The sequence below is a fragment of the Oncorhynchus masou genome, chromosome 31 (genome assembly GCF_036934945.1).
Source record: "Oncorhynchus masou masou isolate Uvic2021 chromosome 31, UVic_Omas_1.1, whole genome shotgun sequence".
Classification (NCBI taxonomy): Eukaryota; Metazoa; Chordata; class Actinopteri; order Salmoniformes; family Salmonidae; genus Oncorhynchus; species Oncorhynchus masou.
The window spans coordinates 64,639,354-64,927,711 of record NC_088242.1 but is presented as its reverse complement, the minus strand read 5'-3'; the positions used below and the strand labels follow the sequence as shown (position 1 = coordinate 64,927,711).

Here is a 288,358-nt window from a genome sequence, read left to right as displayed (position 1 = left end):
TGTTTTGATCTTGCAACCTTTCAGGTACTAGTCCAACACTCGAACCACTAGGCTACGCTGTCGCCCAATTAGGCCATTCATTTGCTAAATATTTACCTGTCAAAGTCCAACAAAATATGTTAATGAAATCCAATTAAATAAAATGTTATTTGTCACATACACATGTTTAGCAGATGTTATTGCGGGTATAGCAACATGCTTGTGATATGGCAGATCTGTAGTGTGTTCCTCCAGGCTGCGCTCTGTGGTCACAGGGCACGCAAAGCTCCACTATTGACTATGCCTATGTTTTTAGACAATAACATTAATATACCTGGGCTACAACAACACAGAGGATTTAGTTATTATCAAGTGAATACACAATTATTGTAAACTGCATTGATATAGGCTAATATGAAAACTGCTCACAGGTCATGTTTTCTTTCATGCCAAAATAACAGCCGAGGCCTGATTATGCAACCATTTGGATCAGTTTGCGTCTATTCTCAACAGTGTAGAAGGTCCAGAAAGGTACATTAATCAGGCCACTTATATGGTGTAGGCTTATTTTGTCAGGATGTAGCCCAGTATTAAGATAGGCCTCCTAGAGGAAAATATGATGCTAGATGTTTGTTTAGTACAAAACATGCATAGAAATCCACCCTTCCAAAATACCTTACCACAGAGAAACATCACATTCACACATACAACTCACATGGCCACAAGTAATTAAAATTTACTTTGAAAATCATGCCAGTCACACGTGACCAAACTGTGTCTGTGAAGTCACATTTCTATAGGGATGCTTGAGAAGACGTAAAAAAAACTGAAGTCAAGCCATATAACTGTGGTACAGTGGCATCTGTACTCCTATACACAAACCACATTGAACACACGTGAGGGCATGCGTGAAAACACAGGCAGATAGACAGAGGGAGCGTCAGAGTGGGCCCTGAATGGAAATAATTTGATTTTATCATGGCGAGAGGCAGGTCATACCACCAGGCCCTTTGACAAACACAGTGGTCTGGAAAGGGATTAGAAAGAAAGGTCAGGAAATGCATGAGTGAGACAGGAAGGAGAATTAAGTCATCACATGCTACCTGAAGTTCAAACACAGCACCTTCCGCCCACGCTCCGCTAGCCTTATCTCCTCGGCAGCAGACACACTGTTGGCTCAATTTTTATTGGACAGACACTAACATAGATCATGACTCTTTTAAAAGGTGAAAGGCATTACATCCCTGACATGTTGAGGTGTTGTTTTACTGCGGAGAACACTGTGTTGTTGGTATTTTGTGTGACCTGATATACACTAGTACTGTATCTCTTGACAGTTGAGGTAAACAATGACTATATTCACTTCTATAGCCACAGTAACACAACTGCTATTCATGGGTTGCCCCTCTGTCACTTGGTTGTGTCACGCCATTGTTATCAATTTTCTCAAGCCGCTCTCAGCCATATTGACTCCCAAAGGTTTAGTGATGCCTAGTCATTCTTAACGGGGGCTAATGATTGTTTTACCTAAAATACGATATAGAGGCTTGGAGAGACGAGTATTGTAGGTAAATAATTAGTAGGAAACAACTTTGCCTCACCAACCTGCATTAAGATGTCGTCAAATTGACTTTTATAAGACAACTCTGCAACTTTTAACATTTGGGTTGTTATTATGAATTATTTAGTGATGTCCTACACCGTTTTAGTGTAATTTTATGAATGCATGTCTAATGACTGTTTAGTTATGAACAAAACCAGAAATTGCTTCTGTGTGACATTTTCAAATAGCATCCCTGAGATGACTATTATGTGGAACTCAACATTCACTGCGCCTTGGTCTGTTTCTACAAAAGATCGTGACAGAATATCCCAGGACCAAGCAGTGTGCCCAGGAGGAGAGTGTATCCTGGACTTGGGAGGAGATCCTGGATGGGAAGGGATCCTGGACTTGGGAAGAAATTCTGGCAGGACAGGATCGCCTTCCTTGGCGGGAGATGCAAGTAGAGAAGGGAGAAAAGTGAAGACGCCGACGTGTGATCCAGTGACAACATGGGAGGAGGTAGAGAGGTGGTCGGTCGACCCAGGGAGAGTGCCAGAGACCGCCTGGGAATCAATGGAACAGTGCGAGGAGGGATACCGGAGAATGGAGTTGGCGAGGGGTATGTGGCAACGCAGGCGTTTGGAGGAGCGTGTTACCAGTCCGGTGCAATCTGTGCCGGTCCCATGCATCAGGCCTCCAGTGCACCTCCCCAGTCCGGTATGTCCTCTGATGTCCTCTGCCTGCTCCTCACACTTGCCCAGATGCACGCCTCCACAGCCCAGTACGTCCTGTGCTAGCTCCTTCGCACTCGCCATGGAAAGTGTGTCATCGCTCCGGTACAATTTGTGCCGGCTCTACGCGCCAGGTCTCCAGTGCGCCTCCACAGCCCAGTGCGTCCTGTGCTAGCTCCTTGCACTTGCCGTGCGGGATGTGTCATCGAACCAGTACCATTGCTCCAGGCTTTACGCATCAGGCCTCCGGTGCACCTTCACAGCCCAATACGTCCTCTTCCTTCTCACCGCACTCGCCCTGAAGTGTGTGTCACCAGTCCGGTGCCACCTGTACCAGTCCTACGCATCAGGCCTCCAGTGCGCTTCCCCAGTCTGGTACGTCCTGTGCCTCCTCCCTGCACTCGCCCTGAAGTGTGTGTCACCAGTCCGGTACCAACAGTGCCGGCCCCACGCACCAGGCTACTTGCGACAACCCCCAGTCCAGAGCTTCCGGCGACAATTCCAAGTCCAGAGGTCCCACGACGGTTCCCAGTCCAGAGCTTCAGGCAATGTTTCACAGTTGGGAACCTCCAACGACGGTCCACGGCCCGGAACCTCTGGTGACGGTCAACGGTCCAGAACCTTCGGCGAGGTTCAACGGTCTGGAGCTTCCAAACACGGTTTCCAGTCCAGCTCCATGGCAGGAGCCCTCCTCTGCGTCGATGCCCAGTCCAGACACGGCGTTCAGTCCCGCTCCATGGTAGGAGCCTTCCTCTGCACCGATCTCCTTTCCAAACACGGCGTCCAGTCCAGCTCCATGGCATGAGCCCTCCTCTGCGCCGATGCCCAGTCCAGACACGGCGTCCAGTCCTGCTCCATGGCAGAAGTCTTCCTCTGCACTGATGTCCAGGCCAGGGCCGGTGTCCAGTCCACTCCATGGCAGTAGTCTTCCTCTGCACCGATGTCCAGGCCAGGGCCGGTGTCCAGTCCGCTCCATGGCAGAAGTCTTCCTCTGCACCGATGTCCAGGCCAGGGCCGGTGTCCAGTCCGCTCCATGGCAGAAGTCTTCCTCTGCACTGATGTCCAGGCCAGGGCCGGTGTCCAGTCCACTCCATGGCAGTAGTCTTCCTCTGCACCGATGTCCAGGCCAGGGCCGGTGTCCAGTCCGCTCCATGGCAGAAGTCTTCCTCTGCACCGATGTCCAGGCCAGGGCCGGTGTCCAATCCGCTCCATGGCAGAAGTCTTCCTCTGCACCGATGTCCAGGCCAGGGCCGGTGTCCAGTCCGCTCCATGGCAGAAGTCTTCCTCTGCACTGATGTCCAGGCCAGGGCCGGTGTCCAGTCCGCTCCATGGCAGAAGTCTTCCTCTGCACCGATGTCCAGGCCAGGGCCGGTGTCCAGTCCGCTCCATGGCAGAAGTCTTCCTCTGCACCGATGTCCAGGCCAGGGCCGGTGTCCAGTCCGCTCCATGGCAGGAGTCTTCCTCTGCACGGATGTCCAGGCCAGGGCCGGTGTCCAGTCCCGCTCCATGGCAGAAGTCTTCCTCTGCACCGATGTCCAGGCCAGGGCCGGTGTCCAGTCCCGCTCCATGGCAGGAGTCTTCCTCTGCACTGATGTCCAGGCCAGGGCCGGTGTCCAGTCCCGCTCCATGGCAGAAGTCTTCCTCTGCACTGATGTCCAGGCCAGGGCCAGTGTCCAGTCCCGCTCCATGGCAGAAGTCTTCCTCTGCACTGATGTCCAGGCCAGGGCCGGTGTCCAGTCCGCTCCATGGCAGGAGCCTTCTTCGGCATCTAGGTCCAGTCCAGGCACAGTGTTCAGCCTGGGTCCATGGCTGGATCCGCAGGATGAGCGGGTTCTTCGGCCTGCACCAGAGCCGCCACCAAAGATGGGGGATCCGCGAGCTGAGAGGGTTCTTCAGCCCGGATCAGAGCCGCCCCTGATGCCGGTGGATCCACGGGATGAGTGGGTTCTTCGTCCCGCACCAGCACCGCCTCCAATGCTGGCAGATCCGTGGGATGAGAGGGTTCTTCGTCCTGCACCAGAGCCAGAGCCACTAACGTCCCACCTGGCCAATAGCCAGGGAAAATGCAGAGAGCCAAACTCAAATAAAATACTATAAAACTCAAACTTTCATTAAATCACACATGTAAGACACCAAATTGAAGCTACACTCGTTGTGAATCCAGGCAACATGTCAGATTTCAAAAAGGCTTTTTGGTGAAAGCATAAGATGCTATTATCTGATAATAGCACAACAGTAAACAACGAAAGAGTAGCATATTTCAACCATGCAGGCGCGACACAAAACACAGAAATAAAATATAAATCATGCCTTACCTTTGACGAGCTTCTTTTGTTGGCACTCCAATATGTCCCATAAACATCACAAATGGTCCTTTTGTTCTATTCATTCCGTCCATATATATCCAAAGTGTAAATTTATTTGGCGCGTTTGATCCAGAAAAACACTGGTTCCAACTTGACCCTTAGAAATCTGGTTTTCCAATGAAGACAATGAGGTCCAGAGTTCCTCTATGGAGATGAGAGAACCTTCCAGAAGGACAACCACAGACACTTCAAAACCTTATTTCTTACGATATATATTTTTAACTGTCTTTTTGCCATTTATGAACGTCCCATTTCTATGGGATTTGGTAGTAAATGTTAAATTCAATATTTTATCAGATGTTTTATTTAAAAAATAATTAAACCTAACTTTTTGTATACCTATTCAAAATCAAAAAGCTGAATGATCTATGGCATGATCGTCTTTACATTTTTTTAAAAAGAATTCCATATTTCAGGTTGTATCCTTTCCAAGCCAAATCTTCAAATCCTAACCGCTATACACAGCCTACATTGGTGTCACCACATTAGCTAACATCATGGTCAACATAGCTACTGGAACTAATGTGGTAGTCAACCTGCTACAATCATGCAGTACACTGTACAGTTAGCAAGCAGTTTAGCAGCTAGCCCCGGAGGAAATAAATTAATAACACCAAAAGTTTACCTTGACTTGGAAGAGTTCCCGTGTTGGATAGCCATAGCCAGCTACCTAACAAACATAGCATTTCTCTCTGTTTGAGTAGGTAAAACAAGTTAGCTGCATTCGCTAGCTGACTAAATGAAAGGGATTTTTTTACATATCTCTTGCTTCTAATTTGTTCAACTGTTCAACTATTATCTACTACTTTTTGAGTCAACTACTCACCACACTTCATGCACCGTAGTGCTAGCTAGCTGTAGCTTATGCTTTCAGTACTAGATTCATTCTCTGATCCTTTGATTGGGTGGACAACAGGTGAGTTTATGCTGCAAGAGCTTTGATAGGTTGGACGACATCCTCCGGAAGTTGTCACAATTACTGTGTAAATCTATGGAAGCGGGTGGAAGGGAACTATCTAGGTTTTGTATTGAGGTCAACGTACCCAGAGGAGGACTGAAACTAGCTGTACTCCGGCTTCACCATGGTGCTACCCTAAAGAGTGCTGTCGAGGCTACTGTAGACCTTCATTGTTTTAATCGATTATTTGGTGAAAATATGTTTTGTATAGTTTTATCAGAAAAGGATCATCTACACACAATAGCCCATAATGACAAAGCAAACACAGGTTTATACATTTTTGCAAATGTATTAAAAAAACAGATATCACATTTACATAAGCATTCAGACCCTTTACTCACTACTTTCCTGAAGCACCTTTACAGCAGCAATTACAGCACAGACTCTTGTTGGGTACGATAGTACAAGCTTGGCACACTTGTATTTGGGGATTTTCTCCCATTCTTCTCTGCAGATCCTCTCAAGCTCTCTAAGGTTGGATGGGGAGTGTCACTGCACAGCTATTTTCAAATTTCTTTAGAGATGTTTGATCGGGTTCAAGTCGGGCTCTGGCTGGGCCGTTCGAGGACAATCAGAGATATGTCCTGAAGTCACTCCTGTGTTGTCTTGACAGTGGGCTTTGGGTTGTTCTCCTGTTGGAAGGGGAACCTTCGCCACAGTGTGAGGTCCTGAGTGCCCTGGAGCAGGTTTTATTAAGGATCTTTGTACTTTTCTCCGTTCATCTTTCCCTCAAACCTGACTAGTCTCCCAGTCGCTGCCGCTGAAAAACATCCCCACAGCATGATGCTGCTACCACCATGCTTCACCATAGAGATAGTGGTTTCCTCCAGACTTGACGCTTGGCATTCAGGTCGAAGAGTTCAATCTTGGTTTCATCAGACCAGAGAATCTTGCTTCTCATGGTGTGAGAGTATTTTAGGTGCCTTTTGGAAAACTCCAAGTGGGCTGTCATATGCCTTTTACTGAGGAGTGGCTTCCGTCTGGCCATTATACCATAAAGGCCTGATTGGTGGAGTGCTGCAGAGATGGTTGTCCTTCTGGAAGGTACTGCTCTCTCCACAGAGGAACTCTGGAGCTCTGTCAGAGTGACCATCGGTTTTGGGGTCACCTCCCTGACCAAGACCCTTCTCCCCCGATTGCTCAGTTTGGTCGTGTGGACAGTTTTAGGAAGAGTCTTGGTGGTTCCAGACTTCTTCCATTTAAGAATGATGGAGGCCACTGTGTTCTTGGGGACTTTCAATGCTGCAGACATTTTTTGGTACCCTTCCCCAGATCTGTACCTCAACACAATCCTGTCTCAGAGCACTACAGACAATTCCTTCGACCTCATGGCTTACTTTTTGCTCTGACATGCTCTGTCAACTGTGGGGCCTTATATAGAAAGGTGTGTGCCTTTCCAAATCATGTCAAATCAATTGAATATACCACAGGTGGACTCCAATTAAGTTGAGACATCTCAAGGATGAGCAATGGAAACAGGATGCACCTGAGCTCATTTTCAAGATTCATAGCAAAGGGTCTGAATATTTATGTAAATAAGGTATGTTTTTATTTTAAAAACATTAGTAAAAATGGCTAAACGCCTGTTTTCACTTTGTCTCAACCTTTTCACCCTCCAGAAGCATCACGGGACTCCCACCAGAATCACAGGTCTCGTCTGAAGTTGGTACAGCCGCTTCTGCCAACTTCTGTATGTAGCGTCCGAAAAGTTTGGGCTACACAGTAATATATCCCTTCCTTGGAAAAGTGAGTTTCTCACAAACACTTCCATTACATTCCAGTTGTTTTGGTCTTGGACGCCCACAAGCCTCAATCTAAAGGTCAACAGTACCAGTCTACATTGTAAAATAATAGTGAAGACATCAAAACTATGCAATAACACATGGAATCATATAGTAACCAAAAAAGTGTTAAATATATTTGAAATTCTTCATAGTAGCCACCCTTTGCTTTGATGACTGCTTTGCACACTGTTGGCATTCTCTCAACAAGCTTAATTAGTTAGTCACCTGGAATGCATTTCAATTAACAGTTGTGTCTAGTGTGGCGTACAGCAGGTCAGCCACCAGGGGGAGACTCGTCGAGGCCTGGTGACAGACGGTGTATACATCACGAGGTGATGGCTCCATCTGCTGGACGTGCCAGGTTTCGACTTGTTCTCTGGCCAGGACGAATTGGGGCTGATTGCTCACCAGCTCTGCAAGGCCCATAAAGCTGCCACAAGGGCAGCACACAGGCGAGGACTGGGGGAAGTAAGGTGACTTCCGTGTCGTTGGAGACGGTGCCTGAGCTAAGACAAAGGATTTGAGTTTGTGTGCCCGACAGGATACAGCAAGACCAGAAGATGGTATCCTGGTGAGGGTCTCATGGGGGAGACCTATCCTTTTCATTTGAATTATTATTTAAAAAACACCCTTGAAACCGAGCTAATCATACTTTGTCCATGTCCGATCGGTGTAAACGACTTGACCAAACCCCCTGGTCTGCCACAATACATACACCTTTGCCAAATACATTTAAACTCAGTTTTCACAGTTCCTGACATTTAATCATAGTAAAAATCCCCTGACTTAGGTAAGTTGGATTCACCACTTTATTTTAAGAATGTGCAATGTCAGTATAATAGTACAGAGAATTATTTATTTCAGCTTTTATTTATTTCATGACACACTCGATTCATATTTGGTAGCATTGCCTTTAAATTGTTTAACTTGGGTCAAACATTTCGGGTAGCCTTCCAAAAGCTTCCTACAGTAAGTTGGGTGAATTTTGTCCTATTCCTTCTGACAGATTTGGTGTAACTGATTCAGGTTTGTAGGCATCCTTGCTCACGCACGCTTTTTCAGTTGTGCCCACAAATTTTCTATAGGATTGAGGTCAGGGCTTTATGATGGCCACTCCAATACCAAGCTTTAACTTCCTGACTGATGTCTTGATGTTGCGTCAATTTATCCACATAATTTTCCTTTCTCATGAAGCCATCTATTTTGTGAAGTGCACCAGTCGTTCCTGAAGCAAAGCACCCCCACAACATGATGCTGCCACCCCCGTGTTTGTTATGTTTGGAGGAAAAAGGAGGAGGCTGGCAAGCCAAAGAAAACCATCCCGACCTTGAAGCACAGGGGTGGCAGCATCATGTTGTGAGGGTGCTTTGCTTCAGGAACGACTGGTGCACTTCACAAAATAGATGGCCAAACAGTTCTATTTTTGTTTCATCAGACCAGAGGACATTTCTCCTTAAAGTACGATCTACGTCCCCATGTGCAGTTGCAAACGGTCGTCTGGCTTTTTTATGGCGGTTTGGAGTAGTGGCTTCTTCCTTTCTGAGTGGCCTTTCAGGTTATGTCGATATCGGACTCGTTTTACTGTGGATATAGATACTTTTGTACCTGCTTCCTCCAGCATCTTCACGAGGTCCTTTGTTGTTGTTCTGGGATTGAGTTGACAGAACATGGCTGCATGGTCCCATGGTATTTATACAGTCTACATTTTCTTTCTGAGATCTTGTCTGCTTTCTTTTGATTTTCCCATGATGTCAAGCAAAGAGGCACTGAGTTTGAAGGTATGCCTTGAAATACATCCACAGATATACCTCCAATTGACTGAAATGATGTCAATTAGCCTATCAGAAGCTTCTAAAGCCATGACATAATTTTATGGAATGTTCCAAGCTGTTTCAAGGCACATCAACTTAATGTTTGTAAACATCTGACCCACCTGAATTGTGATACAGTGAATTATAAGTGAAATAATTGTTAGAAAAATTACTTGTGTCGTGCACAAAGTAGATGTCCTAACCGACTTGCCAAAACTTATAGTTTGTTAAGAAATTTGTGGAGTGGTTGAAAAATGAGTTAATGACTCCAACTTCAACTGTGTGTGTATATAATAATATGATACCTTAAGGGGTCTGAAAATTTCAAATCAGGTAGCTAAATTGTCCTTGCTATCACCATCTTAAAACAATTCCATATAGCTTTGTAGAATTGTGTCTGAACGTTAAAATCGGATATATTTGCCCATACGTAGTTTGACTGTTTTTTGTCATATTGTGTCGCTTGCTAGCTACTCTGTTGTTTGACAAGAACATGTGGTAGCTAGCTAGCTTGCTAGTTGAGTTCTGCAGCTAGCCAAAAATGACTTTTGTTTTAAAAGTTGGATCATCTTAATCTTTGAGGCTTTAAAAGTGTTCTTACACTATGATTTTGAAGATTCAAAGCAACTGGGAAATGTCCATGGCAGGCATTTTTACCTCCTTCCCTTACTACATAATTTATGAGTGATTTTAAGCACAAGCACCCCTACTAATCAGACTACACCCACTGCACACACAACCGTTATTACTATGACAAGTAGCATAGCCATGTCAGCAAATGACTCGTGTCTGAACTCACACAAATCCGATTTGGTCACTTGCAAGTATGGATTTCAAAAACAAAATGGATTTGAGGATCAATGCCTGCAGTGTGAACAAGGCTTTAGTTATTGTCGGCTCAGGGATTGTCTCAGTCATTGTTGGTTCAATACACTGGGAATTTTTTGGGATTTGAACACAATAGCTGTACATGCATTTCAAGTGGAAACTGAAGCTGTTTGCTAGCTGTTTGCTAGCTGTTAGTAACTATGCACAAACGCTGTGTAGCCACGTCCTCCCTGTGCTCTCTGTGGACCTTTCCTCAGCAGTAATTATTTGAAAGCCTCCCAAGCGTGTGAAAACTGGGCAGAATCTTACCCAATGCCTTTCTGAGACTCCCTTTATGCTGAGGGAGAGAGACACAGAGAGGGGGGAGAGCATGAGAAGGGAACGAGGATACAGACATGTACTCCCGTGTGTGACCCTAGGAGGCAGTGTTGTCTTTAGTTTGAAGGGAGTGTGGACTGCGAGAGATAGTGAGAGAAAGAAAGAACCTTTGGAGAGAAAGAGAAAGGAGTAGCTGCTGCTTGTTCCACCTCTCTTGTGTTTGAGAAGACAATCACTGACCAGAATGTTGAGACAGTGGTATGGAGTGTACAGACAGACACCATACTGACATCACTGATAATAGTAACAAACCTGGTTTTAACCATTGTTGGTTGTCATTATATTTGTGAATTTATTTCCATCATATCCAATTTAAAAAAGCTATAGATGTATTTACATTATTGTTGGTTAAGGGCAATCAAGGGGGTCATATTTTTGTAGAGAGAATTCTTTGCGTCTGGGAATAAAACACCAGTGGTTGCCTCAATGAATTTGACCATCATTTGTTTGAAAGGGAGAAAATAGAGAAATTAAAAGGTATGAAGGTAACAGATGGAGAGAAAAGATAGGAAAGACACTATACCATCAGAGGCGGAGTTATTAATATTCTTCATGCTTAACAACAAGCAATTCAGCTGGTGCTTGGTATTATATGATGGAAATAACTTTTTTTTAATAAGCATTGTAGATGATATAGTCATATAGTCAAAACTTTTGTTATTATTAGCTTATGTTTTTTCTTGACATGGTCAAATAACTCATGCATAGATTGGTAACTTTTTTCTAATTTAGCATTCACCAGAGGCCCTGAGGAACTTGGTGAAAAATAATGTCACCGATTGGCCAATAAACCCTCATATCCGCCGCTCCATTTGACCTAGAGATGTATAGCTTTGTATGTAGGTTGTCTTTCCTCATGCTGAATCGATTTGCCTCAAGGACCCATAAGGTCCGTCAGGATGGATTTTTCTCCATCTTGGAAATTTTGTAAAACGATAAAAAAATATGTACTGTATGTGGGGCCATGGTACATATCTTAACTTAGATTGAGAAAAGCTAAGGAATTGGTAAAGCGATGACTTGACCAACAACAAAAATATTCTATGAATATGCTTGATCGTGAGCCAACACTCGCACATGACTGTTTTCCCCCACTTACCGCTCTGACTTTGCAGGTGGCTACTTTGAGGAAAAATGTATTTACTATGACTGTGATATGTGGTTGTTCCATCTAGCTGTCTTAAGATCAATGCACTAATGACTAAAATGTAAATGTTATTGATAAATCGGGAAATATGGTTTTACATGTCCATTTAAGTCCTTTGCATCACAATGGCCAATCAAGTTGAATCGTTTTAGAGTCATCAAAGATGAACCTGTAATGTCCGCAGTGTAGTGGATGAAGGAGTCAGACGCAGGAGACAGAGTTCAGAATAGGCACGTCTTTAATACACTGACCAGGTGAAAAAGCAAGACGCCACTCAACACAAATACCCCAAACCACAGGGGAACTAAACCGTATCCAAAAACAGCTCACGTACATGAAACAGCCATGGCACGCATGCACAACAAGTACACATAGAACAATCCCTTACACCCAGCAGGTGGGCCGGCTGGCTAATAAAGCCCAACTAATAACCTAATTAACAACAGGTGTAACCAATAATCAGACAAGGAGGGGAGGAAAAAAATCAGTGGCAGCTGGTTGGCCCAGGAGCGCCACCCGAACGAACGGGTAGGGGAGCCAACTTCGGTAGGAGTCATGACATAACCATGTTAAGTTTGGCATGGATATCTTAAAAAATAAGGAAACTATAAAACAAAATATATTTTGTTTTATATATCTAACTCTGCTTGAAATTATCTTTGAAAATCTTCTTCTAAAAGTCAGATAGATTCACTCCAAATTTGGTCTTTGAACTCATCACAATATTCAAATCAAACTTTATAGAAGGAGCTACAAACAACGCTATGGTGCAGGTCTTTCAATGTAGTTATTTCTTGTCACGCTTCAGCCTTGGAAAATATTTGTTTGTAAGTTCGATTCAAGCATTTAGCTAATGATGATTATATTGTTATTGATAGAGTTGCTTACGTATCAATGTTGGTTGCATTTACTCACAAATTGCAATGCCTTTCATGTATGTCGTTAGATGTATTACTTTGCTCGTGCGTCACGCAAACAAATTGTAAAATATACAATACTGTAGTTTTGTTACTGTCCCTAGTGTAATATGCTTTGTTATTCTACATAAATGGTTGTACATTATTAGAGTAATGAAAGGAGCCAATTACCATATGAGTAACAATTAGCTATATGGTTTGGCACATGCCAGATGCATGGTACCTTGGCGCGTGCTTTGTATTTATGCAACTTCAAATGTATAATGTGCAGCTATAGTATGTCGGTGTGAATTGAAAACTAAAGTATATTCTTTTCTGTATTTTGCAGTTTCACAACAAACTTTTTCAATATATTCATTCAAGAAAAGTCACGCCTTGGGAGTTTTATTGAAGACTTAGTTGTTAGCTATCTGTCTAGTTTTGTATGGGAACGCAACTCAAGGGCAGAATAAGTTGCCTGTGTCTGCACTTATTCTATATAGCTTTCACGGTCGTTTTGTAAATTTGTTCAAGTGTTCTTCGTTTCATTAAAATAAGACATGTATTCACATCACGCTGCGCCTTGGTCTCATCCATACAACAAAAGTGACACCTTTAGCCTGGAAATCTTTGGTTGTTTAGGACATAGCCTCACATGTGAATCCTTAAAGAGATGGGTGGGGCTAAAGCTTAAGAGGGTGTGAATGATGCTGAATGAGTGTAGACAAAGAAGAACTCTCCAGTAGGTACCAAATATTCTAGGGCCATTTTTTTCAAAGCAGAATTACTTTCCCATTATTCCTCAACTGTAGTGTATGATATACCATTTTCTATCTCAGTCTCTACTTTTATTTAGTGTTAAAAACACAATTTCAAATTTTGCTACATAAGTATGAATCGAGGGATCGGTCACATATGACTTTTCACAATATGCTTGAGTTTGTGTCCTCAAAAGTGAATACACCTCAACAGTTTTTTCCACAAAGGTGAGTTGCAGACCTTTCTTAAACTATGCAACAGTACCAGTTATTGTTTATGGCCATTTCATTAAAAATTATTTTGTTTGGGCGGAAATAAAACATCTGCTCAGCTGTGTTCTGCATCCCTCCATTTTGGTCCATTACTATAACGTGTCCTAATTGACCATACCTGTTATCATTGTAATACTGCATTTAGGGTGCCTGTAATCAAGAGTTCTACCTAGTTTGGTCAGTTGGAGGCTGACAAAATGCTTGTAAAAAAAAAAGAGTGTGCCAACAGAGTATAATATCAGGGGTAAATTGACAATTTGGTTAATTTTGCCCACTCACAAGGCATTAGCAAGGCTGAAAACCCCTGATTACATTTTTATTTGAGATGGCACAACTGAATTGAAAACTTGCCACCTCTCTCTCTCCCTCCCTTCCTCCCTCCCCACCCCTGTACTACTCCAGTGCCATGGCAGAGTGACAGGTCTTAGTTCTCACCGATCTGTGAGCAGGAGCGACAGCCACTGATCCTGCTTGGAGTGATGCCACCCCAGTGCTAACCATGCCCAGAATCTCTCTAGCAGAGAGAGTCATTGAAAAGGATCAACGTTTAGCTACGTGCAGAGGGGAGACAGGCGTATCTGATAAAGACCCAAACAGGGGAGGTGGGCAGCATGGCAGGGGTTGAGGGGGAGTACTGCTGTTGGGACTGATGCCAGCTGGAACGTGACTTACCTTAGTAGGATCCAATCCATTTCACATCAGCTGGGTTTGGTTTCAGCTGCTGTGATCTGGGACGAGGCCACGAACAGCTGGCCTGGAAGATGAGACATTTTTCAGGACACACATTTCACTTCATAATGGCAGACGGTACACAGAGTCTGGTAAGGTAATTAACTGTGTTTATACAAAGACACATTTGAAACCGCTTCCCATGTGGCTAACATCGGGCCCTACAGTAGCTACCTACCGTCTCCGGCCATGTAAATGATGCTACCTCAGACAAGGCATTCTATTATTTTCCTTTCAATACAAGTGGCATTATGTGGCTCTTTTTTAATAGGGAGTCTCAGAAAGTTATAGACTATGCTGGGTTGGGTGTTATGTCCACTAATTTCTTGCCAGGTTAGGCCTAAAACCTTTAAGGGAACATTGCAATGCCAACACAAATATAATAGTAGCAGCCTACACTGAGCTGAGCTAAATATGCTGTATACCTCTGGAGCGTTAGCTAACTGGGTGGTTTTAAATGCCATGGGGTTGTTCCACCACAAGAAAGAGGATTTCGACACCCACCATCTCAGATTGTTCAAAATTATTTTTTCTGTAGGTTTTAACAGATATGATTAACATTCCTGAAACGTAATTTCATCTAAGAAATTGACTGCACCCAAATTGGCCATTTTAATTCATAGGATTCAGATCATATTCAATAAATATAGTACCCAACATCCAATTTGTACCAAACCTCTTCCTACCAGTGAGTAAGACACGAAGGAATCTATAAAAAAAAGTCAAATGTCACTCATGGACCCCCAACCCCATGCCAATCCCACCTCAAAAACCAGTATATAGTATCAGTTGTCTATTTTTGACAAGTAGTATGAAAATGTGGCTTGTAGTATTGCTTTTCTATGTTACTTATTCCTTGTTAAAATTGAGATGTTTTTTTCTCCCTGTTCAGAGAAATATAAGTAGTGGGACAGTGCCAGCTTTTGACCACAGGATGTCGCTGTTCTTCCTATGCTGCCACACTTTTATCCATTCTGCTGGTCTATTGTGTTTATTGAATAGATCACAACATTTCCTTTGCAACTTTGGGTAAAGAACCAAAGGATTTAGCTCATTTTGAAAATAAATTGTGTGGTCAAGTCAGTCCTCCATGAAAGCAATTCAGTTTGTCTTATCAACCAAACGCTTCAACCCAACTCTCCTTGAATTGTCCAACAAGTGGCAGCTCCCTGAGAGGGCTATCGTTATGGTGCAATTCTAATATGAGGACGTTTCCTTCAAGCCCAAAACGTCGATATGGAAATTGGCTATGGACTAAATGTTGTGACAACCCTAATAGAACCCGAGACCATAACATTGAAACCATTAGAACTGCTGTAGCCTAATGGTTTTCTTCTTCATCAAGAATGGCCTTACAGTATCTAATATCTATCCCAACATATTTATGGGAATACACCACACACAAAGGGGCTGTTTCCTGGATAATATATTAAGCGTAAAAGAAGGACAAACAGAATTGCTTTCATGGAGGACTGGCTTAAATTGTGAGGATGACCACACAATTTATTTTCATCATGAGCCAAATCTGTTGGTTTTCCATCCAAAGTTGCAAAGTAAAAAAAAAGAGTTGAGTGACTGGTCTTAGTATAGCAGGAACAGCGACATCTGCTGGACTAAACCTGGTACTTTCACACTACTTTATGGTAAATAATGCAAATGACTTTCTCTGAACAGGTAAAAAAAACTTCACCAGATTCGCAGAGAATACATCACATACAGCAGTATGGAAAGGCAATACTCCAAGCCACAGCTTCATAATATTTGTCAAACAGAGAACTGATACTGTATACTGGTTGTTAGGGATGGATTGGCATGGGTTGTGGTGAGTCCGTGGGTGGCTTTAGATGGTTTTTTTGTCTTACTTACTCATTGGTAGGAAATGAGTAAGTAAGACAAATTGATTTACGTCGGTTGTTGGGTACTATATTTATTGACTATCTGAATCCTAAAAAATGGTATTGCCAAGTTGGGTGCAATCAATTAACTTTATTCCTGAGATAAAATAACATTTAAATACAATCTTACCTGTTTTTAACTACAGAATTGGTTTCAAAACAATCTGAGATGGTGAGTGTCATGGCTTGATGAAATGATATGAAACTACTGAGTGTTAACGAAACCCCTGTGTGTCTTTAGACACTCACACTCACTACCTGACGATAAAAATCTATGAGGTGAAGACGAGCAGGGGGACATTTCAGCACCCTTTCTCTTCTGATTTCTGATGATGACCATCATTACACAGCTGTTTTAATGTTCTGAGAGGTGAATCTAGGAGAATACATTTCAAACACTGTACTAGGTCAGATTAGAGCTGCTCAATGGGTTCATTTAGTCCCAATTCACTCACTGATAGATGGGAACCAATGTTTAACCATTGCATGCAATCACATCAGTGTACATGCAATGTCCGTTTTCGTTAGTGATATGACAATGATCAATTTGTTTACTTAATTAGATATGCTTGGATGGCGTATGTAATTCCAGTGCGCCGCTAACCAATACATCTGAATCACTCTCCCCAAGACCAATTGATCAGTGCAAATAAATCTCTTCTACACTGTTGGCAACTTCATCACAATTGGATCAAACTATAAAATCCCTGTAAGTGTTGTTTTTATAGAAGCACAGTTGTCAATAGACATCATCGACAGGCGATCCAACCTTTGGTCACCTGCAGGGTAATGATTGGGTGGTCCAGCTGTGAGGATACAGCACTGTCTCTGTGGTGAGATCCAATGCCTCAAGACATGGTGAGAGAGATATAGAGGGTGAAGGAGGGCTAATGGTGCTAAAGAGACAATGTGAGATATAGAGCCCCAACAGATATGTATATTAATGAGCTGGTTAGCATTTAATTGCCCTGTCACCTCGGCAGCGTCATATCGAGGAGACAAGTGACGCAGCGGGACTGCCGTCGCAGTGTAGCCTTGGAACAGAGGGTGCCATCACCAGACAGTCTGCTGGAAGGGACAGGGGCTTCGTAGGCGCCCTGACTTCAGAGGGCTTAAGAAGGTTGGAAGTGGCAGGTGAGGAAGCCTGCTGAAAGAGTGCTGCTAAGAGGAAATGCATGGACTGGTGAATTTGAGAGGAGGAAGATGAGGCTGATGAAAATGACTGTGGACCGGTGGAGTTGAGAGGATGATGAGGGAAATGACTGTTGACTGGAGGAGTTGAGAGGAGGATGCAGGAATGTTGGACTATAAGGTCAGGGATGTCAGACTTGGTTTAAGACAAAACTACAGGTTGTAAGGTAGTACTGGGAGACTGGGAAAATGTTGAGATGATGATAAATGAAGGTGTTAGCAGTATGCTTACTATAGAAGTAGGAGGTAAAGGAAGTGAATATTACTTATTTTCACAAAAGTAACAAGCTGCAGATAACACAGTGATACATGTTTTTTGCTGGAATGCAATTGTGCCATACCATTCCCAGCTAACTGCTAGATGGATTAGCCTGCCAATGTTAATAGGTACGGTAAATACGGACTATGGTGACAGCTATAGAACATGAACCCATTGTTAACCTGAATTCAATCCATGCTAGTATGATGTCAGAGTAGAAGTTGGTGATCAAGAAGCTCAGTGTGAGTCCTTCCTGTCCCTGCTGTCATGCCTGGTCAGGGTCCATTTCCTTCTGCTCAAAAGGCACTGCAGGCTGGACACCATTAGGGCCCTGGGACCTCCCCCTCCAGCAGTGCTCTGATTGCAGCCCTGGTGGATGTCACAATGATATTTTACTGGCAGGAAAAATGAACAAGCTGCTTGGCAGCAAGTGTAAACAGGGCCATTAAGCCTGGCCACTGTTCTGCCCTCCCGTGCTCATTCACAAAGCACGGAAACTCATGCTGAAACGTCCTCCGCCTCACACATCTACCCTCTCCTGCCTCCCCCTGTTGCCACCCCTTCATTGGGAAAGCATTAGCTCACTGCTGGCTCAATCAGGCCTATAGTTCTGAGGTGGACATAATGACTGCAATTAGGGAAGCCTTCAGAGCTGGCCAAATCAGCCCGTTCAGCAGCTACCTGAATATGATGCTGTTAAGGTCAATGGTGGTCTGCACGAGTGAAAAAAATGCCAAGCATGGGTGTCACTGCCACCACAACATCGCTTGCTCTACTACAGGACGCACCGGAGACACCGTACCCACTGATAATGGCAAGAGAAAGGGCACCCCCTATAAGAAATGCATACTAATAGTGGCGATAAGGTGAAGAGGAATGTGTAATGTCTTTAAATGAATAGTCTGTTCTGGTCTGAACATGTGCAGATTGGTTGATCAGACCGCGGCTAATCACTAGGAGTCTGATATTCCAATAGTGAACAGTGGATCATGTAAAATGTAATCTGTTTTAGGCCTCTCCCTTTTCCCTCTCATTTTGTTTTACCTTGGAGGCATCATCTCTTTAATCATCACTACCATCATCGTAATTACCGTTCACATCATCATAATCCTAAAGACTTTAAACAGTCTTACAGCTAATTCTGCATGACAAAGAGCTAGGGCCTTGCTAGCTTGCTCGCTCACTGACTGACTGCGCTCTGTGGTAGGCTAAATGAGCATTGCCAAACTGGTGCCCCAGTCACAAAATCTAATTGTATTTGTCACATGCTTACTAAACAATAGGTGTAGATTGATGAACATATTCTAGTCTGTGCTAGTGAAACAATCATGTAGCTTAGCATCCGCTTCATCGAACCACTTCCATTTTTAGTGCTTCACTGGTACTTCCTGTTTGAGTTTTTGCTTCTAAAGCAGGAATCAGTAGGATAGAGTTATGATCAGATTTTCCAAATGGAGGGCGAGTGAGAGCTTTGTATTGTGTTTCTGTGTGTGGAGTAGAGGTGATCTAGAGCAGGGATGGGCAACTAGCCCATCCCTGCTCTAGATCACCTCTACTCCACACACAGAAACACATTACAACGTGTCAACTTCTACTCAAACAGCAATAACATGTAGGCCAATAAATCATCCAGATCACTCAAATTTGTTCAATTACAAAAGTATTTTTTTTCTTTCTCTCCCCTATACGTTTTCAAAAGAGTTCAGTCTGCAAAACTAACAATCTTTTGCTCCTTGTGTGTGTTTCCCAGACTCAACGGGATGGGTTTTTAATTTGTATTAGCAAAATAGCTGACTGGATCATCAAAGTCTTTTAAAATAGTGAAGGCAGTCAACTCCCACACAAAAGCAAAGCTTGACCCATGTGTATTGTAAAATGGTGGATTGAGATTTAGTTAATGGGGTATTGGTGAGCATTGCGGAGTTTGAATAAGAACAGCTGTATCATTCCTGAAGCCCAGCCAAAATCCCAATCATCACTTAAACCCTAGGGTGAATCTCTTTCCCCTAATGCAACAGTAGGTTTTATGTCCTGGGCCTGAAATAAACAGAGCCTCTACTGCTGGTCTCTACCTCTGTCACAATTCGGTGAAGCTTTAGGTCTGTTTGTTTGGGCAGATGGCATGTTATGTACTTATTTTTTTAACTTTCTCATCAGTGTCTTCCTCAAATTTGGGGCAGGTACTGTCCATAACAATGAATGTGTGGGGACCCTCTAGCCATACTCCACACAATTAATGTTTTCCTGGTCCCTGAGAACACCCCCCCCCCCAAGACACAAGAAAATGCCCCTCTCTTCCCCTACAAAACTAGACTAGTGTAGCCTACATTGTCGGCCCACAATGATATTATTAATGCCCATCCATGTGGTAGGCCTACCATTTGTAAAATAGTTGTATTGTCTTTATTAGTCTTGATTCCTAGTACTAATCATTTTGGATATTTGAGCTCTCAATATCAGCTACCAAACTTTATCAGGAGTTATCCTTAGCCTACTTGCAAAGAAAATCCATGTGTTTGCACATCCTGAAATGCAGAAGACTTTTCTTTTTCATTGTGATGCAGCTCCAATACAATTTACAAATACAAACTTGAAATCAATGATTATCATGACAATTCGCCCAAGGGATGAAGGTCCCGGACAGCAGCCTATATTTTCCATTCCAGATAGTCAATTTTACTTTGACCTGTACTGTTGTCATATACACATCGAAGTGCATTATTTTTTGGGGGTGCCGTTTAGGCTAGGCTAATAGATCAGAGAAACATGCATGATGTAAAGGGGAGAGGGGCGCTGGGTATGGACAATATTTGGCGCCCCTGCCTTTGACAAAGTGTGTACTGGTTATAATAGGGTGGCATCAGTGATCAACGAAATAGCCCAAATAGCCCATATGAGAGAATATATCATAGTTTCTGTGCAGAATTATGTAAGATATTGTCAATCTGCTGACCTAGGCTGCTGCCTAGTGGGTCTCTCTCTCTAAGTTTAGACACACCTACTCTTTCAAGTTTTTTTTTATTTTTACTATTTTCTATGCAATAACAGATATGGAATCATGTAGTAACCCAAAAAGTGTTAAAACATATTTTAGATTTTTGCCTTGACATCATTGCACACTCTTGGATTCTGTCAACCAGCTTCACCTGGAATGCTTTTCGAACAGTCTTGAAGGAGTTCCCACGTATTTTGAGCACTTGTTGGCTGCTTTTCCTTCACTCTCTGGTCCAACTCATCCCAAACCACCACAATTGGGTTTAGGTCGAGTGATTGTAGAGGCCAGTCATCGGATGCATCACTCTACTTCTTGGTCAAATAGCCTTTACAAAGCCAGATGGGATGATGTATCGCTGCAGAATGCTGTGGTAGCCATGCTGGTTAAGTGTGCCATGAATTCTAAATAAATCACTGACAGTGTCAACAACAAAGCACCATTACACCTTCTCCTTCAAGCTTCACGGTGGGAACCACACAAGGGGAGATCATCCGTTCATGTAATTTGCGTCTCACAAAGACACGGCGGTTGGATCCAAACATCTCAAATTTGGACTCACACCAAAGGGCAGATTTCCATCGGTCTAAATGCCCATTGCTTGTGTTTCTTGGCCCAAGCAAGTCTCTTCTTATTATTGATGTCCCTTAGTAGTGGTTTCTTTGCAGCAATTCAACCATGAAGGCTTGATTCACACAGTCTCCCCTGAACAGTTGATGTTTTTATTTTTTTATTTAACCTTTATTTAACCAGGTAGGCTAGTTGAGAACAAGTTCTCATATGCAACTGCGACCTGGCCAAGATAAAGCGTAGCAATTCAACACATACAACAACACATGGAGTTACACATGGAATAAACAAAACATACAGTCAATAATACAGTAGAACAAGAGAAAACAAAAAGTCTATATACAGTGAGTGCAAATGAGGTAAGTTAAGGAAATAAATAGGCCATGGTGGCAAAGTAATTACAATATAGCAATTCAACACTGGAATGGTAGATCGGCAGAAGATGAAGGTAGAGATACTGGGGTGCAAAGGAGCAAAATAAATAAATAAATACCAGTATGGAGATGAGGTAGGTAGATAGATGGGCTGTTTACAGGTGCAGTGATCTGTAAACTGCTCTGACAGCTGGTGCTTAAAGCTAGTGAGGGAGATGTGTGTCTCCAGCTTCAGAGATTTTTGCAATTCATTCCAGTCATGGGCAGCAGAGAACTGGAAGGAAAGATGACCAAAGGAGGAATTGGCTTTGGGGGTGACCAGTGAGATATATCTGCTGGAGTGCGTGCTACAAGTGGGTGCTGCTATGGTGACCAGTGAGCTGAGATAAGGCGGGACTTACCTAGCAGAGACTTGCAGATAACCTATAGCCAGATGGTTTGGCGACGAGTATGAAGCGAGGGCCAACCAACGAGAGCATACAGGTCGCAATGGTGGGTAGTGTATGGGGCTTTGGTGACAAAACGGATGGCACTGTGATAGACTGCATCCAGTTTGTTAAGTAGAGTATTGGAGGCTATTTTATAGATGACGTCAACGAAGTCGAGGATCGGTAGGACGGTCAATTTTACGAGGGTATGTTTGGCAGCTTGAGTGAAGGATGCTTTGTTGCGATATATGAAGCCAATTCTAGATTTAATTTTGGATTTGAGATGCTTAATGTGAGTCTGGACGGAGAGTTTACATTCTAACCAGAAACACAGGTATTTGTAGTCAGAGCCGTCCAGAGTAGTGATGGTGGACGGGCAAGCAGGTGCGGGCAGCGATCGATTGAAAAGCATGCATTTAGTTTTACTTGCGTTTAAGAGCAGTTGGAGGCCACGGAAGGAGAGTTGTATGGCATTGAAGCTCGTCTGGAGGTTAGTTAATAACACAGTGTCCAAGGAGGGGCCAGAAGTATACAGAATGGTGTCATCTGCATAGAGGTGGATCAGAGAATCACCAGCAGCGAGCAACATCATTGATGTATACAGAAAAGAGAGTCGGCCCGAGAATTGAACCCTGTGGTACACCCATAGAGACTGTTAGAGGTCCAGACAACAGGCCCTCCGATTTGACACACTGAACTCTATCAGAGAAGTAGTTGGTAAACCAGGCGAGGCAATCATTTGAGAAACCAAGGCTGTCGAGTCTGCCAATAAGGATGTTGAGATTGACAGAGTCAAAAGCCTTGGCCTGGTCGATGAATACGGCTGCACAGTAATGTTCCTTATCGATGGCGGTTATGATGTCGTTTAGAACCTTGAGCGTGGCTGAGGTGCACCCATGACCAGCTCTAAAACCAGATTGCATAGCGGATAAGGTATGTTTGGATTCTAAATCGCTTTCGAAGACCTTAGAAAGACAGGGTAGGATAGATATAAGTCTGTAGAAGTTTGGGTCTAGAGTGTCACCCCCTTTGAAGAGGGGGATAACCTTGGCATCTTTCCAATCTTTGGGAATCTCAGACGATACGAAAGAGAGGTTGAACAGGCTAGTAATAGGGGTTGCAACAATTTCGACAGATCATTTTAGAAAGAGAGGGTCCAGATTGTCTAGCCCGGCTGATTTGTAGGGGTCCAGATTTTGTAGCTCTTTCAGGACATTGGCTATCTGGATTTGGGTAAAGGAGAAATGGTGGGTCTTTGGCGGGTTGCTGTGGAGGGTGCCGGGCAGTTGACTGGGGTAGGGGTAGCCATGTGGAAAGCATGGCCAGTCGTAGATAAATGCTTATTGAAATTCTCAATTATAGTGGATTTATCGGTGGTGACAGTGTTTCCTAGCCTCAGAGCAGTGGGCAGCTGGGAGGAGGTGCTCTTATTCTCCATGGACTTTACAGTGTCCCAGAACATTTTTGAGTTAGTACTACAGGATGCAAATTTCTGTTTGAAAAAGCTTGCCTTAGCTTTTCTAACTGCCTGTGTATATTTGTTCCTAACTTCCCTGAAAAGTTGCATATCACGGGGGCTATTTGATGCTAATGCAGAACGCTACAGGATTTTTTTGTGCTGGTCAAGGGCAGACAGGTCTGGCGTGAACCAAGGACTATATCTATTCCTAGTTGTACATTTTTTGAGAGGGGCATGCTTATTTAAGATGGTGAGAAAGATGCTTTTAAAGAATAGCCAGGCATCATCTACTGATGGGATGAGGTCAATTCCAGGATACCCCGGCCAGGTCGATTAGAAGGCCTGCTCGCAGAAGTGTTTCAGGGAGTGGTTGACAGTGATGAGGTCGTCGTTTGGTCGCAGACCCATTACGGATGCAGGCAATGAGGCAGTGATCGCTGAGATCTTGATTGAAAACAGCAGAGGTGTATTTGGAGGGGGAATTAGTTAGGATGACATCTATGAGGGTGCCCGTGTTTACTGATTTGGGGTTGTACCTGGTAGGTTCATTGATCATTTGTGTGAGATTGAGGGCATCAAGCTTAGTTTGTAGGATGGCCGGGTTGTTAAGCATGTCACAGTTTAGGTCACCTAGTAGCACGAGCTCAGAAGATAGATGGGGGGCAATCAGTTCACATATAGTATCAAGGGCACAGCTGGGGGCAGAGGGAGGTCTATAGCAAGCGGCAACAGTGAGAGACTTGTTTCTGGAAAGGTGAATTTTTCAAAGTAGAAGCTCAAATTGTTTGGGTACAGACTTAGCCTGCAGAGTTCTGTATTACTTTCTATCTTTGCAGTAGATTGCAACACCGCCCCCTTTGGCAGTTCTATCTTGGCAGAAAATGTTATCGTTAGCAATGGAGATTTCAGGGTTTTTGGTGGTTTTCCTAAGCCAGGATTCAGACACGGCTAAGACATCTGGGTTGGCAGAGTGTGCAAAAGCAGTGAGTAAAACAAACTTAGGGAGTAGGCTTTTAATGTTAACATGCATGAAACCAAGGCTTTTACGTTTACAGAAGTCAATAAATGAGAGCACCTGGAGGGAGGGAGTGGAGCTAGGCACTGCAGGACCTGGATTAACCTCCACATCACCAGAGGAACAAAGGAGAAGTAGGATAAGGGTAAGGCTAAAGACTATACGAACTGGCCGTCTAGCACGTTCAGAACAGAGAGTAAAAGGAGCAGGTTTCTGGGCACGATAGCATAGATTCAAGGTATAGTGTACAGACAAAGGTAAGGTAGGATGTGAGTACATTGGAGGTAAACCTAGGCATTGAGAAGAGAAAGATATAGTCTCGAGATGTTTAAACCAGGTGATGTCATCGCATATGTAAGAGGTGGAACAACATTGTTGGTTAAGGCATATTGAGCAGGGCTAGAGGCTCTACAGTGAAATAAGACAGTAATCACTAACCTGGACAGTAATGGACAAGGCATATTGATATTAGAGAGAGGCATGCGTAGCCAAGTGAAAATATGGGTCCAGTGAGTGGTTGGGCTGGCTGGGGACATGGCGATTCAGACAGTGAGCAGGCTAACAAGCTAACAGTTAGTAGGCCGGAGCTAAACAAGCTAGTAGCTAGTAGACCAGGGCAAGCTATCAGTTAGAAGGCCGGATTAGCGAGCAAGCAGTTAGCATGGGCTAGCAGTTAGTAGACCAATGCAAGCTAGCAGATAGCAGACCGGGTTAGCAAGCAAGCAGTTAGCAAGGGCTAGCAGTTAGCAGACTGGGCAGGCAAGCTAGCAGTTAGCAGACTGGGTTAGCAAGCAAGCAGATAGCAGGGGCAAAGTTAGCCTTTGGGGGGGGGGTGTCGCGATGGGGGTAAGTCTGTTTTTGCCTCTTCGTGCGGTGACGTCGATAGACCAGTCATGGAATTAGTAGGGTTCCAAGTAGCTCTAGGTAGCTAGCAGGCCGATATTGTAGCCCAGGAGTATGCTTCGGTGGTAGCACAGGAGCCCTGGCCGGGCTAGCTTCAAGCTAAATTGGTGCTTGCTCTGGGATGGAAACGCTAGCCAGGAGTAGTCATCCAGGATTGCGGTTAGCTAGTTGTGAAGTCCAGATTAAAATGTTCAGTTTGCGGTAGGAATCCGGGGATAAAAATAACAGGTCCGTTATGCTCTGGTTAGAGTCACGTTGTTCGAACTGGCGAGAGCTTTCCGAGCTGAAGAAACTTTCCAAATTGACTGACCTTCACGTCTTAAAGTAATGATGGACCATCGTTTCTCTTTACTTATTTGAGCTGTTTTTGCCATAGTATGGACTTTTACCAAATAAGACTATCTTCTGTATACCACCCCTACCTTGTCACAACACAACTGGCTCAAGGAAAGATATTCCACAAATTAACAAGGCACAGCTGTTAATTAAAATGCATCCCAGGTGACTACTTGCTGAAGCTGGTTGAGAGAATTCCAAGAGTGTGCAAAACTGTCATCAAGGCAAAGGGTGGCTACTTTGAAGAATCAAATATAAAATATATATATGTATGCGTCCTCCGATACACAACCCAACCAAGCCACACTGCTTCTTCTTAACACAGCGCGCATCCAACCCGGAAGCCAGTCGCACCAATGTGTCGGAGGAAACACCGTGCACCTGACAACCATGGTTAGCGTGCAATGCACCCGGCCCGCCACAGGAGTCACTGATGTGCGATGAGACAAGGATATCCCTATCGACCAAACCCTCCCTAACCCAGACGACGCTAGGCCAATAGTGCGTCGCCCCACGGAACTCCCGGTCGCGGCCTGTTACGACAGAGCCTGGGCGAACCTGATGGCACATCTGGCGCTGCAGTACAGCGCCCTTAACTACTGTGCCAGCCGGGGGGCCTATAAAATATATTTTGATGATTTCTACCACAACTATACATACCTAGGTGTCTGGCTAGACTGTAAACTCTCCTTCCAGACTCATATTAAACATCTCCAATCCAAAATCAAATCTAGAATCATCTTTCTGATTTCACAACAAATCCTCCTTCACTCACGCCGCCAAACTTACCCTAGTAAAACTGACTATCCTACCGATCCTCGACTTTGGCGACGTCATCTACAAAATAGCTTCCAACACTCTACTCAGTAAACTGGATGCAGTCTATCACAGTGCCATCCGTTTTGTTACCAAATCACCTTATACCACCCACCACTGCTGCCTGTATGATATAGTCGGCTGGCCCTCGCTACATATTCGTCGCCAGACCCACAGGCTCCAGGTCATCTATGAGTCTATGCTAGGTAAAGCTCCGCCTTATCTCAGTTCACTGGTCACGATAACAACACCTACCCGTAGCACACGTTCCAGCAGGTATATCTCACGGATCATCCCCAAAGCCAACACCTCATTTGGCCACCTTTCCTTCAAGATCTCTGTTGCCTGTGATTGGAACAAATTGCTGAAGTTGGAGACTTTTATTTCCCTCACCAACTTTAAACATCAACTATCTGAGCAGCTAACCGATCGCTGCAGCTGTACATAGTCCATCTGTAAATAGCCCACCCAATCTACCTACCTCATCCCCATACTATTTTTATTTAATTTACTTTTCTGCTCTTTTGCACACCAGTATCTCTACTTGCACATCATCATCTGCTCATTTATAACTCCAGTGTTAATCTGCTAAATTGTAATTATTCGCTCCTATGGCCTCTTTATTGCCTACCTCCTCATGCCTTTTGTACACACTTTATATCGACTTTCTTTTTCTACTGTGTTATTGGCTTGTTTATTGTTTACTCCATGTGTAACTCTGTGTTGTTTTCTGTGTCACACTGCTTTGCTTTATCTTGACCAGGTCTCAGTTGCAAATTAGAACTTGTTCTCAACTAGCCGACCTGGTTATTAAATAAAGGTGAAATAAATAAAATGTTGGTTACTGCATGATTCCATATGTTATTTCATAGTTTTGATTTCTACACTATTAATCTACAATGTAGAAAATATTAAAAATAAATAAGTAGGTGAGTAGGTATGTTCCAACGTATTGGGAAAGTGACATCTTTTGTTGCTTTGGATTTACAGCACTTTGGGTAAAATATTTGTGCAACTAATTCATTCAGGATTATCTGTAATCATTGTAGGATCCACATTAATGTAGAAGTGTTTAGAAACATATTCTATGCTTATTAACAATAAAAGTGAATCCAAAATGATACAATACATTATAGTGTATACCTTTAATTTCTATTGGGCACAAAACAATTTGAAACATAACCAAATTGAACGGCAAATGCAACCAACATTTTAAAGCAGAAACTAGTTTTTTATGCACGCACTCATTCAAATGTTGATTGTAGTGCCCTTTGGTTGAGCCAGTCTCTCCCATTGGTTATAACACAGCATCACACGCTCCACATGTTTGCTCTCTGGCCCCACCAGTAGCAGCTGGCAGGGACATATAATGAAGGTGGAGCCTTTCCTTCCCATTTACCCCCCAAGACAATTGATCTTTGTATTTCAAGTGTAAAAAGATGGCCTGCCAGCCATTCAGCTCACCTCCAATTTCCCCTCTCTCACAATACCGCTCCTGATGCTTCAAAGTCACCAGAAGTCCATTTCAAACAGTTTGACTTCGGAGAAACAGAGAGAGTAAAAACTAAATTGACTTCGCTCCTCCAACAGCAGTGGTTTTGCAATCATACCCACTGTTGAAGAGTTGGTGGAGTCTTATAAGGTCCATAGACTTTTCTAGCTTGGAGGGGCCGGAGCGACATCAGTCCAAAGTACATGTGACAGTTACAGCTTGGATAGATTTTGATTTATGGTGGCCCTCTTACCCTTATCTCTCTCTGCCATCAGGTGTCATTTGCAAAGTTCAACTTGGATATGAAGTGCCATCCACACATGCACTCAACTCTAAATCTAGTAAATAGTGGCACCAAAGCTTTTTTTCTCAAATCATCTTAAAAATAATGAACAAAAATATAAACACAACCTGTAAAGTGTTGGTCCCATGTTTCATGAGCTGAAATAAAAGATCCCACAAATGTTCCATACACATTTGTTTATATCCCTGTTAGTGAGCATTTCTCCTTTGCCAAGACAAATCTATCTACCTGACAGGAGTGGAATATCAAGAAGCTGATTAAACAGCATGATCATTACATAGGTGCACCTTGTGCTGGGGGCAATAAAAGGCCACAGATGTCTCAAGTTTTGAGGGATCATGCAATTGGCATGCTGACTGCAGGAATGTCCACCAGAGCTGTTGGCAGATAATTGATTGGCCATAGGCCACCTCCAACGTCAAAAATGGCAGTACATCCAATTGGTCTCACAACCGCAGACCAGCTGTAACCCATAGGGCGGCGCACAATTGGCCCAGCGTCATCAGGGTTATGGGAGGGCTTGGCCGGTGTAGGCCATCATTGTAAATAATATTTTTTTGTTAACAGACTTGCCTAGTTATATATATATTTATTTAAGTAATACCGCCAGCGCAGGACCTCCACATCCAGCTTCTTTCCCAGCGGGATCATCTGAGGGGGTGCTGGTCAGCTGATGAAACTGTCTAGTATTTATGTCTGTAATAAAGCCCTTTTGTGGGGAAAAAACCCCTTCTGATTGGCTGGGCCTGGCTCCCAAGAGGGTGGGCCAATACCCTCCCAGGCCCACCCATGGCTGCGCCCTTGCCCAGTCATGTAAAATTCATAGATTAGGGCCTAATTAATTCATTTCAATTGAATGATTTCATTATATGAACTGTAACATTTTTGTATGGAGAGTTTATATTTTTGTTTCAATATACTTGCACTTGGAGAGTTTTTGTGAAATGCCACCACCAGAATTACACAGTTAGCTATTTTATAATACTGGCTGTTTGGATCCTGGGTGCTGATTGGTTGATAGAAGGGAATTATAGCACCACAATCCCTGCATTCTTATAATATTGCCTGTTAAGGAGAAGTGTATCTTCAGGACATACAGTACTTGTAAATGGTGTCAGAAACAATATTGACACATTTTAAATGTTTTTACACCCAGGAAACCAATGTGTGATATTTCCATTAATCTGCTTGCTCTGCCCTCATATTTAGCCTCATCTTGAAGTGTTTTTTCAAGCAGGGCTACAAGTAGAACAAAAACTTGATAAAAAATGTATTTATTCAAATGCTGTAAGTACAGCAAGTGTTTGCTCAGTAGGAAATTAATATGCAACTAGTCAGAGACAACTGTGTGGAGTTGAGTTTGTGACAGCAACTATGCAAGCTTCTTATGGTATTACAGACACCATGTCCTGGGATTACCCATGATCTTCTATGTATAAGAATCCTTAACTTTAACAACTTTTGTGTGGCTTGTAAGTGTTGTAAAGAAAAATATTACGTGTGTGTTTGTGACAGTCTAAGCTTTTCATAGTGGGCTCATATTAGTTTGAAGTTCAAACCATTGACTTTTTCGGGATCTGCCCATATCTCATAAACACTGCTCTAGTTCAGCCTGTTAATCACACATGCTAATGGCTGGTATTGGCGGATGCAGAAGAAATGGAAGAATCCAACGCAAAAAAAACAGCAGTCTGTAGTTCAAGCATTAATTCATGATGCCGTTATCGTGGGAATCAAACAATTTTAAATGAATTGCAACACTAATAAGTGCTTTATAGGATATTCTTAAACCCTTCATATGTGTATCTCAAGAATATATTTAGGTAAGTGAAGTATTATCTCAGTGACTGGGGCAAAATGTCTGTTTCCAAACTAGATAAACTATGGCAGTAGCTAAACATGGCCATAGATCAGATTGAAAGGCACTCAGTCTACACGCCACTGAGCCACAATAAATCACCATTTGAACTGCTAGAGTATGTTGAATAGGACTATGGAGATAGTTGAGCCCCTCATTTAGTGTCAGACTCATAATCATCGCCTCTAAATTATTTACAAGTCTCTCCAGAAGTTTATATATACAAGTTTTAGTGAGACCAACATAAGTGTATCAACCACTCCACAAATGTATTGTTAACAAACTACAGTTTTGGCAAGTCGGTTAGGACATCTACTTTGTGCATGACACAAGTATTTTTTTACAACAATTGTTTACAGACAGACTATTTCACTGTATCACAGTTCCAGTGGGTCAGACGTTTACATACACTAAGTTGACTGTGCCTTTAAACAGCTTGTAAAATTCCAGAAAAGCATGTCATGGCTTTAGAAGCTTCTAATAGGCTAATTGACATCCTTTGAGTCAATTGGAGGGTGACCTGTGGATGTATTTCAAGGCCAACCTTCAAATTCACTTCCTCTTTGATTGACATCATGGGAAAATCAAAAGAAATCAGCCAAGACCTCAGAACAAAATTGTAGACCTCCACAAGTCTGGTTCATTTTTGGGAGCAATTTCCAAACGCCTGAAGGTACCACGTTCATCTGTACAAACAATAGTACACAAGTATAAACATCATGGGACCACGCAGCCGTCATACCGCTCAGGAAGGAGATGCGTTCTGTCTCCTAGAGATGAACATACGTTGGTGCGAAAAGTGCAAATCAATCCCAGAACAACAGCAAAAGACCTTGTGAAGATGCTGGAGGAAACAGGTACAGAAGTATCTAAATCCACAGTAAAACGAGTCCTATATCATCATGGCAAGGAAGAAGCCACTGCTCCCAAACCGCCATAAAAAAAAGCCAGACTTCAGTTTGCAACTGCACATGGGGACAAAGATGGTACTTTTTGGAGAAATGTCCTCTGGTGTGATGGAACAAAAATGTTACTGTTTCGCCATAATTACCATTGTTACGTTTGGAGGAAAAAGAGGGAGTCTTGCAAGCCAAAAACACCATCACAACTGTGAAGAACGATGGTGGCAGCATCATGTTGTGGGGGTGCTTTGCTGCAGGAGGGACTGGTGCACTTCACCAAATAAATGGCCTCATGAGGAAAGGAAAAGGATGTGGATGTATTGACGCAACATCACAAGACCTCAGTCAGGAAGTTAAAGCTTGGTCACAAATGGGTCTTCCAAATGGACAATGACCCCAAGCATACTTCCAAAGTTGTGGCAAAATGGCTTAAGGGCAACAAAGTCAAGGTATTGGAGTGGCCATCACAAATATCTGAACTCAATCCTATAGAGAATGTGTGGGCAGAACTGAAAAAGCATGTGTGAGCAAGGAGGCCTATAAACCTGAATCAGTTACACCAACTGTGTCAGGAGGAATAAGCCAAAATTCACCCAACTTACTGTAGGAAGCTTGTGGAAGGCTACCCAAAATGTTTGACCCAAGCTAAACAATTTAAAGGCAATGCTACCAAATACTAATTGAGTGTATGTAAACATCTGACCCACTGGGGATGTGATGAAAGAAATAAAAGCGAAATAAATCACTCTCTCTACTATTATTCTGGCATTTCACATTCTTAAAATAAAGTGGTGATCCTAACTGCCCTAAAAAAAGGGAATTTCTACTCAGATTAAATGTCAGGTATTGTGAAAAACTGAGTTGAAATATACTTTAATAAAGTGTATGTAAACTTCCAACTTCAACTGTAAGCATTATATTGTCAGTTTAAGCTGATGGGAGGTCAAACAGCCAGACAGTACTGAGAGCATCTGCTACTCCATTTTGAATCTTCACTGTCTAAAGTCTACAGTAATTTATACAAGTAAGATTAACATTGAGGAAAGATGAATTGCTCAAATCAATTTCTATAGACAAATCGTAAAGCGCTTAGACTATATTTCCATATCCACACATCCTCACAACCTTAATCATTAACATAGACACAACCTTGGACTGATTTGACATTGAACAAAGTTAATTACTTGGTAATCATTTGAAGAATAGGCTGGCTATGCCAATAAAGGGGGTCATAAGTTGGATAACACAGTAAATTCTCGTGTAATTACCACATGAAGAGGCTGTTCCCAAGGTCCTTGTCATAGTATATCTTTTTAAGTAGCTGTTCAAAGGGTTCAAAATGTTAGGTGTCCCAAGTCAGTGGAGCGCTGAGAGTGGGTATTACACATGAAATGGTTGCCACAACACAATAACCAACTCAGCACAAGCAGCGAATCAGTGACACCCTGTAGCCTCATGAACTGTGAGTCTAAGGAGTCCAACTGTTGTCTGCTGAACTGTGAAGGACAGTGGTAGCCAGCCCTCCTCCTGGAGAGGTAATGGCTGTGCAGGCTTATGCACCAACCAGACTTACCTAAGTCTGAAAGTCTGGCATTTGCCCGACATGCCAGATGGGTAGTCTGCCCCTGGTGCCAAAAGAGAATATGAGTATAGTTTGTAATATGGAAGGAATAATTTTGTACACATGAATTGAAATCAAATGAACAAAATCTCTGAGGAGTCATGCTTAATGAGGTCTCCAGAATCTCACAAAAAAATATGACATCATCAGCATTTCAACAGTGAACATGGGTCAATCATTACAATAAACATTTAAGTATCAATCCACTCCCAGTTAATCCTAATTTGATATGTGTGTCACCCAGGTGAAATATTAGGTCACTAGTGCTAGAAGACTCAATGTAATTTCACTGTTGGTTTTGAATACAGCGCTGCTGTAGCAGTCCTGTGAGAATCAGTGTGCAGATCAAGTCTTAGGAGCTGCATGAGTGACACACATCTTCTTGCCAATCAGTCATAAAGTACCGCACTTTCGGTTCCGCCTATACTTTGCCTGCTGGAATCTCCCCGCTGACGACAAGATAATTCTAGACCGCTGATGAATGAAGATTTCACCTGAGAAAAAAGACCAAAAACAGCTTCAAAATATTTTTTTGGGGGGGGATAACCTGAGGAACTACAATTTGCTCATTCATCTGATGCTGCCTTTCCGTGTTGAAGGATAGTTTGGTGAACTAAATGTGCTAGCTCTGATAGCACCTAAGCTAGTTAGACTGCTAACCACTCCATTTACCTAAAGATGTACTATGCAAAAATGGTCTTGGAGTCTCTGCATTTGAAATAGTTTGTGGTATAGCATGACATACTGTACGCAGAATTCAATATCCACCCAAAATTGTGATTCGCATCAGGACACTAGGCATATGTCGTGGGCCACTACTTCACATGAGAGGCATTTGAACTTTAGCATTAATTTCATTATCAAATAGTAAATATATTAATAAAACCACACAACATATTCTGATAGTGATTTATTGATACAAATGGTGCGTGCAGGCAGTCAATAACGTAACCTCTCACTCCCACTCTGAGCCATTCAGTGGTGTTGTTTATGTATCAGCTAAGTTGTAGCATTAGCAATGGCTTTCAAAAGGAGACAACTCAGAAATGCAGAATTTCTGGAGGACCCCTTGTCTCAGTTCCCTTTGAAGATGCTGGTGGTGATGGAGGCAGACCGATAGAGGATGAAGTACATGAGTTCTGTGGTAGCTGGAAGGCTGCCAGCCATTTCACCCCTCCTGGCCCTGCTGTTTGTGTTGAGTCCCAGTCTGGAGTGCAACGCCACTTGCCATTTCCATCTGAGGCAGTGCTTCAAGTTGTTTCTGACAGAGGAGCTGGTGGGAGACATAATAGAGACCAATCGCTATGCCTTGGAGCTACAGGAGAAGAGAGCCAGGAGTGGGGCAGGGGACAACCACAATTAGTGAAATGTATACCTTCCTGGTTACTGTCCTTCTCATGGGGATAGTAAAGAAGAACTCCCTAAGAGAATACTGGAGCAGAGATCCTATGTTTGCAACTCTCTTCTCTCAAGACTGCTTTCTAGTTCTGCTGCTATGACGACATTTCATCAACAACGCTACTACCATCCTAAATGACCCTTTATACAAAATAACAAAATGTCAACAGCTGGCAGTAAAGTGCCATGACAAACGAGACGTCCATGTCCTCTCCACTGTCCATACAGCAACCATGTCAGCCACAGGGAAGGTGGACCACCTGATGGGAGAGAGAAACAAACCAGACAGAGAAACATCAAACCAGACTGCATGCTTAACTATAACCTCAAAATGGTGGCAGTGGATAAGGCTGACATGATAAACAGCTTTGTGGAATGCACTCAGAAAACGACCAAGTGGTAAAAGATTTTTCCATTTTTCCAGGGTAGCTTCAAAATACAACAAGCCAATACTTCTGACGCAATTGGTATTGTTTTACTGGGCTAATAGAAGAATGCAACTAGCTACATAAGCACGATTGAATATAACACCATAAAGGTTATGACATGAGTAACGTTACCTAACGTGTCCGCGGTTATAAAGAATATACACAAATATATTATGCTCCATACACACAGTGAGCTACAATAGAAACGGTATAACACGACACACAGAAACTATTATAACGTAATAAGGCACTTTGATAGATACGCAATCTGGATTTGAACATGAGTGTCTGTAGTGACGCCTCTAGCACTGAGACGCTGTGCCACTTGGGAGTCATAAGGCCAGGGTAGCTTCAAAATACAACACATACTAATACTTCCCTGACGCAATTAGCATTGTTTTCCAGAGCTAATAGAAGAATATAGCAAGCTACCTAAGCATTGAGTATAACACCATAAATGTTATGAAATGAGTAATGTTACATCGCGTGTCCGCGGTTATAAGGAATATACACAAAAACATTATGCTACAGTAGAAACGACATAACACGACTTGCAGAAACTATCATAATGTAATAAGGCACCTACTTTGATAGAAACACACACATTGGTAATGAAAACAACTTTGATTACGATGCAGGCAACAGATGGAAAATATGGACACGTGTATACAGGACGGGAGATCAGAAAATGTCTGCAGACTTGTACTGCACAAACAATTGGGAAGTGTTTGGGGAATTTTGTCCGGGTCAGAAATGTCGTAAAAATGACTACTTTTATGTGAATGAATGAGGCGGAACACACCTCAATTCAAACTGTTGTTAGAAAATAATTTAAAATGTACAAGTTGAAAACAGTTTATAAATAAAAACAGGCTGCGTGCTTTGGTTTGAAGGCAGTGCGGATTAAATATACTGTTACGTAACAATCACATTCATAAAAAAACGACCGTTAGAGATATTTGGAACTCACACATAAAAGGGGTTAAATTACGAGCCTATTCCATATGTGTGTACCCCTTTAAGATTTCATCTCTCTAGGAAAAATGAAAATCTCCTCAAACCCAAAGGCTAAAAACAAACCAAACATTTCCAGGACTTTTCAATTTTGGTATAAACATGCTTCGCTCCCTTCAAGATTACAGCCCCCAGAAAACATTCCAAAGAAAGACAAGGAATCACTCCTTTTCACAGAAACACCACTTGGGCAGCATTCGTTATACTACCCAGATTCAGAAACCCAAACGACTACAATCAACACCGAATAATAATGATAATTCCACTGTACTCCCTCTAATCATTAGTTTTAAATTTCCTCAAGGGTTATATGTACTTAATTGAACATGTGCTACCCTTGGATACAATACTGTACTTTAAATCTATGAGATTCCCCTACTACTTGACTAGTTTAGCCCAAGCTTGCTTTGCAACATTAAATCCCATTCAGTCTGTCTGCAAACAGTCTCTCAAAGTGCTTGATATGAATACCTGGCCATTAGACCCCCACAACTGTGATTAATGTGCACTGTCCCTGCAAAATAAAATTAACTCAACCTGCAATCCACTTTACTGACCTTACATTGTTCCACGTAATGGAAACAGATTATAATGTTAGAATACATTATCTTTCTGTTCCAATTCACTGGTGTTACCTAAACAATCAAATCAAGAATCAATAACCGGAAACTATCACAACATTTTTACGATTCAACTATTCAGACCTGAATCTCTTACAGCCAAATTTTGCCCAGTGAGCACAATTTGCTCTGCCCTTCTTACCAGTGGATACAAATATAACCTCTCCTCCAGCCATGTTCTGCCTTACTGCTATCGTACGATTAAAACCAAACTTTACAACTGTCCCTTCTTTCGGCTTCAACCTTATGAATTGTTCCAGCCTTCAAAGTATGTAAATCGCCAAAATGTATAACCTACATCAGTCAATCAAAAAGAATAAAAACACAATTCGCAATTATCTCGCCGCTATTATTTAGAATTCATTCGATTTAGGTTAACTGTCTCTTCTGATTCAGTAATTTAATAAGACTCCATTCTCAATACGTTGTTCCAGCAGACCATTTCGGCAAGACAACATATTACATCGAAATCGTCTCGCTATATTATTTAGACTGGATTAGTCTTTCAATTTAACCTAAACAAGCTAATAAAACATTCAGTCTATATCTTAAACACTAACAACCGTATCTTTCCAGGCAAAACCTATCAATCAGAATTCATTTTAGTCTATTGGTGCATAGGCTGAGATGCGAACCCGCGTCTCCCGTGTTGTGGTCAAGAGTTCGACCCCTCGAACACCAACGCTATTGAAATGATTGAGATGCAACTAACCCTATTATGATAATTGTCTGTAGTCGTAAACTCCAGCACGCGCTACCGAGACAATTACCAGAAAATAGCTCTAATTTAAAGGTCCAAGCGTTTCCCCAGCGAGGATTCTCATTGTCTCTGCCTGTCTCTTTCTCTCCCGATTGTCGCGCCTGTCCTTCCCCTTAGTTGAATTACAATTTCGGTGGTTGTGTCATTCTCGGTCACAGTGTTTACAGCCTTAAACTCCCGGGCGAAATGTCCTATCTCATCGCAATTGAAACATTTTCTATCGTCTGATCCTGTCCATTTTTCCCTTCTCTCTTAGGTCCCTTCCCCTTAAGGCCTCCTTTATGTTTGTCTACAATTATCTCGAGGTGATCTGAGTCTGCCTGTAGGCGCCTGACCTTTTTCTCTCTGTTCTTGCCTTTGACCCTCTCTCCTAGCCTTTCTGTCCTTTCTATAGTCTCTGTGATTGTGGCCCACCTTATCGCAGTGCATGCATTGTTCCTCACACTCCTTAGCCAAATGTCCTGGCTTGCTACAGTTGTAACATTTAGGTCCCTCTGTCTTTTCTGTTCAGAGTTCTTTGTCTTTTCTCATCTACCATTAATTCCTGGATTCCCTTGGAGGATTTACTACTCATGTTTATTCAATTACTATTATCCGTCCTATTTTGATCAATTCCTCCCGTTAATCTTTCCTAGAATTTTACAATGATTATTTGTATGAATCCTGATATATTATTTAAATCTCACACTTTACACGACTATAAGTTCTACTTATTCTTAGTTATGACTTTGACTGATAAATATATCTGTGTGCTTTTAAAATTCTGATTAAATTACTACTATGTGTCTCACTATTGATGTGTATGTCACTACTCCCTATGTGTGAGCTCACACTGTATGTTTCTATCTCTTAACCTGTGTGCTTTTCCTTTCTTGAAACTTTATCTATAGAGTTGTCTTTCAATCGGACATTAGATCTCACCGTTTATAAGCTATTTTCCAGGGGTCGTAAACCCCTAGTCAGCCGCCTATTTTTCTGTTGTTCCTTGTTCTTTTGACATTAATATCTCATAACTCACTCCACTATATTAGGTTTCCCTTCTTTCTCAATTTTTTGGACTTTATGTCAGTATTTTCTTTTGAATCGGATCTATGGCTAATTCACTTTTGTTAATTGACCATTTATTTGTTTGCATAGAATTACCGTCCTCTCTCACAAACCTTAGCAATATCCTCACACTTTAGGTATGTCTTTTGAATTGTCTTTTTAATTTACCACATGTTAATTAACCATTTAAGTTCTCCTATTTGCACAAACTCCCCGTCCTAACTCACAGCACCTATTTATATCCCTTGCTAATAACCTCTCGGCCATCCCTCAAATAACCTTTCGGCCATTCCACAGACCTCAATTATTAAACTATTTTTATTTATGGTAGTGCACATGTACCTCAGGTCATTGCGGGCCTGCTCACTCAATCGATTTTTGGTTAATGCACAAAATAAAAGCCTCCTAGTGAACCTGTTTAGAATAACTAAGCTCCTATTATTGATATATTCTAAGTATTTAGAACATCAAATCAAGGATATGTTAATTCATTCCCCTAAATTTGTGAATAAAGATTACTGACCTTGTCTTGAAGACTGGGAAAAGCAATGTTGGTTGGATCCCGTCACTGTCTCTGCCGACCTTAGGTATATACCGGCCTGTTATGGAACCCCAATGTCAGGGGACAGGTCTTTAATTCACGGGTCAACGACCCGCCCATGTACGGTATTTCAGCGTGGTACCTTCGGACGGCAGGGACAGGTATTGGGATCCGGCTTCGAAGGACCAAATTGTCACGAGAATTATGTTCTCGATGTTCATAAACCAATTCAATTAACTACTCACCCTGTTAACCAGGATTTGGAATATGTAGTGGAGCGGGATGAGAGCTTCAAGTTCCTTGGTGTCCACATAACCAACAAACCATCATGGCACAAACACACCAAGACAGTCGTGAAGAGGGCATGACAAAACCTTTCCCCCCAAGGAGACTGAAAAGATTTGGCATGGCCCCTAGATCCTCAAAAGTTTCTACAGCTGCACCGTCAAGAGCATCCTGACCTAATGCATCAACGCCTGGTATGGCAACTGCTCGGCATCTGATAATAAGGTGCTACAGAGGGGGGTGCATACGACCCTGTACATCATTGGTGCCAGAGGAAAGCCCATCAAATTGCCAGAGACTCCAGTCACCCAAGTCATGGACTGTTTCTTCTGCTGCCACACAGCAACCGGTACCAGAGCGCCAAGTCGAGGACCAAAAGGCTCCTTAACAGCTTATACCCCCAAGCCGCAAGACTGCTGAAAAATTCATCAAAATGGCCACCGGACTATTTACATTGACACACCCCCTTCACCATTTGTTTGTACACCTCTGCTACTCATTGTTTATTATCTATGCATAGTTACTTCACCCCTACCTCCATGTACAAATTACCTCGACTAACCTGTACCCCCGCGCATTGACTCGGTACCGGTACCCCTTGTATATAGCCTCATTATTGTTATTTTCTGTTGCTTTTTATTATTATTTTTTTTACTTTAGTTTATTTGGTAAACATTTTCTCAACTCTTGCTTGAACTGCACTGTTGGTTAAGGGCTTGTAGATAAGCATTTAGCGGTAAGGTCTACACTTGTTGTATTCGGGGCAAACAAAGTTTGATTTGATTTGTAATCTTTGGTTGTTTAGCAAATGGCCTCACATGTAAATCCTTAAAGATTATAGGGAGGATGTGAACAATGCTGAATGGGTGTAGACAAAGAGCTCTCCAGTAGGTGTACCAAAACATTCAAGGGACATGTTCTCAAAACTACTTAAAGTATAGGGGGCAGCATTTTCACTTTTGGATAAATAGCATGCCCAATTTCAACTTCCTGCTACTCATGCCAATAATATAAGATATGCATATTATTATTAGATTTGGATAGAACACACTGAAGTTTCTAAAACTGTTTGAATCATGTCTTCGAGTCTAACAGTGTAACGGTTCTCGTCTGTCGATGGAGAAGCGGAACAAAATGCAGCGTGGTGGTTATTCATGTTCTTAAATAATAAAAATGAACTAGACATGAAATAACTAACAAAACAAAGAACGAACGTGGAAACCTATACAGCCTATCTGGTGAACACAAACACAGAGACAGGAACAATCACCCACGAAATACTCAAAGAATATGGCTGCCTAAATAGGGTTCCCAATCAGAGACAATGATAAACACCTGCCTCTGATTGAGAACCACTCCAGACAGCCATAGACTATGCTAGATACCCCCACTAAACCACACACCCAATACCTAACAAAACCCCAAGACAAAACACACCACAATAAACCCATGTCACACCCTGACCTGACCAAATAAATAAAGACAAACACAATATATTTCGACCAGGGCGTGATAAACAGAACCCATGTAGCAGGCAAAACCCAGAGGACTAACCGTTCAGATTTTTATTTTTTAGGTCTCTGTCTGTTCACTGAGATTTCGTTGGCAAACAATATTTCTTAGGAACTTGTTTTCAGTTCCTACCACTTCCACTGGATGTCACCAGTCTTTGGAATTTGGTTGAGGTTATTCATTTCTGTAATGAAGAAGTAGGGCCAACTAGGAACTGGGTAACACTGTTGAGAGTTGCGCAAGACTTGAAAAGTAGCGTTGGTTTGTTCTGTTCCTGTATTTAACACAGATAGACCCGTGTTCAATTTGATCAATTATTAACGTTTAAAAATACCTAAAGTAGTATTACAAAAGTAGTTTGAAATATTTTGGCAAAGTTTATAGGCAACTTTTGAAATATTTTGTAGTGACTTTGCGCATTTTGGAAGCTGTTTTTTTCTGTATCAAATGCGCCAAATAAATTGACATTTTGGATATATATGGACGGAATTAATTGAACAAAAGGACCAATTGTTATATTTATGTGACATATTGGAGTGCCAACAAAAAAATCTTGTCAGAGGTAAGGCATGTTTTATATTTTATTTCTGCATTTTGTGTAGCGCCTGCAGGGTTTGTTTACTGTTGTGCTATCATCAGAAATTACTTCTTATGCTTTCGCCGAAAAGCCTTTTTAAAATCTGACATGTTGGCTGGATTCACAACGAACGTAGCTTTAATTGAGTATCTTACATGTGTGATTTAATGAAAGTTAGATTTTTATATCAGTTTATTTGAATTTGCCGCTGCATTTTCCCTGGTTTTTGGCCAAGTGGGACGCACGCGTCCCCTATACCATAAAAAGTTAAACTAGATGTGTTATGTTTTATTGCACTTTTAGCCCTTAGTTAACCTCTCTAGGGTACGTGAAACTGCAGGGAGCCAAATTCAAAACAACAGAAACGACACCATTTTAATGTTTTGAAAAATAACGCTCCTAAAGTAAACGGCCAATTTCTCAGGACCAGATGCTAGAATATGCATATAATTGACAGATTAGGATAGAAAACACTCTAAAGTTTCCAAAACTGTCAGAATATTGTCTGTGAGTATAGGAAGAATCCTGGAGTGTCAGCTAAAGACTTACTAAAATCTCTGGAACATGCTAACATCTCTGTTTACGAGTCTACGATATGTAAAACACTAAACAGGAATGCTGTTCATGTGAGGATATTGCTGCACGTCTGAAGTTTGCAAAAGTACACTTGGATGTTCCACAGCGCTACTAGCAAAATATTCAGTGGACAAATGAAACTACAGTTGACTTGTTTGGATGGAACACACAACAATATGTGTGGAGAAAAAAGGCACAGCACATCACCATCCAAACTTCATCTCAACTGCAAGTAAGTTGGAAGGAGCATCATGGTTTGGGTCTGCTTTGCTGCCTCAGGGCCTAGACAGCTTGCTATCGTCGACGGAAAAATGAATTCCCAAGTTTATTAAGACATTTTGCAGGAGAATGTTAGGCTCTTTGTCCACCAATTGAAGCTCAACAGAAGTTGGATGATGCAACAGGACAACGACCCAAAACACAAATGTAAATCAACAACAGAAGAAAATACGCCTTCTGGAGTGGCCCAGTCAGATTCCTGACCTCAACACGATTGAGATGCTGTGAAATGACCTCAAGAGAGCAGTACACACCAGACGTCCCAAGAATATTGCTGAACTGAAATAGTTTTGTAAAGAGGAATGGTCCAAAATTCCTCCTGTTGTGTAGGTCTGATCCGCAACTACAGAAAATGTTTGGTTAAGGTTATTGCTGCCAAAGGACGGTCAACCAGTTATTAAATCCAAAGGTTCACATACTTTTTCCACCCTGCACTGGGAATGTTTACACAGTGTTCAATAAAGACATGAAAACGTATAATTGTTTGTGTGTTATTAGTGTAAGCACACTAGGTTTGTCTATTGTTGTGTTCTAGATTAAGATCAAATCAAATTATGACCAATTTATGCAGAAATCCAGGTATTTACAAAGGGTTCACATGGTTTTTACATTTACATTTACATTTAAGTCATTTAGCAGACGCTCTTATCCAGAGCGACTTACAAATTGGTGAATTCACCTTCTGACATCCAGTGGAACAGCCACTTTACAATAGTGCATCTAAATCATTAAGGGGGGGTGATGAGAAGGATTACTTATCTTATCCTAGGTATTCCTTGAAGAGGTGTGGTTTCAGGTGTCTCCGGAAGGTGGTGATTGACTCCGCTGTCCTGGCGTCGTGAGGGAGTTTGTTCCACCATTGGGGGGCCAGAGCAGCGAACAGTTTTGACTGGGCTGAGCGGGAACTGTACTTCCTCAATGGTAGGGAGGCGAGCAGGCCAGAGGTGGATGAACGCAGTGCCCTTGCTTGGGTGTAGGGCCTGATCAGAGCCTGGAGGTACTGCGGTGCCGTTCCCCTCACAGCTCCGTAGGCAAGCACCATGGTCTTGTAGCGGATGCGAGCTTCAACTGGAAGCCAGTGGAGAGAGCGGAGGAGCGGGGTGACGTGAGAGAACTTGGGAAGGTTGAACACCAGACGGGCTGCGGCGTTCTGGATGAGTTGTAGGGGTTTAATGGCACAGGCAGGGAGCCCAGCCAACAGCGAGTTGCAGTAATCCAGACGGGAGATGACAAGTGCCTGGATTAGGACCTGCGCCGCTTCCTGTGTGAGGCAGGGTCGTACTCTGCGGATGTTGTAGAGCATGAACCTACAGGAACGGGCCACCGCCATGATGTTGGTTGAGAACGACAGGGTGTTGTCCAGGATCACGCCAAGGTTCTTAGCGCTCTGGGAGGAGGACACAATGGAGTTGTCAACCGTGATGGCGAGATCATGGAACGGGCAGTCCTTCCCCGGGAGGAAGAGCAGCTCCGTCTTGCCGAGGTTCAGCTTGAGGTGGTGATCCGTCATCCACACTGATATGTCTGCCAGACATGCAGAGATGCGATTCGCCACCTGGTCATCAGAAGGGGGAAAGGAGAAGATTAATTGTGTGTCGTCTGCATAGCAATGATAGGAGAGACCATGTGAGGTTATGACAGAGCCAAGTGACTTGGTGTATAGCGAGAATAGGAGAGGGCCTAGAACAGAGCCCTGGGGGACACCAGTGGTGAGAGCGCGTGGCGAGGAGACAGATTCTCGCCACGCCACCTGGTAGGAGCGACCTGTCAGGTAGGACGCAATCCAAGCGTGGGCCGCGCCGGAGATGCCCAACTCGGAGAGGGTGGAGAGGAGGATCTGATGGTTCACAGTATCGAAGGCAGCCGATAGGTCTAGAAGGATGAGAGCAGAGGAGAGAGAGTTAGCTTTAGCAGTGCGGAGCGCCTCCGTGATACAGAGAAGAGCAGTCTCAGTTGAATGACTAGTCTTGAAACCTGACTGATTTGGATCAAGAAGGTCATTCTGAGAGAGATAGTGGGAGAGCTGGCCAAGGACGGCACGTTCAAGAGTTTTGGAGAGAAAAGAAAGAAGGGATACTGGTCTGTAGTTGTTGACATCGGAGGGATCGAGTGTAGGTTTTTTCAGAAGGGGTGCAACTCTCGCTCTCTTGAAGACGGAAGGGACGTAGCCAGCGGTCAGGGATGAGTTGATGAGCGAGGTGAGGTAAGGGAGAAGGTCCCCGGAAATGGTCTGGAGAAGAGAGGAGGGGATAGGGTCAAGCGGGCAGGTTGTTGGGCGGCCGGCCGTCACAAGAAGCGAGATTTCATCTGGAGAGAGAGGGGAGAAAGAGGTCAGAGCACAGGGTAGGGCAGTGTGAGCAGAACCAGCGGTGTCGTTTGACTTAGCAAACGAGGATCGGATGTCGTCGACCTTCTTTTCAAAATGGTTGACGAAGTCATCTGCAGAGAGGGAGGAGGGGGGAGGGGGAGGAGGATTCAGGAGGGAGGAGAAGGTGGCAAAGAGCTTCCTAGGGTTAGAGGCAGATGCTTGGAATTTAGAGTGGTAGAAAGTGGCTTTAGCAGCAGAGACAGAGGAGGAAAATGTAGAGAGGAGGGAGTGAAAGGATGCCAGGTCCGCAGGGAGGCGAGTTTTCCTCCATTTCCGCTCGGCTGCCCGGAGCTCTGTTCTGTGAGCTCGCAATGAGTCATCGAGCCACGGAGCGGGAGGGGAGGACCGAGCCGGCCTGGAGGATAGGGGACATAGAGAGTCAAAGGATGCAGAAAGGGAAGAGAGGAGGGTTGAGGAGGCAGACTCAGGAGAAAGGTTGGAGAAGGTATGAGCAGAGGGAAGAGATGATAGGATGGAAGAGGAGAGAGTAGCGGGGGAGAGAGAGCGAAGGTTGGGACGGCGCGATACCATCCGAGTAGGGGCAGTGTGGGAAGTGTTGGATGAGAGCGAGAGGGAAAAGGATACAAGGTAGTGGTCGGAGACTTGGAGGGGAGTTGCAATGAGGTTAGTGGAAGAACAGCATCTAGTAAAGATGAGGTCGAGCGTATTGCCTGCCTTGTGAGTAGGGGGGAAGGTGAGAGGGTGAGGTCAAAAGAGGAGAGGAGTGGAAAGAAGGAGGCAGAGAGGAATGAGTCAAAGGTAGACGTGGGGAGGTTAAAGTCGCCCAGGACTGTGAGAGGTGAGCCGTCCTCAGGAAAGGAGCTTATCAAGGCATCAAGCTCATTGATGAACTCTCCGAGGGAACCTGGAGGGCGATAAATGATAAGGATGTTAAGCTTGAAAGGGCTGGTAACTGTGACAGCATGGAATTCAAAGGAGGCGATAGATAGATGGGTAAGGGAGAGAGAGAGAATGACCACTTGGGAGAGATGAGGATCCCGGTGCCACCACCCCGCTGACCAGAAGCTCTCGGGGTGTGCGAGAACACGTGGGCGGACGAAGAGAGAGCAGTAGGAGTAGCAGTGTTATCTGTGGTGATCCATGTTTCCGTCAGTGCCAGGAAGTCGAGGGACTGGAGGGAGGCATAGGCTGAGATGAACTCTGGACTGTGCCTTTTTCTTGCCACTGAACATCTCAAGTGCGACATGTAAATTAAAACAACTTTGTGAGACATTGACCCAACAGATTTTGATGCTGCATTTTAAAGTATTTACTCTGTGTAAATCTCAACTGTAAATTCAGCCCTAACAAAACTATCAAATCGACCCTTAATCCCCAAACTTTTACTCAGAGAGCAAGTGAAGCGTGGCTGCAGTTTTAAAATGTTTTGCATTGTGTGGTGCTCAATCAATGGATCTGTTCCTTTCTTCCTCTCCATCCCTCTCCTGGTGAACGTGCCCTGTGTGTGCCCTGCCAGCGTGTGGCCCTGTGTCCTGCCTCTGTTTGGCTGGTTATTAATGGCAGCAGGTGCTCTGGCGGACTCATGACTCCACTGCCCCTGATCTCCTCTGGCACATGGGGCAATTACTCTGCATCCCTGCCAGCTTCCCTCCTCTCCCCTGGCACCACTGGACCGCTGATTATACAAAGCTGCCAGTGACATTTAGCAGGCAGATATGTTTTTTTTGTGGACTGTGCCTTCTTTTGAAGGAAAAATAAGGAAGAATGAAAAAGAAAAAAATAACTTGCAGGAGCAGTGTTGAACTTCAGATTGGGAGACAAATGTAATTTCCACTTTGATGTTTGTTCAGAGCGTTCATTGGAGAGTATTTGGGCAGCAAAGAGAAAGGGGCTCGAAGGGAATGTCTCCTTCATAAACAGTGCATTCGGAAAGTATTCAGACACCTTGACTTTTTCCACATTTTGTTACGTTACAGCCTTATTCAAAAAACATTGACATTGTTTTATCCCCTCAATCTACACACTATACTCCATAATGACAAAACTAAAACATTTTCATAAGTGCTCAGACCCTTTACTCAGTACTTTGTTGAAGCACCTTTGGACAATTACAGCCTCGAGTCTTCTTGGGTATAACGCTACAAGCTTGGCACACCTGTATTTGAGGACTTTTTCCCATTCTTCTCTTCAGATCATCTCTGTCAGCTATTTTCAAGTCTCCAGAGACGTTTGATCTGGTTAAAGTCTGGGCGCTGGCTGGCCATTCAGACACGTCCCGAAGCCTCTCCTGCGTTGTCTTGGCTGTGTGCTCAGGGTCATTGTTCTGTTGGAAAGAGAACCTTTAATTGCTCTGGAGAAGGTTTTCAACAAGGATCTATCTGTACTTTGCTACGTCCATCTTTCCCTCGATCTTGACGAGTCTCCCAGTCCCTGCCGCTGAAAAACATCCCATCAGCATGATACTACCACCATGCTTCACTGGAGGGATGGTGCCAGGCTTCCTCCAGACGTAACTCTTGGCATTCAGGCCTTGTTTCTCACGGTCTGAGAGTCCTTTAGGTGCCAGGCTGTCATGTGCCTTTTACCGAGGAGTGGATCTGTCTGGCCACTCTACCATAAAGGCCTGATTAGTGGAGTGTTAACAGAGATGGTTGTCCTTCTGGAAGGTTCTTCCATCTCCACAGAGGAACCCCTGAGCTGTGTCAGAGTGACCATTACGTTTTGATCATCGCCCAGACCAAGACCCTTCTCCCCCGATTGCTCAGTTTGGAGGGCGGCCAGCTCTTGGAAGGGTTCCAAACTTATTCCATTTAAGAACTGACTTGTAAGTCGCTTTGGACAAAAGCGTCTGCTAAATGGGATATATTATTATTATTATTATTATAAGAACGATGGAGGCCATTGGTTCCTGGGGACCTTCAATGCTGCAGACATTTTGTGGTACCCTTCCCCATATCTGTGCCTCAACACAACCTGGACCTCTACGGACAATTATTTCGACCTCATTGCTTGGTTTTTGGTCTGACATGCAGTGTCAGGTGTGTGCCTTTCCAAATCATGTCCAATCAATTGAATTTACCACAGTTGACTCCAAATCAAGTTGTATGAACATCTCAATGATGATCAATGGAAAAGGATGCACCGGAGCTCAATATCAAAGTGTCTGAATTGTTATGTAAATTAGGTATTTCTGCTTTTTATTTGTAATACATTTGCAAACATTTCTAAAAACCTGTTTTCGCTTTGTCATTATTGGTTATTATGTGTAGATTGATAAGGATTTATTTTATAAGACTAACTTAACAAATGTGGTAAAAGTCAACAGGTCTCAATACTTTCCGAATGCACTGTGTAATATTAAACCACTTAAACACATAGAATTTAATCCGGGCGCATCTTTGGTATTCGAAGCGGGGGGGGAGGAGGATTTTTTTTTAAATCCAGGCGTCTGCATGGTCCTACAGCACACTGTTGCCTCGTTTTGTATCATGTTCCAACGATAAAACTGGGGGGACAAAAATAGAATTTCAGAATGTGGGGGTGACATGTCCCCAGGGAATGCTGGCTTTGGACATGTGTGTACAATCATGAAATAGTTATATTACCATTACCTCGACATTAGCAGAGTACAGTTTTTGAGATGATTCTTGCTGATTATGACCTTCAATATAACTCACATGCACACTCATTTCACTTACAATTTCAGTGCCCAGCGTCAACCTGGGCCGGCCCCTCGTTTATTTTGGTGTTGGGCTGTGAACTGGTTAGCTTGTTAAATCCTGGAATGAGGCAGCCCTCACCTTTCTCCCAACACACCGTGCCCAGGAGGCTAGCAGGTATCAGCGGCCATCCAGGTGTGAATCAAAGGATACCTGCTTCAAAAACCCCAAATTCACCAGGGGCACTGACCTTTTAGATTTCCTGTCTGAATGTGCTGGTGATGACTCTTATAGTGAGTCACACAGGGCTGATTTGATTTTTTTCCGGTCAATAGATAATTCATAACTGATTTATTATACAGGCATTTCACTGGTTTGGGAGAGGTTTAGTACCTTCTCTCTCTGTTTTATCCAGGTTATCTAGTTATAGCTGGGTGAGCTTGCTTCACAGTATTCCCATCAAGCTACTGTATGTCTATATATTTTTTGGGCAAAGCACAGCACATATACCAGGCTCCAGTGTTGACAAACCTAAACTCAATAATATCCTTGAATTTCATTTGTTCCAGTTTTCAATTAATTACAGTGATCTGGTGAACATCCATGGTGGAAAAGAGGGCTTTATTCCAATGGAGATGGATGGCACAGTTTATCAAAAAAGGCTTGACGAGAAACACCACAAATACTGCTCCATAGCTAATTTACATCTTCAGTCCCTGTTTTATCATAATGTCCAAGTTCCTGATATGGGTTAAGTAGTCAGAGTTTTGACTGAATACATTTTTTTAAACTGTAAAACTAAATGTTCTTGATAGTTGACAATTGGTTCAATTGCAGTCACGCTCTCTGGGAAGAAACTATCTTTTTCTTGATAAAATTCATGTTGTGCTATTTGTGACAGTTTCAGACATGTTTAAATCACACTTATGGGTGCTTTTAAAAGCTATCACAGAAATGTCAAAGAGCAATTTGACATCTCATAGCAAAAATGTCAATGCTGCCAATCTGAGACAAGCAGCCCTCCACAGATGCATTTTGTACATGACAGCAGCATATGTAGATTTCCTGGAACCATGAGAGCACCGTCCCAGTGTGGTACTGGGCTGTTTTTATCACCTGCTGGAGGGCCTTGTGGTCGTGGACGGAGCAATTCCTGGAGCAGGATGTTACACTTCCGGTCAGGACACTCAATGGTGCAGCAGTAGTATTTGGAGAGGACCCTGGGCAGCATGGCACATTTCTTCAGCCGCCTTAGAGTGAGGGTGTTGTTGGTGGTCCGTGACAACTCCTCAGTGATGTTGACGCCAAGGAACTTAAAATGTGTGACTCTCTACTGCAGTCCCATTGTTGTGGATCGGTGCATATTCCCTCCTCTGCTTCATACAATCATGATGCCTACCTCCATAAATTTATTAGGCCCTCATCTATGGATTTCACATGACTGGGCAGGGGTACAGCCATAGGTGGGCCTTGGAGGGCATTGGGGAGCTAGGCCCAGCCAATCAGAATAAGTTTTCCTCCCAAATTAGCTTTATTACAGACAGAAATATTCCTTAGCACGCCCCAACAACCCTTCAGATGATCCTGCAATGTGTAGAAGCCGGATGTGGAGGTCCTGGGCTGACGTGGTTACACATGATCTGCGGTTTTGAGGCTGGTTGGGCGTACTGCCAAATTCACCAAAACAACGTTGGAGGCAGCTTATGGTAGAGAAATTAACATAGAATGCTCTGGTACACATTCCTGCAGTCAGCATGCCTATTGCATGCTCCCTCAAAACTTGAGACCTCTGTGGCAATGTGTTGTGTTACAAAACTGCACATTTAAAATGTCCTTAGTGTCTGCAGCACAAGGTGCACCTGTGTAATGATCATGCTGATCAATCAACTACAATTTTATTTGTCATAAAACAGTGTAGACCTTACAGTGAAATGCTTACTTACAAGCCCTTAACTTCTTAGTGACAGGGGGCAGTATTTTCACGTCCAGATGAAATGCATGCCCAAATGCAACTGCCTGCTTCTCATCCTCAGAAGACAAGATAGGCATATTAATATTAGATATGGATAGAAAACACTCTGACGTTTCTAAAACTGGTTGAGTCATGTCTGTGAGTATAACAGAACTTACAGTATTTAGCAGGCCAGACCCAGAGGACAAACCATTCAGATTTTTTTTGAGGTCCCTCACTTTTCAATGGGTTTTCATTGGGAATCCAGATTTCTAAGGGACTTTCTTGCAGTTTCCATCGCTTCCACTGGATGTCACCAGTCTTTAGAAATTGATTGAGGTTTTTCCCTTGTGTAATGAAGATGTACGGCCAACTAGGAACTGGGTAACACTGTTGAGAGTTGCGCAAGACTTGAAAAGTAGTGTTGGTTTGTTGTGATCCTGTATTGAACACAGATTGACCCATCTTCAATTTGATTGATTATTAACGTTTAAAAATACCGAAAGTTGTATTACAAAAGTAGTTTGAAATATTTTGGCAAAGTTTATAGGCAACTTTTGGAATATTTTGTAGTGACATCTCGCTTTTCGTAAGCTGTTTTCTGGATCTAACGCGCCAAATAAATTGACATTTTGGATATATATGGATGGAATTAATCATGATGTTTATGGGACATATTGGAGTGCCAACAAAAAAAGCGAGGGTAACTTGAAGTGTACTGTTATACAGGCTCTTGACCAGAAAGCTAGCTAGAGTTTGGTTTCCTCATGTATTGAACACAGATCATCCCGTCTTCAATTTGATCTATTATTTACGTTAAGTGTACCCCTTCAGAAGCCAAAATATAAGCTTGTTTTTCTTCAATGTCTCTAAGAGATGAAATCAGAAAGTAATACAAATTATAGAAAGGATAACACAAAATGTTGTTTAAAAAAAAAATTATATGTAATTTTATGAAGGCATAGAATGCCTTTACGTTTACCCACTGAGCATACTGTATGCCTCAAGGTCCTTTAGGGTTTGCTGAGGAAAAGTGAGAGTGGACATCTCTATTGATGTATTTGTTCATGTCAATTCTGTCTCAGGGTGTCCACTGATCTTTATATATTGAAAATACTCAAAAAAATATGGTCTAAGAATATGTATCTATTCATCTCATGTTCACATGTTATATTCTTGTTATGATCTGTCATGGGCATGACATCTAGGGTGGAATAATTTCTCTGTATTTCACAATTGTTCCATACAGAAAATGAATCCCTTTTCTCCCAGGTAACCCGGTATTTTCCGCCAAAATCGGAAGTGTTGGATTTGATTAGAGATTTAATTGAACATTCAAGCTTGAGCCTGATGTGCCCTACATTAAAGACATTTTATGAGCCCAAGCCCAAAAAAGCCCAAATGATCCAATACATATATTAATATAGGCTACCGCACATTACGCAAAACAGAGAGACATTAAAGCCCATAGATGTAGCTTTCTTGGGTAAATCAAGTAAACAAGCTCCTTGAATAATATAGGACTAAAATTAGATGCAGACGATTTACAATTCTCTTCACCAAGATTGATTGCTATAGTCTTTCCGCCACGGCGTGTTCGTTCTTCTTTCAAACTCCCCATGAGTTCAGTTGGCTAATGTATTTAACATTCAGAAAACATGAGCTTCGTCGCTCTTCGAATTGTCTATTGGTATAAGAAATGGAAGAAGTAAAATGTCCAGCAAGCTATTCTAATCTAGCTTTTCCTATATGGGACTCCAAGAGCTAATGAACATTTATTAAGGAGAGAGGGCAACGGAGCACAGGTGGGTGCATATTGCGCAAGAGACAGAGGTTATTTAGAAGCTTATTATTCATAACCCATCATTCAGTAGCTATATATAAGGCTAATACGGCATTGCATTTCTTATCTGAAAGAGGTAGGCTAGGACATATATCTCAATCTTGTACAGGATTTTGATGCAATTTGAATGGAATTGATGAGAGAGGGTAAGACTGCTTGTCTTACTGCTCTGATTTAAAGCAATGATATTCGAGTGATAGGCTGTTTCAAAACTCTGCAGCTGGAATACAAAAAGACTTTACAAAGAAAAAAATGAAGGTGACCCCCAAAAGCCAGATGTAGATGTGGAAATTGGTCCTTATATTACTGTAGAATAGGCTATGCTGCAGCAAATGTAAGCCTACCTGTCACAAGAAAAAGAGTTACCATGATGAGATAGGTCTACATGCATTGTGAACTGCACATTCTGAGATGGGCTGTCTGTTCCCACCATGAGCATTGATTGATCATGCAGAGACCAGAGAGAAGGCCGTAGAGAAACCATATTTAGACATTGCATATCATTTAACAGTTCCATTTTACGTCATGCTGTTGATAAATTATTTATCCCAAGAAAATGGAGTGGTTTTGGGTGGAAAATCTCGGTAACCAGGTTCCCACCATTTAACCCTAATGACCTCACTATCTAAAGTAGAGGTCGACAGATTAATTAGGGCCGATTTCAAGTTTTCATAACAATCGGAAATCGGTATTTTTGGACACCGATTTGGACATTTATTTTTTATTTTTACACCTTTATTTTATCTTTATTTAACTAGGCAAGTCAGTTAAGAACACATTCTTATTTTCAATGACGGCCTAGGAACGGTGGATTAACTGCCTTGTTCAGGGGCAGAACGACAGATTCAACCTTACAGTTAACTAGTCCAACGCTCTAACCACCTGATTACATTACACTCCACGAGGAGACTGCCTGTTGCGCGAATGCAGTAGAAGCCAAGGTAAGTTGCTAGCTAGCATTAAACTTATCTTATAAAAAACAATCAATCAATCATAATCACTAGTTAACTACACATTACTAGTTTATCTAGCGTGTCCTGTGTTGCATATAATTGATCCAATGTGTACCTAACCATAAACATCAATGCCTTTCTTAAAATCAATATAACATCAATATTTTTATTTCAAACGTCACTCGCTCTGAGACTTGGAGTAGTTATTCTCCTTGCTCTGCATGGGTAACGCTGCTTCGAGTCCAGGTAGGAGCGAGGAGAGGGACGGAAGCTATACTGTTGAACTGTCAATACTAAAGTGCCTATAAGAATGTCCTATTGTCAAAGGTTAATGAAATAAAAACGGTATAGAGAGAAATAGTCCTTTTAATAACTACAACCTAAAAGTTCTTACCTGGGAATATTGAAGACTCATGATAAAAGGAACCACTAGCTTTCATATGTTCTCATGTTCTGAGCAAGGAACTTAAACGTTAGCTTTCTTACATGGCACATTTCGCACTTTTACTTTCTTCTCCAACACTTTGTTTTTGCATTATTTAAACCAAATTGAAAATGTTTCATTATTTTTTGAGGCTAAATTGATTTTATTGATGTGTTCATTCAGTATTGTTGTAATTGTCATTATTACAAATAAATAAATAATAATCGGTTTTGGCTTTCTTTGGTCCTCCAATAATCGTTATCGACCTCTAATCTAAAGTGTTTTAACCTCAGTATCTGTCACTATCACTAGTCAATACCAGTCCTACTGTGTGCCATGGAAAGGTATTTTATTTGGATAAACAATAAGATCATACCAAGGCAGGTGCAACAACTTCAGACCTCCAGGGGCTGGATGCTATATATGTCTGGCTGCCTAGGGAGACTGTAGAGATGGATTAGTACCTACTCATGAGCAAAGACTGAAACAAAGAACAGAGCAGCTGACGCTGAACTCATGCTAATTTCTGTCTTGTAAAACTGTTGAAATACACTCCCCTTCCCACCTACTTCCATGCTTAATTACTCACTCCTCTATCTCCATACCTTCGCCTACCCATCCATTCTCACCTTCTCCATACCTACCTCCTTCCACCTACCTGCCCCCTCTATCCACTTTCTCCTTCATCCACTCCTCCACTCCTCCCTCGCCATACCTCCCTCCATGCCAGCCCCTCTGACACTGCATCACTCTGGCAGCACCGGGGCGGGTTCTGCTCTGCTGTTGGAGGATGGCCGGTGGTTCCGGGAAGCAGTCCAAGTGGTGAGTCAGTGGGTCACAGCAGATGCATGCCTTGCCTGCTGATTGATCAATGCCCACTGATGTGGTCCCTGAGTGGGCTGTGGCATGGCCCTGATAGGGAGGTGATGGTGTCCTGTGTCACTGCCCCTCAGGTGGTCCAACCCAGGAAAACTACTAGGCTCCTCACATCTCACAGACAGTGTCATGGAACACAGAGGGGTCAGTGGGGTGGTGGGGGATGAACATACAGTAGCAGTCCTCTACTTTGTTGTGAGAGAGAGTGACAATCAGTGTAAGTGCCTGTTTATGAACAGGACGATGGTTTGTGTGATTAAACTTTGTATTCCTCATAAAGCCTGTGTTGTTGATAGGTGCTTGTGACTTATTTGCCAAGAGATAAGGCATCCTTTTTAAAGGGGCAATCAGCAGTTGAAGAATATAACTTATAAATTCCTCAAGCTTAGTTCAACTGTTGTACCCCATCAAAAGCCAAAATATAAGCTTGTTTAACTCCAATGTCGATAAACAAAGTACATGTAATCAAACACTATATAGCCTATATAAAATGGGGAATCAACACTTGGACTGGTTAAAATAATTTGCCAAATTACAGTAACACGGTCAGCATGCCTGTTGTCCTCAGCCAAATATTACCCATAAAGGGAACTGACATGGAAAATATGAAATTTCACATTTCTGAAAAAGCTTGCTCCAACCCCAGTAAAAAATGATGGGGTCATTATTTTATCCCCTCTTTCCTGAAGATGATAGTGTCGTTCAAAACTCAATTACACATTAGTGTGATGGTTTTTGCCTTTACCTTTGACACCTAATCAAGTGGAGTCCAACCTCACACTAATGAATACCCATTAAAATTATCACAGTGACCAGAGAGTAACTGCACAAGGTCCCACTTCCAGGTCTTCAATGGTTGAATATGGTCATAAACCCAATAATGGAATGGATTTTGAAAAATGTATGGCATGTGTAAGCTAACAAGAGGGCCTAGCAGGGGATAGCAGCTATCTTATGGGCTCCTGAGCAATTGTTTTATGCTGATTTTAACTTTTGTTGTACATAATGTCTCTGCCATAATTATGCTGATTTTAACTTTTGTTGTACAAAATGTCTCTGCCATAATTTCATATGACCAAAAACAGCTTCTGGACATCAGATCAGCATTCATTATCCTCGATTTGGATGAACATTTCTACTACAATGAGTCGGCAGCTCTGGAAAATCTGCCTACTCCAGAACAGGCCCTGATCCCCAGAACTCAAAAAAGAGGAAGCAGCAGCGAAAAGAGAGGCTACGTTGGTGGGCACATAGACCGCCACTGGTGAATGTGCAATCACTGGAGAAGAAACAGGATGAGCTCCGTTCGAGACTGCCCTTACAACGAGACGTAAAAACATGAATATCTTATGTTCCTCAGAGTTGTGGCTTAACAAGGACAAGTATATACATTTCAATGGAAGGGTAGTCTCTCATGTTAAGGAAGTCTTGAGTTTTTTCCCCGCTTGATTTAGAATACCTCAGGATAAGCTGCGGACCATACTATAGTTTTTGTCTATTTACCACCAAAAACCATTGCAGGCACTAAGACCACACTCAACGAGCTGTATAGGGCAATAAGCAAACAAGAAAATGCACAGTCAGAGGCGGTGTTTCTCATGGCTAATTTCCAGCATGCCAACTGGAGGTGTCATAACTCTATATCATCTTTATTCCATTTCACCCTCCCATTGTCAAATCAGACCATTACTCTATTCTCCTGTTTCCAGCTTGCAAGCAAAACCTCAAACAGGAAGTACCAGTGACTCGCTCAATACGGAAGTAGTCAGATGACATGGATGCTACGCTAGCACAGACTGGAATATGTTCTTGAGGAATACACCACATCAGCAATTGGCTTCATCAATAAGTGCGTCGATGACGTCATCCGAAAAAGTGACTGTACGTACATATCCCAAACAGAAGCCATGGACTACAGGCAACATCCGCATCGAGCTAAAGGCTAGAGCTGCTAGCTAGGAGCGGTAGACTAATCCAGATGCTAATAAGAAATTCCGCTATGCCCTCAGACGAACCATCAAACAAGCAAAGCAGGATTAAGATTAAATCCTACTACACCGGCACTGATGCTTGTCGGATGTGGCGGTACTTGAAAACTATTACGGATTACAAAGGGAAACCCAGACGCAAGCTGCCCAGTGACGCGAGCCTACCAAAATGCCTTTTAGGCTCACTTTGAGGCAAGCAACAATTAAGAATGCACGAGAGCACCAGCTGTTCTGGATGACTGTGTAATATCGCTCTCGGTAGACAATATGAATACAACCTTTAAACAGGTCAACATTCACAAAGTCGCTGGGCCAGACGGATTAGCAGGACGTGTAGTCAAAGTACATGCGGCCCAACTGTCATGTGTCGTCACTGACATTTTCAACCTCTCCCTGACTGAGTCTATAATGCTTAAGGGTTTGAAGCAGACCACCATAGTCCCTGTGCCCAAGGAAGTGAAGGTAACCTGCCTAAATGATTACCACCCCGTGGTACTCACGTTGGTAGCCATGAAGTGCTTTGAAAGGCTGGTCATGGCTCACATCAACAGTATCCCCCCAGACTAACTCCAATTCGCATACTGCCCCAACAGATCCACAGATGACGCAATCTCAATCGCACACCACACCGCCCTTTCTCACCTGGACAAAAGGAACACCTATGTGAGAATGCTGTTCATCGACTACAGCTCAGCGTTCAACACCATAGTGCCCACGAATCTCATCACTATGCTAAGGACCTTGGACTTTCTGATGGGCCGGTGGTAAGAGTAGGCAACTATACGTTTATCCTTAGCTCTGATCCTTAGCACTGGGGCCATTCAGGGGTGTGTACTTAGTCCCCTCCTGTATTCCTTGTTCACCCACGTCTGTGTGGCCAAACATGACTCCAACACCATCATTAAGTTAGCTGATGACACAGCAGTTGTTGGCCTGAGTTGGTTGAGAGTTCCTTGGCGTCCACATCACCAAAAAACTATCATAATCCAAATATACCAAGACAGTCAGAGCCCCCAGATCCTCAAAAGGTTCTACTGCGGCACCATCAAGAACATCCTGACCGGTTGCATCACCGTCTGGTATGGCATCTGACCATAAGCCGCTACAGAGGGTAGTGCTAACGACCCAGTACATGGAGCTTTCTGCCTTCCAGAACCTATATAATAGGCGGTGTCAGAGAAAAGCCCATAAAATTGTCAGAGACTCCAGTCACCCAAGTTCTCTCTGCTGCCGCATGGCAAGCGATACCGGAGAGCCAAACCTAGGACCAAAAGGCTCCCCAACAGCTTCTACCTCAAGCCATTAGACTGCTGAACAATTCTTAAAATTTGCAGCTGGATAATTTACACTAACACCCCCCATCTTGCACACTGCTGCTACTAGCTGTTTGTTTGTTACCTATGCATTGTCACATCGCCCCCACCTAAAGGCACAGATTGCCTCAACTAGCCTGTATCCCTGCACACTGACTCAGTACCGGTGCCCCCTGTTTATAGCCTCGTTATTTTTATTGTGTTTTTTATTATTAATTTTTATTTTAGCCGACTTGGTAAATCGTTTCCTCTTCTTGAACTGCACTGTTGGTTAAGTAAGCATTTCACGGTAAAGTCTCAACTTGTATTCTGCGCGTGGCAAATAAAATTTGATTTGACCAGTGAAGTGTTCTGATGAAGTGGATGCTAATCTAAAGGACTGTTTCGCTAGAACAGATTCGAATGTGTTCCAGGATTCAGCCAATAACATTGAGGAGTTTATCACATCAGTCACCAGCTTCATTAACAGTCTCATGGCTTGTGTGTAGGAGTTGTTCAGGGCCCTGTTGTTTCCAGACTTGGTGCACTGGTACCCCCTTCTGTGTGGTAGCAGAGAGAAGAGTTCTATGGCTTGGGTGGCTGGAGTTGAACGTTTTTTGGGGCCTTCCTCTGACACCACCTGGTATAGAGGCCCTGGATTGCAGGGAGCTCGGCCCCAGTTATGTACTTGGCCGTACTAACTACCCTCGTAGCACCTTGTGGTTGGGTGCCTTGCAGTTGCCGTAGCAATCGGTGATGAATTCAGTCAAGATGCTCTCAATGGTAGAGCTGTAAACATTTTTGATGATCTTAGGACCTATGCCAAATCTTTTCAGTCTGTGAGGGAGAAGAAACACAGTCGTGCCCTTTTTACAACTGTGCGGGTATGTGTTAATTCCTTAGTGATGTAGACACTGAGGAACTTGAAGCTCCTGACCTGCTCCACTAACGCTCCATCAATGTGGATGGGGGCATGTTCACCCCTTCGTTTCCTGTAGTCCACGATCAGCTCCTATGCCTTGCTGACTTTGAGGAAGAGATTGTTGACCTGGCACAACTCTGCCAAGGTCTCTGACCTCCCTATAGGCTGCCTCATCGTCGTTGGTGATCAGTCCTACCACTGTCGTGTCTTAAGCGAACTTGATAATGGTGTTGGAGTCATAGATGAAAAGTGACGACAGAAGGGCACTAAGCACATACCCCTGAGGGGCCACCCGTGTTGGTGGTCAGGAAGTCCAGGATCCAGTTGCAGAGGGAGGTGTTCAGTCCCACGGTCCTGAGCTTGGTGATGGGTTTTGAGGGGACTACGGGGTTGAATGCTGAGCTATAGTCAATGAACAGCATTCTTACATACAGTATGTGTTCCTTTGTAAAAACGGTGGTGAGGGTAGTGTGGAGCGTAATAGATATTGCCACATCTGTGGATTTGTTGAGGCGGATTTGCAATTGGAGTGGGCATAGAGGGCATTTAACTTGTCTGGTAGGCTCGCATCACTGGGCAACTTGTGGCTAGGTTTGCCTTTGTAATCCCTGATAGTTTGCAAGTCCTGCCATTTCCGTCGAGTGTCAGAGAAGGCGTTGTAGGATTTGATCTTAGTCATATATTGACGGCTCGTTGGAGGTCGGAGTGGGATTTCTTGAAGTGTCCGGATTGGTGTCCCTCTCCTTGAAAGCAGCAGCTCTAGCCTTTAGCTCAGGGCGGATGTTGCCTGTAGTCCATAGTTTCTTTTTTTGGGTATGTACAGTATATGTATGTGTTACGCCCCTGAAAACAGGGGAGAAATAATCACGAGAGTGATACGGTGTTGTATTCTCAATTCAATGTTTAGTGTAATCATTTCACGAAAGTAACACATTACAAAACAACAGAAAACCCATTATACAAATAACACAGCAAAATATCTTATTAACAACGCACATGTTCATTCACAATCGACATAAGATGACAGCTACTCTCAGTACGATGCTATTCTTCACTTCAACCGAGCAGGGCTAATATTACTCTCTTCAAACTTAACTCTAACTTCCTCAAGACGTTACTAAGACACACCTTAAACACTCTTGACATGTTAGCGAGTTATAACATTTAAATTACTATTTTTATCATCAATAAAGTACCTGAAAACAGGGGAGAAATAATCACGAGAGTGATACGGTGTTGTATTCTCAATTCAACGTTTAGTGTAATGAGAAAAGACCGCGATTTTCCCCAGGAATATGGGTGGAGACCAGAGCAATCGATCTCCGGCTCATAGATTAAGAACATTTCGTAGATCACAGATTAACACTTTTAGGCACTACAAAATAAAGTAATCAATATAACGTTTACACATTACTCTTACAATTCGTACACTTTGACAGATTTGATCTTTAACACAATTATATGAATGTTATCAATCTCTATCAACTAATACTGAATGCATCTTTTTAACCTTAGATGTTTTAAGATCCCCACATACTATGAATTTACTAATACTTTTTTAATGTATAACAGGCTATGAATATTTCCTTTAACCTGTCACATATGGTCGACGTCGTCGATGACCTTATAAATCCTGTTAAGCCTACCCCCTACTTTTTCGAACATTCTGTTAAAAATCGCGCAACATTTCAGCGTCCTGCTACTCATGCCAGGAATATAGTATATGCGTATGATTAGTATGTGTGGATAGAAAACACTCTGACGTTTCTAAAACTGGTTAAATCACGGCTGTGACTATAACAGAGCCTGTGTTTCATCGAAAAGCGCAAGAAAAACTGATCACTGAAAACTGGAAAAAGTATCAATGCGCCACTTGCATGTATTGTTTATGGGAAACCAAATTACATAGGGCTGAGATTGCAAGTCCTACAGCTTCCACACGATGTCGCCAGTCTTGTCAATTGCCTGGGCTTTGTTTCTTGGTCAAACGAGTAAGAGAGAGCCCATTCCTTCCGGTCTCCGACAGGATGTTTTGGAGGAGAAATTTTCGACCATGACTTCAAGACATGGAGCTATTGAATACACATCGCCCGTGATCAATTTGATAGATTATTAACGTTTACTAATACCTAAAGTTGGATTACAAAAGTATTTCGAAGTGTTTTGTGAAAGTTTATCGTCAACTTTTTTAATTTAAAAAAATGACGTTGCGTTTTAAAACGTTTTTTCCTGGATCACACACTTTTCATAGATCGATATTTAGGGTATATATGGACCGATTTAATCGAAAAAAAGACCCAATAGTGATGTTTATGGGACATATAGGAGTGCCAACAAAGAATCTCGTCAAAGGTAATGAATGTTTCATATTTTATTTCTGCGTTTTGTGTAGCGCCGGCGTGTTGCCTGCTATCAGATAATAGCTACTCATGCTTTCGCCGAAAAGCATTTTACAAATCTGACTCGTTGGCTAGATTCACAACGAGTGTAGCTTGAATTGAGTACCCTGTATGTGAATTTTAATGAACGTTTGAGTTTTAACGAGTGCTATTAGCATTTGGTGTAGTGCATTTGCATTTATTGTTGGCAAGGTGGGACGCAAGCGCGTCGGGTTGCCTAGAGAGGCTAAACAAGACAGCTTAATAGCTAATCAAATGGCTACCTGCTGCTGCTATTGTCTATCGTCTATCATGTTTCCTAACCACTTTAACCCTACCTAATGTATGTATACATAGCTACCTCTATTACCTCATACCCATGAACATCAACTCGGTACTAGTTCTCCCTGTATATAGCCATTTTATTTTTACTCATCATTGTCATCCATTATTCACTTTGTATTTATTCCTTGCGTCACTAATTCAAAAAAATTTATTTTATTTTTTATCTTTAACTCTGCATTGTTGAAAAAGGACCCGTAAGTAAGCATTTCAATGTATGTGACAAATGCAATTTGATGACATACAGAAGTGAAGTGAAAGGGAAAACATGGGATTATTTTCTCGAGGGACTGGGTTCTGGAGGGACATCTTTCAGTTTTAGATTACTTTCTGGAAGGACTAATTTCTCAAATAAGTGACTAATATCTGGCCGACTACTTTTTGGAAGGACTACTTTCTGTAGTGACTGATTTCTCAAAGAATGTACTAATATCTGAATGCACTACTTTGGAGGGACTAAGGTCTGTAAGGACTACTTTCTGTAGTGGCTACTTTGTGGATTAACTTATTTTTGTTGTTAAAATGTTATACAACATAGAAAACCTACGGGAAAAGGAACAAACTGCAGTGAGATCCAAACAGCAATGTATTCATTTCAAAAAGAAACAGGCCTGAGGAAGGCACCTTCGGTTGTGAGTCTCACCAATACCACAAGGCTAATTTCTCTCAAATGTACTTTGATGGAGGTATAATGAACTGTCACCATAAATAGGATCGATTTCACATACCTCTTCAGAGCCACGCGAGCCAAGCATCACACCCCCACCTCCTCCTGACCACCCCCACCTCAGTGCTTCCATGTTGGATGGCTGGATCGGAGTTAGCTTCTGAGCTCTTGCATACATGCATATCATGATACTGGCGCCCAAAATTCATGCTGTTATTATTCTTATGTTCAAGGTCATCCATCTAGCTGACGTGTGTGTAGTGCTCTTATAAATTCTTCCTCATGCATTACTTCAACAGAGCTTGCGGAATAGTTGGAAGCTTAGGCTTAGTGTAGTAAATTTAATAAATGCAGTTAAGATGCATTATGATGCCAATCAAAGAAACATTTGCTACCATTATACTTTTTCATTTCAACGACTTGTTCCAATGCAATGATTGAATCGTCTTTAATTATTCTAGTACATGATAAACACACTCATCCTTTTCATCTCTCTCTCTCACTTGCATAAATATACACATACACAGATTCATTAAATGACTGTATTTTTATTCCACTTGATTAGTGATATGTATTTGAATTGCTCTTTGTTCTTTGGGGCTAAATGCTATGTCATACATTCAGAATTTAGAATTTACAGCCATTAGCCTTTTGCTGCACAATCCCTTTCATGAAACCACTTCACTGTCCATGTTTAATGAGATGACACTCAAATCACACTTTAAATTCACACTTTTAATTTCTGTTTTGCATTAAAGTCCATATATTTGACATGTTACCAGGCCACACTACAAATGTTCTCATCTCTAACACAACCATATATTCCTCAGGACCACAATCCAGCTTCTCCAATCAAGAACATTATAACTTTTTGAGTAAAAAACCTATTAACATGCATGTATTACCAATGTTACAGTACATTGCTTCATTTCCCCAGCCATCTGTGTCTGAAAACAAATAGTCAACATATGAGGTTTGCCTGAGTTTACCCTCCACATATATACATTCCATTATATTACCTGCTATTTTACTGACTTTGTCCATATTGCCAGCATCTTCTCCTTCATCTGAAGAGAACCAAATGTATTTTCTTGGAACCTGAAATGAACTCCTATTTCAATCATTCATTGCATGAAGGTTGTTGATATTGGATTTTTTTACAAGACTGGAAGTTCTACGTTAGTGCTCCTGTAATGCAGTCAGGTCACATCCCAATGTTTATTATATTGATTTAAAACCTATGTCACGCCCTGGTCTATATTTATTATGTTTATCTTCATTTATTGGGCCAGGCCAGGGTGTGACATGGGTTCATTTGTGGTGTGTTTCGTCTTGGGGTTGTGTGGGGTGTATAATTAGTCTATGGCTGCCTGAGGTGGTTCTCAATCAGAGTCAGGTGATTATCGTTGTCTCTGATTGGGAACCATATTTAGGTAGCCATATTCTTTGTGTGTTTCGTGGGTGATTGTCCTTAGTGTCCTTGTTCCTGTCTCATGTTAGTTGACACTAGTATAGGCTGTTTCGGTTTTCGTTACGTTCTTTTTGTTTTGTAGTATTTGTATTGATTCGTGGTTTACGTTTTTTTAATTAAACATGGATCACAATCTACACGCTGCATTTTAGTCCGACTCTCTTTCGCCTACTGAAAACCGTAACAACCTACAGATACCGACTTTTCTACATATCCACCACCACAACTGACTTCTTGTAATTAAAACAGTGGGGCCATATTCTTGCAAACATAAGCAAGCATTTCAAGTTAAATGGGTTCTCGCTCACAAAATGCATATCAGCCAATGAAAAGCATTGATTTACTTGCATGTGACAGAACACTAAATTGTAGCTGGTCCCATCAGATAACATGGCACATGTTAGCCTTATGCTAACCTCAACAGGTGCTAATAATTATATACTGGCACAACTTCTTTATCAGCCTATGAAAGATCTTGGACTTTATATCCACCAACCAATGGCATTTCTTAAAATGTGTCAACACTGGACACTAGAGGGGTATTTTAAGCCTAAAAATTCAAGATTTAATTGTTTGGTTGGTTGGTCTGTAACAAAATATTGCGTGCCAATATTGCACTGCTGCATTCTTGACTAGGCTACTAGCTACACAAAAAATGGGGGTGATGGTTCTATTTGGAACATTAATGACTCAAATAACCCTTTGAGCTCTTCAAAGGTTGTTTACAGATCACAAAAGGGTTCTTTGCTCTTTTAGTGATAATTCAAATGTAGGGGAGGCAGCTCATTAGAATATTGTGGGGCGTGGTTTGCACACCACTTTTGTGCAACCGTGAGAGTGTCATACCAGTTTAACTAATGTGTTGTGTTAGACCATTAAACATTGTGTGATATAGCCATTGACATAGTATTGTTTCCCAGTTGTCTTGAACATACTGGAGTCAGAAGTCTGAGATTTTGAGATGTACATTCTGAGTTTCCAGTTGTTTTGACCGTGGCATTAATTCTGAGAGGGAAATGGCAGGCTATTTGAGTCGAACCAAAACTCCTCTGTAGTGACCTGTAAATGTGTTGTTTGCAGCATTCATTCACATGACAGCTTAATCAGCTTTTTAATTTAACTTACCAGGTGGGGAACTGAGCCATGTTCACAGACAAAAGTATTGGGAAGTAGTTCCCAAAGTGCTCTTCCAAGCGCTGGAGGTGAGAAGTCATCACACTTCTTTTTTTTTTTTGTGTTTCAATATATTTATTTCATTTCATTTGCGATTTTCATGAATAGGAAACGTTGCGTTATGGTAATGAGCTTGAGGCTATGATTAAGCTCCTGGATACGGGATTGCTCGACGCTAGAGGTTTACAACAAGCTAATCTGTGTTTTGCTTTATTGCACTTGTGATTTCATGGAAATTAAAGTCAGCGGATGTTGACGAAAATGATTCCGCCAAGAAGGTAATTGGAAACATGAATGAGGTTCTTGTATTAAGTAAGCATTTCACTGCAAGGTCTACACCTGTTGTATTCGGTGCATGTGACTAATAAAATTTGATTTTATTAGTCAATTAGCTCGTCTGGTAGGCTCATGTCACTGGGCAACTCGTGGCTGTGCTTCCCTTTGTAGTCTGTTGTCACGTTCGTCATAACGAGGAGACCAAGGCGCAGCGTGATATGAATACATTATTCTTTTTTTAAACAAACAATGGACAGCTACGAATAATACAGATGTATACTCTCCAGGTTATCATGAGATACTCTACAGCAGGCGAGCAAACCCTTGAGATTTTGTTAGATATCGTGCACCAGCTGTTTACAAATATACATAGCCTGCCCCTCCTTGTCTTACCAGAGGCTGCTGTTCTATCCTGTCGACTCGTGAAACCTAAGATGTGACAGTTTTGAATGTCCTGTTGGTAGGATATACGTTCTTGTAGTTCGTCCACTTTATTATCCAGCGATTGTACGTTGGCCAATAGTACTGATGGCAAAGGCAGATTAGCCATTCGTCGCCGGATCCTTACTAGGCTCCCTGATCTCATTCCATGATCTCTCTGTTTCTTTCTCCTGCGAATGATGGGTATGAGGGTCTTGTCGGGTGTCTGGAGTAAATCCCTCTTGTCCGACTCATTAAAGAAAGAATATTTGTCCAGTTCCAGGTGAGATATTACTGTTCTGATGTCCAGAGCTCTTTTTGTTCATAAGAGACGGTAACAGCAACATTACGTACAAAATAAGTTACGGAAAATACAAAAAAACAAGCCCATTAACCTCTCTGGGATTTAGAACGGTAGCGTCCCACCTCGCCAACAGCCAGTGAAAGTGCAGGGCGCCAAATTCAAAACAACCATAATCTCATAATTAAAATTCCTGAAACATACAAGTATTTTACACCATTTTAAAGATACAATTCTCGTTAATCCAGCCACAGTATCTGATTTCAAAAATGCTTTACAGCGAAAGCACCACAAACGATTATTCGGTCACCACCAACTCACTGAAAAACAAATCCAAAAGCGTTTTCAAGTTCCCGCCGAACGTCAGACGAAAAGTTCCGTTACAGCCCGTAGAAACATGTGAAACTAAATTTAGAATCAATGTTTTTATCATAAATCTTCAATAATGTTCCAACCGGAGAATTCCTATGTCTGTAGAAAAGCAATGGAATGAGAGCTAACTTATTACTCTCTCATTTGGTCCCAATCACAGTAGAATCCTCAAGCAAAGTTCAAAAGATTGTTGACATCTAGTGGAAGTCTTAGGAAGTGCAACATAACAAATATCCCACTATCTATAATAGGGGCTGAGTTAAAAAAAAGGTCAGTTAGGAGCACCTCTTTATTTTAAGAATGTAAAATGTCAGAATAATAGTCATGGGAAACATATGTTTACATTGCCAAAGCAAGTGAAATAGATGAAAAAAAGTGAAAAAAAAGGCTATGCTCACTGAGTCTGTACAAGCTTTCCTTAATTTTGGGTCAGTCACAGTGGTCAGGTATTCTGCCACTGTGTACTCTCTGTTTAGGGCCAAATAATACTCTAGGTTGCTATGTTTTTTGTTCAATCTTTCAAATAGTATTTTTCTTCTCATTATTTTGTTGGGTCAAATTGTTTTGCTGTCCTGGGGCTCTGTGGGGTCTGTTTGTGTTTGTGAACAGAGCCCCAGGACCAGCTTGTCTAGGGGAATCTCTCTGTACTGTAGGTAATGGCTTTGATAATTATGGAAGGTTTGGGACCCTTTTTGGAACTCCATTATTTTGGTCTTACTGAGAATTACTGTCAGGGCACAGGTCTGACAGAATCTGTGCAGAAGATCTAGATGCTGCTGTAGGCAATCCTTGGATCGGGAAGCACCAGATTATCAGCAAACAGTAGACATTTGACCTCAGATTCTAGCAGGGTGAGGCTGGGTGTTGCAGATTGTTCTAGCGCCCTCACCGATTTGTTGATATATATATCTTGACGAGAGTGGGGCTTAAGCAGCATCCCTGTCTCACCCCACGGCCCTGTTAAAAGAAATATGTTTCTGCCAATTTTAACCCCACACTTGTTTGTGTACATCCATTTTATAATGTCTAATGTTTTCCCCCCAACACTACTTTCCATAAATGTGTATTGCAGACCCCCATGACACATTTAGATAATATCTTTTTTGAAATCAACAAATCTTGAGAAGACTTTGCCTTTGTTGTATTTTGTTTCTTTGTCAGTTAGTGTGCAGGGTGAATACGTGGTCTGTCGTATGGTATTTTGGTAAAAAGCCAACTTAGCATTTGCTCAGTACATTGTTTTTAATTGAGGAAATGTAAGTTTCTGCTGTTAATGATAATGCTGAGGATTTTCCCAAGGTTGCTGTTGATGCATATCCCACAGTAGTTATTGGGACCACATTTGTCTCCATCTTAGTGGATAGTTGTGGTCAGCCTTTGGTTCCAAATATTGGGGAAGATGCCAGAGCTAAGGATGGTGCTAAAGAGTTTAAGTATAGCCAATTGGAATTTGTTGTCTGCATATTTTAGCATTTCATTTAGGATACCATCAACACCAAATTTCTAGGTTGGATGGTTTGTATTTTGTCCTGTAGTTCATCCAAATGTAATTGGAGAATCCAGTGGGTTCTGGTAGTCTTTAATACTTGATTCGATCATGTATATTTTTTGCTGTTGTCAAAAAGATTGGATTAGTGGTTTATCCATACATCTCCGTTTTGGATAGATGTTTTAGTGTTTTAAACTATTACACTCAACTGAACGACTCGATTAGCGTAGTGTCAGCTAGCTACATAGTTGTCTTCGCTGTCTTCGTATCCAAGATAATTGTGCAGTTTAGAGTGTGTAGACTTAGTGTGATTATCTTAATTTACCGAGGTTAGCTAGCCAGCTATTTGTCGTCCTTAACGTAGGAGATGCTGCTAGCTAGCTAGCCAACAGCTAGCCAACCTCTACCGAATTGAACTTCAACTACCCGGTCAACATTCCGCGTCGCTCCACAGGTAGTATCACATTTTCATTTCACTTCATTACAGTACAACGGTTTGATTTGTTTGATCGTAGCTAGCCAGCTACATAGCCGTCTTTGTATCTAAGACAATTGTGTAGTCTAGAGCGATTTTCTAGGTTAGCTGGCCAGCTATTGTCGTTCTTTTAACGTAGCTAGCCAGCTAGCCCCCGAATAGCAGCACTGTAGTAACTATTACAGTACAACGGTTTGTTTTGTTTGATCGTAGCTAGCTAGCTACATAGCCGTCTTTGTATCTAAGACAATTGTGTAGCCTAGAGCGATTTTCTAGGTTAGCTAGCCAGCTATTGTCGTTCTTTTAAGGTAACGTAACGCAATCAACCTGCTAGCTAGCCAGCTAGCCCCGAATAGCAGCACTGTAGAAACTATTACACTCGACGGAACGACTTGATTAGTGTAGTGTCAACATCGCAGCCACTACCAGCTAGCCTACTCCAGCAGTACTGTATCATTTCAATCATTTTAGTCAATAAGATTCTTGCTACGCAAGCTTAACTTTCTGAACATTCGAGACGTGTAGTCCACTTGTCATTCCAATCTCCTTTGCATTAGCGTAGCCTCTTCTGTAGCCTGTCAACTATGTGTCTATCTATCCCTGTTCTCTCCTCTCTGCACAGACCATACAAACGCTCCACACCGCGTGGCCGCGGCCACCCTAATCTGGTGGTCCCAGCGCGCACGACCCACGTGGAGTTCCTGGTCTCCGGTAGCCTCTGGAACTGCCGATCTGCGGCCAACAAGGCAGAGTTCATCTCAGCCTATGCCTCCCTCCAGTCCCTCGACTTCCTGGCACTGACGGAAACATGGATCACCACAGATAACACTGCTACTCCTACTGCTCTCTCTTCGTCCGCCCACGTGTTCTCGCACACCCCGAGAGCTTCTGGTCAACGGGGTGGTGGCACCGGGATCCTCATCTCTCCCAAGTGGTCATTCTCTCTCTCTCCCCTTACCCATCTATCTATCGCCTCCTTTGAATTCCATGCTGTCACAGTTACCAGCCCTTTCAAGCTTAACATCCTTATCATTTATCGCCCTCCAGGTTCCCTCGGAGAGTTCATCAATGAGCTTGATGCCTTGATAAGCTCCTTTCCTGAGGACGGCTCACCTCTCACAGTCCTGGGCGACTTTAACCTCCCCACGTCTACCTTTGACTCATTCCTCTCTGCCTCCTTCTTTCCACTCCTCTCCTCTTTTGACCTCACCCTCTCACCTTCCCCCCCTACTCACAAGGCAGGCAATACGCTCGACCTCGTCTTTACTAGATGCTGTTCTTCCACTAACCTCATTGCAACTCCCCTCCAAGTCTCCGACCACTACCTTGTATCCTTTTCCCTCTCGCTCTCATCCAACACTTCCCACACTGCCCCTACTCGGATGGTATCGCGCCGTCCCAACCTTCGCTCTCTCTCCCCCGCTACTCTCTCCTCTTCCATCCTATCATCTCTTCCCTCTGCTCATACCTTCTCCAACCTTTCTCCTGATTCTGCCTCCTCAACCCTCCTCTCTTCCCTTTCTGCATCCTTTGACTCTCTATGTCCCCTATCCTCCAGGCCGGCTCGGTCCTCCCCTCCCGCTCCGTGGCTCGATGACTCATTGCGAGCTCACAGAACAGAGCTCCGGGCAGCCGAGCGGAAATGGAGGAAAACTCGCCTCCCTGCGGACCTGGCATCCTTTCACTCCCTCCTCTCTACATTTTCCTCCTCTGTCTCTGCTGCTAAAGCCACTTTCTACCACTCTAAATTCCAAGCATCTGCCTCTAACCCTAGGAAGCTCCTTGCCACCTTCTCCTCCCTCCTGAATCCTCCTCCCTCTCCCCTCCTCCCTCTCTGCAGATGACTTCGTCAACCATTTTGAAAAGAAGGTCGACGACATCCGATCCTCGTTTGCTAAGTCAAACGACACCGCTGGTTCTGCTCACACTGCCCTACCCTGTGCTCTGACCTCTTTCTCCCCTCTCTCTCCAGATGAAATCTCGCTTCTTGTGACGGCCGGCCGCCCAACAACCTGCCCGCTTGACCCTATCCCCTCCTCTCTTCTCCAGACCATTTCCGGAGACCTTCTCCCTTACCTCACCTCGCTCATCAACTCATCCCTGACCGCTGGCTACGTCCCTTCCGTCTTCAAGAGAGCGAGAGTTGCACCCCTTCTGAAAAAACCTACACTCGATCCCTCCGATGTCAACAACTACAGACCAGTATCCCTTCTTTCTTTTCTCTCCAAAACTCTTGAACGTGCCGTCCTTGGCCAGCTCTCCCGCTATCTCTCTCAGAATGACCTTCTTGATCCAAATCAGTCAGGTTTCAAGACTAGTCATTCAACTGAGACTGCTCTTCTCTGTATCACGGAGGCGCTCCGCACTGCTAAAGCTAACTCTCTCTCCTCTGCTCTCATCCTTCTAGACCTATCGGCTGCCTTCGATACTGTGAACCATCAGATCCTCCTCTCCACCCTCTCCGAGTTGGGCATCTCCGGCGCGGCCCACGCTTGGATTGCGTCCTACCTGACAGGTCGCTCCTACCAGGTGGCGTGGCGAGAATCTGTCTCCTCGCCACGCGCTCTCACCACTGGTGTCCCCCAGGGCTCTGTTCTAGGCCCTCTCCTATTCTCGCTATACACCAAGTCACTTGGCTCTGTCATAACCTCACATGGTCTCTCCTATCATTGCTATGCAGACGACACACAATTAATCTTCTCCTTTCCCCCTTCTGATGACCAGGTGGAGAATCGCATCTCTGCATGTCTGGCAGACATATCAGTGTGGATGACGGATCACCACCTCAAGCTGAACCTCGGCAAGACGGAGCTGCTCTTCCTCCCGGGGAAGGACTGCCCGTTCCATGATCTCGCCATCACGGTTGACAACTCCATTGTGTCCTCCTCCCAGAGCGCTAAGAACCTTGGCGTGATCCTGGACAACACCCTGTCGTTCTCAACCAACATCATGGCGGTGGCCCGTTCCTGTAGGTTCATGCTCTACAACATCCGCAGAGTACGACCCTGCCTCACACAGGAAGCGGCGCAGGTCCTAATCCAGGCACTTGTCATCTCCCGTCTGGATTACTGCAACTCGCTGTTGGCTGGGCTCCCTGCCTGTGCCATTAAACCCCTACAACTCATCCAGAACGCCGCAGCCCGTCTGGTGTTCAACCTTCCCAAGTTCTCTCACGTCACCCCGCTCCTCCGCTCTCTCCACTGGCTTCCAGTTGAAGCTCGCATCCGCTACAAGACCATGGTGCTTGCCTACGGAGCTGTGAGGGGAACGGCACCGCAGTACCTCCAGGCTCTGATCAGGCCCTACACCCAAGCAAGGGCACTGCGTTCATCCACCTCTGGCCTGCTCGCCTCCCTACCATTGAGGAAGTACAGTTCCCGCTCAGCCCAGTCAAAACTGTTCGCTGCTCTGGCCCCCAATGGTGGAACAAACTCCCTCACGACGCCAGGACAGCGGAGTCAATCACCACCTTCCGGAGACACCTGAAACCCCACCTCTTCAAGGAATACCTAGGATAGGATAAGTAATCCTTCTCACCACCCCCCCCCTTAATGATTTAGATGCACTATTGTAAAGTGGTTGTTCCACTGGATGTCAGAAGGTGAATTCACCAATTTGTAAGTCGCTCTGGATAAGAGCGTCTGCTAAATGACTTAAATGTAAATGTAGTGTGTTCCAATTTTCCCAGAAGTGGTAAGATTCTATGGATTAGTCAATTACATTGAACTGATTTCTAACGTGCTGTTCCTTTTCCCATGGTTTATTTCCGTGTTGTTTTAAAAATTCATGAAAGTGAAGGCGTAGACTCAGGTTTTCTTTGTCTATGGTTTTGGTTGGATAGGATTCTCAATTTCTTTCTTAGGTATTTGCGTTCTTCATCAAACCATTTGTCATCGTTTTTCATTTTCTTAGGTTGTCTGCTTGACATTTTTAGATTTGATAGGTAAGCTGAAAGGTCAAATATACTGTTAAAATGAAATTGCTTACATTCCCCTCTTAGTAGCAGTAAGCAAATAGTGTCTATGGATGGTCCTTGAGGAGTTTATTTTTGTGCTTATTCTGTGCAGTGTTATTTTTAATATCCATGAGGTACTCTATTGTAATGACTTCTGCACAAAGAGAGGGGGCTTCAAAGGACTCTGCATTTGGTTGGGAGGCAGCTGTAAGGGTTTTCCTGTGGTGAAGTAGAGGAGGACCAAAACGCGGCGTGGTTATATTGATTCATGCTTAATTAAAACAGATAAACATGAACACTACAAAACAAACGTGGAAAACCAAAAACAGCCCTATCTGGTGCAAAACACAGAGACAGGAACAATCACCCACAAACACACAGTGAAACCCAAGCTCCCTAAATATGGTTCCCAATCAGAGACAATGACTAACACCTGCCTCTGATTGAGAACCATATCAGGCCTAACATAGAAATGGACAAACCAGACACACAACATAGAATGCCCACCCAGCTCACGTCCTGACCAACACTAAAACAAGGAAAACACACACGAACGATGGTCAGAACGTGACAGTACCCCCCCTCAAGGTGCGGACTCCGAACGCACAACATAAACCTATAGGGGAGGGTCTGGGTGGGCATCTGTCCGCGGTGGCGGCTCTGGTGCTGGACGTGGCCCCCACTTCACCATAGTTCTCCCCCACCTTGTCTGCTTCTGTGACCTCCTAGCCACGGCAACCCTACTAAATAACACGGGACAGAGGGGAAGCTCGGGACAGAGGGGCAGCTCGGGACTGAGAGGAAGCTCGGGACTGAGAGGAAGCTCAGGACTGAGAGGAAGCTCAGGCAGGTCGATGAATCGAGCAGATTCTGGCTGGCTGGTGGTTCTGGCAGATCCTGTCTGGCTGGAGGTTCCGGCACATCCTGGCTGACTGGCGGTTCCGGCAGATACTGGCGGAATGGCGGATCCTGGCTGACTGGCGGATCTGGAAGATCCTGGCTGACTGGCAGTTCTGGCAGATCCTGGCTGAATGGCGGATCCTGGCTGAATGGCGGATCCTGGCTGAATGGCGGATCCTGGCTGAATGGTAGTTCTGGCGGATCCTTGCTGAATGGCGGATCCTGGCTGACTGGCAGTTCTGGCAGATCCTGGCTGACTGGCGGATCTGGAAGATCCTGGCTGACTGGCAGATCCTGGCTGACTGGCAGATCCTGGCTGACTGGCAGATCCTGGCTGACTGGCAGTTCTGGCAGATCCTGGCTGAATGGCGGATCCTGGCTGACTGGCAGTTCTGGCGGATCCTGGCTGAATGGCGGATCCTGGCTGAATGGCGGATCTGGAAGAGTCTGCTTGACTGGCAGATCTGGAAGAGTCTGGCAGACTGGCAGATCTGGAAGAGTCTGGCAGATCTGGAAGAGTCTGGCTGACTGGCAGATCTGGACGTCTGGCTGACTGGCAGATCTGGAAGAGTCTGGCTGACTGGCGGATCCTGGCACACTGGCAGCTCTGGCTGCTTCATGCTGACTGGCGGCTCTGGCTGCTCCATGCTGACTGGCGGCTCTGGCTGCTCCATGCAGATTGACAGCTCTGGCGGCTTCTTGCAGACTGACAGCTCTGGCTGCTCCATGCAGACTAGCAGTGCTGGGCATACTGGCGGCACTGACGTCGCTGGGCAGACTGGCGGTGCTGGGCAGACTGGCGGCGCTGGGCAGACTGGCGGCGCTGGGCAGACTGGCGGCGCTGGGCAGACTGGCGGCGCTGGGCAGACTGGCGGCGCTGGGCAGACTGGCGGCACTGACGGCGCTGGGCAGACTGGCGGCACTGACGGCGCTGGGCAGACTGGTGGCGCTGGCGGCACTGACGGCGCTGGGCAGACTGGCGGCGCTGGGCAGACTGGCGGCGCTGGGCAGACTGGCGGCGCTGGGCAGACTGGCGGCACTGGCGGCGTTGGGCAGACAGGCGGCGCTGGGCAGACTGGCGGCACTGGGCAGACTGGCGGCGCTGGGCAGACTGGCGGCGCTGGGCAGACTGGCGGCGCTGGGCAGACTGGCGGCGCTGGTGGCGCTGGGCAGACTGGCGGCGCTGGGCAGACTGGCGGCGCTGGGCAGACTGGCGGCGCTGGCAGCGCTGGGCAGACGGGCAGCTCAGGCGGTGCTGGGCAGACGGGTAGCTCAGACAGTGCTGAACAGAGAAGCTCTGGCGCCTCTGGACTGAGGAGCGGAAACTCTGGTAGCGCCGGACAGGCGGGAGCACCTGTGTTGATGGAACGGAGAGACAGCCTGGTGCGGGGTGCCAGCACTGGTGGTACCGGGCTGGGGACACACACCTGAGGGCGAGTGCCTTGCATACTACGCCAAAGCAACTCCTCTCTCTCTTCACACTCCCCCAATTCTATTAACACCTCCTCGAGTGTGTCCTCATCTCCCATCCGTTCACTCTACTCCATTCTGTCCAATAACTCCTCGACCCTCTCAGACTCAGCCCTCAGCTTCGCCGATAGCTCCGAATACATCCATGGCTCCTTACGGTTAACAGGGGGAGTTGGCTCAGGTCTGGCTCCTGCCTCTGCCACACTCTCCCTGTGCCTCCCCCCAGGAAATTTTTGGGGGTACCTCTCGGGCTTCCAGCCACTCTGCCGTGCTAGCTCCTCATAATGCCACCTCTCTGCTTTCGCTGCCTCCAGCTCGGCTTTGGGGCGGCAATATTCCCCTGGCTCTGCCCAGGGTCCTTTCCCGTCAAGGATCTCCTCCCAAGTCCATTCCTCCAAATAGTGCAGCCTCTCCCACTGCTGTTGCTCCTGCTGCTGCTGCTTCTCCTGTTGCTTCTCCTGCTGCTGCTTCTGCTGCTGCTGTTGCTCCTGTTGCACCTGTCGCTTCTCCAGCTTCCTCCGTTTACCACGTCGCAAGGTCCTTGGTTGGTGGGTGATTCTGTAAGGGTTTTCCTGTGGTGAAGTAGAGGAGGACCAAAACGCGGCGTGGTTATATTGATTCATGTTTAATTAAAACATGAACACTACAAAACAACAAACGTGGAAAACCAAAGACAGCCCTATCTGGTGCAAAACACAGAGACGGGAACAATCACCCACAAACACACAGTGAAACCCAGGCTACCTAAATATGGTTCCCAATCAGAGACAATGACTAACACCTGCCTCTGATTGAGAACCATATCAGGCCTAACATAGAAATGGACAAACCAGACACACAACATAGAATGCCCACCCAGCTCACGTCCTGACCAACACTAAAACAAGGAAAACACACACGAACGATGGTCAGAACGTGACAGCAGCAAAATGCTCCTGCCGTTGATAGGCTCACGAGTTTTGACATCTCACTTCACACATCAATGCTAATTGAAGTTGCAGCCAGGTCTGTTCCGTCCTAGCAGCTTGGTAGCTTAGTAACCTTATTTGCTAAGCTTTATATAACAAATTACCTAGAGATTGTCTTTTGCTTTATGGTTTCAGCAGTAGGTTCAGACTGAACATTACTCACTCAGTTTTGTGTTGGATGGAATTTCCATGGTATTTCCAGGAATTTCTATGGATTCTTCAATTATATTGAAATGATTGCTGATGTGCTGTTTCTTCTTTTTTCGTATTTCTGTATTGTATTAGTGATTCACGATAGTAAAGGCATAGACTCAGGTTTTCCTTGTCTCTGTTTTTGGTTGGATAGGTTTCTCATTTCCTGTCGTATGTATTTGCATTCTTCATCAAACCATTTGCCATTGTTTTTCATTTTCTTAGGTTGTCTGCTTGACATTTTTGTTGTTGCCTAATTGTTTTTTGGTAGGTTTCTACACTACTTTCCTTCCATCGATAGCATTTCTTAATATTGTGCAGTTCCTTTGGATTTGATGCCTCATGATTGAGTATTGCTCTGTTCAGGTAGACTGTGATTTTGCTGTGATCTGATAGGGATGTTGGTGGGCTGACTGAACACTCAGAGAGTCGTTGATAAAGTAAATCTACAGTACTACTGCCAAGAGATGAGCTGTAGGTTTACCTACCATAGGAATTATCCTCGAAGCCTACCATTGACTAATGAGCGTATGATAGAGCTGCAGGTGTTTTGACCCTTTTTGGGGGGTTGTTTTGTCATAGTCTAGGGGGACATATTTGGGAGGGAATATTGTCACCTCCCCATGTGTGCTGAGAGTGTTAGGTTCTTTCAGTGCAGGTCCTTCGGGAGGGGGTCTACCAGGTCTGAGAGGGTGTCTCATTGGTTGGCGGGGTGTCCGTTGCTCTATTGCTCCCGTGTGAGGTGCTGGGGTTGCGGTTGTGGCTGATGTCCTTCAGGGCCCTGGCAAATTTTGGGATTGCTGCTTTGTAGAGGGTCGACCTGTTCGTAAAGGCTATTCAAGTCCTGGGTGTAGTGGTGGGCCAGGTAGACATTAGGTTTCGAGGCACAGTCCCAGGAAATGCTTGCATTCACCTGCTGTATTGTGGCGGATGTCTTTTCATGGTACTAGGGTGGAGATAACCAATTGTGCGTTGGGGAAAGTGGAAGAAGCTTTTTCAGTCACTCCCTTGAGTGCTGTGGCCACCATTTCCTGCTGGGCCCTCAGGTCATTCGTGCCCATGTGAATGAGGATGTGGCTTGGGGACCCTAGTCTGTCCTCTGACAACAGCTCCAGGGCATGCTTAGTGTTTGTGCAACAGAGTTTACCACTTTGTATTTGGGAAAAAGTTTATTCTATTTAATGTATTTTCCATTTGAGTCAATGAGGAGCACAATTTCTGGATTTTGTGTGTCCTCAGTGGATGTGTGCGGGTTGTCAGGAGGGCTATCAGGAGGAGCTGTTAGGATGGGGTGTGGTCTATTGGGTTGGTCGGTCCTGTGTTGTCTGTCCGATTGTGGTCCGGGTCTGAGGTTGCCTGTTCTCCTGGCTTCTTTGGGGGAGTTACCTGCTCTCTGTCACACCACAGCTTTCTCACCTCCTCCTTTAGTGCTGTTCTGTCCCACGTGTTCCTCTCCCTCCTACTTCGGTGCTGTTATCTGTCCCATGTGTTTCTCCCCCTCCTCTTTCAGTGCTGTTATTTGTTGCATATGTGCCTCTCCCTCCTCCTTAACTGCTATTAGCTGTGCCACATGTTCCTCTCTCTCCTCAAGTTTTCTCACCTCAGTCCAGAGTGCAGCCAGCTCTCACAGACAACTGTCAATCTCCACCTTCAGCCATCCAGATCTTGTTGGGGGGTTGTTGGTGTGCTGGTCTGGTTTGTGAGTTTGTTCTGTCTGGATTGTGTGGACTTGATCTCTGAGCTCCACAGTGTCTCTCTCCAGCTCTGTGAATGTATCCCCCTCAATGATGGACGAGCATTGCAGTTGTGGACCTGGGTTTGTTCAGTGCTTGGGGGTTGACTATCGTCGTCTGCAGGACAGTTTGAAGAGGTGATCAGAATCACTCAGGATGGGGGAGTCGTCACAGAGAGAGAGCTTTTCCTGCTGTGCTCTCTCTTTATCCCGTAAAAGTCCTGCTGGAACTGCTTGAGGATGCCCTGTACCATTACTGTCCCAAACTTGAAAACGTTGACAGAGGTTGTTTCAATTTCCTCAATGTCTAGTATTCTGTGTTTCCACCCTGAGCCAATACCCTCTCTCTTAACATAGGGGCAGTGTGCTCTTATAGCACTGTGCCATGCCAGGGGTCTGTGTGGAAAATTAAGTTGCTTACATTCCCCTCTTTGTAGCAGTAGGCAAATAGTGTCTTTGAATGGTCCTTGAGGAGCTTCGTTTTGTACTTATTCTATGCAGTGTTATTTTTAATATCCATGGGGTACTCTATTGCAATGACTTCTGCACAGAAAGAGGGGGCTTCAAAGGGCTCTGCATTTGGGTGGGGGAGGCTGTGAAACTCTCCTGCCATTGTTAGGCTCAAGAGCTTTGACACATCTCACTTCACACATCAATGCTAATTGAAGTTGCAGCCAGGTCTGTTCTATACCAGCAGCTTGGTAGCCTAGTAGCCTTGATAGTCCTTTGTAGTAATAATCCATTCAGATAATTTTGTCCAAAATCAAGATTTTAGGTATTGAATTTTGATTTAATTGATCTACATTTATCCAACTCTAACTCAATTTTTTTCAGAAGAACTCAGAAGCCCATGACCTCTCTCTCGCTCTCTCTATTCAATTCAAGGGGCTTTATTGGCATGGGAAACGTGTTAACATTGCCAAGTGCAAGAGAAATTGTCACGGGTGTGTGGAGACGGACCAAGGCGCAGCATGATTAAAGTTCCACATCTTTATTTTAGTGAAACTTTCAAACAAAACAAGACACAAACATTGACAACAGCTGTGCTACCTGCACTAACTCTAAACAATATCCCACAAAACAGGTGAGAACAGGTAAGTATGATCCCCAATCAGAGACAACGATAATCAGCTGCCTCTAATTGGTAACCACATTCAATCCCAAAACATAGAAACAAAATGACTAGAACACTCCCCTAGTCATGCTCTGACCTAAACACCATAGACAACCAATGGCTCTCTATGGTCAGGGCGTGACAGAAATAGCAAGCAAAATGAAATAAACTATAAAAGAATGAACAGTGAACATTAAACCCACAAAAGTTCCAAAAGAATAAAGTCACTTCAAATGTCACATTATGTCTATATAGAGTGTTGCAACAAGGTGCAAATAGTTAAAATACAATAGGGAAAATAAATAAACATAAATATGGGTTGTATTTCCAATGGTGTTTGTTCTCCAGTGGTTGCCCTTTTCTTGTGACAACAGGTCACAAATATTCCTGCTTTGATTGCACTCTGGTATTTCACCCAATAGATCTCTCTCTCACTCTCTATCTCTCCCGCAAGAGCTATGGGCCATGGCACAAGCCATGGATTGTTTGTCTTTCTCTGATCATACCAATAGATACTTGATGCTTTGTTAATGCCAGTATTGTAACTTAAGATTCATGCCTTATATTATGCCTGGATTTCATACATTTTACAATGTTAATAAGTCAAATACAATTCTCAGACATTTCTTTACCTTTCTGTTACTGTCAACTATAGTGTCTTGCATACAGTATTGCTAAATCATCTTTATGTGATCAGATATTCCGTTTTAATAAACCGTCTTATTACGGGTCGTATGTGAGGTACAGTGCCTTCAGAAAGTATTCATATGTCTTGACTTATTACACATTTTTGTTTGAGCCTTAATTCAAAATGGCTGAAATATATATTTTGTCTCACCCATCTACACAACAATACCCTATAATGACATGCTTTTGGAATAGAAATGCACATCCCTGAGTCAATACATTTTAGAATCTCCTTTGGCAGCGATTGCAGCTGTGAGTTTCCTGGGTAAGTCTCTAAGAGCTTCGCACACCTGGATTGTACAATATTTGCACAATGTTCTTAAAAAAATATTCATGCGCTGTCAAGTTGATAATTGCTAGACAGACATTTTTAAGTCTTGCCACAGATTTTCAAGCCAATTTATTAAGTCAAAACCCTAACTAGGCCACTTGGGAACTTATATTTGGTTTAGGTTATTATCCTGCTGAAATGTGAATTTGTCTCCCAGTGTCAGGTGGAAAGCAGGTTCTCCTCTAGGATTTTGCCTGTGCTTACATCTGTTCCATTTCTTTGTTTCTTAAAATACTCCATAGTTCTTGCTGATGACAAGCATAGTCATAACATGATGCAGCCACCACCATGCTTGAAAATATGAATAGTGGTACTCAGTGATGTGCTGTGTTGGATTTGCCCCTAACACAATGCTTTGTATTCTGGACGAAAAGTTAATTGTTTTGCCATATTTTTTTTGCAGTTTGACTTCAGTTAGAATTTTGCAAACAGGATGCATGTTTTGGAATATTTGTAATCTGTATAGGCTTCCTTCTTTTGACTATGCCATTTAGGTTAGTATTGTGGAGTATTGTTGATCCATCCTCAGTTTTCGCAGTTAGTCAACTCTGTAGGCATTGGCCTCATGGTGAACCCCTGAGGGGTTTCCTTCTTCTCTGGCAACAGTTAGGAAGGACACCTGTATCTTTGGAGTGACTGGGTATATTCAAACACCATCCAATGTGTAATTAATAACTTCACCATGCTTCACAATCACCATTGCACTGCACACTGCCCTTACCCACCTGGACAAAGGGAATGTGAGGATGCTCAGCCTTCAATACAACAGCGCCCTATAAGCTCCTTCCAAAGCTCATGTCCCTGGGTCTGAACTCCTCTATATACAACTTGGTCCTGGACATCCTGACTGGCCTCCTCCAAGTGGTGAAGGTAAGCAACATTACCTCCTCAACACTGAATCTCAACAAGTGGGCCCCAAATGGGTGGGTCCTCAGTCCCCTTCTGTATTCCCTGTATACCCATGACTGTTTGGCCTCACACAGTTCCAACTCCATCATCAAGTTCGCTGATGACACAACAGTAGTAAGCCTGATTACCAACAACGACGAGATGGGCTAAAGGTAGTAAATGTGAGGCACTCTGACCGTGTGGTGCCAGATTAACAGATTAACAACTTCTCCCTCAACGTTAGCAAAACAAAGCAGCTGATTGTGAACTTCAGGGGGAACCAGGCTGGACACGCCCCCATCCTCATCAACAGAGCCACAGTGGAGACTGTCAATAACTTCAAATTCCTCTTCGTACACATCTCAGAGAAGCTGAAATGGTCTAACCACACTGACACCATAGTGAAGAAAGTACGACAGCGACTCTTCAACCTCAGAATGTTGAAGAAATTTGGCCTGTCCCCGAGGGCCCTCACAGTGTTCTACAGGAGCACCAGCGACAGAATACTGTCGGGCTGCATCATAGCCTGGTACGGCAACTTCACCGAAATGGACGGAAAGGCTCTTCAGAGGGTACAGCCGAACACACCATTGCCTGCCCTGGAGGACACGTACAACACCAGGTGTCGCAAGAAGGCCAAGAAGGTCATCAGGGACCCCAGCCACGCGAGTCATGCCCTGTTCTCCCTGCTTCAATCACTCAGACGCAGGCAGTACAGGAGCATCATGGCAAAAACTGAAAGACTGGCCAATGGTTTCTACCTTCAGACCATCAGGTTTCTGAATAACCACCACTAGTCAGCTACGTACTCCACCCTCCCCCTTGCTACCCACGATATGTACATTTTCCCCTTCACCCCCTCAAGTCTTTCCTCTGCCTCCTCCCCAGTGGACATGAATTTATTCATTACTGTCACGGTTATTATGGATATAGTGCTATTTTTTATTTATATCGTTGTTTTCATTCATTTATTCCACTTAGTCTTGCATGTACCTGTATGGCTCCTGAGTGGCACTGCGGTCTAAGGCACTGCATCTCAGTGCTAGAGGTGTCCCTACAGATCCTTGTTCGATTCCAGGCTGTATCACAACTGGTCGTGATTAGGAGTTTCATAGGGTGGCCACAATTGTCTCGGCATCGTCCGGGTTAGGATTTGGCCGGTGTCAGTTGTCATTGTAAATAATAATTTGTTCTTAACTGACCTGCCAAGTTCAATAAAACAAACAATTGTTGGAGATCAAGCCTACAATTTTTTACTGTACTCTGCACTCTCACCTGCAACCCTGTGCATGTGACTATTAATTAAACACTGACTCGGAATCTCAAAGATATTTTTTTTTTACTCATCTACCAATATGTACCCTTCTTTGTGAATAACTGGAAAAGCTCCATGGTCGATTTGGTTGAATTGGTGTTTGAAATTCACTGCTCGACTTAGGGACCTTACAGATACAGTGCCTTCGGAAAATATTTAGACACCTTGATATTTTACACATTTTGTTACGTTACAGCCTAATTCTAAAATGTATTAAAATATTTGTTTTTCCTAAGCAATCTACACACAATACCCCAAAATGACAAAAAATAAATCTGTTTTTTTGTCACGTTCATCGTAATAATGGTCGGACCAAGCTGCAGCGCGATATGGTTTCCACATAATTTATTAAAGTGAAGAACCTAGAACAAAACAAATAAACAAACAGACAACGAACCATGACTAACGAGATGCTACGTGCACTAACTCAAAACAATATCCCATAACACACAGGTGGAAAAAGTCTACTTAAGGATGATCCCCAATTAGAGACAACGATAGCCAGCTGCCTCTAATTGGGAATCATACTAAAAAGCCAACATAGAAAAAAAAAACTAGAATCCCACATAGAAAATATAAACTAGACTAAACCCCTAGTCACGCCATGGCCTACTCTACCATAGAAAATTAAAGCTTTCTAAGGTCAGGATGTGACATGTATAAAAAAAGAAACAAAAATACCTTTTTCACATAAGTATTCAGACCCTTTGCGATGAGACTCGAAATTGAGCTCAGGTGCATCCTGTTTCCATTAATAATCCTTGAGATGTTTCTAAAACTTCATTGGGGTCCACCTGTGATAAATTCAATTGATTGGACATGATTTGGAAAGGCACACACCTGTCAATATAAGGTCCCTCAGTTGACAGTGCATTTCAGAGCAGACACTAAGCTGTGAGGTCGAAGGAATTGTCCGTAGAGCTCCGGGACAGGATTGTGTCGAGGCACAGATCTGGGGAAGGGTACCAAAACATGTAAACTGGGCTGTCCAAACTTGTGAAACATGCACGTCTATTATTGGTTCAGATTTGGTCCAGTCCGGACATGCTTGTCAAAAGATTTTATCATGTGACTCTGAGACAACTGACAACTGAGAGTCAGATACATTCACACACACTTGCACACACACAAACCTGTTCTTGTTTGAAAAATAATTCCTTATTTTCAACAACAAATGTACAGTGCCTTGCGAAAGTATTCGGCACCCTTGAACTTTTCGACCTTTTGCCACATTTCAGGCTTCAAACATAAAGATATAAAACTGTATTTTTTGTGAAGAATCAACAACAAGTGGGACACAATCATGAAGTGGAATGACATTTATTAGATATTTCAAACTTTTTTAACAAATCAAAAACTGAAAAATTGGGCGTGCAAAATTATTCAGCCCCCTTAAGTTAATACTTTGTAGCGCCACCTTTTGCTGCGATTACAGCTGTAAGTCGCTTGGGGTATGTCTCTATCAGTTTTACACATCGAGAGAATGAAATTTTTTCCCATTCCCCCTTGCAAAACAGCTCGAGCTCAGTGAGGTTGGATGGAGAGCATTTGTGAACAGCATTTTTCAGTTCTTTCCACAGATTCTCGATTGGATTCAGGTCTGGACTTTGACTTGGCCATTCTAACACCTGGATATGTTTATTTTTGAACCATTCCATTGTAGATTTTGCTTTATGTTTTGGATCATTGTCTTGATGGAAGACAAATCTCCATCCCAGTCTCAGGTCTTTTGCAAACTCCATCAGGTTCTTCCAGAATGGTCCTGTATTTGGCTCCATCCATCTTCCCATCAATTTTAACCATCTTCCCTGTCCCTGCTGAAGAAAAGCAGGCCCAAACCATGATGCTTCCACCACCATGAGGCAGCAGGGTAGCCTAGTGGTTAGTGGTTAGAGCGTTGGACTAGTAACCAGAAGGTTGCAAGTTCAAACCCCCGAGCTGACAAGGTACAAATCTGTCATTCTGCCCCTGAACAGGCAGTTAACCCACTGTTCCTAGCCCGTCATTAAAAATAAGAATTTGTTCTTAACTGACTTGCCTAGTTAAATAAAGGTAAAATAAATAAACATGTTTGACAGTGGGTATGGTGTGTTCAGGGTGAGCTGTGTTGCTTTTACGCCAAACATAACGTTTTGCATTGTTGCCAAAAAGTTCAATTTTGGTTTCATCTGACCAGAGCACCTTCTTCCACATGTTTGGTGTGTCTCCCAGGTGGCGTGTGGCAAACTTTAAACAACACTTTTATGGATATTTTTAAGAAATGGCTTTCTTCTTGCCACTCTTCCATAAAGGCCAGATTTGTGCAATATACGACTGATTGTTGTCCTATGGACAGAGTCTCCCACCTCAGCTGTAGATCTCTGCAGTTCATCCAGAGTGATCATGGGCCGCTTGGCTGCATCTCTGATCAGTCTTCTCCTTGTATGAGCTGAAAGTTTAGAGGGACGGCCAGGTCTTGGTAGATTTGCAGTGGTCTGATACTCCTTCCATTTCAATATTATCGCTTGCACAGTGCTCCTTGGGATGTTTAAAGCTTGGGAAATCTTTTTGTATCCAAATCCGGCTTTAAACTTCTTAGTATCTCGGACCTGCCTGGTGTGTTCCTTGTTCTTCATGATGCTCTCTGCGCTTTTAACGGACCTCTGAGACTATCACAGTGCAGGTGCATTTATACGGAGACTTGATTACACACAGGTGGATTGTATTTATCATTAGTCATTTAGGTCAACATTGGATCATTCAGAGATCCTCACTGAACTTTTGGAGAGAGTTTGCTGCACTGAAAGTACAGGGGCTGAATAATTTTGCACCCCAAATTTTTCAGTTTTTGATTTGTTAAAAAAGTTTGAAATATCCAATAAATGTCGTTCCACTTCATGATTGTGGCCCACTTGTTGTTGATTCTTCACAAAAAAATACAGTTTTATATCTTTATGTTTGAAGCCTGAAATGTGGCAAAAGGTCGCAAAGTTCAAGGGGGCCGAATACTTTCGCAAGGCACTGTACATAACACAAATGTTGACAGCTTTACTTTTTTCACTTCATAAAAATATTTAATTTTCATCCAAATATCAGGTGTGTACTATTGCTACAGAGGGTGGTGCATACAGCCCAGTACGTCACTGGGGCCGAGCTCCCTCCCTCATACCAGGCGGTGTCAGAGGAAGGCCGTAAAAATTGTCAAAGTCTCAAGCCACCCAAGTTTCAGTGTTCTCTCTGCTACCGCACCACAAGCAGTACTGGAACGCCAAGCCTGCTACCAAAATGCTTCTGAACAGCTTCTACCCCAAAGCCATGACTACTGAACAGTTAATTAAACCCTACCTACATGTACATACTACTTCAATCAATCACCCAACTACCTCGTACTCCAGTACACTGACTCAGTACTGCTACTAATTGTACAGTATATAGCCTCATTATTATTATTTTACTCTTATGTTACTATTTTCTTTTATCTATTTGTTAATTTTCTTTCTTCTTAAATACGTTGTTGGGAAAGGGCCAGTAAATAAGCATTTCACGGTAAAGTCTGTACTTGTTGTATTCGGGTCATGTGAGGAATGCAATTTAATTTGATTTTTGATTTGATTTAATATTTAAAACTGTCTTGTAAGAAATACTGGTGCTGATAAATTCACTAATCAGTAAAAAGTGTGACACCCAACCCCGGTCTCCCCTAAATCCTATGTAAATAGGAGGTCTCCACTAGAGTTCACATTTTGCCGTGCACATATCAAAAGTGTTTTTCTTCAGTTTCCCATTACTGTAAGAAGCAAAATAAGCCTCTTTAACAATCCACAGCAAACCACAATGCAAAGCTCCAATTAGAACACTGTACTGTACAATAGATGCATTGTTAAGTGCATGGCTATAAGAAAGAGCCTTGAACAACCTTGAAGAAAACCTCCTTTAACATGTGGTTCCAAATGCAGGAGAAAGATGCCTTTCATTTCTTAATCCATCTCTATGCTGCCTGGAGTTGGCTACACACAACTAGCTTTGCGTAAGAAATAATGATCCTGTCTTGAGAAATGGGAGAGAAGAGCACATCAAGACAATCCAACAGCTTTTACAATTAGTTTTTGTTCATCCATTTTATAATAATTAACACCTTTCTATTCATCAATCTGTAGGTTAATAACCTTTCTCTTAAACGATTACACTTTCAACTCACAAGTTGAAAAAGATAAGGAATGTCTGGCAACATTGTCATTTCCGTGTATGAAATGAGCATACAAGTGCACATGTACACCAACTGTTGCTCTGACGACTTTTTTCCAACCCATACCTCCTCTCTTCCTCCTCTGTCATTATAACTATGGGGTCATTTGGAATATGTCTGTCTCATCCATTTCTCCACCTGCTCCTTTCTCTCCAATCCAACCTGTGACCCCCACCTCCCTCTCGAGCTGCTCACTTCTCTCCATCTCTGACCCCTTACTCTCCACTGCGATGCTCCTCTCCTCTATTTGGAGCCCTCACCCATTCCCTCCATGTTGCTTGAATCTCTTGCGACATGGGCTGATTGACATCGTTGATAGCAGAGAAGAGAGAGGTTAATAAGGACCAACTGTTCCCTGCTCCCCACCCCCGGCACAATGAGGACGTTTACGAGCTCTGGTTTAGCAATAATGATGCCAATGATGAAGTTGCTGCAATTCTACAGTAGCCAAGTCAGATACATGATTAAAATGACTATATGGGTTATAAGGACATATTTGCATTGTATTTTATGGGAATTATGGAGATACACATAGTGTCTGCTGCACACTTGTTGAAAACAACAAATGAGTATCGAGGCACTGGACTTAAGTAATAGCATACATACAGTAATAGCATACATACAGTAATAGCATATACAGTAATAGCATACAGTAATATAAAACATACAGTAACAGCATACGTACAGTAACAGCACACGTACAGTAATAGCATACATACAGTAATAGTATACATACAGTAATAGTATACATACAGTAATATAATACATACAGTGATAGTATATGTACAGTAATAGCATATGTACAGTAATATAATACATACAGTATTAGTATACATACAGTAATAACATACGTACAGTAATATAATACAGTAATAGTAAACATACAGTAATAACATACGTACAGTAATATAATACATTCAGTAATAGTATACATACAGTAATATAATACGTTGAGTAATAGTATACATACAGTAATAGCATACATACAGTAATATACTACATACAGTCATAGCATACATGCAGCACTACTGCTATTTGTATGTATCAGAACATATAGCTAACAGATCTAAAACACAGCCACCATATTGTGGGACTGACAGATACATTATGAATGCACACTCTGTGATCCAGTGGAGGATACTGATAGCATCTCTTTCATTTCCTCCACACACTCTGCTGAAACACAGGCCCCTGTGGTGCTGGCCACTTCTGATAACCTTGGAAGGGGAAAGATGGAAGAAATAATTTACTTTCATAGCAATCTAATAAGAAATCTCAGGTCTGTCTGTCTGTCTGAGACAGCAAAACAGACTTTCTGTGTTTTCCCCCTCTCCTCATATAGCCTTTTTTATAGCTTTGACAAACAGTTCAAACCAGCTCATTCTTAGTACTTTGAAAGTTGAGCTTGAATTATTCAAGACGGTCTTAAAAATTAATCTGGCCGAGAAAAATGAAAATAAGCGTGGTAAAAGGAAAATCTAAATAAGTCGTGAACGTTGAGACGTATTTTTCAGTAGGTAGCTGTCATCGTGCTCAGGAAGAGCCAACCAATGTGGCTGCAGGGCGGAAAGACTGCTTATCTGAAGAGAGGCTAAGGTAAACTATTAACTATGCAGAACATGGATGTCATGGGCAAAGAAGGCACATACAGCTGGAGGCAGCCAGGCCCCGCTGGAATGTTTTGTAGAATTATTGCCAAAATCCTACTACTGTATGTGAATATATCAGACGTCTAATGACTTCTAGATGTCGTGGTTTTTCTCTCAATATGCAATTTTGACGTCTTCTTTTGTGTCTGAAATTGCCATCTATGCTAAGAAGATTCACTTCCAAAATAGGGCATTGGAGGCAAGCAAGCAGTAAGTAAATGATACTGAGCTCCTACAATTGAAACTCAATAATGAAGGTTGAACACGTGGTAATTCAGAGAATGACACAAACTAAATGTGATCATTAAAAATATAGCTAGCTACCACATGAACTAAATGATCCTCGGGGTATCAAGAGGGTATCACTGCAACCATTGTTGTTGATACACCCAAACAAAAAACTGGTATTCAATCCAAAATAGAGTCAGCCTACACAACAAATGTAGTCACATTTCCAATTCCAGACATTTATGTTGGTGGTTTTTCAGAAATTCCTGGGACATTTTACCGTCAAATCCTTTGAGAATGCGGTGCTGGGAATATTGCCGGGATGAGCAACATTGAGAGGAGTCAGTGAATAGCTGTTGGGCCAAACACGCCCATTGTTTCCTATCCATTTCCTCCCAGTGCCAGAGGATTAAATGTTGCCTTAAACCCCATGCCAGGGTCTCTCCAGACAACAGAAAAACAGAAAAAGCAATCATGCGAATATGGTTAGTGAACAAAAGGAACTGAGCACATGCACGTCTGGAGACACAGAAAAGGCCTTTAAGATGAGAGCATGAATATTAATCAACCCAAATGTTTTAACAGTGTGTGGACCAACATTTGGACCAACATTTAGTCACTTTGGTTATGGCACTTCTTACACCATATTCATTTTTCTGCCGACAACTCCTCTGAAGCTTTAAGTGAGTGCTAAATGTTCGTGGGCATCTGAAAGTTTAAACGACGGCCGTAAAGCTTGTGGATGTCGTAGAGCAAAACAAATGACAGTGTCGTGTTCATGAGAGTCTCATCGTTTGATGATGGAGTTGGATTTTAAAGATGATTTATTGACAATTTTCTTGTCTGGATTGTCTCACGTGTAGAAAACACCGCTTTCACAAGCCCCAGGTTATGGAAGGTTATGGCACACACTTTATATCAGCGGAAAGAGGGGTTTGAGCTGCAGCCACTGTAAGCTGATGTCACGGTAACTCTCTAGCATAAACACAAGGGGACCTGAAGGAAGAAGATTTCAAACCATTCAGCTCCAGCAGGAAATGTATGTGGTCACTGGAGTGGCAACGCTGTGTCTGGCTGTCCCTGGGAGACCATGGCTAAGTTCCTCTTGCCTGCCTTGCATCCCAGCAGACAAGGCTGGTGGGAGGAGTTATAGGAGTATGGGCTCATTGTAATGGCTGGGATGAAAAAAATGGAAAGAAGTCAAAGGTGATTGATATCATTCCATTCATTCTATTCCAGCTATTACAATGAGCCTGTCCTCTTATAGCACCTCCCACCAGCCTCCTATGCATCCCAGGTGTTTGTGTAATGATTGAGAATGTTAGCTGGCTGTTTCATCATTGTTGAGCTCATTCATGCTTTCTGAAGATTCACTATCTGACTGACTCCTTCGGATGCTTCACGCGTAATTCAGTGGGGAGCTGAAGTGGATCGAATGGAACTAGCATTGAATTTATTGATTAATTATGTTTTTGGGGAAATAAGCAGGGGTTCTTCATGTGCAAAGTAGGTTTTTCAGAATCTGTTTATACTGAAGAGTGATGGTTTTCACAGTTTTATGTCGGGTGTTTTTGGCATTTTGCATTCAATTTGATTTAGTAATTTTAGAACTTTTTACGTTTCAACTGTTTATTTGATATGTTCCTACTTTATATTAAGCACCTATCATGTTTGCTAATTACTCATTATTTGATTGCATACTGCCTTGTGTGACATTGTTAGTTACTTAGGCTATTAGACATTCTCAGATGCCAATTATTGTTAACTGTACTGGATCAGGAACGATTAACTAATTATAGCTTATAAGAAACTAATGTTGCTGTGTCATACGTGGAAAAATAAAATACATTTTAACCAGATATTTTAAAAAAAAATCTCTAATCATAATTAGATATCCTAAGACACATTCAAAAGAATGCATGGAGGCCAATTAATAGCAATGGCTTTGATAACAACCACCATTCATCACAAACCATCCCAGAGGTCAGTTTATAACAGGGCTCTCTAACCCTGTTCCTGCAGAGCAACACTCCTGTAAGGTTTCACTCCCCCAACTAACCTGATTCATCTTATAAACCAGCTAATTATTAGAATCAGGTGCGTTATATTAGGTTTGGGATGAAAACCTACAGGATGGTAACTCTCGAGGAACAGTGTTGTAGGGCCCTGGCTTATAATATTTAAATGGTGTCAGTTTAAGCAAGACAAGAATGTCACCTTTATCACTCATTCTCATTCAGACACACCATTAATATGGAAATGATTGCTCAATGGCGGCACATGACTCATGCATTTTACCTAATGCAGACAGACATACATAAATAAGTAATGCTTTGCAACCCTGCAAGCAAGATGGCCAAATGACACCGGAATATTTACCTCCAGGCAAAGGTTAGGAAGCTCACCAGACCATTGTGTGTTGGTTATCCTTAGATAAAGCTGAAGCTTGCAAAGAAAGTTCCTTTACAAATACACAGCGTTAAAACTGGGAGAGTGGTGAGATGCTGAAAATGAATGAGATATCCATCCCGCTATTATTAATATTATTTCCGCCCATCCATCGTCTATGTACGGTGCCAGATTGCAAAATGCTTATGCACTTATTCCCAACTCCCCCTCTAAACACACACACACACACACACACACACACACACCTGTGGTCTGTGGATTGAGTAGATTGTTGCAATGCACAGTGGTCATTAGCAGCCAAACCTCCCACTGAAGAGGCAGCCGATGAAAGCACGGCCATAATTGCGAGCATTATATTTAACATTCTATTCTCACCCAGCGCCTACTTTCCTTTTATACTTTGGGCTGCCGAGATAATCTCACATTGATTCTTCTGAGAACATCCAACGCCCTGTGTGCAAAACAAATCTTTAATGTTGATGTTGGTACACCTTTTATTGTATCTCCATTTGCAATAATAACACGTTTTAAGCAATAACATGAGGCCATGGCTTATGACATTTCATAATGGCTGTGACGTGGTCATAGCCACGAGTTTAAGCCGAGTGTCGTAGACCACCACAGACATAATAGAAATGTCATAACACATGGACTCAGGTATATTATTGATTTTATACAATGGGTTACCAGCATTAAAAGCTAGTTTAATTCCCATACCATCAAAAAAATTAAAAAACATGTTACATTCACTAACACTGGTTGTCAATTGCAATTGTAGGTGTTCAAATCAAATTGTATTTGTCACATACACATTGTTAGCAGATGTTAATGCGAGAGTAGCAAAATGCTTGTGCTTCTAGTTCCGACCATGCAGTAATATCTAACAAGTATTCCAACAATTTCACAACTACCTTATACACACAAGTGTAAAGGAATGAATAAGAATATGTACATACAAATATATATCGATGAGCTATGGCCGAACGGCATAAGAAAGATGCATTAGATGGTATAGAGTACAGTATATACATATGAGATGAGTACTGTAGTGTATGTAAACATTATATAAAGTGGCATAGTTTAAAGTGACTAGTGATACATTTATTACATCCAATTTTTAATTATTAAAGTGGCTATTGATTGAGTCACTATGTTTGCAGCAGCCACTCAATGTTAGTGATTGCTGTTTAACAGTCTGATGGCCTTGAGATAGAAGCTGTTTTTCAGTCTCTCGGTCCCAGCTTTGATGCACCTGTACTGACCTTGCCTTCTGGATGATAGAAGGGTGAATAGGCAGTGGCTCAGGTGGTTGTTGTCCTTGATGATCTTTTTGGCCTTTGTGTGACATCGGGTGGTGTAGGTGTCCTGGAGAGCAGGTAGTTTGCCCCCGGTGATGCGTTGTGCAGACCTCACTACCGCCTGGAGAGCCCTACGGTTGTGGGAGGAGCAGTTGCCATACCAGGCGGTGATACATCCGACAGGATGCTCTCAATAGTGCATCTGTAAAAGTTTGTGAGTGTTTTGGTGGCAAGTGAAATTTCTTCAGCCTCCTGAGGTTGAAGAGGCGCTGTTGCGCCTTCTTCACCATGCTGTCTGTGTGGGTGGACCATTTCAGTTTGTCTGTGATGTGTACCCCAAGGAACGTAACTTTCCACCTTCTCCACTACTGTCCCGTCGATGTGGATTAGGGGCAGCTCCCTCTGCTGTTTCCTGAAGTCCACGATCATCTCCTTTGTTTTGTTGACGTTGAGTATGAGGTTATTTTGCTGACACCACACTACGAGGGCCCTCACCTCCTCCCTGTAGGCCGTCTCGTCGTTGTTGGTAATCAAGCCTACCACTGTAGTGTCGTCTGCAAACTTCATGATTGAGTTGGAGGAGTGCATGGCCACGCAGTCGTGGGTGAACAGGGAGTACAGAAGAGGGCTGCGAACGCACCCATTTGGGGCTCCAGTGTTGAGGATCAGCGGGGTGGGGATGTTGTTTCCTACCCTCACCACCTGGGGGCAGCCTGTCAGGAAGTCCAGGACCCAGTTGCATAGGGAGTGGTCGAGACCCAGGGTCTCGAGCTTAATGACGAGTTTGGAGGGTACTATTGTGTTAAATTCTGAGCTGTAGTCGATGAACAGCATTCTTACATAGGTATTCCTCTTGTCCAGATGGGTTAGGGCAGTGTGCAGTGTGAAGTGTGATTGTGATTGCGTCGTCTGTGGACCTATTGAGGCGGTAAGCAAATTCGGAGTGGGTCTAGGGTGTCAGGTAGGGTGGAGGTGATATGATCCTTGACTAGTCTCTCAAAGCACTTCATGATGACAGAGATGAGTGCTACGGGGCGATCGTCATTTAGCTCAGTTACCTTAGCTTTCTTGGGAACTGGAATAATGGTGGCCCTCTTGAAGCATGTGGGAATAGCAGACTGGGATTGATTAATAATGTCTGTTAACACACCAGCCAGCTGTTCTGCACATGCCCTGAGGACGCGGCTAGGGACGCCGCCTGGGGCGGCAGACTTGCGAGGGTTAACTGGTCGTTAGTTCTATTTGTATTGACTGCCATGTAAAGCAAAAGTGCCCAAGCGCTGGTTGATAGTTCCAGAACTTTGGCTTATAGGGACGCTGTCCATGGTTCTGAAAACAGTGCATGTCTATGCATAGGCAAATTGAAAGCCATATTGAAATGATGTATAGGGGAGCTGTCCATGGTTCTGAAAACCGCTCAGGTCTATGCATAATAATAGGCTACCTCTTATATGATGTAGGTTACCTCAAAATAATATAGTAAACTCTCATGTTTTATTGCCCTGAAGCATTGTAGCAAAAGCATCGATACAGCAGATCAGAATAGAAACCACAATTACATGTTTTTTTCGACACATCGACTGTTATTTATTTATGATGCACATTTCTGTTCAGTGTACAATTAGTGAAATAGTTAACGCCAGGGTCTCAGCTGGGCGCCATTTCTCAGGAACAACTGCCTTGTTGTTCCACCAAGCTTTTAAAACTTGATGTGGATGTTGATCCCCACTTGGGAACTTTCCCTAACACCCTCAGCTGGAATTTGTGCATGGAACGCAAAAAATATTCTTAAAAATATTTAACCTCCAACCATTAACAAGTCCAATAGCTTAAATGAAAGATAGACACCTTGTTTATCTACCCAGCAAGTCATATTTCTAAAATGTTTTACGGCGAAAACATAGCACATATTTAGGTCAAACCACCACCAAAGACACAGCTAATTTGCATAGCCAAGTTGAACAAAATATGCAATCAACAAACGCAGGATTAAAAGAAAAATAAATCACTAACCTTTTGAAATCTTCATCAGATGACAGTAATATAACATGTTACACAGTACATTTATGTTTTTTTCAATAATATGCTATATATATCCATAAATCTCTGTTTACAATTACGCATTGTTCAAAAAATGCTACTCAAATGTCCAGAGAAATGACGATAGCTCCAGCAGATAACGTCAGATAACAAGCAATACACATCATAAACTTTAACTAAATATGCATGTCCTACATATATATAGAAAGATACACTTCTTCTAAATGCAATCGCTGTGTTACATTTATTTTTAACGTTACAGAATTCGTTCACTAGGCTATAATATGAGTCGGCGCTCAGAAATTAGCATGATGGCTCCTCTATCTTGGAGTCCACAGAAACCCAAATTTAACACATAAATATTCCCTTACCTTTGCTGTTCTTCCATCAGAAGACCTGGAAGGAATTATACTCACCAAAAACATTGTTTAGTTGTGAAGTCTGTGTCTTTCGGTTATCAAACACGGCATATTTCGGTTGAAATGCAGCCAAAAGTCAAGCGGATGCGCACCAAAACGTCGAATTTACATATTATATGTCGACTAAACTTGTCAAACTATGTTCATAACCAAGCTTTAGCATGTTATAAAGGTGCACAACAATTCTCAGGACGAACAGAAACACACGCGTCGTTTAATTAGTCTAGGAAAAGAGTGAACATCGGCGGAGAGCGCGCATGAATGTGACCTTTTTTTTCGCGTGACCGAAAGGTTTGGGGTGGCCAAAACTCTGGTGAGCGAGCTATTCTCACAACGAGAAGCCCCATTGAAAGCAGACATCGCGCTGAAGACATAGAAACTGTTCCCAGGTCTGTAGGCGCTTGGGAAGGGTGGGGGCGATGACGTCAAAGTTGGGCCAACTTTTATGATGACGAGAGAGTTTGGGAGAATGACTGCCCTGAGAGTTCTGCTTTACATACAGACATAATTTCAACGGTTTTAGAAACTTTAGAGTGTTTTCTATTCAATAATATTTCCATATGCATATATTAGCAATTTTTGAAAGATTTTTTTTCTGTTTAATATGGGCACGCAATTACTCCAAAGGGGGCAGCAGACAGCCCTATCCTTAACAGTTAATTAATATGTTAGTCCATCTCCTCCTGTTTTCTGTGGACGGCTTCTAAGAGAGCTTTGCATCAGAGAGCTGCTGGATGTTAGTCATCCTGATGCAGTGGTTGGTATACTCCGGGTCGGTCTTCATGTCATAAGAAGGAATAGCCCTCAACCATGGCCACAAATTGGTGAAAATTCCCATTGTAAAAGAGGCAACTGCGTCATAATTATTTTTATACAGATATAACTAAACATGCTGAAAAGTGTCTGTGTTGTTCAATGTACGTGTAACCAGGCCAAAAATAATCCTGACCTAAGGTTCGGATTGCTCCCAGAGTGGGAAATTGTGGGGACCCGGTTTCAAAGTGCATGTAGGTGTTGGTTGGTGGAATCCCCATCGACTGAGGATGAGGAGTCACCATTATGTGGTTGAATTAATATTATGTTCAATACTAAACTACATTAACCAGTCTGACTGCATAATAATGTGAATGAATGCATTATACCCTGTGTCTCTGGAGGATTTAGACAAGGTAGTGAGTCTTGCATCACCACTCAGTATGACTATAATGAACACGTGTCTAACTTGCACTGTTTTACAATTATTAACCTGTCTGGGAACTCTTCGTCCAACAGCCATTGAAATTGCAGTGTGCCAAATACAAATCACCAGAAATCTCATAAATACATTTCTCAAACATACAAGTACTAGGCACCATTTTAAAGATAACATTCTCATTAATACAGCCACAGTGTCGGATTTCAAAAATGCTTTACAGCGAAATCTCCACAAACGATTGCTAGGTCACCAACAAGTCACAGAAAAACCCAGCCATAAAATGAATCACTGCCCTTTGCTGATCTTCATCAGATGACACTCATAGGACTTCATGTTACACAATACATGTATGTTTTGTTCGGTAAAGTTCATATTTATATCCAAATATCTAATTTTACATTGGCGTGTTATGTTCAGTAGTTCCAAAACATGCAGTGATTTTGCAGAGAGCCACATAAATTTACAGAAATACTCATTAGAAATGTTGATGAAAATACTGTTACGCAGTCAACATTAGTCAGAAATAGCATAAAAATATTCACTTACCTTTGATGATCTTCATCAGAATGCCCTCCCAGGAATCCCAGTTCCACAATAAATGTTTGATTTGTTCGATAAAGTTAATTTATGTCCAAATAGGTTCTCTTGTTAGGGTGTTTGGTAAACAAATCCAAATGCACGTTCAGGTCCAGCCGAACGTCGGACAAAAAGTTCAAAAGGTTATATTACAGGTCTTGGAAACTTGTCAAACTAAATATAGAATCAATCTTTATGATGTTTTTATCATAAATATTCAATAATGTTCCAACCAGAAAATTCCATTGTCTGTAGAAAAGCAATGGAACGAGAGCTACCGCTCCTGTGAATGCGCATGACTGAGAACAAAGCTGCTGCCAGACCTCTGACTCAATCCCCTCTCAATCTCCCCCACTTCACAGTAGAATCCTGAAACAACGTTGTAAAGATGGTTGACATCTAGTGGAAGCCTTAGGAAGTGCAACACGACCCATATCCCACTGTGTATTCGATAGGGGCTGAGTTCAAAAACTTTAAACCTCAGATTTCCCACTTCCTGTTTTGGATTTTGTCTCAGGTTTTTGCTTGCCATATGAGTTCTGTTAAACTCACAGATATCATTCAAACAGTTTTAGAAACTTCAAAGTGTTTTCTATGTGCATATATCAGCATCTGGGACTGAGTAGGATGCAGTTTACTCTGGGCATGCTTTTCATCCAAAAGTGAAAATGCTGCCCCCTATCCCAAAGAAGTTTAAAAGACTAGATACAAATAGTTTAATCCTTGCGACCAATATTCTAGCACTAATTTACTAGGTGTAAATAATATTTACCAATACACCTACTAAATTATGAAATCAAAAAACTACTATGTAAAATGAGGAATGCATTTACTCATTTCAACTAATAAGATTTACTAGTCACAAAATAATTAACACAAATAATTACAGTGCACAGGAAATTCCTGCACTGAAAAAACAGAACGACTCAAAACACCTAGATTGTATAAGAAACCATGAAAAGTAGTGCACCTAAACTGAGATCTGGTGTTTGGAGGGTGTTTGAAAGTAAACCCAATGTAAGTGTTCTGATACACTGAAAGTGTTTCTAAAACAGAATAGAGTGGTTCTTCAACCTGAATATTGGTATTTTTAATAGAGTTGTTGTGAAAATACTTTTAGGGGTTTCAGTAAGGGATGTGGCGGTCACGAAATTTCGTCAGCTGGTGATTGTCAAGCAAATAACTGTCAGTCTCACGGTAACGTTAATTAACATGAAGACATTTAGAATCTCCTGGCTTCCACATGCCACTGATGCAGAACTTGGGAACATCTAATAAATCCATTATTTATTTTAGACAGGTGTAAAGAAGCATGATATGAAGAAAATGTGGTCTATTTCAGAAGAACAGATAAGCATACTCTTAGTTGACCTTATGTTAGGTTCTGATCTGGCTATGACAAATGGCTGTGGACTACACTAGTTCATTTAGCAGACAAGATTTGCTTAGAATTTATTGGCATGATTTTATATTATTTTAAAGTATAAAGAATACAATTGAATAAATCTGAATAAAATACAAATATTTTCTCCAAATGATTTAAGGGAGTGCACATATGCTGCTATTCTCTGTTGAACATTTAACAAAGAAATACGTATTCCTATATGCTTATTTTAGAGTTATTAATTAATGTAACTTTAGATGTTCTACAGACGTTGGGCCGTGTTTAGTTTTTTTATGCATTGTAAAGCTGTATGATGCGACTCCAATGATGATTTGAAAAAAGATGCTTGAAAAACATGAGATCTGCTTTGTTTTTTTTGCGCAAGCTGTACACACTTCATAAAGTGTGTGCCATAAGACTCCTGAACAGCTAATCATAGAGCTACCCAGACCCCTAGTTTACGCTGCCACTCTCTGTTTATAATCTATGCATAGTCACTTTAAATCTACCTACATGTACGTATTACCTCAATTACCTCAACTAACCAGTTCCCCCGCACATTGACTCTGTACCGGTACCCCCTGTATATACAGTTGAAGTCGGAAGATTACATACACTTAGATTGGAGTTATTACAACTCATTTTTCAACCATTCCACAAATTTCTTGCTAACAAACTATAGTTTTGGCAAGTTGGTTAGGACATCTACTTTGTAAAAGACACAAGTCATTTTTGAGTCAAAAGTTTACATACACTAACTAAGTTGACTGTGCCTTTAAAAAGCTTAGAAAATTCCAGAAAATTATGTCATTGCTTTAGAAGCTTCTGATAGGCTAATTGACATAATGTGAGTCAATTGGAGCTGTACTTTTCAATGTTTTTCAAAGCCTACCTTCAAATGCAGTGCCTCTTTGCTTGACATCATGGGAAAATCCAAATAAATCAGTCAAGACCTCAGAAAAGAATTGTAGACCTACACAAGTCTGGTTCATCCTTGGGAGCAATTTCCAAATGCCTGAAGGTACCATGTTCATCTGTACAAACAATAGTACGCAAGTATACACACCATGGGACCAGGCAGGCATCATACTGATCAGGAAGGAGATGGGTTCTCTCTCCTAGACATGAACATACTTTGGTGCGAAAAGTGCAAATCAATCGTAGAACAACAGCAGGAGGATCTTGTGAAGATCCCAAGCAAGCTGAATGACCCCAACAAACTTCCAAAGTTGGGAAATTTTACTAGGATTAAATGTCAGGAATTGTGAAAAACTGAGTTTAAATGTATTTGGCTAAGGTGTATGTAAACTTCCGACTTCAACTGTATGTTGTGGCATGTAGGCTAATTACTTATGTACATTTACATACACTTTTGTTTTTCTTAACAGAATAGCTAGTGTTTTTCAGTTTTCAAATCAATTTAATTGACTATTTTGGTAATTGGCCTCGGTAACCTAGCAGATGTCCTGGCAGATTAGGCAACTCTTGTACGCCAAATGGCCTTGCCCCTAAAATCGTGAAATGCCAGGCTTGCTGCTATGGTTACATCAACACAAACTGACACATGAATCATATATTGTGTGCTGCTGGTGAGAAAGAAAGGATGCAACAGGGCGCTCTGCAGGGACATGGAACCAGTCGATGGGGCCGAAGGGGCTGGGGTCTACCGAACCAGAGAGACATCATGACCCCCTTGTCTTTCGCTCTGAGCAGCATGCGCCGGTGGGGCATGTTGGTGGATACAGTAGGTATGCCCTGGCAGCGTGCTAGGGCTTGCGGGCAGACCCAGGTCAAAGTTTAACCAAACAGCAGATGGTTCCGGGGGACATAGAGGGAGTGTTTTGTGCGGTGGAGGAGTGGAACAGTGGAGGAATGGAGGCACGCAGGACTCAGCTTTATCTGCTTCCACTGGGCTGGGCTGGTATACACATCTTGGAATCTATGATAGCAAAGCACACAGAGAATACTCAGAATATACACTCAAAGCAGACACACACACACAAGCAGGCACACACACATACACACTATATTTGAATTGTTAGAACACAAGAAATACCCAATCTGGCATAAAATGTACATTTCAAAAAGACACAAATCTCATAACATAATGCATAGCTCATCAATGCAGCACATACCAGTTTTGTAAATGTGTGAGATTGTAAGGGCACATTGTTATACTGATTTGAGATGTTTTGTGAAGCAATCGTCTTCAACATTACCAGAGAGAGGATCTCTAAGCACCTGGAACAAATCCCCACCCTTGAAGTTTGTTGTTCTAATTTAGACCAACGCTTTGAATCTGAGGCACTGAACAGCACATTTCACAAATTGAAATGGAGAGAAATACATAAATATGCTGTGTGCTGTGTGTACCATGCACAAAGCAAACCAATTCTCCTGTGGTTGACTTGCTCTAAGCTCGCTGCACAAACAAGCTTTTCCTGCTCAAGGCTGTGAGCCGGGGACACTGGTAAGTTAGGCCCTGTTTTTGACTGATGAATTTGGTTCCAATGCTCCACTGCATCAGTCTACACAGGGGAAAGAAAGTCACAATAATGAACTGTAAGTTTGATAAGAGACTGCACATGGAGTAGAGCATGTCGCCCAAGTGGTTATTCCTGTCCATACTGGGCTTACATCATCAATAAGAGTTATTTCTGGAACATGGCAGAGATGTGTTTTGCTCTCATGCTGATGAGAGATTGTGCAACTCAGGGGCATAGAACAAATATATGTAGACATTAACCAACATAACTACTGTACATTAATAAAACCAGTTGGTTGATTTTCCACTTAGAACATTTTTCCACTGAGAACATTGTGTGGTATTCTGTGTACATTATCTACTTTACTGTTTCTTCCTACATATTGCACAGAATGCTACATATCGGACACATGTCAAGATCAGTGACAGTATTCAGAAATATGCACTTGTCAGCAGTGGTTGGAACCAGTTCAGGGAACAGAACCGAAACTGGGAAAATAACATTTTTCATAAAACGGTAACAAAAATGATCTCTAGATTTAAAAAGGGAATACATTTTTATTTATTTATTTGGGAACTAGTTAATAATGTATTTTATGTTTCAAGCACAAAAAAACACCATCACAGTGCTTATGCAAAGCACTCACTCTGTCACTCAGAAACTGCTCCAGTGTCTGCCTGTCAGCTAGTTTTCTAGGATAGTTAAGGATACTGTAGTTGTCACGTTTCACATTGGATGTATTAACCCATAAGAGTCTAAGCCCTGTCGAAGCAAGGGGAGGGGAGTTTAGGGGTTCTAATTAGATATATGGATTTTTTTTGGTACAAAAATAATATTTTATAAAAAAAATATTTGGCCTTACTGCTATTACATCGAACAATAGCTAGTACCCCCAAAAAATCTCAAGGAAGTTTGTTGTGAAGATAATAAAGATCAGGGAAGGTATAAATATTTTTTTTTACATGTATATACATTTTCTTACATGCATTTAACCCCTTATTGTCGGCACTAAACTTTCTCCATAAATACTTCCATTGCCTTTTTTCAACTGGTACTGGGAACCAGACAAGTCTTGAGGCCTGTGTCAAAACAATTGACACAATTGAGAGTCTCATCTTTCCATTGACGGGTCATAATAGTTTGTAGACCAAACCGTTCGAATGCTACAGATGATTTTGTGAGAAGAACGATTTTAGTGATGTCCCATGGTCTGACAAACACCGCGCTAACTCTGCCTATCAAGGCAGATGTGGAAGTGTGACATAGGCGGATGCCGTGGAATGAGACACATCCAATTCAAACAGATACAGTGCCTTGCAAAAGTATTCACCCCATTGGGATATAGAACTGTATTTTTTTGGGAAGAATCAACAACAAGTGGGACACAATCATGAAGTGGAACGACATTTATTGGATATTTCAAACTTTTTTAAGAAATCAAAAACTGAAAAATTGGACATGCAAAATTATTCAGCCCCCTTAAGTTAATACTTTGTAGCGCCACCTTTTGCTGCGATTACAGCTGTAAGTCGCTTGGGGTATGTCTCTATCAGTTTTGCACATTGAGAGACTGAAATTGTTTCCCATTCCTCCTTGCAAAAAAGCTCGAGCTCAGTGAGGTTGGATGGAGAGCATTTGTGAACAGCAGTTTTCAGTTCATTCCACAGATTCTCGATTGGATTCAGGTCTGGACTTTGACTTGGCCATTCTAACACCTGGATATGTTTATTTTTGAACCATTCCATTGTAGATTTTGCTTCATGTTTTGGATCATTGTCTTGTTGGAAGACAAATCTCCGTCCCAGTCTCAGGTCTTTTGCAGACTCCATCAGGTCTTCTTCCAGAATGGTCCTGTATTTGGCTCCATCCATATTCCCATCAATTTTAACCATCTTCCCTGTCCCTGCTGAAGAAAAGCAGGCCCAAACCATGATGCTGCCACCACCATGTTTGACAGTGGGTATGGTGTGTTCAGGGTGATGAGCTGTGTTGCTTTTACGCCAAACATAACGTTTTGCATTGTTGCCAAAAAGTTCAATTTTCATCTGACCAGAGCACCTTCTTCCACATGTTTGGTGTGTCTCCCAGGTGGCGTGTGGCAAACTTTAAACTACACTTTTTATGGATATCTTTAAGAAATGGCTTTCTTCTTGCCACTCCTCCATAAAGGCCAGATTTGTGCAATATACGACTGATTGTTGTCATATGGACAGAGTCTCTCACCTCAGCTGTAGATCTCTGCAGTTCATCCAGAGTGATCATGGGCCTCTTGGCTGCATCTCTGATCATTCTTCTCCTTGTATGAGCTGAAAGTTTAGAGGGACGGCCAGGTCTTGGTAGATTTGCAGTGGTCTGATACTCCTTCCATTTCAATATTATCGCTTGCACAGTGCTCCTTGGGATTTTTAAAGCTTGGGAAATCTTTTTTTATCCAAATCCAGCTTTAAACTTCTTCACAACAGTATCTCGGACCTGCCTGGTGTGTTCCTTGTTCTTCATGATGCTCTCTGCGCTTTTAACGGACCTCTGAGTCTATCACAGTGCAGGTGCATTTATACGGAGACTTGATTACACACAGGTGGATTGTATTTATCATCATCAGTCATTTAGGTCAACTTTGGATCATTCAGAGATCCTCACTGAACTTCTGGAGAGAGTTTGCTGCACTGAAAGTAAAGGGGCTGAAAAATTTTGCACGCCCAAATCTTTTGATTTGTTAAAAAAGTTTGAAATATCCAATAAATGTCGTTCCACTTCATAATTGTGTCCCACTTGTTGTTGATTCTTCACAAAAAAATACAGTTTTATATCTTTATGTTTGAAGCCTGAAATGTGGCAAAAGGTCGCAAAGTTCAAGGGGGCCGAACACTTTCGCAAGGCACTGTATATATATATATATATATATATATGCACATTATCGATCAAAACACACAATACATGTATTACATGATGTCCTATGAGTGTCATCTGATGGAGATAATCAAAGGTTAGTGATTTATTTTTTCTATATTTATGCTTCTGTGACTGAAAAATCGCTGTGTGTTTTTGAATTTGGTGGTCATCTAACATATATATATATGTTGTGTTTTCGCTGTAAAATATTTTAAAAATCGGACACGATGGGTAGATTAACAAGATGTTTATCTTTCATTTGCTGTATTGGACTTGTTAATGTGTGAAAGTTAAATATTTCTAAATACTATTTTGTTCAGCTGAATGAGAGGGGGTGTTCCCTTTAGGGATCTCTTTGTGCCCCCTAGCCCCTTAAGGAGAAACATTTAAATGTCTTGGAATGGCCTAGTCAAAGCCCAGAATGCAATCCAATTGAGGATTTGTGGTATGACTTAAAGATGGCTGTACACCAGTGGAACCCATCCAACTGGAGCGAGCTGGAGCAGTTTTGCCTTGAAGAATGGGCAAAAATCCCAGTGGCTAGATGTGCCAAGCTTATAGAGACATACCCCAGGAGACCTGCAGCTGTAAATGCTGCAGAAGGTGGCTCTACAAAGTATTGACTTTGGGGGGTGAATAGTTATGCACGCTCAAGTTCCAACCGGACAATAGCGTATCATTACAGAGGAAAAAGAAGGAACAAACCTTTCTAAAGACTGTTGACATCTGCTGGAAACCTTGGGAAGTGCAATCTGGCCCCAAAGACACAGCATATTGGATAGGCAATCACTTAAATGAAACTACAAGCCTCAGATTTCCCACTTCCTGGTTGGATTTGTCTCAGGTTTTCGCCTGCAATATGAGTTCTGTTATACTCACAGACATCATTCAAACAGTTTTAGAAATAGTGTTTTCTATCCAATACTACTAATAATATGCATATATTAGCATCTGGGACAGAGTAGCAGGTAGTTTATTCTGGGCACATTATTTATCCAAGCTACTCAATGCTGCTCCCCAGTCACCAAGAAGTTAAACCATGTGGCGATACACAATTTAATTTAAACACCCACATGACTTCTCTGTGGAGTAATTTGTTATCATAACTCTGCGTGGTTAATTAACTTTTTCTATCCACAATTCATTAATCGAGTGATTTTGTTCTGTAAAGTGTCTGGCAACTGGCGAGGTGATATCTTGACGTCTAATAGTGGATGTATGCACTCCAATGCGTACTTTTAAGGCGTGGGATATTTTTCCAATATAAGTCTTATTACAAGAACACTGTAAAATACAAATCTCCTTTTGTGGCGCAAGATATACTAATATCCCAAACACATTATAATGCACATCATATTATGATGCCCAGTGCTTTAAGCCAAGCCTCGTCCATGTCCACCCCTCTCTTTCACTCCAAGCAGAAAACTTATTTAGCATTTTGCACCCTACACTTTCCCTGTCCATAACAAGCTGCTCTATTCACGCTGATTGTTGGTGTTATTTAATTAGCTCAACGAAACAACTATGTTGATTTCACAGGGTATAAAAGGAACAGAAAGGAATTATATAAACCAGTACTTTTCTGGGGTTCGAACTGGCTCAGAACTACATTATGTTGGTCGGAACAATGGAACGTAACAAAAATAATTGTGGTTCTGTTCAGAATGAAACGATTGGGATATAATTTTGGCTCCAAAGGCAATATGTCCCATGCAATCTGTTTGCAGTAGAGAGGTGATTTAGTATCACTGGCTATCGAATCAAATGAGAGAGAAGGAGCTGAAGAGTTGTGGACAGTAAATTGAGAAAAAATGATTAGTAAATTGTGTAGTGCGGGAGAGGAGATAGTACCTGTGGAAACAGTTATTTAATGAGAGTTTGATACTAAGAAGAGAGAACAGAAACCTGGAGGCAACTCACCTTTTCAATTAGATTTAGCTCAGCAGCACCGCTCACAGGCCCTTTCCCCCTGACACCTCACAACTATACAGTGAGCAAGTGTTTACAACTTTACATAAGTCATCAAACTTTTCAATTCAGACGGGTGTGCAAAGCGAGGGGAGGGCATCAGTAGATTTCTGTGCCTTTAGATTATCCCTCAAGTTTACCCCATGTGTACTTAATATAAACCACCTTTAAGCCCAATGTAAGACGTTGACAATCTGTTGAGTTTTAGATCACACCTGCAGAACATAAGCTCAGCACTGATAAATGTATTAATACCAGAGATGACAGGAGTGACACTCATGGCAGGGACCGCTATAGACTGCACACTTCATGATCCCAGTTTAGACACACCCATATGCCTTGCCTCCTCTTCTATGGCAGGGGGGACGTCCCCTGGAGGAGGCTCACACACTGACTGCCTGGCTGACTGACTGGCAGCCATGTCCTTATGGCTCATCTTCCCTCTCCTCCTCCTCTGGCTCATATTTAGAGATGTGGAGGTGGCTGCATCATCCATCATGAGGAAGGAGGAGAGCAATAGAGGGAGAGTGAAAGAGGGAGAAAAAAAGGAAGATAGAAAGGAGAGGGTTAGAGTTACAGAAAAATGAGAGAGAGGGGGAAGAGAAAAATAAAAAGAGAGAGGACAGTGTTAAGGAGAGGGGTATATAGAGAGAAAGAAAGATAGAGAAGGAGGAGAGAGACATCTAGGTGGGTAGACAGGCTCTCTGGCGGGGCCTTGGCAGGAGTGATGGATGGAAGGAAAGGTGTAGTCCTCTCACAGCCCAACGACTGTCCTCCCTTTCAGGGGTGTCATGCACCCATTATTTTAGAGGGGACACAAAGTAAGTGAAGAAGGAGGGGGTGGAAGTCAAAGAATTTAGAATTTTTTAAACACCTGAAAAAGTTTATTTCTTGCAATCTAGAGCCATAATCCTTACGTCTTATTCTGTCTATTTTTTCTACATAGGTTATCTAAGCATACTTCTTGTACGCAACTGTTCAATTAAAATTTTAATTATCGATGCACATTGATTATTTTGAGAACTTTTGTGCCTTAGCAGTTTAGTACAACTGCCACACTGGTTTATAGTGTTATCTGGGGCGGCATGGTAGCCTAGTTGTTAGAGCCTTTGGACTAGTAACCAAAAGTTTGCAAGTTCAAATCCTGCCCCTGCACAAAGCAGTTAACCCACTGTTCCTAGGCTGTCATTGAAAATAATATTTTTTTCTTAACTGACTTGCCTAGTTAAATAAGGTAAAATTTAAAATAAAATAAAATTCTTGCCAGCAGGCATGCCAGCTAAGATAGTTAGACAAGCTACAATAACTTGATTGATAGCCTGAAATGGCTTGAAAGTTAGTTATGAGGTTCAGAAATTTGGAACCTACTGTATCTAGCTGGTTAGTTTAAGCCAATTTCATAGAATTGCTCGGTGGCTAGTATTACAGACAAACAATACATTTTAGTTTTATTTATTCATTAATAAGGAATCAATAGGCGACAGAGCTTGATCAAATTAATTTACAAACATACCTCCTGCGAGTCCTGGCCATCACCGACAGCGAAAATCAAACCAAACACTCTGTCACTCCTCCACTGGCATAGAACATCTTTGGGCTTAAAATTAAGTTTAGTAATTAATTGAACATCTGAAAATGTAAATAAACTGGACAAATCTGATGGGGCATGTTTCCTTGTGCCCCGTATGGGCATGACACCTTTGCCCTCCTCCTCTTGGACAGTGGAGCTCAATACCACAGACAATTCTCACTGTCTGAGAAGTCTCACACGGCAACCATGCAACAAATCAGGTTTTTCAAAAGTTTTTTTTTACCTTTCTGGCTATTTATTTGAAGGAAATAAACCATACCAATACAGTAATTCTCAATTTACTTTAATAAAGGTGATAATGTGCAAAAACAACTACTTTGCGTAAAAAAAATGTGTCAAACTATTTCTAGGTGTTTCCTTTGTTATTCAGAATAAAGTGGAAATAGAATGTAGAGAAAACAAGTTGTTTTGTTATTGGTGTACTTGTGCTTTCGACAGTTTACAATGGGACCAAACACATACCGTATAGTATGACATATTATGTGTCATTCGAAAGTAGAGATGGATGCTATTGTGAAACTTACACTCAATTATTCAACTGAGGTGCTTGCATGTCTGACTGTCTTCTTGGCTGAATGGATTGAAGTGAATCTATGTGAATGAGATTCACATTGTGATAAGAAACAACAAACAAACAAAGAGGTCCTTCTCATTGTTTGTGGAGTATTAAAGAATTGTTGAAAAAGCCTCCCATATGCGTTTGGAAGGCGTAAGCAGTATCATACCTCCCCAAAATAAAGCCTCATACCTCTGACTTCCTTTATGAGAGCGAGGGAGAGGGAAAGAGGGAAAAGAAAAGATAGAAGGAGAGGTAGACAGAGATAGATTCAGAGACAGAGAGAGATATCCTCCATTCAATTTATCTTCCCTAGCTGACACATACTGGATGCATAATCAGTTAATAATGCTGATGGTAAAACAGTCTGACTAGCATTACCAAGGCAGTTACGGGCATATCTGTATGTGCAACACCGGTATGCCAGCCCGTAGGCACCCTGAGCTCTGTGTCTGGATAATCTATCTGTATATACAGTATTTATTGCCTATTCCCTCTCATTGAGTTGGTTAGCCTGTTTGTGTGTGCTTATTAACCCCTGTACTGTTTTCACTGCCACACCGCTTCATTATATGATATGTCATAGTTTGCTTGTTTGTAAATTAAATAGTTGTTATAGTTTGGGGTTATCTTGGTGTGTGGGTCCTTCTGTAAGAGCCCCCTTATTACGATCTGCAGTGTGTCATGGGTTTAAGTGAGTATGAATGGCTGTGTAATTGGCATGGCTGGCAGAACGTCATTTTGCATATCAAGGAGATTGACATTTATTAAATGAATCTAACACTGAGTGTTGTTCTCTCCCTAGGAGCATAGCAAACTGATGCCAATAAAACAAGATAAATGTCAATTCAAAATATACTTTCACAGATTCAGATCTACTCAAATCCAGGTCTGATGTGTGGTAAGTAAGTAACTCAAACTTTTGGTCCAGTCCCACATTTTCTTGAATGCAGGATTTATTCAAAAGCATAATTTATGCATGTTGTTAGTATGAAGGTAGAAGCCAAGACACTTTAATATATTTTATAAGCACTCTGGATCCATTTGAATGATTATGGCCATCACCATTAGCATTCTCTGAAGACAGTAAGTCCTGAGGCCTCGGAAATTACATTTTTAATAGAGAGATGTGGGTTAAATACTCACTTGAAGATGGATAACTTCTGTGATGTCTTTTGTTTTTATGTTACCTTTAAGGACCTTTTACTTTTTACACAAATCAAATCAAAATCAAATCAAATTGTATTAGTCACATGAAGGTCGAGAGCTTCAAGTTCCTTGGTGTGCACATCACCAACAAACTATCATGGTCCAAACACACTAGAACAGTCGTGAAGAGGACCTCTATACCTGCCACATTGCAAGCGGTACCGGAGTGCCAAGTATAGGTCCAAAAGGCTTCTTAACAGCTTCTACCCCAAGCCATAACACAGCTGAACAGCTAATCAAATAGCTACCCGGACTATTTACACTACTGCTACTCGCTGTTTATTATCTATGCATAGTCACTTTACCCCTACCTATGTACATGTGCATATAACCTCAATTACCTCAACAAACCTTTACCCCTGCACATATACTCTGTACAGGTACCACCTGTATATTGTCATGACTTCCTCCCAAGTCGGTTCCTCTCCTTGTTCGGGCAGCGTTCGGCGGTCGACGTCACCGTTCTTCTAGCCATCGCCGATCCACTTTTCATTTTCCATTTGATTTGTCTTGTTTTCCCGCACACCTGGTTGCACCCGCACACGTGTATTTAACCCTCTGTTCCCCCATGTATGTGTGTGGAATTGTTTGCTGTTACGTGTATGTATACGTCAGACTGGTTTGCGCCGGGTTATGTCAACCCGCATTTGTTTATTGTTCTTAGTGCCGTGTGTCTGTTCGCCGTAATAAAGGGCTTCGTTTTGCTACCCAATTTTGCTCTCCTGCACCTGATTTCCATGCAGGAAATTGTAAGTAAGCATTTCGCGATCAGGTCTACATCTGTTGTACTCAGTGCATGTGATAAATACAATTTTATTTGAGCCTTAAAATGTCATCCTCTTGATTAACTGTTCAAGAGTCATAAGGATTGGCGGTAGAAGCTGTTAAGAAGCCATTTTGACAAAGGCTTGCCGTGCAGTGGCAGAGAAAACAGTCTGTGACTAGATGTGTCTGGACTCCTTGGCAATTCTTTGTGCCTTCCTTTGGGCCTTCCTCTGACACCGCCTGGAAAAGAGGTCCTGAGACGCCTGTGTATCGCCCCAGTGATGTACTGGGCCATACGCACTACCCTCTGTAGTGCCTTGCAATCGGAGACCGAGCCGTTGCCATACCAGACGGTGATGTAACCAGTCAGGATGCTCTCGATGGTGCAGCTGTAGAACTTTTTGAGGATCTGAGGACCCATGCCAAATCTTTTCAGTCTCCTGAGGGGGAATAGGCATTGTCGTACCCACTTCACAACTGTCTTGGTGTTGACCATGATAGTTTGTTTGGAACATGATAGTTTGTTAGTTATTTGGACACCAAGGAACTTGAAGCTCTCAACCTGCTCCACTACAGCCCGATGAGGATGGGGGCGTGCTCGCACCTCCTTTTTTCTGTAGTTCACAATCATTTCTTTTGTCTTGATCATGTTGAGGGAGCGGTAGTTCATTTAGTAGACAAGATTTGCTTAGAATTCATTGGCATTATTTTATCTTTTTTCAGAGAATGAAGAATACAATTGAACATACCTGAATAAAATAGAAATTATATTTTCTCCAAAGTATTTGAAGGAGTGCTCACGTGGCTATTCAGTGTTGACCGTTAACAAAGGAACAGGTACTCCTAGATGCTTAATTTAGAGTTATTTATGAAACTTTAGTTGTGAGCTAAACTCAAAAAAAGAAACATCCTCTCAATGTCAACTGCATTTATTTTCATCAAACTTCACGTGTAAATACAGTGCCTTGCGAAAGTATTCGCCCCCCTTGAACTTTGCGACCTTTTGCCACATTTCAGCATCATGAAGAACAAGGAACACACCAGGCAGGTCCGAGATACTGTTGTGAAGAAGTTTAAAGCCGGATTTGGATACAAAAAGATTTCCCAAGCTTTAAACATCCCAAGGAGCACTGTGCAAGCGATAATATTGAAATGGAAGGAGTATCAGACCACTGCAAATCTACCAAGACCTGGCCGTCCCTCTAAACTTTCAGCTCATACAAGGAGAAGACTGATCAGAGATGCAGCCAAGAGGCCCATGATCACTCTGGATGAACTGCAGAGATCTACAGCTGAGGTGGGAGACTCTGTCCATAGGACAACAATCAGTTGTATATTGCACAAATCTGGCCTTTATGGAAGAGTGGCAAGAAGAAAGCCATTTCTTAAAGATATCCATAAAAAGTGTTGTTTAAAGTTTGCCACAAGCCACCTGGGAGACACACCAAACATGTGGAAGAAGGTGCTCTGGTCAGATGAAACGAAAATTGAACTTTTTGGCAACAATGCAAAACGTTATGTTTGGCGTAAAAGCAACACAGCTCATCACCCTGAACACACCATCCCCACTGTCAAACATGGTGGTGGCAGCATCATGGTTTGGGCCTGCTTTTCTTCAGCAGGGACAGGGAAGACTGTTAAAATTGATGGGAAGATGGATGGAGCCAAATACAGGACCATTCTGGAAGAAATCCTGATGGAGTCTGCAAAAGACCTGAGACTGGGACGGAGATTTGTCTTCCAACAAGACAATGATCCAAAACATAAAGCAAAATCTACAATGGAATGGTTCAAAAATAAACATATCCAGGTGTTAGAATGGCCAAGTCAAAGTCCAGACCTGAATCCAATCGAGAATCTGTGGAAAGAACTGAAAACTGCTGTTCACAAATGCTCTCCATCCAACCTCACTGAGCTCGAGCTGTTTTGCAAGGAGGAATGGGAAACAATTTCAGTCTCTCGATGTGCAAAACTGATAGAGACATACCCCAAGTGACTTACAGCTGTAATCGCAGCAAAAGGTGGCGCTACAAAGTATTAACTTAAGGGGGCTGAATAATTTTGCGCGCCCAATTTTTCAGTTTTTGATTTGTTAAAAAAAGTTTGAAATATCCAATAAATGTCGTTCCACTTCATGATTGTGTCCCACTTGTTGTTGATTCTTCACAAAAAAAATACAGTTTTATATCTTTATGTTTGAAGCCTGAAATGTGGAAAAAGGTCGCAAAGTTCAAGGGGGCCAAATACTTTCGCAAGGCACTGTATCTGTATGAACATAGCAAGATTCAACAACTGAGACATAAACTGAACAAGTTCCACAGACTTGTGACTAACAGAAATTGAATAATGTGTTCCTGAACAAAAGGGGGTCAAAAGTAACAGTCTATCTGGTGTGGCTTCCAGCTTCATTAAATAGTGCAGTGCATCTCCTCTTTATGGACTGCACCAGATTTGCCAATTCTTGCTGTGAAATGTTACCCAACTCTTCCACCAAGGCACCTGCAAGTTCCCAGACATTTATGGGGGAAAAGCCCTAGCCCTCACCCTCCGATCCAACAGGTCCCAGACGTGCTCAATGGGTTTGAGTTCCGGGCTCTTCGCTGGCCATGGCAGAACACTGATATTCCTGTCTTGCAGGAAATCACTCACAGAATGAGCACCATGGCTGGTGGCATTGTCATTCTGGAGGGCCGTTTCAAGATGAGCCTACAGGAAGGGTACCGCATGAGGGAGAAAGATTTCTTCCCTGTAACACACATCATTGAGATTGCCTAAAATGACAACAAGCTCAGTCCGATGATGCTGTGACACACCACCCTAGACCATGATGGAGCCTCCACCTCCAAATCGATCCCACTCCAGAGTACAGGCTTCGGTGTAATGCTCATTCCTTCAACGATTAACGTGAAGCCAACCATCACCCATGGTGCGACAAAACCGCAACTCGTCAGTGAAGAGCACGTTTTGCCAGTCCTGTCTGGTACAGCGACTGTGGGTTTGCGCCCATAGGCGACATTGTTGCCGGTGATGTCTGATGAGGACCTTCCTTACAACAGGCCTTACAAGCCCTCAGTCCAGCCTCTCTCAGCCTATTGCGGACAGTCTGAGCAGTGATGGAGGTATTTTGCCTTCCCGGTGTAACTCAGGCAGTTGTTGTTGCCTCCCTGTACCTGTCCCGGAGGTGTGATGTTTGGATGTACAGATCATGTGCAGGTGTTGTTACACATGGGCTGCCACTGTGAGGATGATCAGCTGTCCGTCCTGTCTCCCTGTAGCGCTGTCTTAGGCATCTCACATTACGGACATTGCAATGTTCTGCCCTGGCCACATCTGCAGTCCTCACACCTCCTTGCAGCATGCCTAAGGCTCATTCACGCAGATGAGCAGGGACCCTGGGCATCTTTCTTTTAGGGTTTTCCAGAATCAGTAGAAAGTTTTATGTACGGTCTTAAGTTTAGCTGTGACCTTAATTGCATACCATCTGTAGACTGTTAGGGTCTTAACGACCGTTCCACAGGTGCATGTAAATTAATTTTTTTATTGTTCATTGAACAAGCATAGGAAACAGTGTTTAAACACTTTACAAAGAAAATCTGTGATGTTATTTGCATTCTTTAAAGACAGGGTCATGTTTCCTTTTTGCTGAGCTTAAATGTTGGGCTATATGTTTTGATTTTGCATACACTCTATGGCTGCATGATGAGACTCTAATGATGGTTTTAAAAAAGTAGCATGAAAATCATCTTTATTTAATATCGATTAATTATTTCAATTATGATTCAAACTATTCAAAGAAGTGTTTATTTCTATATTAGATTAATTATGTAAAAACAGTCAAAACATATCAATTTCCAGTTTCACAGAAAGTTTCTTAAACATTTTTTTATCAGAATAATTCACATGTTCAAAAAAACTCACAGAAAATAAAAATCTATGAAAAAAAGTCTATGTCTGTGTGTGCCCCTTTAAGATACAGTGTCTTGTGAAAGTATTCATCCCCATTGGCATTTTTCCTATTTTGTTGCATTACAACCTGTAATTTAACTTCTTGACGCACCCATCCCGTTAGCGGGATCATATTCATCAACATCCGCTAAATTGCAGAGCGCCAAATTCAAATAAAGTGACTTTTTTTTTATTCTCATGAAATCACAATTGCAATATAGCATAACACCGCTTAGCTTGTTGTCAATCCACCTGGCGTGTCAGATTTCAATAAAGCTTTTCGGCAAAAGCATACCAAGCGTTTATGTAAGAACATCTCTCTCAGTAGACAAATTATTTCAAACAGCTAGCAGCCAAGTAGATTGGTCACGAAAGTCAGAAAAGCAATAAATTAAATCACTTACCTTTGATGATCTAAGGATGTTTGCACTCACGAGACTCCCAGTTACACAATAAAGGTTCCTTTTGTTCCATAAAGATTATTTTTATAATCAAAATACCTCCAGTTGTTTGGAGTGTTATGTTCAGATGTCAACAGGCTCGAGTGGTCACGTCATCGCAGTCGGAAATTCTAAATAGTAAGCGTAAAGTGCGTAGAAAGATGTAAAATGTTTTTATAATCAATCCTCCGGTTGTTTTTTCAAAATATAATCGATAATATGTCAACCGGAATGTAGCTTCTTCCATAGGCGAGAAAGAGAAGGCTGTTGCGCATGAAAAACTCTGCTGGCACCCAGCCATCCACTGACACGATGGGATCTTACTCGCTCATTTTTCAAAATAAAAGCCCGAAACAATGTCTAAAGACTGTTCACAGCTTGTGGAAGTCATCGGAAAAGGAATCCGGTTGATATCCCTTTAATGGTGTCAAGGCATCCAATGGAACAGAGAGCTTTCAGGAAAAAATAGCACTTTCTTGTTGGATTTTCCTCAGGTTTTCGCCTGCAATATCAGTTCTGTTATACTCACAGACAATATGTTGACAGTTTTGGAAACTTTAGTGTTTTCTATCCTAATCTGACCATTCTAGATATTCTAGTTTCTGGGCCTGAGAAAGAGGCAGTTTCAAATGGGTACGTTTTTTAGCCCAAAAAACGAAAATACTGCCCCCTACACTCAAGAAGTTTTAACCTCTCAATATTTTCACGTCCGGATGAAAAGCCTGCCTGTTTCTCAGGCCCAGAAACTAGGATATGCATATAATTGGTAGAGTTGGACAGAAGACACTCTAAAGTTTCTAAAAATGAAACCCCAAGGAAAAACTATCCCCCCAAAACGATTCAGCGTACCAGTATTTTCAATGGCTGTCAATTATATTATAAGGTGAAGTCCTCCCAGATTGCAGTTCCTAGGGCTTCCACTAGATATCAACAGTCTTTTGAAAGACTTTCAGGCTGGTTTTTGGAAAAATTTGCCAGAACTTTTTGTTTTTCTAGGTGGCTCCCATTTTGGCTGTAGTGTTTCCAAGTGCATGAATGAGAGCGCGTTCTTTGGAATTTGTTTCCGGTAAAGACAATAACAATTCTCCGTCTTAAATTTTGTTGTTTATTTACGTATTAGGGCTTGATTATAAACGTTGTTTGACTTGTTTGGAAAAGTTTATTAGTAACGTTTGGGATTCATTTTCTATGCATTTTGATGAAGGGATACTGGGTGGATTATTGACTGAAGCACACCAGCTAAACTGAGTTTTTATGGATAAAAAGGACATTATCGAACAAAATGACCATTTGTGATGTAACTGGGACCTTTTGGAGTACCAACTGACTTTCGTTTTGCACCTGCCAGGTTGAAATATGCTTTTCATTGTTTTCTACGTGAGGCACTGTCCTAAGATAATCGCATGGTGTGCTTTCCTCCTAAAGCCTTCTTGAAATCTGACACAGCTGCTGGATTAACAAGAAGTTAAGCTTTATTTTGATGTATTATACTTGTGATTTTATGAAAGTTAAATATTTATAATACTTTCGTTTGAATTCACTCCATCTCCCCCCTGTGATTCAATAAGTACCTTGGTTACTTCATCCCAGTCTCCTCGTCTGAGTCTTCTCTTGGTTTCCCCTGTTCCACTCCGCATAACAGTATGATCTGGTCAAAGAGATGAACCCAGCAGACTCTGCTACTCTCCATCATTCCCTCGTCGGCCAAGGCGGCATGCTCGAGCAACATTACCAAGTCCTGAAGACCCTTATAGAGCACATCAAGACGTTTTTGCAGAGCTTGTCTAACCTACAGAGCTCACAACCAGTTCCAAGTCCTTCTCCTCCACTCCGGGAGCCGTTTGTTTTGACTCCCGAGCGTTACAATGGCAACCTCAGAGCTTGTAGAGCCTTTTTGGTACAATGCTCACTAGTATTTGAGCATCAGCCCTACTTTTATGCCAGCGAACGGGCCAAGATTTCCTTTCTGATTTGCTGCCTCTGTGGAGCAGCACTTTCCAGGGCCACGGTGGTATTGGAGAGACAGTCCCCCATCTACTTGTCCTGCTTCAGATTTACAAAGTCTTTGACCACCCGGTCTGCGGTAAGAATGCCGCTAAACGACTCCTGTTCCTCCGTCTATGCCCCCATAGTGTTGCTGAGATGGCATATGAGTTTCACACCCTTGTAGCTGAGAGCAGCTGGAATGAGGAGGCCCTTCAGGGAGCATTCCGGGTCACGCTCACTGAGACCCTCAAGGACGAGTTGGTGTCGAGGGATGAGCCTGATGGACTTGATGACCTCATCTCTCTCGCTAGCCGCATCAACAACTGTCTCTGTGAGTGTCGGAAGGAGAGGTAGGTTGGGTTGTACTTCCCGTAACTTCTGCTTCAGTGCCTTGTCCTCTTTTTCTGACTGCACACGCTTGCACACGCTTTATCAGTTCTGCCCATAACGTTTCTATGGGATTGAGGTCAGGGACCAGTCAACGAGAGCATACAGGTCAATTTAATCTTCATGTCCAAAAACCTCATTTGAAAATGGTGTGTTATGATCAGAAATGCATTGTCTTAAACAAACATCCGGTGAAAGTGCAGAGAGCCACATCAAATTAAAGAAATACTCATAATAAACATTGATAAAAGATACAAGTGTTACGCATGGAAATATAGATAAACTTCTCCTTAATGCAACTACTGTATCAGATTTCAAAATGGCTTTACTTCGAAAGCACACCTTGCGATTATGTTAGGTCAGCGCTAGTTAGAGAAAAACATCCAGCTATTTTCCAAAGAAGGAGAGGTGTAAGAAAACTCAGAAATAGCGTTATAAATATTTACTTACCTTTGATGATCTTGATCGAAATGCACTCCCAGGAATCCCAGTTCCACAATAAATGCTTATTTTGTTTGATAAAGTCCATAATTTATGTCCAAATACCTCCTTGTTGTTAGTGCGTTTAGCCCAGTAATCCAAATGCATAATGCGCGATCACTTGTTCAGACCAAATGTCAAAAAAGTTATATTACAGTTTGTAGAAACATGTCAAACGATGTATAGCATCTTTAGGGTGTTTTTAACATAGATCTTCAATAATGTTCCAACCAGAGAATTCCTGTCTTTAGAAATGCTATGGAACGCAACTACCTCTCACGGGGGTGCGCGTGATCAGCTCATGGCCCTCTGCCAGACCTCTGGCTCTCATTCTCTCCTCCTTCACAGTAGAAGCATCAAACAAGGTTCTAAAGACTGTTGACATCTAGTGGAAGCCTTAGGAAGTGCAATATGACCCCAGAGACACTGTATGTTCTATAGGCAGTGACTAGAAAAACTACAAACCTCAGATTTCCCACTTCCTGGTTGGATTTTTTCTCAGGTTTTTGCCTGCCATGTTCTGTCATACTCATAGACATCATTCAAACAGTTTTAGAAATGTCAGCGTGTTTTCTATCCAAGTATACTAATTATATGCATATTCTAGCTTTTGGGCCTGAGTAGCAGGCAGTTTACTCTGGGCACCTTTTTATCAAAGCTACTCAATACTGCCCCCCAGTCCCAAAGTAGTTAACACAGTGTCCAAAGAAGGACCAGATGTATACAGAATGGTGTCATCTGCGTAGAGGTGGATCAAAGAATCACCTGCAGCAAGAGCGACATCATTGGTATATACAGAGAAGAGAGTCGGCCTGAGATTTGAACCCTGTGGCACCCCCATAGAGACTTACAGAGGTTTGAACAACAGGCCATCCGATTTGACACACTGAACTCTATCTGAGAAGTAGTTAATGAACCAGTCAAGGTAGTCATTAGAGAAACCAAGGCTGCTGAGTCTGCCGATAAGAATACGGTGATTGACAGAGTCGAAAGCCTTGGCCAGGAAGAAAGCTGCACAGTACTGTCTTTTATCGATGGCGGTTATGATATCGTTTAGGACCTTGAGCGTGGCTGAGGTGCACCCATTATGGCCAAACAGTTCTATTTTTGTTTCATCAGACCAGAGGGCATTTCTCCAAAAAGTACGTTATTTGTCCCCATGTGCAGTTGCAAATGGTAGTCTGGCTTTTTTATGGCAGTTTTGGAGCATTGGCTTCTTCCTTGCTGAGTGACCTTTCAAGTTATGTCGATATAGAACTCCTTTTACTGTAGATTTAGATACTTTTGTACCTGTTTCCTCCAGCATCTTCACAAGGTCCTTTGCTGTTGTTCTGAGATTGATTTTCACTTTTCGCACCAAAGTACGTTCATCTCTAGGAGAGCGGTGTGCCGGATGCGTGGTCCCATGGTCTTTATACTTGCGTACTATTGTTTGTACAGATGAACATGGTACCATCAGGCGTTTGGAAATTGAGTGAACCAGACTCTACAATTTTCTTTCTGAGGTCTTGGCTGATTTCTTTTGATTTTCCCATGATGTCGATTAAATAGGCACTGAGTTTGAAGATAGGCCTTGAAATGCATCCACAGGTACACCTCCAATTGACTCAAATGATGTCAATTAGCCTATCAGAAGCTTCTAAAGCCATGACATGTTCTGAAATTTTCCAAGCTGTTTTATAGGCACAGTCAACTTAGTGTATATAAACTTCTGACCTACTCGAATTGTGATACAATGAATTATAATTGAAATAATCTGTCTGTAAACAATTGTTGGAAAAAATACTTGTGTCATGCATAAAGTAGATGTCCTAACTGACTTGCCAAAACTATAGTTTGTTTAACAAGAAATTAGTGTATTTCTTGAAAAACTAGTTTTAATGATTCTAACCTAAGTGTATGTAAACTTCCGACTTCAAATGTAAGTGCCAATTGGTTGATGATCATCTTGTCACATTGATTGGAAATGTTTTGACAAAAGCATCAACCCTGTGACACTCATCTTTTCCCAAATGAATGCAATGTATTGACGTCAGTGTCAACTCTGTGGCACTTATCTTTTCCCATTGAATGCAATATGTATTCATCAATTGGTTGACACTCATCTTTTCCCATTGGCTGCGATGTATTTACATAAGGATCAATCTTAGAAGACTCATTGTTTCCCATCGAATGCAATATAGTGACATAAGCATTAATTGGTGGACACCTATCTTACTATCTGAGATGTATTGACATAAGCGTCAAGTGGTTGATGCCTTTTTTGCAAAAACATGACAGGATTACTTTTTCTTATGAAATGTTGAGCATGAGGAGGAGGCTGACAACTGCATGTCCAGGGTCTTCTCGAGGTCTGGTTGCGCCCGGATGATCTCATGAAGGATTGTTTGTTTTGTATCATCAATGTGAACTGTAACTACAATATCATGACATTGTGTCTGAGGGGTCACAACTACCATTCAGGCACATCTGAATTAATTTACACTCCCTAGTCAAATCTTATTTTATGCCTAAACTTCCACGTAGAGACCATTTGCTTACATTAAAAAAGGCAATGTGTCCAATCTGTCCAGATTTCCAGTACAGACTTTCAGTTTCAGTAACTGGTCAAAGGCTCTTAGTGCTAATGATCGTCTAACATCTGGTTTCATATCAGCGTGAAGCTGGATCTTCCTTCACCTCCAGATCTGGCAGGATGAGCCTGGATCAGCTTATAGGAGTGTTATAGGAGTGTCGAAGCAATGTGCCCTCTCTCCCCTGACCTGGATTCTCTTCCCCCCTATATTCCTCCTCTCCTTCTCTCCTCCACTCCACTCCTCCTCTCCTTCATCAGTTTGTGATCCACATAGAAATTCCCGCAACCTCTTTGAACGTACGATTTATTTAATTTAGAGGAGAGAGAGATGATGAATAAACTGCTTAAGAAAAAAGATATGTGTCCTATATAATAAATAATTAGCTTGGGGGGAGAAATAAAAATAACATTTGAATCTTTTCAGGACACTAGGCATATGTCAGTCATCAGTACTCCACAGGAGTGCCATTTGAATGTAAACTTTAAAAATACATCTAAATGTATTTTTTTGGAAGAAATGCCTTCTGGAACATGTGAAGTTACATGTGCTTTAATAACAAACTTGTATGCCATATGTAAATATGAACAAAATTGTTAAATTACAACAGCAACCTTCCCTCTAGCAATGATTGGCTGAGATAATGCATGGACTGGACATGCCGAGAGATGTGTTTGGATTGGTCTCCCAAGTAACACACTTCTGTCTATAATATGAGCTGGTCAGTCTGTGTAAGTAATACTTAATAACACTGCTTTCTTGAAAGATATCACGCAGTAGAACTGCATAAGTGATGCACTCCATTTTCTGGAGGATGGAGTTTTGAAATCAGTGGAATTAGAGTATGATAGCTATGGAGATGGAGACAATTCTGCCGTTTGATTGCAAATATGCAGACGGAGTCAATAAGAGAACACACAGAAGGCTGTTGTATAAAACACCTGTCTCCAGATTACGTTGTCAAAACTAAAGGCAACCATAGTATCCGTGACAGAGAAGGAGAAGCGCCCATACATGTATACAAGTAAGAGAGTCTAGCTAGCTATATTCTTAGATAGTACACGTATCTAATTTAGTCAGAAAGTAATTTTCATTTCAAGTTAAAGTGTACTGTTAGCTAGCTAGCTGGCTAGCTGTTAAATGTATAATCTGTGTAGTAGTATTATTCGTATCACAGAGCAATTTGCATTGCTAGTTATAGCCTAATGTTAGCTAACATTGAACCTGTTTGGTAAACTACCTGCAGATTCATGTAGAGTAGTAACATTATGAGTTGGGATTATGGTTCATTGTTTACCTACAGTGCCTTGCGAAAGTATTCGGCCCCCTTGAACTTTGCAACCTTTTGCCACATTTCAGGCTTCAGACATAAAGATATAAAAAAGTGGGAAACAATCATGAAGTGGAAAGACATTTATTGGATATTTCAAACTTTTTTAACAAATCAAAAACTGAAAAATTGGGAGTGCAAAATAATTCAGCCCCCTTAAGTTAATACTTTGTAGCGCCACCTTTTGCTACGATTACAGCTGTAAGTCGCTTGGGGTATGTCTCTATCAGTTTTGCACATCGAGAGACTGAAATTTTTTCCCATTCCTCCTTGCAAAACAGCTCGAGCTCAGTGAGGTTGGATGGAGAGCATTTGTGAACAGCAGTTTTCAGTTCTTTCCACAGATTCTCGATTGGATTCAGGTCTGGACTTTGACTTGGCCATTCCAACACCTGGATATGTTTATTTTTGAACCATTCCATTGTAGATTGTGCTTTATGTTTTGGATCATTGTCTTGTTGGAAGACAAATCTCCGTCCCAGTCTCAGGTCTTTTGCAGACTCCATCAGGTTTTCTTCCAGAATGGTCCTGTATTTGGCTCCATCCATCTTCCCATCAATTTTAACCATCTTCCCTGTCCCTGCTGAAGAAAAGCAGGCCCAAACCATGATGCTGCCACCACCATGTTTGACAGTGGGTATGGTGTGTTCAGGGTGATGAGCTGTGTTGCTTTTACGCCAAACATAACGTTTTGCATTGTTGCCAAAAAGTTCAATTTTCGTTTCATCTGACCAGAGCACCTTCTTCCACATGTTTGGTGTGTCTCCCAGGTGACTTGTGGCAAACTTTAAACAACACTTTTTATGGATATCTTTAAGAAATGGCTTTCTTCTTGCCACTCTTCCATAAAGGCCAGATTTGTGCAATATACGACTGATTGTTGTCCTATGGACAGAGTCTCCCAACTCAGCTGTAGATCTCTGCAGTTCATCCAGAGTGATCATGGGCCTCTTTGCTGCATCTCTGATCAGTCTTCTCCTTGTATGAGCTGAAAGTTTAGAGGGACGGCCAGGTCTTGGTAGATTTGCAGTGGTCTGATATTCCTTCCATTTCAATATTATCGCTTGCACAGTGCTCCTTGGGATGTTTAAATCTTGGGAAATCTTTTTGTATCCAAATCCGGCTTTCAACTTCTTCACAACAGTATCTCGGACCTGCCTGGTGTGTTCCTTGTTCTTCATGATGCTCTCTGCGCTTTTAACGGACCTCTGAGACTATCACAGTGCAGGTGCATTTATACGGAGACTTGATTACACACAGGTGGATTGTATTTATCATCATCAGTCATTTAGGTCAGCATTGGATCATTCAGAGATCCTCACTGAACTTCTGGAGAGAGTTTGCTGCACTGAAAGTAAAGGGGCTGAATAATTTTGCACGCCCAATTTTTCAGTTTTTGATTTATTAAAAAAGTTTGAAATATCCAATAAATGTCATTACACTTCGTGATTGTGTCCCACTTGTTGTTGATTCTTCACAAAAAAATACAGTTTTATATCTTTATGTTTGAAGCCTGAAATGTGGCAAAAGGTTGCAAAGTTCAAGGGGGCCAAATACTTTCGCAAGGCACTGTATCTGTATGAACATAGCAAGATTCAACAACTGAGACATAAACTGAACAAGTTCCACAGACTTGTGACTAACAGAAATTGAATAATGTGTTCCTGAACAAAAGGGGGTCAAAAGTAACAGTCTATCTGGTGTGGCTTCCAGCTTCATTAAGTAGTGCAGTGCATCTCCTCTTCATGGACTGCACCAGATTTGCCAGTTCTTGCTGTGAGATGTTACCCAACTCTTCCACCAAGGCACCTGCAAGTTCCCAGACATTTATGGGGGAAAAGCCCTAGCCCTCACCCTCCGATCCAACAGGTCCCAGACGTGCTCAATGGGTTTGAGTTCCGGGCTCTTCGCTGGCCATGGCAGAACACTGATTTTTCTGTCTTGCAGGAAATCACTCACAGAATGAGCACCATGGCTGGTGGCATTGTCATTCTGGAGGGCCGTGTCAAGATGACAGGAAGCCTACAGGAAGGGTACCGCATGAGGGAGGAAGATTTCTTCCCTGTAACACACATCATTGAGATTGCCTAAAATGACAACAAGCTCAGTCCGATGATGCTGTGACACACCACCCTAGACCATGATGGAGCCTCCACCTCCAAATCGATCCCACTCCAGAGTACAGGCCTCGGTGTAATGCTCATTCCTTCAACGATAAACGTGAAGCCAACCATCACCCATTGTGCGACAAAACCGCAACTCGTCAGTGAAGAGCACGTTTTGCCAGTCCTGTCTGGTACAGCGACGGTGGGTTTGTGCCCAAAGGCGACATTGTTGCCGGTGATGTCTGATGAGGACCTTCCTTACAACAGGCCTTACAAGCCCTCAGTCCAGCCTCTCTCAGCCTATTGCGGACAGTCTGAGCAGTGATGGAGGTATTTTGCCTTCCCGGTGTAACTCAGGCAGTTGTTGTTGCCTCCCTGTACCTGTCCCGCAGGTGTGATGTTTGGATGTACAGATCATGTGCAGGTGTTGTTACACATGGGCTGCCACTGTGAGGATGATCAGCTGTCCGTCCTGTCTCCCTGTAGCGCTGTCTTAGGCATCTCACAGTACGGACATTGCAATGTTCTGCCCTGGCCACATCTGCAGTCCTCACACCTCCTTGCAGCATGCCTAAGGCTCATTCACGCAGATGAGCAGGGACCCTGGGCATCTTTCTTTTGGGGTTTTCCAGAATCAGTAGAACGTTTTCTGTACGGTCTTAAGTTTAGCTATGACCTTAACCTGTTGAAACTCCCCATCCCGGATCCGGGATCGTGACTAAAGCCTCAGGCTCATTAGCATAACGCAACGTTAACGATTTCTGAAAATCGCAAATAAAATGAAAATAATGCGCCTGCTCTCAAGCTTAGCCTTTTCTTAACAACACTGTCATCTCAGATTTTCAAAATATGCTTTTGAACCATAGCAATTGACTAATTTGTGTAAGAGTATGCTAAGCTAGCTTAGCATTTTGAGTAGCATTTAGCACGCAACATTTTCACAAAAACCAGATAACCAAATAAATAAAATCATTTACCTTTGAAGAGCTTCAGATGTTTTCAATGAGGAGACTCTCAGTTACATACCAAATGCGCAGTTTTTCCTGAAAGCGTCTGTGTGTAGGAGAAATCGTTCCGTTTTGTACATCACATTTGGCTACCGAAACGAACCGATACAACGTCAAACTTTTTCCGAATTAACTCCATAATATCGACCGAAACATGGCAAACGTTGTTTGGAATCAATCCTCAAGGTGTTTTTTCACATATCTCTTCATTGATATATCATTCGTGGAAGCCTGCATTCTCCTCTGAATTCTGTGGAAAAATACTTGCAGCTGACTTTTGCGCACCAATTTCGGCGCAGGACACTGGGCGGACACCTGGTTAATGTGGTCTCTTATGGTCAATCTTCCAATGATATGCCTACAAATACGTCACAATGCTGCAGACACCTTGGGGAAACGACAGAAAGGGCAGACTTACTCCTCTCACATTCACAGCTATATAAGGAGACAATGGAAAACAGAGCCTCAAAAATCCAGCTCATTTCCTGGATGCCGTCTCATCTTGGTTTTGCCTGAAGCTCACGTTCTAGGGCACGCACAGAAAATATCTTTGCAGTTCTGGACACGTCAGAGTGTTTTCTTTCGAAAGCTATCAATTATATGCATAGTCGAGCATCTTTTTGTGACAAAATATCTTGTTTAAAACGGGAACGTTTTTCATCCAAAAATGAAATTGCGCCCCTAGAGTTTCAACAGGTTAATTGCATACCATCTGTAGACTGTTATGGTCTTAACGACCGTTCCACTGGTGCATGTAAATTAATTTTTTTATGGTTCATTGAACAAGCATAGGAAACAGTGTTTAAACACTTTACAAAGAAGATCTGTGATGTTATTTGCATTCTTTACGAATAATCTTTGAAAGACAGGGTCCTGTTTCTTTTTTGCTGAGCTTAAATGTTGGGCTATATGTTTTGATTTTGCATACATTCTATGGCTGCATGATGAGACTCTAATGATGGTTTTAAAAAAGTAGCATGAAAGGTGTGAGCTCTGCTTTTGTTTTTTTTGTGCAGGCTGTACACATTTCATCAGTCTCTCATTCACAATTTGGTAAGCACTAGATAATGCTTCGAATTTCCCAGACACAAATATATCATTCATAAGTAATAGGCTAATATTGTCGTCACAGGAGGTTGTTGGAACCTTTATTGTGGAGGATGGGCTCGTAGTCATCGTTGGAATAAGTGGAATGGTATCAAATACATGGTTCCCATGTGTTTGATGTATCGAGGAAATGTAGTACTGAGAGAGATTTGCTCATTTCTTCAAACAATCATCTATATTTAATATCGATTAATTATTTCAATTATGATTCAAACTATTCAAAGAAGTGTTTATTTCTATATTAGATTAATTATGTAAAAACAGTCAAAACATATCAATTTCCAGTTTCACAGAAACAAGTTGTGTCCCACTTGTTGTTGATTCTTCACAAAAAAATACAGTTTTATATCTTTATGTTTGAAGCCTGAAATGTGGCAAAAGGTCGCAAAGTTCAAGGGGGCCGAATACTTTCTCAAGGCAATGTAGCTAGCTACATAGGTCTAATCAAAATACTCCAGTATGCAAGTAATTATTTCAATAGATTGTTTATGATGTCACTGCGACAACTCCCAATAGACTTAGCTGGTAATTCGCTCTGGCTATCTACTCCGATTTCAGACCACTCTCGTCTGAGTGTGCCAGAGCGCAGAAAAACGGACTAATTTACGAACACTCAACACTCTTTGAATATAGCCGGTGTCAGTAAACATTAGCAAAAAAAGCATAGTTCAATTGTTGCTAGCAGCACAGTTGCAGTCAACAACGCTCTGGATAACATAAAACAGCAACACCTCTGCTAGGGTGAGTAGAATGGTCACAGCGAGCTGTTCTCTCCTTTGTGTCTGGAAGTAGCTAGCAAGCTAGCCAACGTTAGCCAGTTAGCTTGGGTGTTTACCTGTTGTTGTTAGGTCAGAATGCTCGGATCACGCTCGGATCATCCCTAAGATTGTCCAGTGTGTGCTCTGAACGCTCCAAGAGCGAAACACTCTGAATTTACGAAAGGACAATCTGACAATACTGAGTTTACGAATGCCCAGAGCACACTCTGGCACTCCAGATGATTAAATTTACGAGCACACCCTGTCACGCCCTGGCCATAGAGAGGCTTTTATTCTCTATTTTGGTTAGGCCAGGGTGTGACTAGGGTGGGCATTCTATTTTCAGTTTCTATGTTTTGTATTACTTTGTTGTTTGGCCGGGTGTGGTTCTCAATCAGAGGCAGCTGTCTATCGTTGTCTCTGATTGAGAACCATACTTAGGTAGCTTTTTCCCACATCGGTTTTGTGGTTAGTTATTTTCTGTTTAGTGTGTGTTGCACCTGACGGAGCTGTTTCGGTTGTGCCTTTTGTTACTTTGTTATCTAGTGCTCAGTTATATTGAATTAAATGCCGAACATGTACCATGCTGCACCTTGGTCCTCACCTTCTTCCACCAACGACAATCGTCACACACCCATAGTATAAACCAGCCTTTAGTCTTGAAATCTTTGGTTGTTTAGTAAATAGCCTCACAATGTGAGTACTTAAAGAGATGGGTGGGGCTAAAGCTTACGTAGGTGTGAACGATGCTGAATCAGAGTAGACAAAGAAGAGCTCTCCAGAAGGTATCAAAAGTGAGGTTACAAGTTTATCAACATTAAAAGCATCATTACTTTCCCATTGTTCCTCAACTGCTGGGTATGATATACATTTTTCTAGCTTTATCCAATGTAAAAACCGCAATTTTAAACGTTGCTACATAAGTCTGAATTGAGCCAGGTGGTCACAGAGAACTGTGTGTGATTAAAGTGCCTTAGCTTGTGCTGTGAATTAGGTCTGAGACCCGTCCTCTCTGCAGAGCATTAGGTCAAGAAGCAAGTCTTAAATGGACGTGCTCTTGTTGTGAGTTTTACATACTGGGCCTGAACACTTACATGGACACAGACACAATTACTCGACTGCTAGATCTAATAGATATCATGTCAAATCAAATTACATTTACAGCGAAATGCTTACTTAAGTGCCCCTATCCAAATAATAAAATAATAAAATAAAATAAATAAGACTAATACTAAATACAAGAAAAAAGTGATTAAAGAGCAGCAGTAAAATAACAATAGCGAGACTATATACAGGGGGGTACCGGTACAGAGTCAATGTGCTGGGGCACCAGTTAGTTGAGGTAAAATATACATGTAGGTAGAGTTATTAAAGTGACTATACATTGATGATAGCAACAGAGAGTAGCTACTTTGTAAAGGGGGGTGGGGCAATACAAATAGTCTGGGTGGCCATTTGATTAGATGTTCAGGATTCATTTGGCTTGGAGGTAGAAGCTGTTTAGAAGCCTCTTGGACCTAGACTTGGTGCTCCGGTAATGCTTGCTATGCGGTAGCAGAGAGAACAATCTATGACTAGGGTGGCTGGAGTTTGACAATTTGTAGGGCCTTTGTCTGACACCGCCTGGTATAGAGGTCTTGGATGGCAGGAAGCTTGGCCCCAGTGATGTACTGGGCCGTACACACTACCCTCTGTAGTGCCTTGGGGTCGGAGGCCGAGCAGTTGCCACACCAGGCAGTGATGCAACCAGATATCACGCAGTAGAACTGCATAAGTGAGGCACTCCATTTTCATGCTCTCGATGGTGCAGCTGTAGAACCTATTCAGGATCTGAGGACCCATGTCAAATCTTTTCAGTCTCCTGAGGGAGAATAGGTTTTGTCATGCCCTCTTTATGACTGTCTTGGTGAGCTTGGACCATGTTAGTTTGTTGATGATGTGGACACCAAGGAAATTGAAGCTCTCAACCTGTTTCACTACAGCTCAGTCCTCTTTTTCCCGTAGTCCACAATCATCTCCTTTGTCTTGATCACATTGAGGGAGAGGTTGCTGTCCTGGAACCACCCAGCCAGGTCTCTGACCTCCTCCCTGTAGGCTATCTCGTCATTGTCGGTGATCAGGCCTACCACTGTTGTGTCATCGGCAAACTTAATGATGGTGATGGAGTGATGGCTGGCCGTGCAGTCATGAGTGAACAGGGAGTACAGGAGTGTACAGAGCACGCACCCCTGAGAGGCCCCTGTGTTGAGGATCTGCGTGGGGCATGTGTTCTTATTTACCCTTACCACATGGGGGTGGCCCGTTAGGAAGTCCAGGATCCAGATGCAGGGGAGGTGTTTAGTCCCAGGGTCCTTATCTTATTGATGTTCTTTGAGGGCACTACACCTCAGGTGTTGAACGCTGAGCTGTAGTCAATTAATTACATTCTCACATAGGTGTTCCTTTTGACTATATGGTAAAGGGGAGTGTGGAGTGCAATAGAGATTGAGTCATCGGTGGATCTGTTAGGGCGGTACGCAAACTGCAGTGTGTCTAGGGTTTCTGGGATAATGGTGTTGATGTGAGCCATGACCAGCCTTTCAAAGCACTTCAAGGATACAGACGTGAGTGCTACAGACGTGAGTGCTACAGGTAGGTAGTCATTTAGGCAGGTTACATTTGTGTTCTTGGGCACAGGGACTATGGTGGTTTCAAAGTCTTACTCACATCGGCTGCGGAGAGCGTGATCACACAGTCTTCTGGAACAGCTGGTGCTCTCATGCATGTTTCAATGTTATTTGCGTCTAAGCGAGCATATAAGTAGTTTAGCTCGTCTGGTAGTCTCGTGTCACTCGGCAGCTCTCGGCTGTTCTTCCCTTTTGTAGTCTGTAATGGTTTGCAAGCCCTGCCACATCCGACAACCACCGGATCCGGTGTAGTACGATTTGATCTTCGTCCTGTATTGATGCTTTACCTGTTTGATGGTTCGTCTGAGTGCATAGAGAGATTTTTTATAAGCTTCCTGGTTAGATTCCCACTACTTGAAAGCGGCAGCTCTAGCCTTTAGCTCATTGCGGATGTTGGCTGTAATCCATGGCCTTTGGTTTTGGTGTGTACGTACGGTCACTGTAGGGACGACGTCATCGATGCACTTATTGATGAAGCCAATGACTGATGTGGTGTACTCCTCAATGCAATCGAGGAATCCCGGAACATATTCCGGTCTGTGCTAGCGAAACAATTCAGTAGCATCTGCTTCATCTGACTAATATTTTATTGATCGAGTCACTGGTGCTTCCTGCTTAAATTTTTTGCTCGTAAGCAGGAATCAGGAGGATAGAATTATGGTCAGATTTACCAACTGGAGGGCGAGGGAGAGCTTTATATGCATCTTTGTGTGTGGTGTAAAGGTGGTAAAGAGTTTTTTTTCTCTCTGGTTGCACATTTAACATGCTGGTAGAAATTTGGTAAGACAGATTTAAGTTTCCCTGCATTAAAGTCCCCGGCTACTGGGAGCGCCGCCTCTGGGTGAGCGTTTTCCTGTTTGCTTATGGCGGAATACAGCTCATTCAGTGCGGTCTTAGTGCCAGCAGCAGTCTGTGGTGGTATGTAGACAGGTACGAAAAACACAGATGAGAACTCTCTAGGTAGATATTGTGGTCTTTATCTTATCATGAGATACACTACCGCAGGCAAGTAAAACCTCAAGACTTCCTTAGTTATCGTGCACCAGCTGTTATTTACAAAAATACATAGTCCGCCGCCCCTTGTCCTACCAGACGCTGCTGTTCTATCCTGCCGATACAGCGTGTAACCAGCCAGCTCTATGTTGATAATGTCGTCGTTCAACAACGACTCCGTGACGCATAAGATATCACAGTTTTGAATGTCCAGTTGGTATTTTTATCTTCCGCGCAGGTCATGGATTTTATTTTCCAAAGATTGCACTTTTGCTAGCAGAATGGAAGGAAGTGGGGGTTTATATGCTCGCCTACGAATTCTCAAAAGGAAGGCTGCCCTCTGGCCCCTTTTTCTCTGCCTTCTCTTCACTCAAATGACAGGGTTTTGGGACTGTTCCCGGGAAGCAGTATATCATTCACGTCAGGCTCGTCGGAATCGTTAAAGGAAAAAAATGATTCTGCCAGTCCGTGGTGAATAATTGCAGTTCTCATGTCCAGAAGTTATTTTCGGTCATATGAGACGGTAGCAGCAAGATTATGTACAAAATAAGTTTAAAAAATAAGTTACAAACAACGCCAAAAAACACAATTGGTTAGGATTGTGTAAAACGTCAGCCTTGATCTCTGGCGCTATTATAGTTTGTTATAGAGGAAAGAGAGAGCAAGAAGGAAAGAGAAAGAGAGACAAAGAGAAAGAGAGAGAGATAGAATGTTTGTGTGGGTGTGCATGAAGTATTATCCCAAAATAGTTTAATCTTTGCATTGGCTATAGTGTTACTGGCAGGTGTGGTGACTGTCACATGAATGTGTTTACAGCATGTCAGAGCATGACACAATACCTTATACAGAACCACACCTCTCCTGATGTGATTACTCCACAGAGACCAGCCATGACCGTTGCTAAGAAACTGTTGCTACAGCTAGAGCTAATGCCAGTGAAATAAGTTGATTTGTATGTGAAAGTACTCAAAGTAAAGGCAGTGTGGTAAAGTACTTAAATACTTTAGTAAAAATACTTGAAAGTACTACTTAAGTAGTTTTTTGGGGTATTTGTACTTTTTATATTTTTGACAACTTTTACTACATTACTAAAGAAAAGTATGTACTTTTTACTCCATACATTTTCCCTGACACCCAAAAGTAATTATTTAATTTTTAAATGCATAGCAGGACAATGCAATTGTCTAATTCACGCAATTGTCTAAATCACACACTCAAGAAAACATCCCTGGTCATCCCTACAGCCTCTGATCTGGTTGACTCACTAAACACATGCTTCATTTGTAAATTATGTCCGAGTTTTGGAGTGTGCCCCTGGCTATCTGTAAATAAAAAATACAAGTAAATGATGCCGTCTGGTTTGAGTTATATAAGGAATTTGAAATGATTTATTACATTTACTTTTGATACTTAACCCTCCTATTGTGTTCGTTTCATGTTTATTACTTCTGTGTTCCCGGGTCCAAAATGTCCATTATAGCTGGTTATCAATCCATAATAATACATATATTCTCACCTAACATTGTGTTAAATCTTTTTATCAACATAAGTTCTTGTGAACATTACAAGTTTTGAGCTTCTATTTGCTATTTATGGCCTGTAGGCCTCATAGACCTGAGCTCATACAACTCGATTTTCAAAAACAATATATCGATTATTTTGACTAATACAAATACTCATACATATTGTGCTATTTATCACAGAGTAATTTGTGTCTAAGTTTAACAAGGACTGTCTCCTCCTCACCAGTGTCATAATCAAAGATATGATCAAGAGCCTCACATACAGTAGAGTATATCGTTTGGTCATTGTACTGCTGCAGAATGAACTGTGAGCAAGGCCTCAAAAGAGCTTTATATACCAGAGCTGCAAGAAAAGTTCTATATATTATTGAAAAAATGTTGCAATTGTCTGTGAGAATGCCAACAGGTATGGTTCCCATGGGGGAAAGATTATATTGGGGAAAGGTTCCCATGGGGGTTGCCATGGAAGCCAAGAAGGGGAGTGTGTGTGTGTGTGTGTGTGTGTGTGTGTGTGTGTGTGTGTGTGTGTGTGTGTGTGTGTGTGTGTGTGTGTGTGTGTGTGTGTGTGTGTGTGTGTGTGTGTGTGTGTGTGTGTGTGTGTGTGTGTGTGTGTGTGCGTGCGTGCGTGTGTGTAGGGGGTCTGGGAGAGGAAATGTGTCCATCTGATGAATGGACATGTGCCTGAACTCAATATTATACACTGATTGTAGTCTCACCCATCCATTTCTAATGACCGGTCATTTTTGACCAGGAACACCACAGGTGTATTTTACACCTGTTAAAGTTAAATAAAACAAAATGTCATGCAAATCATCGAAATGTATTTCGTGTGTTCAGATTCAGAGAGAAAATGTGTAAATCGGTCCAATTACCCCACGATAACATATGCACTATACACACATATGGATTTAGTACTGTAGATATGTGGTAGTGGTGGAGTAGGGGCCTGAGGGCATACAGTGTGTTGTGAAATCTGTGAATGTAGTGAAATGTTTTAAAATGGTTTAAACTGCCTTAATTTTGCTGTACCCATAATAAATACAAATTCAAATTTGACCAGAACACAGCAGCAGGGTTAAGTATATATAAAACCAAATACTTTTAGGCTTTTACTAAAGTAGTACTTCACTGCATGACCTTCACTTTTACTTCACTTTTATTCATTTTATATTAGGTATCTTTACTTTTACTGAAGTATGAAATTGGGTACTTTTTCCATCACTGAGTAAAGGTGGTAAGGAGGTAGTGGTGGGTGAGAGAGGGGAAGGGTGAGGGAAATGGGGGGTGGGTATGATGGATATAGTTCCATCTGAACATTAAGTGCTGAAAAAATAGTCTGCTATGCTCAGTCATGTAAGAAATACTGTTCTTTTGACACATTTGGCCATGTTGTCAGTTGTAACTATTTGGCATCCTGTATGTTAAAGTCAGTCAGAACAGAGTGAAAGTAGCATTACAAACTACAGTGCAGCTGTGAAACTACAGTGCAGCTTTGTTTCTGCATGTTTACTGTATGTTTTCCCCCTATTAAATCCACACTGGAATCACACATCATGTGTGAAGAGGACAGCTAGTGAGGATTCAGGCTGTAGATTTGGTGCTTGAAATATTCCATCAGTCCTAAAGCTCCCAGGCAACCGAGGCTGTTATCTCCCTTCATTCTAGATTTGCCTTTGCATCACTGTCAATAATGCTATGGGAAAGCTTCACCCCGGCTCCTCACTGGAGTGGATGATGCCTGCTCATTCACTCAGCTTTGGCCGTGTATTCCCTGTTGGCCAAGTGTTTTTGGATACACTTTTCTTCTTTCTCTCTCATTATCCATCCAGCAGACTGTGGGATGTGCTTACCTTCTAGCAGTGCCTCCAAACATACCTGCACTGTGGATATCCACTGTGAATTAATGTACATTTATGTACACTTTCCAGGCTAACCTGAAATCCCCATAAGATAGATTGATATGCTTGAGTTTCGGCAGACTATGTATGATCTGTGCTAAATATGTTAAATGTATGTGAGAAACATATTGTCGACAGCTCTCATATTCTACTTGAAGCAAAATGGATCAAAGTTTAGAATAACGATTGTAACTGATTTGAGGTACAGATTACTAACAGAGTATGGCAGTGTGGTTTATCCACTGTACTGGAACTGCTAAGGTGAGAACACAACATAATCAGTATGTTCAAAATGAAATAATAAGATAGGAAAGTTGGAGCGATATTATGGGCCACTTAAAGGGATGCTGTGAGATTCTGGCAGTTTAGCCCCTGTTCTACTTACCCAGAGTCAGATGAACTTGTGGATACCATTTGTATGTCTCTGCGTGCATGGTCATCTGACTCTGGGGAAGTAGAACAAGGGTTTAAATTCCAAAATCTCACAGTATACCTTTAACTGATTGTAACGGCTTTCGTCGTCGGATGAGGAAGTGTAGTCGGACCAAAGCGCAGCGTGGTAAGTGTTCATATTTCTTTATTAAACTGAACACTGATTTAACAAAAACAACAAACGGAAAACCCGAAACAGTCCTGCAAGGTGAAAATCACTAAACAGAAATTAACTACCCACAAAAACCCAGTGGGAAAGGGCTACCTAAGTATGGTTCTCAATCAGCGACAACGATAGACTGCCTCTGATTGAGAACCACACCTGGCCAAACAAGAAATACAAAACATAGAAAATTAACATAGAATGCCCACCTTAGTCACACTCTGGCCTAACCAAAATAGAGAATAAAAGCCTCTCTATGGCCAGGGTGTGACACTGATGAAACTGGTCAAAGTTTCTGTGGAAAGGGATGGATCCCAAAAGTGTTCTTCAAAGGGTTATCCTATGGGGACAGCTGAAGAACCCATTTAGGTTCTAGATAGCACCTTTTTTTCTAAGCGGTAACCTGCAGGAGGTTCATCATTTTTTAAAATGATCGTTTGATTGGAAATGTGAATTGATAACCTCATAAATAGATACCGTACTAGTTACTCCCTCTCCTATCATGTGACACAGTGACACTTCCTCACACTCAATTTCTGCCCAGCATTCCAGTGTTGCTTTGACTGTGACCCCCCTCTAGCAGCCCAGGCCAGCTGTAGGTGATACAGATTATCAGTCAGGGGTCTGGGGGATGACATGTAGCCCCCTCTGGCTCCCAAAGTTGGCAAACTGGGGTTGCACAATGGCATCTTTTTATAAAATCAGAATAAAGGGCTTATTTGTATTCCCGGGCTCCTCACATGTGACTGAACAAGAGAGAGAGAGGGGGAGTGTGGGAGGGAAGGAGGGAGGAAGAGATATAGAGAGGGAGGGAGTGTTTGTGTGTGTGTGTGTGTGAGAGAGAGAGAGAGAGAGAGAGAGAGAGAGATAGAGAGAGAGAGAGAGAGGGAGAGAGGGAAGCTGAATCTAATGTGAATCAGCAGAGTGCTGTGACAGCCTAGGCATTTATTTGAGCAGAGACTGCTGCTATAGCAGGAAGGACACAGCAGCCTTCACCAACGCTCTGTCACTCACTTCCCCCGCTACAGCCGCGCCACAACCACTACACAGGGAGACGCCGGAAGGGGGAGGTACACAGGACGCACACCAGGAGGAACCACTACGTCTTTCACATGCCACAAGCAATACGACTTTCGGAATATACAGTTTTTTTGTTTTTTTTGTACCTTTCAGTCAATCTCTCTACACCCCTCCTTTTCTCCTCCTGCTGTATCCATCTACTCCCCTCCTCTGCTTTTCTCCTCCTGCTGTATCCATCTACTCCCCTCCTCTGCTTTTCTCCTCCTGCTCTATCCATCTACTCCCCTCCTCTGCTTTTATCCTCCTGCTCTATCCATCTACTCCCCTCCTCTGCTTTTCTCCTCCTGCTCTATCCATCTACTCCCCTCCTCTGCTTTTCTCCTCCTGCTCTATCCATCTACTCCCCTCCTCTGCTTTTCTCCTCCTCCGCTTGTGTTTGAAGGGGGATTCATGCCAAGAGAGAGCCTGGCTTGAATGAGAATCAGCTGCTGGAGCTCTCCAGGTTAGACAGAAAGAAGGAAGTACAAGTAGAGGACTCGAGGAGCATTCTCTGCACCTCTCTGCACCCCCAGGATCTCCATCTCTATCTCCTTGGGACGGCCCCTGTCCTCCTCGCTCCCCAGGGGTCCTGCGTTGCCCATCGCTGTGAGCCTCAGCCAGGGTAAACAATCTAGTGGATGTATTGATATTGTGTTACTGAGAGGAAAAATAGTTGAGTTCAAGTCTAGGCCTCGAGCTGTTTTGATTCTTCCGCTTCGTTGCACACAGCTGACTTCCAAGAGTTAAAAGGAGTAAACTCATTGGATTTTGAGTTTTATTTTCGTTTTACTTTGCTGCTGCCCTCGTCGCACTGAAAATTAACCAAATAAACTAAAGTGAGTTGACATTGTGCTCAAAATATATTGGCGCTAGAGAAATATAAATATAGATATTTATTTTTTACTTGCTTTTTCTCTGCAAATAAAATTGTGCATCTTTCCTCATGCATTCTGAAAGCACTTGAGACCTGTACAATTCCATGACTCTGCATGCTAACTGGACATCTTGCACTGGTGAGTGACATTCACATTTTATATTTCTACGTAAATTCTAAACTGAATTTAGAATGCATTGAATATTTTATTTTCTCCATTAGTGGGATTAATATCACTTTATTTGGATAGTCCATCTGTAGATGCTCTACAGACTATCAGTGACATTTCAACTAACTATCTCCTAAGCCTAACCCTAACCCTGACCCTGACCCTAACCTTAACCCTTTTCCTAACCATATCCCTAACCCTTACCCTTACCCTAACCCTTATTCTAAACCTAACCTTTGCAAGCAGTTGCTTATCAACAGATAGTTTGTTGATAGTATGACCATCTGTAGAGCATCTAAAGATGGACAATCCAAACTATCCAAGTAAAGTGTGACTGTGGGTTTTAATGTGTGTGAGCATAACTTGGTGTATTACCGGAAAAGAGTGTCAGCAGTTACCTGAGCATGTGTATTTGAGCATGTGAGCATGTGTATTTGTCACTCATTTAATCTCATAGAAATGTATAGATACTTGGGTTGGCTGTGAAAAAGTTTGCCTGGGGTTTTAAGTCCAATTGTGCCACTGCCTTTTGTGTTTGTGGACAATTATACAACAATATGATTCATGTGTGCAGGGAATATTCAATGACTTTCTGCTTTTACGTTATGTTTTCTTGCCCAGTGCTGGTGGAAAAAGATTGTGTCAACTACAGGAAACACCAATAAATACTTGAGTTATTGCAATAGTGGTATAGTAGTTCCGCTTGTCAGCCCGAGATGTCTGGCAGTGATTATAAATCTGAGTTTCTCCACATATTGTACATTCTAGCTATAGGAGCATGACTATATTATTTCTCATCAGAATGTGGGATGCATTCCCTGTCAGCCTGACAGACCTGTTTGCCAGAAACCAACCTCCTAGCTGCTTGAAAGCCCTTTGATTGGTGGGATGGTTGTGGAAGCACACCCTCTAGTCTGTCACAGTAAATGTGGTCTTTCTAGAAATCTTCAACTCATTCATTCTGTTTTACAGTTGGGTAGGGGAACTGGGCGCATAAGAGAGTTGGATGATGAAGTCAAGAGTGAAGAGATCATTTTTTTCATTGTTGAGTGATTTTATTTTTTAAACAAAGGGAAAGATCACTGACTAATTTCTTCTTAATATTTGAAAGAAACAAATATTATTTTAAGCCATGTCTGATTTGTACAGAATCATCATCTTCACAAGCTTCACCATAATGCGTTTGGTATCCCTGCCTCCCACCAACTCCCACTCTACTTCTACTGTAATTACACATCATTGTAATTGACATGTGCTTGGGACACTGAGGATTCACCATAATACACTGTTGATGGAAGTGAATGCCTGTCTCTTTGTACTCTATGTGTCTTGAGAGCAGTCGGATGGTGAGCGGTTTCTATTTACCACAATCACATTTGATACCCACAGGTCTATTGAGATAAGAGGTGAGCACCTCGGAACTCACAAACACTCAGATAATACCCAAACATTTGGTTGTCTGTAATCAGGTCTGAGATGCTTGAAGAGAGGTTAAGCTCCCCCTGGAAGGGTAGGCACTGAGGCGTGAGGGTTTGGGGTCCCCTTGGTGGCTCTGCGATGAGTCTCCAAGCAAAGAGGTGATGATGAAAGGAAGTAATTACAGCTGATTAAGGTATTAGTAATACGTTTTTGCTCATGCATAATGGATCATCTGCATCATCTGCCTGGCTCTTTTTAACCAGGCGGAAACAGGATTAATTCAGTAACATTGTGTCAGTCCTCTCTCAAATCTATATACTGCTCTACTTTCAACATGAATATGCATAGATCTTAACACAGTCCTATTAACACTTAAACACCAGTCCCATAGTATCTGATGTAATAAACCATTTCAAATCAATCTCAACAAGATTAATCACATCAGGGCAGGAGTTTTTTGTATAGTCCCCCCCCCCTTCCCAGCACACCATCATTTTCTGTAAACAAATCCACATACCAGATGCAATTCGATGCATGGTAAATTTGCTGTTAAAGAAAAAGCCCCTTTATAATAAAGCCACAATAGCATTTGCCATGTGGCATAAGCTACAGTTGAGCAGAGGCGTTTTTAGGATTTCTACACATGGGGAACATATTTTAGCAGGGTCAGAAAAAAAACTACCTTATAAAAATGCATTTCATGCAATTCTACATCATTTGCATGACATAAGATATTAGCTGAATCTGTTTTAATACCACACACATGACCGAAATGAGTGGCTACTCTGACACCGACAAAAGGCTTAATCTGGTCTTGAATTCAAACAAACAATAGCCAAGGCCAATGACATGGCACACACATACGCTATATATTAATATATATATATGTATATATATATATATTAATATATATATATATATATATATATATATATACAGTATATACAGTATATATATATATATATTATATATATATATATATATATATATATATATATATATATATATATACTGTATATATATAATATTAATATATATATATATATATACATATATATATATTAATATATAGCGTATGTGTGTGCCATTGCACAATTGGTGGCTGACTAAATACTTTTTTTTACCCACTGTATATATATATATATATATATATATACAGTGGTGAGAACAAGTATTTGATACACTGCCGATTTTGCAGGTTTTCCCACTTTTCCCACAAAATCCAGAAAATCCCATTCTATGGTTTTTAAGAAATTAATTTATATTTTATTGCATGACATAAGTATTTGATCACCTACCAACCTGTAAGAATTCCGGCTCTCACAGACCTGTTAGTTTTTCTTTAAGAAACCCTCCTGTTCTCCACTCATTACCTGTATTAACTGCACCTGTTTGAACTCGTTACCTGTATAAAAGACACCTGTCCACATACTCAATCAAACAGACTCCAACCTCTCCACAATGGCCAAGACCAGAGAGCTGTATAAGGACATCAGGGATAAAATTGTAGGCCTGCACAAGGTTGGTATGGGCTACAGGACAATATGCAAGCAGGTTGGTGAGAAGGCAACAACTGTTGGCGCAATTATTACAAAATGGAAGAAGTTCAAGATGACGGTCAATCATCCTCGGTCTGGGACTTTATTCAAGATCTCACCTCGTAGGGCATCAATGATCATGAGGAAGTTGAGGGATCAGCCCAGAACTACACGGCAGGACCTGGTCAATAATCTGAAGAGAGCTGGGACCACAGTCTCAAAGAAATCCATAAGTAACACACTACGCCATCATGGATTAAAATCCTGCAGCGCACGCAAGGTCCCCCTGCTCAAGCCAACGCATGTCCATGCCCGTCTGATGTTTGCCAATGACCGTCTGGATGATCCAGAGGAGGAATGGGAGAAGGTCATGTGGTCTGATGAGACAAAAATAGAGCTTTTTCATCTAAACTCCACTCGCCGTGTTTGGATGAAGAAGGATTAGTACAAACCCCAAGAACACCATCCCAACCGTGAAGCATGGAGGTGGAAACATCATTCTTTTTCGGATGCTTTTCTGCAAAGGGGACAGGATGACTGCACCGTATTGAGGGAAGGATGGATGGGGCCATGTATCGTGAGATCTTGGCCCACCAACCTCCTTCCCTCAGTAAGAGCATTGAAGATGGGTCGTGGCTGGGTCTTCCAGCATGACAAAGACCCAAAACACACAGCCAGGGCATCTAAGGAGTGGCTCTGTAAGAAGCATCTCAAGGTCCTGGAGTGGCCTAGCCAGTCTCCAGACCTGAACCCAATAGAAAATCTTTGGAGGGAGCTGAAAGTCCGTATTGTCCAGCGACAGTCCCGTAACCTGAAGGATCTGGAGAAGGTCTGTATGGAGTAGTGGGCCAAAATCCCTGCTGCAGTTTGTGCAAAACCTGGTCAAGAACTACAGGAAACGTATGATCTCTGTATTTGCAAACAAAGGTTTCTGTACCAAAAGTTAAGTTCTGCTTTTCTGATGTATCACATACTTATGTCATGCAATAAAATGCAAATTAATTACTTAAAAATCATACAAGGTGATTTTCTGGATTTTTGTTTTTCGATTCCATTGAAGTGTCCCTATGATAAAAATTACAGACCTCTACATGCTCTGTAAGTAGGAAAACCTGCAAAATCAGCAGTGTATCAAATACTTGTTCTCCCCACTGTATATATACACAGTGGGGAGAACAAGTATTTGATACACTGCCGAACGGTAGTGAATGGTAGTGTGTGTGTGTGTGTGTGTGTGTGTGTGTGTGTGTGTGTGTATATGTATATATATATATATATATATATATATATATATATATACACACACACACACTACCGTTCAAAAGTTTGGGCTACTTAGAAATGTCCGTGTTTTCAAAAGAAAAGCACATTTTTGTCCATTAAAATAACATCAAATTGATCAGAAATACAGTGTAGACATTGTTAATGTTGTAAATGACTATTGTCGCTGGAAACGGCTGATTTTTTTATGGAATATCTACATAGGCTTACAGAGGCCCGTTATCAGCAAACTTCACTCCTGTGTTCCAATGTCACGTTCTGTTAGCTAATCCAAGTTTATAATTTTAAATGAATAATTGATCATGAGAAAACCCTTTTGCAATTATGTTAGCACAGCTGAAAACTGTTGTTCCGATTAAAGAAGTAAGAAAACCGGCCTTCTTTAGACTAGTTGAATATCTGAAGCATCAGTATTTGTGGGTTTGATTAAAGGCTCAAAATGGTGAGAAACAAATAACTTTATTCTGAAACTTGTCAGTGTATTCTTGTTCTGAGAAATGAATGCTATTCCATGCGAGAAAGTGCCAATAAACTGAAGATCTTGTACAACGCTGTGTACTACTCCCTTCACATAACAGCGCAAACTGGCTCTAACCAGAATAGAAAGAGGAGTGGGAGGTCCCAGTGCACAACTGAGCAAGAGGATAAGTACATTAGATTGTCTAGTTTGAGAAACAGACACCTCACGTCCTCAAATGGCAGCTTCATTAAATAGTACCCGCAAAACAACAGTCTCAACGTCAACAGTGAAGAGGCAACTGAGGTGAAGATGCTGGCCTTCTAGGCAGAGTTGCAAAGAAAAAGCCATATCTCAGACTGGACAACAAAATGGAAAGATTAAGATGGGCAAAAGAACACAGACAATGGACAGAGGAACCATTTGAAAAGAAACACTTTGAAATTTGTGGATATGAATGTAGGAGAATATAACACATTCGAGCTTCGAGCTTGTAAAACAAGCACATTTGAGCTTGTAAAATTTTCATCATTTTTGAAATGCAAGAGAAATGTCATAATGTCATATTGGAGTTTAGGCGCAATATAGATTGTGGCCACCAAATGGCAGTAGTGTGTGTGCATAGTTTCAGACTGATCCAGTGAAGTATTGCAAGTCTGCCCAAATGTGCCAAATTGGTGAATTTATACATTTTCAAGTACATTACAATAGCGAACATACACAAATGATATGGTAATACAAATATTAAGTTGACATACTCCCTGGAATGGTACACATGATGGATCATTAGCTTCCCTACAGAGAAAAACACTAACCTTCACACATCTAGATGGCCTGGCGTGGTGGGTGTGGGACCAGAGAAAGCAGAGGTTCAAATAATGAATATAAAAATTGATTTTATGAAGCAAAACTATGCTACACTTTATCTCTGGGACCCTCAGGATGAAATCAGAATAAGATTACTGAATGAAAAAACATTATGTACCTTCAGATGTGAATGTATCAAACCAGTTGTCGTGATACATTTATTGTTGTTGTTGTTGTTTTGCACCATCCTCAAACAATAGCACGGTATTATTTCACTGTAATAGCTACTGTAAAATGGACAGAGCAGTTAGATAAACAATCATTTAAGATTTCGATGTCCTGGAAAATTTGTTGTTACTTACAAAGTCATTCTCGTCACATTAGCGCACGTTAGCAACAACCGTCCTAGTATAGGGACACCGATTCCTTAGATCCTTAATGGGTACTGCCATTTGATAAAGTGATCGGTCGCCGTCAGACACCAGCTGTTTTCATTCCTGGATTTTGCGAATGGTTTGATGAGGTCCATCCCTAACATTTAAAGTGTTAGAGAGAAGATTGCTTTATTCTTACCCATATCTGTGTCATACAGTATGCAGATATTATATTTGTAAGGGTACTGACACACACACATTCTATAATATTGAACTCTGCTGTGGTCAAATAAAGAAACCTTTGCGAAACAACTTATCACGGCAAATTTTGAAGTGGGACACTTACTGATCATGTGCCATGGTGAAACAACTTTGATGGGCTTCAACTCCGGCGCCACAGACTTCTGGCAGGCTAGACGGGGTACTGACCGTTAAGCACAACTTGAAACATTGTCTGATATGACATTCATTGAAATCGTAATAATTTCATATATAATAGAATGTGATTGATAAGCAAAATTATATTTCATATGCCCAGCTGTCCACCATCTTGACAATTCCATGTCAGAAGAAGCGGAGGTTGATTTTGGCAATCAAGCACTTCATTCCGAAATGGCCAGCATGCATCTCGATCAGCACAGCCTCCTTCTCCTCCTTAGAATAAATCACTCTCTTGTGTGGCTGGCCATCCTTCCTCCGTAGGTGCATATGATTGCCTAACAATTTGGAAGAGACGACTTGTTGAAATACTCAGGTCTAAGTAAATTTGCACTGCTGTCTTTCTCACACTGTTTCTCTCTCTCCATGTGTCTCCTCTCCCCTCTCTCTCTATCCGTGTCTTTGTAGCAAAGCCCCATAGTTTACTGCATTTGGAATTACCATAATTGCTTACACCTATCCATTTGATGTATCAGGTTTAACTTATAGCAAGATACTTCAATATGACAGACATATAACATATAGCTAGCAACATGTAGACAACCAACTAGCTAGATGGAAAATGGTTGTACATAGCTACATTTGTTCAGTTATTCAATAGAAGTTAACTGCTTAACATTACCCTGAAATGTTCATTTGTTAAGTCTTGTCAAGATCAGTGGTGCTTTCAAAGTACTTCACCTAGTTGGAAAGATAAAAGAAAATCTCCTCGAGGGATGCCATTGCCACTCGAGGGATGCCATTGCCATTGCCACTAGCTAGCTAACTAACCAATCAATCAATCAAAATGTACTTATAAAGCCCTTCTTACATCAGCTGATTGTCACAAAGTGCTGTACAGAAACCCAGGCTAAAACTCCAAACAGCAAGTAATGCAGGTGTAGAAGCACGGCTAGGAAAACCTCCCTAGAAAAGGCCAAAAGCAAGGAAGAAACCTAAAGAGGAACGTTAGATAAATATGTCTGGCTAGTTAGCTAGCTGGTTGGTTAGCTGACTAGGCAGGCTGAGGTAAATAAGTACAGTAGCTAGCAATGTCAATCTAAAAACTGCTTACATTATTCTTTCCTTTTTAACAATATTTTCTTATGTAAAGACAAATAAATGGTAAATAAAGAGTGTTCTCTTTATAGTCTTTTCAGTCCTCTGAAGCAGTAGGTAGACAGCAGGTTGTCACCATCAAAAACAGAGTCCTAGTACTTATGAGGTGAAATAGAACTAGAACTGCCTGAGTCCCCCGTCCTTTGCGATAGCTACAAGGTAAAATAGAGCCAAGCAACCAGCTTAGCAATGGACGCTTTTAGTTCATTGCATTAACCGGTCAGCATTTTGCAAGTTTTAGCAACAACCCTAGCAAGGTGGTGGGCACTTTTTGGCAGAGGGACAGGCCCCCTACGGGCTAGTGCCCAGCCCTTGACTCACACAACTGACCAGTCACATTTATTTATTATGCAGTTATTTTTTTATTTATCAAGCCAGGGCGCCCAGTTACCCATGTGAGCTCCCTACCTCCTCTCCTCCCCCCATCTGATGATTATCGGAGTAGAAGCAGACAGCAGCAAGCTGTCTACACTCATTGAGAGCAGGCTCTGAGTCTTTCTGTGGTTGGTGGATGCAGTGAAAAAATATTAAATATATACTTCATATATAATATATACTGTATATATAACATATACCCCCTGCATTAATCCAGCCCTGAATGACATAGTAGTTGAAAATACATTCATGAAGTATGGTAGCCTAGTGATTAGAGTGTTGGACTAGTAACTGGAAGGTTGCAAGTTCAAACCCCCGAGCTGACAATGTACAAATCTGTTGTTCTGCCCCTGAACAGGCAGTTAACCCACTGTTCCTAGGCCATCATTGAAATTAAGAATTTGTTCTTAACTGACTTGCCTGGTTAAATAAAGGTAAAATAAGAGATATACAATTATCAACAGAGATACTGTCTATAATGGAGTCATGAGACCCCAAGTCTGAATATCAATCTAAATTATCATTGTTTTTGTAGCTGCTACCCATTCTGTTTAAAAATAACAAGATTGGCGAATGAGGGTTCCTTTCACTGTTCACAAAACCACCCCAACAAGGGACTGGCAGAGTGCGCCAGCAGTGAACAATAGAGTGTCAGCCATTCTTTAGAAGTTTTATCCAGCTCAAATCCCAAACTGGAAGCACTAGTGTCAGAAGCAAGCATATGTGCCATATATTATTGAACAAGAAAAACCATAGGAACAGCATCAAATACATGAAGGAAACAAGGGCACAATGGTGTACCTCAAGGGTGAGCTGCAGCTGGCTTCCATCTGAAGAGGGAGGGCCTATAACATGCCTTTCTCAAACAAGGCATCAAAGAGGTTGTTATGACACTTTAACTTATAGCAGATTTTTTAAGACATATCTACAATGTAATGGCAATTCATGTATACAGAATAGTTATTATTCTTTGTTGACAAAACTGCCCTGCTTGATATACTCTGTGCAATTTCTTTCTTTTTACTTTATAACTCATCTGTAGGACTAGTTCTGTTTTGACAGTGCACTCATTTCAGTGTTGAAGAGCAACAAGCACATTTCAGTAACAAAGTGGGATGCCTCAGCCTGGCGATTCCACAGGAACTCAGTGAGTTGAGCCCCCAACCTTGCACAGAGCGCCTCTATCCTAGGGACGCTTATTTTCTGTGTCCCTGTGTTTATATGAGCTACACTCTCTTTTGTGGAGCTTTCGAGTGGCATTCATGGAGGGCTGTCAGGAAGAGAGGGAGATTCAGTAGGAGAGCTAGCGAACAAACAGCTCTTCACTCCTCTCTTCTGCTTCACTCCTCTCTGACAATGAGGCTCTTGCCAGGTTGGCACTTGTGACTTGGAACAGGTGCAGGGAGATTTGGGGACAGGAGGCTGGAGGCTGAATACAGGTTACCCTGAGGACAGAGGGTTGTCTTTAAAAATACTGATGAAGACATGATGGTGAGTTGCACTATGGCCAGTGAATTCTAGTCTTTTAAGGCAAGACTTCAACATTTCAAGGCTATAATTCCAGCCTTCCAATGCATGACTGATGTGGGTAGTCCTGCACAGAGCCTGGCTAACTTTCAGAGTTTTACTGTACTGTACGTGGGATGGCTCCTGTCATGTATGTGTTGTTACTTCCTGATGATGATCAAGTGGACAGGACAAGGTTTTCCATCTGCTGGTCTATATCTCATGGAGGAACTGGAGGACCTATTGGGTGTATCCTCCAATGATTGCCAATTAAGCTGTTCTATGCCTCATACATCACTGTTTGACACATTAGTTGCCTGCCTGTCTGTCTGCTGCTTAGCAAAGCATTTGGCTTCTAAGAAGAGAGGGCAAGAGCGAGAGATAGAGAGAGCACCAAGGTATGGCAGAAGTGAGATGGTGGAGGTAATGAACTGTGCCTACCCTTGATCACCTCTATCTATGGTTATCTGCCCACCATCTGAGCAGAGATGGCCTCTGAGGATAACTAAGACCATTGATGGATGGGAAGGAGTCACAGAAGCATGCTGGTATGTGCATATAGCTAATAAATAATTAATTTTAATGCCTTTTCAGATCCACCAAAACTTTAATGCTAACCTCTTAATGGAACCTCTAAAGAGCATACTTTAGTAAACATTCACCAAAGGTAGAGTACAACCTAATTGTCATTTTATAGATAATAGAACAATAGGAGGCTTAGACATCAATCCATTTATATTATTTGGCCAATGCGTTTTAATGGATGTTGTTAGCAACTGAAAACAAGATAAAGAATGCACTGTAAACACAACCCAATCTCCGAATAAAACACAAACCTGTGGCATAACTGCAGCAACAGCATTATGCCATGTTAAGCCATGTGGCGCCTTATTTTAGCTGTCAGTCAAACTCTGTGAAGTGAAACTAAAGTTTAGGCAACAGTCCCAAATGGTTTATGTTAGGGTTAAGGTTAGGCATAGGGTTAAACTTACGTTTAGTTATTAGTTCCGAGTTGTTAAGTTAAGTGTTAAGGTTTGGGAAAGGCTTAAAAAAAACTAGTGCCTAGCACTGGGATTGAACACAAGACCCTCTGAGTCGGAGTCTGCCCATCCCCCATCCCCATCCATCACACCCTAGGAAGCCGCAAGTCTACTAAAACAGTAGTAGGCACTCACGGTATAGCTTTCACATTTCGCCAGGTCCAAACGTAATCTGATACATGCAGAATCGGCACCTCCTGGCATATTCCATAAGAGAACGGGCTGTGTAAACAAGTCCATGCATATAAGTCTAAACACATCCAGACCTATCCTAGACACGATAGCACACATGCTAGTCCTGGAAGCAGTCTCTTCCTCGGGTGTCCTCTGTACCTGAGACCATCTGGAGCAAAAAGGAGAGAGGGTCAGAAAGAGGGAGAGGAAGAGAGAGAGCGAGAAAGAGAGATGGAGAGAGAGAGAGAAAATGGGAGTGGGGGGCATGTCTGGCTGGGTCTGCCCTTAATTAGTATTTCATCATAATTACAGGCCGACTCCAGACTGATGGCTCTATTTAAGGAGCGACTAAAGAGGGTGAACAGCAGGAAGAGGTTGAACGTCTGAGTGGCAGTAATGTCCTCCCCTGACAGTGAGAGAGCGGTGCGGGGGGTGGCAGGGGAGTCCGGTGCGTAAGATGGAGAAGCAAAGGAAAAGACCATATCTGTATTTCCATTCATCCAGGTGACCTGTATGCTAACTGTGGCTTCAGTCCATTCCTCTGCATATCTATTATTTTCTGTTGAATAGGTGTTCAGCGTTAAAAAAAGTTCAGTTGTTTCAACTAATTATTATTAAGTAACTGGTTCCACATACGTTTTTTGTTTTCTCAAATTGTCGGTTAAAGTGTTAACTTAAAACTTTAAGTTGCCCAAAACTTAGCTCCCTTGAGAAAACATAGGCAAAAATTCAGTGAACATATAATTGTGTTTGTGGGCCTCCCGGGTGACGCAGTAGTCTAGGGCACTGCATCGCAGTGCTAGCTGTGCCATCAGAGACCCTAGGTTCGCGCCCAGGCTCTGTCGCAGCCAGCTGCAACCGGGAGGTCCGTGAGGCGACCCACAATTGCCCTAGCGTCGTCCGGGTTAGGGAGGGTGTGGCCAGTAGGGATATCCTTGTTTCATCGCGCACCAGCGACTCCTGTGGCGGTCCAGGCCGGGCGCAGTGCGGCGCTAACCAAGGTAGCCAGGTGCACAGTGTTTCCTCCGACACATTGGAGGCACGCTGTGTTAAGAAGCAGTGCGGCTTGGTTGGGTTGTGTTTCGGAGGAGGCATGGCTTTCGACCTTCCTCTCTCCTGAGCTGTACGGGAGTTGTAGCGATGAGACAAGATCGTCATTACTAACAATTGGATACCATGAAATTGGGGAGAAAAGGGGGTACATTATTTTTTTTAAATACAAATTGTGTTTGCTCAACTCATGTAAAACCTGACTTATAAATATGGTCAAATGGTTATAAAAGGGTCTTCATTTCATTGTCTTTCTCTTTGTTCCTGACCTGCTGTGGTGAGATACAGTCTCTCTTGTTCTTCCCCCCTTTCTCCCATGAGCTATAGGCCATGGCACAAGCCATGTTTTTTGGTCTCTCCTTCTCTGATCATGCCTAGATACCTCATGTTTTGTTTATGTCAGTATTGCCTTGTAACTTAAGCTTTATGCCTTTTATGTGAATTTATGAATGTAATTCAATATGTTTGCCTTTGATAGACAATTGTCAGACCTTTCTTGACCGTTCTTTTACTTTAACTCAACTATAGTCTCTCACATATTGCTAAATCATCTTTATGCAGTCAGATGAATATTTTAATAGACTTTGGTCTATTAATTGCTTAGTGTTATCACAGGTCGCACAGTAGTTATATATAATATGCATACAAGATAAATATTACTCACTACATTAATGTATTCATATGTTCCTCTGCTGGCTCCAGTCAGAATGCACATTGCCAGATTTCCCATGATTCACGGGGCACCGTCGTATGCCAGGGTCGTCAGACACCATCTGTAGCGTGCATAACATTGCCACCACATGTCATGATGAGCTGGCTATCATGATACAGACATGGTACAAACATCACAAAATCACACTCTCCCTTAGCTCGTTTCCCCTCTTCCTTCCAGAAGATCACCATAGATGAATATCAGCCCAGTCATTTGCATGTACACATGTAGGATCTTAATTTGATCATCCCCTTGCAGGAGGACATTCCTGCAATACAGGACATGTTAAACTTGTGTATTTGAGGTTTAAAAAGGCATCTGAAGTGTGCAATTTCCACTATGAAATTTCAGACTTCATTCTCCCAAACAAAAAATGTATCAACTCCTACAAAAAAGTTAATTCATTATAATCTACATAATAATTCAAATTTTATGTTGCGGCTGACTAATTTTCCTGCTGTAGGAAACTGGCTCTGTCATCTGTATTCACTATTGTCTCACCACTTACTATAGTTACTGCTTACCGCCAACCTATTTTCTATCATTTATATATTCCATCTATTCAGCAGATGCCAGGCCTATTGTTTTCAGTATTGGCTGTTTTGATAGCATTCTTGATTTATCAATCAGATTGTTTACGTATGAGGCACAGAAATACCCCTTGTGTCAACAAATCATTATATTGTCTTTTGAAGTAAAAAGGATTCAGTGATGTATTAAGGGGTACATAAGTAGGAAATACACCTTCATTAGTAATTTACCAACCTTTCAAGTACATACTGTATAGCTGATAGATATACAATAGATTGTCAAGTGTCAGTAGATTATGTCCTCAGCTTTGTTCAGTAGTCTTTAGATCCAGAACACCGTGGATGATTGACCAATCTCTGACACAGGAACTGTATTATTAGGACAGTTTTTCTTGGAGGTGTTAGAATGGATTTGGCTGCATCATCGTCCAGACCTTGGAGTTGATAGAGCAGAGCTAACAGTCAGGCTGAGGCATCAAAAGGATAAGCTTTTGATAGCACACACACACACACACACGGGCACACACAGGCACACACACAAACGAGGTAGATCTCTTAACTCTCTGCTTTCCTTCCAATTGCCAACCTTGGGGGCTGAAGCTTCTCACAAACATGCTGTAAATATTGTTTTAATTGGACATGAATCCCTGTTTGTTTATCTGAAATCAGAGGACAAAAAAACACATTTGTCAATGGATTATCTCTTTCTTGTCTTAGGGGCTTTTATGTTTTATTTTGTTGCATGTTTATTTATTTATTTTCCGAGTCTAAATTTGTCATGATGTTGATTCCCTGTAGTCCTTGTCTGATTTCTTCACACTTGATTAGGCTGTGGATATTCTCTCCCCGACGCCATCACCCTTTTTTTTTTTACTTCGACTGTAATGACATACTGACTAATTGTATAACAAAGACGATGGTGGTAGGTTCGCCTATGACAAGTTATATGGGGATTAATGATGAGAAAAGACAAGATTCATAGGCACACACCCACACATGCTAATTAACACATTCATTTATGCCTACTGGAAAATTGAGACTGATAAAATAACAAATGTATGCTAATCAGATTAATGAAAACGAATAACATTAATGGCCAAAATCCTGGCAATAAAAAGATCCTCCGATGCCAAATACAACCAATAACAATAAACAGTAGCCACTTCCCTTCCAATAATAAACACAGTATCATCGTCAGCACTATAAATAAGATGGTGTAACCCAGCCCGTCAGTCATTCCTCAGTAGTAACTTCCTAACAGCGTGAAGCATATGTAGGGGAAATGGCCATGCGAGTGTTGTTGGCAGTTGACCAGTTATTATTAAAAGGGAATGGAAACGCCAACTAACTGTAACTGTAAATCGCCATATTGGCATTGTTGCATCACAGGCAGGAGAGAAAATGTTTCGAACTCCCCAAAATATATAGTAAATTACAGGGTAATTGAGGTGTTTTTAAGAGTTCCAATGAAACAAGAAGAGGATTCAAATGAAAGGCTTATGGTTGTGAATGCAAGTCTTTGCCTCAAGCACAAGCTCAATAGACACAACAACAGTAGCTTACCTTAACCTTTTGCGTGTAGGGAGCAGTATTTTCGTTTTTGGCAAAAAAAACATACCCATTTGAAACTGCCTATTTCTCAGCCCCAGAAACTAGAATATGCATATAATCGTCAGATTAGGATAGAAAACACTCTAAAGTTTCCAAAACTGTAAAAATATTCAAATCAAAATCAAATCAAACATATTTATATAGCCCTTCGTACATCAGCTGATATCTCAAAGTGCTGTACAGAAACCCAGCCTAAAACCCCAAACAGCAAGCAATGCAGGTGTAGAAGCACAGTGGTTAGGAAAAACTCCCTAGAAAGGCCAAAACCTAGGAAGAAACCTAGAGAGGAACCAGGCTATGTGGGGTGGCCAGTCCTCTTCTGGCTGTGCCGGGTAGAGATTATAACAGAACATGGCCAAGATGTTCAAATGTTCATAAATGACCAGCATGGTTGAATAATAATAAGGCAGAACAGTTGAAACTGGAGCAGCAGCACGGCCAGGTGGACTGGGGACAGCAAGGAGTCATCATGTCAGGTAGTCCTGGGGCATGGTCCTAGGGCTCAGGTCCTCCGAGAGAGAGAAAGAAAGAGAATTAGAGAGAGCATATGTGGGGTGGCCAGTCCTCTTCCGGCTATGCCGGGTGGAGATTATAACAGAACATGGCCAAGATGTTCAAATGTTCATAAATGACCAGCATGGTCGAATAATAATAAGGCAGAACAGTTGAAACTGGAGCAGCAGCATGGCCAGGTGGACTGGGGACAGCAAGGAGTCATCATGTCAGGTAGTCCTAGGGCATGGTCCTAGGGCTCAGGTCCTCCGAGAGAGAGAAGGAGAGAATTAGAGAACACACACTTAGATTCACACAGGACACCGAATTGGACAGGAGAAGTACTCCAGATATAACAAACTGACCCCAGCCCCCAGACACATAAACTACTGCAGCATAAATACTGGAGGCTGAGACAGGAGGGGTTAGGAGACACTGTGGCCCCATCCGAGGACACCCCCGGACAGGGCCAAACAGGAAGGATATAACCTCACCCACTTTGCCAACCACTAGAGGGATATCTTCAACCACCAACTTACCATCCTGAGACAAAGCTGAGTATAGCCCGCAAAGATATTGTCTGTGAGTATAACAGAACTGATATTGCAGGCGAAAGCCTGAGGAAAATCCAATCAGGAAGTGCCTCTTATTTTGAAACCTCCCTGTTCCTATGCAAGCCTATCCTCCATTTAAAGGGATATCAACCAGGGGCCTAAGCTACAGGCAGTTTACTTTGGGCAGACATGAAGTGGAGAAAAAAGGGGCCTAGCCCTAAGAAGTTTTAATGATGTGTAACCATTGACTCTTGAAGAATGAAACTTATAAAAGAGCATAATTCAAAATTCATACCACGTCAGAACCCAACATATAAGCTTGTTTTACTCCAACGTTTGTAAACAAAGAAAATGTAAACAAACACAATTCATTTTACATCAAACTAATAATGACAGTAATTATAGAGGTCTCAACGCCTCAGTAGCAAAAGATAGTTGGCTTCTCATAGCTGAGCATTCGTAGCTCCAGAGAGCAGGTCTGAGAGGGTGAGGGGGATGGGGAGAGAGAGAGAGATTCGAAAAAGCATGTCCGGGACAAGGTAGCATGTCCGTTGAAATGGGTAAAAAAAAATCACTCCTATTCCCTCGATGGATGGGTGTATCTTTGACTTTGCTGTTGAATGGCCTGATCCTTCTCCATTGTCAGAACAGTGGCCAGCTCCCCCAAAGTGACGACCACCAGTCTCTCTCTCTCTTTGGGCACTCAGGAGAGTCCGCTGGGATGGTCCAGGACCAGATATACTGTAAGTTACCCTAATCATACTAGTTCATTTCTCTCTCTATATGTCTACATCTGAAATACTATAGTACACATTTAAAAATGTATTTTCACCTCTATTTAACCAGGTAGGCTAGTTGAGAACAAGTTCTCATTTGCAACTGCGACCTGGCCAATATAAAGCATAGCAATTTCACACATACAACAACACAGAGTTACACAGTTATGGAATAAAGAATAAAGAAAACTAAAAGTCTATATACAGTGAGTGCAAATGAGATAAGATAATGTAGTTAAGGCAGTAAATAGGCCATGGTGGTGAAGTAATTACAATATAACAATTAAACACTGGAATGGTAGATGTGCAGAAGGTGAATGTGCAAGTAGAGATAGTGTGGTGCAAAGGAGCAAGAAAAATAAATAAATACTGTATGGGGATGAGGTAGGTAGAAAGATGGGCTGTTTACAGATGGGCTATGTACAGGTGCAGTGATCTGTGATCACATACCATTAGCACAGCAGTCAACGATGCCGTGTAGAAGCTCAGACCGGAAGCACCATGTCTTCTCCTTCTTTATGGGTTTCACCTTCTTGATGGGTTTCACCAAGCATTTGAGAATTGCTTGCTTGCTTTGTACCCTGCTGGCTGTTCACCGAATAATCGTGGTCCAAGACAGCCACTTGGAGTCTTGCGACCATCTCCTGCTGGCCAGACGTATTCCTCTTAGGCACGTATTTAGTGTACAGGGCATGTACACTCTTCATCACCTACAAAATAAATATATAATGTGTGTAACTAGAGATGAATAAGTAGGCTACTACAATTATAATATTAATGATTTTATTCAATTAATTGGTTGTGGTTATTCACAGTAATGCACAAAACTGAAACAAGTGTTTGTAAAATGTGCTTATTAATTTAGTCAAAATACTGCAATATATGTACAGAAATAGTTTATATGTTTTTTTTACCTTCTCGAGATCCTTCAACAATCTCAGGTTGAGGACGATTTTCCTCACTGCCTCAAGCTGCAGACGATGTGTTCATCTAGGGTCTCATTCCTCTTCTGGTGTGTAAGGGGGGTGCTCACAGCAGTTGAGTGTGTCCCCAGTGAACCACTGGTGTATATTCGTGATGTAGTGAACTGTGGTGATCCACTTTTCTTTTAGCACCTGGACACTCCCACCACAAGTGGTGGGTTAACCACTCTAGGGTATGTGGGACGCCCACCTGGCCAACATCCAGTGAGATTGCAGAGCGCCAAATTCAAATACAGAAGTACTCAATATAATAATTCAGAAAAGATACAACTATTTTACATAGTTTTAAAGATTAACTTCTTGTGAATACATCCACAGTGTCAGATTTAAAAAATGCTTTACGATGAAAGAATACTTTGCATTATTTGAGAACATAGCCCAGCAGACAAGTCATTAAAAACAGTAACCAGCCAAGTAGAAGAGTTACACAAGTCAGAAATAGAGATACAATTAATCACTTAGCTTTGATGATCTTCATATGGTTGCACTCAGAAGACATTCATTTATTAAATAAATGCTCCTTCTGTTCAATAAAGTCTCTATATATCCAGAAACGCATTTTCTTCATTAATCCACAGGCTCAAACGTAGTCACAACAGGCAGACAACAAATCCAAATAGTATCCGTACAGTTCGTAGAAACATTTCAAATGATGTTCAAAATCAATTCTGAGGTTGTTTTTAGCCTAAATAATCGATAATATTTCAACCGTCAATATAAAAGGTTAACAAGAAAGGCACTCTCTCGGTCGCACGTATGAAAAAGCTCTGTGACACGGCAGGGTCCACTCATTCAGACTGCTCTTACTCCCTAATTTTTCAGAATTCAAGCCTGAAAAGTTTTCTAAAGACTGTTGACATCTCGTGGAAGGCATAGGAACTGCAATTTTGAGTCTTAAGCTAATGGATACTGTAATGGCATTGAATAGAAAACTACACACAAAAAAATCCTAGTTCCTGAATGTATTTTTCTCAGGTTTTTGCCTGCCAAATCAGTTCTGTTATACTCACAGACACTATTTTAACAGTTTTGGAAACTTAGAGTGTTTTCTATCCAAATCTACCAATTATATGCATATTCTACCTTCTGGGCCTGAGTAGAAGGCAGTTTAATTTGGGCACGCTTTTCATCCAAAATTCCGTCACTGACTTGAATCATCATAACCATATAGTTGTGATTTTACAATATTTAATACTGCATCCATGGGCCTGTTAGTAATAATGATGTTATTACTATCCTAAAGATACCTCCATACGTTTACCAAATACACACTTACAACCCTTGGGCTAGCTAAAAAATATAGGTTAGGCTGTAGCTTACCTCAATGTGTTGCAGTCATCTCTCTAATGCCTCCGTCTCCAACCTGTAGCTGTTCTTCTCTTTGGTCACATACAGTCTCCTGGGCAATGATCAGGTGGGAAGCAGATTCAAATGTTTTGTTAATATAACTGAACCAAATATATCATGCATCAACAAGCTACCTGTCTTGTATGCTATGTCAGCACAAACACAGGCACGCACACACGCATGCACGCACACACACACAGCAAAGAAAATGCAGCGACATTTCTTCGTCAGAAAACATTTGCTATGTCAACTTCATTCTAGCTAAATGAGGTGGAGCTAACAAAGCATTCCTAAAACAAATCAGCAAAATATATTACTTGACTATCTTATATTGAAGCTAGCTAGCTAACGAATAACAGGGCAACACGAACTGTGTTGCAATTTTAGTTGCAGTTGAGTACTTGCTAAACTTAGTTGCTGGGGGACCCCACACAAAACATTTCAGACGCATTTAATTAGATACCTTCAACTAGAGTTGCAACAAAGTTGTCCAGTGTCTAATGTTGGCTTGGTCCACAACAGTCATTATTCATGGTTAACGGGTCGGTCAATTGTCACGTCTGCTCCTGCTCCTCCCCTCCGGCGTACGACGTCGCCAGAGTACTAACCACCGTCATTACGCACACCTGACACTCTTCATTACACGCACCGCCTAATCAATATGATTCACACCTGTACTCCATTACCTTCATAATTTCCTCCCCTTTATATGCCACTCTCCCAGGATCACAATACTAGCTGGTATTGTTCTTGAGTATTAGCGTACTGCCTTATGTCGTGTTCTTTGTTATATATATTTTTTTTTAACGTTTCACCTGCTTCCTACTCACCATTACAGAATACCAATTCTTGTCAGGACCGGCAATGTGAGTGGGCACATTTCCTTCCTTGGGCAGACTACGCCAAGAACTCTCTACGTCACTCGCTACGTCACTCCTTCACTGGGTTGACCCCCTTCCAGTGGGTGTTGGGTTTCCAGCCGGCCCTGGCCCCGTGGACCCTGGTCCAGACTGAGACTCCTGAGATTCCAGCGTGTCGTCCACCGTCAGAAGGAGCAGGCAGAACGTCACCACAGTGAGACCCCTGTGTTCCATCGTGTCTGGCTCTCTACCAGGAACCCTCCCACTCCGCCTGCACTGCAAGAAACTGAGCTTCTGGTTTGTGTGGCCATTCAAGGTTCTACAGGGGGACAATGAGGCGACATACAAGTACCCAGTCACTACCGTATGTCATACTCTTTTCATGTCTCCCTTCTCATGCCGGTCGTTCCTGGACCCCTAGCAGATGCTGTCCCGCACGGCACACCTCCACACCCCCGGACATCGAGGGGAGCCCGGCGTACACTGTCAGATCCCTACTGGACTCCCGGCGTCATGGAGGTCAGCTCAACTATCTGGTGGACTAGGAGGGGTATGGCCCAGATGAGTGGTGTTGGGTTCCGGTGGAGGAGATTCTGGGCCCAAACATTATCTGTGATTTCCACCTAGCCGCCCGCTGGTCGGTGTCGTTCTGAGGCTGGAGCCGCATGTCGGTGGGGAGGGGGGGGGGGTACTGTCACGTCTGCCCCTGCTTCTCCCCTCCTGACTTCACCAGAGTACTAACCCCCGGTCCTGAGATTCATCATTACGCACACCTGGCACTCATCATTATGCGCACCTGTGAATCATTATGATTCACACCTGGACTTTATTACCTTCATCATTTCCTGCCATTTATATTTCACTCTCCTAGGTTCACTCACCAGTTGGTATTGTTCTTGTGTATCACCTTATGTTAGTGTCGTGTTCTTGGTCTTATTAAAATGTTTCACCTGCACCTGCTTCCGACTCACCGCCCCATCATTACCTTAACATTACCTCAGGCTCCATTGACTCGCGTCTGTAACGGCGTTCTTTTGTTGTTGAAGGAGAGTCGGACCGAAATGCAGCGTGTAAGTTACTCATGTTTATTAAGTGAAGACAAAACGAACGAACTAACACGAATAACTAATAAATACAAAAAACAACAAACAGAACGAAACCTAATACAGCCTGACTGGTGCAAACTACACAGAGACAGGAACAATCACCCACGAAATACAAGGCGAAAAACAGGCTACCTAAATACGGTTCCCAATCAGCGACAACGAGAAGCACCCGACTCTGATTGAGAACCGCCTCAGGCAGCCAACCTAATTAACACACACACACACCCCTAATCAACTACAATCCCAAACACTACAAACCCCAATACAAAAATACAATACATAATAACCCCATGTCACACCCTGGTCTGACTAACTAATAAACTAAAACACACAATACTAAGACCAAGGCATGACAGAACCCCCCCCCCCCCCCCTAAGGTGCTGACTCCCGAACGCACCTCAAAACCATAGGGAGGGTCCGGGTGGGCGTCTGTCCATGGTGGCGGTTCCGGCTCCGGACGTGGACCCCACTTCATAAATGTCATTGTTCCTCCCCTTCGCGTCCATGGATAATTCACCCTAACCGCCGACCATGGCCGAATAGTCCTCACCCAGAACCCTACATAACAAAGGAGCAGCTCGTGACTGCTGGGCAGCTCGTGACTGAGGGGCAACTCGGGACTGAGGCAGCTCGGGACTGAGGGGCAGCTCGGGACTGAGGGGCAGCTCGGGACTGAGGGGCAGCTCGGGACTGAGGGGCAGCTCAGCACTGAGAGGCAGCCCAGCACTGAGAGGCAGCCCAGTACTGAGAAAAAGCCCAGTACTGAGAAAAAGCCCAGCCAGGAAGTTGAATCCGGCAGATCCTGGCTGACTGGCGGATCCTGGCTGACTGGCAGATCCTGGCCGACTGGCAGATCCTGGCTGACTGGCGGATCCTGGCTGACTGGAGGATCCTGGCCGACTGGCGGATCCTGGCTGACTAGCAGATCTGGCAGATCCTGGCTGACTGGCGGATCCTGGCTGACTGGAGGATCCTGGCCGACTGGCGGATCCTGGCTGACTAGCAGATCTGGCAGATCCTGGCTGACTGGCGGATCCTGGCTGACAGGCAGATCTGGCAGATCCTGGCTGACTGGAGGATCCTGGCTGACTAGCAGATCTGGCAGATCCTGGCTGACTGGCGGATCCTGGCTGACTGGCGGATCCTGGCTGACTAGCAGATCTGGAAGAGTCTGGTTGACTGGCAGATCTGGAAGAGTCTGGCTGAATGGCAGATCTGGAAGAGTCTGGCTGACTGGCAGATCTGGAAGAGTCTGGTTGACTGGCAGATCTGGAAGAGTCTGGTTGACTGGCAGATCTGGAAGAGTCTGGTCGACTGGCAGATCTGGAAGAGTCTGGCTGACTGGAAGAGTCTGGCTGACTGGCAGATCTGGAAGAGTCTGGCTGACTGGAAGAGTCTGGCTGACTGGAAGAGTCTGGCTGACTGGCAGATCTGGAAGAGTCTGGTTGACTGGCAGATCTGGAAGAGTCTGGCTGACTGGAAGAGTCTGGCTGACTGGAAGAGTCTGGCTGACTGGCAGATCTGGAAGAGTCTGGTTGACTGGCAGATCTGGCTGCTCCATGCAGACTAGCTGCTCCATGCAGACTAGCTGCTCCATGCAGACTAGCTGCTCCATGCAGACTAGCAGCTCAGGCTGCTGTATACAGACAGGAGGCTCCGGCAGCGCTGTAGAGGAGGAAGGCTCTAGAACCGCTGAACAGACGGGAGACTCCGACAGCGCAGGAGAGGGAGAAAGCGCTGGCTGCGCTGAACAGGCGAGGCGCACTGTAGGCCTGATGCGTGGTGCTGGCACTGGTGGTATTTGGCCGAGGACACGCACAGGAAGCCTAGTGCGGGGAGCTGCTACTGGAGGGCTGGGGTGTGGAGGTGGTTCTGGATAGACCGGACCGTGCAGGCGCACTGGAGCTCTTGAGCACCGAGCCTGCCCAACCTTACCTGGTTGAATACTCTCGGTTGCCCTGCCTGTGCTGTGAGGAGAAATAGCCCGCACTGGGCTATGTAGGCGAACCGGAGACACAGAGCGCAAGGCTGGTGCCATGAAAACCGGCCCAAGGAGACGCACTGGAGAACGGATGCGTAGAGCCGGCTTCATAGCATTTGGCTCGACGCTCAATCTAGCCCGGCCGATACGCGGAGCTGAAATATACCGCACCGGGCTATGCACCCGCACTGGGGACACCGTGCGCACCACTGCATAACACGGTGCCTGCCCGGTCTCTCTAGCCCCCCGGTACGCACAGGGAGATTGTGCAGGTCTCCTACCTGACGCAGCCCTACTCCCTGATAGCCCCCCCCCCAAAAAAAATTTGGGGGCTGCTTTTCGGGCTTCCATCCAAGTCGCCGTGCTGCCTCCTCATATTTGCGCCTCTCCGCTTTAGCCGCTTCTAATTCCTCCTTGGGGCGGCGATATTCACCAGGCTGAGCCCAGGGTCCTTCTCCGTCCAGTTCGTCTTCCCATGTCCATTCACCGAATAATTCCTCCTCCCTTTGCTGCTCCAGCTGTCGCTGCCTGTTAACACGCTGCTCCTGTTTACTCTTCGCCTGCTGCGCTTTAGGGCGGCTACACTCTTCTGGTTTAGCCCAGGGTCCTCTTCCGTCCAGGATTTCCTCCCATGTCCAGAAATCCTTAAAACAAGGCTCCTCTTTGAGCGGCTCCTCTTTGCGCTGCTCCTGCCTGTTGACACGCTGCTCGGTCCGAGTGTGGTGGGTGATTCGGTAACGGCGTTCTTTTGTTGTTGAAGGAGAGTCGGACCGAAATGCAGCGTGTAAGTTACTCATGTTTATTAAGTGAAGACAAAACGAACGAACTAACACGAATAACTAATAAATACAAAAAACAACAAACAGAACGAAACCTAATACAGCCTGACTGGTGCAAACTACACAGAGACAGGAACAATCACCCACGAAATACAAGGCGAAAAACAGGCTACCTAAATACGGTTCCCAATCAGCGACAACGAGAAGCACCTGACTCTGATTGAGAACCGCCTCAGGCAGCCAACCTAATTAACACACACACACACCCCTAATCAACTACAATCCCAAACACTACAAACCCCAATACAAAAATACAATACATAATAACCCCATGTCACACCCTGGTCTGACTAACTAATAAACTAAAACACACAATACTAAGACCAAGGCGTGACAGCGTCGCCTCCTCAATTCAGTTTGGCTTTGGCTTGACTCCAAAGTCAGTGATGTTGATGACCGTAACCCTCGAAATTGAAAATGGAGGGACAAGCGGAGGGCTTCAACATAGGTCTATGACTCCTTACCCTTCGGAAACTCCTTGTTGACCCATCGAATGTGCCCTTTATCGCAAAGTCTTTCTAGCAGTGGCGGTCAGTGATTATTTAAAATGAGGGAGAAGAATACATTTTTTCATGAGCCTGGCATTATTTCTATTACAGAATATTGGATGCCTCTCATTCATATCACTTCACCCAGTTCAAGGTAACAGTGATAGGTTTAGGCTACTACACGACACTCAAATTTTCCCCATACCCATCATGAGGTTGCTGCAGCCTAGCCTATCAATTAAAGTTTCCAAGGAAGGTGCACACAGGTCGAGAGACAAATTTGAGGTGACAGACAATGCCATTCAATACCACCTTGCACAGTCTTGCCTGCATCTAGCTGATATATGTTGTAATTATTAGTCCAACAGTTGCGAACAAGATTTTCAATTTGACATATTGCTAATGCTTAGAAATGTTTTTTCAACAGAATCGGTGGAATGAATACAACCCTGATCACATGTAAACAGAGTTCATTCTCAAAACAGCCACGTTCTGTTCCTTCTCTTCCCTTCACTTGTGGACAATGCACAACACATCGGCTGTATGTGACCAAGCGAGAAAACAATTTCCAAGCCAAACCGCTACACACAGCCTCCATCATTGTCACCATCGTAGCTAAAGTAACGCCATAGTCAGCATAGCTAATAGAACTAATGTGTTAGTAAACCCGCTACAATCATGCAGTAAAGTTAGTGTACAGCCAGTAAGCAGTTACACCGGCGGGCCCGGGTGGCAATACATTTGTAATACCAAAAGCTTAATCAATCTTAGTCCTGTATTGATGCTTTGCCTGTTAAATGTTTCTTCAGAGGGCCTAGCATGATTTCTTATAAGCTTCCAGATTAGTGGCCCACTCCTTGAACGTGGCAGCTCTTGCCTTTAGCTCAGTGTGGATGTTGCCTGTAAATCATGGCTTCTGGTTGGGATATGAAGGTACGTACTGTCACTGTGGGGATAACGTCGTCAATATACTTAGTAATGAAACTGGTGACAAATGTGGTAAACTCCTCAATGCCATCGGATGAATCCCAAAATATATTCCAGTCTGTGATAGCGAAACAGTCCTGTAGTTTAGCATCCACTTCATCTGACCACTTCCTGTCACGCCCTGACCTTAGAGATCCTTTTAATTCTCTATTTGGTTAGGTCAGGGTGTGACTAGCGTGGGCAATCTATGTTTTCTATTTCTTTTTTTGGCCTGGTATGGTTCCCAATCAGAGGCAGCTGTCTATCGTTGTCTCTGATTGGGGATCATATTTAGCCAGCCTTTTCCCACCTGTTGTTTGTGGGATCTTGTTTTTGTGTAGCTGCCTGTGAGCAGCCCAGAACATCACGTTCCATTTTCTTCTGTATTGTTTTTGGTGAGTTTCATTTTGATTAAACATGTAGAACTCTAAGTTCCAAAGCTGCGCCTTGGTCCATTCATTCAGACGATTGTGACACTTCCTTATTGAGCGCATGACTGCTAGAGACACAACCGACCCTCACGGATCTTACCAGATGCTGCTGTTCTGTTCTGCTGATGTATATTATCCATGTCCTTGTTCAGCCATGACTCTGAAAAGAAAAGTATATTACAGTTCTTATTAATGTCCCGTTGATAGGATAGTCTCAGAGTTTATCCAGTTTGTTATGCAGCAACTGCACATTCACCAATAAAACAAATGCTAGGGAGGTTTATTTAGTCACTGCTATAGTCTCATCAATCCTCCCAAACGGTGACCTCTATAGCGATGTCTTTTCCTTTCTCAGCTTTCTGCGGTCATAGTGAACGATGGTGGAAACATTATGTAACAAAAAATTAAGATCTGTGCAAAACAACACACAAAGTACAGAATTGGTAAAGAACCTGTAAAACAGTGTCTATGCGTCCCAGTGCCATCTTCACCTAGTCACATAGTCAAGGTCCTTACAAATCACGACCAGAGTAATTCCTTTTCACATTGGCCCGCACATTCTAAAATTGCCTCTGCCTCAGACAGAATCTTGTTGGAGTTGAAATTCAATGCAGTGTTCAATACTAATTGCAACATTAACCACACCAGTGTCTCCAAATTGCCTTTCTTTGACGTAAGCAGAGTTAAACAGCATTTGATGAATTGCCACTGCAGAGCTAGCCCAAATGTTCTGGGGTCATCTTCACTGCGGTGATCTGGTCCAAATGAGTAGGGCTGGTTTCATCACTGCTTTTCACCATGATCCTTTCAAGAGAGCAGGGAATAGCATCACAACCTTTAAAATACAAATCTAAAAGTTTGGGCTATCGTTTCAATTACATGACCTGATGTAATAGCCAATTGTAGTTTACTTTTCAATCACTGCTATGTGTATGCGTCAAAGAAAGCCGTCAGAATAACCAAAACCATTCCAGTGGAGCTGTCCATGGTGCTGTGGTACACACAGGGAATATTTGCTAGTGCATGGAAAGTAATGCACAGTTCAATTATGCCTCTTGCCTCCACATGACTAGAGAAATGTTTATTTCTATCTGAACCATTCCTAACATTAGAACCAGCTCATGTCCTGAAAAACAGGTCAATTGGTATTATGCTTGGTGTTTTCTAAGCAAAAAATAGCCAACAACTATATTGTTTGTTGAGTTGAGTTATGCAAAATATTTAAGGGTGTTCTAGTTTATGTTTTTGTGAAAATCTCACCAAAAGAGGGTGGGGGAGGGAGAAAGGAGGAAAGAGGACGAAGGGAAGGAGAGGAGTGTGCAGGTAGAGAGGTAGATATAGGTGAGATGGGGTCAGACTCGGCACACAGGATGAATTTAAAGTGGTAGACCTAGGAGAGGTAGAGGTGAGAAAATCAATAGGGCTCAGTGGAGTCTCACAGCTCCATTGACCTGGACAACAGGTAGCTCACCCTGAAAACAGAAAAACAAAAACAATGAGAGGTCAATATACAGGCCCCATGGCGATCTAATGTCATCTTCCCTATATACCTGAGTGTGGAATTGAAGTCAACCAGCATGGCCTCTTGAAACAAACACCATTACTCTCCACTGTATACTATGACTATGATCCAGAAAGAGTGGCTTCATTGTTCTTACCACTGTTGTTTAAATGGATAAATATGTGTAGATTACAAGAGTGAGTCATTCTGTTGAAACAATAACTATCCTGTTTATGGTCTACAGTTGAAGTCAGAAGTTTAATTAGTCTAAGGTTGGAGTCATTAAAACTTCCAACCACTCCACAAATTTCTTGTTAATAAACTATGGTTTTGGCAAGTCGGGTAAAGGAACAATGGTAGCCATCTTGAAACATGTGGGGACAACAGACTGGGATAGGGAGTGATTGAATATGTCTGTAAACACACCATTCAGCTGGTCTGCCCATGCTTTGAGGACGCGGCTAGGGATGCCGTCGGGCCAGCAGCCTTGCGAGGGTTGACAAGTTTAAATGTTTTACTCACGTCAGCCACGGTGAATGAAAGGAGGGGAGCCCAGTCCTTGTTAGCGTGCCGCAACGGTGGCACTGTATTATCCTCAGGGCAGGCAAGTGTTTCGTTTCCGATTCCGATAACATATCCCGAGAGAGCCATGTTTCCGTGAAACAGAGAATTTTACAATCTCTGATGTCTCTCTGGAAGGCAACCATAGCTCAAATTCCGTCTACTTTGGTGTCAAGAGACTGGACATTGGCTAGTAGTATACTCTGGAGCTGTGTGCATTTGCACATCTACGGAGCCTGGCCAGGTGGTCGCTTCGTCTGCCCCTTCTGCGGCTTCGTTGTTTTGGATTGCCTACTGGAATTAGCACCATTGTCCTGAGGGGGTGGTCCGAACAGAGGATCTGATTCAGGAAAGTCGTATTCCGGGTCGTAATGTTGGTAAGTTGACGTTGCTCTTATGTCCACTAGTTCTTCCTGGCTGTATGCAATAAGGCTTCATATTTCCTGGGGCAACAATGTAAGAACTGATACATAAAAAAATCTAAAATACTACATAGTTTCCTAAGAACTCGAAGTGAGGCGACCATCTCTGTCGGCGCCATGCTGGCTATCTTCTTTGTCTACACCCATTCAGCATTGATCACACCCTCTTAAGCCTTAGCCCCACCCATCTCTTTAAGGGTTGATCCAACCATTCTGCACTAACTTGTCAGCTACTTCCAGACATCGAAGAGAGAGAGAGAACAGCTCACTAAACATTACTTGCCCTATCACTGTGGGTTCACGTTCAGAGCGCACACTGGACGCTCTGGCCAATAAGTAGGGTTGTTCCAAAAGCTCTGACCTCACAACTACAGTCAAGAACCCAAACTAACTGGCTAACATTGGCTAGCTACCTCCAGACACATAATGAGAGAGAATCCCACTATGACCATTTTACTTTCCATAGCAGAGCTGGGTAGGCTTTTTTTCATATTATCCAGAACATTGGTGATTGAAACTGTGCTGCTGGCAACAATTAAATTACGCTTTGTTGCCGACGTTTACTGACACCGAACATATTCAATGGGTGTTGTGCATTTAGTTAATCAGTTATTATGTTCTCTGGCACACTAAAACAATAGTATTTTGACAGACAATTTTGTATTTTTGGATCATATGTGGATATGAATATGTGTATATGAAAGTGGATATGAAAGTTGCCATTATTAAGGGCCTCTTACTCTCTGTATGTCCATAGTCTATGTCCTGTTTAGTGCATAGCATACGAATGTCCATAACCACTTTGACGTGATCACAATTACTCTTTACAAATGAATAGTTCATGGCCTCACAGTTAAATAGTTTTATGACTTTACCACAGCTTTTACTGCGATGGCTTGCACTGTAGCCTTCAAATCCAGGGCAAAAGATTGGGGTTTGTGAGCCTGGTGCTTGATACATGCCTCCCAAAGATGCTTCCAACCCCTATGTCAGTTTCTAACAAACAAACCTTCCAAAGTGGCCTCGTTGAAATGTATACATATTATATATAAAACAGTGTCCTTTGCCAAGCTGTAGACAAGAAAACTGTCCATATCACTTCTATGAGAAACACTGTGATTTTCTATTGATTACTGTAGTGGGGAGCATTCAATTTTTGGTTGTGTGGGTGGTTTGTCAATTGCAGACAAATCCGCAGGTGAACTGGTGATTACATGCTCACCATGATGAGGCAGGGCCGGGAGATGGTGAGCTAGCTGGGTTGTGGAAGTCGAAGCAGTAGCCATGCGAACCTCTTCACGGGGCTGACATGCTAGCCTCCTCATGGACTGAGAGATTGACAGATTGGGCTTGGCTGATAGAGGTTTTCAAGCAGGTATTATTTCTTCATCCTCCAATTTTGGCTTTTTAAAAAAGCGCATGAGTGAACTTTGTTTCACCATAATGTTACTTGTGACTGACTACACTCTTAGAAAAAAATTGTTCCTAGTGTGTTCTTTGGTTGTCCTAATACGGTAACCCTTTTTGTTTCCAGAACCCTTCTGGGTTCCATATAGAACTCTCTGTTGTACATGGAACCCAAAAGTGTTCTACCTGGAACCAAAAGGGTTCTACCTGGAACCAAAAAGGGTTACTCAAAGGGTTCTCCTATGGAGACAACTAAATAACCTTTTTAGTGGGGTGCTGCCCCTGACACCCTAATGATAGAGCTGCCACTGTTCCATTGACCTCGTTACCACATGTACTGTATACAAGCCGATACTCTGTTTGTGTTGTTATCTGCCTCCATATACAGTGTTTTCCTGGCAGACTACCTTTTGAAAGCCATGGCATGAATGTTTACCCTCTCCTTATTTGTTTACTTCTTGAAAGTGAATAAATAAAGGCTCCCCGTTTCTTATTTCAAACATTTAAAAAAAAAATGCAACGCAGCAAAGCAAAATGCATTTACACGAGAACTTGTTAAAAGTAGATTTTGCAGAAATACAAGATATCACTTTTATTCAGAGGGAATTATTCATGTCAGGGATATTCAGCTAAGCCCCAGTTTTGCACGTAAACCAAGATCTTTTGGAAATGCATCTTAACATTTAAACTGGTGAGTCCTGACAAGGTTATTTTCGTCACCAGTTAAGGGAGAAAACATTTCTCCATGTTCTTGAATTCTAAACAGAATTTATGGTGGAGGGGAGCATTGTATCTTTGTATCTCTCTCTCTCTCTCTCTCAGTAAAACATTGTCTAATCAAGGCTCTAACCGTTCCAGCTGTAGGGAGGATATTTTTTGAAAGTGTCAAAACCGAAGACTTGATTCACAACGGAATAATATTGTTGATCTGACAACTTTCTCAGATGGTAAAATGTTTTACTACATTTAGAAATGAAAACAAAAGTTCTCTCATTGTGAACTGCATTTCTTTTCAGCACACTTAACATGTGTAAATATTTGAATGAACATAAGATTCAACAACCGAGACATAAACTGAACAAGTTCCACAGACATGTGACTAACAAAAATGGAATAATGTGTCCCTGAACAAAGGGGGGTCAAAATCAAAAGTAACAGTCAGTATCTGGTGTGGCCACCAGCTGCATTAAGTACTGCAGTGCATCTCCTCCTCATGGACTGCACCAGATTTGCCAGTTCTTGCTGTGAGATGTTACCCCACTCTTCCACCAAGGCACCTGCAAGTTCCCGGACATTTCTGTTGGGATTTCTGCTAGTCCTGTCTGGTCCAGCGAAGGTGGGTTTGTGCCCATAGGCGATGTTGTTGCCGGTGATATCTGGTGAGGACCTGCCTTACAATTTATCAAATTTATTAATAAAGCTTATATCAGCTGATGTCACAAAGTGCTGTACAGAAACCCAGCGTAAAACCCCAAAACAGCAAGCAATGCAGGTGTAGAAGCACAGTGGCTAGCAAAAACTCCCTAGAAAGGCCAGAACCTAGGAAGAAACTTGGAGAGGAACCAGGCTATGAGGGGTGGCCAGTCCTCTTCTGGCTGTGCCGGGAGGAGATTTTAACAGAACATGGCATAGATGTTCAAATGATCTTAGATGACCAGCATGGTCAAATAATAATAATCAGAGTGGTTGTAGAGGGTGCTACAGGTGAGCACCTCAGGAGTAAATGTCAATTGGCTTTTCATAGCCGATCATTCAGAGTATCTCTACCGCTCCTGCTGTCTCTAGAGAGTTGAAAACAGCAGGTCTGGGACATGTAGCACGTCCTGAGAACAGGTCAGGCAGAACAGTTGAAACTGGAGCAGCAGCAAGACCCGGTGGACTGGGGGACAGCAAGGAGTCATCAGGCCAAGGTACTCCTGAGGCACGGTCCTAGGGCTCAGTTCCTCCGAGAGAAAGAAAGAGAGAAAGAAAGAGAGAAAGAAAGAGATAAAAAGAGCTCAGGTCCTCTGAGAGAGAGAAAAAAAGAGAGAAAGAGAAAATTACAGAGAGCATACTTAAATTCACACAGGACACCGGATAGTCAGGAGAAATACTCCAGATATAACAGACTGACCCTAGCCCCCCGGCACATAAATTATTGCAGCATAAATACTGGGGAATGAGACAGGAGGGGTCGGCCGACACTGTGGCCCCGTCTGATGATACCCCAGACAGGGCCAACCAGGCAGGATATAACCCCACCCACTTTGCCAAAGCAAATCGCCCACACCACTAGAGGGATATCTTCAACCACAAGGCCGAGTATAGCCCACGAAGATCTCCCCCACGGCACAACCCAGGGGGGGGGGCAACCCAGACAGGAAGACAACGTCATTGACTCAACCCACTCAAGTGATGCACCCTTCCTTGGGATGGCATGGAAGAGCACCAGTAAGGCCCTGTAATAGGGTTTGAGGGAGAGAATCCCAGTGGAGAGAGGGGAACCGGCCAGGCAGAGACAGCAATGGCGATTTGTTGCTCCAGTGCCTTTGCGTTCACCTTCACAATCCTGGGCCAGACTACACTCAATCATAGGACCTACTGAAGAGATGATTCAAATTCTAGGGACAGTAAGGAGGCCTGTGTCTTTTGACTGTAGCGTACGTATAGGTATGTACGGCAGAACCAAATTGGAAAGATAGATAGGAGCAAGCCCATGTAATGCTTTGTAGGTTAGCAGTAAAACCTTGAAATCAGCCCTTGCCTTAACAGGAAGCCAGTGTAGAGATGCTAGCACTGGAGTAATATAATCAAATTTTGGGATTCTAGTCAAGATTCTAGCAAACAAATTTAGCACTAACTGAAGTTTATTTAGTGCTTTATCCGGTTAGCCGGAAAGTAGAGCATTACAGTAGTCTAACCTAGAAGTGACAAAGGCATGGATAATTTTTTCTGCATCATTTTTGGACAGAAAGTTTCAGATTTTTGCAATGTTACATAGATTTGAAAAAATATGTCCTTAAAACAGTCTTGATATGTTCGTCAAAACAGAGATCAGGTTCCAGAGTAATGCCGAGGTTCTTCACAGTTTTATTTGAGATGACTCTACAACAATTAAGATTAACCTGTTGAAACTCCCCATCCCGGATCCGGGATCGTGACTAAAGCCTCAGGCTCATTAGCATAACGCAACGTTAACGATTTCTGAAAATCGCAAATAAAATGAAAATAATGCGTCTGCTCTCAAGCTTAGCCTTTTCTTAACAACACTGTCATCTCAGATTTTCAAAATATGCTTTTGAACCATAGAAATTGACTAATTTGTGTAAGAGTATGCAAAGCTAGCATAGCATTTTGAGTAGCATTTAGCACGCAACATTTTCACAAAAACCAGATAACCAAATAAATAAAATAATTTACCTTTGAAGAGCTTCGGATGTTTTCAATGAGGAGACTCTCAGTTACATACCAAATGCGCAGTTTTTCCTGAAAGCGTCTGTGTGTAGGAGAAATCGTTCTGTTTTCTACATCGCATCTGGCAACCGAAACGAACCGAAAATTCAGTCACCTACAACGTCAAACTTTTTCCGAATTAACTACATAATATCGACCGAAACATGGCAAACGTTGTTTGGAATCAATCCTCAAGGTGTTTTTTCACATATCTCTTCATTGATATATCGTTCGTGGAAGCTTGCTTTCCTCTCTGAATTCATGGAAAAATACTGGCAGCTGACTTTTGCGCACCAATTTCGGCGCAGGACACCGGGCGGACACCTGGTAAATGTGGTCTCTTATGGTCAATCTTCCAATGATCTGCCTACAAATACGTCACAATGCTGCAGACACCTTGGGGAAACGACAGAAAGGGCAGGCTTATTCCTCTCGCATTCACAGCCATATAAGGAGACAATGGAAAACAGAGCCTCAAAAATCCTTGTCATTTCCTGGATGCCATCTCATCTTGGTTTTGCCTGAAGCTCACGTTCTAGGGCACGCACAGAGAATATCTTGGTATTTCTGGACACATCAGAGTGTTTTCTTTCGAAAGCTATCAATTATATGCATAGTCGAGCATCTTTTTGTGACAAAATATCTTGTTTAAAAAGGGAACGTTTTTCATCCAAAAATGAAATAGCGCCACCAGAGCATCAAGAGGTTAACTGTCAGATTCAAAGAGGTTAAGATTATTTTTCCGAGTTTAAAATGAACATCCATCCACTTCCTTATGTCTGAAACACAGGCTTCCAGGGAGGGAAAACATTGAAATAGCTGTGGTCATAGCTGAAAAACGAAACTCCCCATCCCGGATCCGGGTTTGTTGAGGAACACCAACGTTAACGATTTCTGAAAAGCAAATAAAAGAAAATTGATTTTTCAAGCTTAGCCTTTTCTTAACAACACTGTCATCTCAGAGACAAAATATCTTTGAACCATAGAAATTGATAATTTGTGTAAAGTATCAAAGCCAGCCAGAACATTTTCACAAAAACCAGATAACCAAATAAATAAAATCATTTATTTGAAGAGGATGTTTTTGAGGAGATCTTGCCAAAGAATGTCTGTGTGTAGGAGAAATCGATGTTTTGTACATCACATTTCAAAAGCAGTCACTAAGGTCAAACGAGGACAGATGAACATGGCAAACGTTGTTTGGAATCAATTAAAAGTGTTTTTTCACATATCTCTTCATTGATATATCGTTTACAAGTGCATTCTCTGAAGTGAAAAATACTTGTAGTCTAAACACCAGACTGGTAAATGCGTTTTGGTCAACATTCCAATGATTGTCTTCAGGACACCTTGGGGGCAGAAAGTGCAGGTATCGCATTCACAGCCATATAAGGAGACAATGGAAAACAGAGCCTCTTTTTTCATTTCCTGGATGCCACATTTTGAGAAGGAATGGCACAGAGAATATCGATTTCTGGACATAGTGCCGCTATCAATTATATGCATAGTCGAGCATTTTTTTGACAAAATATTTCTGGGTCAAGGTTTTTTTGGCCCCATAGATGTAAGAGGTTAAGATTATAGAATGACATTTATTTGAAAACAATAGTGGTCCTAAAACACTTGAGGAACACCAAAATTTAGAGTTGATTTTTTGAGGACAATCCGTCCACAGAGACAAGCATATCTTTCCGACAGATAAGGTCTAAATCAGGCCAGAACTTGTCCATTATTATTTCCAATCTTGCCAAAAGAATAGGAGCAGCCTAAGGTCAGAGCAAGGACAGCTCGGTCTGACGCCATTAGTAGTTTAGTTGGAATAGGGTACAGTATGTCTAAAACCAGACTGAAGCGTTTTGTAAACATTATTTAGATTTGCCATAATTTTTTCAAAATTTTGATGAAGAGATATCTATTAAAACATTTTCTGGGTCCTTATTCAAGAGATGCTTTATTTCTAGGTCATCCTGGATAGAGAGTTTATTATGTCCAACATAGGAGACAAGCACAGGAAGCAACTTTTAGTAGTTTAGTTGGAGGAATGCAGCTTGAAGATTTAGATGCCATAATTATTTTCATCAATATGCCAAGAGATATACTATTAAATCCCGGATCCTTAATGTAATCCTAGCAGACTCAGGACAACTGAGCTTTGGAGGAATACTTAGCATAACGCGGGAGCGGATCATAAATACATAACCAGCGGACATAGAAACTAGAAACTTTTCCTATTCATGAAAATCGCAAATGAAATGAAATAAATATATTCAAACACAAGCTTAGCCTTTTGTTAACCTCTTACATCTATGGGGGCGCTATTTCATTTTTTGATGAAAAACGTTCCCGTTTTAAACAAGATATTTTGTCACAAAAAGATGCTCGACTATGCATATAATTGATACCATTCGAAAGAAAACACTCTGACGTGTCCAGAAATACCAAGATATTCTCTGTGCGTGCCCTAGAACGTGAGCTTCAGGCAAAACCAAGATGAGATGGCATCCAGGAAATGACAAGGATTTTTGAGGCTCTGTTTTCCATTGTCTCCTTATATGGCTGTGAATGCGAGAGGAGTGAGTCAACCCTTTCTGTCGTTTCCCCAAGGTGTCTGCAGCATTGTGACGTATTTGTGGGCAGATCATTGGAAGATTGACCATAAGAGACCACATTTACCAGGTGTCCGCCCGGTGTCCTGCGCCGAAATTGGTGCGCAAAAGGCACCTGCCAGTATTTTTCCATGCGATACAGAGAGGAAAGCAAGCTTCCACGAACTGCATATCAATGAAGAGATATGTGAAAAAACACCTTGAGGATTGATTCCAAACAACGTTTGCCATGTTTCGGTCGATATTATGTAGTTAATCCGGAAAAAGTTTGACGTTGTAGGTGACTGAATTTTCAGTTCGTTTCGGTAGCCAGACGCAATGTAGAAAACGGAACGATTTCTCCTACACACAGAAGCTTTCAGGAAAAACTGAGCATTTGGTATGTAACTGAGAGTCTCCTCATTGAAAACATCAGAAGCTCTTCAAAGGTAAATGATTTTATTTATTTGGTTATCTGGTTTTTGTGAAAATGTTGCGTGCTAAATGCTACTCAAAATGCTATGCTAGCTTTGCATACTCTTACACAAATTAGTCAATTTCTATGGTTCAAAAGCATATTTTGAAAATCTGAGATGAAAGTGTTGTTAAGAAAAGGCTAAGCTTGAGAGCAGACGCATTATTTTCATTTTATTTGCGATTTTCAGAAATCGTTAACGTTGCGTTATGCTAATGAGCCTGAGGCTTTAGTCACAAACCCGGATCCGGGATGGGGAGTTTCAAGAAGTTAACAACACTGTCATCTCAGATTTTCAAAATATGCGTTACAGCCAACACTAGACAAGCATTTGTGTAAGTTTATCATGGCATAATGCTATGCTAGGCTCTGCTGGCAGCAGGCAACATTTTCACGAAAATAAGAAAAGCAACCAAATTAAATCATTTACCTTTGAAGAACTTCAGATGCTTTCACTCAGGAGACTCCCAGTTAGATAGCAAATGTTCATTTTTTCCAAAAATATTATTTTTGTAGGTGAAATAGCTCCCGTTTGTTCATCATGCTTGGCTGAGAAATCGACCGTGAAATGCTATAACGCCAAACTTTTTTCAAAATTTGCTCCATAATATCGACAGAAACACGGCAAACGTTGTTTATTATCCATCCTCAAGTTGTTTTTAACATATATATTCGATAATATATCCGTCGAGGCAATTGGTTTCTCATAAGAAGCGATTGGAAAAATGGCTACCTCAGTATTTTACGCACGATTTTCTGCGGGAGACACCATGTAACCACTTGCTATATATGGTCCCTTACGGCTATTCTTCAGTGGAAATGCGTAAAAAGACGTCACAATGCTGTAGACACCTTGGGAAATACGTGGAAAACGTAAGCTCATTCGTAGCTCATTCACAGCCATATAAGGAATCATTGGCATGAGGCGGTTTCAAAAAATGCAGCACTTCCTGGTTGGATTTTTATCTGGGTTTCGCCTGTAACATCAGTTCTGTGGCACTCACAGACAATATCTTTGCAGTTTTGGAAACGTCAATGTGTTTTCTATGCAAAGCTGTCAATTATATGCATAGTCGAGCATCTTTTTGTGACAACATATCTTGTTTAAAACGGGAACGTTTTTCATCCCAAAAATTGAATAGCGCCCCCTAATGCATAACTGGTAATTTGCTTTCTAATGATCATGATCTTTTCCTCAAAGAAGTTAATGAATTTATCACTGCTGAAGTGATATTTGTGAATGTTAGCAACACCTTATAAATGTTAGTAACACCTCCGCCTTTGCGGAATGCGCGAGGGATATGGTCACTAGTGTAACCAGGAGGTGAGGCCTCATTTAACATAGTAAATTCATAAGGTTTAAGTCATGTTTTAGTCAGGCCAATCACATCATAATTATGATCAGTGATTAGCTCATTGACTATAACTGCCTTTGAAGTGAGGTATCTAACAAAAAGTAGCCCTATTTTGAGATGTGAGGTATCACAATCTCTTTAAATAATGGCGGGAATGGAGGAGGTCTTTATTCCAGTGAGATTGCTAAGGCGAACACCGCCATGTTTAGTTTTGCCCAACCTAGGTCGAGGCACAGACAAGGTCTCAATGGGGATAGCTGAGCTGACCACATTGACTGTGCTAGTGGCAGACTCCACTAAGCTGGCAGGCTGGCTAACAGCCTGCTGCCTGGCCGGCACCCTATCTCATTGTGGGGCTAGGGGAGTTGGAGCCCTGTCTATGTAGTTAGTTAAGATGAGAGCACCCCTCCAGCTAGGATGGAGTCCGTCACTCCTCAACAGGTCAGGCTTGGTCCTGTTTGTGGGTGAGTCCCAGAAAGAGGGACAATTATCTACAAATTCTTTTGGGAGGGGCAGAAAACAGTTTTCAACCAACGATTGATTTGTGAGACTCTGCTGTAGAGCTCATCACTCTCCCTAAATGGGAGTGGGCCAGAGACAATTACTCGATGTCGACACATATTTCTATCTGATTTACATGCTGAAGCTATGTTGCGCTTGGTGACCTCTGACTGTTTCATCCTAACATCATTGGTGCCGACGTGGATAACAATATCCCTATACTCTCTACACTCGCCAGTTTTCGCTTTAGCCAGCACCATCTTCAGATTAGCATTAACGTCGGTAGCCATGCCTCCCAGTAAACAGTATGATCGCTGGATGATTCGTTTTAAGTCTAATACGGAGGGTAATGGAGTCACCAATGACTAGGGCTTTCAATTTGTCAGAGCTAATGGTGGGAGGCTTCGGAGTCTCAGACCCTGTAATGGGCGGAGTAGAGACCAGAGAAGGCTTGGCCTCTGACTCCGACTCGCTGCTTAATGGGGAGAACCGGTTGAAAGTTTCTGTCGGCTGAATGAGCGACACTGGTTGAGCATGCTTACAGCATTTCCTTCCAGAAGCCATGAGAAAGTTGTCCGGAACTGTGTGAGGGGATTTTTACTACTATCTGTACATACTGCTGGCACAGACGCTGTTAAATCCTTTCCTACACTTAAATTACCCTTGCCTAACGATTGCGTCTGAAGCTGGGCTTGGAGCACAGCTATCCTCACCGTAAGGCAATTGTTCTCCTGTATATTATGAGTACAGCGACTGAAATTAGAAGGCATCATGTTAATGTTACTACTTAGCTTCGGCTGGTGGAGGTCCTGACGAACCACGTCCAGATAAAGCGTCCGAAGTGAAAAAGTTAAATGAAAAAAGTTGAACGAGGGAAAAACTAAAAATATAAACTGTAATAAAAAATGTAAAACTGTAAAGTTGTCAGGTAGCCAAGTAAGGTTAGCAAATGGGTCTTCCAAATGAACGATGACCCCAAGCATACTTCCAAAGTTGTGGTAAAATGGCTTAAGGACTACAAAGTCAAGGTATTGGAGTGGCCATCACAAAGCCCTACCTTCATTCCTATAGAAAACGTGTAGGCAGAACTGAAAAAGCATATGCGAGCAAGGAGGCCTGCAAACCTGACTCAAGTTACACCAGCTCTGTCAGGAGAAATAAGACCAACTTCACCCAACTTATTGGGGGAAGCTTGTGGAAGGCTACCCAAATCTTTATTCCAAAAGTTAAACAATTAAAAGGCAATGCTACCAAACACTAATTGAGTGTATGTAAACTTCTGACCCACTGTGAATGTGATGAAAGAAATGAAAGCTGAAATTAATAATTCTCTCTACTATTTGTCTGACATTTCACATTCTTAAAATAAAGTGGGGATTCTAACTGACTTAAGACAGGTACTTTTAACTAGGATTAAATGTCAGTACTTGTGAAAAATGGAGTTTAAATGTATTTGACTAAGGTGTATGTAAACTTCCAAAGTGATAGGATAATAAACCACTGTTCTCCCTTAAGGGAAACTGACCTGACCTGAATCCCCTTTGAAGCCTAATCCAAAGATCTCCACCCATCTCCCCTAACACATTCCACAGTCAGCTGGCTCCTAGAGATTACCATTAACTCCTGATGTAAAACCATTCTCTCTCACCCCTCAGATACTATAGTATTACTTCTGATCTATCATATCTCTAGTATAGCAATGTTCCAAGTTTCACCCAGAATCCAACAATGCTAACAGCAACTAGTTATAAAGTGGTGGAATTGTCATTTAAGAAGCTTAAAAACACTGAAACAATATTAAACTTGCCTGGTATTGGACGCAACCAACAAATGTAAATTCCTGGAATTTGCTAAACCGCATTTGGACTTAGAATTGAACCTGTGCTATGGTCAGATGACATGAAAATAAAGCTCTTTGGCCACGCACACCAGTGGTGGTTTGGCATCGAAAGGAGGATGCTTATGCAGAAAATACCTCATTCCTACTGTTAAATCTGATGGTGGACCTTTGATGGTATAGGACTGTTTTGCTTCCACTGGTCATGGAGCCCTTGTTAATATCAACGGTTTTTCTTTATGATGCCATATTTTCTACATTGTAGAAGAATAGTGAGGTCATCAAAACTATGAAATAACATATAGAGTCATGTAGTAACCTTAAAAATGTAAAACACATGTTTTATTTGACTTTATTCAAAGTAGCCACCTTTTGCCTTGATGACAGCTTTGCACACTTTTGGCATTGTCTCAACCAGCTTCATGAGAGTAGTCACCTGGAATGCATTTCAATTAGCAGGTGTGCTTTGTTTTTGTTTTTTTAAACTTAACTTTTATTTAACCAGGAAGGGCTAATAAAGATTTGAAATCTCTTTTTCAAAAGTGTCCTGGGCAAGGTAGGCAGCACCAAGTCATTACACAATTACAGGTAATCTAGTAAATAATCATATCATTCACAAGAGTAAAACAAAGTCATTAAACAACAAATGAAAGCATTGACAGGTCAGGGAATCAGCCTCAAAAATCCTTAATCAATTATTTAAATACACCAATCGGGACAAGTTCGTCCAGTTTGAAAGTATTTTGTAAGGCGTTCCAAGCCGATATGCAGAGTACATAAAAGCCCCTTTACCAAATTCAGTTTGGATATTTGGAACACTTAGCAGGGTAAAGTCCTACGAATGAAGAGAGTAGCCACCACATGTCTGAACAATAATAATACTCAAATAAAATGTTAGTAAACCCAAAATGGCTTTGTAAATAAAAGTATACCAGTGACTGAGCCTACGATTGACTAGAGAAGGTCAGCCAGTCCTTCGAAATAAAGTGCAGTGGTGCGTAAGGGTTTTGCAGTTTAAAATAAATATCAATGCTCCATGGTAAAGGGTGTCAATTGATTTCAAACACTGAGCGGAAGCATTCATATATAAAATACCCCTATGGTCTAGTAAAGGCATAAATGTAGCTGATAGCCTTTTTCTGTCTTCAAAAGAAAAACATTCTTAATCCTAACTTCAACTTCAATTTTTGTAAATTGTTAAATATGCAATTTAAAAGGAGAGTTCATCATCAACTAAAATTTCAAGATATTTATATAAGGTTACAGCCTCAATCTCATTGCCCTGACAGGTAGTAATAGGTGAAAGGTTCAGAGGTCTATTTCTTGCTTTCGGAAACACCCTTAGTTGAGTTTTGTCAGTATTGTAGATAGGCTTCAATTGACACGAGGTATGTTGAACAGCATAAAAATTAATTTGCAAGATCTGGAAAGCTTTTGTGAGAGACAACGCAAACCAATAAATAACAGTATCATCAGCATAAAAGTGAAGTTGCACATTTTGTACATTTGTCTAAATTATTCATATAAATAGTTTATAAGAGGGGACCAAGTGCAGAGCTCTGGGGCAAACCATTACAGACAGACAATGTAACAGACATGAGCCCATCAAATTGAGTTCACTGAGTTCTATCAGACAGATGGTTAGAAAACCATGCAACTGCATGTTCCGAAAGACCCAAGCTTGACAATCTCTGACTCAGTATAGCATCAACTGTATCAAAAACCTTATAGAGATCAATAAAAAGTGATACATAGTGCTGTTTTTTGTTAAAAGTTAATTTGTTGAATTTCAGTCCTTCTTAATGAGTTTGAGCCAGTCATTTATGTTGCGATAAGTTAAGGGTGGTATAGAGAAGATAGCCCTATCTGGTAAAATACCAAGTCCATATTATGGCAAGACCAGCTCAAATAAGCAAAGAGAAACAACACTCCATCATTACTTTATTAAAGACATGAAGGTCAGTCAATCCAAAAAAAGTCAAGAACTTTGACAGTTTCTTCATGGGCAGTTGCAAAACCATGAAGCACTATGATGAAACTGGCACTTATGTCGATCTCCACAAGAAAGGAAAACCCAGAGTTACCTCTGCTGCAGAGGATAAATTCATTACAGTTACCAGCCTCAGAAAATGCAGCAAAAATAAATAAATGCTAAACAGAGTTCAGTCTCAACATCAACTGTTCAGAGGAGACTGCGTGAATCAGGCCTTCAAGGTCAAATTGCTTCAAAGAAACTGCTACTAAAGGACACCAATAATAAGAAGAGACTTATTTGTGCCAAAAAACACGAGCAATGGACATTAGACCGGTGTAAATCTGTCCTTTGGTCTGATGAGTCCAAATTTGAGATTTTTGGTTCCAACCGTGTCTTTGTAAGACGCAGAGTAGGTGAACGGATGACCTCTGCATGTGTGGTTCCCACCGTGAAGCATGGAGGAGGAGGTGTGATGGAGTGGGGGTGCTTTGCTGGTGACACTGTCAATTATATTTTTAGAATTAAAGGCAAACTTAACCAGCATGGCTGGTTAAAAATCTTTGTGAATCTACACCCAATTCCCCATATTGACAAAGTGAAAATAGTTTTTTTTTAATGTTTGCAACTGTATTACAAACACAAAACCTAAATAACTAATTTATAAGTCCTCAGACCCTTTACTATGACAATCGAACTTGAGCTCAGGTGAATTCTGTTTCCATTGATCCTACTTGAGATGTTTCTACAACTTGATTGGAGTCCACGTGTGGTGAATTTTAATGATTAGACATGATTTGGAAAGGCACACACCTGTCTATATAATGTCCCACAGTTGACATTGCAGGTCAGAGAAAAAACCAAGCCATTTAGTCAAAGGAATTGTCAATAGATCTCCGAGACAGGATAATGTCAATTCACGTGATTGGACAAGAATACAGTGGCCTCCATCATTCTTAAATGGAAGAAGTTTGGAACTACCAAGACTCGGGGGGAAAGGCCCTTGGTCAGGGAGGTGACCAAGAACCCAACGGTCACTCTGACAGAGCTCCAGAGTTCCTCTGTGGAGGTGGGGTAAAATTGAGAAGGACAACCATCTCTGCAGAACTCCACCAATAAGGCCTTGATGATAGAGGCCAGACGGAAGCCACGTCTCAGTAAAAGACACATGACAGCCCACTTGGAGTTTGCCAAAGGACACCTAAAGGACTCAGACCCTGAGAAACAAGATTCTCTGGTCTGATGAAACCAAGGTTGAACTCTTCGGCCTGAGTGCCACACGTCACGTCTGGAGGAAACCAGACTCCTCTCATGACCTGGGCAATACCCTCCCTACAGTGAAGCATGGTGGTGGCATTCCCCATCCAAGCTGACAGAGCTTGAGAGGATCTGCAGAGAAAAATGGGAGAATCTCCCCAAATAGATGTGTGCCATGCTTGTAGCTTCATTCTCAAAAAGACTGTAAAAGGCTGTAAAAGGCTTAATAGCTGACAAAGGTTCTTCAATAAAGTACTGAGTAAAAGGTCTGAATACTTTTGTAAATGTCATATCAGTTTTTTATGTGTAGATTGATGAGAAGAAAAATGTTTTATTCATTTTAGAAAAATGTTGAAAAAGTGTAGGGGGATGAATACTTCTGAATACACTGTATATACAGTACTAGTAAAAAGTTTGGACACACCTACTCATTCAAGGGTTTTTCTATATTTTTACCATTTTCAACATTGTAGAATAATAGCAAAGACATCAAAACTATGAAATAACTTATATGGAATCATGTTGTAACCAAAAAAGTGTTTTAATATTATAGATTCTTCAAAGTAGCCACCCTTTGCCTTGATGACAGCTTTGCACATGCTTGGCAATCTCTCAACCAGCATCCTGAGGAATACTTTTCCAACATTCTTGAAGGAGTTCCGACATATGCTCAGTACTTGTTGGCTGGTTTTCCTTCACTCTGTGGTCCAACTCATCCCAAACCATCTTATTGGGTTGAGGTCATATGATTGGGGATGCCAGGTCATCTGCTTTAGCACTCCATCACTCTCCCAGGTTAAATAGCCCTTACACAGCCTGGAGGTGTGTTTTAGATCATTGTCCCCTTGAAAAATAAATGATCGTCCCACTAAGCACAAACCAGAAGAGATGGCGCATCGGTATAGAATGCTGTGGTAGCAATGCTGGTTAAGTGTGCCTTGCATTCTAAATAAATCAAAGTCAGTGTCAACATCACAGCACTTTCACACCTCCTCCTCCGTGCTTTACGGTGAGAACCACACATGATTTGGGCTGGAATCTGAAGTTCAGGTAACTCCAATGAACTTATCCTCTGTAGCAGAGGTATCTGTGGGTCTTCCTTTCCTGTGGCAGTCCTCATGAGTGTCTGTTTCATGATAGCGCTTGGTGGTTTTGCAACTGCACTTATCTTTCAAAGTTCTTGAAATGTAGGTTTCACGTTCCGTTTTGTTGTTTTGTATTTGTCTCAGTATTTTCATGTAATCGTCATTTGTTTCATTAAAAAACATGAGTAACCAACACGCTGTATTTCGGTCCGACTCTCTTTCGACAAACGAAGAACGCCGTTACAGAATCACCCACCACACACGGACCGAGCAGCGTGTTAACAGGCAGCGACAGCAGGAGCAGCGAAGGTAGGTTGTTATGGACAGCAGAAGCATGGAGTATACGACGTGGGATGAAATAGACAGGTGGGCGGTCGACCCAGAGAGAGTGCCGGAGCCCGCCTGGGATTCGCTGGAGCAGTGTGAAGAGGGCTATAGGAGAATGGAGTTGGAGAGGCAATCACGACGGCGCAGAGGAAAGCCCGTGAGTCAGCCCCAAAAATGATTGGGGGGGGGGCTCAGAGGGAGAGTGGCTGAGTCAGGAGACAGACCTGAGCCAACTCTCCCTGTTTATCGTGAGGAGCCAAGGAGGAGACCAGAACCGGTGTTGGAGGTGAGTGAAGTGGAGACTGTGAGGGAGTTAATGGGGAAATTGGAGGAGAGAGTAATGAGGGAGTTGCTAGTTTGGTGCTTTAGGTACAAGATTCGTCCGACGGAGCGTGTCAGGGATTTAATGGCACCTGGGTCAGCGCTCCATACTAGTCCTGAGGTGCGTGTTAGTCGGCTGGTGAAAAATGTGCCAGCCTCACGCACTAGGCCTCCTGTGTACCTGCCTAGCCTTGCACGTCCTGTGCCAGTCCTGCTCTCAGGCTCTCCAGTACACCTTCACGGTCCAGTCCATCCTGTGCCACCTTCACACACCAGTCCTCCGGTGGCAGCTCCCCGCACCAGGCTTCCTGTGCGTGTCCTCGATCCAGTACCACCAGTTCCAGTACCACGCACCAGGCCTTCAGTGCACCTCGCCTGTTCAGCGCAGCCAGCGCTTTCTCCCTCTCCTGCGCTGTCGGAGTCTCCCGCCTATTCAGCGCTTTTAGAGCCTTCCTCCTCTACAGCGCTGCTGGAGTCTCCTGTCTGTTCAGCGCTATCAGAGCCTTTCTCCTCTCCTGCGCTACCGGAGTCTCCCGCCTGTTCAGCGCTTCTAGAGCCTTCCTCCTCTACAGCGCTGCCGGAGCCTCCTGCCTGTTCGGAGCAGCCTGAGCTGCAAGTCTGCATGAAGCAGCCAGAGCTGCCAGTCTGCAAGGAGCTGCCAGTCTGCAAGGAGCTGCCAGTCTGCAAGGAGCTGTCAGCCTGCATGGACCAGTCAGAGCTGTCAGCCTGCATGGAGCAGTCAGAGCTGTCAGTCTGCAGGGAGCAGCCAGAGCTGCCAGTCTGCATGGAGCGGCCAGAGCTGTCAGTCTGCTTGGAGCAGCCAGAGCTGCCAGTCTGCATGGAGCTGCCAGTCTGCATGGAGCTGCCAGTCTGCAAGGAGCTGCCAGTCTGCAAGGAGCTGCCAGTCTGCAAGGAGCTGCCAGTCTGCAAGGAGCTGCCAGTCTGCAAGGAGCTGCCAGTCTGCAAGGAGTTGCCAGTCTGCAAGGAGCTGCCAGTCTGCAAGGAGCTACCAGTTGGCAAGGAGCTGCCAAAGCTGTTATTCTGCATGGAACAGTCAGAGCTGTCAGTCTGCAAGAAGTCGCCAGAGCTGTCAATCTGCATGGAGCAGCCAGAGCCGCCAGTCAGCATGGAGCAGCCAGAGCCGTCAGTCTGCCAGGATCCGCCAGTCAGCCAGACTCTTCCAGATCTGCCAGTCAACCAGACTCTTCCAGATCCGCCAGTCAGCCAGACTCTTCCAGATCCGCCAGTCAGCCAGACTCTTCCAGATCCACCAGTCAGCCAGACTCTTCCAGATCTGCCAGTCAACCAGACTCTTCCAGATCTGCCAGTCAGCCAGACTCTTCCAGATTTGCCAGTCAGCCAGACTCTTCCAGATCTGCCAGTCAACCAGACTCTTCCAGATCTGCCAGTCAGCCAGACTCTTCCAGATTTTCCAGTCAGCCAGACTCTTCCAGATCTGCCAGTCAGCCAGACTCTTCCAGATCTGCTAGTCAACCAGACTCTTCCAGATCTGCTAGTCAACCAGACTCCAGATCTGCTAGTCAACCAGACTCTTCCAGATCCGCCAGTCAGCCAGGATCTGCCAGAACTGCCAGCCAGCCAGGATCTGTCCGGATTCAACTGCCTGGCTGGGCTTCCTCTCAGTGCTGGGCTTCCTTTCAGTGCTGGGCTTCCTCTCAACGCTGGGCTTCCTCTGTTCCAAGCTGCCCCTCTGTCCCGAGCTGCCCCTCTGTCCCGAGCTGCCCCTCTGTCTCGAGCTGCCCTTCTGTCCCGAGCTGCCCCTCTGTCTCGAGCTGCCCCTCAGTCCAGTGGGGTTCTGGGTGAGGACTACTAGGCCATGGTCGGCGGCGAGGGTGGATTATCCCAGGACCGCGTAGGGGAGGAACTATGACATTAATGGAGTGGGGTCCACGTCCCGAGCCGGAACCGCCACCATGGACAGACGCCCACCCGGACCCTCCCTATCTTTTTGAGGAGCGTCCGGGAGTCCGCACCGTAGGGGGGGGGGTTCTGTCACGCCTTGGTCTTAGTATTTTGTATTTTAGTTAATTAGTTGGTCAGGCCAGGGCGTGACATGGGTTTATGTTATTGTGTTGTCGTATTGGGGTTTTTGTAGGCATTGGGATTGTGGTTGATTAGGGGTGTGTTTAGTTTAGGTTTGGCTGCCTGAGGCGGTTCTCAATCAGAGTCAGGTGATTCTTGTTGTCTCTGATGGGGAACCGTATTTAGGTAGCCTGGGTTTCACTGTGTATTTCGTGGGTGATTGTTCCTGTCTCTGTGTAGTTTCACCAGATAAGCTGTACTTAGGTTTCACGTTCCGTTTTGTTGTTTTGTATTTGTCTCAGTATTTTCATGTAATCGTCATTTGTTTCATTAAAAAACATGAGTAACCAACACGCTGCATTTCGGTCCGACTCTCTTTCGGCAAACGAAGAACGCCGTTACAATAGAGCTATATTCTGTATACCACCTTTACCTTGTCACATCACAACTGATTGGCTCAAACTTATTAAGAAGGAAATAAATTCCATGTTAACTTTTTTACAAGGCACACCTGTTAATTGAAATGTTTTCCAGGTGACTAATTCTTGGAGCTGGTTAAGAGAATAGCAAGTGTGCAAAACTGTCATCAATGCAAAGGGTGGCTACTTTCAAGAAACTCAAATATAAAATATAGTCTGATTTGCTTAACCCTTTTTTGGTTACCAAATTATTCCATATGTGTTATTTCATAGTTATAACATCTTCACTATTATTCTACAATGAAGAAAATAGTAAAATAAAGGACCCTTGAATGCATAGGTGTTTCCATACTTTTGACTGGTACTGTATATTATTAATGAATTAATTCATACACATGTTTTTTCTTTGTATTATCTTTTATTGGATCTAATGTGTTATATTCTCCTACATCCCATTTCACATTTTCACAAACTTCAATGTGTTTCCTTTCAAATGGTATCAAGAACACGCATATCCTTGCTTCAGGCCCTGAGCTACAGGCAGTTAAATCATTTTTTGGTGAAAATTGAAAAAAAGGGGAGTTTCCTTTTAAATCCTCCACCCCCTCCATACTCCCTCTCTGCTAACAACATAGTCAACCACATTGAAAAAAGGTTGATGACCTACGCTCCTCATTCACTCACGCTATGGAGTCAACTGGTCCACTCACACATAACCACTATATTTATTGACCTCTTTCTCCCCTCTCTCTCTCCAGATGAAATACTGTGACTAGTGATGTCCGGCCACCCGACAACCTGTCCACTTGACCACTTGATCTCCTCCTCCCTTCTCCTGACAATATCTGGAGAACATCTACCATTCCTCATGTCCCACATCAACTCATTCCTGACCATTGGCTGCGTACCTTCAGATGGCCAGTTGCTCCCTTCTTCAAGAAATCAACACTCAACCCCTCTGATCAGTATCCCTTCTTTCTTTTCCTTCCAAAACACTTGAGCGTGCTGTCTATGGCCACATCTCTCGCTATCTCTCTGAGAATGATCTTCTAGACCTTAACCAGTCAGTCTTCAAGGCAGCTCACTCAACTGAGACAACTCTCCTCTGTCAGGGTGGCTCTTCGCTCTGTCAAAGATGACTCTCTCTCATCTGTTCTCATCCTCATAAGATCTATCTGCTGCCTTCAACACCATGAACCGTCAGATTGTCCTCTTCATCCTCTCAGGGCGGGACATCTCAGGCTCTGCACACTGCTGTATTGCATTCTACCTGGAAGTTTGCTTCAAACAGAGGATCTTTGTCTGCACCACGTATTCTCACTATTTGGGACACTCAGAGCTCACTACCGGTATCCCTCAGGGCTCGGTTCTAGGCCCTCTCCTCTTTTCTCTTCACACCAAGTCACTCTGCTCTGTCATATCGAAAGTTTGGGACTATAAGGTTCTATAGGCATATTTGTCAAAATGTTGCTATTGACATAGCCTTGTTCAGTTCAATGCCCTCTACCTATATAGTACTCCAAATACCCTAATTCATGTTGTTAAGTTCAAAATAATACAATAGAAAAATTGCTGACACCATTCAAACCAATAAGGGTTTTCGAAAATGAATGCCAACTTTCTCAGAATCATATTTTTGCACATAGAACCTTTATAATCCCAAGCTCTTGATATCCTCACATGGTCTCTCCTATCATTGCTACTGTATGTGGATGGTGCTCAATTTATTTTCTCCTTCTCCACTTCTGATACCCAGGTGGCGACACATCTCTGCATACTTGGCAGACATCTCAGCTTGGATGTCGGCCCACCACCTCAGGCTCAATCTCAACACGATGAAGCTGCTCTTCCTCCTGGGGAAGGCCTGCCCGCTCCAAGACATCTCCATAACAGTTGATAACTCCAGGGTGTCTCCCTCCCAGAGTGCAAAGAACCTTGGCGTGACCCTGGACAACACCCTGTCATTCTCTGCAAACATCAAGCAGTGATTCACTCCTGCAGGTTCATGCTCTACAACATCCGTAGAGTATAATCTGTCCTCACACAGGAAGCAGTGCAGGTACTGATCTAGGCACTTGTCATCTCCCGTCTACACTACTGCAACTCTCTGTTGACTGGGCTCCCCACTTGTGCCTTCAAACCTCTGATGCCTGGTGTTCAACCTTCCCAAGTTCTCCCATGCCACCACGCTCTTCTGCACACTCCACTGGCTTCCAGTCGAAGCTCACATAATCTTCAAGACCTTGGTGCTTGCCTATGCAGCAGCAATGGGAACTGTGGTCAAACCCTACACCCCAACTGTAAAATGCTAATTGTGTAAAAGTCTAAAATTATTTGGTTTTAAATATACTTACTGTATGTATCAAAAGTAAATGTAATTAAAAAATATATTTAAGTATCAAAAGTAAAAGCATAAATAATTTCAGATTGCTAATATTAAGCAAACTAAATGGCACAATTTTTTTTTTTTTCAATTTACAGATAGCCAGGGGCACAGTACAAAATGCAGACATAATTTACAAACAAAGCATTTGCATTAAGTGAGTCTGCCAGATCAGAGGCAGTAAGGATGACCAGGGATGTTCTCTTGATAAGTGTGTGAATTCGGCCATGTTCCTGTCCTGCTATTATAATGAGTACTTTTGGGTGTCAGCGAAAATGTGTAGAGTAAAAAGTACATTATTTTTTACTAAAGTAGAAGTTAAAGTTGTTAAACATATGAATAGTAATGGACAGATACACAAAAAGTAAGTTCCAGAGCCTGTAAAGCTTCATGCACTCTGGATAAATGTTAAATGGCGACCGGTAATGGGCTTCGGATAACAAAAATGTGTAAACAGTATCCTGCAATATAGTAAATTCATCTATGCATTTTGAAGTGTTTACTATTTCCTTTTTTTCACTGACATATAATCCCTTCCCTGAATAAACATTATTTGATATTGCTAATTTTGGTATCCATATTTTAGCTGATATTTTGGAACATTTTCATCTCCCTAACTCCAAAGCAGTGTATCGTTACAGTTCACCTGTAGCTATATTTTATTATATTTACCACTTCTGACATTGTACCATATCTACAATAGATAATCTCTCCCTTTTCCCTCCAGTCTATATTTATGCACAATAAATATAGACTGAGCCTGTAAAAAAGATGAGGGCTTAATATGTAGGGTTTGACATTGCGGATACAACGAGACCAAAGTGTTGAGGTCCCTCTGAAAACATTCTTGACAGGATCTCTCCTTCCTCTGGTGGGTGCCTAGCAAGGCCTCAGCAGCTATTCCCAGCAGGAGGACGTCACATAAAGAGAGGGAGATCAATAGCGCTTGGTGTTTAATATTCTCCACATAAATTATAGGAGTGCCATGGGACTAGGCTGTTCCTCTTGTTTCAGCCCAGCTAGGCGGCACAGTAAAACAGTACACCTGCTCCAATTTCAAAGACATTTTCAGGATGAGTTTAGGAGGTTGATGGCACATAGAGTAGATGATAGATGGTATGGTTGTGTTCACGTTAGCACGCTGTTTTTTAAAAGGTTTTAATCAGAAAAGTTATACTGTAATACAGCAAATGCTTAACATAATCATCAACTCACTACATAACACATTTTTCACTGAGATAATTTTGTCATGTATCCCCCCCAAAATTACAAAAATATATCCATATAACATTGTATGGGACAGCCTCCGACTCCAAGTCTCCATTGAGCTGGGTGTTTCTCACTGAGACTCATCTTCTAGGACTTCCCCTGTAATAAAGGCTATTCCCCATGGGTGCTGCATAGACTGATAGAACTCTTCATTTCCACCTTGGTTTTCAACCTCTAGCTGACTGTGGGGAGATCAACCCCGGAGACACTCCGCTCATCTGTGATACTGGGCTCTCCACCACCAGCCTGACTCTCCGGGGAGAATCTTTGATTACTTTTATCACCTGTGTGCTTTTTGGTTGGCATTCTACATCAGAACATGTATATTTCATGAGAATTTAAAATATAAATGATATTTCCACTTGATTGATGATATCCATTGTGATACACTGCACAACCCAACTCCATTTCATGCATCACACTTGTAAATGTCTGCTTCACTGAAATTACATTCTATCAGTATTGGCTGAAGTATTGCAGCACTACAAAGGGAAGAGATTTAAAAAAATTATTGCTTTGATTAAAGTCCTTAAAGCATAGTCACCTCCAAAATGGTTGGCACCCTTGATAAAATAAATAATACAAATACTGAGCTATATTGAATGCAAAAAAATATAAATTATATTATTTTAAACTAATACAATTGCTGAGAGAAAGAAATTTTGTTTAATTAACAGGTAATACTGTTTTTTTCTCAAATAGATAGATGTCAAAATTATTGGCACCCTTAAAGATTCATATAATTCAAATAAAACAAAATTGAATCTGCATTAACATTTTACTTTTAAAATGAATCTCTGTTTAGTTAATATTAATAGACCAATTGATGTCACCAGGCAGGCCAAAACTCCATCCCACCACAACAGGCTGACATTTCAGATGGTCTTTTCAAACAGCTCTTACACGAAAAGGTCACTATCATAATTTTCACACTTTCACAGTATTATTCCAACCTCATAGCGTGGATACATTAAAATAAATCACGTTTTTGACTGCCATTGTATTAGTATGAAATAAAATAATTGTCAAAAAGTTTAGAGCAGACAATATAGCTTAACATTTGTATTATTTATGTTATACAGTCTTTTGTTTGCTAATCTTTATGTGTGCCAATAATTTGGGAGGTGACTATACTTGTGAATGTGTTTTGGACATCTCTTTCTTGCATTTTCTCTATTATTTCATGTCTATTACTTGTGTCAATCATGTTAATCCTCTCTGACTATAACAATCTTGTGATTCTAATTACCTACTCTTCATTCAAATTACAACAGACACAAGGCTGACTGTAGATGAACCTAGGCAGTGATTGAAAATATCTTACTTAAAAAAATAATAAATTATTGAATAATAGTTTGGTAAAAAGCATTGGACCACTTGGGGATTGATGGCTTCTAAGGAAACATATAATAGGGATAGGATTAAACAAATCAAGCACATGGTCCATAAGATTCCATATGTCTTAGAACACTCTTACAAATAAAAAATAATACATGAGACATAATATTTCCATTGGGTCCAGCCTTATCTTTTGTTCCTTCAGGGCAGTATTTTACTGAGAGGGGAACGTCTGCACCTGGTCTCTCTGTGTGTCGCTCTCGCTCTCTCTCAATTCTCAATTTCAGGCATGGGAAAGCAAGTAAAATAGATGATAAACAAAAAGTGAAATGAACTGTAAAGAATTAACAGTAAGCATTACACTCACAAAAGTTCCAAAAGAATAAAGACATTTCAAATGTCCTATTATGTCTATATACAGTGTTGTAATGATGTGCAAATAGTTAAAGTACAAAAGGGAAAATAAATCAACATAATTATAGGTTGTATTTAGAATTATGTTTGTTCTTCACTGGATGCCCTTTTCTTGTGTGCTGTGATTGCACACTGTGGTATTTTACTCAATATACTGTATATGGGGGTTTATCAAAATTGGATGCGTTTTAATTCTTTGTGGGTCTGTGTAACCTGAGGGAAATATGTGTCTCTACTCATACATTTGTCAGGTTAGAAAGGTTTCCACCTTATTTTGTGGGCAGTGTGCACATAGCCTGTCTTCTCGTTAGAGCCAGGTCTGCCTTTGGCGGCTGTTCTCAATAGCAAGATTATGCTCCCTGAGTCTGTACATAGTCAAAGATTTCCTTAATTCTGGGTCAGTCACAGTGGTCAGGTATTCTGCCACTGTGTATTCTCTGTTTAGGGCCAAATAGCATTCTAATTTAATCAGTTTTTCATTCCAATGCATCAAGTAATTATCTTTATGTTTTCTCATGATTTGGTTGGAACTAATCGTGTTGCTGTCCTGGGGCTCTGTGTGGTCTGATTGTGTTTGTGAACAGAGCACCAGGACCAGCTTGGTTAGGGGGCTCTTCTCCAAGTTAATTTCTCTGTATATTATGGCTCTGTTATGGAATGTCTCTTTTCTGGATTTTGATATTTAGCGAGTATCGGCCTAATTCTTAACCTCATGCATTATTTCCATGCATTATTTGTACACAGAGGACAGTTTTTTTGAAGTCTACATGAAGTCTACATGCAGTCTCAATTCTTGGTAGGTGATCAGACCCCAGACCTCACAACCATAAAGGATAATGGGTTCTATAACTGATTCAAGTATTTTTTGTCAGATCCTAATTGGTATGTTAAATGTTATGCTCATATTGATGGCATAGAAGGCCCTTCTTGCCATGTCTCTCAGGTTGTTCACAGCTTTACGGAAGTTACCTGTGGTGCTGATGTTTAGGCCAAGGTACTATATGTATAGTTTTTGTGTGCTCTAGGGCAACGGTGTCTCGATTGAATTTTGTATTCATGGTCCTGGCTACTGGACCTTATTTGGAACACCACTATTTTTGTCTTACTGAGATTTACTGTCAAGGCCCAGGTCTAACAGAGAATCTCTCTCTCTCTCAATGCTTTATGTCATCCCTAGGGGGTGAGACAGCCATTGAAGATGCTTGTGTGGATGGGTTTGGAGTTGCCCAAGGTCCATTTTGTCATGGGAACAATATAAAAATAAAGCAGTCCTTTTCGGGGCCTTAACTTATTTATTTTTGTCAGAGCCAAATGACTGCATTCCATTTGGTTGCTGTCCCCATCGGGGGGTTGATATGGTTTTCAGAACCATCTAGAAACAGCCTTTCTCTTCCCCACCAAAGTCTGGTCTCATAGACTAGACGTAACAAGTTAAATGTAAATCCTAGACACTTAAATTATGTTGATATGTTATGTTTGGTATGGTTACATAACACAGAAAGTTACTTAAGGCAAAAAAACGAAATTAGGGTGGTTGGTCGGGTTGGATGGGTAGATGTATAATGCCAACAAAGTAAACTGCCTGTTACTTAGGCCCAGAAGCTAGGATATGCATATAATTGGTAAATCTGGATAAAAACACTCTAAAGTTTCTAAAACTGTTAAAATAATGTCTGTGAGTATAACAGAACTGATATGGCAGGTGAAACCCCGAGAACAAAACATCCCCCCCAAAACAAATTCAGCCTACCACTATTTTCAATGTCTGTTACTTTTATTTTAAGGCGAAATCCACCAAGCTTGCAGTTCCCAGGGCTTCCACTAGATGTCAACAGTCTTTAGAAAGAGTTTGATGCTGGTTTTATGAAAAATGAGTCAGAAATTGTAGTTTTTCTAAGTGGCTCCCATTTTGGCTGTAGTGTTTCCAAGTGCGTGGAAGAGAGCGTGTTCTTTGGTATTTTTCTCTGGTAAAGACAATAATGATTCTCTGTATTAAATTTGATCGTTTATTTACGTATTAGGGTACCCAAGGTTTGATTATAAACGTTGTTTGACTTGTTTGGAAAGGTTTCTTAGCAACGTTTGGGATTCATTTTGTATGCATTTTGATGGAGGGAAACTGGGTGGATTATTGACTGAAGCACGACAGCTAAACTGAGTTTTATGGATATAAAGAAGGACATTATCAAACAAAAGGATATTTGTGATGTATCTGGGACCTTTTGTAGTGCCAACAGAAGAAGATCATCAAAGGTAAGGCATTTATTATATCGCTATTTCTGACTTTCGTGGCACACCTGCCTGGTTGAAACATGTTTTTCATGCTTTTGAATGCGGGGCGATGTCCTTTGATAATCGCATGGTATGCTTTCGCTGTAAAGCCTTTTTGAAATCTGACACAGTGGCTGGATTAACAAGAAGTTAAGCTTTATTTTGATATATTGCACTTGTGATTTTATGAAAGTGAAATATTTATAATTCTGTAGTTTGAATTTCGCGCACTGCAATTTCACCGGATGTTGGCCAGCTACCATCCCACCTGCCCATAAGAAGTTAATGACTCCAACCTAAGTGTATGTAAACATCCGACTTCAACTGTATATCATACTAAATGGAGGGAGAGATTTACTTTTATTATGTTATGTCTACCCCTGAGTCCAGGTTGCCACACCAGTGTTCTGTCCTTATGCCTCCCGCTGTAGTGACTTCCTCAACCAGACCTCCAAATACAGGGCTACACTCACTAACTATAATGACATTTTAAGTACTATTCTGATCAGTGGTAATCCAACGGCGAACCTCTGGAAGGATTTTAATATGATCTCCTGTAATTGAGAATATCTAACATAATGTTTGCCTGTGATGTCTTAACAGTTGACATAGAAGCATGTGAAGTGTAAGCTGTTTAATCAGTCTGGCTAACACATCTAAATTGTACCCCTCAATGAGATCTTCTCTGTAATTAACTACTGATTACTCTCTTATCAGACTTACCCTGTGAGGGAACAATGTAATGAACAGTCTTATGAAGTGAAGGTATTCCCAAATGAACCTGGACACCTGCAGGATGGCAAAGTTAAGCCATGTGGTGCAATTGACAAGTACAATGGCTGTAGGCTGACCAGAGTCTAAACCTACTGTGATGTAACTGTTTTCTTTACTATATTTTGTTATCATGTGACTTTACCGAGCACTACTGTAAATATACACATTTATTATAAATGTCTGTTTAATTTCAAAACAGCATCTCTGGAGGGTACTGGTCAACAGTTGGATGATTAGTAGCTGATGGTTGAGTAATATAATGAGATTTTATCCATAACGTAACAGGGAGGGAGATGATGGGGATCGAACACGCTGCGTTCTGGCAGAAAGGAAAACAATAGGAACCCTGCTGGGGCCATCCTCAAAGCTTTACCCAACAAATTGGGATTCAGCTGTTGAAATGGAATTCGCACCATGCTGCTTTGCAAACATTCCTGCTGATACAGTATCGGTGCAAACTCTTTCTCCTCTTCAAACTCATCTTTCTCTCTCCTAACTTCAACTTCCCACTGTGTCATTTTTTTATTACATTACTACTGAGCTAATATATCAATGAAACATCAATACAAACTATATAATAATAATAATATAATTATTCTAAGTACTGCTCTCCATTACAAAGATGCTTTAAAAACAAAGAAAACAAAGGGTGTGTTCGTAAATGCTCTCTGGAGTGCCAGAGTGCGCCCAGAGTGTACCCTGGCCATTCATAAATTCAGAGCTTTGTCAGATTTTCCGTTTGTATATTCAGAGTGTTTCGCTCTCGGACCGCTCAGAGCGCACACTGGACGCTGTGGTCGAGGAGTAGGATTGATCTAACATTCTGAAGTTCATATGTTCAAGAAGGCATTTCTGGAATTTTGATTTAAAAAATGTAAAGAATTTGTTCAAACGGCACTCCTGGGAAGTAGTGACCCGCAACATATGCTTAATTTCCTCAAATGCTCACATAGCAGAGCTGGTTAGGCTGTTTTTATATTATCTAGAGCGTTTAACTTTCTGCTGGCAATAATTTAATTACGTTTTGTTGCCGACTGACACCAGTCATATTCAACAGAGTGAATTTACGAACGCACCCAAATATAAAGATCTGACAGGACTTGGGCAATGTTCTTCCACAGCTTCAGATCAAAATATTTTCTTCAGCCAGGCAGTTCAGAAAGGCTGGGCAGTATTAAGCGGGGGGAGATTCGATGGCACAGAGAGGGAGCAGCGTCAGTCAGTTACTTAGACAGGCCCAGAGCTCTTTATCTGCACCTTGTTCATTGTCTCCTCCTCCACCTCTGTAGGTAGGCTGGATTGTCCACTACTGAAGTGTAGCACCCACCTGAGTGATACTTCGGTAGCTATAAGCTCCAGAAAGACCACCACAGTTCGGCAGTAATTAGGAAGTAGTCCCCTATGAGGCAAGCCTCTCTCAACCCTTCACACCGCAGTCCACATACCCATACCCACTTATGTCTGTGGGCTCTATTTTCAGTTGGCAATATATTATTAAGCCAATGCATTTGTCAAATGCATGCTCATTTGCAATGTCGACCTTTTCAAAGACTGTTTTTTTATATTTATTTTTCCCATTTCGTATAATTTGATTAAAAAACAAGCATAGCCTCCCCTACTCTCAGTGAAGGCTGTTTTTTTGTCCAGCCCATTTAATTCGCCAAGTGTTCAAGAATAAAGATATTGAGCTTGGCTCATTAGACTGAAATAAATCTTAATCGCCAAAGCTTTATTAAAAGAACAAATTTGGGAGCAGCAAATCATTGAGTGGACACTACCTTCTTATATATGTAGGCTATTGTCGACATTTGTTGCCAGCTCCTGTTATTATTTTGAATGTGCATAAAAACCCTCCCATCATCGTACAAGACATGAGATAATCCGGTGACACTCATATTTAGATACATTTCAGTTATTTTCCTGTAATATCTTCCATTTTGTTTTATTAAAAAACAAGCCCATAGTAGGCTGTCCTTAACCTACTATAACGGAAGCTGGTTCAACAACAATGTGTCTGGTGTATTTCTTATCCTCGCCATGCATTAGCCAAGTAACATATCCATAAAAGGTTTCTAAATGGTCTACTTAAGATTACATAAGATTACTAGCAGTGCATACTTCATTAGGGCTCTATCCACCCCAATTTCCATAGAGTGATTACAAAAGAGGGCTCCTACAGATATATTCACATTTTTCAATCCTAGAAGGTCATATCAGTGGTAGACCAAGGCTATATCTTACTTATTGAACATGTGCCTCAGACATACAATACAATTTCCGGGAGCCTAGTAACATTTTCGGGGGGAGAAGTGCAATGCATAAAGGCCTGTACTCGTTGAAGAAAGTAACAAGTATGTTGACTGTCACCAAACATATATAGAAAAATGTTGCTATTGACCTACAGAACTTGAGACAAACACATGCTGTCTTAAGCCATGGAACACCTCGATTTTCCAATGATTGGCCAAGCCCTTATTACAGCTAAAACTTGTTTATTAATTAAAACCCTGCCCTTTCACATCACCGCTAGCTATTGCCCTCATAATTCTTGCTGTAAAAATAGCAAATATATTTCTGACACACTCCTGTACCTATAGTGCTACCATCAGCACTTAGATTTATTAATGCGTTAGATTGTTAAAAATAGAGCCACGAAACTAGTACTGATCTACCACTGGGATAAATACAGTTGCATTGGCATTGATGCATTTGCACTCTAAATATCAGAGCATCGTCATGACTATTTAATTGTCAATTTTTATTATTACTGATGTGTCTATCAATTGGTGTATCCCCCATGCTGTCTCTGAAGACTTGCATAAAGCATCCTTAAATTTTTCCTTTAATGAACTTTTCCTTTCTTCTAATATTCTAAACTACAATTGATCCTAACCTCTTGACGGTGGATACGAATGAAATGTCAGAAAACTTAGAAAGATATTCTCCCCATAGAGAATTTATTTAAATGAAGCAGTTCCTTTGTCCAGCTTAATTCCTCCTTTGAAGTGAATATGTGTCTACTGTTAGCTAAACAAGAGCTGGTTGTCACTTTTCAACCAGCACTGTCAAAACAAGATTTTTATTTATGAATACACCTACATATTATTTTTCCGATGACCTGTGCTCTGTTGGTATCAAATAAACATTGTATCTTGACCTGCATATGTTTGTGCCCTGACTAGCCTGAGCTACTCTGGAGATATGGAACTGCAGATGTATTAATATAATGGGGAAATCCATTTTGAGAAAAGGTATCACTCACTAATGAGAACTTGTTTTGTGTTAAAGTCTACCAAAGCACATAGTCTGTTGGAGAGTTTGGACTAATATGCTTTGATGAGTGTAGAAATGGAGAGTAGAATAACTGTCTAGACCTCTGCAGTCAGTGTTAAAATGATGGAGCTCACAGAGAACGGAGCTCACACCTGATTTTAATGGGCAGACAGCACAGCGAGAATTTAATTAAAGCGTGTCCTACTTTGGCACAGGAGTCAGTTAGCTCAATCTGCTTGAAAGAGCCCTTGCAACAATGATCAACTGAGTGTAAAACAGCAGAATACATGTATATTATAATTCATGTCCTATTCTAAATATTTTAATTTATACAACGGGAGGTTTGGAATGCCCATTGTTATAACCTATTCTGCCCATGATATATGAGACAACATACACAACACCAAATTCATATGAAGTGGCATCATTTACGTTGTTACCTAGCAATGCACTACCACTACTGCTTTAACAACTAGGAGGAGGATATGAAAGAAATGAAACAAGAAGAAGAGCAAGTGGACCAGCAACCTGAGCCTCGTGTTAATCAGTAGCGCTGCTATAGACGACATAGATAAGGAGAGAAATGAAAAAGCTACATCAAGACAAACCAACTGAGCAGGGAAGTACTTTCTGAAATGGCTGTCAAAAAAGGGGATATACATCGATCTGGCAACTGTTTCAAAACAGGAGATGGGTAATATTCTCTGGAGTTTCTACACCACGGCAAGGACTGCGAAAAGAGACCGATATGGAATCAGCAGCTTTGCAGACTGCGGGCAGGCCAAAACCGCCACTTAAATGAGCCTCCAATGTGCCGGTCTTGGTGCCTGATGAGAGATACTGAGTTTCTGAACTCAAACAATGTCTTTGCTGGTATCATAAAACAGCTGGGAGGGCAGGGACAGATCCAGCAACTACCCAGCTATAATGCAGCAGGACCTAAAACAATCCTATGCTACTTCGAAGCCTTGAGCCCCTCCACCCCTAGAGGATTACTGAATAAGGTGTGGTTTGATTTGCAGTTCCACCATAGCTGAGGCACCGATGGAAATTGCAAACTGAAGCTAGAGTCATTCGTAATAAAAGAAGACAAGAAGACACACATTTTGAGATAAGCAACACTGAGTTTCGATGAAGAAACCAAGTTCTCTGCCCCATGGAAATGTGCAATTCAGTTTAAATAGCTGTTGATGCTGTGACCAATCGAAACAATGTGTCATTGTGGTTTCTATTCTGATCTACAGTATCAATGTCTTTGCTACAATGTTCAGCACTGTTATCATATCCATGAACAGCGCCCCAATGCAATGTTTCGATCTGGCATTAATTTGTCCTATGTATAGGCCAGACGTGCACTGTTTTCAGAACCATGGACAGGGTCCCTAGAAACCAAGTTTCTGAAACTACACTACATTACCAAAAGTATGTGGACACCTGCTTGTCGAACATCTCATTCCAAAATCATGGACATTAATATGGAGTTCGTACCCCCTTTGCTGCTATAACAGCCTCCACTCTTCTGGGAAGGCTTTCCACTAGATGTTAGAACATTGCTGTGGGATTTCCTTCCATTCAGCCAGAAGAGCATTAGTGAGGTTGGGCACTGACGTTGTGTGATGATTAGGCCTGGCTCGCAGTCGTCATTCCAATTCATCCAAAAAGTATTTGATGGTGTTAAGGTCAGGGCTTTTGGTCAGGCCAGTCATGTTCTTCCACATCTCGACAAACCATTTCTGTATGGACCTTGCTTTGTGCACAGTTGAATTGTCATGCTGAAACAGGAATGGGCCTTCCCCAAAGTGTTGTCACAAAATTGGTAGCACAGAATCATCTAGAATGTCATTGTATACTGTAGCCTTAAGATTTCCCTTCACTGGAATTAAGGGGCTTAGGCTGAACCATGAAAAACAGCCCGAGACCATTATTCCTCCTCCTCCAAACTCTACAGTTGTCAATATGCAACTGATTCGTTCGTCGGACTGCCAGATGGTTCAGCTTTATTCATCACTCCAGAGAACGTGTTTCCATTGCTCCAGAGTCCAATATTGGCGAGCTTTACACCACTCCAGCCGACGCTTGGGATTGCGCTTGGTGATCTTAGGCTTGTGTGTGGCTGCTCGAACATGAAAACCCATTTCATTAAGATTTCGACTTACAGTTATTGTGCTGACGTTGCTTCCAGAGGCAGTTTGGAACTCAGTAGTGAGTGTTGCAACCATTTGGACTTCAGCACTTGGCGGTCTCGTTCTTTGAGCTTGTGTGGCCTACCACTTCACAGTTGAGCCTTTGTGGCTCTTAGATGTTTCCACTTCCCAATAACAGCACTTACAGTTGACCGGGTCAGCTCGAGCAGGGCAGAAATTTGTCAAACTGACTTGTTGTAAAGCTGGCATCCTATGAAGGTGCCAAGTTGAAAGTCACTGAGCTTTTCAGTAAGGCCTCTCTACTGCCAATGTTTGTCTATGGAGATTGCATAGTTGTGTGCTCGATTGTATACACCTGTCAGCAACTGGTGTGGCTGAAATAGCCAAATTCACTAATTTGAAGGTCTGTCCACATACTTTTGTATAGTGTATCAACCAGCGCTTGGGTAGTTTTGCTTTACATGCCAATCAATACGAATAGAACTAACGACCAGAAACACCAAAAATGTCATTTGACAACCAGTGTTAGTGAATGTAGCATCACATTTTGTTGAAAAATGTATTTTTAATGCTAGTAACCCGTTGTATAAAAGCAATAATATAATGTGACCACGTCAAAGCCATGATAAAAAGTCATAACATATGGCCTCCCATGTATTATTGCTTAAGTACATGGCTGTATGTTTAGACAGAAGATGAAACGAAGGACAGACAGAGGGGTAGGCGGAGCGTGGGATGTGTATTTACATTGTCGTAGATGGCGTGTGGGGGTGTTAGTGAGGTGAAGTATACCTATTAAATGAAACAATCTGATGAGGCTGGCAATCACTTCGGAACACAGGAATGTGTTTGATGAGCAAATATCACAGGGTGTGTAATGCTGATTCCAGAAAATGGTGAGATGTGTTTGGCTTTCCTTTTTTCTTCTAGGTCGCTGGGCACTTTGCAGCTGACACAATTAATCTCTTTCCAACAGGCACTCCTTTTCTAATTTAATTTCTGTTGTCTTTGATTCAAAGCCGTGGTAATGATCCACAATGTCCCCATCTGTTCATGGCTTCCTGTTCCACATATGCACAGCTCTGTTCTCTCTGTTCTCTCACGCCTTTGATGTCCCTCCTATTGCACAGCTTTAATAGCCACATATGTCACATGATTCACATTTATTACATTTAGAGGAGATCTTCAGGTTGTGACACGTCACACTTGTTAACCCTGTTGATGACTTAACCCTCCTCCTGGAGCGGTGCCCTCCTACAGAGCTACCCGAATTGAACAATCAGCTGCAGAACCTTATTGTCTGAATAAGTGTGTTTGTGTAGCGCTGGAGAAAAACCTTGCAGATCCAATTGAGCTCCAAGAGGAGGATTGGCAACCGCTGCCCTAGACATTAATATGATGTTGTATTTTTTCCACCTCCTTCCAAGAACCTGAGGAAATGTCAGGATTCCATGATGTCCATGATGTCCCAGTAAGGGATTGAGAAATGGTTCCTCTGTCCATGGTATACCTGTTATAATTATTACCTCTTCCTAAAATTGTGTCAGGAGATAGTTAAAGGTGATATTTCCTAATTTCTGAAAGTAACTCCAACACAAATAGATTGTGTTTCCCAGCTCACCTTAGTGGGACACTAGCTCACTATGCTACCCCATAATCTGAACAACTGTCTCAATTATTCCTAAAATGTGAATTCCCCTTTGAGACTACATTTGGAATCATTCCAGGTCCTGGATAAAATAATATACTGTATCTCTTTTAAACACACAGTTTCACAAAAGTCTGTGGGACAATGACGAATGGAAAACATCTTCCTCATTATTAAACAAGGGAATCCTTATGGGGACGGAACACTTATGACACAGTTGCTACAGGAGAACAGCTCTCTTACACCCGATCCGTCCACTCTATCTCACCCCTGGGGGAATGGTCCTCCACTCTTTCCTAAACTTGCCTATGAGGCTTTAATCTTCTAAATGCTGCTTGAGGATTTGAATTTATCCGCATAAATCTCGGGCTCCAGCCCTTACCTTGATTAATGGCCCCCATCTATCAGGGTGCCATGCAGTGTTCAGGCCTCGCCCCCCCAGACAGCTTTGCTTTAGAATAATGGGAATGCTCTGTCCCCAACCCCAACCGTGCTGCATCTGCAATGATTGTGCATCTTTTTGATCTATCTGTCATTCCACTCCATTAAGAAGGACAGAAGGGGATGGTGAGAGACAGGGTGAGAGGGGTGAGAGGGACGAGGGAGAAAGTCGGGGGAGGGAGGCATTGCGGCAAGGCCTCTTTGTGTTTTTACCTGTACAGTAGCTGACAGGATGTAACTTTGTGAGGAGCAGTGCTGTCCCCAACTGATAAACACAAGAATGCAGTTAAATACACACGCACATACAAATGCAGCTGTGCACCAATGGGGCTGCGGTTTCTCCTTTTTCCAGTCCCAAGCTGTGGCATGGCGCCTCAGAGACATTCTGTCTGTCATCAATAACCTTGGCAGCGACTAGTGCTGACTCCAGGTTCTCTCAGAGTGCTGCCTCTCACTGAGACTCATTGATATTCTACACATGTACACAGTCATAGACAACCACACATGCTGCAGACATGCTCAATCTCACACAGCCACAGAGCACAAACATACAGTATGGATATACAGTGTTGTATACACAGGCAAGAAGACAAACAGGCACCCAGGCAGATGCACACACACAGCTACACACACACACACAAGCACACAACATGCATGCGCACACACACCCACGCACACAAGCACACACGCACAAACACACACACACAAACACACACCATCTTCTAGTCAGGTTTGTAATGTAGCTGTAGGTTCATAATTGATTGCGACATTTCATTAATCAGTGGGTAAGATTTCACCTCAGGAGCCCTGTGCAGAGACACTATCTCAACTGGGGTTCTGCAACACTTCCCTTCTCTTTAGGAAACACACTTTTTACACCTCACTTGCTCCTGAAAAAATATTATCTGAGATTACTGCTTTCTCTCGTTGAGGTAATTATATGCCACGCAAGTGTGTCTCGTGTGCTGGCATGTTAATATTCAGAAAAGTCTACAGCTATTCATGCTTTTAAACTAGCCATTAATCTTTGTCAGAGGAATTTTCTTCACTGTTGATTGCGCTTTTGTGTGTCTCATTACTGGTCGACCGGAGAACTAAAATAGCCTGTCCCTCCGGACAACAAGCAGACAGGTAGGAATTTATCAATCTTTAATTGAGAAATCATGTGGATGTCTCACAAAATAAACTGCAACCATATTAGTGCATTTTGAGCTGGGAAAATTAACCAGTGCATCCACAACACCCACGCTCGCTTGTAACCCACCATCTTGCATGCTCGATATTTTGCCGGTATTGTTTTTAAATGTCACAGCCCTATTACATTGCCCGCTGGGATGGGTGGTGATATGTGAGAGTATTGTGTTGTTGCCTGTTGCTGACATTTCCACTGGCTGGATATTGCTGCTCCGCTCCCCAGACGCTCACAGGCGCCTATAGCTCCCCAGCCCATCAAAAGAGGACCAGGAAACTGGAAGGGATGGAGTGGATACAATTGGGTGGAGGAGAGTTACTGTAAACTGTCCATGAAGACTTCAATTCTGGAATCAATTGAAAAAAGTACAGGGCCTCATGATAGATTCCATGTGAATGCCTGAAGAGACTCTTTTGCACATTCCCAATTATTTTCCAAAATCAATTTGAAAGGAAATGTAACTGTGTGTGTGTGTGTGTGTGTGTGTGTGTGTGTGTGTGTGCACGTGTGTGTGTGTGTGTGTGTGTGTGTGTGTGTGTGTGTGTGTGTGTGTGTGTGTGTGTGTGTGTGTGTGTGTGTGTGTGTGTGTGTGTAACAGTGCTTGTGTGTAACAGTGCTTGTGTGTAACAGTGTGTGTGTGTAACAGTGTGTGTGTGTGTAACGGTGTTTGTGTGTGCTTCACACAGCACTCTGTATGTGTGTGTGTGTGTGTGTGTCTTTTACAGACCATATGACAGTTATATGAGTTAGTGTGTGTATGCATGTGTGTGTGTTGTGTTTGTGTACAAGCATGTATTTTAAAGCTTATTGCAGCATCAGACTGGTATTACCTTCTGCTCTTCTCCAGATGACTGCACACCTGAATCTGTCTTTTTCCTTCCTCTGATTTGCTCTGGACACTGCTGAGGTCAATCGGTTGTTTTTCAGTTCTATAAAAATGGTGGACTGGCCACCCTGTGAAGCAGCGAGCCCCAACACTGTGTGGAACTGGGGCAATGTTCATCAGGCCTCATGTTGACCCTGCTGTGCACCCTCAGCAATATCTAGCAGGCATAAATTGCTTCTTTTGTTCCACCATTTTCCTCCCACTGAAGGTAAACAACGCAGCACTGTAATGAGAAATGGGAAGCGAGTGAGAGGAACACTCAACGATAAGAGACTATGGAACCCACTATATATTCTCTCTCTCTCTCTCTCTCTCTCTCTCTCTCTCTCTCTCTCTCTCTCTCTCTCTCTCTCTCTCTCTCTCGCAAAGCAAAGCAAAGCAAAGCAAAGCAAAGCAAAGCAGAACAATCAACACACCCAGAACAAAAGGGAGAGCAGGGGTAAAAATGTGTTTGTTCCTGTAATTACTTTCCTGTGAGGTACAGGTCTACTCTTGTCCTATTTCTCTGCTGAAGGATTGTCCTGGGAAAGCACATGTGTTGAACACAGCTGATCCCTGAATCCCATTTGGAAGGCAAGCGGTTGTTTACAGATGACATACAGAGAGCTCCAAAAGTATTGGGACAGTGACATATGTTTTGTTGTTTTGGCTCTGTTCTCCTTCACTTTGGATTTGAAATGATACCATATTTAATTTGAGGTTATTTTCCTCCATATCAGAATAACCTCCTCCATTTCAGGGGACTAGAAGTATTGGGACAAATTCACTTATGCGGTGCATTTGGAAAGTATTCAGACCCCTTCCCTTTTCCACATTTTGTTACGTTACAGCTTTATTTTAAATTGGTTAAATAATTGTTTTTCATCATCAATCTACACGAAATAACCCATTTTTGCAAATGTAATTTTTTTTTTTACAGAAGTACCTTATTTACATTTACAAGTATTCAGACCCTTTGCTATGAGACTCGAAAATGAGCTCAGGTTCATCTTGTTTCCATTGATCATACTTGAGATGCCTCTTCAACTTAATCCACCTGTGGTAAATTTGATTGATTTGACATGATTTGGAAAGGCACACACCTGTCTATACAAGATCACGCAGTTGACAATAAATGTCAAAGCAATAAACAAAGTCATGAGGTCGAAGAAATTGTCCATAGAGCTCCGAGACAGGATTGTTGCGAGGCACACATCTGGGGAAGGGTACTAAAATGTTTCTGCACCATTCAAGGTCCCAAATAACACAGTGGCATCCATCATTCTTAAATGGAAGAAGTCTGGAACCACCAAGACTTCCTAGAGCTGGCCACCGGGCCAAACTGAGCAATTGGGGAGAAGGGCCTTAGTCAGGGAGGTGACCAAGAAACCAATGGTCACTCTTAGCAGAGCTTTGTGGAGATAGGATAATCTTCCAGAAGGACAACCATCTCTGTAGAACTCCACCAATCAGGCCTTCATGGTAGAGTGGCCAGACGGAAGCCACTCCTCAGTAAAAGGCACATGACAGCCCACTTGGAGTATACTAAAAGGCAACTAAAGGACTCTCAGACTATGAGAAACAAGATTCTCTGGTCTGATGAAACCAAGATTGAACTCTTTGGCCTGAATGCCAAGCATCTCATCTGTAGGAAACCTGGCACCATCTCTACGGAGAAGCATAGTGGTGGCAGCATCATGCTGTGGGGATGTTTTTCAGTGGCAGGGACTGGGAGACTGACTAGTCAGGATTGAGGGAAAGATTAACGGAGCAAAATACTGATAGATCCTTGATGAAAACCTGCTCCAGTGTGCTCAGGACCTCAGACTGAGGTGACGGTTTACCTTCCAACAGGACAACAACTCTAAGCACACAGCCAAGACAACACAGGAGTCGCATCGGGACAAGTCTCTGAATGTCCTTGTGTGACCCAGCCATAGCCCAGACTTTTACCCGTTCAAACATCTCTGGATAGACCTGAAAATAGGTGTGCAGCGAAACTCCTCATCCATCCTGACAGAGCTTGAGAAGATCTGCAGAGAAGAATGGGAGAAACTCCCCAAATACAGGTGTGCCAATCTTGTAGCGTAATACCCAAGATTACTTGAGACTGTAATTACTGCCAAAGTTGATTCAACAAAGCACTGAGTAAAGTGTCTGAATACTTATGTAAATGTGATATTTCAGATCTTTATTTTTAATAAATTAGCAAAAAGATTTATAAAACTGTTTTTGCTTTGTCAATATCGGGATTTGCGTGTAGATCGATGAGGGAAAAAACAATTAAATACATTTTTGAATAAGGGTGTCAGCTAACAAAATGTGGAAAAAGTCAAGGGTTTGGAATACTTTACAAAAGCACTGTATGTGTATTAAAGTAGTCAAAAGTTTAGTATTTGGTCCCATATTCATAGCATGCAATTATTACTTGAAGCTTGTTGGATGCATTTGCTGTTTGTTTTGGTTTTATTTCAGATTATTTTGTGCCCAATAAAAATTAATGGTAAATAATATATTGTGTCATTTTGTAGTCATTGTTATTGTAAATAAGAATAGAATATGTTTATTGTGGATGCTACTATGATTATGGATAGTTCTGAATGAGTCGTGAATAATGATGAGTGAGAAAGTTACAGACACAAATATAGTCATACTCCAAGATATACTGAACTCTCACCATTACAATAAAGGGAGGTTCGGCGTTTTTTGGGGGTATGATATTTGTGCATCTGTAACTTTCTTACTCCTCATTATTTATGGTTCATTCAGAACTATCCGTAGACATGGTAGCATCCACATTTATTTATATATATAGTGCTGGAGAAGGGAGTCAAAACAACAAAAATGTGTCACTGTCTCAATACTTGTGGAGCTCACTTTGCACAAAACATTGGGAACACCTCCTTAATATTGAGTTGCAATCCTTCTTTAAACTGTCTCCTCCCCTCCATCTACACTGATTGAAGTGGATTTAACAAGTGACATAAATAAGGGATCCTAGCTTTCACCTGGATTCACCTGGGTAGTCTGTGTCATGGGAAGAGCAGGTGTTCAAATGTTTTGTACACTCAGTGTATGTAACATGTGATGACACCATGTCTCAATTTAAATTCACTTCTGAGAATACGACTATCACACTTTAATTGGTATTTCTTATGCCTTTGCCTCTCAGTTTATACATATATTCTAGAGTTATTGTTGCTTCTCTATGGCTGCCATACCTTTTTAATATAATATGATTTACTAAACACAGTACTACTTTCCTTGTACTCAAAATAAAATACAAATGTACAAATCTTAAACATGCAGTAATCATGGCAAGCAGAACTACACAAACAGTATATTTCTCCTCCAGGCATCGTGAACAAACTGAATAATCTCAAACATGCCCTGTCTGAATCAAAATGCAACCTTCTGATTGTCCCGTATGCAGAATACTTCAGGGTTATCACAATTTTCCTTTTACAAAAAATAACTTCTCAGATCGTCATACAGAGGGCAAAAAAACACAAAATGGATTTTGTTTCGATTTCCCCAAGATCACACAGTAGGTTAATTCTCTCCTCCTCAGGCACCCTGTTAAATCTACCCATCTCTATAGCCAGAGGGAGGGCTCTGGATTTGAGTTATACACAAACTGTCCTTTGGCTTTTTGTTAGGTTCAGGCGGGCATATGTTTCAGGGGTGTAGTTATCTTTGATGAGAGTGTACATTCTAAGTTTAGGTTTAAACCAAATATCAGCTGCCCATTTTTTCTTGTGAATCAGAAAAATGTTTGTCCTTGATTTGTATAACACCACATGGTAAATACATATATGAGCAGGTTTCAAAAATATTTTGAGAGAGTCAATGCATGTTGTGTCTCAAACGATGGCAGGCACAACAGAAAAACCTCAGCTGATGTAAAGTAGGGTCAAAGCTGCAACATACAGTTGAAGTCGGAAGTTTACATACACCTTAGACAAATATATTTAAACTCAGTTTTTCACAATTCCTGACATTTAATCCTAGTAAAAATTCCCTGTTTTAGGTCAGTTAGGATCACCACTTTATTTTAAGAACGTGAATAGTCAGAATAATAGTAGAGAGTTACTTATTTCAGCTTTTATTTATTTCATCACATTCCTAGTGTGTCAGAAGATTACATATACATTCAATTAGTATTTGGTAGCATTGCCTTTAAATTGTTTAACTTAGGTCTACCGTTTAGGGTAACCTTCAACAAGCGTCCCGCAATAAGTTGGGTGAATTTCGGCCCATTCCTCCTGACAGAGCTGGTGTAACTGAATCAGGATTGTAGGCCTCCTTGCGCGTACCTGCTTGTTCAGTTCAGCCCACAAATTGTCTATGCGATTGAGGTCAGGGCTTTGTGATGGCCAGTCCAATACCTTGACTTTGTTGTCCTTAAGCCATTTTGCCACAACTTTGGAAGTATGCTTGGGGTCATTGTCCATTTGGAAGAACCATTTGCAACAAATCATTAACTTCCTGACTGATGTCTTGAGATTTTTCTTCAATATATCCACATAATATTCCTTTCCTCATGATGCCATCTATTTTGCGAAGTGCATCAATCTCTCCTGCAGCAAAGCACCCAAGACAACATGATGCTGCCCCCCTTGTGCTTCACGGTCGGGATGGTGTTCTTCGGCTTGCAAGCATCCCCCTTTTTCCTCAAAACATAACCATGGCCTTTCAGGTTATGTCGATATAGGACCTGTTTAACTGTGGAAATAGATACATTTGTCCCTGTTTACTCCAGCATCTTCACAAGGTCCTTTGATGTTGTTTTGGGATTGATTTGCATTTTTTTGCAGCAAAGTATATCCATCTCTAGGAGACAGAACACGTCTCCTTCCTGAGCGGTATAATGGCTATGTGGTCTCATGGTGTTATACTTGCGCAATATTGTTTTAACAGATGACAGGGTCCCTTCAGGCATTTGGAAATTGTTCCCAAGGATGAATCAGAGTTGTGGAGGTCTACAATGTATTTTTCCTGAGGTTTTGGCTGATTTCTTTTTATTTTCCCTTAATGTCAAGCAAAGAGGCACTGCTTTTGAAGGTAAGCATTGAAATACATCTATAGGTACACCTCCATTTGGCTTAAATTATGTCAATTAGTCCATCAGAAGCTTCTAAAGCCATGACATAATTTCTGACCCACTGGACTTGTGATACAGTGAATTATAAGTTAAATAATCTGTTTGTAAACAATTGTTGAAAATAAATACTTGTGTCATGCACAAAGTAGATATTCTAACCGAGTTGTCAAATGTATAGTTTGTAAGCCACAGAACGCTATCCCAACCGTGAAGCACGGGGGTGGCAGCATCATGTTGTGGGGGTGCTTTGCTGCAGGTAGGACTGGTGCACTTCACAACATAGATTACATCATGAGGCTGGAATATTATGTGGATATATTGAAGTAACATCTGGAGACATCAGACAGGAAGTTAAAGCTTGGACGCAAATGGGTCTTCCAAATGGACAATGACCCCAAGCATACTTGGAGTGTCCTTCACAAAGCCCTGCCCTCAATCTTATAGAATATTTGTGGGCAGAACTGAAAAAGCGTGTGCGAGTAAGGAGGCCTACAAACCTGATTCAGTTTCACCAGCTCTGTCAGGAGGAATGGGCCAAAATGTACCCAACTTATTGTGGGAAGCTTGTGGAAGCTAGTACCAAATACTAATTGAATGTATATGTAAACTTCTGACCCACTGGGAATGTGATGAAAGAATTAAAAGCTCAAATAAATCATTCTCTCTATTATTATTCTGACTATTCACATTCTTAAAATAAAGTGGTGATCCTAATTGACCTAACACAGGGAATTTTTACTTGAATTCAATATCAGGAATTGTGAAAACTTCCGACTTCATCTGTACTTCTCTTTACCTTTAAAGAGGTATAGGGGGAAAATACACATATATACAGTGCTAGGGGTGCTCTTTCTACAAACCAATGTCTACACATTCACACTCACACCCAGAGGCATAGGTCTGAAAATGTCTGAAGGCCTCCATCAACATCAGAAAACAACAGGAAGGCCATCCTTCCATTTGGATCCTGAGACGCCTGTGTGCATACCTGCACACAGAGTGGGAGAGAGAGATTGCATTCATGTGGCTAGTAGGATAAAAAGCATACCTTTACCTTAGTTATCCTCTGATTAAAGCATATATTTCCTTTGGGGTTGGTGGAAGTGTGTAGCTATGCATTTACCTGTGTGTGTGTGTGTGTGTGTGTGTGTGTGTGTGTGTGTGTGTGTGTGTGTGTGTGTGTGTGTGTGTGTGTGTGTGTGTGTGTGTGTGTGTGTGTGTGTGTGTGTGTGTGTGTGTGTGTGTGTGTGGAATGAAAAAGCAATGTTTGTGTGTGTCTGTCTGTGTGTGGTATCAGACAATGTGACCAGGAAGATTTACTTTTATCTGCCATTTGAGATATTTACCGGACCCGTATGTATTAGGTGCATAACCCATTAGGGCATCCACCAACAGTGCTCAGAATGACAGAAATCACATTTAGATTATGGTAATTCATCTTAACAGGACATGCAACTCCTGTAATGAAGACGCCAATATAAAGGGATTTGAAACATTTGACAAAATGCAATTTGCGGAAGAAATCCATTCATAAATCCGCATGTTAAAATGTGACAGAGATGAAAATATCCTTTGTGATCAAGCCATCAATGTCACATGATTATTGGTGTCGTAAAAATGTTAGCTAACATATTAGCTATTAGCATGTTTGACATTTCAGTGTAAATACTACTACTGTACTATCAGCTTTTTGCAGCAAAACAAAATGTGTCCCGTAATATCGCCTTACGGTCCCAGTTATTGGCCACCTTACTATTTTGTTCAATTACAAGAAATACATCCATTTAATTTTGTACAAAAAAGAGAAGTCGAATTTTACAAGATAGACAAAATGTGTATTTATGTTACTTTTTTGAAAACTCAAAACCTAACTCAACTTACATAAACTGCAATGAAAATCGATGGTCAGGGAGCTAGAAGGTTGTCTTTAGCCACAAACCACACCGTTATTTTCCAGTCTATTTAAATGTTGAGCTCGAGGTGATTTAATCCTCCAACCGCTAGAGAGTTACTGAAGTTAGGGAGTGTCCAATGTTAGGGGAAAGTTTGCTATGATTGTGCCTTTGGTTTCTGGAGAAAGAAAGTTGATATGAAAAACAATAGTTTTACTTTATTAAGATCCCCATTAGCTACTGCACATGCAGCAGCTACACTTCCTGGGTCCACATAAAACATACAAATACATGACAAATTATAGAACGGTGTATAGAGCCACATACGATATTACATTGCATTCTAAATAAAACATTTTAATAAAATAAAATAAGAGTTATATAAAGGAAAGACACCAAGACATAACAAAAATAATATTTGCACACCAGTCATATATGTATATACAGTAGGGCAAAAAAGTATTTAGTCAGCCACCAATTGTGCAAGTTCTCTCACTTAAATAGATGAGAGAGGCCTGTAATTGTCATCATAGGTACACTTCAACTATGACAGACAAAATGAGAAAATAAATCCAGAAAATCACATTGTAGGATTTTCAAATAATTTATTTGCAAATTATGGAGAAATCCAGCTGTGATAGATGTGTTGGATAAATAAGATATGCTACATTTTTACTGACCAAAAGCCTGAAATTGCTCACTTAGAATACATGGACAACTACAAATACCTAGGTGTCTGGTTAGACTGTAAACTCTCCATCCAGACTCACATTAAGCATCTCCAATCCAAAATTAAATCTAGAATCGGCTTCCTATATCACAACAAAGCATCCTTCACTCATGCTGCCAAACATACCCTCGTAAAACTGACCAGAATCCTCAACTTCGGTGATGTCATCTATAAAATAGCCTCCAACAAACTGGATGCAGTCTATCAGTGCCATCCGTTTTGTCACCAAAGCTTTAAAAACACTAAACCATTGCGACCTGTAGGCTCTCGTTGGTTGGCCCCCGCTTCATACTCGTCGCCAAACCCACTGGCTACCAGTTATCTACAAGTCTCTGCTAGGTAAAGCCCCACCTTATCTCAGCTCACTGGTCACCATAGCAGCACCCACTCATAGCACGCGCTCCAACAGGTATATCTCACTGGTCACCCCCAAAGCAAATTCCTCTTCGGGTTGTCTTTCCTTCTGCTGCCAATGACTGGAACGAACTGTAAAAATTGCTGAAGCTGGAGACTCATATTTCCCTCACTAGCTTTAAGCACCAGCTGTGAGAGCAGCTCACAGATCACTGCACCTGTACATAGCCCATCTATCTACCTACCTCATCCCCATACAGTATTTATTTATTTATCTTGCTCCTTTGCACCCCATTATCTCTACTTGCACATTCATCTTCTGCACATCTACCATTCCAGTGTTTAATTGCTATATTCTAATTACTTTGCCACCATGGCCTATTTATTGCCTTATCTCCCTTATCTTACCTCATTTGCACTCACTGTATATAGACTTAAAAACAAATGTGTTCTACTGTATTATTGACTATGTTTTGTTTATTCCATGTGTTTTTGTACAGTATGTGTCGAATTTCTATGCTTTATCTTGGCCAGGTCGCAGTTGCAAATGAGAACATGTTCCCTAATTGGTTAAATAAAGGTGAAATAAAAAAAATAAAACCCATTTGTGATTACATAGAGCAAAATGACTGACATGTTTCTGATGACTGCTTTTGTATATCACGTGTATAAGGTGATAAGGTGATTAGATGCCTCGTGTCTTTGGATGGGTTGGATTTCATCTGCAGTATAACAACAAAACAGTTCAGTTTGAAAAACATATTCCAAAGTACATTGAATATTTGTATTTCTTATTTTGAAGGCCCACATGTCTATTATCATGTGTGTACACTTAGGCAAGGATTGTCAAGCCAGTCTCACAAATACTTATTGTAGTTAGAAGACTTCATTTAAATAATCTATTTTCTCTCTTTTGAGAGTATTGAGCATATTATGGCTATGTTTACAAAGATTGTAATTGTGATCTTGTTTTCACTAATTGACCAATCAGATCAGCTCTGAAAAAGAGCTGATGTGAAATGATCCAATGTGATTGGTCAAAAGACCAATTAGGAGACAAAATATAATAATTGGGCTGCCTGTGTAAGATGCTTATGTCACAAATATTGACAGCAGAAAGGGAGCCTATCCAGCCGTGATGCACACTGCCCATATGTACATGGAACAAGAGTAGCCAAATGTGCTTTTGGTGCCCGTATACTTTAAAAAATATATTTTTTTATTAATTAAAACCAAGCATAGCCTCCACTCCTCTCAATTAAGTATTTTTTTTTCTCCCCAATGCAATCGCAAAGTAGTCAAGACTGTCGATAACAGGTATGGCTACTGAGACTGCTTGGAAATAAATCTCAATCACCAAAGTGTTATTAAAGTATCAAGTTTGAGAGGAGTAAAACAGTGAACTGACATTCACATTTTTATCCATGCGTTGTAGGCAGGCGCACATTATTTCATCCATGCAGGTCCCGTTTTTGATATGCATAAAACCCCCTCCATGATGTAGGCTACATGTCCATGCCCATTATGAAATGAGAGAAACTGGTGAACCTCGTATTTAGAAGTTATCTAACCTGTAAAAATGGCTTGTTTCCATTTCATACATTTGAAACCCAAGCACTCTCTTAGGCCTACTATGACAAAGGCTGGTTCAGCAGAAAAGTACAGTTGAAGTCAAAAGTTTTCATACACTTAGGTGGGAGTCATTAAAACTCGTTATTACTCCACAAATTTCTTGTTAACAAACTATAGTTTTGGCAAGTCGGATAGATCATCTACTTTGTACATGACACATGTAATCTTCCCAACAATTGAATACAGACAGGTTATTTCACTTATAATTCACTGTATCACAATTCCAGTGGGTCAGATGTTTACATACACTAAGTTGACTGTGCATTTAACTTCACTAGGGTAAGGAGCAGTATTTGGAATGTTGGATGAAAAGCATGCCCAAATTAAACTGCCTTCTTCTCAGGCCCAGAAGCTAGGATATGCATATAATTGGTGGATTTTGATAGAAAACACTCTAAAGTTTACAAAACTGTTAAAATAATGCCTGTGAGTATAAAATAACTGAATTGGCAGGCGAAAACCTGTGAAAAATCAATTCAGGAAGTAGGATTTTCTTTTTGTGTAGTTTTCAGTTCAATGCCATTACAGTATCCATTGACTTAGGACTCAACATGCAGTTCCTATGCCTTCCACTAGATGTCAACCATCTTTGGAAATTGTTTCAGGCTTGCATTCTGAAAAATGAGGGAGTAAGACCAATCTGAATGAGTGAACCCTGCCGTGTCACAGAGCTTTTTCATGTCCGCGACCGAGACAGTGCCTTTCTTGTTTACCTTTTATATTGACAACGTTATTGTCCGGTTTAAATATTATCTATTATTTAGGCTAAAAACAACCTGAGGATTGAAAATAAACATCGTTTGACATGTTTCTATGAACTTTACAGATACAATTCGGATTTTTCGTCTGCCTGTTGTGACTGCGTTTGAGCCTGTGAATTACAGAAGAAAATGGGCAAACAAAACTGAGGTTTTCGGATATAAAGAGAGACTTTATCGAACAAAAGGAACATTTATTGAATAAATGAATGTCTTCTGAGTGCCACCATATGAAGATCATCAATTTTATATCTATTTCTGACTTGTGTAACTCTTCTACTTGGCTGGTTACTGTTTGCAATGATATGTCTGCTGGGCGATGTCCTCAAATAATCGTAAGGTATGTGTTATGAACTTGAGTGAAGACCCAAACGCGGTTTTAACAGAAAACAGAGTTCTTTAATAAAAAACAGGAATGGCATAAATCCTCTTCCAACGTAGTCAATGGAACAAAAGAACGTAGTATAATGCAGGTTGCACCTGCCATGCATGCAGACTCCGACAGGACAGGACAAGGTGGAAGCAAACGAGACGACAGCTTGCTTCTGGCATCAAAAAACACAAACAAGAATCAGACACTGAAAGTAGCAGGAACAGAGAAAGAAATAGAGACCTAATCAGAGGGGGAAGAGAGAACAGGTGTGAAAGAGTGAATGAGCTAGTTAGAGGAGATGTAGAACAGCTGAAGAATGAGAGACAGAGAAGGTAACCTAAAAAGACCAGCAGAGAGAGAGAGTGAAGAGAAAGGACAGGAACAGACATAACAAGACATGACAGTATGCTTTCGCCGTAAAGCATTTTTTAAATCTGACACCGTGTTTGGATTCATAAGAAGTTAATCTTTAAACCTATGTAAAATATCATTTTTATAATGAGTATTTCTCTATTTGAATTTGGCGCTCTGCAATCTCACTGGATGTTGGCCAGGTGGGACGCTAGCATCCCACACACCCTAGAGAGGTTAATGCACCACTTGTGGTGGGAGTGTCCAGGTGCTAAAAGAAAAGTGGATCACCACAGTTCCCCACATCAAGAATGAACACCAGTGGTTCACTGGAGACACACTCAACTGCTGTGAGCACCCCTCTTAGAAACCAGAAGAAGAATGAGACCCTGGATAAACACATCGTCTGCAGCTTGAGGCAGTGAGGAAAATCTTCCTCAACCGGAGATTATTGAAGGATCTCGAGAAGGTAAAAAAAAACGTATCAACTATTTCTGTACATATATTGCAGTATTTTGACTAAATAAATAAACACATTATACAAACCCTTGTTTCAGTTTTGTGCATTACTGTGAATAACCACAACCCTAGAGAGGTTAAACAGCTTGGAAAATTCCAGAAAATGATGTCATGGCTTTAGAATCTTCTGATAGGCTAATTGACATCATTTGAGTCAATTGGAGGTGTACCTGTGGATGTATTTCAAGAACTACCTGCAAACTCATTGCCTTCTTGCTTGACATCAAGGGAAAATCAAAGGAAATCAGCCAAGACCTCAGAAAAAAACAATGTAGAACTCCACAAGTCTGGTTCATCCTTGGGAGCAATTTACAAAAGCCTGAAGGTACCATGTTCATCTGTAAAAACAATAGTATGCAAGTATAAACACCATGACACCACGCAGCCATCATACCGCAGAGGAGGGAGAAGCATTTTGTCTCCTAGAGATGAATGTACTTTGGTGCGAAAAGTGCAAATCAATCCCAGAACAACAGCAAAGGACCTTGTGAAGATTCTGGAGTAAACAGGTACAAAAGTATCAATATCCACAGTTAAACGAGTCCTATAACCTGAAAGAAGAAGGAGCCACAGCTCCAAAACTGCCAAAAAAGCCAGACTATGGTGTGTAACTGCATATGGGGACAAAGATCGTACTTTTTGGAGAAATGTCCTCTAGTCTGATGAAACAAAAATTTAACTATTTGACCATAATGACCATCGTTATGTTTGGAGGAAAAAAGGGGAGGCTTGCAAGTCGAAGAACACCATCCCAACCATGAATCATGGGGGTGGCAGCATCATGTTGTGGGGGTGCTTTGCAGCAGGAGGGACTGGTGCACTTCACAAAATAGATGGCATCATGAGGTAAGGAAAATTATGTGGATATATTGAAGCAACATCTCAAGACATCAGTCAGGAAATTAAAGCTTGGTCACAAATGGGTCTTCCAAATGGACAAGGACCCCAAGCATACTTGCAAAGTTGTGGCTAAAGGACAACAAAGTCAAGTTATTGGAGTGGCCATCACAAAGCCCTGACCTCAATCCTATAGAAAATGTGTTGGCAGAACTGAAAAAGCGTGTGCGAGCAAGGAGGCCTACAAACCTGACTCAGTTACATCAGCTCTGTCAGGAGGAATGGGCCAACATTCACAAAACTTACTATGGAAAGCTTGTAAAAGTCTACCCGAAACCTTTGACCCAAGTTAAACTATTTAAAGGCAATGCTACCAAATACTAATTGAGTGTATGTAAACTTATGACACACTGGGAATGTGATGAAAGACATTAAAGCTGAAATAAATTACTCTCTTCTATTATTCTGACATTTCAAATTCTTAAAAAAGAGTGGTGATCCTAACTGACTTAAGACAGCAAATTCTTACTTGGATTACATGTCAGTAATTTTGAAAAATTGAGTTGAAATGTATTTGGCTATGTAAACTTTTGACTTCTGTCTTATACTGCCAATTTTATGATATAGTTCATTCCATTTAACCTTTATTTTTTCAAATCAAATCCAATTTTATTAGTCACATGCACCGAATACAACAGGAGTAAACCTTAGTGAAATGCTTACTTACGAGCCCCTAACCAACCGTGCAGTTTCACAGAAATATGGATAAGAATAAGAGGTACAAGTAATTAAAGAGCAGCAGCAAATGTCGTACCCGCTTCATGACTGTCTTGGTGTGCTTGGACCATGTCTTGATCACGTTGAGGGAGAGGTTGTTGTCCTTGCACCACACAGCCAGGTTTCTGACCTCCACCCTTTAGGTTGTCTCGTTGTTGTCGTTGACAGGTCCTACCACTGTTGTGTCATCTGCAAATTTAATGATGGTGTTGGAGTCGTGCCTGGCCGTGCAGTCATGAGTGAACAGGGAGTGCAGGAGGGGGCTGAGCACGCACTACCCTCTGTAGTGCCTTGTGGTCGTAGGCCGAGCAGTTGCAAATCCAGGCAGTGATGCAACCAGTCGGGATGATCTCGACGGTGCAGCTGTAGCACCTTTTGAGGATCGACTGTCTTGGTGTGCTTGGACCATGTTAGTTTGTTGGTGATGTGTACGCCAAGGAAATTGAAGATCTCAACCTGTTCCACCACAGCCCCGTCGATGAGAATGGGGGCGTGCTCTGACCTCTTTTTCCTGTAGTACACAATCATATCCTTTGTCTTGACCACGTTGAGGGACAGGTTGCTGTCCTTGCACCACATGGTCAGGTCTCTGACCTCCTCCCTATAGGCTGTCTCATTGTTATCGGTGTTGAGGCCTACCACTTAATGATGGTGTTCAAGTCGTGCCTGGGTATGCAGTTGTGGGTGAACAAGGAGTACAGGAGGGGACTGAGCACGCACCCCTGGGTAGCTCCAGTGTTGAGGATCAGCGTGACGGATGTTTTGTTACCTACCCTTACCACCTGAGGATGGCCTGTTAGGAAGTCCAAGATCCTGTTGCAGAGGGAGGTGTTTAGTCCCAGGGTCCTTAACTTATTGATGAGCTTTGAGGGCATTATGGTGTTGAACACTGAGATGTCGTCAATGAATTGCATTCTCACATACAGTGCCTTGCAAAATAATTAATCCCCCTTCGCGTTTTTTCCTTTTTTGTTGCATTACAACCTTTCATTTAAATTGATTTTTATTTGGATTTAATTTAATGGACATAAACAAAATAGTCCAAATTTGTGAAGGCAAATTTAAAAAATGTCTTGTTTCAATTATTGTTATTACTATGTTTTTTAAACTGAGAAGTGGTGTGCATATGTTTACAAACCCTTTGTTATGAAGCCCCTAAATAAGATCTGGTGCAATAAATTACATTCAGAAGTCTGATAATTTGTTAACTTCCCTAGGATAGGGGGCAGCATTTGGAATTTTGGATGAAAAGCATGCCCAAATTCAACTGCATGCTACTCATCTCCAGAAGATAAGATATTATTAGTAGATTTGGATAGAAAACACTTTGAAGTTTCTAAAACTGTTTGACTCATGTCTGTGAGTATAACAGAACTTATGTAGCAGGCGAAACTCCAAGGACAAACCATTTTGTAAGGTCACTCTTTTCAACGGATTTTCATTGGGAATCAAGATTTCTAAGGGATCTTCTAGCAGGTTATTCCTTTGGGTAATGAAGAAGTACGGCCATCATGAACGAGGGTGACTTCAAGTGTACTGTTAGATAGAGGCGCTTAACCAGAAAGCTAGCTACAGTTTTTTTTCCTCCTGTATTGAACACAGTTCATTCCGTCTTCAATTTTATTGATTATTTACATTACAAAATACCTAAAGTTGTATTACAAAAGTAGTTTGAAATGTTTTGGCAAAGTTTACAGGTAACCTTTGAGATATTTTGTAGTCACCTTGTGCAAGTTGGAACCGGTGTTTTTCTGGATCAAACGCGCCAAATAAATGGTCATTTTGGATATATGTCTCGACGGAATTAATCGAACAAAAGGACCATTTGTTATGTTTATCGGACATGTTGGAGTGCCAACAAAAGAAGCACGTCAAAGGTAAGGCATAATTTATATTTTTATTTTTACTTTTTGTGTCGCGTCTGCAGGGTTGAAATGTGATTTCTCTCTTTGTTGACGTAGGTGCTATCCTCACATAATAACATTGTTTGCTTTCGCCGAAAAGCCTTTTTGAAATCTGACATGTTGGCTGGATTCACAACACTTGTAGCTTTAATTTGCTATATTGCATGTTTGATTTCATGAAAGTTAGATTTTTATTTTATTTATTTATTTAAATTTGGCGCTCTGCATTTTCCCTGACTTTTGGCCAGGTGGGACGCTATAGCGTCTCACATATCCCAGAGAGGTTTAAGGTATAGGGGACAGCATTTTCATCTTTTGGATAAATAGCGTGCCCAATTTCAACTTCCTGCTACCCATGCCAAGAAGATAAGATATGCATATTATTAGTAGATTTGGATGGAAAACACTCTTTAGTTTCTAAAACTGTTTGAATCATGTCTGTGAGTGTAACAGAACTTATGTAGCAGGCAAAACCCAGAGGACTAACCGTTCATATTATTATTTTTTTTGTCTCTGTCTGTTCTGGGTTCTCGGTGAGCCAAGGTAGGCTGTACAAACTCACCAATAATAGAAAAAAGGTTACTGGGTGGTTTTGGGTTCTCATAGGTGGCAGGCTGCCTATGAGCTAACTCCCTGATTTGCTCCATAATAGTCTTCAACCCTTGGTCGTGGTGTTCCGTCAGGGAACAAAGTCCTTCCAAAAGGTCCTGTAGTAGCTCCTCATGCCTCCCAATGGTGGCCCTCTGCAGGGAGACAGCGCAGGAGAGCTTCTCCAGGTCTGCTGGGTCTTTTGTACTGTAATTTGTACTGTAAGGGCACAGGGCAAGACCCAGATGCAGACACGGGAGGCAGATGGTTCGAGTCTCTGATATTTATTAGTATCCAAGGCGCAGGCAAGAGAATGGTCATGAACAGGCAAAAAGATCATAACAAGGTCAGAGTCCATGAGGTACAGAGTGACAGACAGGCTTGAGGTCAGGGCAGGCAGTATGGTCAGGCAGGCGGGTTCAGAGTCAGGGCAGGCAAAGGTCAAAACCGGGAGGAATAGCAAAAGAGAGATAAGGAAAGCAGTAGCACGGGTAAAACACGCTGGTTGACTTGAAAAGACAAGGTGAACTGGCACAGAGAGACAGGAAACACAGGGATAATTACACCGGGGAAAATGTGCAACACCTGGAGTGGGTGGAGACAATCACAAGGACAGGTGAAACAGATCAGGGTGTGACAGTTAGAGGTGAGTAATCGCTGTTCTGATGTCCATAAGTTATTTTCGGTCATAAGAGTTAGTAGCAGCAACATTATGTACAAAATAAGTAAAAAAATAAGCTACAAACAACAATAAAAAAACAAACAAAATAGCACATTTGGTTAGGAGCACGTAAAACGGCAGCCATCCTCTCCGGTTCCATTCTAATAACCTAAGTTGTTTTGTTTAGAATTTGATTAGAATTATTTGTTCTCTTTTTAGGCCTCATCAAATATTAATTAAATCTTGCTTTTTGACAATGTTTGGCATGTCCATGCTCAGCCATAATGCAATTTAGAGTAGGCCTAGCCCTTGTATCAGTGTGAATGGTATTGAAGCCATGCAATTACTGAAAACAATGTGGACTGCAAATGGGTTCAAGTAAAGGTATTTAGCAAAGATACAGAAGGCCTTCATATTGTTATTTAATTTCTGTAAGCCATTTAGCAAACTATAACGGACTTACACTGGAATGGGAGTTGATTCCAAGGCAATACATAAAAGACCGTAAATACACAACTTGAAACAACTACATATTTCGCCATGGAACCTGTTCTGATTGGCTCCGACACACTCACAGTATGTTTATTCATGAAAACCCAGCCCTTTTGCGCCAACGACCGCAACTGCACCGATAATTGTGCTTGTGAAAATAGCCCAAATATTTCTGACACACCCCCGAACCTTAAGAGTTAGATTGACCATTGTGTTAGGTTTGTTAAAATAGTGCTCGATTTATGTTGGGACTTTGTACTGCAATACCAGGAATCTCAACACTTCTTTCAATAGGAAAGGCTAAAGACAGACTGACTTGTCTAAATAACTCTAGCATTGCCATTCAGAGTGGCAAACAACAAGGTTTTACATTTCATGGTAAGCACATTGTGTCAACCTACAAGTATGTTTCTGTGACTGCTACAGAAGTCAAATGTCTAGCTGGCTGTCACAAAGCTAACGCTGTGGCATTGCATTCCATGCAAGCTGTAATTTATTTTGGGCTGGCTGATACTCAGGGAGCTTTGTGGAGTGTGGCTCATTGTGATTCCAGTGAGTTAAAGTGTATTGCTGTGGTACACAGTATGTGCCATATCTCAACTAATTATGCCAAATTACAATTTTGGAACTTGAATGTACCAATTGGTTGATATTCATAATTTGAGGTTTGACTCTTATGGCTTGAGAGGCTTGCCTGGCTCTTAAAAATGGTTTGTTGTTGATGTGAGGTTGTCATGCCTGGTTTGCCTTAAAATGTTTAGTGAAAAAAACACAGCAATACAGAGGTCTTATCAGATCTCTGACCTGATTTACAACCTCTCCCTGAGTTACAATTACAATCCTGGTGGAATCTAAATGCATGAACAGCAGTCTTCGTGTGTGTGTGTGTGTGTGTGTGTGTGTGTGTGTGTGTGTGTGTGTGTGTGTGTGTGTGTGTGTGTGTGTGTGTGTGTGTGTGTGTGTGTGTGTGTGTGTGTGTGTGTGTGTGTGTGTGTGGTAACTGTCTATTGCTTTTCATCAAGCCAACTTCACAACATATAATAAGCAATTGAATCTGCAGACAATTAGCCTGATTGTTTTGTTAGTATAGCTAAAAGGCAACAAAACACTTTTTGAATTATATTCTCAGGTTCAGCTCAGCTGTAGATGGGTGTGTTGTGTCCATTACATGTATAGCCACCTCGTCAGACAAAACAGTCCATATTTCAGACCATTTAATCCATGGATGGGCTCAACTTGGTGGGGGCCACAAAATATATATATTGAAGGGCCATAGTGGCTTGTTGGGAGGCGTACCCACATCCATACCCACACATGCAGTCAGAGAAGGCCCTACCTTGCAAGAAAAACATTTTAGCCATCCCACTCCTCATAGCAGAGAGTTTATGTCCTGCAATTCTATAGCCCATTTTGCCATTGGCTATAGAAAATTGTTGCAGTTATACAGTGCATTCGGAAAGTATTCAGACCCCTTGACTTTTTCCAAAAGTTTTTACGTTACAGCTTTATTCTAAAATTGATTAAATCATTATTTTCCCTCATCAATTTACACACAATAGCACATAATGACATAGCAAAAACTTTTTTTTTATGTTTACAAATTTCTAAAAAATAAACGTATATGACATTTACATAAGTATTCATACCCTTTACTCAGTACTTTGTTGAAGCACCTTTGGTAGCGATAACAGCCTTGAGTATTCTAGGGTACGATGCTACAAGCTTGGCACATCTGTGATTAGGGAGTTTCTCCCATTCTTCTCTGCAGACCTTTTAAATCTCTGTCAGGTTGGATGGTGAGTGTCGCTGCAGAGCTATTTTCAGGTCTCTCCAGAGATGTTCGATTGGGTTCAAGTCGGGGCTCTGGCTGGGCCACTCAAGGATAATCAGAGACTTGTCCTGAAGCCACTCCTACGTTATCTTGGCTATGTGCTTAGGGTCTATGTCCTGTTGGAAGGTGAACCTTAGCCCCAATCTGATTCCTGAGCGTTCCGGAGCAGGTTTTCATCGAGGACCTCACTGTGCGTTGCTCCTTTCCATCGACCCTGACTAGTCTCATAGTCCCTGCCACTGAAAAACATCCCAACAGCATGTTGCTGCCATCACCATGCTTCACTGTAAGGATGGTGCCAGGTTTCCTCCAGATGTGACACTTGGTATTCAGGCCAAAGAATTAATCTTGGTTTCATCAGACCAGATAATCTTATTTAACCTCTCTGGAATATGTGGGATGCTAGCATCCCACCTGGCCAAAAGCCAGTGAAAATGCAGAGCGCCAAATTCAAATAAATTACTATAAAAATCTAACTTTCATGAAATCACACATGTAAGATACCAAATTAAAGCTACACGTTTTGTGAATCCAGCCAACATGTCAGATTTCAAAAAGGCTTTTCGGCGAAAGCAAACAATGCTATTATCTGAGGGTACCACCTCCGTAAACAGACAAAACATATTTCAATCCTGCAGGCGCGACACAAAACGCAGATATAAAAATAAAAATCATACCTTACTTTGGATGAGCTTCTTTAGTTGGCACTCCGATATGTCCCATAAACATCACAAATGGTCCTTTTGTTCGATTAATTCCTTCAATATATATCCAAAATATCCATTTATTTGGTGTGTTTGATCCAGAAAAACACTGGTTCCAACTTGCACAAGGTGACTACAAAATATCTCAAAAGTTACCTGTAAACTTTGCCAAAACATTTCAAACTACTTTTGTTATACAACTTTAGGTCTTTTTTTAAGTAAATAATCGATAAAATTGAAGACGGGATGATCTGTGTTCAATACAGGAGGAAAACAAACTGATGCTACCTTTCTGGTCATGCGCCTCTATCTAACAGTACACTTGAAGTGACCCTCGTTTTGAACAGGGCTACTTCTTCATTACACAAAGGAAAAACCTCAACCAATTTCTAAAGACTGGTGACATCCAGTGGAAGCGGTAGGAACTGCAAGAAGGTCCCTTAGATATATGGATTCCAAATGAAAACCCATTGAAAAGAAAGTGACCTCAAAAAAAGGAATCTGAATGGTTTGTCCTCGGGGTTTCGCCTGGTACATAAGTTATGTTACACTCACATACATGATTCAAACTGTTTTAGAAACTTCAGAGTGTTTTATATCCAAATATACTAATAATATGTATATCTTATCTTCTGGGGATGAGTAGCAGGCAGTTGAATCTGGGCATGCATTTCATCCGGACGTGAAAATACTGCCTCCTGTCACCAAGAAGTTAAGGTGTCCTTATGGTGCCTTTTGGTAAACTCCAAGTGGGCTGTCATGTGCCTTTTACTGAGGAGTGGCTTCCGTCTGGCCACTCTACCATAAAGTACAGATTGGTGGAATGCTGCAGAGATGAGTGTGCTTCTGGAAGGTTCTTCCATCTACAAAGATGAAGTCTGGAACTCTGTCAGAGTGACCATCGGGTCCTTGGTCACCTCCCTGACTAAGGCCCTTGCTCAGTTTTGCCAAGCGGCCAGCTCTAGGAAGAGTCTTTGTGGTTCGAAACTTATTCCATTTAAGAATGATGGAGGCCACTGTGTTCTTGGGGACCTTCAATGTTGCAGAAATGCCTTGGTACCCTTCCCCAAGTCTGTGCCTCAACATAATCCTGTTTCGGGGCTATACATACAATTCCTTCAACCTCTTGATTTTTGCTCTGACATGCATGGTCAACTGTGGGACCTTATAGAGACAGGTATGTGCCTTTCCAAATCATGTCCAATCAATTGAATATAGGTGGACTCCAATCAAGTTGTAAAAACATCTCAAGGATTATCAAAGGAAACACGATGCTCCTGAGCACAATTTCGAGTCTCATAGCAAAGTGACTGAATACTTACGTAAATTGGATATTTCTGTTTTTTATTTTTAATACATTTGCAAACATTTCTAAAAAACAAATTTTTATCTTGGTCATTATTGGGTATTGTGTGTAGATAGATGAGACATTTTTTTAATCTAATCCATTTTAGAATAAGGCTGTAACGTAACAAAAAATGGAACATAGGAAAGGTCTGAATACTTTCTGAATGCACTGTATAAGCATTTTTGCAGCAATTCTATGATATGTGAATGAGATTGATGAACAAAATCTAGTGGGGGCCCCCGATCGTTAATTCGACCATGAATGGTACAAGTTTAGATAACTAGCCAGACTGACTTACCAATCTTAAATTTATTTGCTGACATGGGCTAATTGAGAAAAACTGCTAATTCAAAACCAAATTTTGAAATTGCACCTTGCACCTCTATTATAACTCTCAACAGTAAGTTGATACCGAGGCTGAGTCCATGATAGCAACATGTTAGCTGTGCTGCTGCCACATAAGTCACTGCTCTGAGGTTAGCCACCGTGCACAACCAATTGATTCATTACTATTGCATGTTTGCACTCCTGCTTGTTTCACAGCCAATGTCAACAGTTGTGTGTGTGTGTGTGTGCGTGCGTACGCATGTGTGTGTGTGTGTGTGTGTGTGTGTGTGTGTGTGTGTGTGTGTGTGTGTGTGTGTGTGTGTGTGTGTGTGTGTGTGTTGGAAGGGGGAGGGTGTTATGGCATATAGCAGACGGGTGTCGTAAGCCGCTTCACATCTGTGTCTTAATTATTATTGTCTGCTTTGCAAGCTGACTCACAAAGAGAAAAATCCTATTCCCTTGTCTATCACAGGAAAATGTAACAATCATGTTTTTACATGATAAGAGCTGTTAAATTGGCTCTACCTCTAACACACTACTTGTTGACTGATGTCAGATATACAGGACCATCAAGATACAACATTTAAGTGTTTGTGTTTTAAATGTCAATGGCAATGACGTGTGCTGATGCAAGCTCTGAACAAGTTGACTTTAGGGATCTTGTTTCTTGTGAGATAGTACTTTAAAGAAAATACACAAATGATAATGTAAAATATTATTTTCACAATGTGTAAATTACTTACATTCAAAATTGTTGTTTTCCATAACATCACACTTGGATACTTCAGGTATGTATTGAGGTTCAGGCTGGAATTAATCAGAACTCCACTTGAATGTCCAAATAGACTAATTGTACTCAATGACATACGGTTGTGGATTTGGATAAATGTAGAACAAGGAAGTACATTTTGACATACCATTTTAGATCTCTTCAGAGCCTTTTGATTAGTTTCAATGTAAATGTTTCAGTAATTAAATAAACAGATACACATTAATGAAATATACAGGTTTCAGCAAGCTGCCAATTGGTATGAGCTTGGCTTTCCATCCTGGATACATTTAAAAAAAATTTTTTTTATAATAATCAGTCAGGAAAAATATTAGGAATGTTTAAAGCCTGTGCTTTCTTTTTTGTTTTTCCTCATTTTTGGCAGCAGAGTTTATTCTTAACTTCTTAAAGTAGGGGAATGTTTCCCCTGATAATAAAAAAAATGGATGAACTCCATTCACTTTCATCAATTGCTCCTTACTTTGGCAGGGGAAGGCCCCAAAAGAGATACTGCACACTTTTATAAAAGAAGAGATGCTACTTCTATGCAAATGTTGTTAATCAGTAGAATAAAATAAGTCTGAAATGGAAGGGAAACAGATTGTTCGTCTTCTGTGGCCATTACATTACATTTACATTACATTTAAGTCATTTAGCAGACGCTCTTATCCAGAGCGACTTACAAATTGGTGAATTCACCTTCTGACATCAGTGGAACAGCCACTTTACAATAGTGCATCTAAATCATTTAGGGGGGTGAGAAGGATTGCTTTATCCTATCCTAGGTATTCCTTGAAGAGGTGGGGTTTCAGGTGTCTCCGGAAGGTGGTGATTGACTCCGCTGTCCTGGCGTCGTGAGGGAGTTTGTTCCACCATTGGGGGGCCAGAGCCGCGAACAGTTTTGACTGGGCTGAGCGGGAACTGTACTTCCTCAGTGGCCAATTGAAATCAGCGAAAATTAGCTCAATAACTCACTGCATGCACACACTCCTGCTGAATATTTATACAACGGGTGGGTCTAATCCTGAATGATGATAGGTTAAAAGCGCATAGCCGGTGTCTATTCCACAAGTTACCACTGGCCAAATCTATGATGTTTTAAATGCTGATTTACTCTGTTCCATCTGACTGTGCAATCCGTCAGCCAGGCGAAGCAATTTATGAACTTAATATCCACTAAAGAAAGCATTGAGACATTATATCACATTTCTTTTGTACTAACATCTAGTTTTCAACAGTGGACATTTGTATACACCTTGATGCCTGTCTCTCTGACATTTGCAACATTGTTTCAATATTCAATTTCGACCTCCAGCTGTCCCATAGTAATGAACATGTCAGGAGTTGGGACGAGACAGACAGGCAGGCAGGCAGCGTTTCTCAACCAGTCAAAATCATGAATCAGCTGGAATCATTTTTATGTATATTACAAAGAAATGTCAATTGAAAACATATCAAATGAAACAAAGTGCAGCTAGTTTGCCAGCTTCAGTTTGAAGTGATTGTTAGCTGTGTTGTTGGCTACTGTGGCTTCTCTGAACGAGTGTCCTGGACGAGAGAGCAAATAATCTATGCCAGGCAAAATTGCGCCTCATTAGCTCATTAATATGGATGTATCCAAATAAATGTCTCTAGAAAACAGCTTAATCAAATGCAAATGCAGATACTTTGCTATTATTCTGGCTGCACTTTTTGATGTGACTGTAAGTTAGTCGTAGTTGGCTAGCTAGCAAGCAAGGGATAAGAGTGTTGCCTGCCAGTATGGCAATGGAACATTTAGAACGAACGACTGGGTCATGTCCATAGCTACAGAACAAAAACACTGAACAACTGGTCGCATCTTTGAGCACCGAGTGGCTATGAGTTTTCGCTCCTTCCTTATACTTGATTGATGAATTAAGGAAACTAACTCCCCACACCTGCTTGTCTAAGGCTTAATTGAAGAGAAAAACTGAAAACCTGCAGACACTAGGCCCTCCATGGAATGAGTTTGACACCTCTGACCTACAGACTTAAACAGCACCATGGATAGCTTGGGTCCTATACCAAGGCAGATACAGACCTATGCAGCACCATGGACAGCTACAGGCCAACACCAATGCAGCTATAGTCTAAACTAGAACCATGGACAGCCACAGCACTATACCAAGGCAGCTACAGCCTTAAACAACACCATGGACTCCTGCAGCAGCTACAACAACAACAAAAATACCATGGACCGATACCCAGAGAGCTATAGCCCTAAACAGTCCCTAGCGGCCCAGAGAGGACAGCATTACAGTCAGTGCTCTACATCTCTGCCTACACACTCAAGACACATAACCATTAATGGCCTCAACCTTCACTATGAAAATACAGGAACTACATTGAACACTCATCTGATAGATACATTCTCTCTTTAACCTGCCATGCAGCAAATACTCATGACGCTAACTAATATAGTAGCTGAGTGAAAAATTTACAGAGGCAAAAAGATTATACCCCCAAGTCATGCTAACCTCTCATCATTACCAATAACAGTTGATTTTAGTATTTTGGGGGGATATTTATGCCTGTAACTTTCTCACTCATCATCACTTACGATTCATTCAGGATTATCTGTAATCATGGTAGCATCAACATTACTGTAGAAGTGTTCAGAAACATACAATATTCTATTGTTATTTATGATAAAAGTGACTCCAAAATGACACAATATATTATTTACCAATCATTTCTATTGGACACAGCATAATCTGAAACACAACCAAAACAAACTGCAAATGCATCCAACAAGTTTGAAGTCACAAGTTTGAATCAGTCATTGTCTGCTAAGAATGTGACCAAATACTACACCTCTGACTATTTTAATACACATATACAGTGCCTTGCAAAACTATTCACCCCCTTGACATTATTCCTATTTTGTTGCCTTACAACCTGTAATTTAAATGGTTTTTATTTAGATATCATGTAATGGACATACACAAAATAGTCTAAAATGGTGAAGTGAAATGAAAAGAAAATACTTGTTTAAAAAAAAAAAATAATGTCAAATGGAAAAATGGTATGTATATATCTATCCACCCACTTTGCTATGAAACCCCTAAATAAGATCTGCTGCAACCAGATGAATTAAATAGAGTATTAATTAAATAAAGTCCACCTGTGTGCAACCTAAGTGTCACATGATCTGTCACATGATCTCAGTATATGTACACCTGTTCTGAAAGGCCCCAGAGTCTGCAACACCACTAAGCAAGGGGCACCACCAAGCACGCGGCACCATGAAGACCAAGGAGCTCTCCAAACAGGTCAGGGACAAAGTTGTGGAGAAGTACAGATCAGGGTTGGGTTATAAAAAATATCTGAAACTTTGAACATCCCACGGAGCACCAATAAATCCATTATATATATATATTTTTTTAAATATGGCACCACAACGAACCTGCCATGAGAGGGCTGCCCACCAAAACTCATGGACCAGGCAAGAATGGCATTAATCAGAGAGGCAACAAAGAGACCAAAGTTAACCCTGAAGGATCTAAAAAGCTCCACAGCGGAGATTGGAGTATCTATCCATAGTACAACTTTAAGCTGTACACTCCACAGAGATGGGCTTTACGGAAGAGTGGCAAGAAAATAACATTGCTTAAAGAAGAAAATAAGCAAACAAGTTTGGTGTTCGCCAAAAGGCATGTGGGAGACTCCGCAAAGATGGAAGATTGTACTCACGTCAGATGAGACTAAAATTGAGCTTTTTGGCCATCAAGGAAAACGCTATGTCTGGCGCAAACCTCATAACCCCAAGAACACCATTCCTACAGTGAAGCACGGTGGTGGCAGCATCATGCTGTGGGGATCTTTTTCGTTGGCAGGGACTGGGAAACTGGTCAGAATTGAAGGACTGATGGATGGTGCTATATACAGGGTAATTCTTGATGGAAACCTGTTTCAGTCTTCCAGGGATGTGAGACTGGGACGAAGGTTCACCTTCCAGCAGGACAATGACTCTTAGCATACTGCTAAAGCAACACTCAAGTGATTTAAGGGTAAACATGTAAATGTCTTGAAATGGTCTAGTCAAAGCCCCAACCTCAATCCAATTGAGAATCTGTGGTACTGACTTAAAGATTGCTGTACACCAGCGGAACCCATCCAACTTAAAGGAGCTGGAGCAGTTTTGCCTTAAAGAATAGGTAAAAATACCAGTGGCTAGATGTGCCAAGCTTTTAGAGACATACCCCAGGAGACCTGCAGCTGTAAATGCTGCAGAAGGTGGCTCTACAAAGTATTGACTTTGGGGGGTGAATAGTTATGCACACTCAAGTTTGCTGTTTTTTTGTGTTTTTTTCTTGTTTGTTTCACAATAAAAATTATTCAATATCTTCAAAGTGGTAGGCATGTTGTGTAAATCAAATGATATGAACCTCCCAAAAACCCAAGGGGGTGAATACCTTCACAAGCCACTGTATTTGGAGCCAATTTTGGTTCAATGAAGAAGAACCCCTAGGGTTCTGAGAAGGGTTTCTATATATAACTTTTAAGGGTTCCATATTTGAAGCAAGTGATTTAACAAGGTAAATTGAGGTAATGTGTACATGTAGGTTAGCTATATTAGTTATTAAAGTGATTATGCATAGATGATAACAACAGAGAGTAGCAGCAGTGTAAAAGAGGGGGGCAATGCAAATAGACTGGGTGGCCATTTGATTAGATGTTCAGGAGTCTTATGGCTTGGATGGTAGAAGCTGTTTAGAAGCCTTTTAGACTTGGCGCTCCGGTACCTCCTGATCTTGGCGCTCCGGTACCTCCTAGACTTGGCGCTCCGGTACCTCCTGATCTTGGCGCTCCGGTACCGCTTGCGGTATGGTAGCAGAGAGAACAGCCTATGACTAGGGCGGCTGGAGTTTTTGACAAATTTTAGAGCCTTCCTCTGACACCGCCTGGTATAGAGGCCCTGGATGGCAGGAAGCTTGGCCCCAGTGATGTACTGGGCCGTATGCACTACCCTCTGTAGTGCCTTGTGGTCGGAGACTGAGCAGTTGCCATACCAGGCAGTGATGCAACCAGTCAGGATGCCCTCGATGGTGCAGCTGTAGAACCGTTTGAGGATCTGAGGACCAATACCAAATCTTTTCAGTCTCCTGAGGGGGAATATGTTTTGTCGTGCCTTATTCACGACTGTCTTGGTGTGTTTGGACCATGTTAGTTTGTTGGTGATGTGGACAACAAGGAACATCATGCTCTACAAGCCAACAAACAAACTCCTTCAACTAGATGTTTCTATCTTACACTCATTTTTGTTGAAACTGACTACCATACCGTGGCAGTTGCTATGCCCCTGCATCCTGTAGTTGTAATAATAATTCTGGCTGGTATTGTAATTTCCCTCCACAAAAAGCAGCATTGGTTATGTATAGCAACCCGTTCATTAGCCATCGTCATTACTATGGTACGTAAACAACCTAATTAGCCCTCATTCTCCTTGAACACACCGATTTAGTATGATATGATCACACATATTCATGATGGCGTAATGTTGGGTTCTAGACAGGAAGCTAATTAAGATGTGCCAACCTGAGCCCTGGTTACTGGGCATGCTCTGAGGCTGGGGTGAAGCCATGCCAGACGCCTTTATGACACATTGATTTCTGCAGTCAACCGCATGCTGTGAATAAGCTTGCAGTATATTTTGAGTGTTCATATTCCAGAGTGGATGGCTACTGTTTTTTTGTGACCTTTTATGCACACAACCCAATTTGGCAAGAGCAGCAGAAATCTGAGTTGTTTGTTTAGATGCTGTAGTTTGTAGCCAGAGTGCCCTATTCTGGATGTCACCGCAATTTGGGCTCAGGCTCAGATCTGGATATTCTGTTTTAGATCTGGATATTCTGTTTTAGGGTGATATTTGTTCTTTCTGTTGGTTTCTCAGGAATGTGACTTTTCTCATCTAAATCTCTCGAGGGATGAATGTATGCAAAATCCTATGTGGAGTATGCTCCATGTTTACTTAAAGAATGTTATTTTGTTACCTTTCACATACTACTGAAATATATGATTTGGGTGCAGATATGGATCATTTGAATATTCATCAAATAAAATAAATGTATGTAAACATATATTAGTTGAGATTTACGTAAATCCACATTTAGTGCATTTCCACTGCTGGTGTTGGTCATTGTTAATATTCTACTTCTCGAAAGCTTATCCTTTGAGCATAGAGAGCGGTTTCTGAATGGCCATCTCTGCTACTCAGCAACCTTCTCTCTGTGCTTCTGCAGAATGTTAAACTGTGTAGAAAACAGCCCAAGCCCTCAGGCTCCGGGCCCCTGAATCCTCTATACTCTGCTCTGCCCCATAGTTTTCCAGCACCAATCTGTCACTTCCTCTCAGCTGAGGAGGCAGCACGGCGGCCGGGGCCCAGAGCAACCACTCTCTTGGCATGCACCCCCTTCCAGGGGTCAGTGAGAATTAGGCTGCCATAAACGGCCATGCCCTGGGTCTCACAGAGATAGCATGCATTCCTTTCATTTCCCTGCTCCTCTACCTCCAGCTCCAGCATAAAACTTAATGGAGTTTATTCTGCTCTAAAAAATTTGCAAGCGAGAGAAAGCAACCAAATCCATGCTTTTTGTGGGGGGGGGCACACTGGTAAGGGGGAAATGAGCGAATCACTTCAGCGGTAGTGAGGTGCGGGCTTGTTCCTCTACCTCAGAGGCCTGGGCAGATGTTTGGGAGAGTTAGGGGATCTGTGCCACAGTCCGGGAGGGCCCAAACAGCCCCTGGTAGATGGCTGGAAACAAGATCAGCTCCACAACAGCTGCTGGGAGGACAAGAGGCAAGTGTACAGGCAGTGTTTTAGCATTCTAAGCAAAGTTTCTGCTTCCCTGGTTGCTTGGTGCATTGTATTCATCCATGCATTAATTACTAACTACATACTGTACAGCCTCTCTATGTGCTTGATATTGTAAAGCTAGAGTTCCATTGTACCTGCGGGGGAGAAGTCAACACTGAGAGGGAATTGTTGGTGCATACTGTGCCTTATTGATAGATATTGTGTCTTCTGGTGCTGCAACCCTCAGTGTATTCAATAGGGAATACACATCTTGTGGAGTGCTATCATGTGACTCCTCCCAAACAAGCACAAACTTCTTGGCACAGTTGTATTGCGAAGGAATCTGTTTGTGCAATAACAATAAATAAAAACAAAAACAAAACAAGCACAGATATGATACCTCAACTCTTCATTAGTACCAAGACACAATACAATCCAATAGTCTTTGAATATTGCATTTGGAATGCCAACAAGTGTCTGTCACATGATAAAGTGCATATAACATGTACAATTGTACAATTCATACAGATATAGGAACTTAATTTGATCACTCTTTTGTTGCTGAGAATTTCCCTGAACCGGGAATGCAGATGAGCTTTGTGATATACATAAATGTACTGAAATTCACTGACATTTTGGCTATCTAATAGCCTAAACACGGATCAAGCAACATTATGGACTAAATGTTAAAATCTTGTTGCTTCAGGATTATTTTGCATATATTACAAATTAAGATCCTACACGTGTATGTGTACAGTCAGGATTTTAACGGCACTGCATGATACCCAGCCTATATTGAACTTTGAATACTTTGACTTTGAAGACTGATTTATTTATCTGGTTCTTTTCTGCTTATTTGGTATTTGATATTTTATTAGGATCCCCATTAGCTGTTGCAAAAGCAGTGGCAACTCTTCCTGGTGTCCACACAAAACATGAAACATGACATAATTCAGGACATTAATAGACAAGAACAGCTCAAGGACAGAACTACCTAAAAAATTGCATCCCTTATTCGATGCCAAACCCACCACTGGTGTGCATAACCGAATGGCTCTATTTTTATGTCATCTGAACATAACACCAGTTCCAATCCAAGTGCCAATACCAGTTAACATACTCTAGGCATTTCCGTTTTTTGGATAACATGAAAATACTCATGTCCAAGCACACCAGTGGTGAGTTTAGCGTTGAAATAAAGATGCAGAAAGAAGCCTCATACCTACTGTAAAGTATGGTTCTGGATCTTTGACGTGATGGGGCTATTTTGCTTCCAAATCAAATCAAATGTATTTATATAGCCCTTCTTACATCAGCTGATATATCAAAGTGCTGTACAGAAACCCAGCCCAAAACACCAAACAGCAAACAATGCAGGTGTAGAAGCACAGTGGCTAGGAAAAACTCCCTAGAAAGGCCAAAAACCTAGGAAGAAACTTAGAGAAGAACCAGGCTATGAGGGTGGCCAGTCCTTTTCTGGCTGTGCCGGGTGGAGATTATAACAGAACATGGCCAAGATGTTCAAATGTTCATAAATGACCAGCATGGTCAAATAATAATAATCACAGTGGTTGTCGAGGGTGCAACAAGTCAGCGCCTCAGGAGTAAATGTCAGTTGGCTTTTCATAGCCGATCATTAAGAGTATCTCTACCGCTCCTGCTGTTTCTAGAGAGTTGAAAACAGCAGGTCTGGGACAGGTAGCGCATCCGGTGAACAGGTCAGGTTTCCATAGCCGCAGGCAGAACAGTTGAAACTGGAGCAGCAGCATGGCCAGGTGTACTGTGGACAGCAAGAAGTCATCATGCCAGGTAGTCCTGAGGCATGGTCCTAGGGCTCAGGTCCTCCGAGAGAGAGAGAGAAAGAAAGAAAGAGAGAGAGCATACTTATATTCACACAGGACACCGGATAAAACAGGAGAAATACTCCAGATATAACAGAATGACCCTAGCCCCCCCGACACATAAATTACTGCAGCATAAATACTGGAGGCTGAGACAGGAGGGTCAGGAGACACTGTGGCCCCATCCGATGATACCCCCGGACAGGGCCAAACAGGCAGGACATAACTAGAGGGATATCTTCAACCACCAACTTACCATCCTGAGACAAGGCCGAGTGTAGCCCACAAAGATCTCCCCGCCACGGCACAACCCAAGGCAACAACCCAGACTGGTCCTGGGGCTCTTGTTAAGGTCAACGGCATCATGAACTTTACCCAGTACCAGAACATTTTAGCCAAAAACCTGGTTGGCTCTGCCAAGAGGCTAAGACTTGGCCACAAGTGGATCTTCCAGCAAGATAATAACTCCAAACACATATCAAAATCCACAAATAAATGGTTTATTGACCACCAAATACAACATTTTGCAATGGCCATCTCAGGATATGGACTGGAACCTCATTGAAAATGTGTGGTTTGAATTGAAGAAGGCAGTCCATAAGTGCACACGAATGATATCAATGATCTGGAAAGATTCTGTATAGAGAATAGTATAAGATCCCTCCCAATGTGTTCTCCAATCACAAGGTGAGGTATTACAAGTTATTGAAAAGAGGGGGGCCAATAATGTTGAATCCTACCTTTTCAATAACAAATGTTTCACTTGTTAAACAAAATATTGTAGTATAATATAATATAATAATAAAAAAGTGTAACATTTGTATTATTTATTTAATAGTCTTTTTTAATCATCTTTATCAAGGGTCCCAAAAACGTTGGATCTGACTGTGCACACTGAGTGTACTAAACAGGAACATCTTCCTTGTATTGAGTTGCACCTCCTTCTGTCCTCAGAACAGCCTCAATGCCGTGGGGTGTGGACTTTAAAAGGTGTTGAAAGCATTCCACAGGGAGGCTGGCCAATGTTGACTTCAATGCTTCCCACAGTTGTGTCAAGTTGGCTTGATGTCCTTCGGGTGGATGAGCATACTTGAAACCCAACAGATTTCAGTTCTAGACACACTCAAACTGATGTGCCTGGCACCTACTACCATACCCCATTCAAAATCACTTAAATATTTTGTCTTGCCCATTCATCCTCTGAATGGCACACATACACAACCCATATCTCAATTGTCTCAAGGCTTATAAATCCTTATTTAACCTGTCTTCACCCCTTCATATACACTGAATGAAGTGGATTTAACAGGTGACATCAATAAGAGATCATAGCTTTCACCTGGATTCACATGGTCAAAGTAGGTCATGGAAAGAGCAGGTGTTCCTAATGTTTTGGACACTCAGTGTATATCCCAGCTTTGATATATGTATGTATGATTTATGTGTATGCAGTAATTATATAGTACTGGGTGCAAGATGCAGTCACTATGACGGTAAGTGAAGACGACAGTTGCTTTGAATCCAGAGGAATTGTAAAATGGAGAATGTCCTTGGGTGTCAACCAAAGACACTGAATCTCACTGGTAAATGTTACATCTTGTATGAAGTAGTCTGGTTCCCAGGGGACTATAACAAAAACAAAACATTGTGGCTTGGGACTTACTTGATTCCAACTAGGTGTGTGTGTGTGTGTGTGTGTGTGTGTGTGTGTGTGTGTATGTATGTATATATTATTATAATATATATATATAATATATATATATATATATATATATATATATATATATATATATATATATATATATATATATATATATATATATATATATATATATTGTATAGTACCAGTCAAAAGTTTGGACACACCTACTCATTCAGGGGTTTTTCTTTATTTTTACTATTTTCTACATATAGAATAATCATGAAGACATACAAACTATGAAATAACACATATGGAATCATGTAGTAACCAAAAAAGCGTTAAACAGTTCAAAATATATTTACCCTTTGCTTTGATGACAGCTTTGCACACTCTTTGCACTGTCTGTGATTTATTTAGAATTCAAGGCACACAACCAGCATGGCTACCACAGCATACGCAATCTCATTTGTTTTTCAACAGGACAATGACACAAGACACCTCCAGGCTATGTACGGGCTATTGCTGTACGCAATCTTCAGTTTCTTGGCAATTTCTCGCATGGAATAGCCTTAATTTCTCAGAACAAGAAAAGACTGACGAGTTTCAGAGAAAGTATTTGTTTCTGGCCATTTTGAGCCTGTAATCGAATTTGTCAAATATTTAGGTTATCTGGTTTAAGTGACTTCTCAGTTTGATTACAGCTTCCCTTGTCTCCCCTTAACAATGCCCCTTCCCCATGCAGAAAAAAAGAGGCTTTATTCAAAACTGCAGAATCAATTACACTGTATGGAAAAACCACTGTGCTATTTCACAGCTAACATATCACCATGACTATCTTTGAAACTGCTGAGACAACAGTAAAATTCAAAGGGATTCAGCTTCTTTTTTCCTTTCCTGTGAATATATCACATGATTGAAAACTCAATTTTATTTTATGTTTCCTTACAGTAGCAAGGGCACACAGGGATGTTATACACAATACACATAGACAAACATGGCACGAATGCACACAAGCACACAAACGCACACAGACATGGTAAGCATGTGGTACAGAATATTTATGCCCCTCGTAAATGTGCAGGTGCTAGTTAAGACCAGCTTATCTACAGAAGTACACTTGTTGACAGCACACCTGTTAGCCGATGAAAGGGTGTACATTAAATATTATCCCTCCACTACACCATGAATCTTATCTGATAGAATCACACTGCACACTGTAAATAATGTGAGTATATCTGTCTTAGCCACTGTGGTCGCTTATCTCAAGCTTTCTGTTTGTGTTCTCTCCTCCACCAGCCTCTGCGGTTGCCAAGGCATGCAGAAATTCTGATGTGCTCATAGTTAATGAGTGCTGTTGCATTCTGCTCCCCTTCCATATTCTGGCCTGTCAGCTTAGCTCTTGTATAATTTTGTTACTGATAGGTGACACGGTTGTAACATATCAGCACTCATACATGAGCAATCGTTCACCACTGGCAAAGCCTCACGCTTCCTGCTCCTCTCCTCACTTCCTGCCAACATTTGGCGGCTGCAGCAATGGCAGGGTCTTCAAGGTTCTTTACACAAACATGAGTTAGCTTGAAGAACTTACATACCCTGCTAATGTGAACATTATGTGAACACTAATGTGAACACTTCTTTAGAATGTAAATAATTTGGATTTCGTCCAACTTCAGCTCCATTACTGTTGGTACTTTAACTTCCACACCCCACTTCTCCAGCCTGTCCACTTGAAACTCTGTCAATATTGCATAAAGGATTCAATATATAATGAGAGGCCTTTGTGCAACGCCCACGCCCAGACCTCTGCCACCTGTCTGGAGGCCTTTCTATCCTCATTCTCAGCAGTGCAGAGATTGATTAACCCAGCCTGAACCCGATGCTGTAACTGTGGGGAAGCCTGGCCGGTTTCTCTGAATCAATTATTTGAAACATTTGGAGGATCGTTTTCCGTTTTTTTTGGGCCGCACTCAATTCCTTAATTAAAATGCAGATTCTTAATGACTCTTACCAGAGGAAGGTGATGAATTAATTTTTTATAGGCAAGTCAATTTAGAACAAATTCTTATTTACAATGATGTCTTAGGAACAGTGGGTTAACTACCTTGTACAGGGGCAGAAGAACAGATATTTACATGATCAGCTCAGGGATTCGATCACTGGCCCAATGCTCTAACCACTAGGCTACCTGCCGAGTTGACCTCCAAATGCTTGAGTATGCAAACACTAAGATAAAGCAATTTCTTATTCACAAAATTGTGAATTTGATCACTCAGTTACAGCGCAGGCAACGTGGCCTCTACAACGTGGCCTCAGGGCCTCTACTGTGTGTCTTATGTGTGCCCTGAAGAATTTGAAATCCATATGAGTTAACGACATACATTAGTAAAATCATTTTTTATGGCCACTCAGCCGTCTTTCGTGTTCCTTTGCTGTCCACAAGACATTCAGTTAGGTAAGTAATGTTCTGGTAAGGAATATAAGTACTCACTGCCAGGAACATGAAAATAGATTACACAGTAGTCAGCCGACCTTTTAGACCTAATGACTCAGAGTCATGTGTATGTGTCTAAGCATTGTATTACCGTAATGAATCATTTAATTGAGTCCTTCTGACTAAATATAGAGGGCTTGATAAGACAGCTAATTGTACATTCATAGTTTAGGTTGAAGACAAACTTTTTCTCGCAATTCAAAAATAGATGTACTCTGCTCTGCTCATCAAATCGTGGCGTGGGAGGCAGACAGACATTTGCATTAAAAACCACAAGTACAATGTACTGTACATATAAACAAAAGTCAACACACATTGACATTGTTTTTATCTCATGAAAGGAATTTAAATAAAAGTGAATTTTCATCATTGGTATACATCCAACTCATCTTATGCTGAGAATGTAGTCCTTCAAAGTCTCTGGTTGCATTTGTAGCATGGCCTGCCTGTACTTACGTTCCGCTTCTAGCCAAACCTCAGGAGATTCACTGGCAGCAGACTGCACACAATACCTCAGTCAGACAGTGCACAGTGCTGAGAGCCCCTCGCTATGACTTTCATTTGCATCACATACGGCTGGGCTTTTGTTTGCCAGCCCCACTCTGTGCATAGCGATAAGCCCATGTAGCTAAAAACAGCGGGATTAGATGAGGCGTCTCCCGTGCGCAAGTATGGGGCTTCTCACCTGTTTGTTTGAGTGTTTTCTTGCTGTAAAATAAAGAACAAAAGACAGGGAAAGCCATTTCCTCTGATATTCAGCACCAGTCTGTCAAGTTTGGACACACCTACTCATCCAAGGGTTTTTCTTTATATTTACTATTTTCTAGATTGTAAAATAAAAGTGAAGACATCAAAATTATGAAATAACACATATGGATTTGTGTGACAACCCAAACAAGTGTTAAACAAAGTAGCCACCCTTTGTCTTGTTGACAGCGTTGCACACTCTTGGCATTCTCTCAACCAACTAAAAAGTCATGTTTTATTTCCAATGTTGGAAAAACAAAATTTCCTGACATGCGGAATGAAAATTGCTGTGCTGAAATGTTCTACCCCCTACCTTGCCTTCTATCGATGAGCATTCTGAGTGCGATAGCAATCCCTTTCTCCTTCAGTAATGCCAGAAGGAGAGAACTGCAGGTCGCCCTGTATCCAGTCGAAGGGAATTATGAAGTATTAGCGATTAATAACCTGGCTGATTGATTCTGGGTCACAGCAAGGGTTGTCAGTGCTTTTTGGATAGTCAGGTTGGCGGCCTTCCAGTATTGATTGGCGAGCAGGGAAAAAAACAACAGAGGTAGATGAAATTTCGCTGTGAGGGACAAAGCACTTCAATACCTGTCCTGTTGGGCCATTTATGATCCCATACCAATTGTCTGGTGCTAGTGGTGAGTCTGCAGGGTGCTTTTATGTCAGCTGTAGTAAACAGAACAGCTAACTCTTTTTAAACATCATTCATCCGTATAATACACAAGTAGACTGTCTAATACACAAGTATCTCTTTGATCAAGTGAAAGACAAATACTACACAGTGGATAATACAGCTTATGTTACATTCTGATTCAAATGGCTCATTGAGTGGGGGCTTTGGCAGGAAATGAAAGGCAGACTAGTCTTTCAGACTAAAAACTGATTGGCGTTTGCTCCTGCAGACATAAACAGCATGTAGCAAGACGAAGCCTGTAACAGAGACATGGACAGCCATCCCAGTTATTCAGAGAGAGATTCATCAATATGGAGCTATGGGACTGGGGTTGGCAGAATGGATAAAGGAGGGGGGAAGAGAAGAGGAGAGAATGAGATCTCCACATTTAACAATACGACCCCAATGACTGTTTGGATTCTTCACATCTTAAAAATCAATTCCTCTAAATATTTGACACATGCTTGCAGCATGTGATGAGACTGGCTGGAGCTGGTGTCTGACCACAACATCACACACCTATTAGTCATCTGGGCAACGGCCACCACTGTTTTCATGTCAATTACTATATTGCTGTTTTTCTCCCAGCTCTCAGGGTTATTTTTTTACCCATTGAGACTCTATTAATCTGCTCAGCTGTTCATCGATCTCATCGGTGCATTCAGATGTTACATCTCACGTCCTTGGCTTCAAGAGCTATGATAACCAACAGCGTTGTTTACACCAAGCACTGTTCTAGGGCTGGCTGTGGAAACATTAATACTCTAAAAACCATTACTTGTTCGTACAGTTATCCTAATTACTCATAAATCAATTAAGGGGTGTCCCTCAAAAATCCTACTTACATTAAAATATCATAGCTGGATCATGTTGATTTCTAGCAGACTTATGTAAATACACAGTGGAAAATGTTTTGTGCTGAGGATGTAGGTGGCAGGGTGGCAAGGCTAAGATGACCTGTAGGCAGAGAAGGTCACCATTTAGAATTCTGCATAGGTGTAGATAAACAAAGACTCCAGGAGAGTTATGCATAACCGTGAGCTAACATATCAGTGATCTTCCAGTGGCATGCCCCGAAAAAAACGTTTTATTAATCCTGACATCGCACACATAAAGCATTGAGGCTTTACAGTCCACTATTTTGATTATAACATGGGGTACAAAGATGGCAGCTATTCATGGGTTCAGAGCTGACAACATACAACGCTAACAACATACAGTGGGGCAAAAAAGTATATGGTCGGCCACCAATTGTGCAAGTTCTCCAACTTAAAAAGATGAGAGAGGCCTGTAATTGTCATCATAGGTACACTTCAACTATGACAGACAAAACGAGAAAAAAAATCCAGAAAATCACATCGTAGGATTTTTAATGAATTTATTTGCAAATTATGGTGGAAAATAAGTATTTGGTCAACAACAAAAGTTTGTCTCAATACTTTGTTATATACCCTTTGTTGGCAATGACAGAGGTCAAATGTTTTCTGTAAGTCTTCACAAGGTTTTCACACACTGTTGCTGGTATTTTGGCCCATTCCTCCATGCAGATCACATCTAGAGCAGTGATGTTTTGGGGCTGTTGCTGGGAAACACGGACTTTCAACTCCCTCCAAAGATTTTCTATGGGGTTGAGATCTAGAGACTGGCTAGGCCACTCCAGGACCTTGAAATGCTTCTTACGAAGCCACTCCTTTGTTGCCCGGGCGGTGTGTTTGGGATCATTGTCATGCTGAAAGACCCAGCCATCTTCAATGCCCTTGCAGATGGAAGGAAGTTTTCACTCAAAATCGCATGATACATGGCCCCATTCATTCTTTCCTTTACACGGATCAGTCGTCCTGGTCCCTTTGCAGAAAAACAGCCAAAAAGCATGATGTTTCCACCCCCATGCGTCACAGTAGGTATGGTGTTCTTTGGATGCAACTCGGCATTCTTTGTCCTCCAAACACGACGAGTTGAGTTCTTACCAGAACGTTATATTTTGGTTTCATCTGACCATATGACATTCTCCCAATCTTCTTCTGGATCATCCAAATGCTCTCTAGCAAACTTCAGACGGGCCTGGACATGTACTGGCTTAAGCAGGGGGACACGTCTGGCACTGCAGGAATTTGAGTCCCTGGCGGCGTAGTGTGTTACTGATGGTAGGCTTTGTTACTTTGGTCCCAGCTCTCTGCAGGTCATTCTCTAGGTCCCCCCGTGTGGTTCTGGGATTTTTGCTCACCGTTCTTGTGATCACTTTGACCCCACGGAGTGAGATCTTGAGTGGAGCCCCAGATCGGGGGAGATTATCAGTGGTCTTGTATGTCTTCCATTTCCTAATAATTGCTCCCACAGTTGATTTCCTCAAACCAAGCTGCTTACCTATTGCAGATTCAGTCTTCCCAGCCTGGTGCAGGTCTCCAATTCTGTTTCTTGTGGCCTTTGACAGCTCTTTGGTCTTGGCCATAGTGGAGTTTGGAGTGTGACTGTTTGAGGTTGTGGACAGGTGTCTTTTATACTGATAACAAGTTCAAACAGTTGCCATTAATACAAGTAACGAGTGGAGGACAAGGAGCCTCTTAAATAAGAAGTTACAGGTCTATGAGAGCCAGAAATCTTGCTTGTTTGTAGGTGACCAAATACTTATTTTCCACCATAATTTGCAAATAAATTCATAAAAAATCCTACAGTGTGATTTTCTGGATTTGTTTTCTCATTTTGTCTGTCATAGTTGAAGTGTACCTATGATGAAAATTACAGGCCTCTCTCATCTTTTTAAGTGGGAGAACTTGCACAATTGGTGGCTGACTAAATACTTTTTTGCCCCACTGTACCACTTACCACACATGACCACATGTCATAGACAGTGTCTGATTTAAAGTTTTCTGTGTGAGCTTTGGTAGAATGTACACCACTGTAGAGGATTATGAGAGAGGGTCCACTTCAGTATATGTTGTGCGTTTATGGCTGTGTCAGGTTACTGAGTACTGAATGTGTGAACGAGCTGCCCAGGGGACAGCTAATTGGCCCTTTATAGATCGCTGAATGGCACTAAAGGGCCAGACACTGGGTGTGAACGGAAGATGAATCAGTTTAGTGCAGAACCAGACTTAGTTATTTAGTCAGTTTTGACATGGTTGTCTCTGTTGTTTCTAAATCTGCTGTTTGCTAGTGTTTTAGTCCTTATTTGAAGAAAAGGAGGCGCTTTGAACACAGTGGGGATTTCAAAGTTTTGTTTGTGACCTTAAACCTTCTCCATGGAGGTAAAATGGAGCAAGTGAATGCATGATTTATTATTCCAGAAGGCCAATTTACTCAACATATTTAAAATGTTGAAATACACCATTTGTCTGATCCAGCATAAACAAGTTGTCTTGAACTGATTTGTATAAATCCCTTAGTCCCACAGCTTTCTCAGTGCATTCCAAAAATATTATTTAATGATCTCCTTTTTATTTCCATCTTCAACGAACTGTCATTCAGAGCAACCTTATTAGCATAGCACCATGCCATAGCATATTGTCACAAAATAAATATTTGGGTCTGGATGTGGCAGGGACTGCAAATCGCCCCAAAATGTTTGCTGTAATGAACTTGACATGTCACAGGGGATAGGATACCATGGTGAAAAATTTGTTTGAAACAACAATTGAAAATCCAAACACTACAGAAATGAACTCACAGATGAGCAAAAACTTTCTAGGCACACACTGAGAAAAAATATTATAATTCGCAGTTAGATTGCCCCGAGATCATCAGGTGATGAGTAAATGAAGGCACAGTTCAAAAGGAACACCTATGCTAGAATGCTATTCATTGACGACAGCTCAGCGTTTAACACCATAGTGCCCTCAAGGATCATCACTAAGCTAACTTCACTAGGGTTAGGGGGCACTGTTTTCACTTCCGGGTGAAAAGCGTGCACAAACTAAACAGCCAGGCCCGGAAGCTGGCATATGCATATAATTGGTCGATTTGGATAGAAAAACTCTAAAGATCCCAAAACTGTTAAAATATTGTCTGTGAGTATAACAGAACAGAAAAAATTATCCAAGAAGTTGGATTTTTTATGTTTGTAGTTTTCTATTGAATGCCATTACAGTATCCATTGACTTAGGACTCAAATTGCACTTCATATGGCTTCCACTAGATGTCAACAGTCTTTAGAAATTGTTTCAGGTTTGTATTCTGAAATATTATGGAGTAAGAGCACTCTGAATGAGTGAACCCTGCAGTGGCCCAGAGCTTTTTCATGCGCACAACCGAGAGCGCGCCTTTCTTGTTTACCTTTTATATTGACAATGTTATGGTCCGGTTGAAATATTATTGATTATTATGACTATAAACAGCCTGAGGATTGATTATCAACATCGTTTGACATGTTTCTACGAACTTTACGGATACTATTTGGATTTTTTGTGTGCTTGTTGTGACTGCGTTTGAGCCTGTGGATTACTGAAGAAAACGTGCAAACAAAATGGAGGATTTTGGATATAAATATGGACTTTATCAAACAAAACAAACATTTATTGAGTAAATGGGAGTCTTGTGAGTTTAACAAAATGAAGATCCTCAAAGGTAAGTGATTAATTGTATCACTATTTCTGACTTGTGTAACTCTTCTACTTGGCTGGTTACTGTTTGTAATGTTTTGTCGGCTGAGAGAGATGTCCTAACATAAACGCTTGGATAGCTTTTGCTGTAAAGCTTTTTTGAAATCTGACACACCAGGTGGATTAACAACAAGCTAAGCTGTGTCTTGATATATTGCACTTGTGATTCCATGAAAATTAAATATTTGTAGTAATTTAATTTGAATTTGGCGCTCCTCAATTCAGCGGATGTTGACAAAAATGATCCCGCTAACGGGACGTGTCCTCCAAGAAGATAACGACAAACTGGAGCATTTCTGGCTTTCTGGTCACGCGCCTCTATCTAACAGTACACTTGAAGTGACCCTCATTCAAGATGGCCGTACTTCATCATTATACAAAGGAATAACCTCAAACAATTTCTAAAGACTGTTGACATCCAGTGGAAGCGATAGGAACTACAAAAAGGTCCCTTAGAAATCTGGATTCCCAATGACACTCATTGAAAAGAGAGTGACCTCAAAAATAAAATCTGAATGGTTTGTCCTCTGGGTTTCACCTGCTAAATAATTTCTGTTATACTCACAGACATGATTCAAACCGTTTTAGAAACTTCAGAGTGTTCTCCATCCAAATCTACTAATAATATGCATGTCTTATCTTCTGGGGGGTGAGTAGCAGGCAGTTCAATTTGGGCATGCATTTCATCCGGACATGAAAATACTGCCTCCTCACCAAGAAGTTAAACCTTCCCTAACCAGAAACCGTGGTTTAATGTCAGCATTCGTGCAAAACTGAAAGTGCGAACCACTGCTTTTAATCATGGCAAGGCGACTGGAAAAGTGACCGAATACAAACAGTGCAGCTATTCTCTCCGCAAGTCAATCAAACAAGCAAAACGTCAGTATAGAGACAAAGTAGAATCGCACTTCAACTGTTCAAACACGTATGTGGCAGTTTCTACAGTCAATCACAGTTTATGAAAAGAAAACCAGCCCAGCATTGAAGTCTTGCTCCCAGACAACTTAAACAACTTCTTTGCTCGCTCTGAGGACAACACAGTGCCACTGACACAGCCTGTTACCAAAGCCTTGGGCTCTCCTCCGTGGCCAACTTGAGTAAAACATTTAAACACTCGCAAGGCTGCCGGCCCAGACGGCATCTGTAGCCGCACCCTCAGAGCATGCGCAGACCAGCTGGCTGGTGTGTATACGTACATATTCATTCCCTTTCCCAGTCTGTTGTCAGCACATGCTTCAAGATGGCAACCATAGTGCCTGTTCCCAATAAAGCTAAGGTAACGGAACTAAATGACAATCGCCCCATTGCACTCAATTCTGTCATCATGAAGTGCTTTGAGAGACTAGTAAAGGATCATATCACCTTCACCCTGCCTGATACCCTAGACACACTCCAATTTGCTTACTGCCGCAATATGTCCACTGATGATGCAATCGCCATCACACTGCACACTGCCCTATCCCATCTGGACAAGAGGAATACCTATGTGGGAATACTGTTCATCGACTACAGCTCAGCATTTAACACCATCGTACCCTCCAAACTCGTCATCAAGCTCGAGACACTGCGTCTCGACCGCACCCTGTGCAACTGGGCACTGGACTTCCTGACGCCCCCCCCAGTTGGTGAGGGTAGGTAACAACCTCTCCACCCCGCTTATCCTCAACACTGGGGCCCCACAAAGGTGCATTCTGAGCCCTCTCCTGTACTCTCTGTTCACCCACGACTGCATGGCCATGCACGCCTCCAACTCAATCATCAAGTTTGCAGACGACACTACAGTGGTAGGCCTGATTACCAACAACGATGAGACTGCCTACAGGGAGGAGGTGAGAGCCCTCGGAGTGTGGTGTCAGGAAAATAACGTCTCACTCAACGTCAACAAAACAAAGGAGATGATCGTGGACTACAGGAAACAGCAGAGGTAGCACCCCCCCCCCCCAACCACATCACGGGAAAGAAGTGGAGAAGGTGGAAAGTTTTAAGTTCATTTGCGTACAAATCACAGACAAACTGAAATTGTCAACCCACACAGACAGCGTGGTGAAGAATGCGCAACAGCGCCTCTTTAACCTCAGGAGATTGAAGAAATTTGTCTTGTCACCAAAAGCACTCACAAACTTTTACAGATGCACAATCGAGACCATCCTGTGGGGCTGTGTCACCGCCTGGTACTGCAACTGCTCCGCCCACAACCGTAAGGATCTCCAGAGGGTAGTGAGGTCTGTACAACGCATCACCGGGGGCAACTACCTGCCCTCCAGGACACCTACACCACCCGATGTCACAGGAAAGCCATAAAGATCATCAAGGACAACAACCGAGCCACTGCCTGTTCACCCCGCTATCATCTAGAAGGCGAGGTCAGTACAGGTGCATCAGGGACCAAGAGACTGAAAAACAGCTTCTATCTCAAGGCCATCAGACAGTTAAACAGACACCACTAACATTGAGTGGCTGATGCCAACATACGGACTCAACTCCAGCCACTTTAATAATAAAAGAAAAATTCATGTAAAAATATATCACCAGCCACTTTATTAAACAATGCCACTTCATATAATGAATTGCCTACGCCATTCTGTACCATCACTCATTCATATATTTGTATGTACATATTCTTCATCCCTTTAAACTTGTGTGTATAAGGTAGCTGTTGTGGAATTGTTAGGTTCGATTACTCGTTTGTTGTTACTGCATTGTTGGAACTAGAGCACAAGCATTTCGCTACACTCGCATTAACATTTGCTAACCATGTGTATATGACAAATAAATTTGATTTGAATCAAATTTTTTAAGCATACAATACTGTATGTTGCCAAACAGTGATACACATATTTTTTCTGGATATTTAGGTTTTAAAAGAATACGAAACTCCATGTTACTTCCTTTATACTGGACACATAGACATAACATTAATCTGACTCTGGGGAAGTAGATCAAGGTCCTCATTTCCAAAATCCCAAAGTATCCCTTTAAGGGGGTTAGCCATCAGTGACGGAGTTGACAAGCCACTGACGGAGTTGACTACAGATACTCAAAACATAATTATTTTGCAATATTTTTTAAATAAAGGTCCAACACAGACATTTGTAATATATTAAAAATTATTAATTTGATAATCCCCAATAAAAACATAACATTCTATCAAATCTTTCAGCGTTCTGACCGAGTTGAGATGACGTTAGACAAAAATCTGTTTATATTTTTATTGTATTTTTCATCTTCTTTCAAGTGGTATACATAGCAGCAATGTTGTTTTTCCTCAGTTTCTTTGACTCTAAAACCTAATTAAAATTAATATATTTTAACCAAAATTCATATTCTATCTTCATCGATTAGACAGATGCAGTTCACAGTTTATTATTGTGACCATGGTGATTCCAATAGTGTTTTTCTTAAATCTATCAGAAGTAGAGAACTTTACAGACCATGAGTCAGTGCCATCAGGAATTCCTTAGGACATCCCTATCCTAAAACCTAACCTTAACCCCCAGCCTTACCTTATCTTACCCAAACCATAACGATAACCCTTACCTAACCCTTACTTTAACCATTTTAAATTACAACTTCAATGAGGTAGGGATGTCCCAAGGTTCCCGGAGAGCAAACCCCTATATGTAATGAGGACATGAATAAGGGGTCCTTATGGTATAGCTCACCCTGCCAATTCCTGATTAATTTAGGATTTTAGCCAAATCTGACGGAGTTGACGCATCTTTTAGGAATCACAGTATTGAGATAAATATAATTGAAAGTCACAGAGGGCTATTGCAAGAAACAACATAAAATACTTTTTCAATTAAATTAATATCTATTATTGCCAGTTTTTACCCCAAAAATTGGAGAGTTTGAAGTTGGTATCCTTTTCTCTGGACATGGAATTTCCGACAAGGAAATTAATAATGTTAACATTTTAGAAGATTCCAAAACCAAATATTTTCCCGTAAATGTACATTTTAAGCTTAAACAATGAAACAAAATAAAATAAATGCAATTCCCTCCCATAATGACACGTTAATATGCAAAACATTTTTATTATTATAATTTATTTTGTTGGGAGGTTTGGGAGTCCCCAAAGCCCCAAAGCTATTACATTCTAAACTGCCTAAAACATGTGCACTCTTTGCTAAATCACATCACAACAATACATTGCGTGGAAAACATTTTAGTGGTCCCCCTCTTGACAGCGGAGAGGAACATTTTTCTACACATTCTGCCATGGGGCGTAGTGAAAATTGTAAAGTCTTAAGGGGAAACATTTAAATGTCTTAGAATGGCCTAGTCAGAGCGCAGACATAAATCCAATTGAGAATCTATGGTATGACATAAAGATTGCTGTACACCAGCTGAACTCTTGAAGAAGAAGCCTTGAAGAATGGACAAAAATCCCAGTGGCTAGATGAGCCAAGCTTATAGAGACATACCCCAAGAGACTTGCAGCTGTAATTGCTGCAAAAGGTGTCTCTACAAAGTATTGACTTTGTGGGGGTGAAAAGTTATTCACGCTCAAGTTTTTTGTCTATTTTCTTGTTTGTTTCACAATAAAAAATATTTTGCATCTTCAGAGTGGTAGGCATGTTGTGTAAATCAAATGATACAAACCCCCCCAAAATCTATTTTAATTCCAGGTTGTAAGACAACAAAATAGGAAAAATTCCAAGGGGGGTGAATACCTTCACAAGACACTTTGATTACATTAGTGCATGTTGGCTCAACTGTCCCGCAGGGGGAGGGGGACTGGTCCTGTAGAGGTTAAATACTCCCCACCCCGGATCCGGTTTCGTGAATAAAGCCTCAGGCTCATTAGCATAACGCAACGTTAACGATTTCTGAAAATCGCAAATAAAATGAAAATAATGCACCTGCTCTCAAGCTTAGCCTTTTCTTAACAACACTGTCATCTCAGATTTTCAAAATATGCTTTTGAACCATAGCAAATCACTAATTTGTGTAAGAGTATGCTAAGCTAGCTTAGCATTTTGAGTAGCATTTAGCACGCAACATTTTCACAAAAAACAGATAACCAAATAAATAAAATCATTTACCTTTGAAGAGCTTCGGATGTTTTCAATGAGGAGACTCTCAGTTACATAGCAAATGTTCAGTTTTTCCTGAAAGAATCTTTGTGTAGGAGAAATCGCTCCGTTTTGTACATTACATTTGGCTACCGAAACGAACCGAAAATTCAGTCACCTACAACGTCAAACTTTTTCCGAATTAACTCCATAATATCGACCGAAACATGGCAAACGTTGTTTGGAATCAAACCTCAAGGTGTTTTTTCACATATCTCTTCATTGATATGCAGTTCGTGGAAGCCTGCTTTCCCCTCAGAATCGCATGGAAAAATACCAGCAGCTGAAAAAGACGCACCAATTTCGACGGAGGACACCGGGAGGACACCTGGAAAATGTAGTCTCTTATGGTCAATCTTCCAATTATATGCCTACAAATACGTCACAATGCTACAGACACCTTGGGGAAACGACAGAAAGGGCAGGCTCATTCCTCTCGCATTCACAGCCATATAAGGAGACAATGGAAAACGGAGCCTCAAAAATCCTGCTGGTTTCCTGGATGCCGTTTCATCTTGGTTTTGCCTGTAGCTCCCGTTCTAGGGCACCCACAGAGAATATCTTTGCAGTTCTGGAAACGTCAGAGTGTTTTCTTTCCAAAGCTATCAATTATATGCATAGTCGAGCATCTTTTTGTGACAAAATATTGCGCTTAAAACGGGCACGTCTTTTTATCCAAAAATGAAATAGCGCCCCCATAGCTTCAAGAGGACTACTGCAGGTTTAGATGTCTGGCTAGACTAACTTAAACATAAAAAAATGTTTAGCCGACATTGGCTAATTAAGCGAGTGTCAGTGACTGACGTAAAAAGAGAGAAACTGCTGATGCACATCCAAATTTTGAAATTGCACCTAAATCTATCAAAAATAGAGAGCTTTTCCGACCATGAGTGGTCTTGTTGCACTACATGTAGTGAGGTCATGGAGAAGTGGTCCTTATGATATAGCTGAACCGGCTCATTCCTGTTTAATTCAGGATTTTAGATAAAAAGTCACCAAATTTTCAGACATTTTTTCTCTTAGGAATAACAGTTTTGAGAGAAACAATATTTAGAGCCAGAGAGTATGTGGATTCTGGCAATTGGAGAGATTGAAATTGGGATCCTTTGCTATGGACAAGGGCATTTCTATAGGCATGAAAATGAAAATGAATAATATTGTTATTTTAAATTTCAAATAATGCAACAACATATTTTATTTTAAAGTTGAAAATAAAGTTTCCTTGCCGGACAATGATTGTCCCGACTTTCAAGAATCCCTAGCCTATCATCAGCTAAAATAACTGGTCCTACTATATATAGCTACAGATTAAATGAGCATAATAATATAACATCACACACACCCAGAATCAAAACTGTTAAAACATTTAAATGATGCTGTTCATCCAGGTAAGCAGAAGAGCCAGTTTCATTCTCAGGCTCAGTTTGAGTGGAGCGACAGTAGAGCGGGATCAGCACACTGGCTGAGCACTGGTTGTCTCCTTGGTGGTAGAATTTATTTTTACGTTGCTTGAAAAAATGTATTGGATGGTACATTTTCCAGGCTCACCCCAACAATAAATAAACACATCACTGCAGTCTGTTCCTCTACGGTGTTGAAGCCAATTCAATTACAGGTAGGCTTATCCACTTGAGCTGTGAGTAGCTGTTGCCTCATGTGGCAGGGGTGAACCCCATGGAGTATTGAGCACGTTTTGGTTGGCATTCTCTCAAGATGAGGGAGGGGTGGGGTGTGGGGACAAAGTATCCGGGGCTATACCATCTAATCAAGCCAAAACAGTTAACACATTGCACAGCACTATGCTATTGTGCAAGTTTAGGATTTTTCAGTGTAATTAATCTGTATTGCTAGAGGTGAAAGCAGTTTCTTACATAGGGGACACTTGTTTAATCTTGATCAAGAGGGGTAAAACAAAAAAAATCGGAATAATTGACGAGAGGTAGGTTATAGAATAAAAATAGCATTTATGCTGACATAAATTATTAACGATCTGCCATCGTATCAAAACTATGATACTACCTGCACTTGGACTTTTCTGAACATTTGCATTATAGTGCTGCTGAAGTAGGTAGAAAAACAGATGTCAATGGGACACACAACCATTATCTACGTAAGCATTTCACTGTAAGGTCAACCTACACCTGTTGTATTCGGTACATGTGACGAATACAATTTGTTTTGATTTTACTTGATTTATCTCAATGGGTCAAAGAAGGTGGTGTGGATCTATGTAGTATAAGCAATAGTTAATGATCAGTGATCCCAGTACTGTTGATGTCCTCAAAAGTCTTTAGTGAGACAATTTGCTGTGGATCTGGGGATTAATTATCTAATATACTGTCTGTCTGCTGCTATCTCACACATTAAAACAAAAATAAACACAGAAGCATTGTATAATAATCGTGTTCAGGGTGATTGTCATGCATAGGTGTAATAGGTGGCAGGGAAGTCAGGCGCAGGAGAGTCAAACTGAGTGTAAAATGGAGTCTTTTAATAAAGTTCCAAGAGTATGCTCCATAACAATAAATGTACAAACAAACCAAACATGGGTACGAGGACCCGACGCGCACCTATACAACAATCACACTATACTGACAATAAAACAATCTCTGACAAAGACATGAGGGGAAACAGAGGGTTAAATACACAACAGGTAATGAATGGGATTGAAAACAGGTGTGTAGGAAGACAAGACAAAACCAATGGAAAATGAAAAAAGGATCAATGATGGCTAGAAGACCGGTGACGTCGAACGCCGAGCACCGGCCGAACAAGGAGAGCCAACGACTTCGGCAGAAGTCGTGACAGTACCCCCCTCCTGACGCGCGGCTCCAGCTGCACGTCGACACCGGCCTCGGGGACGAACCGGAGGGTGAGGTGCAGGGCGATCCGGATGGTGACGGTGGAATTCTGATAACATGGAAGGATCTAACACGTCCTCCACCGGAACCCAGCATCTCTCCTCCGGCCCGTACCCCTCCCAGTACACGAGGTACTGAAGGCCCCTCGCCCGACGTCTCGAATCCAAAATGGATCGAACAGAGTATGACGGAACCCCCTCGATGTCTAGAGGAGGCGGAGGAACATCACGTACTTCAGCCTCCTGGAGCGGGCCAGCCACCATCGGCCTGAGGAGAGACACATGGATCGAGGGGTTAATACAGTAATGAGTGGGTAGTTGTAACCTATAACATACCTCGTTCACTCTCCTCAGGACTTTAAACGGCCCCACAAACCGCGGACCCAGCTTCCGGCAGAGGAGGCGAAGGGGCAGGTTTCGGGTCGAGAGCCAGACCCTGTCCCCTGGTGCGAACACTGGGGCCTCACTGCGGCGACGGTCTGCGCCAATTTTCTGGCGCCTTATGGCACGCTGAAGGTGGACGTGGGCTGCCTCCCAGGTTTCCTCAGCGTGCCGAAACCAATTGTCCACCGCAGGGGCCTCGGTCTGGCTCTAATGCCAAGGAGCCAGAACCAGCTGATACTCTAATACACATTGAAAGGGAGTAAGGTTAGTGGAGGAGTGACGTAGTGAGTTCTGAGCCATCTCTGCCCAGGGCACGAACTTCGCCCACTCCCCCGGCCGATCCTGGCAATAAGACCGCAGAAACCTACCCACATCCTCTCTCCACCTGCCCACTACTCTGGGGGTGAAAACCTGAGGTAAGACTAACCGAGATCCCCAGACGCTCCATGAACGCCTTCCAGACCCTTGATGTGAACTGGGGACCCCGATCAGACACTATATCCTCAGGCACCCCATAGTGCCAGAAAACGTGTGTAAACAGGGCCTCTGCAGTTTGTAAGGCCGTAGGGAGACCGGGCAAAGGGAGGAGACGACAGGACTTGGAAAACCGATCCACAACGACCAGGATCGTGGTGTAACCCTGTGAAGGTGGAAGATCAGTCAAAAAATCCACCGACAGGTGCGACCGTGGCCGTTGAGGAACGGGTAGAGGTTGTAGCTTACCTCTGGGCAGGTGTCTAGGAGCCTTGCACTGGGCGCACACTGAACAGGAAGAAACATAAATCCTCACGTCCTTAGCTAAAGTGGGCCACCAGTACCTTCCTTCAAGACAGCGCATCGTCCGACCTATCCCAGGATGACCTGAGGAGGGTGACGTGAGCCCAATATATCAATCGGTCGCGGACAGCAGACGGAACGTACAGACGACCAGCTGGACACTCAGGGGGAGAAGGCTCTGCACGTGACACCCGCTCAATGTCCGCGTCCAGCTCCCACACTACAGGCGCCACCAGACACGAAGCTGGGAGTATGGGAGTGGGATCCATGGACCGCTCCTCTGTGTCATACAGCCGAGACAATGCGTCTGCCTTAACGTTCTGGGAGCCTGGTCTGTAAGAAAGAGTAAACACAAAACGAGTGAAAAACATGGCCCACCTTGCCTGGCGAGCATTCAATCTCTTCGCCTGCCGGATGTACTCCAGATTGCGGTGGTCAGTCCAGATGAGAAAAGGGTGTTTAGCCCCCTCAAGCCTATGCCTCCACACCTTCAAGGCTTCTACGACAGCTAACAGCTCTCGGTTCCCCACATCATAGTTTCGCTCCGCCGGGCTGAGTTTCTTCAAAAAAGAAAGCACAGGGGCGAAGCTTCAGTGGCGTACCCGAACGCTGAGAGAGCACTGCTCCTATCCCAGCTTCGGATGCGTCCACCTCCACTATGAATGGCAAAGAGGGATCCGGATGAGCCAGCACAGGCACCGAGGTAAACAGAGTCTTCAGGTGCTCAAAAGCCCTGTTCGCCTCAGCCGACCACTGCAAGCGCACCGGGCCCCCCTTTAGCAGTGAGGTAATGGGAGCTGCCACCTGACCAAAACCCCGGATAAACCTCCGGTAGTAATTGGAAAACCCCAAAAAACGCTGCAACTCCTTTACCGTGGTTGGAGTCGGCCAATTACGCACGGCTGTAATGCGGTCGCTCTCCATCTCCACTCCTGAAGTGGAAATCCGATGCCCTAGGAAGGAGATGGATTGTTGGAAAAACAAGCATTTCTCAGCCTTGACATATAGATCATGCTGCAACAGGCGACCAAGCACCCTGCGCACCAGGGACACATGCTCGGCGTGTGTAGCAGAGTACATTAGAATATCATCGATATACACCACTACACCCTGCCCGTGCAGGTCCATGAAGATCTCATCTACAAATGATTGGAAAACTGATGGAGCATTCATCAACCCATATGGCATGACCAGGTACTCATAATGACCTGAGGTAGTGCTAAATGCCGTCTTCCACTCATCACCCTTCCTAATACGCACCAGATTGTACGCACTCCTGAGATCCAATTTTGTGAAAAAAACGTGCCCCGTGCATTACCTCAATAACCGTATTGATCAGAGGTAGCGGGTAACTATATTTCACTGTGATTTTATTAAGACCTCGATAATCAATGCACGGGCGTAAACCGCCATCCTTTTTTTTCACAAAAAAGAAACTCGAAGAGACGGGTGAAATGGATGGCTGAATGAACCCCTGATGCAGGGATTCAGAGACATATGTCTCCATAGCCTCCGTCTCCGCTTGCAACAGGGGATACACGTGACTCTTGGGATATGCAGCATCTACCAGGAGATCTATCGCACAATCCCCCCGTCGATAGGGTGGTAATTGAGTCGCCTTCTTTTTACAGAAGGCGAGAGCCAAATCGGCATATTCGGGGGGAATGCGCACGGTGGAGACCTGGTCTGGACTTTCCACCGTAGTAGCACCAACGGAAACCCCTAAACACCTACCTGAGCATTCTCGCGACCACCCCGTGAGAGCCCTCTGTGGCCAAGAAACAGTGGGGTTATGACAAACTAACCAGGGTAGGCATAGCACCACAGAATACGCAGGAGAATAAATAAGGAAAAGACTAATCTTCTCCTTGTGACCCTCCTGTGTTATCATACACAAAGGTGCGGTTACCTCCCTGATAAACCCTGACCCTAATGGTCGACTATCTAAGGCATGAATAGGGAAAGGCATATCCAAAGGAACAATAGGGATCCCTAAACTATGAGCTAGACTTTTATTAATGAAATTCCCAGTCACACCTGAATCTACTAGTGCCTTATACTGGGAATGCAGTGAAAAATCAGGAAAAGAGACAGAGACAAACATTAGTGCAGCAGAGGGCTCTGGATGAGAATGGTGCCTACTCACCTGGGGTGACGCCAGAATGCCCTGCCTGCCCTCTCTATTCCCAGAGGAACCAACCCGGCACCGATCAGCAGTGTGCCCTCTGCGACCATGAATGGTGCTCGAGCGGGAACCCCCTCCGGTCTCCCTGCGCACCATCCCTCCCAATTCCGTAGGTTCGGGAGAGAGGGTGCGGGAGGATGGAACAACCAGACCCCGATCTAGACGTCCACGAGTAGCCAGCATGTTGTCCAGCTTGATGGACATGTCCACCAGCTGGTCGAAGGTGAGGGTGGTGTCTCTACAGGCCAGCTCCCGACGGATGCACTCGCGTAGACTACAACGGTAATGGTCGATCAGGGCCCTGTCACTCCATCCAGCGCCGGCAGCCAAGGTCATAAACTCCAAAGCAAAATCCTGGGCACTCCTCGTCTCCTGCCTCAGATGATAGAGGAGCTCACCCGCTGCTTTGCCTTCAGGTGGGTGATCGAATACTATCCGGAATTGGCGGGTGAACTCCTCAAAATGGTCCAATGCTGCATCCTCCCTTCTACACACAGCGCTGGCCCATTCCAGGGCTTTACCGGTGAGGCATGAGATGAGGGCGTAACTCTTTTCACAGTCAGATGGTACTGGGGAGGCCGTGGCTAGATATAAGTTCAGTTTGAGGAGGAAACCCTGGCAGCCGGCAGTATCTCCGTTGTATCCCGTGGGTAGGGATAAATGGATCCTCGATTCCGGAGAGGAAAAAACGTTCACGGGAGATTCCGGTTGTGGAGGTGGTGGCGCTGGAGAAACTCCCTGTCTCTCCCAGTGATCCATTTTCTGGAGGAAAAACTCCCACCAAAACCTAGGAAGAAACGTGCTCCATGTCATCATGTCAAGTAGTCCTGGGGCATGGTCCTAGGGCTCACGGAGACTGGGGACAGTACTGGCACGGTGGCTGATGGGGTGGCCAGTCCTCTTCTGGCTGTGCCGGGTAGAGATTATAACACAGTCAAGCTCAAGTAGTCCTCGCTTGTTCCTGAACAAACTGACCCCGACACATAAACTTCCTCCAGGGTCCATGGGCATAGTGTCTTCTCCTGCTGACTTCTGACTTATATATGGGTCAGAGATTCTGTCATGCATAGGTGTAATAGGTGGCAGGGAAGTCAGGCGCAGGAGAGTCAAACTGAGTGTAAAATGGAGTCTTTTAATAAAGTTCCAAGAGTATGCTCCATAACAATAAATGTACAAACAAACCAAACATGGGTACGAGGACCCCGACGCGCACCTATACAACAATCACACTATACTGACAATAAAACAATCTCTGACAAAGACATGAGGGGAAACAGAGGGTTAAATGCACAACAGGTAATGAATGGGATTGAAAACAGGTGTGTGGGAAGACAAGACAAAACCAATGGAAAATGAAAAAAGGATCAATGATGGCTAGAAGACCGGTGACGTCAAACGCCGAGCACCGCCCGAACAAGGAGAGTCAATGACTTCGGCAGAAGTCGTGACAGTGATGGAAAGATGGGGAGGAGGCAAGGAGTGAAAGGCATGTCATTGCAGGACAATGTATCCGGCAGCAGTGTATATGAAATAGATTTTATTTATTTAATTCATGCTTGCAGTCAACAAGACTGAATTATGCAAAATGCACCGTTATATTTAGACAATAGAATGGTTTGGCATTTTGGATACCTTCATGTATAAATCATGGCCCCTTGACACAAAGGAAACTGTAAAAACAGCCATCTCCACACAGTGTCATTAACCTCTCTCTAGTCTACACTCTTAGAAAAAAGGGTTCCAAAAGGCTTCTTCGGCTGTCCCCATAGAGTAACTATTTTTGGTTCAGGTAGAACTCTTTTAGGTTCCATATAGAAATCTCTGTGGAAATGATTGTACATGGAATCCAAAAGGGTTCTACCTGGATCCAAAAAGTGTTCTACCTGGATCCAAAAAGGTTTCTCCTATTGGGACAACCGTAGAAACCTTTTTGGTTCTAGATAGCACTATTTTTCTAAGAGTGTATCATCCCTTGGCTATGAAGAGGTCAAAACAACACTGCCCCTGCTTCCCTACGATCCTGCTGTAGAAAATACCACAAATCCAGGTCTTTAAAGGGATCTACAGGGAGGTTGAGACACAAACTCAGGCATCTGAGTGCAGCGATCGCTCTCCGAATCCTCCCCTGATGCAGGATGAATGCAAGGTCAAGTGTATTACGTTGACATTTCCGTCCATCATGTACTCTCCATAGGCCTTAATCACGAGTTTTCCATTAGATTACCCTCTTTATATCTTCTTAGTTCGATTGATTTAGAAGTCTTAGTTCATCTTAGTTAGATTGATTTAGAAGTCTTAGTTCATCTTAGTTAGATTGATTTAGAAGTCTTAGTTCATCTTAGTTAGATTGATTTAGAAGTCTTGCATCTGTGCTTGTGTATGCACCCTATGATCTTTCTTTCTCTTTTACACAATCACAGGAAATAATGGACCCAGCTACTGATATGACATTAAAGGGTACAGTATGGCTTACTGAATTATAATAGATGTGCTCAAATGGGACTGGTCGAGGAAAACAAAAAGTGTAGTGTAGTGTTATACTACTACTAATAACAATAATAATATGAATACTACTAATATTAATACTAAGTAATACTTAGTTAAATCAGGTATAGGCCTACAGTTCTTTCACCAATGAGAAAAGTTCCATGGCTGAGGCTTAGCTGTAATTGAGCACTGCATATATTGCTTTAACTACTGTATGGGACTATGCCCCTTATCTACTGAGTTACTGATGCTCCATGTAGCTATGGAATGAGATGGATCAACATTGAATCCTGCAGAATCTGAGTGTACTCTATAGAACAAGCACTAACACATCAGGATGGCATATCTAAATTCCAGGGTGGTTTATTGTCTGTGAAGGACACATTTGTACAATGGACCGTGCTAAATGCAATCACTTCCACTGCTTAGTGTTGGAACCTGTGATGAGCTGTAGTGTCTGAAGTGGTGCAGAGTCTGAGTCAAGGAAATAAACTATTGGTTGACCAGGCATTGACCTTCCGTTGAATTGTGTCACTTTTATTTCATTTGTCTAACTGAAGTGAAGGGGAGCTCAGTGTTTGAATAGATAAATTGCACTGACAAGTGTGAGTAGAGATCAGCTGGTGCCATAACATCAGGGTAGATTGGCTCCAGTTGACATAAAGAGGAGAAACAGACTATAATTGAATAAATGGAGAGGCAGGAATGGCATTTTAAATTATTATTGAGGTTTAAAAATGAGAGAGGAGTTCATAAAGTAGATCATAGAACAGTCCATTGAAGAAGCATTAATAATGCATATTGTGCCTCACCATTCTGAATACTTCCCAAATGTCATGTTAAGGCCTTCCTGTTCTCTGTATAGAGATTGTTGTTATAACATCAACACACTGACGATGTGGTGCAGTTATGCATCCCATGGTAATGTTGCTATACTTATTTTATATGGGATGACAGGGAGGATCTGTTTCGGTATCTTGTCGCATACCAAAAGGTTTATGTTATTCATCAGTGTCAGGATACATTGACAGAGAGGAGCAAAGTGCATGAGGCCAGTGGTGTAGTGCTGACTCAGAAACAGACCAGACTAGCCGGGACCTGTCAAATCTCTAATCTTGAGTCAAGGTTAATTACTGGGGTACAAGTAAATGGCATATTGATGATTTTTTTAAACATATTCTGCAGGCATTCAAAGTTAACAGTCTGAATGAAAACGTTCAGTCAAGCAGTCTTTTGATTAGTGTTTCCACACCACTTGTGACCTGGGCATGGGCTGTATCTGACAACTGTTTGGAGAGTGTACCTCCTGAATGCTAAGATAATTAAATTGATAATCTAAAAACTGCTGAAGAGTGGGACTGTTTTGCATCCTTTTTTCATTCCACTAGTTCAAATGTAAGGCACCCTTATCCCCCAGCAGCCCTCAGATATTGTGTCAATGACCCTGTCAGTAATATCGTAAGGCGATACATAGCACAGCTAGCCATTTGCCATAATAAATCAAATCAAATCAAACTGTATTTGTCACATGCGCTGAATACAACATGTGTAGACCTTACCTTGAAATGCTTACTTACAAGCCCTTAACCAACAGTGCAGTTAAATAAAGAGTTAAGAAAATATTTACCAAATAAACTAAAGTAACATTTTTTTTTAAAGTAACACAATAAAATAACAATAACGAGGCTATATACAGGGGTACTTGTACTGAGTCAACGTGCAGGGGTACAGGTTAGTCGAGGTAATTTGTACATGTAGGTAGGGGTGAAGTGACTATGCAGAAATAATAAACAGCAAGAAGCAGCAGTTTAAAAACAAATGGAGGGGGAGTGTCAATGTAAATAATCCGGTGGCCATTTGATGAATTGTTTAGCAGTCTTATGGCTTGCGGATAGAAGCTTTCAAGAAGCCTTTTGGTACTAGTCTTGGCACTCCGGTACCACTTGCCATGCAGTAGCAGAGAAAACATTCTACTTATTTAACCAGGTAAATTGACAGAACATATTCTCATTTACAGCAACAACCTGGGGAATAGTTACAGAAGAGAGGAGATGAATGAGCCATTTGTAAACTGGAGATGATTAGATGGCTATGATGGTACAGAGGCCAGATTGGGAATTTAGCCAGGACACCAGGGTTAACACCCCTACAATAAGTGCCATGGGATCTTTATGACCGCAGAGAGTCAGGACACCACTAAAACATCCCATCCAAAATACATGATCCTACACAGGGCAATGTCCCCAATCACAGCCCTGGGATATTTTTTAGACCAGCAGAATGGTGCCTCCTACTGGCTCTCCAACACAACTTCCAGCAGCATCTGGTCTCCCATCCAGGGACTGACCAGGACCAATGGTGCTTAGCTTCAGAAGCAGGCCAGCAATGAGATGCAGGGTGGTATGCTGCTGGATATGACTAGAGTCTTTGACATTGTTTGGGGCACTAGCCTCGATAGCCACAAGTTTTGACAAATCAATGGCACCAGGTTTTTAATAAGTACACTATAATTTATTTAACACTTGGCTGTGCAACCCAATTGAATGGCTTTAATCTTGATCAGACGATTATTTAAAAAAAATGTGCTACAGGCTTCAATAAACAATTACAAAACATGGCGGAGCAGCGGAGCGACATTACCATTTTGACCTCTTGGATTTTGATTAATGACTATGGCAATTTGAATGACTATGGCTGAACATGACAATCCCATTTGTACAGTGGCTTGTGAAAGTATTCACCCCCTTGGCATTTTTCCTATTTTGTTGCCTTACAACCTGGAATTAAAATTTGGGGGGGTTGTATCATTTGGTTTACGCAACATGCCCACCGCTTTGAAGATGCAAAATATTTTTTATTGGGGAACAAACAAGAAATAAGACAAAGAAATTGAAAACTTGAGTGTGCATAACTACCCCCCCCCCCCAAAGTCAATATACTTAGAAGTACCTTTTCAGCAATTACAGCTGCTTGCCTCTTGGTGTACTGCTCCAGCTCCTTCAAGTTGTGTGGGTTCCGCTGGTGTACAGCAATCTGTAAGTTATACCACAGATTCTCAATTAGACTGAGGTCTGGGATTTGGCAAGGCCATTCCAAGACATTTAAATGTTTCCCCCTCACTTGAGTGGAGTGTTGCTTTAGCAGTATGTTTTGGGTAATTGTCCTGCTGGAAGGTGAACCTCCATCTCAGTCTTAAATCTCTGATAGACTGAAACAGGTTCCCCTCAAGAAATACCCTGTATTTAGCGCCATTCATCATTCCTTCTGTTCTGACCAGTTTTCCAGTCCCTGCCAATGAAAAACATTGCCACAGCATGATGCTGCCACCACCATGCTTCACTGTGGAGATGGTATTCTTGGGGTGATGAGGGGTGTCCCAGTCTCAAATGGGATTTAGAAATTGTAATTTCATTACAAATAAAAAATGTCTAACACATCATTGTGATCTCTACAGCACTGTTGACTGGTCCCCATTAACCTTGCGTAGGCTTAAACACTGGTAAACACTGACTTATAAGGCTGTATTGGGCTATATTGGGTAAAATTAAATTTTATCTCTGTTCTTTTTTAGTCAGGTTGGTAAATAAAAATCAATTACGGTCCCATTCTCATTTGCTTCTAACAGTAGCAAAAAATGATAACAGTTCATGGTAGCAATAGTTTTAGTTACTTAGCTCCGTGGTCCAGAAATTCTCTCCTGAACATTTAAAAATTTGAGGATCTAGTTTTGTTGGTGGAGTTTAAACACTTGATGGATGTATATATCATAGAAGAGTGTAATTGTCTTTAGGACAGCTGTTTTTACGTAAAATGTTTATGAAATACAGTACTGTAAGTGTGTTTATAGTTTAGTTTAATGTTGTGTTAGTGTATGTATGTTGTTTTGTCTGAAACATTGTTCCTCCTGCTGCTATTGGACCAGGTCTCTCTTGGAAAAGTGATGTTACCTCAATGAGAAAAACCTGTATAAATAAAGGTAAAATAAAACAAAGTAAAAATCTATGGAAGACTGAAACAGGTTTCCCTCAAGAATTTCCCTGTATTTAGCGCCATCCATCATTCCTTCAATTCTGACCAGCTCCCCAGTCTGACCAGTTTCCCATGATGCTGCCACCACCATGCTTCACTGTGGGGATGGTGTTCTCGGGGTGATGAGGTGTTGGGTTTGCGCCAGAAATTGCATTTTCCTTGATGACCAAAAAGCTCAATTTTAGTTTAATCTGACCAGAGTACCTTCCTTTCATATGTTTGGGGAGTCTCACTCATGCCTTTTGGCGAACACCAAACATGTCTGCTTATTTTTTTCTTTAAGAATATTTTTTTCTTCTGGCCACTTCCTTAAAGCCCATCTCTGTGGAGTGTACTGCTTAAGGTGGTCCTATGGACAGATACTCCAGTCTCCTCTGCTGAGCTTTGTAGCTCCTTCGGGTTATCTTTGGTCTCTTTGTTGCCTCTCTGATTAATGCCGTTCTTGCCTGGTCCATGAGTTTTGGTGGGCGGCCCTCTCTTGGCAGGTTTGTTGTGGTGCCATATTCTTTCATTTTTTTATGATGGATTTAATGGTCCTCCGTGGGATGTTCAAAGTTTCGGATATGTTTTATAACCCAACCCTGATCTGTACTTCTCCACAATTTTGTCCCTGACCTGTTTGGAGAGCTCCTTGGTCTTCATAGTGCCGCTTGCTTAGTGATGTCGCAGACTCTGTGGCCTTTCAGAACAGGTGTATATATACTGAGATTGCACACAGGTGAACTTGCACACAGGTGGACTTTATTTAACTAATAATGTGACTTCTGAAGGTACTGGTTGCACCAGATCTTATTTAGGGGATTCAATACATATGCAGGCCGAAATAGAGGAGAAGAGAGAGACGACACTATTGTTGTTGAGCTTCAAACTTTTACACCTGTGAAGAGATAATGAAATTGTATTTAGCAAAAATACTGTTGCTTTTAACTTACTTACATGTTACAAGTGTACAAAAAGTCTATGTCATTAAACATCTATCTATCTATCGATCTAACCTGCATTTTCCTGCTGTGTGGAGGATTAGCCATCATTGCAACAGGAGCTAGCGTAGCTTGTCGGATCGGGAGCTGCTGAGAAGGGCTTTGTTCAAAGACAACCAGAGAACTTATTTTGTGATGCTGGACATCTCTCTATTGCATTTAGGGCATTTTCCACCATGGATTACAGATAGGAGACAACCTTGGAATTATTGTTTCAAGGGGTTTGCTATGGTGCGTGAGTAACATTGGGTTTTCCCATTCATTTGCTGAATCATTCAGTTTACATCGACATTTGTTGAGCTCCAACATGTGCCAACATTAGCTTGCATGACTTGGTTTTGAGAGTGCACTCTATACCCAGCGGTTGTATTTCTATTGCTACATTGTGAATTATTGTATTTGTATTACCTGATCATTTTTACTAGATAATGCATTCAAGTCAAATTGCATTCTGTGTATTTGAGTCATTCATTCTGATTGCATGGGAAAACATTCTTGAAAAAGTAATCAAAGTCTTTATATATCTATTAGTAATTACACTAGCCTCTCGTTTGTTCAGTAGGGAGTCAATATCATTCAAGTTAATTTACTGATATGTACTTTTCACCATTATTATCATGCTGATCTCTCCAGGTCTGTGGTGAGAGGGTTACACATAGCTTGTTTGCAACTTTGTGAAAGAGAGATACATATAATTATATTATATACAGAATGCAGAGAAATAGAGAGAAATAAAAAGAAAAGAAACTTGCCTATTATTCTTTCTTATACTCTCTACCTCAACAGCAAATGTGCCTGGATATATGATAGGCATTAAACTGTGTGGGATCACACAACTAACTCTTCCATGATACTATGACAATGCATTTAATTATTTTTCAAGCACAATTTCCTTGACGATGCCTATTATTCTGTTTCAAGCACAAATTGTCAAGGTAGTCACCAACATTGAGAAAATTCCCAAGTACTGTTCACTGGGTGTCTGGCAAAGCCACTCACTTAATAATACAGAGTAGGAACAAAAGGTACTACATACACTTACTCAAAACAATATCCCATAACACACAGGTGGAAAAATGCTACCTAAGTATGATCACCAATTAGAGACAATGATAGCCAGCTGTCTGCCTCTAATTGGGAATCATACCAACACACCAACATAGAAAAAACAAACTCGAACCCCACGTAGAAAACATAAACTAGTCTAAATCCCTAGTCACGCCCTGACCTACTCTACCATAGAAAAAAAGGCGTCCTATGGTCAAGACGTTACAGTACCCCCCCCCCCCCCTGAAGAACCCGCTCAGCTCTCGGATCCACCATATTTGGTGGTGGCTCTGGTGCGGGCCGAAGAACCATCTCATCCCGCGGATCCAGCCATGGACCCAGGGTGAACACTGTACCTGGAATGGACCTCAGTGCAGAAGAAGGCTCCTGTCTTGGAGCTGGTCTGGACGCCGTGCTCAGACTGGGCATCGGGGAAGGCTCCAGCCGTGGAGCTGGGGGTTCCGGACCGTTGACCGTCGCAGGAGGTTCCGGACCGTTGACCATCTCAGGAGGTTCCGGACTGTGGACCATCGTTGGAGGTTCCGGACTGTGGACTGTCGCCGGAAGCTCTGGACTGGGAACTGTCACCGGAAGCTCTGGACTGGGGATTGTCACAAGGAGCATGGTGCGTGGGGACGGCACTGGGGGTACCGGTCTGGTGACATGCACCTCAGGTTGAGCGCGAGGAGCAGGCACAGGACATAGCGGACTGAGAAGGTACACTTGAGGGAGATTACGAGGAGCAGGCACAGGACGTACTGGGCTGTGGAGGCGCACTGGAGACCTGGTGCGTAGAACTGGCACAGATGGTGCCGGAATGATGAAATACTCCGCACGGTGAGTGCAGGGAGCTAGCACAGGACATACTGGGCTGTGGAGGCGTACTGGAGAACTGGTGCGTATAGCCGGCATCACTTGTAACGGAACTTTAACACACTTCTCAGGATGAGTACGGAGAGCTGACTCAGGTGGCTTTAAATCGATAACACGCTCCTTAGGGCAAATGCCGCGCATCCTCCACCAATTCAATAAATCTCTCATTTCTCTCTCCTCCACATTCTCCCGCAACTCACTGACAGTCTCTGTTTCACTCCTCGGCTCTGCCGACCACCCCATGTGCCCCCCTAAAAAATGTATTGGTGCTGTCTTTTTGTCTTTCCTTGTGATCGCGAACCCTGGCGTCGTCGCTGTTCTCCCTTTTCTCCTTGCGTCTCCTGCCAAGGAAGGTGATCCTTTTCTGCCAGGATTTCCTTCCAAGTCCAAGATCCATTCCCGTCCAGAATCTCCTCCCAAGTCCATGTCATCCTCTCATCTTGGGCACGCTGTTTGGTCCTGTTGTGATGGGGTATTCTGACACAATCGCACAGCGTATGTTGAGTTCCACATAATATTTAATAGTGAAACTTAGCAAAACAAACAATAAACAAACAAAACAACAAACCGTGACAACAGAGGTGCTACATACACGTACTCAAAACAATATCCCATAACACACAGGTGGAAAAATGCTTCTTAAGTATGATCCCTAATTAGAGACAATGATAGCCAGCTGCCTGCCTCTAATTGGGAATCATACGAACACACCAACATAGAAAAAAACAAGCTCGAACCCCACATAGAAAAAATAAGCTAGACTAAATCTCTAGTCACGCCCTGACCTACTCTACCATAGAAAATAAAGGATTCCTATGATCAGGATGTGACACAGACAGAGTAGTCTCTGCTAGCTGATACACAGCTAGCCTAGCTCAAATGGCCCCTTACAGCACCTTACACAGCCGGCACAAAGGTGACTTTGGCAGCGATTACAGTTGTAGAGTCTTTCTGGGTAAGTCTACGATTTTTCCACAACTGGATTGTGCAACATTTGTCCATTTTATTTCAAAATTCTTCAAACTCTATCAAAATGGTTGTTGATCATGGCTCGACAACAATTTTCAGGTCTTGCCATAGACTTCCAATTAGATTTAAGTCATAACTCTAACTCGGCCACTCAGGAACATTCACTTTCTTCTTGGGAAGCAACTCCAGTGTAGATTTGGCCTTGTAGTTTAGCTTATTTTCCTGCTGAAAGGTCAATTCATCCGAGTGTCTGGTGGAAAGCAGACTATAACAGGTTTTCCTCTAAGATTTTGTTGTACTTTGCACTATTCCGTTTATTTTTTATCCAGAAAACTCCCTAGTCTACAATTACAAGCATACCCATAACAAGATACAGCCATCACTACACTTGAAAATATGGAGAGTGTAACTCAGTAATGTGATGTATTGGATTTACCCCAAACATAACACCTTGTATTCCAGACTACAAGATAATGGCTTTGCAATTTTTTTGCAGTATTACATTTGTGCCTTCTGTACAGGCTTTCTTCTTTTCAGTCTGTCATTTAGGATAGTAACTATAGTGCCATGTTGTTGATCCATCCTTAGTTTTCTCATGTCATAGCCATTAAACTTTGTAACTGTTTTAAAGTCAACATTGGCCTCATGGTGAAATCCCTTTTTCCCGTTTTCTTCCTATCTGGCAGTTAGGAAGTACGCCTGTATCTTTGTAGTGGCTGGGTGTATTGATACACCATCGTAATAACTTCACCATGCTCAAGGGGATATTCAATGTCTGCTTTTTATTTTTTTTTCAACCCATCTACCAATAGGTGCCCTTCTTTGAGATTAATTGGAACACCTCCCTGTTCTTTGTGGGTGAATCTATGTTTGAAATTCACTGCTCGACTGAGGGACCTTTCTGATACCTTACTGACCTTACTGGTAATTGTATGTGTGGGATACAGTGATGGTAGTCATTCAAAAATCATGTTAAACACTATCCATGAGATTATGTGAATTGGTACACATTTTTACTCTTGGAGTTGAAAAATTATTGACTCAAGACATTTCAGCTTTTTATTTATTCATTAATTTGTAAAATTCTTGAACAACATCATTACACTTTGACATTATGTGGTATTGTGTTTAGGCCAGTGACAAAAACATCTCAATTTAATCCATTTTAAATTCAGGCTGTAACACAACCAAATGTAGAAAAAGTCAAGGCGTGTGAACACTTCCTGAAGGCACTGTTCCTTGGGTATAGGAGATGAGATCCGTTTTGGCATGAGCACACACTTCCTCTGACAGAGATAGAGCCCTCCCGCCCCCCCATGCCACCCAGAGCCCATCCCCTCAGTGAACTCTGGTGATGGATTTTCTCAAAAAATATTCTGTCACAGACATTCCAATATTAATTATCTCTGTCCTTCTACTCTTCCTCTCTTTGTGGCCATGCTTTCCCTACTTTCTTTCTCACAGTAGGCAGGTTTCCATTGACCCAGGTTCAGTCGACAAAAACAATGGCTGAAAAAAAACCCTTGTGGCATTTGTACTGGAAACGGCAGATAAACTATAGGAGTACAATTTCATTCGTTCAACAATGGTAGATTTTTCTTTTGTCAAAGCTTTTTAAAGCTTTTTTAATCAAATCAAATCAAATGAAACTTTATTTGTCACATGCGCCGAATAAAACAAGTATTCGTGAAGTGTTTACTTACAAGCCCTTAACCAACAATGTAGAGTAAGAAAATATTTACTAAATAAACTAAACTTTAAAAAGTAACACAATAAAATAACAATAACGAGGCTATATACAGGGGGCACCAGTACTGAGTCAGTGTGCGGGGGTACAGGTTAGCCGATGTAATTTGTACATGTAGGTAAGGGTGAAGTGACTATGCATAGATAATAATCAGCAAGTAGCAGCAGTGTACAAAACAAATGGAGGGGTAGTGTCAATGTAAATAGTCCGGTGGCCATTTGATTAATTGTTTAGCAGTCTTATGGCTTGGTGGTAGAAGCTGCGACAAATGATGATGAAAACAGTGGTTTTTAATCAATTATGGTTGCCGAATAATTTTGAAGGTGTGTTTCCATTGAACTCTCTTTTGTGGATTTAAAGAGCTGGACTTATGATTTTTTTTAAATGTTCCTAAAAACCTAGAATGTCAAATAAAAATTAAGTTGTTGAAGTTTTTCCCCAATTAGGTAAATTGTGCCTTAATGAAGTGGCGAAAGCCTGTATGCCCTGCCCATATATCTGTTGCATTTCTCAGGTAGCCCGCACTTTCATTCATGTGGTCCGAGTAGAGATCTGAAACAAATTGGTGGTGAAACTTCAAATCGCAATGTAAAGCAATTCGGGGAATTCTTGAATGCCAAGACAATCCTTGCATTGAAGTAAAAATAATTTTATATACACTGCTCAAAAAAATAAAGGGAACACTTTAACAACACATTGTAACTCCAAGTCAATCACACTTCTGTGAAATCAAACTGTCCACTTAGGAAGCAACACTGATTGACAATACATTTCACATGCTGTTGTGCAAATGGAATAGACAACAGGTGTAAATTATAGGCAATTAGCAAGACACCCCCAATAAAGGAGTGGTTCAGCAGGTGGTGACCACAGACCACTTCTCAGTTCCTATTCTTCCTGGCTGATGTTTTGGTCACTTTTGAATGCTGGCGGTGCTTTCACTCTAGTGGTAGCATGAGACAGAGTCTACAACCCACACAAGTGGCTCAGATAGTGCAGCTCATCCAGGATGGTACATCAATGCGAGCTGTGGGAAGAAGGTTTGCTGTGTCTGTCAGCGTAGTGTCCAGAGCATGGAGGTGCTACCAGGAGACAGGCAAGTACATCAGGAGACGTGGAGGAGGCCGTAGGAGGGCAACAACCCAGCAGCAGGACCTCTACCTCCGCCTTTGTGCAAGGAGGATCAGGAGGAGCACTGCCAGAGCCTGCAAATGACTTCCAGCAGGCCACGAATGTGCATGTGTCTGCTCAAATGGTCAGAAACAGACTCCATGAGGGTGGTATGAGGGCCTGACATCCACAGGTGGGGTTTGAGCTTACAGCCCAACACCGTGCAGGACGTTTGGCATTTGCCATGGAACACCAAGATTAGCAAATTCGCCACTGGCGCCCTGTGCTCTTCACAGATGAAAGCAGGTTCACACTGAGCACATGTGACAGACGTGACAGTCTGGAGATGCCGTGGAGAATGTTCTGCTGCCTGCAACATCCTCTAGCATGACCGGTTTGGCGGTGGGTCAGTCATGGTGTGGGGTGGCATTTCTTTGGGGGGCCGCACAGCCCTCCATGTGCTCGCCAGAGGTAGCCTGACTGCCATTAGGTACCGAGATGAGATCCTCAGACCCCTTGTGAGACCATATGCTGGTGCGGTTGGCCCTGGGTTCCTCTAATGCAAGACAATGCTTGACCTCATGTGGCTGGAGTGTGTCAGCAGTTCCTGCAAGAGGAAGGCATTGATGCTATGGACTGGCCCGCCCGTTCCCCAGACCTGAATCCAATTGATCACATCTGGGACATCATGTCTCGCTCCATCCACCACGTTGCACCACAGACTGTCCAGGAGATGGCGGATGCTTTAGTCCAGGTCTGGGAGGATATCCCTCAGGAGACCATCTGCCACCTCATCAGGAGCATGCCCAGGCGTTGTAGGGAGGTCATACAGGCACGTGGAGGCCACACACACAACTGAGCCTCATTTTGATATGTTTTAAGGACATTACATCAATGTTGGATCAGCCTGTTGTCAGGATTTGGCCAGGGTTGTTCCGGGTTTTGGTCAATCCAGATGTCCCCATTGTGCTTTTTGTCCCTATGTTTTTCCTTGATCCCCATTATTATTTGCACCTGTGTCTCGTTTCCCTGATTGTATTTAAACCCTTTGTTTCCCTCAGTTCTGTGCTCTGTGTTTGTATGTTAGCACCCTTCCTAGTGTTCTGTGTGCTCTTGTCGATTCCGGGTGAAGTTCTTGTGGTATTCTGTTTTTTGTTTTTGTTTATTTTTGGTGAGTTTCTTTTGAGGTCTTTTTGTGTTTTTCCTACCACCTTTTGGATAGCTAACGTGCCATTTTTTGTATTTTAGGATTTTTTCTTTATTAAATACACCGTCTTAAGTACTGCTGTGTTTGCCTCATCTTCTGGGTTCTGCTGTCTATTCGTGGCTCAGTTGGTTAAGTGACTGTTTCTCCTCCGGAGACCCAGGTTCGAAACCGGGTCCTGACAGAAACACAGAGCCAAAAATGAACCCAGAGGCAGCCAGTTCCCAGGACCTTTTTGCCACGCTGTCCCACCACCAGGAGACTGTCCAACGCCAACAGCCGCCCTGGTTCAGCAAGAGGCCTTAATGGCTAGACATTCTCATCTTCTGTCGGAGATGCTGACTTCCATTAAGCAAATATCTGATCGACTTACCCCGGCAACAGTTTCCGTCCCAGTACCTCAGGTTCACGTACCCATGGCAGTTAACCCCCTGGCTGAACCTCGTCTTCCACCTCCCCAACGGTTCTCAGGTGATCCAAGTGCTTGTAAAGGCTTTCTCACTCAATGTTCTCTCTCCTTTGAGCTGCAACCCTCGTCGTTTCCCACCGACCGGTCTAAGATCGCATATATCATCACCCTGCTGTCGGAAAAGCCCTGGCCTGGGCTACTGCTGTGTGGGATGCCCATAGTTCCTGCTGTGCCAGCTACTCTGCCTTTGCTGAGGAATTCAACGAGTGTTTCAAGGCCCAAGCAGTGGTTCTGACTCAGCCAAACAGCTCCTGACTCTCCATCAAGGTTGGCGCAGCGTGACCGGACTATGCCATCCAGTTCCGCACGGTGGCAGCAGCGAGTGGCTGGAACAACGAGGTGCTCACGGTGTGCTTTCTGAAAGGCCTTTCCGACACTATCCAAGATGAACTGGCCACTCGGGCACACCGGACAATCTCACAGTCCCTGATCAAGTTGGCCTCACGCATTGACCAGCGTCTGAGAGAGAGAACTCAACCGTAGACCTCTAGGTCCTATCAGTCCCAGCTCCGAGTCCCCACCTTTATCATCGCTGGCTCCACCGGAACCCATGCAGATTGGACGCATCTCCCAGGCTGTCAGAGACTGCCGGATGAGGAGCGACGCTGTCTATATTGCGGCAAACCGGGCCATTTCCGTTCCACGTGTCCCGGGCTCCAGGGACGCTCTGTCCCGTACAGCTCCCCGGGGGAACTGTCAAGTCCGGGAAACATAACCTCCTCCCATCCGTCCAACTCCCGTCTGCTCATTCCAGTCACCCTCTCCTGGGACAACCACAAGCTTCACCTTCAAGCCTTGGTAGACTCTGGAGCCGCAGGTAACTTCATGGATGGTGTCTGGGCGAAGGAGAATGCGTTCTTCCTCTGAACCTCTAAGTGACCCCATGAGGGTTACTACATTGGATGGAAGCCCTTTGGGATCTGGACTTGTCACTCATGTCACTACCTCCTTGAGACTTTCAGTTTCACAACACCAGGAATTGATGAACTTTCATTTGATCTCCTGTTCCGAGTTCCCTCTCGTCCTTGGATACCCCTGGCTTCACAGCCATAACCCTCACATCGACTGGTCTGTGGGCACTATCAAGCAGTGGGGTCCTACGTGCCAAGCTACTTGTATTTTCCAGAATTCCCGAGTTCTACTCCCGAGTCTTTAGAATCCATCCTCCCTGACCCGAGTTCCCGAGTGTTACCATGACCTCAAACTGGAGTTTAGCAAACAGAGGGCCACCATGCTACCACCCCATAGACCTTACGATTGCCCCATCGACCTGTTTCCGGGCACTTGCCCCCCCAGGGGTCGGATCTTTCCCTATCTCCACCCGAACGAGCTGCTATGGATACCTACATCAAGGACGCTCTGGAAGCAGGCCTCATGCGTCCATCCACCTCCCCGGCGGGAGCAGGGTTTTTCTTTGTGGCCAAGAAAGATGGTGGATTACGTCCTTGCATCGACTACAGGGGACTCAATGACATAACCGTCCGTAACCGTTACCCGCTACCCCTTATGGCCACAGCCTTCGAGCTGCTCCAGGAAGCAGTTGTTTTCACTAAGCTTGACGAACGCATACCATCTTGTGCGGATCAGACCTGGTGACGAGTGGAAGACCGCTTTCAACACGCCTACTGGTCACTATGAATACTTGGTGATGCCCTTCGCCTGTAGTGTCGTTTTCCACTTTAATTTTGATGTGACTCCAAATCCAGACCTCCATGGGTTGATAAATTTGATTTCCATTGATAATTTTTGTGTGATTTTGTTGTCAGCAAATTCAACTATGTAAAGAAAAAGTATTTATTAATAATATTTCATTCATTCAGATCTAGGATGTGTTATTTTAGTGTTCCCTTTATTTTTTTGAGCAGTGTAGTTTAATAAATGGATTTTGCAAGCAGTAGGCATTTAGGTTTTTAGGAACATAAAAAAAAAATCATAAGTCCAGCTGTTTAAGTCCAGAAAAGTCTTGGTCTAGACCAGAACAGATTGGACCCGAGCGACAATAAAATATAAGTTTATCAGCCAAGTTGCTCTTCTGGTTAACGAGTAGGGCTTTACATGTTGGCTAGCTGTTTAAATCCAGAAAAGAGAGTTAAATGGAAATACACCATGGTGGGCAACTGTCGCATCTATTTTCTATCCCAGCTTTCTATATGTCGACACAAAATCCCTGGATAAGTTCATGGAAACCTACCTAGTGTCTCTCTACATCTGACAGCATCTCTCTTTGTCGTTTCTGTGTCTGTCTCTCTTTTTCTCGCATCCTCTTTCCTCCGCTCACACAGATCATTAATGTATTTTAATTTGTCAAATCAAAGTGGACAAGACAGACCATTCATTTGCAACAAAACAATACACTATTAGCAAGTAATCTCTCTCACACATGGCTGACCCTACGCCATGAAATCAGATACTGAGACAGATTTGACTACTTAGCACCGGTTATTTTTAAAAGAAGATCAAAAGGTGAATGGAGAATAAAGATGTAACAGATTTGTGTTTTTGTGTTTTATTTTTCAAAATCCCCTCTGTGCCCATCTGGAAGAATCATACCAGCTAAAATATTGTATTTTAAAAACACTTCTAACACATCACACAGCAAAGGAGCTTAACTGTACAAGCGATTAAATTACTTTAAAGGAAAAATAACATCAGTAGAAGTAACACTGAGTCCAGCAAAGACTAGATCCACAAAACCCCTCACTATAGATAGAGAAAAACAGTGAGTTCTGAGAGTTGGAGTAGTGGCAGCTGTAAAGAAAACAACTAGCGGCGTCTGCGAGTGGAATTGCTAATAAATTGCCAATGTGTTTTAGAGTAAGATAGCAAGGACAATGGAACTGCTGCAGATGATAGAAAGTGCAGACAATCCACCTGGCTGGAGAGCTGTTTCTTAGGAAAACATATGCCACAGGCCTGCGGCAAAGTGTCAGACACAACTGAGAGGCTGAACGATGGTGGGCTACCATCAAAACACACACACACACACGTGCCCAGACACACAAACACACACGCACAAGCACACACAGGCATGTCACTCTCGCACTCATACTCACATGTGCGCGCACACACACACACAAACACGCAAATCACCAACCTCCCTGCACAGCTGAGAAACCGCAATATATTGACAGACACTACATGTCTGGGACTCACACATTCATTTATGCACTGTCATTTTGTGCTTCTTGATATTTTAGTCTCCTCTCCTCTCTCTTCCACTCTGGCTTGCACGCAGAAAGAAGGTGAACATTTGCAGTGTGCAGTGAATCATAGTGGATGATTGGCATCAACAGAGAGGGGCAAAGGGCACCTCCCAAAGCCAGAGCGCAGTGACCTGTCAGCATCTAACATAGTTTTTACAAAACACATTCTCAGCAGTGCTTCAGTATCTACCAACTTGGCTATAGATCTCTTCCTTAATATTCTCTTTCAACTCATGTCTCAAAGGAGGCTGGAGTACATACAAGAGGTCTTCTCAGGTCCAAAAAGTTGGACCAGAACGGACCCCAGGACAATCAGACCCGAACCCTTGGACAAACTGACCTAGAGCCGAACCGTACCCTAACAAGTCTTGGTCTAGACCAGAACAGATTGGACCCGAGCGACAATAAAATATAAGTTTATCAGCCAAGTTGCTCTTCTGGTTAACGAGTAGGGCTTTACATGTTGGCCATGCTTTCTATAAGTCAATATATTCACATTAGTGTAAAATAAATATTTTATAGGCTATACAGAGCCGTGCTCATGTCCATTCAGGTCCACTCGGGTCTATCAACTGTAGTTACATAGACCCGAGACCCATGACATTCAAACAGGACCCAACCCATGTGTATTTCAGTTCCTGTGGATCCATGAATCACTCTAGTACATACTGTAACTCTAAAAGTTACAGTTAAGTAACATAGTTAATATTCTGTGTGCCTCAGTTGGTAGAGTGTGGTGCTTGAAACACCATGGATGTGGTTTCGTCTCCCATGTGGGACCAGTATGAAAAGTATGAAAATATACACTACTGTAAGTCATTCTGAATAACAGTATCTGCTAAAAAAAAAATACTAATAGTGTTTGTGTTTCCAGCAATGTCAGTCCCCCAGACTTAAGGCTCGGGTCCCAGAGAATAAAGAGTATTCAGCAGGTTCCTTAAATCAAACAGACCATGAAGGTTTCATTTTCAATTGATCTGATGCAATTTACAGTACTTCCCAGAGTCAGGACTTTTTGCTCACTGCTTTTATAAGGACCGGAATGCTGCAAACAGGTCTGCTGCTGTGTGTGTGTGTGTGTGTGTGTGTGTGTGTGTGTGTGTGTGTGTGTGTGTGTGTGTGTGTGTGTGTGTGTGTGTGTGTGTGTGTGTGTGTGTGTGTGTGTGTGTGTGTGTGTGTGTGTGTGTGTGTGAGATAAAGAGAGAGCAAAAGAGGGAGAAAGAGAGGAGCTAGGGGTAAGTGGTCATTGAGTGTATGGCTTGAAACATTTAATTGGTTGAAAAAAATGGTAGACATTGGTTTGTTATGTTAGGAATGCACCATTTATCTGATCAGAAAATTGAAGTTGAACCATGTGTTGCCATCTCCCAGGAATTTCTCCATTAGTCTCACTTGAAAGTTCTCAAGGGTTTTCTCCTTCTTTAAAGGTCACCACTATTGATACAACGGAGAAATAATGTATGACAATATAAGGCAAACTATAGTTTAGGCTTGATACACAAAGCTTTAGTTGCACAAAAATAAACTTTGTCATGGTGTGACAGTATGTACAGTACACATCCTACTCATTGTGTTTTATCCATATCATGTCAACAGAGGATGAGCCCTCACCTGCCATGGAAACATTGTTTTGGAATGGGAAACCATGTGTGGGAAGACCAAATCAAATCGACCAACTGCTAGGTTCAGAATGGCTATGACAGTAGCCTCTACCTCTCTCCCCCTCTTTTCCCTGTTAGGGCTTCTGGCCTTGCCTCAAAATAATCCCAGTTCTGAGATTGCTAGGGGACTACAATTCAACTGGTGGATATTAAACTTCCGCTACACCACGGCGTCAATATGCCTTCAATGTGACGTTCTACCTGCTACACCGATACCAACCTAAATCAACTGTATTTCTTATTATTTGAATTCCCAGGATAGAACGAATGCACGCGTCAGCCATCAAGGATTTAACCTCTGCAATTCATGAGCAGGACACTGCCATTGGACACGACGCAACGCGAGCAGTATAGCAGCTTTCATTGATTTCAAAGAAAGCATTCCCTCAATGGTTGATGGCAGTGTTGGAGGCCCGATGTCTGTAGTGTAGCACCATTGTAAGAATGACACAACATAGATTTAGAAAAGAGAACAATCAAAGTTAGTTATTAAAAGAACAATCAAAGGGCCCAATGATCACATGATATATTTGGTGTGTGACAAAATGGTGACACTCAATGAACTATTTGACCACTCAAGTCAGTCAAACCCAATATTGACCATTTAATACTAGAACGGCAAGGCCTTGAGGGTCCCCCCTTCAAGCTAAGGAGCGGTCATTAGGGCTGCAACCGTCTAACAGTGTTTCACGACCTGATCTGTTTCACCTGTCTTTGAGATTGTCTCCAGCCCCCTCCAGGTGTTGCCCATCTTCCCCTATATCCCTGTGCATTTACACTTGTGTTTTCTGTCTGTCTGTTGCCAGTTCGTCTTGTTTGTTTAAGCCTACCAGCGTTTTGTGTCTCAGCTCCTGCAGTTTCCAGTTTCTCTTTTCTCGTCCTCCTAGGTTTTTACCCTGGCCTGTCCTGACCCTGTACCCGCCCGCCTGACCACTCTGCCTGTCCCTGAGCCTGCCTGCCTTTCTGTATCTTGGCCTGAACTCTGGATTATCGACCTCTGCCTGCAAAGAAACCACAACTAAAAGGACACCAATAAGAAGAGACTTGCTTGGGCCAAGAAACATGTGCAATGGACATTAGACCGGTGGAAATCATTTATTTTGTCTGAGTCCAAATTTGAGATTTTTGGTTCCAACCGCCGTGTCTTTGTGAGACGCAGAGTAGGTGAACGGATGATCTCTGCATGTGTGTTTCACACCGTGAAGCATGGAAAAGGAGGTGTGGCGGTGCTTTGCTGGTCACACTGTCAGTGATTTATTTAGAATTCAAGGCACACTTAACCAGCATGGCTACCACAGCATTCTGCAGCGATGCGCCATCCCATCTGGTTTGCTCTTAGTGGGACTAAAATGTGTTTTTCAAATGGACAATGAACCAATACACACTTCCAGGCTGTGTAAGGGCTATTTCACTAAGAAGGAGAGTGGTGGAGTACTGCATCAGATGACCTGGCCTCTACAATCACCCTTCCTCAACCAAATTGAGATGGTTTGGGATGAGGATGGACTGTAGAGTGAAGAAAAACCAGCCAACAAGTGCTCAGCATATGTGGGAACTCCTTCAAGACTGTTGGAAAAGTATTCCTGGTGACTACCTCATGAATCTGGTTGAGATAATGCAAAGCTGTCCTCAAGTGTGCAAAGCTGTCCTCAAGGCAAAGAGTGGCTGCCAGAATATAAAATATGAACTCAGAAAAAAAAGAAATGGCATATTTTCAGGATCCTGTCTTTCAAAGATAATTTGTAAAAATCCAAATAACTTCACAGATCTTCATTATAAAGGGTTTAAACACTGTTACCCATATTTGTAAAATGAACCATAAACAATTAATGAACATGCACCTGTGGAACGGTCGTTAAAACACTAACAGCTTGTAGACGGTAGGCAATTTAGGTCACAGTTATGAAATCTTAGGACACTAAAGAGACCTTTCTACTCACTCTGAAAAACAACAAAAGAAAGATGCCCAGGGTCCCTGCTCATCTGTGTGAACGTGCCTTAGGCATGCTGCAAGGAGGCATGAGGACTGCACATGTGGCCAGGGCAATACATTGCAATGTCCGTACTGTGAGATGCCTAAGACATCGCTACAGGGAGACAGGACGGACAGCTGATCGTCCTCGCAGTGGCAGACCACATGTAACAACACCTGCACAGGATTGGTACTTCCGAACATCACACCTGGGGGACAGATACAGAATGGCAACAACAACTGCCCGAGTTACACCAGGAACGCACAATCCCTCAATCATTGCTCAGTCTATCCGCAATAGGCTGAGAGAGGCTGAACTGAGGCCTTGTAGGCCTGTTGTAAGGCAGGTCCTCACCAGACATCACCGGCAACAACGTTGCCTATGGGCACAAACCCACCTTCACTGGACCTGGCAGAACTGGCAAAAAGTGCTCTTCTCTTACAAGTTACAGTTTTGCCTCACCAGGGTGATGGTCAGATTCACGTTTATCATCAAAGAATTGAGCGTTACACCGAGGCCTGTACTCTGGAGCGGAAACTATTTGGAGGTGGAGGGTCCGTCATGGTCTGGGATGGTGTGTCACAGCATCATCGGACTTAGCTAATTGTTATTTCAGGCAATCTCAACGCTGTGCGTTACAGGGAAGACATACTCTTCCCTCATGTGGTACCTTTCCTGCATGCTCATCCAGACATGACCCTCGATCCAACATGACAATGCCACCAGCCATACTACTCGTTCTGTGCATTTTTTCTGCAAGACAGGAATGTCAATGACCTGCCATGGCCAGCTAAGTACCCTGATCTCAATCTCATTGAGCACGTCTGGGACCTGTGGATCTGAGGGTGAGGGCTAGTGCCATTCCCCCCAGAGGAATGGGAACTTGCAGGTGCCTTGGTGGAAGACTGGAGTAAAACTTCACAGCAAGAACTGACAAATCTGTTGCAGTCCATGAGGAGGAGATCCACTACAGTACTTAATGCAGCTGGTGGCCACACCAGATACTGACTGTTACTTTTGATTTTGACTCTCCCTTTGTTCAGGGGCACATTATTCAACTTACGTTAGTCACATGTCTGTATAACTTGTTCAGTTTATGCCTCAGTTGTTGAATTGTGTTATGTTCATACAAATACTTACACATGTTAAGTTTGCTGAAAATAAACACTACATGGTGTTACTACATGATTCCAAATGTGTTATTTCACAGTTTTGATTTCTTCACTATTATTATATCATGTAGAAAATAGTAAAATAAAGAAAAACCCTTGACTGAGTAGGTGTGTTTTGATTGGTACTTTTGACTGGTACTGTTGTTTTACATATCACAGATGCATGCACGGTCAGCAAAATGCTCAGGTCAGGCTGAGGCTCAGATTTAGAAGAATAATCGACAGAGATGTAATAATTAATTTCTTCTTTTTTTCATTCAGATCTTGTAGCAACTCTAACACAGCATGTTCATTAATTTGTCCTGGTCTTCTGGACATTTGAAATCATGCACTCACTTTGTACTACAGGAGGACAGAGTAGACTGATAAAACTTATTGGATTTGATGGACTGATATAGGGTACATACATTAGAATATACCAATATTAGAATATAACAATATATACCATTAGAATATACCAACACAATAGAATGGCACGCCCTGTTCTTCATGCACAATTGGTGATTACATAATGATGCATTATCTGCTTCCCCTCTCTCAATAACTCACCCATTCGCCCCCATCATATTTTACTTAATTTATTTAATCTATTATTTGTGTGAAATTTGTTTCGGTATAGTTTAGGTTCCCTTTCGAGGCAATTATCGGGGTGATTATCAACTGGACACTGCACCTTGCAATGTCGGGAGAATGAGCAGTAAGAAAAGGAGGGACAATGGGTGAAAACCATTTAAGTTATGACATGCCCTCCTAAAACTGGTTATAACTCAAGCTCTTGATACTACCCATCGTGAATACAGCCTCAGGCTCATTACCATAACGCAACGTTAACGATTTCTGAAAATCGCAAATGAAATGAAATAAATATGCCTGCTCTCAAGCTTAGCCTTTTCTTAACAACACTGTCATCTCAGATTTTCAAAATATGCTTTTGATCCATAGCAAATCAAGCATTTGTGTAAGAGTATTGATAGCTAGCGTAGCATTTAGCGTATCATTTAGCACGCAACATTTTCACAAAAACCAGAAAACCAAATAAATAAAATAATTTACCTTTGAAGAACTTCGGATGTTTTCAATGAGGAGACTCTCAGTTACATAGCAAATGTTCAGTTTTTCTTGAAAGAATCTTTGTGTAGGAGAAATCGCTCTGTTTTGCACATCACATTTGGCTACCGAAACGAAACGAAAATTCAGTCACCAAAACGTCAAACCTTTTTCCAAATTAACTCCATAATATCGACCAAAACATGGCAAACGTTGTTTAGAATCAATCCTCAGGTTGTTTTTTCACATATCTCTTTATTGATATGCCGTTCGTGGAAGCCTGCTTTCGTCTCAGAATCCCATGGAAAAATACCAGCAGCTGAAAATGACGCACCAATTTCGACGGAGGACACCGGGCGGACACCTGGCAAATGTAGTCTCTTATGGTCAATCTTCCAATGATATGCCTACAAATACGTCACAATGCTGCAGACACCTTCGGGAAACGATAGATAGGGCAGGCTCATTCCTGTCGCATTCACAGCCATATAAGGAGACAATGAAAAACAGAGCCTCAAAAATCCTGCTCATTTCCTGGTTGCAGTTTCATCTTGGTTTTGCCTGTAGCTCCTGTTCTGGGGCACTCACAGACAATATCTTTGCAGTTCTGGAAACTTCAGAGTGTTTTCTTTCCAAAGCTATCAATTATATGCATAGTCGAGCATGTTTTTGTGACAAAATATTGCGCTTAAAACGGGCACGTCTTTTTATCCAAAAATGAAATACTGTCCCTAGAGTTCCAAGAGGTTTTAAGGTTCTGACAACGGCAGTGTATTATATATACTTGTTTATTCACAACTTTTTCACAACATTCATAAGCAGTCAAAATGACTGCTTTAGCGGTTCTAGTGTTAAATAGAGAAGCTGTCAATTGAATTATTATTTAAATTGTTATTTTTTCTTTGATAGTCAATGATCACTACAAATTCAGGAAATTCATATCTGCTACAATTGGCTCACTTTCCAGGGAAGATCAAAGATAATAAATAAATCCCAGCCACTTTGTTGTATGCTTAAATAAGCCTATTCATGATTTGCCTTCAACCACCATTGTCTGCAATACGTTTCCAATTCTGCTCGACAAAAGGCATATTTAGCAAATTATCACACACAAAGATGTTTTATCTATTTTGATTGGACTAATTGTTACCTCATTGCAATAATTCTCAATGCATTTATTAGGTGTTGGAGATGAGATGGCAGATAGATGGAAAGCCAGGTAGCATGGCTGCTGCACTGTCCAGCTGGCTGAACTTCTATGTTGGCGGCTGCTGGCTCAGCATAGACACAGTGGGTTGTAAAGGCTCCAACCACCTCAAACTACCCTGACACTTATTAATGAGACATTTTGTCACTTTTTTGTCAGCTACAGTAAGAGGGAAAAAAAGTGTTGGAACGCTTCATGCACAATCTGACTTCTTTAAAACCTTGAATGAGTACTTTTTATCCTCTCAAATCAAATCAAATTGTTTTTGTCACATGCGTTGAATACAACAGGAGTAGACCTTATAGTAAAATGATTACTTATAAGCCCTTAGCCAACAGTGAATTTTAAAAAACGTGTTAAGTAAAAAATAGATAAGTAAAACATTTAATATAAAAGTAACAAATAATTAAACAGCAGCAAAATAACAAGCGAGGCTATATACAGGGGGTACCGGAAGGAGTCAATGTGCTGGGGCACTGGTTCGTTGAGGTAATTAAGGTAATATATACATGTAGGTAGAGTTAAATTGACAATGCATAGATTATAAACAGAGTAGCAGCAGCGTAAAAGTGGGGTCTGTGCAGCCCAGGATTAGATGTTCAGGAGTCTTATGGCTTGGGGGTAAAAGCTGTTAAGAATACTTTTGGACCTCGACTTGGTGCCCCGGTACCACTTGCTGTTAGTTAGCAGAGAGAACAGTCTATGACTAGGGTTGCTGGAGTGACAATTTATAGGGCCTTCCTCTGACACCGACTGATATAGAGGTCCTTGATGGCAGGAAACTTTGCCCCAGATGTACTGGGCCGTACGCACGACCCTCTGTTGTGCCTTGTGGTCAGAGGCCGAGCAGTTGCCATACCAGGCAGGAATGCAACCAGTCAAGATGCTCTCGATGGTGCAGCTGTAGAAACTTTTGAGGATCTGAGGACGCATTCCAAATCTTTTCAGTCTCCTGAGGGGGAATACGCTTGGTCGTGCCCTCTTTTCGGCTGCCTTAGTGTGTTTGGACCATGATAGTTTGTTGGTGATGTTGACACCAAGGAACTTGAAGCTCTCAACCTGTTCCACTACAGCCCCGATGATGAGAATGGGGACGTGCTCGGTCCTCCTTTTCCTGTAGTCCACAATCATCTCCTTTGTCTCCATCACGTTGAGGGAGAGGTGGATGTCCTTGCAGTCCCTGTAGGCTGTCTCATCATTGTCGGTGATCAGACCTACCACTGTTGTGTCATCTGCAAACTTGATGATAGAGTCATGTCTTGGAGTCATGCCTGGCCATGCAGCCATGAGTGAACAGGGATTACAGGAGGGGATTGACCACACACCCCTGAGGGGCCCCTGTGTTGAGGATCAGCGTGACGAATGTGTTGTTCCCTACCCTTACCACCTTGCGACGGCCCATCAGGAAGTCCAGGATCCAGTTGCAGATGGAGGAGTTTAGTCCCAAGGTCCTTAGCTTAGCTATGAGCTTTGAGGCCACTATGGTGTTGAACGCTGAGCTGTAGTCAATGAATAGCATTCTCACATAGGTGTTCCATTTGTCCAGGTGGGAAAGGACAGTCTGCCTGAAATATGTTGGTATTACAGACTCCGACAGGGACAGGTTGAAAATGTCAGTGAAGACACTTGCCAGTTGGTCAGCCCATGCTTAGAGTACACGTTCTGGTAATCCGTCTGGCCCTGCGGCCTTGTGAATGTTGACCTGCTTAAAGGTCTTACTCAAATCGTCTAAGGAGCACGTGTTCACGGAGCACGTCTTCCAAAACAGCTGATGCTCTCATGCATGTTTCAGTGTTACTTGCCTAGAAGTGATCATAGAAGTAATTTAGCTCGTCTGGTAGGTTTGTGTCACTCTCTCTATCTCTCTCACCCCACCTCCTCTTTCTCTATCTCTCCCCCTGCTCTGTGCTACTGACTCAGGCTAACTAGCTGCTTTGTAAGGGAAACTAGATTACTTACATACGTTCCATTAATCTGTTCAGATTGGATTGCAACAATTCATTTTGGTCACACAGGAGGTTGCCCTGTTTGAAGCCAGAGCAACAAAAGTGCAGTGTGAACACTTACATTTGAATCCATTTAAAAGTACAATGATGTACTTTAGTTAGTCGTATGACATAGTGATATTAGACAATACTTGTCAAATTGGGCACTAAACATGTGTCTCAATTTCCGTTGTGATGCAATTTGGCTCCTTGTTGCCCAGCATTTTGTCATCACACAGCCCCTTTTGTTAGTTATGAGTACTAATATAAGAGGCTAGTGGTTGTCCCTTCTCTGTTTGATCAGGCCAGGCTTGAACAGACACCTCCTATCTTGTACTTGTTCTGCTAGTCTAATCACAATGCTGCTGCTTCTCTATTCATTACATTGGGACACTTGACAGACTAACGGCTGACAAATGACTTTTCTCTCCCTGCCAGCACTGTTCTGTATTCACCGTGGATGATACAGCTCCCCGACAGGGACCTCTGTCCCCCCTCCCTCCTCCTACATATTTCTCACATCCCTCAATTTCCCTTTATCAGCTCAAAATAAAAGTGGGGGCATATTGGTTTGATGGTAAATTGAAATTCATTGAAGCATTTACATGACATTTAGCAATGGTTGCTTAATGCAAGAATAATAAAACATATGTCAAACTGAAAAGCCCAGCTTTCTGCTTTTCGCTATCTCATCATTTGGCAAACACATTTCCAATAAGGGAGTGCCTTGCGAAAGTATTCACCCGCATTGGCATTTTTTCCTATTTTGTTGCCTTACAACCTGGAATTAAAATAGATTTTTGGGGATTTGTATCATTTGATTTACACAACATGCCCACCGCTTTGAAGATGCAAAATATTTTTTCTTGTGAAATAGAAACTTGAGCGTGCATAACAATTCACCCCCCCCTCCAAAAAAGTCAATAATTTGTAGAGCCTCCTTTTATAGCAATTACAGCTGTAAGTCTCTTGGGATATGTTTCTAAGCTTGGCACATTTCGCCAAAACTGCTCCAGCCCCGTCAAGTTGGGTAGGTTCCTGCTGGTCTACAGCAATCTTTAAGTCATACCACAGAATCTCAATTGGATTGAGGTCTGGGCTTTGACTAGGCCATTCCAAGATATTTAAATGTTTCCCCTTAAACCACTCGAGTGTTGCTTTAGCAGTATGCTTAGGGTCATTATCGAGGTGAACCTCCGTCCCAGTCTCAAACCTCTGGAAGATTAAACAAGCTTCCCTCATGAATTTCCCTGTATTTAGCACCATCCATCATACCTTCAATTCTGACCAGTATCACAGTCCCTGTCGATGAAAAACATCCGCACAGCATGATGCTGCCACCACCATGCTTCATTGTGAGGATAGGGTTCTCGGGGAGATGAGTGGTGTTGGGTTTGTGCCAGACATTGCATTTTCCTTGATGGCCAAAAAGCTCAATTTTAGGATCATCTGACCAGAGTACCTTCTTCCATATGTTTGGGGAGTCTCCCACATGCCTTTTGGAGAACACCAAACGTGTTTGCTTATTTGTTTCTTTAAGCAATAGCTTTTTTCTGGCCACTTCTGTATGCCCAGCTTTGTGGAGTATACACCTTATAGTGGTCCTATGGACAGATACTCCAATCTCCGCTGTGGAGCTTTGCAGCTCCTTCAGGGTTATCTTTGGTCTCTTTGTTGCCTCTCTGATTAATGCCCTCCTTGCCTGGTCCGTGAGTTTTGGTGGGCGGCCCTCTCTTGGCAGGTTTGTTGTGGTGCCATATTCTTTCAATTTTTTTATAATGGATTTAATGGTGCTCTGTGGAAATGTCAAAGTTTCTGATATTTGTTTTATAATCCAACGACGATCTGTACTTCTCCACAACTTTGTCCCTGAACTGTTTGGAGAGCTCCTTGGTCTTCATGGTGCTGCTTGCTTGATGGTGCCCCTTGCTTAGTGGTGTTGCAGACTCTCCTTTCAGAACAGGTGTATATATACTGAGATCATGTGACAGATCATGTGACACTTAGAATGCACACATGCATGACTTTATTTAACTAATAATGTGACTTCTGAATGTAATTGGTTGCACCAGATCTTATTTAGGGGCTTCATAGCAAATACAGTGCCTTGCGAAAGTATTCGGCCCCCTTGAACTTTGCGACCTTTTGCCACATTTCAGGCTTCAAACATAAAGATATAAAACTGTATTTGTTTGTGAAGAATCAACAACAAGTGGGACACAATCATGAAGTGGAACGACATTTATTGGATATTTCAAACTTTTTTAACAAATCAAAAACTGAAAAATTGGGCGTGCAAAATTATTCAGCCCCCTTAAGTTAATACTTTGTAGCTCCACCTTTTGCTGCGATTACAGCTGTAAGTTGCTTGGGGTATGTCTCTATCAGGTTTGCACATCGAGAGACTGACATTTTTTCCCATTCCTCCTTGCAAAACAGCTCAAGCTCAGTGAGGTTGGATGGAGAGCATTTGTGAACAGCAGTTTTCAGTTCTTTCCACAAATTTTCGATTGGATTCAGGTCTGGACTTTGACTTGGGCATTCTAACACCTGGATATGTTTATTTTTGAACCATTCCATTGTAGATTTTGCTTTATGTTTTGGATCATTGTCTTGTTGGAAGACAAATCTCCGTCCCAGTCTCAGGTCTTTTGCAGACTCCATCAGGTTTTCTTCCAGAATGGTCCTGTATTTGGCTCCATCCACCTTCCCATCAATTTTAACCATCTTCCCTGTCCCTGCTGAAGAAAAGCAGGCCCAAACCATGATGCTGCCACCACCATGTTGGACAGTGGGTATGGTGTGTTGTGGTTGATGAGCTGTGTTGCTTTTATGCCAAACATAACGTTTTGCATTGTTGCCAAAAAGTTCAATTTTGGTTTCATCTGACCAGAGCACCTTCTTCCACATGTTTGGTGTGTCTCCCAGGTGGCTTGTGGCAAACTTTAAACTACACTTTTTATGGATATCTTTAAGAAATGGCAAACTTGTTGCCACTCTTCCATAAAGGCCAGATTTGCGCAATATACGACTGATTGTTGTCCTATGGACAGAGTCTCCCACCTCAGCTGTAGATCTCTGCAGTTCATCCAGAGTGATCATGGGCCTCTTGGCTGCATCTCTGATCAGTCTTCTCCTTGTATGAGCTGAAAGTTTATAGGGACGGCCAGGTCTTGGTAGATTTGCAGTGGTCTGATACTTCTTCCATTTCAATATTATCGCTTGCACAGTGCTCCTTGGGATGTTTAAAGCTTGGGAAATATTTTTGTATCCAAATACAGCTTTAAACTTCTTCACAACAGTATATTGGACCTGCCTGGTGTATTCCTTGTTCTTCATGATGCTCTCTGCGCTTTTACCGGACCTCTGAGACTATCACAGTGCAGGTGCATTTATGCGGAGATATGATTACACACAGGTGGATTGTATTTATCATCATTAGTCATTTAGGTCAACATTGGATCATTCAGAGATCCGCACTGAACTTCTGGAGAGAGTTTGCTGCACTGAAAGTAAAGGTGCTGAATAATTTTGCATTCTTGTACAGGTTGATCTAATGTTTACTTGTATTCCAGACTGGTTCAAAAGGCTAGACAGCTTTAATAATGATGGCAGTTTGGCCTTTTCCGGACGTTTCCGGATTTTTCCAGCCACACAAGCTATGAAATTATCACTGGCTGGATTACATCTGGGTTTAAAGACACCACAGCAAACCCCTGGTCAATGGTTCTTCAAACAGAAGGAGGAGTGGATTTGATCTGAGCAAGTTAGTGTTACTGTGGTTGAGGCTCAAGGTTGCTGATTAATCTATTTGTTGTGTTTTTTATTTATTCTACACTTAGGGCTCTGTTCAATCTGTATTGCTGAAGTGTTACAGATTGTGCAATTGAAATATAAAGGTAATTTCCCATTGAGCCGACATGTGGCATTTAACATAATTGCAGTCTTCGCCAACGTGAGAACATTGCCTTTAAATAGCCCTTAAAAAGTAGTCTGGCTACATGCAATGCCTTTCAATTTGCTGACCATAACTCCTACTGCAACTAGTGATTTGCAAGCTATTGTAGCAGATGGGGATGTGTGAAACTTACTCCTCAGCTTGAAGTGTCCCCACTAACACCAGAAAATAGCGAGTAAGATGTGACGAGTAAGATGCTTTGGGATGGCGGTAACGTGTGCTAGCAAAACAGAGGTCCCGGTTTCGAACCTCAGTGTGAAACATTATGAAATAATAGCACCTTTGGGCCAATTCTTAGAATTGCACTTACTTAATATTCATAATGGATCTGCAGATTAGCCAATTTTATTTTAATTCGTTTGTCAGATTTCTTCCAGATGCTATAATTACAACCCGTAGACAGAGTATTATTCATGATTGGTCTTTCGTTACACTAAAGCCTTTATCTTTATTATATATTTATCATAATCTGCATCAATAAGCCTCACTCACACAAGGCTGTATTAAGCTGGTAATAGACTGCGCAGAGTGGTGGTGGGATTGAATAATCCTATGAGGGAGTTGAAGGTAGATTTTCTAATTGCATGAGAGGATCAATAAATATTAAACAGTCTTAGGAGGTACAAACATTGAGGGATGGATCAAATAACACCATAGAACATGGGAGAGATGCGAGAAAGTGGACCTAGGTGGTTCGTTTTGTATTTAAGGTGATAGGGAATATATGTAGCTCTTAATTCTTTAGAGTCTAAGATATTGGGGGAGGTGGGGTGCTAAACTGATATATGGAATTGTTTTAAAATGATCATGCTATGGATCATTTTGGTGTTTGATTTACAATTTTAGGACCCCTTTAGGTAAAAAAAAAACACGACAAAAAATTCACAACCCTTTTTCTTAAGTGGATTTAACAAGTGGCATCAATAAGGGATCATATATATATATATTTTTTACCTTTATTTTACCAGGCAAGTCAGTTAAGAACATATTCTTATTTTCAATGACGGCCTGGGAACAGTGGGTTAACAGTGGGTTAACTGCCTGTTCAGGGGCAGAACGACAGATTTGTAGCCTTGTCAGCTCGGGGGTTTGAACTCACAACCTTGCGGTTACTAGTCCAACGCTCTAACCACTAGGCTACCCTGGTAGATTAAACTTTTCAGTCTATGTCACGGAAAGAGCAGGTGTTCTCTCTCTCTCTCTCTCTCTCTCTCTCTCTCTCTCTCTCTCTCTCTCTCTCTCTCTCTCTCTCTCTCTCTCTCTCTCTCTCTCTCTCTCTCTCTCTCTCTCTCTCCTTTCCTTTACACTATAAACACACACTAGTAGTAACCAAAAAATTGTTAAACACATCTAAATATACGTAGTTGCTATTTTTCTATTTAGATTTGTTTAACAGTCTTTTGTTTACTACATTATTCCATATGAGTTATTTCATAGTTTTGATGTCTTCCTTGTTATTCTACAATGTAGACAATAATATAAAAAAAGAACAACCCTGGAATGTGTCCAAACTTTTGACTGGTACTGTATATATCTTGCTGCAACAGAGCTAACTTTTTTTAATGCAAAGGACCAGACAAAGATAAGACCTTATATTCTCCACCAGTGTGATTACAGGCACTGTCAGAGAAGGACAAAGGGCTCTCCGCACAGTAGGCTTATGGATCAAACTGTTTTTTCTCCTCTTATCAGCCAGATCCAGGGTCCATAAGGTAGCTCTTTTCAAATATGAGATAACAATGTCATTGATCAACGATAAACAACATTTGATCTTGGAAAATAGAAGGATGGCACCACACACCATAACAATAGAGTCTTCAAGGTTGAATTATCCTTTTAAAGATCAGCTTTTAAAGGTGAATATTTGACCTGCTGTCTGATATGTCTGAATGATTATTTTTCTTTCAATTTGTAGGCTTCACAGTCATCTGTGAAATCGCTTGTGAGAGCAGATTGTTTAACATGATTGATTAGTGAATTGGTGCAAGATTATTGAAGATGCCTCTGGTGTTCATAGCTTTTGAATGAATTATTCACTAACTTCTGTGCATACGTTCAAAGAGACATATTGTAGTCATCAAACCTCAGCCATTCCTCAGTTGTATCCCTTATTTTGTAACGCCGTTCTTCGTTTGTCGAAAGAAAGTCGGACCGAAATGCAGCGTGTTGGTTACTCATGTTCATTAATGGAACAAATGACGATACACGAAATAACTTAGAAATACAAAAAAAAAAAAAAAACGGAACGTGAAACCTATACAGCCTGTCTGGTGAACACAAACACAGAGACAGGAACAATCACCCACGAAATACAAAGTGAAAACCAGGCTACCTAAATACGGTTCCCAATCAGAGACAACGAGAATCACCTGACTCTGATTGAGAACCGCCTCAGGCAGCCAAGCCTATACAACACCCCTACTCAGCCGCAATCCCAAATACTACAAACCCCAATACGAAAATACAATACATAAACCCATGTCACACCCTGGCCTAACCAAATATATAACGAAAACACAAAATACAATGACCAAGGCGTGACATATTTATTTATCATCTCATCTCTCTTTTTTCTCTCTAACTCGACCAACTGACATTGCAACTTCTTATTTATTTAACATCAGTATAAAGTCCACAGCAAACATTTAAAAACGAGCCTGTCTAATCTGGTCTGTATTTTTCCTGAGTGTATGCATGCTCGAATGTGTGTGCGCTTGAATGTGTGCATGCATTCCTGAGTGCGCATGTGTATGTTCTCTTGGCTGCAGCTGGATCACTGCTGTAGCACGCACGTATCCACCGAGGCTCTCGGACAGACCCCTTCAGCATTAATTACTGTGGTCATTAATCAGAGCAGTACAGATAGCTGTGTAATCCCTCTGTAATGCATTTTTCTGGAGGGGGCATGCAATGTTAATTGGATCTGATCGGAAATTGGTATGATGGTCCCACACAGGACATCTTAAGGTACTGATAAGAAGATAGATCAATTGGTCCTTGGTAGTAGAACACCTTTTGTGCTGATACACACAACACAAGTAGCCAAGTTATATTGTTGAGATACATAGCTAATGTACAGCAACACCCTGTCATTGTCATTGAAAGTTGGTCCTTTGTTGCTAATTTTTCTACTCAGCTTTGCATTTGGAATGCTACTGAGTTTTGTAAGAACTTCACAATATTTGAATGTATGAGGAAAAGCTATTTTTCCATTACAGTTCCTTAATGTCCCACCCCACCTGTCTTTAACCATTAATGGGTTCAGGGCAGCATTCCTCCCAAACAAATCCAAATGTTTTAAGGCTCCTCAGTTGTGTTTTGATGACTCCCCAAGACTTCAGTGGCTAGGACTGACTTTGCTCTCTGCTGGGTATATACACACACATCTGTTTTCTGGGATGGTTTTGAGGCTATAGTGCATTTACTATCTAAGTAACAGGGGAAAGCACAAGGGCAATTGCTTTTGACATTTTCAACATAGACTTGCTTTGAATGCTCTCTGTCATCCTCTTGCTCTCTTTCTGTAACTCTCTACTTCCCTTATTTTCTCCCTTCATTCAATTATTTTAGTTTTAGAGGTTTGTCAGAGTATAGCAGAGTCTCCTGATTTGATCAGGGTATTCATTGCCCACTGCAGAGAGATAAAGGCAGAGGTAGGCTAAATAACATAGTTATGTTAAGGGAAACTCTGTTTTGCTATTTTTTCATTACTCTCCTGTTGATACAGTCCCAAAATGTTTTGCATGTTAGCACTGTGGATGAGGCTCAAGGTTGCTGAACTTAAAACAAATTATGACACATAGAGTATACAGTAGGCCAGAAATGCTTACGTTAAGTTAAATATTGCATGTCAGTGAAATAAAATGAACACCACAATAATATGCATGATATTTAAGCAAAGTGTTTTACGTATTTGTGTTAAGTAATGAATGCATTTTACCTGTTAATTGTGCATTATCTATATTATCAATTAGAATATCGTAATAATTATTAATGAACCTTGAATATATCATTGAAAATGAATTGAAAACAATCTGATTATAACATGCTTAAACTTCGGACGCATTATTTCTTACATTGGTACTCCAGATAATCTTAGGTTTTATTACATACAATCGGGAGGAACTATTGGATATAAGAGCAACGTCAACTCACCATCATTACTACCAGAAATATGACTTTCCCGAAGCGGATCCTGTGTTTTGCCAACCACCCAGGACAATGAATCGGATCCCAGCCGGCAAACCAAAACAACGACGCCATAAAAGAGGCAGACGACGCACTCTTCTGGTCAGGCTCTGGAGACATACTACTCACCAATGTCCAGTCTATTGACAAGAAGGTAGATTAAATCCGAGTCAGGGTAGCATTCCAGAGAGACAAAAGAGACTATAACGTTCTTTGCTTCACGGAAACATGGCTTACTCGAGACACGCTATCGGAGTTGGTACAGCCAGCTGGTTTCTTCACGCATCGCGCCGACAGAAACAAGCATCTGGTAAGAAGAAGGGCAGAGGTATGCCTTATGATTAACGAGACATTCCCAAACCAGAAACCATGGATTGATGGCAGCATTCGTGCGAAACTGCATTTAATCAGGGCAAGGTGACTGGAAACATGACCGAATAGAAACAGTGTAGCTATTCCCTACGCAAGGCAATCAAAAAAGCTAAGCGTCAGTCTAGAGACAAAGTAGAGTCGCAATTCAATGGCTCAGACACAAGAGGTATGTGGCAGGGTCTACAGTCAATCACGGATTACAAAAAGAAAACCAGGCCTGTTGTGGACCAGGATGTCTTGCTTCCAGACAGACTAAACAACTTCTTTGCCCGCTTTGAGGACAATACAGTGCCACTGACATGGCACGCTACCAAAACCTGTGGACTCTCCTTCACTGCAGCCGTCGTGAGTAAAACATTTAAACATGTTAACCCTCGCAAGGCTGCAGGTCTAGACGGCATCCCCGGCCGTGTCCTCAGAGCATGCCTAGACCAGCTGGCTGGTGTGTTTACGGACATATTCAATCAATCCTTATCCCAATCTGTTGTCCCCACATGCTTCAAGAGGGCCACCATTGTTCCTGTTCCGAAGAAAGCTAAGGTAACTGAGCTAAACGACTACCGCCCCGTAGCACTCACCTTCGTCATCATGAAGTGCTTTGAAAGACTAGTCAAGGACCATATCACCTCCACCCTACCTGACACCCTAGAACCACTCCAATTTGCTTACCGCCACAATAGGTCAACAGACGACGCAATCGCAACCAAAATGCACACTACCCTAACCCATCTGGACAAGAGGAATACCTATGTGAGAATGCTGTTCATCGACTACAGCTCAGCATTTAACACCATAGTACCCTCCACACTCATCAGACCTTGGGTCTCGACCCCGCCCTGTGCAACTGGGTACTGGACTTCCTGACGGGCCGCCCCCAGGTGGTGAGGGTAGGTAACAACATCTCCACTCCGCTGATCCTCAACACTGGGGCCCCATAAGGTTGCGTTCTGAGCCCTCTCCTGTACTCCTTGTTCACCCACGACTGCGTGGCCATGCACGCCTCCAACTCAATCATCAAGTTTGCAGACGACACTACAGTGGTAGGCTTGATTACCAACAATGATGAGACGGCCTACGGGGAGGAGATGAGGGCCATCTGAGTGTGGTGTCAGGAAAATAACCTCACACTCAACATCAACAAAACAAAGGAGATGATTGTGGACTTTAGGAAACAGCAGAGGGAGCACACACCCTATCCACATCAACGGAGCAGTAGTGGAGAGGGTAGTAAGTTTTAAGTTCCTCGGCGTACACATCACGGACAAACTGTATTGGTGCACTCAGACAGACAGTGCCTCTTCAACCTCAGGAGGCTGAAGAAATTCGGATTGTCACCAAAAGCACTCACAAACTTTTACAGATGCACAATCGAGAGCATCCTGTCGGGCTGTATCACCGCCTGGTACGGCAACTGCCCCGCCCACAACTGTAAGCCTCTCCAGAAAGGTAGTGAGGTCTGCACAACGCATCACCAGGGGCAAACTACCTGCCCTCCAGGACACCTACACCACCCGATATCACAGGAAGGCCATAAAGATCATCAAGGACAACAACCACCCGAGCCACTGCCTGTTCACCCCGCTATCATCCAGAAGGCGAGGTCAGTACAGGTGCGTCAAAGCAGGGACCGAGAGACTGAAAAACAGCTGAGTAGCTACTGCCAACATACTGACTTAACTCCAGTCACTTTAACAATGTACAAATCTACTACAAAAAATGTATCACTGGCCACTTTAAAACCTTTTGTGACTAGGGGGCAGTATTTTCATTTTTGAAAAAATAACATTCCCGTAGTAAACGGGACATTTTGTCAGGACAAGATGCTAGAATATGCATATAATTGACAGCTTAGGATAGAGAACACTCTAAAGTTTCCAAAACTGTAAAAATATTGTCTGTGAGTATAACTGAACTGATATTGCAGGCGAAAGCCTGAGAGAAATCCAATCCGGAAGTGCCTCGTGTTTTGAAAGCGCTGTGTTCCAATGCGTCCCTATTGAGCAGTGAATGGGCTATCAACCAGATTACTTTTTCTCTACGTATTCCCCAAGGTGTCTACAGCATTGTGACATAGTTTTATTAAGCAATTTTGTTGAAGAATACCCGTAAGCGGCTACATTGTGCAAGTGGTCACCTGATGCTCTCAGAGTGATTCTCACGTAAAATACAGAAGTAGGCATTATTCCAATCGGTCCTACGGAAAAGCCAATTGTCCCGGTGGATATATTATCGAATAGATATTTGAAAAACACCTTGAGGATTGATTATAAACAACGTATGCCATGTTTCTGTCGATATTATGGAGCTAATTTG

General features: G+C 42.3%; 1 long non-coding RNA gene across 1 annotated transcript; it reads left to right on the top strand.

Annotated features, from left to right (window-relative positions):
- Window positions 1–132,811: 132,811 nt before the first annotated feature.
- LOC135525263 (uncharacterized) lies at window positions 132,812–272,467 on the top strand. The gene is made up of 3 exons (XR_010453105.1): window positions 132,812–133,364; window positions 133,486–133,541; window positions 271,031–272,467. It is a non-coding gene; the product is annotated as an uncharacterized LOC135525263 (long non-coding RNA).
- Window positions 272,468–288,358: the final 15,891 nt, after the last annotated feature.